The sequence below is a fragment of the Streptopelia decaocto genome, assembly GCF_964273445.1.
Source record: "Streptopelia decaocto genome assembly, chromosome: 1".
Lineage (NCBI taxonomy): Eukaryota > Metazoa > Chordata > Aves > Columbiformes > Columbidae > Streptopelia > Streptopelia decaocto.
Genome location: NC_138663.1, coordinates 90,495,066 through 90,783,423, shown reverse-complemented (window position 1 = coordinate 90,783,423; position 288,358 = coordinate 90,495,066). Strand labels below are relative to the sequence as shown.

At 37.8% G+C, this 288,358-nt stretch overlaps 1 protein-coding gene across 2 annotated transcripts; it reads left to right on the top strand.

The window, feature by feature from the left end:
* The first annotated feature begins 51,121 nt into the window (after window positions 1-51,121).
* EPHA3 (EPH receptor A3) lies at window positions 51,122-280,120 on the top strand. 2 transcript variants are annotated; one of them, XM_082076386.1, is made up of 17 exons: window positions 51,122-51,361; window positions 69,511-69,575; window positions 128,394-129,054; window positions 202,364-202,519; window positions 202,997-203,332; window positions 221,170-221,294; window positions 228,051-228,210; window positions 230,533-230,635; window positions 231,095-231,162; window positions 235,375-235,500; window positions 242,124-242,309; window positions 247,918-247,979; window positions 250,306-250,515; window positions 259,006-259,155; window positions 261,069-261,262; window positions 275,196-275,351; window positions 276,811-280,120. In XM_082076386.1, the coding sequence occupies exons 1-17, from the start codon at window positions 51,256-51,258 to the stop codon at window positions 276,914-276,916; spliced, it is 2,970 nt and encodes a 989-aa protein (XP_081932512.1). In that variant the 5' UTR covers window positions 51,122-51,255; the 3' UTR covers window positions 276,917-280,120. The 2 variants fall into 2 exon arrangements, with proteins under 2 accessions (XP_081932512.1, XP_081932511.1); XM_082076385.1 differs by having other exon boundaries at window positions 228,048-228,210.
* Window positions 280,121-288,358: the final 8,238 nt, after the last annotated feature.

The window sequence follows — 288,358 nt, the reverse complement described above, 5'->3', positions numbered from 1 at the left end:
TGTGGATAGGAATCGTGGCCTTGTTCAGTAAGGTTTCAGTGGTTTCTGTAGCGTTATGATCGCTATTGAGTATCTTTGTAGTAAATGCCAGGTAACTTAACAATATTTTTGTTATAATTTAGGGGAGTGGGAGTGTTAAAATACGCTTCTTGCATGATGATTGAAAAAGCAGTTAATTATGGAAGTCTGTATTTCCAGTGTTTTGAAACCACTTGTCCCTGACTAAATGAGCACTTAAGTGTTATCAAATCAGAATTTTCAACCCTCTCCATGCTATTAAGCAACGAAACAGTGCAGATAATGCAGAACCCTGCCCTGTGCTTTGGTCCATTCACCTATAAAATAATCAAAAGTGTAATCATATCTTTTCAGTCTGAATGGCTCTCTTTAAAACAAGTAAACAAAAACTTCTTACGCAGCAAATATAGTGCATTTCCCATTTCTCTTGGCACCTGCACTGAACAGCTCAATAGTGCTTTCTTCACAGACATCCTGAAGCAGGAAGGGATTTTCTGCTGTGTTAAAAGGTGTTAGCAGAGACAGAGCCCCCTTTGGACTGACCAAATTTGAAATATTTGAAATATTTTTGGTCTACCTTCTAACCCTGCCACCTGCACACAATAAGCCCTCTGGATTGTCCCAAGATTCTGTTCCTCCATCTGTAGTAGTCAGCCTGAGTTTTTCTCCATAACCTATCTTTTCTGCCCACTGCGCCCTTGTAAATAAAGCCCCCTTTTACCAGCAGAGATAACTCTGACTTCCTCCATTGCTGCAGCTTAGGGCACCTTTGCATTCCGCTTCTATCTGAGCAGCCTCTCTCTGAGTCCCTGAAAGTGCCGTGCAGACAAGAGTGCACCCCTTGTGCCCCAGCTGCCCCAGTTGCAGTGCCAGTACCACCACTGTGGCATATCCTCCCACCTTTCTTCAACTCAGCCTTGGGCAGGGGGAAGAGAAGGGAAGTGGGGGGAGAGAACAGTTCTTTTTCTGCTGGCTCACCATTGCCATGTATAGCATGGCTCTGGCTCCTGTCTTGTTTTTCTCTCCCTGTCTGCCATGTCCTGTTCCCTCACAAACCCCTGAGTCACAGGAAATCCATTTTTATTGCTGGGGAGGGATGGGGGAGAACTTTTGGGGTACATGTAAAGAGAGCAGCAAACAGAGCCAAGTGAGGTAGAGAGGAAGGCCAGGTGCACCTGGGGTGAGAAGCTTTTTGTGGTTCTCTTGGGGAAAATCTGCTAACATAGGCATAGTCAAGAACTATAACAGTGTTTTTCTACCATGGGTAAGTTAAATGTATTTAATTGTGAAGCATTGTATAGCCATGTGTGTAGTATATTTGAACTGCGAAGTACTGTTATACTTGGCTAAAATATAAAAGTAAATTCTAACTCTTTTTTTTTTTTTTTTTTAATCCAGTAAAACAGCTTGAGCTATTATATTAGTTATTATGGACCCCAGCAGAGGTGTAGCAATCTCATTAGGAATGTAAATGTCAGGTAGGACACTTAAAAACCTCATTATGGGGAAGAACCTACGTTTCAAAAGTAACATACATTGCTGGCCAACCTGAATATTGCAGAAGAGAAATCATGTAGAGCTCCATATTGTGGTTTAATTGGAATCACAATTACTACAAGCTTTATCTTGATATAATGAAGATTAAATGTACAGATAACTAGACTTATGCTTAAACTGACTCACTAAAAAGAAAGTAAAGTAGGGAAAGGTAGTAAGTCTCTTTAAGTATTGAATAAAGCTCTTGGGGTAATAAAAACATTTTGTAAGAGTTTTGTGTACTTTAATAATATATCTGTTAATAGTAATGCTGCGGACTGACATATGGTATAAAATTACATAGATATATCTATTTCAGATCTGAAATTTAGGCTTAGTCAGCAAAACTACTTTCCTAATATAAACCTAGCTATTAATTTTCTTGGCTTGTGTATTTGGTTGTCTAATACTTGCCACGCCTTTCTTTTGTGATGGAGAAGCCAGGATCTATCTGGCAAGAGCACGAAGAAATGCCTGGTAAGAGGGTTAAGCCCCTGCAACTGCACAGAGTTAAGACCATTGCACAGCTTCAAGTGATTTTAAAGCTGAATTGGAAGAAATGAAATGGTGGCGTTTGTATATGCACACTTGTAACCTGCTGCTGTAGAGATGAAATTTGGATGTTTTGGCAGGGAGGAAGGATAACATTAGGAATTCCCAGAGGGGATGAAGAGAATGCAGAAAAACTCCTTTTGACTGCTCTTTGCCTTTCAGATGCATCTTTTTTTCTGTCTTTCTCTCCTTTCACACCTTTCCGTGTTACCAAAGAAACTTTGGAAAACAGTAGGACTGGCTGCTTTCTTTGATGTAGATAGATTTAAACTGGACTTCTTGCAGGCAATCAGTTTTGGTTATTCTGATTTCTCTTTAAATAAAGAAATTGATACAGGTGTCATAGCACACCCAGAACTCTGATCAGGTTTCAGAGCCTAACCAGGTTCAAGAACCTGCCTAACAGAGACATAAATATCCAGGAAGCTTCCGTGCACATTCAGCAGCTGAGCTGTTCTATATAATAGATGACATGTATTTTGTTTTTAAATCAGTGACAGAAACACTGTCCAAACAAAGCATAGTACAACATATGTTTTTTCTTTTGAGGAAAGACAGCAGAACCAACAGGAGGTGCAAGTAATGAAGGTAGTGGGATGAGTTTGTTATACCCATAAAGAATAAATTAGTCAGGCTTAACTTTAGATCTTCATTGGATTTGCTCATTCACTGCTGTCCATATAAAACCATCACACTGCTTAGCACAATTAGGCTTGATTGTTTAAACAGCCTGGATTGAAATAGCATTAATTAGCTATGTCATGCTATTACTCATTGTCCATAAACTTGCTGTTACCATTCAGATCATGCTTAAATTTACTGGCAGAGCAAAAGCTGAAAAACATGTCAGATGAAGTATACTTTATGAAGCTGTTTTATCTTTTGCTTATTTAGTTTTCTGACGGAAGGTACGCTGCAACACTATGAAAAGCTTTTTGTATTTATAATGGGCTAGGGGTAGAGAAGAGGGAGATAGGACCAAACTCTATTTGGTTTTGTTAATATGTACCTTTACAACCAGAATACCTTTCTATTTTTCCCTGTTAAATAGCCCATATTAAAATTTCTAAATTGACTTCCTGGGTATACAGAGCTGGTCTTTGCCTTCTACAGAGATCCAAATCCAGTAATTTACAGGAACAAGATTTACTTTTCTTCTCACAATTGTTTTGCTTTGCATTGCTTTTATATTCTTTTTTCTTTTTAGATTTTATAATGAGCACATGAACTCAAGAAACATGGAATAGCTTAAAATAAATTTTAATTAGCACATTTAAAGCAATGCAAAGTTAGGCCCAGAGGAACAAGTGCACTATGCGTATTGTTTCAAGTTACTTTAAAAAAAACTAAGCTGAACAAAAATGCCAACATTTATGCTTATTTACACAAGCAAGTGTGTGTTCGTGTATAGTATACATATGTCTTTTTATTATTTAAATGAAAAGTCATTTTCTAGTTGCAAAAAACAGACATTATGAGATCTCTTACCTCATCTAATAGCAATAACTCTATGTTCTCCCCGTATTCTGCTTTATGCTTGGCTGGTGTACCAGCTTGCTCCTTTGGTGTGAGCAATTACTGTCATAAGGCATAAATCTGCTTCATAAAGCGACAGTTTAAGCGCACAATTCTTAATGCTGGGCCTCTTAGTATAATGGTTTCTTAACATAACACTTTGAGAATTACCCATGTGGATCAAAAAGAAGTCTTGAGTGAAAAAAAACTGTTCTGTCTTCCAGATGAGTCTCTGATTGGCTTAGTACTGCTTAAACTGCTGTTGTTTCATGCAGTACTAAAACATGTACTGAGCTCGTGAAAGAACTTTATTTAAAGAAACTAAGAAAAAAGGAAAGAATGAGTGTCATTTAGCACTATCTTCTCCTCTCATGTGAAGTTTCTGTTAAAAACAAAATTAAATCAATGGAGAGGCACAATGGAAAACAGTATCTCCTTTAAGACATGAGGCTTATGTATTTGTTTGAAAAGCTTCCTTATGTAAGACATGTTGATAAGTTTAAAGGATATGTTAAGGTAGAATCCTCTCATCTTTCAGTGTGGAGGAAAACAACAAAACAAAACAACAAAACAAACAAAAACAAACAAACAACAAAAAACCCTCTCACAAAAAGCAGATGTCATTGAAAAGCTTCATCAGTCCCTATGTAGACAATGTAATGAAGAAAAATTGGGTGCTTACTGCTCTACTGTCTTATTAGAACTGTATGACGTGTAGATTTGTTTATACAATTGTTGTTATTGAATCATGTGGAAATTTCCAGATGATTGGATGTTATGGTCCTCAAATTCTGGTCCCAGTTCAGTTTTTGACTTACTAATAAGCTTGGCAACCTCCACTGTCTTTCCCTAATCACAAAGGAGAAATATTGGCCTCTTGAGTCGCTGGTAGAATTAATGCCTGATGATTCTGCGATTAATGTAATCTTTATGCAGCAGTTTCCACTGTTGTCCAATATCCAGGATGAATCTCTTCATAGCAGCTGTCATATATTTCAAGAAATTGTAACTTAGTTAAGAGTATGAGGTACAAATCTAATCAGAACTTTCTGAATGTAAATCATATTCATGCAAGGCAGGCAGATTTCCTTGGTAAAACAAGTCAATAACACTAACTAGGAAAAATTAATTCTGTTGAATACATAGTACTTCTAATGTGCTCAAATTTTCTTGGGTGCTCTTAGATAGTCTTTTAAATTTAGATTTCCAGACACAGCTAAACCACATCCTGGATGCAAACCATACCACAACTATATGTGATTTTGATCCAGAAAAATTACTCACAGTCATCAAGGGCTACAAGGATATCTATATTTAATTTCCTTTCAATACTATCAACATCCAAGTAAGTCTCAGCAAATATGGTTTAGTCAATAATTTTTACTGGCACTACTAGTATTGCTTAGAAGAGAGAGAGAGAGAAAGTCACCTGCAAGACATAATAACTGTATTAGGAAGGATGCCATTTGTCACACTGATCTTTGTCTGCCTGTACAGCAGGAGATGAGAAGGCAGCTTGCCTGACTTTGTGACTTTTTTCCCTTTCTCTGATTTGGCTAAACCTAGTTCTACTGAAGCCAGTGGAAATACTTTGCTCATCTCATGTAGCCTTGGCTCATGTAACCTTTCACAAGTGTCTATTTTAGTTCTGTATCTGAGACTAGCTTTCATTCAGGAATCTCAGCAAATATTGCAAAACCCCCAGCATTTACACTAATTTATAAGGGAAATCCTCCATCATTTCAAAAGCCTACAAATCCTGTAAATAGTATCTGAATAACATGAAGCAAATGTGTAAGGACAAGATTTTTGAAAATCCAGACCAGGAAAAGACTCAAAAGTTTTAAGTCTGTGGTAAGGCTGAAAGCAAGAATGTGTTATTTCCTCTCTTAACTTCAGCTGTTGCCACTGCTGGCTTGGTTTGTATTAGTTGCTGCAGACTGGCAGTCTCACTGAGTGTTAATTTTTTTGTATTTCTAATATATTTTTAAATTAGAATTTTTAACTTTGTGTTCAAAGTTGGTTTCTTGTTTCATTTTGTTGTTTTTGTGTGTTGTTTTGGTTTGGTTTTTTTCTGTTTATGTTTTTATAGTCTAAAATCAACTACAAGAAAAAAAAATCAAATGCTTGCTTTGGTGAATCATAATCTGTTTTATCAACTAGACCTTGGTGCCGGAAAATAGGATAAGATGAGATGTACAATGGATGGGCTGCCACTTTTTCTACAGCTGAATGTCAGCAAGATGGAGACCTTCCTGCCCCAAGGTCTCAGCATTAGCTAAAGAACATTTCCTTTAAAGTAACACATGAGCTAGAGCAGTATAAACAGTAAGGCTGCCAATTCATTGCTATAGAATTCTGTCAGGAATCTGAATCAACTTGGTACTTGATTTTGACATGCATGTTTATTTTACACCACAAGGTTTGCTTTTTCCAATCATACTTCTCCTCAGGGTTTATTTAGTTTTGCCAATACTAACAAAACTATTTGTGTGGTACCTGCTGAATTATTATCAAAGACATCTAGCAAGTCATTCTACACCCTCTTCTTAACGTCTTTTTAACTCAACTACATAAACAGTTAACTTATTCCTTAAATAACTGCCTTCCAAATCCCAAGTCACTTAAGCATTCTCTGATTATGTATTTACTGGATGTCAGTTGTTAAATTTTGTTTTCTCAACATTATTAGAGTGAAATGCTCTGGCTATCAGAACATACCAGTGGTGTTTCATATACCACAGTCTTTCCATGCTTGTCTGGGCCTCTCATCCTTCTTGTACTGCTTTTCCTTGTCAAAATGTTGGTTGAAGACAGAATCATTTTCTAAACACTTCCTGTGATGTTTGATTTTTTGCTGCCTTTTTGTGTGTGTGTGCATGTGTGTTATTGGGCACTAACTTTAATCTCTTTAAGGACTCCTGAGATGGACAAACAGATTGCTTTTTCAGCTAATAAACTTGAAAGACTAGTTCAGCGCTTAACAAGAAAGAAAATTAATGTCTATTTGCATGTTCTTTTTGCTTCAGGATACTCTAAATTTGCCAGATCTCCAAAGTAATCTCATTCTGAGTTTCATATGCTTAACAGCTTATACTATCTCTGCTTTATTTTCTGCTGGCTATCATTGATCGGTGTTGAGAATTCCTACAGACCCTTGTGTATATTAGCATTTTTGTGTCATGACTATTATTATGCATTGTGTTTTCCAGGGATGAATTTCACATGGGATTGGTGAATCAATGTTTTCTGCCAAATTTCATGAGTGTTTGGCAATGTGACAGTATTAATTGAAAAAACCTGCTGGCAGTTCATGCATGCTAATGTAAACAGGGGCACTTTTTGTTTTCCAGCAGTGTATTCTAGCCATTTAGTAGCGGAATTGTAGTTCCCAGTCATAAGAAAGCTGTCATGTTGAATGGCAGGTAAGTCTTCCTTCAGGAAGAATCTTATTCCCATTCCAGATGAAAACAGATTATGTCAGATGAAGCTGTCCCCTTCATGAGAAGACTGGTGTTTATTTCATGATTTGGGAGAGATCTGAGAGAAGAAGAGTAGGTAAGTTTTCACTTGAGGTGATCATCTACCAGGAAAATGAAGTAGGTGAAGAAACACATAATTTTCCATCACCAAGTTTAAATAGGAATTTCCAAATCAGTATTGATGTTTCTGCATCATCTGCCTAGAGGACATGCACAAGCCTATTTCATGCTTAAGTGATTTATGAGCTGTATGATACCAAATTGTTGGTGAAATTCACTTGGGTGGGCACAACTGCAGCCTCCTTTTAAGCTGATAAGCAGGCTTCTATTCTGCTATAAAGGTGTGTTATTATATTCTAGTGGATAGGGTATTTAAATTCAGGTTTGAAAACAAGAGAACATTTATTGTGAGGAGCTGCAGTTACCAGTTACATAATAAGAGGATTTAATTGAGAGTGTACATAAAGACTGCTGTATCTCACTTGTTACAAGGGCAAATTCTTATCTGCTAGGATCTGCTGTGTTTGCTGGGACAGATGTTGATGTACAGCTACAATGTGGTTCTCTTTTCCCCTGCAGTTTGAGGGAGAAGGAAATACAACCGAGACAAGCCCAGGGCTCTGCCCATTTACCTGCTTTGGCATCATTTGCCGCCAGGCCCTGGTTCTTGTACTCTGCTCTTCAGCTGAGTAGACTTTCTTGCAGGCAAGGAGGCAACATTTAGAGCCAAGCAACCTGGCCAGAATATTTTAATATGTAGCACTAAAAAGCTATTTCTAGTTCAGAGTGAGATTCTAATTTAAAGTAGCCCTGCTGTTTTTGATGCGACAGGGAAAACACTTGAGCCCTGCTTTAATCCGGTTACTCAGTCCAAATATCAATAAGAAGGTTCCAGCCAGGACTCAGGATAATTAGGCCATGTATTTATATGGTGCTTTTTTCTCTTGCTAATACTCACGCTAGTTGTCTTCAATTTATCCTGGGTAAGGATACATTTGCTATAGTCATGCTTCTGACTGCAGTGTAGACATAGCCAATGACTCTTATTTCTCAAGGGAAATAGGCAAGTTTTCCTGGCATAAATAGAAAAAACTAATGACTGCAACTACTTTTCTTCATTATCTTCATCATTTTGCTGCTGCTGTTAGGCAACATGCCAGCATTTACTCATAAACATCTCTGCCATGTAAAAATGTGTGCTGGCCTATAAACATCATGCTATATTGCAAGCACACATATGATTTCAGAGTATTTTGTTTTTCCTTCATGACTGCAGGGTTATTTCTGTGGGTGAGATTCCTTACTGGCCTGTATCTCTGCTTTCTTCTATTTTTACTAATTGGCCCTTGCTTTAGAAGAAAATCAAACTGCACAGATTTGTTTCTGATATTATATACAGTGAATGTTTCTGGTAACAAAAGCTATTTGTGAACTTACGTGCTCAAAAAGAGGGAAGCACAGAGTTGTGACATTTTTATTTGATGGAAATCAATATGAATCTTTATGAACTTTTCTAAGAAGGAAGAAGGCAACAAGAATTGACTTGTTTGTATAAAATCCCTGTTTGTGCATAACTTCTCAAAAACTAATGAAAACTTGATCCTTTTTAATTAAGCTGCAGCTTAGCAATTGAAATAAAAAATGACTTGGAAGAAATTGATTAAAAATCTTGAAAGGGTTATTATGGAATTTTCCCTGAATTTAAATCTCATGATGTATTTCAGTCAAATCATTATGTGCCACATTCACAATATATATCAGCTGATTTTAAATGTACTTCATTAGTGTAATGCCAGCAAGAATTTTCCACTTACTGAGAACCTAACGAATGCAAAGGATTTTAAAATCTTTTAATCCACATTAATCTAAAACATGAAGAATCAAAAATAACAATGAAGTTTTCACTTATAATGCACTTGGTCATGTTAGTGATCCACATAGCCTAGAATCTCTATACCTTTTTTGAGACTTTAAAGACTATTAAACATAAGAAATTTATATACAAAGTTTTCTTTCCAGTCTTTCTGGTGGAAACTTGAGCCTAGCTCTGTTCACAGGCTATCTAGTTAGAACATAACCATTAGTTATTAGAGCACCACTAAAATTCATCTTAAAATTAACAAATTTTTATAAAATAAATTCCAGTGCTTCAATACATCAGTCCTTAATGTGATTTTGGTATGATCTTGAATAAACTTGTGCTTTATAGAGGCAGTGTGCTTATTTTGTCCAATGCTAATAGTAAGTTTGGTTGTTGTTTTTTTCTGTTGTTGTTTGGTTGGTGGGTTTTTTGTTTTGGGGTTTTTTTGTTTGTTTGTTTGTAAAATTCATACTTTTTATTGTATTGCTGTTCCCAGCAATGACTTATTATTTCTTCATGGGAAGACTGAAAGATTTCTTAAACTGGCATTCTTAAATTGAAAGTTTCTTTTTAACATTTCTAGATAAATGGGATGATTCTGATCTCATACTTTTTATACCTGAGTGACTTCAATGTTGCTACTATTGTTTTTATGCCATTCAAAGTCATGATCTGGCTCAGTGGGAAATTGGAGACCTAAAGTTCAAATAATTAGCATTAGCTGAACATTATTTGGGGATTGGTAATATTTCAGACTAAGATTTTTAATCTTTTTATTCAATTAATTAAATTTTATTAAGAATGAAAACAGGGGCTGATAGTCCTGTTATGTGCCTACATCCAGCTTTAAAGACAAGTCTGAAATTACTTCCTGTCTGCAACTGTTTAAGCAGTCAGATTTAGTTAAACTGCTTGAATAAACCCACAAATGTCACTAAGTAATGATCACATTTTCCTAGTGGTTATAGTAAGCTAATATTGCCAAAAAGGAAAGTCATAGACATAGAAATCACAGAAATTAGTGTACTATTCAAAAAGCTTCTGAAGTTCTTTTGCAACTCTGACACTAGAAATACATGAATATGCAAACAGTTTTTTATATTGACACAAATCTTCATGCATTATAATGTCAAATGAGTGAAAGGTAAGGCTTCAGCATAAGAATTTTAAGCATTTTGTAAAGACATTTAAAAAGACATGATTTGGTGACAGAGACAGGAATCTTAGCTTGCAGTCTATGCTCCATTAATGACTCTATCTTAGGCAGTGTAATAGTATAAATACAGAGACAGGCAGAGCCAAATGTGATATTTTTGTTCTGTGAAGGAATATTGAGAGGTTTCAGTTGTTTTCTGTCTTAAGCTAGGTTAAAATGTTGAAATTTTGAAACTGTAATTATGTTTGTAGAATATTCTATTTATTTCCAAATTACAACATTAGTGATGATATATATACTTTTAAAAGAAATTAGATTTTTAGGGGGAGATTCAACTGACAAATCACATGGGTGTAACATTGCCTTAGAAGCACTACACAATCACATCTGGCCTCCAGAAGTGTGGAGGCCCTCAACCATGCATGCTGTCCCAATATGCATGTCTTAAACACCTTAGAGCAGGGGTGTCAAACTCATTTTTATCAGCTTCGCGGTTGCCTTCAAAGGACGGAATGCAATTTTAGGACTGTATAAATGTAACTACCTCTACATGTGTACAGTCCTAAAGTTGCATTCGGTCCTTTGAAAGCAATCGTGAGGCCGATGTGACCCCCGGTGAAAATGAGTTTGATGTCCCTGCCTTAGAAGATCTAAAATGGCATTAGATACATATAGTTAGGCAACTGAATACCATTGTTATATGTGTAGCATACTTATAATTTCTATTGCTTGGCTTTAAGGTCTTGTGGAAAGTATAAATTTTTAAGTTATAAAAATAATTCTATGAAGAACTTAATGAAGTATAACATTTGATTATTTAACTCACAGTTGCTTTCGCTTAGAAGAGTTTGCAATAGGAATTTTTTTTAATCTTTACTAGCTCTTTGTAGATTAAATGACAGACAGTAGCAGAAGATATCAACTGGTTAGGTAGTTTAAATTGCTAGGAGTGTTAATACAGTCAGTGGTTCATGAAAAGAAATTCAGCCATAACAAATCAAATGAAACCCAACTGTTTTCAGATAGAATTTTAACACTGTACAAATGATACTGTGCAATGAACACATAAGACACATAGATGCTTTGGTCCTGTGCCAAGCAGCTCATATTCATAGAATCATAGAATGCCCTGAGTTGGAAGGAACCCACAAGGATCATTGAGTCCAGCTTCTGTTCCTGCATATGACAACCCCACAGTTCACACCATGTGTCTGAGGGTGTTGTCCAGTCTCTTCTTGAACACTGTCAGGCTTGGGGCCGTGACACCTCCCTGGGGAGCCTGTTCCAGTGCTCCACCACCCTCTGGGGGAAGAACCTTTTCCTAATATCCAACCTCAACCTCCCTGGCACATCTTCCTGCCGTTCCCTCAGGTTCTGTCATTGGTCGCTAGAGAGAAGAGATCAGCACCTGCCCCTTCTCCCCTTGTGAGGAAGCTGTAGCTGCCACGAGGTCTCCCCTCAGTCTCCTCTTCTCCAGGCCGAACAAGCCAAGTGACTTCAGCCACTCCTCATACAGCTTCCCCTCCAAACCCTTCACCAACTTTGTGACCCTATATTGCCTCAGACATGTTGATGAATCCTGCAATTTGTGTCCATTGCCCCTTTGTGGTGACTTATATATGACATGGGGACAACCCAAGACAGTACCAGTAGTTTACCTCAGAGAGATATTGTAATGTTCAGCATCTACAGTAGGTTATGCATGTAGACATCTGATTAGAGAAGTTTGCCCTGTAGCTTTTAATTTTTGAAGCATTTTGCAAGCCTCACATGAGGTTACTTTCCACCTTTTGTACTGGAAGAGACTGCCTGGCTAGTGCTATGTCGTGACATAATATGTCCTAGTGGAACAAGAACAAAAAGACGAAGGGAATAAAGGAAGAGCCTCTTAAGGGATTAATTCTAATGGGGGAAAACAGTGCTTTGTCACAGGAAGGTGAAAATCAAGAACTGGTTCTCCAGTGCAAGGAAGAGGAATGTTGACAAAAGATACATCAGCACAGACTGAGACACATTATTTTTCTTAAAGTTGCAGACACTAGTTTCCCCAATTTTCATAGCTAAGTCACTAAAATTAGAATGTAGTTAAGGTAGAGAAAGTAAATATATGAGTATATATAACTGGTGTGTTTAATCTTTCTTATGGAGAACACAGTAGGGAGAATACATTATGAAAAGACCTTGTTGAGCATTACTGACAGAAGTTGTAGCAGACAAAGCCAATAAACTTAACATGCAAATAGTGACTCTCATGAATCAGCCCAGTCTTCTGTTTGTCAGTGTAGGAGAAATACAATATGGTAGACATAGGAAATCAATGTAACTGCCACACTTTAAATACTCTGAGCTTCTAAAGGTCAGAGCAGCCTGGCTATTCTGCATTCACTCTCTTCTGTTACAGTCCCCTTCTCCCTCTGCTGAGCTTGTCTTAAAAAAAAAAAAAAAAAAAAAGAGAAAATTCCTTAAGTTTTGGGGTTTTTTTTGTCCTTCCCTCAACTTTTGTAATGCTGTTACTCATGGTAACTCTATAAATAACTATTGTCAGAACTATACGATGCAATAATTTTTCCCTCTTAAGAAATCTTGTACTCATGGAATTTCTGGGAATATATGCCGAAGGGTCATCTTTTCATTGGGTGTTTGTACAGCACCTGCTACTGCATCTGTGCATCCCATGCACAGGGGATGCACAGATATCCAGGTGTGCATGCTTCTTACTATAGCTATATTAATAATAAGCAAAACTGAGTTGGCAGTTGGATTTAGGCTGTGGTCATCACTACAGGTCCACCCTAACAACTCTGCTTAATTTCTGAGGGAAGTGCTTGGTTTTGAGTCAGGACAGGGTCAGGCAGTTGGTGAAAGGAGGATTGCAAGTGTCTTAATATTGGTATAAGAATGGCCTTGACAAGCATGAAAAGAAAAATCTTAGTAAGGATAAGGATGTTTAGACAGAAAAATCGTGCTGCACTAGAAAAGAGAGTGCGAGAAATGTGGTGTTAACTTCCAAGTTCACATATAAGACTCTGATTTCATAATGTAGAATCACAGAAGTGTTGGCAAGAAAGGATCTATGAAAGTCCAAACATATGCTGGATGAAGGACTGTCACCAATGGTAAATTAGCTCATCTGTGGCTTTATTTAGCTAAACATCAAAACATCTAAGAATGCAGATTAGAACATCTCTCCAGCCAGAAAAATTAAAAAAAAAATGTGCCCCATAGATCGAACTAAATCCAGGTGATGAGTTACCTCTGATCAGTGATTTTTTTTGCACAGTCCTGAAAGAATACCTACAATTAGAAGTGAGAATTTGATCACTCTGTTTGGTTTAATTTTCATAGGTACCTGGAAATCCATAATATGTTGATAAAGAGATGTGTTATTCTTGACACAACTATGTTTCCTCACTAGTGCCTACATGATTTATGCGTAGCAGTAGAAGGCATTGTCAATAAGCCATAGATACAATTTGGATGAGCAGGTAAAGGTTTGGTAGAGAGCAATCCTTTATACATTAAACTACCATTTGTCAGAAAGGGTTATACCTATATGCTGCTATGGGCTGCACAGAATAGATGTCAATATAGAAAAGAGAAATATAACCATTTCCTCAATAAATGTGACTTTACTTGTACCTATCAGCTGGACAACAGATTGATCTGAAGGAGCCGTGTACAGCAGGATGTGCAGTGATCCATGTTGCAGGCACTGTTGGATTACTTTCCTCTTTTGCAGTAGTGACAGTTATCTGGATGGGTGAGTGTGTGCTGTTAGTGCAGCACAAAGTTTTTAATGATTTATACTGCTGGGAGAAAGCAAAGTATGGGGATTTTTTTTTCCCTCACTTGGTGCAAAACATGTGCAATGTCTGAGTACTTCTACTGAAATTCTAGGGTTTCCTGAAGACTTAAGAGGTAAAATCAAACTTCAAAAATGTGCATGCAGGGGATAGCATAGGAAAATGTATGCTTCAATGTCACATAGCAAATATTTTTCAATTGTATGATCACTTTTCTCTTTTTTGCCTGAGATCTTGTTTCTACTTACTGTGTCTGAATGCTGTGAATTTCTGGTTGCACAACAAGGCAGTTAATTTAAATTACTGTTAATAGTACTTCTACATAGCTCGCTATGGGTTTTAAGAGCTACATGGATGATAATTACTAATGTCACATCACTCTTATGAGATGTGCATAATAAAAAGATGAATCTACAATGCTTCAGTTATGAGAGTAAACTGGAGTACATTCTCAAAGCAAATTGATAAAGCTGAGGATTCCTGATGTAACAGTGGTGTAGTATTTTGTCTCAGTTCACATTTCTAAACTAGGAAAAATACTTATTCAGGTACAGATTCTGGTGTTAACTGGAATGGAGACCATCGAGTTTCTATAAGGTTAGAAAGATACATAGAGCAGAACGAAACCAAATTGTCACCATGGAATTTAAATTCAGAACTTGGGGCTTCTGTACCACCACATCTTGCAAACACTGCTTAGGAAAACACAGTAATATCTAGTATCATGCACCTTAACTAATCTTGCCAAGTTTTGGATAAAATAATTGCCACAGAACTATTTACAAGTTTTGTCATATTTCTAAGTTTGTTGATACTCTCGAGCTGATTGTAGGGGGCCAGGAGAATCACTGAGTTTTCGATGCTACAAGAGTACCAAATACCACTCTAAAGAAACCAAACAAAACCAACAACAAAAACCCTTTTTGTCCATGGAAGGCAGAAAATACTAATTTTGGTTTCTTTAGTATTTCAATGGTGTTTGTGAGTATCATAGGATACACAAAAGTGTGAATATTCTGCATCCTATTGCCTTACAATAGTCAAGTGATACTATCCTCAGCCTGAAGATGGAAACAGATAAAAGTGAGAAGCTGCTAGTGTGACCTCAAAAAACAAGAGAAGTTCTGTGTGAGGGTATTCCCACATCCTCGACTGCTTTAGTCTTTAGCTTCCTGACTGAGATTTTCAATTCAGAAATATTTTTTTAAAATCTATTTTAGACAGGTAAAACTGGTGTCAGTTTTACAGAATTGCTACTCTAGATTAGTTTGAAAGTTGTGATCTACAGCTGAAGTGGTATTCCTAAATTGATTCATATTTGTCTTTGTTAATGGGATTTTATAAAAGTGAATACTTCAAGCTCTGCTCTGTATTTGCTCCAGGTGGGACTAAAAATCTTGCATGAAAGGAGCTGAATCTGCTTGTGTTTTGATGGGAGAAAGAATGTATGGTTTTGCTTGATCTGGTTGTACTTAAGCTCATTAAGTCTAAAAAAAATAATCTGGCAAACGCAGGGTTATGTGTAGTTTTGTTTATTTGTCTTTAGCCCAAAAATGCTTGTAGCAGGAGTTTATGTCCATCTGCAACTGCCTCAAAACTGGGCTTTCTCTTGTGAAGTATGCAGAAGTTTTGTTTTTTCTTCCTTGATTTTAGTTCTTAAGATTTTACAACATTCTTTCTGGTTGAATAGCAAAGCAGAAAGTCAGCCATTTATAGCATGTAATTAAGTTCTTTATACGCTGAACATTTGTCATTGGTATAGGAAAAATGCTTGCTTCTCTTGTGTAGAGTTCTGACAGTAAATACTGTGAATACATTTCTTTCATTGTTACAGGTGGATTTTGAAGAAATCACATTTTAAACAGAGCTTTGCTTTTCTTTGCAAAGAAAACAGCTGAAATACAATAGAAGAGGCTGCAAATCAGAAGTGATTTATAATGCAAGGAACATAACAAAAATCACACTTCCATTGCACATCTTCACAGAGCACTGTGTATTACATTTTATGACAGTGCAAATCAAGTGCCATGCATTCTGTTGAGCTTGGAATCGGCCTTCCACATGCAACCCTCAGGACAGAAATAGGTGGTACTGGAGTGGATGAAAACTGATTTGGATGAAAACAATGAAAAGCAGAAAAATAGATCTCCTAATAAGAAAATCACACTTGGTGTAAAAGCCTAGTCTCTCATTAAGCAATGATTATTGCCTGCTGTGTATAAAAATAGCCAACACAAATAGCATAGCTTAGCAGTGTTAATTTAGTAGCTGAATGTGCTTATGAATGTTCAGTGGAGCAGAGCGAATAATCCAGCAGGAGTAGTATATTCAATGATTTTAGTCCCTCTTTTCTACTTATGAAATAACCACAAACAGATCACAACTTACTTGTGTTCATCTCTTCAAATATTTTTTATTAATAGCTTTTCCCAGATACAATTTACTGAGTTGACTGATCATGGATATTCTGAATTTAAATGATAGTGCTTACTTTTGGCTAATCAGACAAGTAATATTTTATCATTCTTGGTAACTGACTGGGTTGAGTACACAGCAGCTATCAGAGAGCTCAGCCCAAGCATATGTAAAAGAAAGCAAATGTGCGAAAAGTGAGTGCCGTGAGGATGGAGCCAGGCTCTTCTCGGTGGCAAACGATAGGACAAGGGGTAATGGGATCAAGCTGGAATACAAGAGGTTCCACTTAAATTTGAGAAGAAACTTCTTCTCAGTGAGGGTGACAGAGCACTGGAACAGGCTGCCCAGGGGGATTGTGGAGTGTCCTTCCCTGGAGACATTCAAGACCCACCTGGACATGTTCCTGTGTGACCTCATCTAGGCTTTCCTGCTCTGGCAGGGGGATTAGACTGGATGATCTTCTGAGGTCCCTTCCAATCCCAAACATACTGTGATACTGTGTACAAAAGCACACATATGACTAAAGTATGATATTTCCCAAAACACATTTGCATTATTTATTTTTAATATAGACAGAACAGAATCTTCACTGAATGCAATAGCTATGAAGTAAAATGGAACCTGTAACTTTGGTCTTAATGAAATGTTATGTTTTACTACTGCAGATGTGTATTTTGGTGGGTAATGTGCATGCAATGTTTTGTTCACAGGGTAAAGTGAAATAAGATTTATCCAGTGACTTTCCAATACAGGATGGAAAAGTCACACTGGAAAGGCACAGAAGCCAAATATAAATATTGTGTCTTTAAACCGAATGGGAAGTCATGCACTGGCCAACAGCCTGCACACCCAGTGATGAATCCTAAGTGAGAGAGTAGGATGATGCAGTGCCACCAGGCAGGGCTGCGATGTGCAAGGATTTGCTTCAGAGAGCAGTAAGTCAGCAGCGAACATTGTGCAATAAACAGGGATGAACACAATAGTGATGACCCTGTGCAGAAAAAAAGGCCTGCTGGTAGATTAGGAGAGCCCCGTGCCAGATCTTGGTGCATCTATATGGTCCCATTCTCTTCATTTCTTCCGCTTTAACTTTGGGTATGTTGTCCCATCTCCAGGTACACGATTTGTAAAGTTTTTTAAAAGCTAACTAACTCATTTGGACTTGGCGAGCAGTTCAGCTTGTGCTCCATAATATGTTCTTAATATTATGAATTTTCATTTTGCATGGACCTACAGGGATCCAGTCCCAAACGGGTTTTTGGAGGCAATGGTAATCAACTGATGTTATAACCACCAAAATATAACATAGTTTGGGGCTTTACAGATCACTCTTATGTACTTATTTATGTATGGTGTGCATCACAGAAGATCAAGGCTCAGTGTGTGAGCCAATGGGGAAACCTGGGAGGTGTTTTTTTGTGGAAAATTCACTATACCTCAATTACATTTAGCTTGCACATAATTACTACCAAATTTTATCACATCAATGTATTCTTCTTTGTTTAAAAGGGGAAATCTCCAAGCTCTTGGTCCCAATTTTACCTAGATTACTTGAAAACTCAAAACAGCCATTACTGTATTGAGTATTTCTCTTTCATGCTTTGACTTCTGCTGGAGAAATAGTTCAAACAGATGACAAAGGCACTGTTATGTGTATGCTACCCTATGGTCATGTTTTAATCTGAGACCATAGGACAAAATTAAAGATGAAATAAGAGGTGAAAATAATCTTGAAACGTAGCTAGTATTGATTCTCTTATTTAATGTTTTGCCAACTCTTTCTGCCTCTGGAAGTTGCTGAAAATTTATCCCTATAAAAGGCAGGAGGCAAATTAACAGTAGCTGGGAAATAATATATTAAAAAGGGTGCTTGAAAGAAGAAACTATTAAAGTTGTTATATTTACAAAAACAAATCTGGAGCATCACTATAGACCTCTGGACATAAGGATTTTTTTAAATTCAGCTTTCCAGTCTCTTCCCAAGATCTTTAGGTAGTTATTCAGCTATAGGAATTCAAGATTTCATTCAAAAGGCTGGGAAGGAGGAACAGAAGCTGGGAAGCTCCTAATATTAATACACTGGAAATGGATGGTGCTGATTTTGTAGGTACTAAAGGTGGAAGGTATTGTCTGCTTTCATGTAGGGCATAACTCTGCTCCGTTTAAACTTGCTAGGCTGTTCTGCAGCGACTAGAATGAGACTTACACATGTAACCATAACATTTAAGTATTTATTTATAAAACTGAGAATACTCATTCTGAAATCAACCCCTTTTTTTCTGAGAGCATTTATTTGCTGATAGTGTTCATTATGCTTTCCTCCATTTGCCTCCCCTCCCTCCTTTAAAAATAAATAAACAAATAGAATCTTGCAAAAGGCTTTTTCCCAGCCAGATGCATTTGCTGATCCAATTTGCTGCAGAAGTAACTGTGTTTGCCCAGCAGGAAGAACAAGCATGAGAGGATTCTCCAGCTGGTTTAAAGTTACTTGTGCAGCCCTTCTCTCAAATGTATGAAAATGCAACTCCAGCACCTTTTGACACAAGGTAGCATATGAAAGACTGCCATCAAATGAATGTCTCCTTTTGTCAGGAGAAGTAGGACAAAAATTGAATTTTTATACTGAGAAGTGCTGAGCAGTTTCAGCATTTAGTGATTCACTGACAAATACCTGTATTCCATTATGCCTAATCCAAGGTTGCTTTTATTTGTAGATTTAAGTTTGAATTTGACATTCATTTAATTGCAGACTGAAAACAAACATGTAAGTTTACCACAAAATAGAACTTTAGTTCCAGTTGCGGCAAGCAAGTCTTTAAAACATGCCTAAATAGGACCCGCATTGACAGGAGATATAGGACTTCAACTTTCTCTTGCTTATTGGACAATTGATAAAGTTTTCATAATATGGATAGCAAGTCATAGACACAGATGACCTTGCTGTAGCAGAAATGAAAGGAAGGAATCTTGAAACTGATCTGTATCAAACAAAGGTACTGTTTCACTTAAATAATAATACTCTGAATTAAATATTAATTAAATAGCCAGAATTACCGTATGGTTTTAAAAATATCTGTAAGTGTAGTGAGCTCAGTGTCTCAGTGAGCTCAGAGTGATATGCATGCATCATCTTTTCTGAGATGTCCTTCAGTCGTGAATTCCCAGCTGATCTCCTTCAGCCAAAGCTGCTGTAAGCTTTGGGAGTAAACTGAAAAATCCTCTCTCCATACCTATGTACTTTAACTGGAAATGATTAAAAACTGTTGATTCAAAGGTTGCTACAAAGCTTGCTCTCTCATTTATCCCTTGGATGAAAATGCTTTTTAAAGATGGGTGACAGATTATATTCTTTATTTCCTGGTTTTGAAGAGACCTTTAGTTTATTTACACAGCTTTCCTTTATACATAAACACATCTAGGCTAGGTAGGTGCCATTTTAAGTAAGTGTGTTATAGAAGTAGACATTTCATACAACTCATCCAGCCTGGATTTACAGACTGTTGTAATCTCCTATTCCCATCCTCACACTAGTATCCCTGCATTGTGCATGCTACATTTTCTCCCCTTTTTGTTCCACTCACTCTTCTCCCTTCCTTCTCCACTATCCTCTCATAAAATCTCCTCTGCTTCACAGGTACCAAATAACTTTACTCAGAGAAGTCCCAGCTTGTATTTATCTCTACTTTGTCTCAGTTCTTATACCTCACATTCGCCTTTGAATATCCTGCATATATTAAAGACCAGAAGAAACCTGCCTAGTTTTCCTAACTGTATCTGTTGGCCTTATAAATATTTTTCTTCTGTCTTCAAATCTATTTAAGTACTGAACTCATCCACATTAATTTGTATCTTATGTATATAATCTTCTTCCTCAGGAAGATAACATCAAGTTTAGAGACAAATCTTTAAAACTTAATTACAAGCATCATGAGGAAAAATGCATGATCGAGTCTTTCAACTTGCTGGGCCATAAGTAAGATGTGATATATAACAAACATTAAAACTGGAGATGACACACAGTTCATTCAAGAAAATTTAAACACTGTAGGATGATGTAGACACAGATGACTGTTTTCTAGAATCACTGTGATGATTTATGAACTTAGTGATTTTTAAAATGCTAGATGAGAAGCTTTCATTAAAAGCTGTCTTTACTCCTCTAAATGACAAATAGTTGACAATAGAATAAGCCAGAGAAGCCTGCTGTCATCACAGGTATGAGATTACCTGAACTTTTGTTGTAGTGGCCATTTGGAAAAACAAAACAAAAAAATGCTAAATATTATCTCAGAGTGCTTTATGCTACACTAGTTACACCACTCCTGCTTATTTTTTCTGAACTGAGAGCTCTTGGGTGAAGTTCTAAAACAATGCTTCATTATATTTTCTAATTATTTATGTAGATAGCTGTTGTTAATTTGGCTAAAGCTTAATTTCAGTATATATGGAGGAATAACATTACTAGCAGAAAAATGAACTTTCTTTTTTAATGTATTAAATTTCTAGATTGGTTCAAATAAGACTTTTCTTAGAATTACGAAAAAAAAAATCTGAAACAATAGAGCTTTGACTAGTTTTACTTGATCCAAAATTGTTGCTTCATCCTGTTTCATACACCTTGTATAATTTGACTTTGAAAGACCTTTCATTTTTTACAGAAACTAATTGTATGTGTGGTGTTCAAATCATAGAGTTAAAATGAAATTAGTATTACATGGGGAGGGGATAATACAAGGAAAAACATATTGTCTTAATGGGCTATAAACCGAAGTGAAGCACTGTTTTCTAACTGATGAGACAACTGTAGAGTCATCTTTACTATCTGTGATTCAAGTTATAATTTATACCTTAAAGAAAAAGACTGTAGAGACTGAGAAACTACATTTTGATGCTGTGAGATGTCTTCCCTGGGTCAGCAACACCAGGCAATGTTCTTAGGCTGCTCAGGAACTGTAAAAACTTCCTAGAAAAATTAAATAGTGGCACATGTACCTTATGTCATAGCATTAGCTAATAACCTACTTGTAGTCTATTGTCCAGCACAGAAAGATGCTGTAAGATTCTGGGCCACGTGCATATTTCAGCAACATGACAATAAGGCTTAGAGAGTCCATGGCTGTATGGATTACAGCTGAGATAAATTAAGTATTTTACCAAATTTTAGTGCCAAGGATTGACGTGTTAAGTTTTTAATATGTTCTTTGAAGAAAATTCATGTTCCATTATATTAATATGAATCTTTGAGTTGTGCTCTTTTTTTTTTCTTAAGAGCACGTGTTGTAAATTAATGCAGTTTTCATCTTCCTTGTTATACAGTGCGCTTCACTTTCACAGTGTACACAGAGATCTGATCTCAGCTTGTTTGCTCTGAAGATAATGTAAGTTTTGCCAATGACTTTGACAAAGAAAAGCACTTTGCCCAGTAATTGCTTGTAATATGCAGATATAACTATCTATAATAATACGTGCTGTATTTCAAAAATAGAAGGAACAAGAAATATAAAGCCATAATACTGAAGAACTCTGGGTCTTCAATTCTCATTTGCACTACAACCCCCTTGTTTACCAGTTAGCTCTGGGAATGTAAAGCACTCTTGAAATAGTGCAGTTATAAGCTAGACTCACTTCAAGGTTGCTTTACTGTGGCACAACATAAATAAGTCTTTGTGTACCAAGGGACTAGCACCTAGGAAGACCTGCCAGCTCATCCCTTCCTTAGTGCACCTATCTATAGGTGTACTAGAATGTATTCTTTGGGCTCTGTACACTTCAGGTAGTTGCACTTCTAGTTGTGATGCTCTCTTAGGTAATATGATAGAATAGGAAAGTACAAGAAAAAAATCTGTTTTAAATATATTTTTTTACATTCGAAAATAATTTAGATATTGTCTTCAAACCCTCTTCTGTAAATAGCAACATGACATTGAAGAGTTTAAAGCACAGAAGCCCTTGTGGTAGTGGGTCTATTCTGTGTTCTTGTATCTGGCTAAAATAGTCTTTGCTTGCCTATCCACCATCCTCATCCAGAAGGGTCTGCTGCCATTTCAGTACTTACTGCACTTTGGTTGGGCAATAACTTAAAAATGTTGGTTTAAAAGAAAAATGTCTGAGCTGTAGAGCACTGTTGCTTCTTCACTGTGGTGAAAGGAGACTTCCAAGCATACACAGAAATGTCACCTCCATTGGGTGGTGGCATGCACAGTACTCCTGCTTTCCAGCCACTGTTATGCTGGAGCACAGTTTGGGCAGAGGACAGCTGCTCCTTGCAACTGACTTGCTGACTGTGGTAGTGGTAGTGAGCACTATCACCATATCACACTGGATTTTAGCTGTTGTGGATATCATCCTAGACTGGGCTCATGGTCAGCTGGAAAAATCTCTAGCTGAGATGTTGAAAAACAAGTGTCAGGTGTACATAAAATGAAATCATTGTTTGGTAAACCCCATAAATAAGTATGAAGATCTTAACTAGTTTACTTATGGCAATAAGAACCTAAAGTGACATGTCCTATGTGTTTTCCATCCTCTGCTTTGGAAATATTATTCAGTAGACTGAGACAGGATGAAGTTTGTACCGCTTCTAAAAATACGTTACATGTGCAGTGTGAAGATAGCTTTCTAGAAATGTTGAAATATCAGATATGATAACCTGCCCTCTGAAATATTCAAAGACATTTAGAAAGACTACTGCACAAGAATTATACTTGTTGCTACTCCTGTGATATGCATTTAGCAGGGATTCTTTTTCCCTTTTAAAGCTATATTTCTGAGCTTATTTGTTAAGTGGAAAAAGTCTCAGCTTTTATTTAAACAAACAAAGTTCTGCCTTTAGAGAAAGACTTAGAAGTGTAAAATCAAAGGCAAGAAAAACAAAATTCTTGTCTTGGACTTTTCTGTAGTGTGTTTCAGTTTTAGCCACTCTCAATATTTGTGCATGCCTAAAGCTGACAATACTGATTAGGCATAGTCCTGAGACTGTAGAAAACAAAGATGACTGTTTGTATTGCGTCCTTCCACTTATCTTACTGGATTGCAGAGAGAGTGGGAAATGATAACAAAATTATTTCCTGAAAAGTAGCTCTAGCAGATGTATCACCTCTGCAGAGCTTCTGATGTGAAGTTGCTAATGTGATTGCTGGAAGGGAGAGCATCCCATGGTCACCTCACTGGCAGCACGTCAGTAAACTTGCACCTATTTTGATTCAGCTCTACTGAGCTTCTTCCCTTCCATGGCATCCAGAGTGAAGAATTCTGGCAAGATGGCTAACCCAGGGAAAATAAACATCATTTTCCTCTGTAACTTGAGCAAAGGAGGGAATGTGGTCACCACTGAATTACTTGGATGCCCTTTCTTACTCAGGTAACATCTATTTGTTGTCTGACAGTGAGAAAGCATACAAAGCAAATGAGAGCTGATTGCACAAAATTAAGATATTCACATCCACATACATCCATCTTTTAATAGATAAAGCAAAATAATGGCCTCTTCCTACAACTCTGTGGTGAAATTCTGAAGTTGCATATGTATTTGAGAAAGAGATTAGAGTAAGCATTGCTTATCAAGAAAGGCCTGATCCTGCAAACTGCTCATGAATGAGTACTTACTTGATCCTTTCCAGTTCTTTGAAGCTCCTTTAGAGTGAGTAAAAAGGGCTGGATTCATCTAAAAAAATGTGGTATCTCTTCCATATACATTCACATTTCTTTAACTTTTCTAGCTGAGGGGAGTTGTTCAGAGATATTGATTAAGTCTGTAAAATATATACTATTAGTATACAATTTCTAAGAGGAAAAATGTTTGAAATACAAACCATACCAGTTCACACTTCTGGACTCTAGTTTCTAATTTATTTCTTGTCAACAGTACAAAATGTATTTGGCATCTTTGTTTAATGTTCACACATCTGAAACTGCTGCTGTGGCTCTTTCCAACAGGCACTGCAGTTATGCTCCACTGAAATTAAAGGAATTTCATTTGCTTATATCTTTGGCAACTGGACAAGAGAGTTGATAGGAGAAAGTCTTTGCCAATTGTATAATAACTTAGTAGTGATAGAGGATAATGTATGTGAGCTGCATCTGCAAATCAGCAAATGATTGGACTAAGTATGTTTGTCTGCAGCTAAAAAAAAAAAAAACTTTGTTTTTTTTTTTTTAATTCACAGAATTCTACAGAATCTTTTGGATGAAGGAAGGTGATTTAATTTATATGTTGTAATTGTCAATTTATAGTTGAAAGAATGCTTGTGCTTGTTAGCAATGACTAATAACTATACAAAAGAAATATGGCAACTTTAAGTGATACATTGTTTTTTTCAGTATTTTAGTTGTTATTCTTCTAAAAGCAAGGACTGATTTATAATTTACAGATGCAAAAGCATTGCTGTTAGTAACCAAATCATTAACGTCAAATGTCACATTTTGAAAAGTTAGAAATAATGCAGTCATTGCTTCAAACTGAAGGTTTTCTTAGCTTTCGTAATGCTGTAAACTATCATTAACTTCAACAGGATCTGAATGTATTTTTTTGTACTTTCCATTTCAGAGTAACTGAGGGGAATTGTGATCACTGTTCACATTGAGAGTAAAGATGGTTAAACATGAGGATGTAGCTGAAGTACAGTATTTTCAAACAAAGGTGGGTTTTTTTCCATGGAAAACAGTGGAAGTATGCAATATTTAATCACATGTAAGAAACTTTTTTTCCTACCTTTTTATCAAATAAGGACTACTGTGAAATCATTCAAGACCTTGAAAAATTAGATTGGCATTTTATAAACAGAATCTTTTAAGAATCTTTTGGAAAAAAAAAAAAACAGCTCTATTCCTTTAAAAACAAATGGACTTCATATAAATTGAAAAATTACTTCAGCTGATCTGAGCAGCAGTGTTGGTGTGGGCAAATAGCTCAGCTGTATAAAAATCAAAATGTGCGTATTTTCAATTTAAAATTATATTCAGAGAATATAGATACCTTCCTGACTGAAGCACACAAGATGAAATTTTAAACATATTTACAGAAAAATGCAAATATTTTGCACACAAATTATTATATGGCTGTAACTTCATTGTTTATAGCTGAAGTTTAAGATATGTGATACACTCAAAGTGAAAACAGTTGTGAGTGAATGGGAAATTTTTCTTCATTCTGCAGAAGTATTAGATAGATACTGACAGTCAGCAAAGCAAACTCTTGAGTTTCCAATCCACATCTACAGCCATTAGTTCAAGTCAGGTTCCACCAACCTGTTTTACCATGAGCAAGGGCCACACAAACGTCAACTTCAATAGCGGAATCTACAGAGTTCAATTATATAGCATCATCCCAAGGGTAATAAGCTGAAACACAAAAAGGATGCCCATTTCTATGTTGATTATCAGAAAAAAATTTTAGGATCATTAAAACAATTGTACTTGGTGAAGTTACTTACAGCTGGAATTGAGGTAAAAGAGAACTCAAGCCCTATTAATTTATTCAGTTAATAGTGAATTAGTTGAAACCTAAAGACAGTGTTTTCTGGGAGAACCACAAATGGCAACACACAGACTAAGAGGTTTTCTGTTTTTAGTTTAAGTGTTAGTCTTAGCTGGAAACCATAAAAAGAACAACTCTACACTTTTAACACTGTATTTTGATTTTTGTGATGATTTGGAGGTAATCTAACAACTAAATTGGCTTCACACTTTTCTACAGGTAATCTGTGGTAGAAAAGGAAACTGAGGAGATAGAAGCATTATCTAAATGATATGAGGAAAAGCAGTGGGACATCCAAATGAACCACAATTGCTCATGTCAGTAATCAGAGCAGTAGTATATATAATTGGCATAATGTTAACCTCATTTCAGAGTGTAACTCAGCACATATTTTGTTTCCTTTCTAAAAGGAACAGAAAATTCTTACAGTATTAATTTAGTTATAGTACATTATGAACTTTTAGACAGGGAAACACATCCAAAACTTTGTGAGAGTCCTCAAAAATTAAGTATTCGTGACAGTTCCAAAATTCTTCTTTTATAATCCCACTGTGTAAAAGTAAGAGATTGCTGGAAACAATATTTTCCCTTAAAAAGGAAAAAATGTAGTCACTTTCCCTTGCAGATGGGAGGTATCAGGGAAGCAGCCTTAACCATGGAAAGAGAATGGTTTTGCTGCAAGGGGTAACATAAATCAGATGCATCTTCAAAATTATTTCCACTACAATTTTTTTGCCATTAGTTTCAGAATCTAGGAAAAATAACCCATAAATAAATGAAAATGTGGTTGTTTTCTACCTTAGGGATATAGAATGGATTAAATTACTTTAATTAGATTAATCTGCTTCTTAAGTGGAAAACATTTCCTTGGTGGAGTAAACAGACAGGAAAGTTAAACGTATGAAACTTTGTTGAAGTCCAAGCTAAGCTACCTCTAAGGAGTTTCCCTTTGATTCCTTGAGAAAGATGAAAAAACCAGCATAGAATAGTAGCCATTCTCCATGACCACAGAGATGAAGGGATTTTTTTAGTTGTACAGAGCTGTTACCCCTTCACATTTTTTTGTCTTCAGACTCAGTATATATTCAATTTTACAATTTACTTTATTTCAATGTCACAGTCATGTTAACTATTGACTGTCCTTCTCTGTAGTAGAGATGATGATGAATGTCAATATATACCATGACCTGATTTTTTTCAGACAGGAAAAATTCCTATAGGAATGCCTGTTATGCCTATATCATAAAATTAGTATTTTTTTTGTGAAAGCAGAAGGGGAAAAATATGAATATGACAACAAAGACATGACTTTCAGTATGTATGGCATCTTCCTCTCTTATTTCTGAAGCTGAGACATCAACCAGATTAAAAGCCCCACATTGGCTGTAATTTTTGCATGTAATTGCAATTTAAACTTTAATGTTCTTGTAGTACTATTGAAACAAATGACAAAACAAGTTTTGTGCTCTCATACACACACACAAAAAGATCTTATATCTGAAAGCAGAATTAGGGTGTTTTCATTCTCTTACCTGCTTTAGATGTTTGCTTTGTTTATGTATTTGATTTTGCCTGCCTGAAATCCGCTCTAAAAGACCCTGGACTATGTTCTGTCTTCACTGTTAAATCTGGCACAGGATATGGAATCAGTGCTGGGAAAGATTATTTCTTGTGCAGAAATGATGAAGCAATAAGAACATTTTTTTTGTTATTATTTTTTTTCCCCCTGGATTTGAATATACTCAGTGGTTTTGAAAGATCATATACTGAAGTTTCCTTGAAAAGTCCCATGAGGAATTAGATGTTTATTCTTGGATTTATTTGAAAATGCCATCTCGAGTTCATAAATTTGATCTATGGATAAGAAACCATGTCAAATGTGGAGTAATTTCACTCAGGATAGCAAGAAGTGTCCACACCTAACTTACTGCAGGCAACAGGAGATAAAAAAGAAGAAAGACATATAGTGATTCAAACTTATCATTTAGGAGTATTGATGGTACTGCCTGCTTAAGAAGGAGTTTTGAAACATTTCTGTGAGAATCCTTTGACTAATCTATCATGAAACATTACACTTGAGAGTCCCACTCCTGTTGTTTAGTCCATTATTTAATTTGTCTTTCCTCTTTTTTTTTGCTTCTCCTTTTCTCTGAACAAGTTTCTCTTGGACTTCAGTTTTTTAGTGATGGTTCATTTCTGCTCAGAACAATTCTACTGCATTACAAAATGTATTTAAATTTATTTAATTTAATTTAAATCATGCCTGTGAAGTCCCTACCAACTGTCACTTGGATCCACCTGAGCAGAAGCTCTTTTGATTTCAATGAGTCATAACATCCTAAAAAGCCTTTGCAGATCTTCATCAAGATACTATTGTGTAACTAAAAGTTAGCTTTATATTGACTATCACAGAATAATGAACATTGCCACTGTGGGAATGTGGACCTCATCTTGTTCTTCTGCCCAAAGTGTCTTGCCATTGGCAAAAGTTTTTGTGCTGTGAAATCACAGTTATTGACCAGCTCTGGGCGACTTAAACTTGCTGTCTTGTGAACCTTTCATCAGCACTATTAGATCATTATTCTTCTAAACTACATGACTTGCCTGTGATAGTGCTGGTCTGTGGTATCAGTAATACTAATTAAATGACATTCTGATAACTTTTTCAAATGGGTTCATTTTGATTCACAGAGAACACAGCACTGCTGAAGAGGCATTGTTTGCATCTTACACGACTGATGCTTTTCTGACTGAACAACATGGATGATCAAAATACGCTATTTATACTTTCCTCTTTAATTCTAAGTTATTTTTGTATTTTTTATTTAAATTCTTGAAGTAAAATTATTTCTAAAAAATTCTTGCTGGAAAAAAGACTGAAAACTCATCTACACATTTCCAGAGTGTAAAAAACCCAGAGACAGATGTTCCAAGCTCCCACTTCAATTTATGATAATTTTAAAAATATCTAAGTAGCATGTAGAAGTTTTGGAAATGTGACTAAAGACTTGTGATGTTTTCAATACTGTACACAGTCCTAGAAAACTCTGAAATGGTTACTCAGAATGATAGATAAGAGAAGATTAAGAATTGGAAGGCTGGGTGGACTGATGCAGACGACGTCTTGGCAGAAGCTACAGGTGTCACCATGTTTTTGTGAAGAAGCAAGCCTTGCAATTGTCCAAAGAAGAGGAAATCTTGTAAATGTTCTTTAAAGAAATGAGGAATCGTAACATGTAAAAAGTGTTTGATATCTCTTCCTCAGAGCAAGCTGATATTTTGATCCTTCACAGTTTTCCTTCTTGGTATAATTTCGGTTAAGGATATTTTGGGACAATAAAGATCCTTAACACTTCTCATTCCTCTAAGAATGGTATGAAGAAGTCAGAGGTAATAACAAATGTGGTGGCTTTATTGCATACTCCAGCTGCAACATGTAAAATATGTGACATAACTACCTATATAACTCCCAAGCATATGTGTTTTCTCATTTGTCTTTTGGCAATTGCTAATGTAATTGTGAGCCATGGCATAAGGTATATAGTCTTCCTGGGATCAACGCAAATGTGCATTTGAGTGATTAAATGCGCTAACTGGGTATGGAGTACGCTGCCTTTATTTGGCTTCTGTGTGTGATCTAACCCAAGGTGTAGAAAAGCAAATGAGGATCATTCTCTTCCTCATTGCTGCACAATAGTGGTGGGAGATGTTTGGCTTCACTGTGTTGACAAGGGTCATGACTTTACTGTGACTCAACCTAGTTACACAGGTACCTTGTTCATCTACGTAAACCAGGAAGGAAAGCACAATTGTTTTCCAGTGTTCTGCATAGAACAATAAATGCAGCTTTAAATAGACAAAAATGCGACCAGCATGTTTATGAAAATACTGAAACTGCCCTGATTAGTATTTAGAAGGTGAAAAATTATTTAGGCTCTGTTTAATTAAAAATATAGTTACCAATTTCTTTGAAAAGCAGTATGCATTATCTAAATATTACACTCAGAATATTCTGTCATTCTTGCCAATTTTGCTGCATTCTGTCATGTTGCTGATGAACAGTGACAAAAACAAATGGCAGTTCCCTTAGAGACTCTTGGTATCTGAGCTTTTGCCTGTTGGAAAGAGCTGGGAGAATAAAGCATGTGAATCTTCTTCTAAACGCGGTCGTTATGTCCCACAAACAATGTCTGTATTCTAATGTACATGTAATGTGATTCCTTGGGTTGCTGCTGATGGCAATTGGCTTGGACACACTGGCAAAAATAGTTGTAGGCAAAAGACTTCAATTTTAACAGTGAATCATGACTTCAATCAATGTGAAGTAGCATATCCCTCATTATCGTTACATTTACAGCTATTCCTAGATAAAGGATGCCCCACTTTATGACCACATTTCAGAATACCAGAATCACTTACTTCCTTTAGTGGTGATGTGGAGCAAAGAATGAGGAGAACATCTACTGTAGTTCTTGGAGCCCCCAAACCATGTGCTGCCTTGGGATAGCCCTGGGCCAGGACCTCAGGTTCGTATTTGAGTCAGCCTTGATTATCTGGTTGCTTACAGTCACATCCTTTAAAGTTGTGGCAGCATCCACAAAGCTTGTCAAGCAACTCCTGCTTTTTCTGGTACCTCAGAATCCTGCTTGCTCAGTGCGACCTTATTTCCTAAGAAAATTCTGTTATGGTCCTGCTACTTCATATAGTGCCAACATGGTCCTGTTTCTGGGACCTAATGAAGATGAGTTTTGCAGCTTTGCAAGCTGAGTGCATTGACCTCAGTGTTAGTCAAGGTATATCAGTTCTTTTTCCATGTAACCACCTTTACACTTCAGGCCCTACTAAGGGGATTGACATTGCAGTAATAGTGATTTGCTTTGAATTGGGACTGCCTAGCTACGTCATTTGCTTAAGGCAGCCAACTCCTACACCTGACAAAGTTTTTTCTATTGCAATCAAATGAAACAGGGATGTAAACAGTCAAACAGTACATCAGCAGTCAGAAGTAAATATGACAAACTCTGCTTTAGCATGTAGAGGTTAGTACAGTTTAGTACTGCTATTCTACCAGGAAACAGCTTAGGAGAATCGGTGTAGAATGGTGCAGTTTGTAGTTTGTTACCTGCCAGTATTGTTTGTGGATTGCCACAGCCACTCAGCAGCACGGGGGGGATGATGCAGGAGCAGGAAGGAGAGGCAGAAGAAGCAGAGGACCTGATAACCGAAAGCTAAGGAGCCTGGCAACTGCAGATAAGCACTCACCTAACAAGATGCTTATTACTTAATCTATGAAGAAGTATCATGAGACAAGTAGTAGGGCTGGCACACTCCAGAATTTATTTAATATCTTATTTTTTGTTTTGCTTCTAATTCCTCTTTGGATTTTAGAGCTAAATTTTCACAGACGCGGAGACCTGCCTCTTGGCACAGGAATGCACTGAGTTTTGTGCACTCACACTACAAAGCTTATAGACTTCCTTCACAGCTCATGGGTTCTGTCATATCTGCAAATAAAACTGAAAGCACAAATGTTCTTTTTTTGGATGCAGGCGTACTTCCTGAGCCACAACTTTTCAGTCAAAACCATAGTCCTTGTTGAACAGAACTAAAGGATGAAATTCCATTCATTTCTATAAATCTGATGTTTTACAGGACAGCTGCAATGTGGACAGAAATAGAATTGCCTGTGACATATAGCTACAATATAATGTACCACCTCTATTTAAAAAGAAAGTGTCTTACAAAGTCTGCCGTCCCTTAATAAATATAAATAGTGATAACAATAAAAAGCTTGATGTAATTATACTTGATCCTGTTCAAAGCTTTTTTCTGTTGACAGAAACATGAAAGACTTGGTAGCTACAAGAATGCAGGGGTTTAGTAGAGAAAGATTATTTCAAAAGCATGCAAAGATGGAGAAATAAGTGAATAAAAAGGGAGACACATCACGGGTTTCAACCACAGAAGTCAACACGAGTATTCAGCCCCAGGAAATTCAAAGAAGGGGGGAATCTCCTGTGAATTTAAGAACACTGTGGTTTCACTGTAGTTTATATCTTGTGGCATGCAAGTAATCTAGTTAGAAACTTTTTCTGTGCTTAGCAAAAAAAAATAAGAAAAAAGTTTTGCTTTTTAATATTGAAAGCATTAAGATCCTAAACAATAGCATGATTTAATCAAGTTTTACAATTAACTCTTAGATTTATTCCAAAAGTTCCTAATGTTCTGGCTGTTTCCCCTTTTTCATCTACACCCATAATCCTCATGACATTCTCTCTAGTCTCATCTAATGCACACAGGAGTCATCGAAGAGATCACTGTTCCTCCGATCACAGTTCTTCACTGGTGAAACTGCTTTTTATTATGAGCTTAAGTTCTTGGGTAAATGGATACCTAGTCTCAGCAGTAGCCTTTTGATAACATCAAGAGTAATTCCACTAAAGTAACTCTGGGATGGTATATTTTAAACTTCTTATAGTTTTGAAAGCATCTGTATTTTTGCTTTTTGTGTTTTTATTACAAAGCCAAAGATATGTGATGATTTATGTTACATGTAAACACATTTGATTCACATACAGTTGGATGATAAAATAAACACATTGTAAGGTAAATAGCACTGTTGTTCAATTTAGATACACTCATTTGTTGTATTGTCTTTATCATGTGGCATCTCTAAAAAGTATCTTTTCTGGAACCTTCTCAGATGCTTTGGTCAGAGGCATTTGCAAACTTTTCAGCACTATCAAGAGCACCCAACTTAAAGAAATGTCATTTCTTTGTTAAGGTGCTTACAAAAAGCACATAGTCCAACATATGTGTAAAAGCCCATATTTTACTGCATTTTTTGGGGAGTTTACATTTATAAGTAAGGAATTGCTATGTTGGGAAACTTACTGCTAAACCTGGACTTGCAGCATTGGTACACAACAGTATCGATGTTTGACAGAAGTGAGTTCTGATCTTTTTCTGACAGTCCATATAAAATGCTTTACAAGATTACTTTGCTATAAGGTTGCACATCTCTTTCTTGGTCATGTGATTTGTTCTTTTACATTTACACATAAAACACGTGTTTTGCTAACCTAAACTTCCCTAAAGAATCTGAGTCTACTAAGCAAACAGATTATGGGAGGGGAAAAAAAAAAAAAAAAGAAAAAAAAGTTGTGTATTTCCAGTAGGGAAGATTTTTTCCCCCATTAGTATTTGTTCTGTTACATCTCTTGTCTGAAGCAGGTGTTCTGAGAGGGTCTAATTCTTTGCTAAATTAGGACAGTAGTTATTATCAGCCCAACCATAGCTTTATTTTTGCTGTGAACAATGTACTTAAATGCCTCTTGAATGTTTTCATTAAGAGTATCATTTAAATATTATTGTTAACAATTGCTGACTGTTTTATATCCTAAAAACTATCACACTTTGTGTTCCTTTTTTAAAGTAGTACATATGAGAGGATGATTTTGAACATGACCAAGAACTTGTATATATAGACAGGGTGAGAATAAGTTTGCATTTGTGTTAATTGTGGGATTGTTGCTTGGCTTAAAACAATATTAAAAAAATGTAATATTAAGATACAGGAACAATTCTTCCAGGCAGGATGGTGTCTTTCTAAATCAGAGGTGTTTAACATATGTATTCCTTTAATATAAAATGGAACATACTTGAAAACTTCATTATCCAAAATACACAGAGAAGGTTTGGATACCTTAATTGCATCAAGTCCTTATATCTATGTCAGTGCATCCTAGAACTCTTTTCTTCCCAAATAAGCTATCAAACATCTGAACAAAGAAGCAAATGCCTTCCCTCTCATCTTTCTTCTTGCCCCTACTGTTTTTAATAATGTATGTCTGACATGCTAACAATCAGGCACATGCTCATTCATTGTTGTCTCGTCTCAGCTGTCTGATAATGGCTTAAGAGGGATGATGAGTGGAATCGCACATCAAGGATCTCTTTTGTTGATGGAGTAACCAGAAGTGCGTTTCCAATTTGCAGTTTGGCTCCAGGGCTTCAGAAGCTCCATGTATGTTTGATATCCACTTGGTTGTTTGCCACCAAACTTGGGGATCAATCACTATGTTGTGAGAGTATATATGTATGTATGTGTAAAAGATAACAGAAAAAAAAAAGCAGGAAAAGCATGACTTTTATTTTGAAAAGAGTAGTACATCTTTAGTAGTAGATTGAGAGTTTGCCTATTGCAAAACATGTGGAGTAGCAACTGTGTGTGTATGTGAGAGAGAGGGTATATATATGTTTGTATTTCTCTTTCATCATATCTCAAAGAAAAAATAATTCATAATTTGATTTCACTGACTGTTTTTGAGTTAAACCAGGGATTACACTGAGACATTCTTAGACAACCATTTCCATGTTAGTTCAGGACTCCTTGTGGCAAAGATGCATTCTTTTTAATCATTTGCAGTCAATCAGATTTTAATTCATCTTTGTCTTCAGCGCAGCAAAGTTTGGGCCTGGGATCCCTTTGCTTCAAAGATCAAAGAGTGTTTTCCCTGTTTATGTCAGGCACACTTAGGAATGTTCTTGTATGTTTATTTAGCTCAGTAATTATTCCATATTAACAAAAGCAGATTGATTCAGGAATGTTTTTCAGCATAGCCTTTTTGAAATCCTGCTTTGTTGGAATTATGGCACCTCCAATTCTGTTATTTTCCTTTTTGAAATAAGTTGTAGGAATTCACTACAAAATCTATAAAAACCCCATTCAGGGATGAATGGCTTATTCTGCTTATTATCTTGTTAATCAATATTGTTAACTAGCTGTGATGGACATAATTAATGGAATGACCCTAGTCCCCCCTAATTAAAGATAATTGCCTTGTTCAGTCACATTCACTCTCCAAAATAGAGGTGCATGAGCATAAATGTCATAACTTATTTGAGACTCTACCATGATCATTATGCATTCTGTTTTCTTGTTAACAACTAATTTTAATTCTAGCTCAGCCAGCAAAGTTAAAAACCATGAAAAAGCCCTCTTACCTTTCTGAGCTGGATGGCTAAATAACACATTACTGTATTGCACATTTACAGTTAGTAGGGGTCGATGAGGGTAAAAACAGAATTCCACTACTTCCTGGGTTCTGATGCTGGATTGAATCCATTGCCCAACAGCTTTGTAAGAGGCTGCCTTATGAGATTCATGTCTTGGCTTGAAGTTAAATTGTGCTGATATCAGAATAAACCTCCTGGATTTTGGTATGTGTTTCATGTATCTTTTTATCAGCTTTATTATTTGTTATGCTTTTGCTGAGCTCCCTTGAACAAGAACAAAAGGGTACACTTATTATGCAGCAATCTCATGAAAGCTATTTAAAATAATATTTGAGGAGGAAAAAACAAATCAAAATGAATAAAAGCTTAGGAAACACATGATGAAACAGAATGAATATCAGAGCCATTAAATTAATAAGCTCGCAAAGCATTATTTATGGTATCTCAATGGAAGTTCAGAAATTGATACTGACTTTCCAAAATTAATTGAGTACCTTTGTTGCATTTCAGGAATACATGTTCATACTTCCTGTGCCCATTCCTTGTGGGGAAAATTGTTCCACCTGCCAAAAACCTCAGGAGTTTCATCTGATTTTTATCTTCTCGAGGTAAATAGTTGAGGTATTTACTCAGTAAGTCATTCATTCAACGAATTTGTGTAGTCTAAGATTGTCTGTAGATGGTTGTCCTTGTTTTCTCAAGTTGTCCGTTAAAAGAGTTTTTGAAACTGTGCAGAAGCAGTAGCATGAAAGAGATTTGGCAACTCCACAGCCCCACAAGGTGTCCTGTCAGGGAGGTTTACTTTTAGGTATGCCCTTCCCTAACAAGTACGTGTGCTGCTCATGAATGGCAGAAATGCAGATGAAGGTTTTGTTATTAAGGACTAATGTGCTTGGGAAGACTATGGGCTCAGGTCAGATGTCTGGCCATCTTGAAGCCCAACTGTATGCTGCTGTGGAGCATTTCACATGCTTGGGACTGGAGGACATCCCTCAGCCATGTCCCCAGTTCTCAGTGGCCTGCAGAGAAGCACAGGGTCAGGTTCAGCTGCAGCCTCCAGTACTGTTACAGGCAGACCAGTTGATGGGGCTGGAGGGCAGAGAACTGCACGAACAGTCACAGGGCCTCCCAGTACAGGTTTCTTTGGATGTTACCTTTGTAATCGTGACTAGTATTCACTAGTGCAAACTAGATGGAGACGCAGGTGGTTAGTTCTCTGAAAAATGGATGTCAACAGACCAGGGCTGTCTTCTCAGAGTTAGCTGGCTGCTTTCTGATAGATTTGAGTTGTAATGACTGGCTGAAATTCTAGTCCTTTTTGCTACAGCCATGAAATCTCCCTGACTTACTCACATTTCACCATTAAAAGTACATTTGTTAATTTTTCCAGGACAGATGATTTCTGTATGACACTAGTTTGCCCAGGATTTACTAAATTGTCTTGTTTTCTTACAGCTTCTCATGCAAAAATGACAGTTGAAGTGACCCACCAAAAAGTGAACATGGAAGATGCAGAAGTACCAACAGAAAGAGTCCTATACCTGTTGTTTCAGTTTGTTATTCCGTTTCTTTCCCCTCTTTTCTGCTTCTTAATTTCTCTGAATGCATTTCTCTTGGACTTACTTTTTCAGTGAGGGCTCTTTCCTGTTCTTTTTCAGAACAATTCTACTGTGTTACAAAATTTTTCTAAATCATGCTTTTTCTAAATCAAGTCCTTAGCTGCTGCATCTCAAAGCTCAGAGTTACATAAAAATCCCATGCACAGTGTCCCGCAGCATAGGTCCTTATTTTTGTAATGTTTAAATGGAATATTAACTTAAGCTTTGCACTGTTTTTCCTAAGGCAGCTTGGGTGCTGTGATGGATAAGTGAGCCTGGTGTGTGCATAGCAGACTTGAAGGATTGCTCATGTGGACCTGTTGAAACCGGACACGTTGTTCCTAAACATGTGCCAGCACCCACAGCAAGCGCATTATTGTCTGTGCACTCTTCCTGGCCTCCTCGTGGCTGTTGGAAGAATTAACAGGCTTTTCAGACTGCTGAGGTGCCCAGCCCAGCAACCTTCCTGGATCACTCTGTTTCGGGCAGCCTTACACAGGGGCCTTGCAAAACTGATGTGATTATGCGGAGAACTGGCTCCCCAAATGTGATCTTTAAACAACATAGTGGATGAGACCTCGTGATTTTCAGAAAACATTTAAGGTTATGTAAAAGAAGCAATAGAGTGAATTGAATAATAGCACAGGAACAGCCAGTTCCATATTTAATCTTACTTGCAAATCTACTTTTGCAAGTATTTTCAGTTCGGCCAATAGCTGCAAATGTTATTTGCTAGTGCAAGACATCAGTTCATAGTAAGCAGCAAAAATCTCTTGTACATCAAGCTGTTTTTTCCCCTTATTGCCCTCCTTAGAATAGTGATAGCTTAGCTACAAATAGGATCGTTTGTAACCAAAATTCCAAAGCTTTATTTCTTTGATTGGTAGTCATCACCTGAAAGGTGATATTCACTACTGAGTCAGTAGTACCATCTCCCCAAGTCCTCCCCTGTTTAAATGGAGAACCTTGCAGAACCTTGCTATAGATAGCTATCAAAGCTTTCATCTTTATTTCTTTGTTCAGAGACATTATCGAAGTGGTATCCTTCCCTTTTGATATTGCCTATGCTAACTTTTTTTTTTTTTCTCTGAAATGTTCCTGACTTGAGCTCCTCAGATTAACTAGTGTTTTAAATGCTTAGGGTTGTTCTCAGTAAGGGTGAAAGCCCTGGTAATGGTTTGGACCACTTTTGGCAGAGAATGGATTTTTACAAATCTAGTTTCTATCTGCATAGTAGCAATGAACAAATGCTGGTAGTTTTGTTTCTCTTTAATTTCTTATCTACACCTTGCATATCTTATTGGGTTGATACCAAGGACTTTATTGCCGAGGACTGTATTCTTATATATCACAATTCTTATAGTTCTTAGCTGGTATCTCCAAGCACTGCTATAATGAAAAAAAAAAAAAAAAAAAAAACCAACAACAAAAAAACCCCAGGGTAATTGTGTATGCTGTTTATATTCATGTTTGTACATGTAAGGATGTGTTGATGAGGAGAGGTGGTGAAATGAAAAAAATGTTATGAAAGGCAGTTATTCCTTTCTGTGAAATAAGGAAAACTGACAGCACCAATTTAATTCCTGGGAGCACAGTGAAAAGGACAAGGACTATATAAAGGTAGCACAAGAAGGAATTGAAAAATAATAATGGAAAAATCTATATCTAAAGCACTGGAAGGAATATATTTAAACATGAAGACCATTCCATGATTGATCTGCAATAAAACTGAGTGAGACACAGAAGCAACATATAGATGTTTGTATAACTCTACAACTTCTGCTGGAGATAAATATGACATATAGTCATTTTTCATGGGAGACATAATTTAAGCCTTCCTCATTCCAACATGCCCTTAACTTTTGTAGTGGATTTGTAACCCCTTCCTTGTTTCTGATGGAGTCACATTCATCTTTTTGACCCAGGAAATGCTTTTGGAGAGTAAGTTTTCTCCTAAATATTGAAATGATTACCTTAAAAGATACCTTACAAAGACTACAGTTCTCAAAATACATGTTGAGAGACAAAAGCCCTGATTCCTTTCAGTCATATCTCTTAACCTCCATTTATGTTACACAAAGAAAAACTTCTGTTGCATTGTCACTATACTACTTTTTCTATTAACCACAATGTAGAAAAATGTCCAATGAATTACAGTTGCCTCAGTCTTTCATTGGGTAAATTTTTGTTCAAATACAGAAAAAAATGCACAGACAACTCAGATTTTCTCATCTCCAGTTTGTAAAAAAAGAAGAAAGTGAACTAACTTTTAGTAGATTCAGTAGATCTTTCTTTTGAATTTCAGGAGTACTGGGGAGTGGTGGGGATTTGAATATTCTCATTAATAATCTACTTTTATTTGAATGCACATAAAATTTAATGCACTGAAAGATATGTTAAGCAAACCCACAAGGCTTCTGAAATATAGAAACTGACAGTCGAAACCTCCAACCTGTCTCCTGAGTTTGAAACTGTAAGGTTGTACTAATACTCCTGGCCTCAAATTTGACATCACATGCCTTAAATTTGACATCACATGCCTTGAATTTGACATCATATGCTTCTTCAGCAAAAACTTTAAATATTGCATTTCTTGGAAAATATCCACACTAGGTATTCTTTAGTTAGAGTTTTTCCAATCAGATACAAACCCAAGAGATTTCACTTTTTATCACAAATTTGTTCATGCATATTCATTTCCTAAATCAGATTATCTGTTCAGGCTAAGGAGGATCTGGTCCAGAAATGACACAAATGGGTAAAACACAGCTTTGCATCCCTTAATGTTCAGGACCTCACAGTATTCTTTAGTGGGAAGAAATTAGGATAGTTTATCAGCATGTGGAAAGGAGAGAAGTCTACATATCAGGAAAAAGAACTTTCCATCCCATCTTTCTTTGATAACTGAAGTCGGATTGGTAGTACTACTGTTTTCTTTTTCATTTCAGAGCCTATAAAAAATTAATTTAAAAAGGCAGAAATGCACAAGTGAGTTCAAGTCAGACTTGATGTTTACACTCAAGATGGAAAGTCCAAAATGAAGAGCTGTGTGATACAGTAAATGACACCTATGATTCACTGCCCAAAATAGAAGCTGGCAAAGAGATGATGTTTGAGATCCTCATGGGATAAAAAGGGAAATCTTCTGTGATGATTGGCCTTTACTTCTAGAAAACAGTGTGATTTATAAAGCATTTTGTATTAAGGTGAGTGATGGAAGAATCAGGTGAGACAGTGACAAGGTTTTATGATAGAAATCCATTTTCCTTCTTGGTTTTTAAGATTAAGTCTCAAATTTTGTAACATTTAGTGTCACAGAACCACATAACTACTTTCAGAAAAAGCTTAGTATTTGGCAATGCATAAGGTGAACTGTATTCCCTTTTGAGAATATGCAGCCCTGCAGAAGTCATTGTGGTGTCTGCTGGTTGATAGACACAGCGAGGCAAGCCTCTAGAATGAAGTATTAGTTTTAAATCTTACATTCACTGAATCATATACCATAAGATTCATGGATTTGTTCAGCATTTGGGGAAAAAAATCACAAATGAGATAATTGTTCTGTAATTATTGATGGAAAGGAATACTCAGCAGTAGAAAAACTAATCTAAAATTCAAGTCAGGATAAGGGAAAGTCATTAGCTATGCTGTGTAAAGCAGACATATACAATCAATGTGTGAATGTCACGTTTGTCAGACCAAAGTGATGGGAAAAGACTTCTACTAACAGAGAGAAAATTGAACACATCTATAACAGTGGAGGATAGTTCATATCCTGTTGTAATTGCAGTGCACTCAAAGCAGAGTGAGAATAGCAAGGGGAAAAAAACCCTCTCCTGAGCTTTACAGCAGCACTTTCTGGAGAGTGTGACAAAGGTAAAGGCTTGAAAGGTGGTGTTGTGAAGAAACCTGAAGACAAGTGAAGAAGCTCAGGGAGATGCTGTGGAAAAAAAAAAAAAAAAATATATATATATATATATATATATATATATATATATAAAAGCTGAATTGAGCTTTAAGCAGCTAGGAAGAAAGTAACTGTTAAAAGAACCCCAGATGGTGCCAGGGAGAACTGATAGTTTTGTTCCTTCTGTCTATTAAAATGTGTCAAGTGTGCAGGGTCAGAGTGCACATGATGATTTGGTGGCAAACAGAGACATGGTAAAAAATAGAAAGACTTTGGAAGTTTGGTTATGCATTATTGATACGTGTGTACTGGGTAAGATAGTTGCATATTGCTGCTCGCTCTTGTGGTATGAAGTAAATAAGGTGCCACCAAGAACAATCCTTTATGGAGAAAAAAGTGTGAATATAAATAATATTACCTCATTATAAAGCCATGAATCCCAGGTTTATTTCAGTCTGTATCAGTCAAAAAGTCCAAAAGCCTCTGAGTGTGCACAGAAAAAGGAAAGTTTGAAAGCATGAAATAGTTCTTGCCTGAATTACTGAGATATACTAGATGCTATAGTCATGGGCAAGGATCCCATTATGTAGTAATAATAACAATGATAAAATGTCCACAATTAAAACTCCAAAGCACTAAACCACTACATATAAAACAAGAGAAATAACAAGTACATAATTAAGACCATTGCTCAGGAAGATAGTAATTTAATCTTCAGTTGCATCAGAATGAACCAATTTATTCTGTGGTTTGGGTTTTTTGCTTGCTTAATAGTTTGTGAGGGTGTAGAGCTGGGCACATTTCAGTTCAGTGCTACCTTGAAGACTATGCCATCCTTTGAAATTCCTGGTGTTGCTGCAGGTTAATCTAGTGCTAAAGGAGTTGAGGAGAGATGTAAGCCAGAAGAGCAAGATGCCTGTATTCCTTTGCATGCATTTCTGCAGCTAGTTTGGAAAGACTGCTCACTTACCCGAAATATTCTTTCTTTTCACAGGCTGCTTCATTGTTCAGAAACATAAGCAGCAGCTTCCATGTGTTAAGGGATTGAAACAGTAAATTTTACAGCACAATTCATCAATGGCGTCAGTCAGTTTTAAGAGAGAGAGCATGTTTTTGCAAAGCTGCAGAGATTGCTGTAACTGAGGTCAACAGCAAACTCTAGTGCTTTTAAAAATTGATTTTACTGAAATCTTACTCCATTTTCCTAGTAATAAAGGCCTCTAAGGATTTAAACTGCTGTAAGTGAGAGCAGTGTTTGGCCCTGTTCTCTGAGTCGGTGTGGCATAGTTCCATTACAACTCCAGTACAAATAATAACATCCTTTAAAAATGGAGTACTCTTCCTAATATTTTAATAGGCAACCTTTTTTTTTTCTCTTGTAAAAGCTTGGAGGTCATAAGCTTAAACTCCTAAAACTTCTAAGAAACCTATTTATCTCCTTTGCAAAAGGTCTAAATGAAATAAGAAAACATACAAGACATATAACATATAACAAGACAGGAATAAAAATATATTTACTTACCTGAACTATCCAGTGCAGATTACTTCATCAAAATAACATGGCAAAATCAACATGTCTTGGTTATTTAATTCTAGACAGAACATTTGATACTGTACGAAATCATAGAAGATGTTGCTGTGAGTATTCCAGAACTCACAAGAATCTTTCACAGTTTTCTTAGGGAAAGCTAAACAGCAGTGGCCCCAGCATATCGATCTGAAATTTACACAACAGCAAATTCTTTAGAAATCAGTAGTGTTATCATTTGCAATTTTAATTAAAAACAACAACAAATAACCCAACAATCCGGACCTGTACTATAAATGATCTGAGCCTATCTTCTGCCTTTGAATGAATATTGTCCCCTCTGGGTCATAAATTTCAGGCTTTTGTGTGTCTCTGAAGGTGTCTGCATGGTTCTCCATTCTTAAGCAGGCACAGAAGTTAAAGTCCTTCTTCCACTTTCCGTGATTTATCTCAGCAGTTGCAGTTCTCTTTTTCTTCTGGGCAAAGCTAATAAGTCACCCAACTACAGCCTTAAAGCAAAGTATTATTTAAAACAAAGTCACATCAGAGGAAGTATATCCAGAAAACCAGCAGAGTACACTGCTTGCATACATTGTGTTTCAATAAAACCTTCCCCTCCACAGATCTGGCAAGTCCCTTGAATTTTTTTCAGACTCTGCAGAATGTCTCCTTCTTTTATTTTGTGTAAGGCTCCCATTTTATGTCCTTTTTGATGAGTATCCTCTTTTTTTTTTTTCTTTTCTCTAGAAGTACTCTTTGATTCTAGTGCATTTTGGATTTTTAGTTTTGCAGCTTGGTATGATGTTACGTTGAGTTCAGCTTAGAAACTGAAGGTGGACTATTTTCTACTAATTGCCCTCAGCTTTTCCAAGACTTTTTTTTTTTTCTTTATTCTGGTCTCTTTTCTGTGTATGTTTTCTACAGCTGTCTTTTGAACTAGATCATTGCATTATTTTAGGAAAATCTTGCAACTATTTGTAATAAATTTCCCTAAACATATTGTCCAGATTATTCAATTGTCACATCTTTCTATTCATCCTGCTGTTAGTTCGCCATTCCAAAGCTCATATAGAAGGCATCTGAGTGAAATGAATGAACATTGGATGGTTTGTTTCTCTCATGAAAGCCTAAAGAGAGATGTTCGTATACCTTTTCCTAGTGACTTTTCTTTTGTTTAGTAATATAAATGACTAGGAAATAAATACAGGCTTTCTCCATTTCTGGCACCACAAAAGTAACATACACATTCTTCCATGTTTTGATGACAGTTAAAAAAAATGAAAGAAGCTATTTATTCAAATTCTTAAGCTAACAGTCCCATTAAGCCTTGGACTATCTTATAATGAAAAATAACACTGATGAATAAAGGTGTTTTAAAAATTGAAAATTTAGTTCACATAAGCCAAATCTGATGTTGCAGTGGGAAATACCAGCTTTTTCATGTTCAAGAAAACAAGAAATCTCTGTAATATGTTTTCCTGACATAGCACATCTCAAGCACAGAATATGAAATGTTTTCATTTATAACCCTATTTGGTGAGCCTTCTGAGTTAGAAAGGTTGAGGAGCTCCATCCTTCACTACAAGAAGCTCCATCCTTCACTACAGAGCCGCAGCTGGCTACAGGTTTGGGTAGGAAAGCATATCAGCATAATATCCTGTTTAATGGGTAAGAATGGCTCGACTCAAGGTTGACAGACTGTCCTGCTATGGTTCTTTTATTTCCTCTTGAGCTGGGAGAATACTAATGACATATAATTATTTATTGCATGTGTTTTATAATAATGATAACAACCACATTATAACGAAATGTAGAAAATGTTAGCTTAGTCTTTTGCAGAAACTGCCGCCCTTCATTGCCCAAGTGGCCATAGAGGATTAATAAAAAGCTACCACATCCATTCTGACAAAGTCATTCTCAAGAAAACAACACTGGAAGATTTGAAGAGCTTCTCAGCATGCCCAGAGTCAGCTGGATGAGGATGTTCCATACTGTGTGACAAAACTTGAAAGCATCCAGCAATAAAGGTGAGACTGCCGACAGTTTATTCTGCACCCAGAACATTGCTGACTGCAATGGAGGGCAAGTCTGGTTTGGGGAGCTAGGATTAGGGTGTTAACCTCAATGTTTGTGGTCTCACTCTTCCTGTCTTTTGATTGGAGGCTGAGAAATTTGGGTAAAAGCTGGGTGTTTACATTTGCTTCCCTAAAGGAACTTCTGAAAGACCTGTGTACCACGACAAGGATTTGTTCTGAACTTGCATACCTCTTAGTCATCATATATGATGTTGCTCTCAGTTTCCAGATTAATTAATCTCCCCCCAAAGACCAACACTAAGCAGTTTTTGAAGCAAATAGGAACTCTGAATCTCCATGCAGTCATTAGAGTTAGGGACAGGTCTTTTGAAAAAGGTTGCCACCTTTTGAGTTCTGATTTTATTTTGGGGTGGAGGCTCTTAATTGGGAAGTACTAATCATATGTACACCATACAATCAAATATATATCTTGCCATTCTGAGCAAAGGCATGAAATGATTTCATACTTTTGTTCTAGATGTGAAGTTGAGGTTTCTAAGATAATGCTACTTTATGGCCTTTTACCAATCTTATTCCATCCCCAGATGCTTCCTTGAACCATGAATAAAACTCATGGTGCCAGTTCCAAGAGGGTAAAACTCCATTTTTGACTACAAGGGAGGAGGTGAGAGGATTTGAGAAAAAACAGCAAAGGTACACGAAATTTAAAAGGCCCAAATTTATATATGGGACCTCAGGTAATCGTTACTGTAGCTAAATCAATCGTCAAATGCAGGAAGTTCACTGTGGAAACGAAACTGTTGAGGACTTTCCACATGTTGTGAACACTGGCTCTTCAAATTGTTTGCATTATGCTATTTAAACTTGCATTTTACAATAACTATTTCTGCAGTTAGATTTTTAGTTAGCAAAAATGGATGACCTATTTTGCTGTCAATGTGCAAGCTTGGCTCTGCAAAAACAAGGGAATGCTCCCAGTCCAGCTCATCCTGATCACAGAAATACGACTGTGCACTCTCCAAGTACATTCCCTAAATTGTATCCTGATGCCTAGAATTAGAGGTATTGTAGCATTTATTTTAAAATATGTCTACCTATTTATTGTCCAATACTTCCTGACAGTATCTTTTGAAAGGAAAAAAACAAAAACAAAAACAAAAACAAAAACAAACCACCAAAAAACAAAACCAACAAAGTCAGTCAAAATACATGAGAATAAGTAATTTCATGTCTTGGTATCTTTTTTTTTCCCCCAACAGTTTTTTTTTTTAACATTCGCTGTGTAAGAAAAAAATAAACTAATCAAACTTGCCATTATGCACCTCACTGGATGTCTGCCAATATCTCCATAATACAGTCTGGTTTTACAGGATTCATAGATTTCTACTGTAAATGCTCAGTCCAAGCCAAAATTTGGCAAGCTTTTTCATGTTACAATAATACTCTCTTCTTCAGGTAAAGGTTGCTTTTCTCTGAAAACTGGCAGTACTGCTAGTGAAGCTTTTCTTTTATGGCTTCTATAGATTTTTGTTTACAAATAGGTAAATTCAGTCTAAGTGCTTGGAGTGTCACCTTTTTATTGCATACTTAACAAATGATTCAGCCTTTATGGGGAAAACTTGCAGCTAAACTGCATTTGCATTTTGCATGCTTTTCCACTGTATTCCATCTCCATAATAAGTCAGGCTTTTTTTCATTATGGAATTGGTGTGCACTCACTTCATAATTACAATTGCAGCTATGTTGCTGCTCAAAGCTGAATTTCTTACCCTGTGTAGTTAATCTATTTTTCTGGATTTTCACGTAATTATTGTATAAGTATTGATTAGAATGAGCTACAGTTTAGCTTTAAATAACTGACTTATTTAAAGTAACTTTTCACACTTCATTTATCATTTGTTTTTATTGCATCCTGTCTTTTATTCCTCAACATCCTGCGTTTTCTCATTCACTTGCATTTTCACAGCAATCTTGTACATTAGGAGACCTTTGGGTTATGTTATAAAATCTCTCCCAAAGAATACTTAAAACAAGTAAATCTACTTCCTTAATGGCTCACGGGAGGGTTCTTCCTCCTTGGTCACCATTTCCAAGACTGGCCCACGGTGGACTCCTGCCTTGTGATGAATTTGAGCAACAATCCTTCCATTTATAATATTTTGAGCTCAACACTTAAAGACTTAATCTGAAAAGATACACAGATATATACACAGATGCTTGTTGGGAGGCCCAAATTATCACTGAATGACTTTGAAAACCTGCCTCTAGTATGATTTATGTGGAAAACGTTGTCTCAGTCCAGGTGTCTGTGAAGTGGGAGGGATATCAACATCACAAACAACGACCTTCATAAATAAGTATCAGAAACTGAGGAGGAAATGTTCTCACGCCTCCAAACAACCCCATCAAATCACAGGCAAGGCACCTACCGATGGGGAGCATTGTTCTGCTGTGCATGTTGCCTCCTCCCCATATAAATTGGGGATTGTACATCCACCTTTCTTTAAGAGTACTGACCCTATCATTAATGCTTTTTGCTTGTTTTAAAGGAAAACATTTTGTCTTTTAATCTGTAAGATTAGAAGTTTCACGTCATTCAATTAATTAAACAATGCAACTCAAAAGCCATAAACATTAAAAAGCCTTCTTGGAAACAGACCGTGGCCCAGTCCATTGGATAAATTGATTGATTACTTCTGTGGCTGTTCCTAATAATCTGTAACATTTTTTCATTAGGCAGAAAGTTGTTTTCCTATTTAGTATGCAAACGTGAGATCTGGAGCATTCTGCCCATGTGTTATGATTTCTTTTTTCCATTATGCAATCACAGAATGTGTCACTTCCCTGTTTACAAAAGAAAAATGTAAGAGATAAAATTTGTGTTTAGTAAGGATTTTGATCTTCAATATATTAAAGAAATTAAAGTCCAGGGTTGGCAGAAAATCATAAATCATGGTTATGTGTTTCTCTAGAATGATTTTATGGATGCTAGGGCAAAGATATTACCATGTGCACTCTGGTTATGTAGAAATGCCACTAGAGGCTATTTTCTTTCTTCGAAGGTGCCCTTTAAGCTCACATAAAATTACTCTTAATAGAGTAAACATGCAATTTGCACAAAACTAACACAATGCATTCCGGATTACATGTCACAGAGGAAAAAAAAAACATAGTGAAGAATTTGTAAGGAATTTTATCTTTCCTGCTGAGAATTTTCCTCAGAACCTGCAGTTTTCAAATTTTTCCAAATATTTTTGCTACTCATTTTTAGCTTGAGAGGTGTTCTTTGTAAAGGTTTGATACTAACAATTTTTCTTATATGGTTTGTGTTGTTTGATATTATTTTCTTCCTGGATGAGTCCTCTGGTGTGAAGATATTTATGAATTCAGAATATGTTTGCTATGAGTAACCTCAAAATATTTGTTTAATGTAATGTTTCTTCAATCTGTAGAAAAAATTCTGCAAAATTCTGAAAAAAGTTCAGCTTTAGTGTTTAGCCATATCATCTGTGTTGTCCCTTGTCATGAAGCTGTCTCACAGCTTTCCACAATACAATGTGAAAATCTGATCTTTCATTTGTTTCTAAGAGGTGCATTTGTAACCTTCACAAGGAGAAAAGAAGGCTGAAAAATACACCTTGAGGTATGGATGGTGAAACTAACCCAAAATATATGTCTCTGTGTGTGTATGCACGCTATCATGAGGCAGAATTGGGAATTCACAATCTGTTGTTTACTGTATAGACCTTAGTTTGTTCTTCCTCTTTCTTCTTCTATCTTCTTTACCCTTTTTTTTTTTTTTTAAACAAAATATTTACCTGGTAAACACATTGTTACCTTGGAAAAAGTTGCATTGATATTTCTAACGTCCACCCCTTGTTTTGTTACACTGAACCAGTGAAGGAGTTAATGGTGACATTAATACTTGGAGCACAATTGCTTGTAGCATGTATAATCTTTCTCATGATGTTTTCTTACCAACTCTTTTCCATCAGTTTTATATACCACATTTTCCTTTTGTTTTTTCGTTTGTTTGTTTGTTTTGTTTGTGTTTTGTGTGTTTTTTTTTTTTTTAGCTCAGATTTTTACCTGTAGAAAATGACATCACAAATTTGTACCCACAGAAAATGACACCATAACAGAAGGTCAAAGGGTTTTCTCTCATTTGTGGGCTTCACGAGTGAGTTGTGAGAACAATCCCAGACCTACAGGTGTAGACCCAGGAGCAGTTCAAAAGCAGCTACCATGCTGAGGTGGAACCATGCCTAACCTGGAGGGATGATGGTCAATCCCAGCGTCGGAGCACAATACGGGGTAGGGCAATGTGAGGGGATGCTGTGGCTGGGCTCAGCGCACTGGCTGCTGCCTCTGGTCCCTTGGAGGAGCTTTTTTCCCCTCTGGCAGGCAAAGATGTGTGGTGTGTGTCCTGTGACCACCAGATGTATGACAACATTAATAAGTGGCTCAGAGGATCAGGAGGATCGCAGAGCTGGTAGAAGGAGAGAGTTGCACCTTGTCCTTTGGCAAAGTGCTGCGCCCTACTTGCTGTCAGGCACTGGCTGGAGAATATTCACTTCTCGTGGAATCCAAGGAGCTGCCTCTCCCACCTCTACCCATTAAGTGTTGTAAAAGCTCCTCTTTTCCAAAGCAGAAGCATGGGAAGGGGAATGCTGAAATCCTGCGGCTCTTCCCAAGAGGAGGAAAACAAGGTTTGGCAGTTGGATGTGGTTGCCTCTTCTTTTTCTCTTTTCCTTCTTCAGCAAATCACTGTTATGTGGTAAAACCATGGTGGGTGCTCAGCCTCCCTCTCCCAGACGGGGAGCAAGAGCAGAATCAGGTGTTGCAGCTGGAAGGTGCAGATGTTTTATACACACACAACTTGAAGACTGAAAAACAAAAATGCCTTTCTTTGCTTCTTTGGAATGACTTTTTCCCACTAACAGAAAACAGAAGTGATTTTTTTTTTTTTTTCGCAGAGATTTGTTATTTTTCTTCACCCTTTTTCTTCCACCTTAAAAGAATATTTACCTGAAGTCATAAAAGAAAGATGTGGCTCAACAGAGACCAAAACTACTAGTCCTGAGAATTTAATGATGTTTTAAATAGTAGAATTGCCTCTGCTGTACAAAAGAACTCAAGGAAGACAGCTGTGTATTCTAGAAAGGATTAGGAAAAGGAAAAAGGAAAAGGTCTGAAAAAAAAGAAAATCCCAAACCAAAACAGGTTTTATTGTTAGGGAGAGTAACTTTTTGAGGAAATTAGTGTATGTTTCTGGATTTTTTGCTGGGAAAAAACATCTTTATGAAATAAATTAAAAGGTATAATGAAATGAGCCATGACAAAGACAAAGGAGGACAGGAGGTCCCCTTCTCTGGGCCATACACTGTTAACCCTATGGCCAGATCACCCTGCCTCTGGAGATCCTTGGTCAAAAGACTTGGGCATCTCTCTCTGTCCTTTTGGAAATTTAACCAGAGAGGACATAAGTAGGGTAGATGCTAAATCCAAGTGAAAGGAACAGCTGGAGACATGAAACAATGGATGCTATTAGATGTGATGATTTCTTAATCTGATTGAGTAATCAAACCTGGAAACAGGGAAGGAGAGGAAAATAATGCTCATATCCTCAACTGTACTCCCTTGAAACAACTGCTTGACTGAGACTGACTTCTTACGGCCTTATATCTCCTTTAGTTTGCCTTACGTACATTTCCAACCCCTTTAGCACAGTGCAAACCTTGCAGAGCTAAACCAAATAGTTTGGGGTATGCCAATACTGTGCAGGAGAGACATTGGCACAGGCTCTGAATTGCAACCAGCCCAGCACCTCCTCTTCTGCTGTTGGGGGGCAGAAAAGGTGCATCACTGCTGAAGTGAGTTGGTGGTACTGTGTTGCAGTGCTGCCCCACAGGCAGCTTTGCCATTGATAAACTTGGAGCTCAGATGCTGCAGGCGGCAGCGCTCAGCTGTCCTGCTGCTACCAGTGACCCTGAGGACACATAGGACAATTCTTTTGTATTTGTGGAAAGGAAGGTTGTTCAGGGATTTAACATATTGGTTTCTGAAATATCAGGGTTTGGTTTCTGTGAGATCAAAGATTTTTGATGTTACTTCTGCACTGTAGTTCCACATCTGTTGCTGAAGGCTCCTTTCCTTCCAGCCAGTTTCTTGCTGTCTGTGCAGGCAGCATGCACATTCAGAGCAAGACCTCATACTACATGGGTGCATAGCTTTGGTTTGAAGTAAAATATTTATTTGACCTCAGTATTATTCAAATATTTTTCCATTTCCACAGAACCACGCTGGGTGGCTCTGGAGACCTGAGATGAGTCACTTGGGAAGAAAGGTATCCATATTCTGAAGAAATGATCCACAGGAGGGGAAGCTTGGGAGGTGCTGCTCTGCAGCGATTCCCCCCTAGGAACAGTGGAATAGCAATACTGCCTGCATGCTGCTCTGCCCTCTGCTCTGACAGGTACTCTGGGGCCTCTGATGGGCTGAGGGTACTGGAGGTAAGGTGCACACAGGTAGCGAATGCTTATAAAATACACATTTTACATGGTAACATGGTAACTTCTAGAGTAAAGCTGCACAACCCTACAGAAAGCGTCTGAGAAGAGGCCCCTACCACCACCAAGGCTCCAGTTTGCTGAGGTCAAAGTGTGTTCTTTAGGGTCAGAATTATGGTTCTGTGTGAAGCAGACTGGGCTAGAGTCACTGTAGGCAGCAAAGGGATGAATGATCTAACTGGCTTTTTTTTTAGCAAGCCTGCTATGGCTGTGCTGTGAAACTCTGAAGGCTCTACCGCTACTTTGCAGTTGTGTTCAGCCCTGCAAAGGCTGGTAATTGGACACGATCGGATTGTAGCTGGCTAAAACGGCCAGCCGAGGCTTCCGAGTTATGTGATTTATGTCATCCCGTATTGCAGAGATCCCGCTCAACGTCGCATGCCACGGGGCATCCTTTCGGGCTCAGGGGCAGGTTCTGCGCTTTGCCCCTCACCGCCCGGAATTTGTCACTCTCCCCTACCCCTCCCCTTGCGACGAACGTCCCGGTGCGCGGACGGCGACCTCTCAGCGCGCAAATCCCGCGGAAAACCCGCTCGGGAGCGCCCCCCAACCACCCCCCCCCCGCTCCCCGCGGACAGGCAGGTGGGCGGGGCGGCGCTAGGGCCCGGGGCGGCGCGGCGGCGGCGGCGGGGCCGGGCGGGGGCGGCCCCTCCCGGGCGCAGCGCGAAGGCGGGCGGGCGCGGGGCATGGTCCCGGCGGCGCGGCGCAGCGCGGAGCGGAGCGGGCGCGGAGCGGTGGCATGCGGTGCGGAGACATGCGGCTCTGCCTGCGCGCTGCCCTGCCGACATGGACCGCCGCCGCCTGCCGCCGCCGCTACTGCTGCTTCTCCTGCTGCTGCTCTGTGCTGCCCTCGGCGCCGCCGGGCGTCTGAGCGCCCGCCCCGGCAACGAAGGTGAGCCGCGGCCCGGCCGGGTCCCACCGGGGACGCGTGGTTGGGGGACCCGCTGAGCGCTCTCCCGTTTTTTTTCCCCCCGTTTCCTATATATATATATATATATTTTTTTTTCCTCTCGCTCTCTTTTTGTTGATGTTATTTATTTATTTATTTTCCTCCCGTTAAGGTGGTCCCGGGCAGCAGCGGCTCCTCGCCGCGGGACCGCAGGGCTCTCTCTCGCCTTGCGCTCTGGCAGCGCAGCCGCGTCCCCGCTTGTGAGGAGCGGCCGCCGCCCGGTGAGGTGCGGGAGCCGCAGTCGGAGGGGCAGCCGCCCCCTACCCGTTCCCCGAGGAAAGTTGGCGAGGGAAGGGCAGCCTGTGCCGTCCCCCGGCCCTCCACTGGCGGGGTGCGCTGGGGGCGGCGGCGGGGCGATGCGCGGCGAAGAGTCGCAGCGCCCGGGGCGAGGTGGGGAGCAAGATGAGCGGCGGGGAGGAGAAGGGGCAAGGGACATTTGGCGGCGGGGGCGGCAGCGGTCTCCCGGCGCCGGGGGAGCCGGAGCGCCCCAGCACCCGGCAGGTGCCCTGCGTCCTCGCGGCTGCCGCTCAGGGAGAGTCGCCTCCTTATTTGTAGCCTCAAATAGATGGCTGCTAGCAGACAGCGGTAGGAGTCAGATTCGTGTGTTAATTAATAAAAATAAGCTATAAAGACTAATGCTTGGTCCCCGTCTCCCTCACCCCAGTGATAACTGAGCTGTGATGCCTTTTATATGTGCAGGGATGGTGGTTTCATTAGTCATCCTCTCTTTCAAAACTTTTAATTAATACAAAAAAGAAGCTTGCTCCCCGATAAAACCTCTCTTTGGTTGTGTAGCGGTTTCATATCAATTTTTTTTCATGTGTTAAAATGGTGTGTGGGTATGTGAATGTGTGTAAATTTTGGGAAACGAAGCATGAGTGATTTGTTCTCCTTCTCTATGAGAATTTTTAAGATGACATTTGATGAAAATGTATTTTAGATTTCAGAGAGAAATAATGACCACTAGGCAATGCTTGAAAAAGTAATTGAAACACTTTTTGAAGAAGAGAAGATTGCACTTTTCCTATTAAAAAAAAAAAAAAAAAAAAGGAAATGCAGCTTTTGCCTTCTTGCACTGTGGATGCAGTCGGCATGACCAGGATGTCCAGTGTAATCATCTTCAGGGATAAAATCTAGAGGCCAAAGGTTGTGAAGAACTTCTAGCGTCAAGCAACCATGGAAAACTCGCACCTGCTTGGGTTGTAGCATTTCTGTAGAGAAACAGATACCAAAGCTATTAGAACAATCATTTGTCCTGTATAAATAATGCTGATGTATTTATTGATATTCTGTGTGTCTGTGGGATAAGACAGTAAGATAGTGACTTTAAATGATTTCTGGAAGGAAAAAGAATTATAACGTAAAAGAAATAAGGAAAGATTCAAACTTTACAAATCCTGGGTAATCTTGAATCAGTTGGTTTTATTGCTCGGAAGGAAGCTATGGTACCACCATACCAGAAGAGTGGTATATCATCCGTTTTTATGTTTTATGTAAATTTGTTTCGCCTGCACAGTGCTTCATATGCTATTTAGAAGAATGTGCTTCTAACAGTTGATCACTTCTAAGCCTCCAGATATATGTTATTTTGTAAATATTGTTATCTTTCACAAATGATTTTCAGAAATGAAAACCAGAGTGTTGATGGGGTTAGTCTTGTCTTATTAAAAGCTTTTGGGGAATGTATGTAGTTCTGTCAGTCAGCGGAGCAGCTCTGCCGCCATGGCAGTGGTAGACAGACACAGTCTATAAACTGAGACTAATTATGCAAAAAAGATATTAGAACATTCCAATTTGCAAATCCACACTTTTTGTTTCTTTGTTTTAAATCACTGACACTGAGAATTGAGACAGGGGGAAAAAATTTGTGTCGTACAGAGTGCACATTAAGCATACTTGTCTGAGTCAGCTTTCAGCAGATACTGCTTCTGTTCTGTATTCAGCTTCAAGAACTTGTATGATTTGGGCAATGTTTTCAAAATGGCTAGTGAAAACAACAGTATAAATGCAGTTACCAGACAGTAACCCAATTTTAAATGCTTGCTTTTTTCAATTATGTATTTTGCTGTTCCTTTCAAAATAAAAGGGAACACCTAGTGTTTCTTCTAAAAGTGATATGAACTTTAAAGAACCCCCCCACACACACACCCTGTTAGAAGAGCTCAGTAATTCTTTTATTTATTTACAGCTTATTTAGGCTCATCATGTGAGTTTAGAAATCAGAATTATTATAATTTGCTGACATACTAAATTGTTTGGTGATCAAGCATTAGGATGCAGTTTTAAATTATGTCAGAAGATTGTTTTCCTCTTTTAAATGATCTTTTTCTGACCTCTTCACTTACCTACCTGCTGTTGTTACCATAAATTTTCCCCCAAAACTAGAAATAGATGTTTCTGCATTTCTGTGGGGTGTTTAGAAAAGCTGTCTTTTTCCAACACTGAGAAGGATATTGTTAATATAGGCGTATAAATAAAAATGTATACAGTTTCTTTCATACGCTTTATATTAAAGCTACTGCTGAAATTCTCCTCATGGATTGTTTTAACAAAGCCATGGATCTAATTTTTGCTATGTGTCTATAGCTTTGTCAAACTTCTGGGAGACATGAATTTTGCAGTAGACACCCAACAACAGTATGTTCAGAGTTCTTAGTGATGTTTCCTAAATTTATCTGACGTGAAAGGATTACTCTTTTTAAGTACAACTTCAGTTAACATTTGCAATTAACACTAAAGCTGATGACTGTTTGAGTTAGTACTAATACTGCAATGGAAGCAGATGGGATGAAGGGAGAAAAGAATGAAAGAGGCTGAAAGTGAGTTGTTGGCTTACTTCACTTTGTGGTGTTAAATGCAGTTTTTTCTTTCTTTTTTTTTTTTTTTTTTCTTGGAGTGCTTGAATTTTTGTTAATTGGCTTAATTGCAGAGAAGTTTTATTTAAAGGTTTTTCATGATGAAATGTAAGATTTTCCATTGAGTTTATTTTTAAACTCTCTGCTGTGCTTATCGCAAAGCTTCATACGTTTTACCTACGTAATCAGAGAAGCTCAGGAAGGTTCCCTAAAGTTCAAATTTATCAATGTGCTGTGGTAAGGTGTGTGCTACTTTCCGTGAGGCAGGAAAATGTCAGGAAGATTTACCATCTAACTTTTCCAGTTTGAAGTTGCAAACTGAACCCTGTAGATATGTAGAAACCACATTCTGCTCTTCCATGCTGTTGGATATTTTCCTTTTAGGGAGTATTGTGGGGTTTTTTTTAGAAGGATGTAGTTTCTTTCTGAATAATTTCTACCGTTATCAAGAAACTGAATGAGCTATATCATTCTATAATTTAATAATTTTTCCTCTGTCCCTTCGGTAACTATATTGCCTGCCTGAGGGTACCAGCAACCTTAATTTCACTGTTTTATAACCCACAACAGTTAACACTTGACCTAGGTCATTAACAGGATTATCAGCAAATTTGTTTAAGCTTTTACTGACAACCTGAATTGCTTCAATAATATTTTGACTGTGCAGACAGGAAACTTCTTGTAACCTCTCAATCTAGCATAAAATTAATTTCTTGCGAACGCAGTTACCAAAGGATCAATACGGTAAATCTGCTTACAGTACTTGGTTTCAAATAGTGTCTGTTTTGGTTTACAGCAAGAAGGTTCCAATCATCCTCTGTTTTCAGTGTGTATTGGATTTGGAGATGCGGTTTCATCTTTTATTCATTGATTACCATCTCAGAACTTTGTGTAACTGCGCAATTAAATGCACCATTTTATCTGGGCTGGTCTCTGTTAACAGTTATAGTCGCTAAAGACGACTTACTGTGCCTTTGTAGTAATGACAGCTCTTGGCATAGTTCTGAAAAATGCACTGTCTGCCCATGGAGCAAAATGCCTGCCCAACTTTTGCGTGCAATTTTGGGAAAGGCTGGCAATACTGGAAAATTTTCAATAGAATCTAAAGGGCTTGAACGGGGGGAAATGCTATTTAGAAATCTCTCCTCACTATATGTCAGGTATGATTAGGTCCAGATAAGTCCTCATGTATTGTGACACAATTCCTGCTGGTGCCTATAGTTTGCTCCTGAGTGTTTATCTGCAAAAAAAAAAGTTAGGTTTAGAAATATTAATGTGATACTTTTTAAAATTTAATTTTAGAAAGCTCAAAGTCATGGAGGTCTTGAGGGCTGTTTTTCATACAGCTGTATCTTATTCAAAGCTTCTGTGCTTAATCCTAAGCTCTATGATTAGACAAATAATGAACATGTTTAAAATTTACATCATGATGTTTTCAAAATCCTGTGCAATGGGAGAAGTAAGTTGGTTAAATCTCTTACTTTCTGTCAACATTTTTTATAGTGGGCTGTAACACATGGAATAATTTAATTTCTTTTCTGTTACTGAAGTTTGTCTTGTCTTACTGCTGATTTCAATACTGCTTATTAAAAAGAAAAATCACTACATTGTCTATATCAAACTTAAAGCAGATGTTTGAAATACAAAGGTGTCCAAATTTGACACAGCAATTAATTCTTATTGCAGTTAGTTAGGATAAAATGTATTTGGTAACCTACGAAGCAGTCAGGGTGTAGAAACGGGTTAGACCTCTTCTGTACTCTCAGCCTCAGGAAATTAGGCTTCAGGGGCACTACCGAAGGAAAAGCATTAAACATATAATAGGCATGCTAAGTTTACACGTTGTTTATGTGAAATCTTTGCAAATCAGGACAGCATTCTGATTGAACTTAAATTTTTCATTCCCATCTGGGAAGACGTACAAATTAGTTTTAATTTTTTATTATCCACCAGAGTTAAGTAAATTGCTATTAGTATACGTACTTTTGATTCCATTTCACAACTTGCAAGTTTTCCTCTAGGAGTGTATGTAGTGGCTTTTGTTCTTGTAATCCCCACTTGATGAAAGTTTAGAAATACAGATGCAGGTGTTCATTTTCTTGTTTTCAGAGCTCTGGATTTTATCACCAGTGAGGGTCACTGCAGAGCTGTTACCAAATACAACAGAACTGTTAGTAGATTTTTATACAGAGCCCGAGTTAGTTCCTTAGATACCTGTAATTCATGTAGGTACCACCGCTTTGTAGCTGGTCTTTTATTTTTCTTTAAAAACAAACACAAATCCCAACAAACAAACAACCTAGAGATAGAAATTTGTCCTTATTTTTGTTAAAGTACAAAGTTCTACTCAGTGTAGCTAATATTGAAAAGCAGAGAGGTCACCTTAAGATGCAAAATTGATGGGACTTGTCCAGAGGTGTTGGATAAAACTTCAGAGGTGGGCCACAGGAATCTCACTAACCTGTTACTTTTCTTAAAGACAATTCCAACATCCAAAGAATTGCTTTTCTGTAGTGAGATGTAGGGATATTTTTTTTTTTTTTTAACATTTCCTTTATTATGAAAACAAATTGTTTGATTTGTTCAAGCATTGTTGAAAATTGAGGGAAATACATTTTTGAGGAGGAAAAGAGCTAGAGTAAGAAATGATACAGTCAAATGGAAAAAAATTTGTTTACAAACACATGTGACTACTGTTAAGTGATCTGTTTTGCTAAAAATTAACTGCAGTGCTGTAGCCCTTATTTCCATAAACACTTTAAAGCAGTAGTGCCTTTTTTTTTTAATATATATATATGTATGTAAACAGTTTTTAAAAAGACCCACAATTTAAAAGAAAATGGTTGAAGTCCGAAGATTAGAGATGAACTCCCAACAGTGTAATTTTGGAAAGAGAACGTGGTAGTAATTTGCTGGGTTAGGATTTTATTCCCTGCATTACTCTTGTGCAACTTAATTTCTTAGGCGCTTGATAAATCCTAGCACAAGTAGTTATTTTGCAGAGTAAGTACTCATTTTGTAGTGTGAAACTGATGTAAACTTAAAATTCCATCCCTTGGACTGAAGATTCCTTCTAAATTTCTGCAGTGAATAAATGAAAGAAAGAGAGATGGAGAAATAAAGATAATCCTGTCTGAAAGAAATCTTGGGACAGTGACAAAAGAGTTGCAGTCTGTGAGAGTGACGGGTAGATTGAATGAAACAGCAGCATGTACAGCCTTAAATTTGCAGAGATGTTATTAAACCAGACACACTGTAAGCAGAAACTTTAGTGCCACGCTCCTTTTTTTTTTTTTCATTAAACTACTGTGTCCTGCTGTTTCAGGCAAAATATGGAAGAAAATCCCATTAATCTGCTGGAAAAATATTGATGAAAGAAGAATAGCAGACCAAACGAACAGTGGTTAAAACTTGCTAGCAATTAAGTGAACAATAGGATGAATGTTAAGGTTCAGTCAGGGCAGTTTAGTGTAATAAGGTGTGGGAATGGTGCTTTCTTTTTTTTCCTTTTTTTTTTTTTTTTTTTTCTTTCCAGATGGCTTCTCATAGCATTTTTATATCTATATTTGGATGGAAAGGTTTGCATTGCATCGGTCTCTTCTTTTAAAAATAATTTTAAAAAATTGCTAAAGCATAGCATAACAGGACAATTATTAAAACCAGAACTTTTAAACTGTTGCCTAGCAAGGGAGGGGTTTGTAGAAAATCCAGAGTGCAGGGCTACTCTTTAAATAATAATTAAAGCACTGAAATATGTTTTGGTCATGGTAGGCTTCCCACAAACTTTGTGCAGTAACAGATAACGATGAGTGACATTGGATTTCTTGGTTTAGTTGTTGAGAAGCTAGAAGGCAGCTAGAGGATTTTTGCTCTGTTTGCTGTTTTTTCGAGAGGCAAGACTTTTTGAAAGATCTCTTTTGGAGAGGGAGAGAGAAGGATTAAAAAAGAGCATAGGTAGGCAGAGATGAAGTGAAAGTTGGACTGAATCCTAGGAAAAATCAAACCAAGATCCAAACTTTCTCCAATTAATGACAATGTTAGGAAACCAGAAGTCAGTGCTGACCATGATCTGAACACTGAGCAAAGCACAAATTAAGAAATTCCTTGCCTCCCTGAATGTCTAAGCTTTGTTTACGTTAGTAAGTTTCATGACTATGATTTACCAGTGGTGAATTTCAACAGAGGCTGCAGTTTAGGCAGGGTAGAGGCATTTTTACCATTCTGTTTAATCTTTTGGTAATGGTGCTTGGGTTTTTTTGTTTGTTTGTGGTTTGGTTTGTTAAAAAAAAAAAAAAAGTAAATTATGTCTGTCCAGCCTTAATGCTCATGACCAGCCATGGAGAATACACACTTAAGGCACTTATATTAAAAACAGGTTCTGAGATGGTAGGGACCTTATCCCGCAAAAGCTTTTATCCCATGGATGATTTACCTCTGAGAGAAATGTCCTAGTAATGGTTGAGAGTTGAGCTTTCCTGGAAAAGGTGGTTACAGCTGTGGAAAATGCAATGTGCTCACCCAAACCATGTAGAAGTAACCCGACTGTAGGGAAAAACTCATTGGTCTCTCTTGTTCTCAGCCCACCCACCCACACTGCCCTGCAGTCTTTCCCTTGTGCCTGTGCTTTTTCTTCTGTGTCTTCCTTCCCATAAATCAACATTCAGCCAATAAAGAGTAGATGGCAGAGATTGTCTTTTCCTCATTGGGAAGACTGCCTGTCTGTTCCTTCTTATTAAATGCTGCTTACCAAAAAGGGGGATGCTTTGATTCTGTAGATGCCCAGAAAAAAAAAGACACAGGAAAAGAATCATATGTTTAATGGCATTGCTTTTTCCATAGTTGCTTGTGTTGATCCTGAAAGCTGGGTTAAAGCTGGACAGAGAGTGTTCAAGAAATGGAAGCAAAAACTGTCCATGGTAACTAAGGAAAGCAATTCTGGAGAAGAGGTATGAGGAACATGCTTAGTTTGTAGAATGTAATGGAAACCGGACCCGTTTGTGGAAAGGCAATGGAAGTAGAGGAATAAGCAGAAGACAGGGGTCTGAAAAACTGGCTTGTGGGTAGATGGGAATAGAACAGTCATTTAGGCATTTACCTTTGTTATAAATATTTGTATTTCTCACATATGGAAATAGTGAAAAAAGATGTTAGCGGGGTTTTGGTTGCAAAGGCAGCAAATGAAGTCAGGGGCAATTCCATTTTTCATATGGATAGCTCAGCACACATGTTCTGCATTAATTACCTCCATAAATTCTGTTAACCTGGCAAACAATGAAAATATCATGTTGGTGACATCACTGTACTGGAAAATAAAACTGGTTTTAGCATCTTGATTTTCTCAACGTGACATTTGAGGAGATTTCATGTGCTATTGGCATTTTACTCCCCCAATTTGTACTGGGATGTTTAGCCATTTGCTCTGTGGGTTTATTTTTATTTGTGGAGTAGCTGTTTAAGAACCCAAGCATTTCATAGGCCATGAAAGCTGGAAGCCCTGAATCATGGAAAGAGAGAAGAAATGCTTGACACAGCTCTGTCAGGGCACACCAGAGTAGGTGGCTTTCCAAATGTAGTATTGCAGGATTCTCCGAATTTTTTTTACAAGTCTTATGATCCAGTTCTTGTCTCCAAAATTTGTCATGAAAGGACTATTGATTACTTGATGTGATTTTTGGTGATTTCAGGACCTTGAATGTGCTTGAACTGCAGTAAAATTGGTGGGAACTTAAGAACTTTTAGTCATGGGTGCTGCGTGTGCCCAGGGATCTTTTCTGTGATACTTTTTGGTATCTAGATTTCTAGAAACTGATCATGTCTTACTGAGTTTGGAATTCTCAATTTACTTTAAGTGAACACAGACACTATGTAGCAAGGTTTTGGTTTTTTTTTTCCACTTTAAGTTCCTAGAAGGCTTCCCAAAGGAGATCTTTGTAGCACTCCAGTGGACCTCAAATCTATCAGATCTTAGGAGAGCTCAATTCTGCAAAACTAATGAATACTGAATATTATGTCTTTCCCAAGGGAGGAGGAATGCAGAAGTAAAAAGATTTAGTTGTGCAGTGTGCTTAATCCCTTTTGAGAAGTGCTTTAGAGCTTATTAAAATTGTTTGAGAAATGTTTGCTGTTGAGTTTTGGCTAGACACAGGCATATAGTACCATTTTATGTGCCTCAGGATTCAGCCACCCAACGGGACTGGCAAATACAGCACATCCTGCGAGACACCCACTTCTAGTCTGGGCTGGTGAAAGGCACAGGGCGGCTGAGTTTAGGTAACTGAATTTCATCCTTAGTTTCTGTTGGTGGTTTTGTTTGTTTGTTTTTGTTTTGTTTGGGATTTTTTTTGTTTGTTTGTTTTTCCTGAGAAAGACAAACTTGGCTTTTGCAATTTAAACTTCCTTTTAACACAGTGTCCACCATTTTGCATTGACATGTTTAACATGATGCTTCAATGGTTCAGCGTTAACATTATAGTAGTAGAGTAGAATGAGATTTGCAGGATTTTGATTTGAATGTCAGTTCAGCTGAACAGCAATTCAGATATCTAGGGTGGTACTGGAAAAGGACCAATTAGAACTGGTTTTTAAAAAAATGGATGCAAAGAAGTGAAAGCGACACAGTAATTTGGAACCCATTAGGGTAATCCATTTTTAATTTTTATATCCTTGTCTTAATGAAAAGAACTGGCACATATCAACTTACAGGAAATAGCCTAATAAAACTGAAACCTTATTAGGCCCCTTTGATAAACATTGCATTCCAGCCCGCCAGTCATATGGTTTTGCATACTTGGAAATTGAGCTTTATGCTACTTTAACAATATCAATAGAACTCTCATGTTTCAGACTAATAAAAAGAAATAAAATCTGTTTTGTCTTTGGTCATCCATGAGAATGGATGGGTGGTTGTCAGCGTAATGCAGACAGGTAGTCCAAGAAATAGCACTGTACGGATTTGTCACCTCGCGCCTACAAAAAGAGCTGCTAGTTCATATGTCATCATCAGTGAAGAAATGACTTGTCTTTGTTTTCTCTTTACAGTAGCCAGAATAACTTCTGCAAGGTGCTAAGGTAGGAGGTTCAAGTGTGTCCGCACATCTAAATAGGCTTGATACTGATGAAAGAGAGGGTAAGATGAAGGCTTTATATATGCTGCCTTAGCTATTGCTTGAACCCCTTCCACAATAGCATGAAGGGAACGGCTTTTGGTGTGACATGAACACTTGCAAGATTTCTAGCAACAAAATGTTTTCTGTTCTGCTTTGAAATCAGTTCCAGTTTTGTCTGCTAAGAAACAGTGTAAATCTGCAGTTTTGCTCTCTGAAACCTTGCATGGGTGGCTTTTATTTTTGGACCTGATTGTGATTGCCCTGGCTGTTTAGGGGATTTAGGATGGCATTGTCCCTTTTCTACATGCAGGCTTCACACTTAGCAAAAGGAGGAAGTGATAGGACAAGATGAAATAGCCTCAAGTTGCTCCAGGGGAGGTTTAGATTGGATATGAGGAAAAAGTTCTTCATGGAAAGGGTTGTCAGGCATTGGAACAGGCTGCCCGGGGAAGTGGCGGAGTCACCATACCTGGAGGTGTTTAAAAGGTGTTTAAACGAGGTTCTCAGGGACATGGTTTAGTGGTAGAGTTAGGTTATGGTTGGACTCGATGATCCTGAGGGTCTCTTCCAACTTAAATGATTCTGTGAGTCTATGAAGACTGCTGGAGAGCTTCTGCTTGGTGTCGAGTGCAGGTGATGAGAGCCTGGCTGGCGGGACCGAGGTGCGCTCAGAGCTGAGGCTGCCGGTTGGCGTGGTCTGAGCCACTGGGAAGGGGGCACAGGAGCGCTGCTGATCCCCAGCAGTACTGAAATTCACTCTGTGTGCAACAAACAGGGAGAGGGCTGCTGTGCAGCCGCAGGGCCTCCCGGGTTGGCTCTATTTTTGCAGTTTACAATCCATGCTTTTATTTATAGGCATTCCTGCATTGCTCATCGCTGTCCTGTGTTCCCTCTTTTGTGGCAGCCTTTTGCGAGAAACTCGCAGTAAGGTTCCTGCTTTGGCTGCTTCGGTATTCAGCTGTAGGAAAAACTGAGGTATCTAAATGTGTTCTCAGACGCCCTTGAGGAATGTGTTTGATGAGAAGAGTAAAATCTGTGAGGACAATGAAACTCTTCTTCTTCAAAAGCTATGGGCAACTGCTGTAAAAATAGAATTTGCCAAATAATCCAAATTGATGTATATGTTCTATAAAAGCAATAATCAATAGGATAACTTGACACATATTGCTAGTCTTTTTTCTTTTCATCTGAGATTTGTAACACGATCTCTTAATTTTGGAAACAGTTATTTACTGATCATTGAAACGAAAATAATGGAGGCTTGGGCTATCCGGTCTTCTTTTGTTAAGATTCCTGTACTGGAGCAACTGTTTTTTAATTCATTTTGGTTGTCCCTTGTCTGTTAATCTCTTGCCACCACCCTGGTGGAGTTCTTCAGTCAGCAATTTACCCACAGATTGAACATGACAGTTTCCAAATTTGGAATGTTCTGCACAAAATCATTTTTGTATTGTACAGTATAATGGCACAGGCACGAAGGGTTGAAAGTGCAGACCTCACAGCATTGTGCCTCTCAAAGGACTGTAGTCTGGCTTTGAGCTGTAGCAGAAATCTCACTGAGAAATCTCACATTTGGAAAAGAGTTGTGTGGTAAATGGGCCAAACTTTGTTGGCATTTGGGTTGGGTATGCATTACAAAGTATGTTCCATTGGCTATTTTTAGGAGACTTTACTCTGTGTAACTTAGTGTCACTTTGCTCCCAGGGTGATCCAGGCTGGAGGGAGACACAGTTGTAAAAGCAGAGCTAGTAGATGGGGACCTAGCAGATACCTGTTATGCTAAGGTCATTTTCTTCTGAGCAAGAATGACATCTATATTACAATATTTGAGGAAAAATTTAGGATCACAACATCACAGCAGACAACTTTTTTCGTTAATGGATGAGCAGCAAATCAGGCCCCAAGTCTGCTGCTTAGAACCAGGCTTCACTGTTGAACACCCTTCCATGAAGGAGAATATTGCATAGGTTAGCATTGCTTCATGGGACGGTTTCTTATTTACTGATTTGACTTATGTGTTGTCCATTTCCAAAGGTTTCATGGTCTACCTTAGCAAATTTCAGCATGATTTCATCAACATCAGCATCATAGCTGATCCTAGTTGGCAATTATGGTGAATGCACCAAGGTGCATTGCCTTTGGCCTTGCCTGGGCCCAGCTTGTCTTCTCTCTATCTGTTGCTTCTGGCCTCAGAATAAACCAAAGATACAAACCTGATCTGCTGCAGTTCCACTTACTTCACTTTTGCCACTTCTGGGGGAGTGGAGAGTTGAGAAGACTCAGATCTGTACCCATAGGTGGATGGAAATCCAGGTGCAAGTCTCTTTAGCCAGGCAGAAGCCACCATTCTAAAAATGTATGTCAGGGTTTGCACTGACTCCACTCTGTCCCACCCCAAAACCAAGTTTTGACTGACTTCTTGCCACAAAGTATTTTCTTTGCTGCTCAGGATTATATGACACATTTCAATTATGGGCATTCACCATTTTTTCTTTTTTGTAGCTGCATAGCAAACTTAATTTTCCCATTTGTTAGCATTTTTTTAATAACTAACTAGCGTATTTCTAAGCTGACAGTTTGATGCCAAACAGGAAAACACTAAACAGTGATGGTTTCTTGTTCTTTGGGGTTTTTTAAAACTTTTAATCGGAAATGTTAATTAGTTGAAGAAGTATTTTCTATATTTTACCTCATTGACTATACTCCATATTTTTGATGTAAAGAATATGATTTGGAAATGCCTTCCAGTGGTGGAGTTGTTTGTATGTTCTTTAGGTATTGCAAGTTGCCTTCTAGCAGGTTTTCTTTGCCATTTCTTCGCCATTGGGTTGGTTCTATCTGGCACAACATTTGTTTATTATTTTTATTTTTTTTACTGGGAGTGGTATTTATACTGTGTTCAGTTCTTTGTAGCAGTTGTTATTCCATGTGTTTCTGGAAATGCTGCTGCTGTCAGACTGTATTCAGGTATCTTGCTGGTTTTACAGTTCTTTTTCTTTCACTGGCATTGCTTACCCCTGATGAAACCTGCTGTTAGTGAGCCCTGTGGCAGGCCCTCTGCCGTCACCCTCAAACTGGAAGCAGTTTCTGATAGTGTGAGCAGGGATGTGTGTCACATTCTACCCAAGCCCTCATTTGTCTTCTCCTTGATGCCATGAGTAGGAGAGTGAGTGAGCTTCGCGTTTCACATCCATGTCCCTGCTCTAGTTGCTGGAAAGAGATTCGTCCTTTACCCCCTGGGCATAAATGCATACTGAGGGAACTAGTAATGCTTTCTCTAGTGGCTGTGAACAGAGAAGTCCAGAAGAGTCAGGCAGGAGAGAGCTTCTAAAAAGAGAACATGTTCTTAATCAGCATTTTGCCAGTTTGCCCGCCCTCGGCAGAGATAACTACATGTACAGTATGGTGAGCAAGGCTGTTGTAGGAAGGACCAAGTCAAGAGACCCAGCCAAGTGTTTATATAATGCTGCAGTATTTTAATACCGGTAAATTCTCCCTCGTACTTACTACTAGTTTTAAAGGGAGTTAATTAAATTATGGGAATCAATGCAGGACACTTAGATTTATCATAACCAGTGATCCCTTTCAAGGCATTCTGCAGGAAAGGATCATTGATAGCAGCAAAGCTGTTCAGCTAGTTTAAGAGTTACACTTAGTAACTGGCTGGTGAACCTCAGAGATTTCTGTAAGAGTTAGCTGAATTATACTCGCACAGTTTTGCAGGAGGAGGAGATACAAGGAGTCCAAATGAGTTGGGTGAGAAATGCATAAGCTTTGGAAAGAATTTGGAAATCCTGATTCTCTTTCATGTGGTTTGACTCATAAAGCACCTCTTTGCTCTCTTCTGGAAAGCAGTAATAATTAGAAAGGACGAAGTGCTGTTGATTTCGTTTTTGGGACGTAATATGCCAACCCTTCCTCTTCTTCTGTTCCCCAGTGCCCCATTTAAGGACATGAGAGCTGTGGGTAATTGGACCCTGAAGTTGGGACCATATCTGACCTGCAGTTATGATGGCTTGCACAGCCGTGCTCTCTGCTGGGCCAGTTGTTCAGGAGAACCTGGTTGTTACACTTGCAAGGAAAGAAAATCTATTGCCACGTGAAGTAGTGTGACCTCTTTTTTTGTGTTTGTGTGTTTGCTTGTGTCTTTCCTTAAAGACACACATCTTGCATAGGACAGTGCCATGAGAGAGGTTAAACTCACTTCTCTCCAGTTCCCTCTTTCATCTGGTAAATACATGGCTGTAAGCAATTGCAATACATTTAAGCATTGGCTTTCATTTAATTGTATGTGGGAAAATGTTAGGGTCACACTGATACTGGCCTACTGATCGTGATCTGACTATGTCTTCGTGTTACGCTTCATGAATTGGTCAGGTCAGTCTTGTGAACCAAGTGTTGCCTTTTGTTACACTACAGGATGGATCAGGGTTGAAAAAAGTTGAAATTAGTAATCAATGTTTGTGTAAAGTTTTACTTTTTTAATTTTCACCTAATCCTACAAATCCATGCAAAAAAATTAATCAGAAAATTAATATCTAATCCACTCCTTAAGTATTTCTTCAGTCTTAGTGTACAGAAATGCTATTTTCGCCTTCAATTTCCAGACTGATATGTAATGTTAGAACATAAAATGACAAAAAATAACATTACCCTTCCCTATCATTTTTGCCTAGGGACCATGATCATTGCAGCCTATAGGTTCTGTATTAATTGTTTGCTCTTTGTTGAGGTGTACAACTCTATCTTGAAGTCATAGGAAAAATGAGTGTCATAGAAGCTTTTTTCAGGGAGAGGGAAGCATTTCTTTCAGGTGACTAGCTGAAAGGGAATATGTTTTACATTTTAGATACTATTAAAGAACAGTACACTTTTGGTGAAAAATATTTTTTTCTTATTTTTTAATAGGGGAAAAGTATTCTATGTATGAATTTCAGTTGGATTCTAAACAATTTCATCACTCAGGCAGTCTCCTATGTGTTTCTGCTTGACTGTAACATCATCTTACTAGACAAATGACAAAGACATCCAGGCAAAGGCAGAGTTATCTAGGGGGTCAGTATAATTATGCTTGCTTTCTTCAGGTAATTTTTTGCTCCCCTGGTCTTTTATTTCTTGGCATTTCACTAAAATAAAATGGAAACAAGTGGTCTTTATAATCACTGAAGAGCATGTGGCTAGAAAGGTGAAGGAACTTAAGGTTTTCTGATCTTATTCTGCTAGATGTTAAATAGTTACTTGACCTGACAAGCTTTGTTCCTTCTTGCACAAATGAAAGAAGTTGAACACTGTGCAGTGTGAAAGCATATAAATATGTTTAGCACAAAACTACTTATTAATAAAGTTACAGGACTGGAACATAGCTTTGCTTTGATTATTTTGTCAGTAATGGGAGCATTCATACCACTCTTTTTAGGTACTTACTTGCATTCTCTGACTTGCTTCTGAACTAGAATCCTACTGTAGTCAGTGTGAAAACTTCCATTCTAATGATTTCTAAAATGAAGTGAAATACCTAGGAACATGGAAAAGTAGTTTGCCCAGCAGTGCCAGTTTGAAGGAGGTGAGGTGGAATCAAGGTGAGAGGCTGAAAAAATGTTAATGTCATAGATTTCATTTCGATACACAGCAACACAAGTTGCCTCATGGCTGGGGCATCCACCTGTCGTGGGCCACACATGGCTTGCACTGAATATTCAGTTGTCGTCATGGCCCTGTTGTAATGCCTGTGATTATTTCTCATAGGAGTACCTGGTAACCTGATGAACATGCTCTGAGATACAGACAGGCAGCAGGGAGTTGGCATTATCGAGGTAGCATAGAGCAATATGGGATAGTGATGCTGAAGGCTGATCTGCACCTTGCGGGCATGCTCTGACTGCCAGGCTTCTTGGCAGGTCTGGGCAGGGAAACTACCACCAGCTTGTCAGTCTGTTGCCTGTTTATTTTTCGGGATGAAACTGATCAATTTGGACTGAATTCATAAATTTCAGAGCAGCTGCAATCATGTTTTCAAGAAGCTTATTCTTAAAGAATAAATACATTACTTAAGTTTAGCCGTGAGTGATTTGCCTTAGCAACTTATTGCCAAGTAATTTACCTCAGAAGTCATACTTCTTTCACCACCATGTATTGGAGATACACAACAAACATGTCTGTCTTATTGCGGGAAATCCATAATCTGTGTGAATTTGTAGTCACGAAAGCAAGATGTGCACTTCTTCTTTTTGAATTTTTATTAGTATTTCCTTTTTGTACATGCAAACCTCGCTTCAGAATAGTCTGCCTAGGGCCCTATGCACTCGATAAAGGACTGACTGATTTTTCTTTGTCTAGGTGACTGAGAATTTAATTATTAATAAATGCAGAGCAAATAAATATATAATACTGGATTATGTTATTTCTGTAAGATTAGGAACAATATTTTGTTTATTGATGTAGGTAAACATTCAAAATACTGCAGGAGGAAACATTTTCCTCACATAGTTGGCAGAGCAGCTCATTCATGGTAGTATAGCACTGCATATGTACACATAACACAAATGCATGCACACACAAATGTAGACAAATGTATGGATTTATGGTTGTTTATGACATGGTCTTGTTTCTAATACTAGACATTTGTTTTTCCCTACTGTGTCTCCTCCTGTACATGCCAATAACAGGAAAAAAATGCTTTCATAGCTCTATTTTTTTTTAAGTGATGTCCAAAATTAAACAGCAATTAAAAGGAGAATGATGAAATAATACAAATTGCTTAACTTAGCAGATTCATAGATAATCTCCCTCATTCGTTCTCTTTTTAGTCCTTTTGTTTTTCTCTGAGCACCAATACCATCTGGTTCTGGGAGCAGTGACAACCCTTCAGGCTTACAAATAGGAGCTGAAGCTGCTCAGACTGCTATAGTGGCCACCTCTTTCAGGTCCATCATTCTCGGGTGTTAAAATTCCCGTGCACATGATGTGATTTATTTATTGTCTCATTGTCAGTAATTTCCACATTGAAGGGGAAAAAATGGGGGTGGGAGCACAATGAAAGTAAGCCCAAATTGCAGATAATAAATATTGAAGGTGCATAGACTGGTGCAGTTGCAAACAGCATTGTAATGTCGTGTGTTAATACTTCATCGGTTTGTATTTATATAAAGGCTATTTGTATGTGTGTGTGTGTGTGATACTTTGTCTCAATTAACCTCTTATGCTTCATATTAATACATAAATGATTAGTTAGGGAACTGTGTGGTTAAGGACTTAGAGACTATATGGCCAGGATAAGGAATAGAATTTATTTTTATAACAAGCAAATACGAAAGAAGAATAGCCATTAATTTGTATTTTAAATACCTGTCATGTTTTTAAGTGGATATAAAAATACTGATTTGATCGACTAGAAAATTTCTATATCAGACTGTTTACAAATAATATCTTCCTTCTTACTCTGAAAATTGTTGCATGCCTCTTTAAAAAAAAAAAGATAACAGGAAGATTAGCAATGAATTGATGACCCTCTTTAAAAGTAGGTTTGTCTGAACTTGTAACATTGTAAATAATTACTTTTGTATCTAATGTGTTACACACTACATTTAGAAAACACTTCACTACTGCAAGACAATTTGAGAATAGATTAGATCAGGAGGAGGAAAGAACCGCAGGAAAGATTTTAGTCAGCATTCATTATTTATTTCTGTATTCTGAGAATATTATATATGCCAAATAGAGGCCTTTAATCAAATAATGGTTAAAATATTCAGATCTCACCTGTGTGGTTAGATGCATTGACCCAAATTTCAGGCATCCAAGGGGAAAACGCTACAGTTTGTGCAGCTGATAGAAGCACTCTGTTCCCACCCCCTGCTGTAATTAATTTGGCCAGTGATCCATTGTTTGTTTTTTGTCACTTTTTTTATTTTGAAAAGTTCCCCCGTCTGCTGTTCATGCCATGTTTTAAGATAAACAAGAGGATCCTTTTCATTTGTCTGCCTTTTTCTTTGTAGCTAACTGCCAGGCCACCTGAACAAATCAACTGTTTCACAAGGTCCCCAAATCAACACATCTTCTGGTACGGGTAACTGGGGTTAACTGGACAGAGGCAAATGAGACTCATTCCTCTTCATTTTCTCTTCTTTTGTAGTTAATCTGCTGGATTCAAAAACAATTCAAGGGGAGCTGGGCTGGATCTCCTATCCATCACATGGGGTGAGTTCACTAGACTGTGAAATGGGAAAGTGCTGCTACAGACCAATGTGCTATTTAACCATTGTTTCCTCTTCAGAGGACACCGTGCAACAGTGCTGGTGGTTTGAAGCTTCAAAAATAGTCTGCTCTAAACTTGCGATATATAGCTTATACAGGTATGGTGCCTTCTCTTTAGGACATACATCGCCCTGCATATAATCCCCAGGAAGAGCTCACTCTTATTGGAGAAAAAGAAAGAAAGAGGTGCACTGAGGGGGAAAACAAATAAAATCTCTTTATGTACTGTTCCTTCTTCTATCACAATGTGTATTTCTAAAAGATATCACAGGACTGTATCTTATAGTATTACTTGCTAATTTATTCAGATGGAAGTAGTGGGAGCTGAAAAATTTTTGGGCATATCCAGGTGGCGCAAGTACTTATAGCTTTTGTGCTGAATTGTTCTAATACTGTTACTTAGAAATTAAATAAATATCAAAATAATGTTCTTGAAGGGTTGTTTCGTTGTTTGTTTGGTTGTTTTTTTTATGTTTTGTTGTGGTTAGTTCGTTTTGTTTTTCTTATTTACCGTGTATCCAGATCTAATGAAACTAGACGTTCTATTTGGAGACATGGGAGTGCAGTCTTAGAGCATCTGCACTTTTGGACTTGCTAACTGTAATTTTTACACAGCATTTGCCACCAGTCTCTTTTTAAAATTTTTGATGACTTAATATTACTGCGTAACCATCCAGTGGTGCTGATATGTGGTCACTCCCCAGCTTCTTGTCTCTGAGGAATATGTATGTGTGTTTGAGCATAGTAGGAACAACCCATTACTCTCTTGCTACCTTGCATAGTGCAGATATGCAAGGATACTCTTGCATTTCTGCATTCTGTCCCTTGAACAAAAAAGCTCACCTGGCAGGCTGAAACCCCAGTGCCTAGAGCTTCCCTCAACTTCAGAGAAGGTTATACTGTCAAGTCTTTGCTGAAAGGCAGCTCTTGGAGAGCTTTCTCTTGCTTTCTCATCACTTGTGCCTGCCTTGATGGTGTTCTGTTTCCTTCATCTAAGGCAGGGGTGTAGTTATGTTTATACAGTCCTAAAATTGCATTTGGCCCTTTGAAGGCAACCGCGAGGCTGTTGTGGCCCCCGGTGAAAAGGAGTTTGACACCCTTGATCTAAGGCTGTCTTATTTTGGTTTCCTAGCTTTAAGATGACAACTCCTAGGAGTTTTCACAAGTCTCTGCTTTCCTGTGAGTAAACCTCTTTACCTTATGAGTAAATCTCTGCCAGAGAGTACTGCCACTTCTAAATACTTGTGAAATGTTGTCTCTAGCCTTGATAAGGGTGAGGAGTTGCTAGCTAAGAGTCCAGCCATTGTCCTTTTTGCAAACCAACTGCATTTTGAATTCTCAGTGTTGGCAGGTATTTGCTCTTTGGCTTGTTTGTAGGATCATGAACATCTGCTTTTTGATTCTTCTGCAGCTTTGGGCAAGCTGTAACTTCACTTCTATCATTCTTACAGAGATTAGTCGTGACAGTGCTTTTGCATCTCTGTCTTGTGGAATTCAGTTGTTAGTATTAAAGTAGAGCCTTCTTGATATTAAGTGTTATGTGGGTGTTTAGCAGTATTTAAGGATTAAGGCTTTGTTTATTTTTTGAGTTTATACATGGATGTCTCTCTGTGTCTCTAAACAAATTGTTCCATTCTCATGGAGAAGAAACGGGAAGAGGGTTCATGTTTCTTCCTAGTGGCTGTTCCTGCTGACTTTTCTCAATAAGAAACCTCTATAAACAGGATGTCCAAGAGAGAACTCTCCAGCAATTTCTAGCTCATCAGCCTTTTTTGTCTCCTCTTGCATTTTTCTTTTTTATTTTCTTGCAAAGCCCCCACCTTTTTTGTTGTTGTTGTTGTTTTTGGTTGGTTGTTTTTTTTGTTCCTCTCCCAGCTGCCCAGCCCTCTTCTCTTCTGCTCATCTCCTTGCAGCCGTGCATATCTACTGCTCTGCTCCCTGCAGCTGTGCCTCTCTTGCCTTGGATGCCTGAAGAAGTTGGTAGGGAATGATTCAGGGTATCTTGGGGGCTATAAGAAAAACAGATGTGCTACATTACCCCACCAAAAAGGGCCCCCAGATCTCTCAAAGAAATTTTATTAGCTTCTGCAAATTTTTGTCAGGTAAATCCAGCACAACTTGTTTGTGTGTGTCTGTGCATGCTGTTCCTATCGAAGCCAAAGTAAATAATGGAATTGCACTGATGTTCTCACAAGTTAATGAAATTCTTAATGAAAAATTGCGTGGTCATAGATTAAAGTAGATCATGTACTATGAGTGGTTTTGCAAAAGGACTGAGACTCTAAACTGTAGCCTTCACAATACTGTGAAAGTTTTAGCTTACATATTGAGACATGAATGTAAAGTATAGAAATAGTAACATCTCTCCTGTCTGACTTTGCATTTTGCTGTAAAATGATGACAGCTTGAACATCCTGTGAAAGAGACACCTCCTTCTTACAGCCTTTTATTTATAGTCAATTAATTAAACCTGGTAAATATAGCTGCATCTGTCTCTGAGCTAACTAAAATATGAACTTAAACTTTAGTGGAAAAACATTATAATAAAGATGTCACATCATATTGAAAGATTGCTAATAGCATAGTGGTGATTTACAAGGTGGAGCTAATAGAGCTACACTTGAGGCTGTGATTCGCAAATGAGAATATTGGTGTTGTGCCAATTCCTCTCCAGTGTGCAGCAGTGTTCTTATGTGAAGCCATAAATGTCAGTAAACTGAGGCTGGTGACTTACTGAATTTTTAAAAATAATTTAGCTGAAGTGTTTAATAAACCTCTTGCCAGGTTAATAATTTTATCTTATCAATAGATGATATTGATTGATTTCTGGCAAAATGACCCAAATTGATTGGTTGTCATTTTCAGCATTCAGTGCTGGTTCTTTATTCTTTTAAGTCTGCCTTGACTTGGGCATATATAATAACAGCTTTCCAGAAATTCCTGAATATTCGTGTTAAGATTTGTAGCTCATTTGTATTCAAAGACTTCTGTGTCCCACATAAGAACACTCTAATGGCAGTGTTTTAGACCATGGTTAATAGTATCACCCTGTAAGAATGTGATCTCTCCTTGAACCATCCCACACAGCCACAGTCTTGGCATCAGTAACACTGATCTGGTCAAGCTCATTAAAATCCCTTAAGTACAAAACATCAGCTCTTCTAGATAGCAAGGCAACAGAATTAAAAATTATAATAGCGGGCTTTGCTGATGCGTGAACATGATTGGCAGCAGCCACAAGGCCTGTATCCTGTACTACCATCTCCAGCACCTGCCTAGGCAACCTTTTTGTAATGCTCGTCAGTCAAATACCAGTTGCATTTCTATAGGTTTCATTAAAGGGGAAAGAAAGAAGACCTACTTAGTCGCTGCAGAGTATATTATTGATATGCTGATTAAGCATAACACAAGTGATCATTAACTGCAATTCATGTAAATTACAGCAGCACAGATGTGGGGGTTGGGAGGATAAAAAAGCAAGTCACTTTAATAATATACAATAGAAACGCGATGGATAATTCATACAAGACAAAAAGAGTACAGTCTAAATCCCGCTCTGCATATTCATGCAAGTAGTTGTGTTGGTTTCAGCATCAGTTATTTTAAGTAAGAAAGATGTTTCTAATTTGACTCTACCTCCATGTTCTTTAGGAAGTTTGAAAAAAATATATATTTGTGACATAATAGCAGTACATCGTTCTGCAGCCACCCAATTTGTGACTTGATCTTTACATGTTTATTACTCATATTTATGGAGTTGAACTATTTGGGCAATTTTTTTTTACATAGTTAGTAGAAAAGTGAAAGAAAAATCATGCTTATCTAGTTTTGCTTGTAGCTAGAGAAAAAAAATACTCTGGCATTTATTATTGTCACGTAACAAATAATTGTAAAAAAAACTCAAACCAAGCCAGAAAACAAACAAAAAAACCAACACTGAACTGTTCTCTTCATGGCCAAAGTTAGTAAATTGCAGGCAGAATTTTAAGAGGCTGGTCCTTGAGTTTATTCAGAACCATCTGACTTCTTTGAGAGCCAACAGTGCTCAGTACCTTAAACTTTTGGTCATGTACTTGAGCTGCTGACTGTACACTGAAGTGCTTTGAAAATCTGGCATGAATAAATTTGCTTTTTCTTAGTGGTCACTCTCCTGATCATTTGGACAAAGCCAGCTGATCACCTCAGTAATGGAAATTGGTTCATAAATATTAGAGGAGAGCAGGATAATATCCCCCGTTTCTGTAATAGTTTGTGTGGTGCTGGGAAGGCTAGAGTATGAGTGACTGAGATTAATAAGGGTTTTTCCATCAACTGAAGTTGGGTTAGAATCCAAAAACCCAAGCAAAAATGAGGAAAATGCCTCCTTTCTTATATTTCAAAAGCCTGAAAGTAGTTTGTCACATTAGACTGTATTACTGCTTACCCAGGAGAGTGGCAGTCTCCTTGGCTGCATTTATTCTGGTTTCAATATCTGGCTGATGTATGGTACTGTAAAACTTTTTGGCCTTTTTTTTGTGAGATATTGTGGACACCGTCACTGAAGAAGACTGACTAAATAAGCATTTGGATATCAGATGTGACTAGATGAAGGTAGAGGAGAACTTGTGCAGATTTACATTTTGCCTGTGTTTAATAAGCTGCATTCAAGAATCCGGGCACTGGGAACAGAAGGTTTCTCTGTTTATATAGAAGACATTTTCAAGATTAATAAGTATTCCCATAAGCGGTGGAAATAATGAGGTTTATTTTCTTGCAGCTTTGTGTCTTGTGGTTGTGGGCTGTGATTGAAGGGTGTTTTTTTTTTTTTGCAGTAGGTCCGTAATGCCAGTGGGTTTCCTGGTGTTGTGATTCAGCCTCCCCCTCAGCTGGGCACGCAGAAAGTTTCTCTTCCCTACATGTGTCTCTTATTTTCACACCACTGCAGAATCTTAGGACAGCTGAGCGTCAAAAAAACCCTTGAAACTGGCCAACAAATACAAAAATTTATGAAACAACCTAATTTTAGTTTTCTTTTGAATATCGACTGACATCTTAGTCTGTACTCATTTCTTTTGTCTGAGACACCAAACTTAACCTTGTCAACTTCTAAGTGATGCTGTGTTTGAAGTGGGGAGTATTACCAAAATCACCAGGTGGTTGTCAAAATGAGTTTTAAAATAAAACAAATGGTATCAAACAATTGTTATGAGACAAAAGATTGAAACTGAAACTTGGTAAAATAAAAAATTAAGTACTTTTTTTTCAAAATGAAAACAGGCATGTTATACTATAATATGCTTTCTTTTTGCTATTCATTAGCAGTGGAATTTCCTTAGTACTTCTTAAAACAATGCATTCTGTTAAAAACAAGATTTATCTATGTTTTGCCTGAGCTCCGGTCTCCATACAACTTTATATATTTCCTACTGTCACCCTGCGTGTCATGACTTGTGTATCAGGTCTGAAATGCAAGCAGACTATTTTGGAGATTGAAAGCCAAACTAACCACTTGGGATTCTGCTTTTGTGAATCATAGACTTTGTTTCATTTTACATTGAATGGCTGACTGATAAAGTAGTTTTTTTCGTTTATATATATATATATATTTTTTTTTTTTGTTGTTGTTGTTGCTAACATTTACTGTTGGGGTGCACTGAAAGTATATTTCATTTTATTCTCATTTTTTCCTAAATAATGAGTAGAGATAGTGTTAAAAAGTAAGAGCATTTTTATTATGGCTTTCGTAAGTTCTTCTCTTCCTCTCCAATTTTCTGTAACCAAGCATGTGCTATTACTTATTTTTAGATTTTTTGTTTTATTCCTACTAGAATAAAACAATTTGAATTTATTTTTATTACTATAAAGTGAATTATTTTGCTTTGGAGAAGGACACTTAAAAATCTGCCTATTTTGAAATCAAAATTTCTTAGTTCACACTCAGAGCCGTGAATCAGAGTGCAGGGATGGTTTCTTCAGTCTCCAAGTGCTTCTTTTATAGGAAATCTGAACATGATGAAAAATAAATTTATTTGTACTAGACTTTTTTCCCCTTTTTGACAGGTATTACTTTTAGCAATACAAAGCTATGAGATACACCAGATGATTATTTTAATTATATGAATATTGTTAAATTTGTGACAGCATTGTTTAGTACTGCTTTCTGAATGTAATATGAAAGTTTTGTTAATGCCTTCAGAAGCAGTATGAGAATAGTCAAGGGTAGAATGTACTTTACAGTACAGAATGTACTGTAGCTGGCTTTGACTTTTGTTTCATCTGTGCAGTATCTTCAGCTGCTTGTATTAAGAATGCATTTAAAATGGAAGTTTAAATAAAAATAGTTTGAGTTGACTAAACAAATGAGGGAAGTGTTTTAAAAAAAAATGAGATCACGCATGTTACTTCAGAATTATATTTATGACTGTCTCTCATTATGAATTGTTACCAGAAAGAAAGGTCTTTTTAAAATTTGGAGCACTATGATATTCTTTAGATGTAGTGTTTTGATAGTTGTAAGCTGTATTTAATTAGCTTGAAAAAGTCAATGTGAACATAACGGTACTGTGTTTTGCTACATTTTAAGAACGGCTTTTATTATAATTTGTCAAAGTAAAAAGTGGACTAATTTCCATTCCGTGATCGTTATTGAGAGAGAAAGCCTTCCCCCACCCCCTTCTTTTGAAACTAGCATTTTTACCATGTTACTACAAATTATAAGATTTCTATTAAGAAAAATGTTTCAGCAACAACAAAAAGCTAAATGTACAATAAGTGCAATGTCCTTGTACCATTTTTTAAATGAAAAATATGGAAAACTCCCTCATATTTCATTAGCCTCATCAGTCATTTTACTTACTGGTAATAGGTTGCTGAAGGTTGGGTATCAGTTTTCTGTGGTTTCAAAAAAAAAAAAGGGGCAAGTTTTGGCTTCTGTTCCAAGAGTTAAATAAAGATCTTATTTAATGTTGGAATTGCAGATACTTCAGCTTCCAATTTTTCTCTTTCACTCTCAAAGCTTAGAAATGACAACATTCTCCTCATGGGCAGAATTTTATTTCTGTCAGCCTTGTCAGCATAAACACAAACCGTTTGTGAGAAGTTCTTTCAAATGGCCTGATGACCACGAGATATTTTTCGCCTTGTAAAGAGATGCTTACTTTATAATTTTATGCGTTAGTCTTTTGTGCTGAATTTATTTGCATAAACCAGAACAGAACAAAGTAAATACAGTAACTGTCAGGAAATGCGACATTATTTATCACAGGGGCACGCTACAGTCGATTTTAAGTGTGTTTTTATAACATCAAGACCACAAGAAGAGTAACTACAGTCTCCAGTTAAAAATGCCCATAAATGGTTTCGCCTGATAGCTTTTGCTGTGGTTGTGCATTGTATTTTTTTACGGTCTAAGTAGTTTTGGTAGGTAATTTATCCTGGATATAGATACAGGTATATTAATGTTTTTCACACAGTGTGAAATGATTGTTCATGTAGAATAGTATTTTCTACCATTTAAAACTGTTTTTTTAAAGTATTGGAAAGTAGGTACCTAAGCGCATTGATGGCTTGCTGGCTCTTAGGTTGGACTAGCAAGACTGAGAATGCAGTAGTTTCTAGGCAGGAGACCCAACATATTGCTTGATTCCCCCCCCCCCCAATTTTTCTAAGTTGCTTGTGAAAGCAGCCCGAGGATTCTGTTCACTAATTTTCTAATTTCGCACACATGAACTTCTCCAGAGTGATTTCCCAAGCTTTGCCGTCAGCCTTTCAAAGCGCTTGGGGGAAGAAGCGGGGAGCAGCAGCCTGTGCTCCCCGAGGCAAGCGGTGTCGGGCGCTGCGCGGCTTTGCCGTCCGGCGGGCGGCCCCGGGTGGCGGCGGGGCTGAGGCCAACGGCGGCGGGAGGGCAGGTGAGCAGCAGCGGGGAGGGCCGGAGGACACCTGGGCGAAGGCCCGTCAGGGAGCTCCCTCCCTACCCCTCAGAGCCTGCGGGCTGTTGCCCCCCCAGACGGCGCCGCGAGTCCCACACAGGGCTGAGCGTTACGCGGAGCCCCGGTGAAGTTCAAGGCCTTTCCTTGGGGCTGCTATGAGATCCGCGGCAGGTTTTCCCGGGGGTGGAGGCACCCCCAGGGGCGGAGCGCCGCGGAGGTTCCGTCCGGGAGGTGTGTTCGAGGAGGGGTATCGCGGGGGTCTGACCCTCCTCACCGTTCTCTTCACCCTGCTTAAGCCCCTCGTGCGGCGGTGGGATTCTGCGGGGCTTACCCCCTTGCCAGGAGGCCTTGGAGGAAGGTTAATAATTTCAGCGGAGGGCTAGGACGATGCCTCACTTTGCACTTCTGCTACGTCCCTCCTGTTATTAGTACTATTAGGGTTATTCAAAAGCGAAGAAGAGGCGCGGGTTCAGCAAACGCAGCGCGACTCGCACTGCTCGCTCCGACCGAAAACGTACTAGCGGCCCCGGCCACCTCGGTCCTTCCCCGCCGGCCGCCCCAGCGCCCCGAAGCCGGGGCGCGTCCCACCGCCGGGAGCGGCGCGGGCGGCTCGGCAGGTGGCGCTGTGCCTTCAGCGCGGCCCCCCCCCCGCCATCCCTGCCCCCCTCCCCGGGAAATGAGGGGGCGGGGGGGCGGGCTAGTGGCCGGCGCATTTTGGCTCTCGCATGATAAGGCTTGCCACGTCCTCAGGCAGCTGGTCTGGTTGCCTCTAGATGTACCATCCACCTCCAGAATGCAGCGAACGGGCCAATATTTCAGTTCTTCAATAATTAAGTTCTTTGTGTACTTGATTTGGTTTGGAGCAGAAGGTGTTACGGTGAAATGCATCTTTCATACTTGTGTTCTGCTTTTAATCAGTGGTTGAGCTCTGTGAAGGGTATGCTGGGGTTAAGGGCTCTTTGCACTCTGTGTAGGTACTATCTTATACATAAATGGTGATGAAATCTGTGAGTTTTACTCTGTGACATTTGGTCCTTGCATCTGTGTGTTGGTTTTCCCTTCCTAACTGCTATTCCTCGATATTTCTCAGACTAGAACTTTATTTCCAGCTGTTGTATTTCCAGAGGCCCCAAAGGGTCATTAAGATACACAGAATGATTGCTGGTTGTCTGTTAGCACATGTACATGGATGACTGCTGTGCTGCCATGAGGTTTTTGTGCTCTAGCATTACACAAGTAGGGACAGTCAACACCATCCTTCCTCAAGGGCCTGACAATTGATTTTAGTTAGACTCCAGGGAAAAAAAAAAATAGTCACTCTATGTTCTTGTTTCTAAACCAAATAAAAACCTAAAATCAAAGTGAATCTTTAAAATCTATAGGACAGTTGCTGTTTACAGTAGCTGAAGCTTAGTTTCTAAATGGTAGGAATTAGGGGGTTTGTATTCTTTATCAGTTGTTTATCTTAGAATATTACAGGTAGATTTTGGTCACAAATCCTTTAATTAGACTGTATAGACTTGATGATATTGACCAAAAAATTGTGGTGAATTAACTTGCTTGAAGTTCTGATGTTGCCCCAAAATTACAAGAGGTTGATGATATTAGTGCTGGTTATGGATCAGGCGGCAGAATAGCATAAATTAGAATCTACTTTTCACTTGAAATATTTTTTTTAAAGTTTGATACTGAAATGTGTCTTAGTTTCAGAGATGTAGATTATCAGAGAAATAATGAAGTCTTGTCTGGAATAATTGCCACGAGGCCATCTAGTCCATCCAATCTCCTGCTCAGTGCAGGACTATTGCTAGTGTTGTATCAGGTCAAGCAGCTATAGTTTTGGTTCATGGAGTCTAGGAAGCCTATGGGGATAGAGATATCACAGCCCCTTCAGGCAGCCTGTTTCAATGTTACACAGGCTTCCTGTGGACAGAATTCTGCCTGATATCTAATTTAAATCTCTCAAGACACAGTTCATGGCAGTTTTCTTTTCTTACACACTTCTTACACATCATCTTACACCATCTGAGGAGAATTTGTGTTAAGTCCCTTTCAAGTTGTTGCAGTCTGTAGTTAGATCACTCCCTGGCTTTTTTCTTTTTAGAAGACTGAACAATCCCTGTTTCCTCAGATCATGTACTTTTATCTCCTGTCTTGGTATTGAGCAATCTTATTAGGTATTATGCCATGCTCATTGCCATACTAGCTTCTTTAACTGGGTGAGATAAACATGTGGAAAACCTTCCCTAGGATAGCAGAAAAAACTCTAAGAATAGGTTGATGTAAGAGTGTAGATGCCTTATCTATGTAACTGACCAAGTGTTTCAGTCTAGAAGCGGTTCACAAAAACTTTATATTTTATTTTACATCCATTTTACCACCCAGGGATTTGACAAGTAGAAGCTAAATGGTTTCTGGAAGAGTTGGGATTTCTTGGAAAGATAACAGCATAGTGTGGCTTACTTCTCCACAGCTCCTAAAAATGAGAAGTCTGGTCCTATACTAGCTTGGTATCCAGGAGCTCTTAAATGGGTGACATGTTTGTCTAGAATCTGGAAAAGGCCTTGAAAACGTTCCATCTTAAGAGCTTTTTCCATGAAAGCAAAAAATCTTAAGCTTATATTTTCTGCTTGAGGGGGAGATTCTATTTGTTTAAGTTTTGATAGCAGGAATGCTTTTTGGATTTGTGTTTTATCTATCTATCTATCTATCTCTCTCTATATATATATTTATATATATATATTTAAGCTAAACATGTTTTCTGATGGTGGACGGTGCACAAAAAAAAAAAAAGGCTAAGGAAGTAATGGCAGCTGAACTGAAGATGAAAACTCTGGGTAGAATTACATCAAACAGTCAAAGCTGGTGTGGAGAGACATGCCAGGTGTGAGGGTGAGCGAACAATCAAGATTGAAATCTGCAGAAAGCAACATGGATTAAGCTGCTTGTGGAGCTATCCTCCTGTCTCAATCTGGGAGAGTTGGAGCTTCTTTCTCATGTGACACTAGGGAATTAAGATGCAACAACTACCATCATGTTGAAAGGCAGGATCCTTTGATTTCTATGGCAGGGAGAGAGCTTGGGCTAACTCCTAGCTTCCCTGTGACTCTGTCTCCTTCCTTCATATTGCAGAGATTGATTCAGTGACATTTGTGCCTGTCATCTGTTCAAAATTCTGCGTTCATGAACCTCTGTGTAAATATTTACCAGCAGTAAACAAACAGACAGAATTCTTGCTTTTCTGCTTCTCATATAATGTTAATGCAAAATTAAAATCCCAACCAGAACTTCAGAAGTTAATTTTATTCCTGGCCATGTAGTTTGATACATAATGTGCAATGCTTTCCATCAAACTTACAGGATGTGTAACCTGGCAAAGCAAACATTGCTACTGGAACTTGAGCGTTTATGTTCCCTGATGTCCTTGCTTTACCTGTTTAACTTTCACTAATATTTTTGTGACACTTTATTAATAAACATAATGTATCCATGACTGTAATTTAATTTTACTCTGAAACCTGGTAATAAATGTTTGAACTGCAGAGAATATTTGTAGAAGTGTTTTAGCCTGAAGAAATGCTTAGAGGAGAAGCTGAGCTGTTCTTCCTCTGATGGCACTGTAATTCAGCAGCATATATTCAGAAGTAAATGGTTTTCAAATTAGAACATCTTCTTACAATGAAAACATCCAGAGGGGCAAACGTTAATAAGATCGGTAGGAAAGTACTATGTGGATGAAGGACAAGCAAGGGCGGTGATGTAGCACACAAAATGAATGTGCAGCCCAGCTGGAAACTTTCCCCTCTGCTATGTGACTGATTTGCCAGGACCATTGGAATCCTGAATTATTGTTCTTTTGTAGGCTGGCAACGAACTGGAGGTATCTCCTAAATACACATGTGGCTAAATAGAGGTATTGGCTTTAACACACAGAGGATGGGATTGGATGGGCAGACAACAGTTACCAAATCTTTGAACAAACCACTTACTGAATGTCAGTACTGTCAGATCTTTAATTTACATAGTATTTTAAGAGAAGGCCAGGCATGTCTGTCTTGTGCTGTAGCAGAGGATGGATTGTGGACTACCCCACTTCTGAGTTCCTGAAGAGTTTGTGATTTTATTTTGAAATATTTATAAGTAAAATGTAAGCAGAAACTGAGAGAATGGAGAACGTTTTAGAAATAGAAAGTAAATGCCGAGCGTTGGTGTTTCTAATATTTTAGGAAAACTAATAGATATGTGGCATACCACATCTTGAAAATTCAGTTGTTGCCTGTGACTGCACTAGTGCAGTATCTTGATTTAGAAGGTGGAGGGCAGTGTTGAACTCAGAGCTAACTTATGTGATTAAACCCCTATTAATAGAGACACAATGTGAAGGGGTCTGCAATCTGTGTTCTGTAGGTTGAAATTTAGTGACTTTGAGGACTGAGCAGAACAAATACAGTTTTACTTGACTGCGAGTTGTGTTTTAGTCTGAAGAATGTCAGGTCTCGATATCGAAAGTGTAAAAAAGCAATACAAGCTGTTATTTACTATATAATCTATTTTAAGTATATAATCTGTTTGGTGTTTGTGTCCTTTTAAAACCAAAAAATTCAACAGTGGAGCAAGGAAGTATCTAAACTGAAGGTATGACCTTAAACTCTTGCAACGACTGATGTACAAATTTACAGGATTATGTCTGCCATCCTATTTTATATTAAATATAAAATGTGAATTTAATTGTTTCTGACATGTATGGAAGTGTACTTTTTTAAACCATATGCATTTTAACTGGTGCATGTTAGAGGTATTTAAAAACACTAGTCAAATGTGATGTAGCTTTATTTTAACCAAGTTTACTAGTTGAGTTAAAGGCAATACTGTGACCAAATGTAAACAAGTTTTGGCATGGCTGCTTGCAATGTGTTTTATTTAGAAATCAAGATCGTTTAGTAACCAGGGAACTGTCTTCTATTTATTTTTTTTTTTTCTCTTTGGTTATGCCTTGTTTAGAAAAACTGATTTAAATATACAGGTTCAAATCTTCCTTTTGCATTTCTTGTAAAACAGAGATTTTTAAATTAGAACCTTGCAAGTTCTTTTCCTTTTATTTGCCTGTTCAAATTCAGCAAAAGGTACTAATCCAGGAAAGACCTAGGAAACAAACAAGAAACAGTCTGCTTATAATTTGTTTCTCTCTTATTTTTAAATAAAAATGTTTTTATAAAACAAAATAAAAGGGGAGGAGAAGAGCAAAGCTGCGAGTGATCGCATTCCATTCAGCTTAGCTTCTTGCTGCTAAATTTCCCTCCTTCACTGTTACAGGAAGAACACATCAATCTTCCTGTCTGTTTCTTGCCAGTGAATGCTTTGGTCCAGTTGTTTCCTCTTGTTACCTACAGTGAGATTGTACCAACTGTGTGAGAGGAGTTTGCAGAATATAGTTGAGTGCTAGGCCTGGAGCCTCCTGAAGCCCCTGTAGGATGGCAATTATGTAGAGGTCTTCTCCAGTGCTGATATGGATTGTGCAGAATTAATTGGCTATGTTCTCAGAGTTGGGTATTCTGCCTTATACTTCAGCTGTTCTTTTAGGACACAAGCATTCTTGAGTTGATTTGGTGACCTTCTGTCAAAAGGTGAAAGATCTCGTAGGGTGCTTTGTCAGTGCAAGAGTGTTCTTCAACTGTGGTGTTGGTGCACATCTCTGGAACGTACGTGTATACAGATACATTCTCCTGTACGTTGTATTACTAAAAATTATTGTAATATATAATTGAAAAAAAAAAAAAAAAACAGTTTAAACATTTAAGCAGTTACAATATTAGAATTGAATCCTGCCATGCTTAGCTTGATCTATTAAGGAAATAGGTTTTAGTAATCCTGACATAAAAGCTGTAATTTTTCATCCATGCCTAATAACTTTTGAAGACTGTCTCTCCAATTTCAGCCACATTTAACTGGAGGCAGCATAGGTCTCAAGTGTACTTAATTCCTGTGTTTCATATAAGAAGGACTTTGTCTTCTGTTGAGTAGCCCCACTCAAGCTGTAGTTATTAACCATTGCAGTACCTGCATGGAGGACAGCCATTATAGAAGTCCAGCTCAAGAAAATAGTTTAGATCAAATTCTGCATCCCTAAACCTGAAGTCAGATGAGCACCAGATAAAAATCAGTATGAAGCCAAGGTTCCTTAGTTCTCACATACATAGGAATTACTTGCTCTAGCAAGTTTCCTTTGACTTGGAAGGGCTTCGAAAGCATGGTACATGACATGCAGTGGCAAGTGACAGGTATGACCCCACACAGGATGTAGCTCTCTGTTTTACTGTATAAAAGCATAATACATGGATAGAATTTAAAAAGCTTTTGTAATCTGTGTATGTTTGAAAGTCAGTGTTTATATTCCTAGCAATTACAATACTTTAGAAAACATTGAGCATGTGATTCTGCATTTGAGAGAAGCATCTTAGGGATGTATGTTCATGCTCAGTATATTTTCCACTAAAATGTGATTCTACATCCTAGTAAAAAAACTACATTGAATATCAACAATATTTGAAAATTATACAAGAACAACAATTTCTGAAATATATACTATTAATGATATAGAAGAAAGTGATATAGGAGTAAAATATCAGTGGTGGGGCTGGAAAGTAACCTGTTGCTTCTTAGTATATATACATGATGCAACCCTTTTTATCTTAGATATGCCAGATGACAAGATCAAGTTAAGTGGTCTTTACTTCCTAGCAAGGAATGTCAGAACCCTTGCCATACTTGACATAGTAACTTCCCATCTGAATATTTGTAACAATGTGGAACAGTTGAAAAGGTTTATATAGAAGAACAGAAGAAAAATAATGTAAAGGATGACTATAAGAGTTACCCTGATAAATGTCCTAAACTTAATTCTTAGCAGGATACAGAATCACTTTTATCCCAGCACCTCTAACACTTTGGACAAAGTGAAGGTTGGACAGAGCTCTAGAGTCTGTAGTGTATTGGAGCTGTTGTTAACCTACCTGTGAACCCATTTTAGACATAGGAATTGTGCTGGATTTACATTGTGACTGAGACTAAAATATGGCTTCATGCAAGTAATGCTGCTGCACTGAACATAAAAAAGAGACTTATTTTTTTTTTCCCTTACCTCTGTCATCCTAAATGTGAGTAGTATTTTGTAAATGTGACGAACTGAAATGGATATAAGCTGTTACATTTTGGCACCGCATTTTGTGCTAGACATTTTGTGGGATAAAGTCATGGCTGGAAAGGAGAGAGATGAAATAAGTGTCTGAAGAGAAATCCTTGGTTCAAAATGGCTGTAAGTGCCTTTGTTTTGAAGTGAGAATGAATACAGAAGTGCTGTAAGGAATTACTGGTGGTTGGTGTGAGCGATGTGTATCATATACTAGGCAACTGTAAAGGTTATGGAATGGTTAATGGCAATATTAAAATGATAATAAAGTAAGAATGCCAAAAGGTCAAAATAAGTAATGAAGGCATATTGTATTATCTGAGAGAGAATGGACCAATAAAAATAAGAGAAAAACTGAAGAATCTTTGAAATAACCCAGAATAATTTAATTAATGTGAAATTTGCATAAAACCAAAATTAGATTAAAGAACTGTTTCACTCTCTAAATTGTTCGAATCTCTAAAAATGCATAAACCAAGAATAACACAAGAAATACCATCGTGGGCTAACTGACAGTGGAAATGGCTTAGTATTAGCTTTTTGGTGATACTTGACATTTTGTGCAGTGAAAGGAACAGGGATGTGGGGGAAAACAGGGAATAACAATGTAATAGATATCTACAGCAAATGTGGCACAGAAGCAGATGGAACTAAGGAGAAGAACTAGAGAGGAAATCTAGAAAGCGGGAGAAAAAAGTAAAATGAAGGATGCAATCTTTAAAATGTATAGATGTGCATGAGCAAGCTGTAGACTGATGTTGTGGTTTAACCCAAGGTAGCAATACAATCGCAATAGCAGCTCAGTTGCACCCCAGCTCCCCTCTCACTCCCACACAGGGGAGGGAATCCAAAGGGAAGAGAGAAACTTGTGGACTGATATAAACACAGTTTAATAAAATAACACTAATGTACTGCTACTACTACTAATATATAAAATAGAAATATAATATAAAATAAACGATAATGCAATTCCTCATGGACTCTGCCCACACCGAGTGTCCATTCCCAGGCACCTGGTCCCGAACAGCCAATCCCAGAGAGAGAGAAGAGAAAAAGGCAGAAAAGCCCAGAGGCCTCTGCAAAACAGCAGGATGGCAAAAGGCTGAACCAAAGAAGCTCCCCTGAACAAGTCTCCATCCTGGTTCCAACCTGACTCAAAGCTAGCTGGAAGAACCTGACTCTCCTTAAATATGAAGCATAATGCTCGTGGGATGGAATACTCTTATTGATCAGTCTGGAGATCAGTCAAGGTCTGTCCCATCTATGCCCCACTTCCTGGCCACCTCACACCTGTGGGCAGAGAGCTCAGAAAGTCCTTGGTTCCCAGACAACAACAACTAAAAACTTTAACTCTGTCCTGGGGTGTTGTCTTCTTGTTCTCAAAATAAATCCAAACAATGACCATACTAGCTATGAAAAAGAAAGGTTTTTAACTACGTGAAGAAAAGTAACTCACTTTTAGTCAATTCAGCAGAAGGGAGAAAGAGAGCCATGTGGCTTACAGATTAAATGGTTTTTTCCTGCTGTTTGTTAAATAAGTAGGAGAGAATCCATACTTGCATCATGTTCTGTGGTCTGTATGGCAGTGTGGTTCTTTCTCGCAAAAGGGCTGTCTGCTCCTGGGAGCCTGGAAAGGTGATGGTGAACAATGGGTTGCTCTCAGAGCAGTGACTCCTTCCACATCAGCCCTCTGTAATTTCATCAGAAACAGTAGACAGTCCTTTGTATCGTTGGGGTGTTACTCTCTGGCTAGTTGCTGAGTCCTTTTACTGGACCTGAAAAGTAGTGGTGGGGAGTAGGTGTGGGAGATCACAAGGTAGGCAGGCAGCAGTTGCTGGATCCTGTAGAGTACTGTCAGTCCCAAATCATAACTGCCCTTGTGTTATCCATATAAAATTGGATTTAGTCGATAAATTAAAAATTGCCATAATCTTTGAATTTTAATGTTAAGACACAATGCTTTTGCAAGTTTACCAGTGGCTTTAAAACAGTTGACATTGCTCTATATTTATGAGTCTGTTGTTTCTCTGTTGTTCAATGAAGAGAGTAATTAAAAAACCACCACCAACTAGGAGACCTCCTGTGCCATTCCAAAGCACTGTTTTAGCTGCTGGGAATGATTTTTTTTTTTTTTAAAAAAAAAAACACCCTGTTTTCAGAGAAATATTTTTGCTTCATCAAAGCAGCTTATATTGCAGGTAGGAGAGGATGCTGGGAGCAAAGGCAAAGGGCTCCATGTTTACGTAGGAAGTAATAAACAAGAAGTAGGAGACTGAGACCTGGGAAAGTCTGTTCAGCAGATACCTTACTGGGTAGAATGAACATAGAATCCTGGTCAAAAGTATCGTAACATAAAGCAAAACTGTAATAGTTCTTTGCCTACGCTTTTATGAACATAGTAGAAGTTCTCTGTGGTCTTTTTTCTATGAAGGTCACACAAATGCAGATAGCTTTATAGCCATGCACACACTGACTCTTCTGCCTGATAAAGTAGTTGAAAAACAGAGTTGTGCAAAGTTGCATACATTTAATACTGCATGCAGCCTTTTTTATTTGTAAACACACACACATGTATTTCATAGCCATACAATACATACTTGTTATCTGTGAGCTGTGTAAGTCTTGGTAGTTTTGGTTTATAATGAGTTTGTTTAATGAATTAATTTTCAGGCACTTTCAGCCATAGTTTCACAGATAGATTGTTTCTGGAACACTGAAGAAAAAAAATCCTGAAAGAAAGTATTTAATTCAGTGCCATCTATATACCGTGAAAATTACATTTTTGCCCAAATTGACTCACAGGACAAGAAGATATGATCATAGTTGTAAAAGGACTGGATATCAGAACCTGACACAGAACTGGTGTGTGCAGTAAAATAGTATTACATCTATCCGTCCAGCCAGGAATTGCCTGAATCCAGCTGGCTATGGAAAATTGCTATTTTTGCTTTCTCTAAGCAGTTTTTACATTTCTTTCTTGTTTTGTGTATGAGAAAGCTTTTCTGTGGATGCAGGGAAGAAATATAAAACATTCTGTTAATGTAACAGATATCACATATCCCTTTTCCACATGGGTAGGATCTTTTGTCTGTCAAAAGTAACAGCATCTCCCTTTAGGATTGTTCCTAAACTCCAGTGGGATGAAGATGAATTCAGATCTCAGCAGCAGGTCACAGAACTTTGTAAATGTGAATCTAGTTCTCACATTTACTTAAGTCTTTAAATGACAGCTTGAGTTGTTGGTTTTGGTGTTTGTTTGTTGGTGTGTTTGTTTTTGTTATTTTTTCCTCTCCATTTATCTTTCTACATGTCTCTCTTATTAAGGTTTCAAACTGCTAGGGACATGACATTTTTGAGTCAGCTTGCATATTTCGTCATGCAGCAGCAAATTTTGAGAAATATTTTTGCTTCATCAATGCAGCTTATATTACAGGTAGGAGAGGATGCTGGGACAAAGGCAAAGGGCTCCATGTTTATGTAGGAAGTAATAAACAAGAAGTAGGAGACTAAGACCTGAGAAAGTCTGTGCAGTTTGGTGACATGTGGGCTGCCTTTTCTAGGTGCTAACGTTTGGGTGCTGTGGGACTTACTTCTCTGCAGATTTTTACTTTTTCGGAGATCTGTGGTACCTACACACATGTGCATAAGAATGATTAACCCTTTCATTAAAAGTGTTAGTTTAGGATTTTAACCTGGGTGAAATTGATTGCTTAATGGAGACGTAAGTTCTCTCTTTCCTTCCCTGCTTTCTGCTCCTTGTACCTAGGCCCCAAGAACAGAAATGGAGTTGAAGTTTCTGTTCTTGAATTTCTGAGGTAATCAGTACCTTGATCTGCAAGAGGCTCTTCTGTAATTTTTTTTTGTAAATACAGCTTACCAATTCCGGACTTTGGAGTCAAGCATTTGAAACTAATTTTATAGAAGTTTGTTCATATGTTTTATCACTTAGTTTCTTCTGTGTTTGGTTCTGATGTGCTTAACTCGTTAAAGATTTCTCTCAGCTGTGGAATTAAGTCTTGCTTCATTGTAAGGGTGGGAGTGCCAGCAGGTATCACAGCCACCATTCAACAGGAGTCTCAGGTGCCAGCACTTTCAGAATTTGTGAGTTTCTTTTGAACAATTTTTTGCCTTTCATTTGTGTTTTGACAGTGGTCAGTGTCAGAAGATGTAGTCCTTGTGCTGTTTGTAAATACCTTTGTTCTGGTAGTGTAAGTGTGAAATAAAAAGCTATTCTCCAAGTAGCTTCTTCTCACAACTGGCAACTGATACAAACAGTCCTAACATCTGCTAGCAGTTGGCAAAGGGCAGCTCTACTTACAGCATTTTAATTTCCAGCCCTGGAAATACAGGTAAGCTTTAGGGAGACTGTCCTAGTTTCAGTAATTTGATGAAATCAGTAACAGGGTAACAGAGTTTTTGAATAATTTTAATGTCAGAAAATTGGTGTTAGGAAGTGTTTTCTGCTGAACAGCTGACCTTTTGGTGCTTGGTGCCATATGCCAACATGTTAGCTCTACTTTCCTATCAGGAATTTCCCATTGGAAAATGAGCTGTTACTAGTAATTTAAAAACAATAACATCCCACCCGCCAAACTCTGGGAGCATAGTTATAGCTTATGTCATTCAATTAAAAATTATGTACCGAATTATCTGGTGTTTATGGCACTAAACACAGAAGTATCTCACAGATCAAGAGTTTTTATCATTGCAGTCTGCCATGCAAATCTTGTCTTTTCATCAAGCAAACATGTCCTTTTCTAAAATTTAGTATATACAAACTAATTTTAAAAAGAATCTTCTAAAAGAATATGAAGTATGCATACTTTTTCATAAACTAGTATTTATTACTCTAGAATGTCTAATACTAAGCAGTGTGCTATTATATCAGAGTAGCCCAATGCAGTGAATGTGAACTGAGGGAAACACTTTCAAGTCTCAGAAATCAGATTTTTATTTTACTGGAAAAAAAAAAAAGCTCCAAACAAACAAAAAACCTCCGCCCCCCAACAACAACAGAAAAAACAACCACAAACCAAAAAAGGTCTTACCATTCCCAAACAAACAGCAAGTGTTAGAAGAATTCAGTTCAATTCAAATGAAGGCTATAGACCAGATCGTGGTATTGATATCAAGTTCTTTATGATTTATGGTTTAAGAGTGAGTATGAAATTAACTTGATAGTCATTGATCTTGTACTGCAAAGTATTGGCAATGTGCAATGTAATATTTGTCTTCCAGAGTGTGACTGCTTTCTTATAGTTCTTAAAGGTTATTCCTTATTACTCTACTTCCTACTTTTTTATTAATATGAAGGAGAAGTGAGAATTCTGACCTTGCTTGCTCTCCTATTGTTTTGAGCAAATCATTTGATTTCACTGGCATTAGATGATTTGGCCTGGGCCACTTTCCTCTGAATTTACATTTGAGAAATTAAATTTTCATTAAATGCCTTGCTTCTCGAGTCTTCATAACAAAATAAGACTTACTGGATGATTATATGTATAAAAGTTTCACCAGGTATGCAGTTAAAGTCTAAGTGATAAATTCCTCTACCTTGTACCTTGCACCAATATATCTGGCCTGTATTCTCTAATCTGCCTCCCTTACGTCTATTGCCTTAGTTCCACAGCTCTGCATAATTTCAAATAGCTTATCTGAAAAGTCATCAAATCACATAAATATGATTTATTTCATAAACTTCAGAATTTAAGTCACTATATAGTCAGCATTTGAACATGAATGCAGTATTCAGTTCAGTATTAGTTTTTCGTGATATTGCCTCTGGCTGTTTGATGCTTGTAAGCAGGGGAAAAATATTGTACTTACTATTGAGAGCTTTTGCATATTCCTCTGATCCATTCAGATCTGCTATAAAGGCTGACTGCAAGGAGTAGCCATATAAATATCTCTCAAATATCACTTTCATAGAGAAATAGAAAAAACACAATCATGTTTATTAGAAGTGTAAAGGAAAGTAGTCACATATTCAACAAAATCCTTTAATGATTGGACTTTCTTACTAGAAATAATGGACATTTCAGACTACATAACAATTACAGGTGAGATGTGGGAATATGATGTGCAGTGGGAAAAAAAAATCAATTTTGTCAAGCTTAGAGTCATAGTATTTCTGATTGTGCCAACTTAATTTTAATAGATAGTGAGTGATGTTCCATATCACGAGCCTGGTCAAATCCTAATTTCTAGTAGTAACATATAGTAAAACATCTCAATGTTATCTCCGGGGAAAAGAAGAAGCCATTACTGTTGTACACTAGTAACTTGTAGTGACATGAGACATCAGCTTAACAGCTCTAATCTGAATTGATTCAGTACATTACAGAATGGTTCTTATTTAAGTTCTGGTCTTACTAAATGTTGGTATATGGAGCTATTTTCACTGACCATTCTGTGAACTCACAGCATTGAGTCTTCCATTGGTGTTAAAGTAAATCTATTTATGATATAAAAGTCACGAGAATAGAATGTGCCTGTGACTGACAGGTAATTTGCAATGAGCTTTTCCAGGACTGTATCATAATTTCAATAGCAGCTATAATCATAGTGTCTGAAGAGTTTTGAATATGTGTCTGTGTGTGCTTTAGTAATTTTTTGTTCTTCTTTGTAGATATAAATATTAATAGGAAATTATTTGCGTGCAAATCGGATTTCAGTTTTACTGCCTTTTATTGTATCATTGGTCTGCTGACTTCAGAGGAACAGTTCTTATATGATGTGATTATATCACTATATACCAGAATAAATGCTTATTTTAGAGTATTGTTAATGAAATGGCATTTTCTTCCCAGAAATGTAAGCAGGTGAAAGTATAGTGACACCTAGAATCCTAACTTAATGAAGTTCCATGGTTGTTTTGATACTTATTTATGTCAGACTAATTTTACAGGTTTGATTATTATTACAACTAAGAACCTTCTCCCCTGTGTATTTTATTTTATTTTATTTTATTTTATTTTATTTTATTTTATTTTATTTTATTTTATTTTATTTTATTTTATTTTATTTTATTTTATTTTTTTTATTTTTTTTTTTTTTTTTAACACATAAGCACTTAGTTGGTTAACATGACATATTGCTGTTTTCTGAAATGAAATTAGTAGTCTGTGTTACTTAGTGATAAATAACAAAAGAAAATTTGTTCATTGGATAGCTGCTGTATGTCTCACTAGCTTCTCTTCTTTGGGGAAAAAATAAAAAGCAATCATGAAAATAGCAGTGGTGGGCTGACAGAAAAAAAAATCACATAAAACCAAAAGTTTTTGGGGGATATGAGAAGGTGAATAAGAAAGTAGTTTTTAATCAGAAAGTAATTTTCTGAGAGTGATGCGCCAGCTACTGTGGTATAAGAGTTAAACTAATGGAACAAGAAGTAAAATTACTGAGGTATGGTGTTTCCATTTGAGCTCTTAAACTTTGAATTGTGATTATTAATACATCAGTAAGCGTATCTCAAAAATATAAAGAGTCTTGGTATTTAGAGACTAATAACTTGAGTAACTCTTGTTGCTTTGCTCCCTGGACTTGATTTTCAGACTTTCTATAATGTCATTTTGAACAGAAATTCTTTAATCTTCTGTTAATATGGTTTGACACATGCTGAACTACCAAATAATATTTTATTTGGGTTCTGTTTGCAAATACTTAATTGAAGACCAGTGAAGAGCTTCAGGTAGGCATTTTTGTTGTTTGAAATTAAACAGTAAACCACTGTTGAAGTATGCTCCACTAGGATCATTAAGTCAATTTAGTAGGTTGTTTGAACTACAGTTGCAGGAACTTCTTTTGTAAGCTATATCCTTAGGCCTCTCCAAAGATCTGTCAAAAGTGTAACTTGCAGCAAAATCCATGTATTTGAGCTTCTGTGATTGTTTGTCTACGTTATATAGCGTGTACCATGGGGGTTTGGATAGCACGGAATACTATGGTACCTGGAAGCTGGGGACATGAAAAAGAAGTTTCAAAATTCAAAAGGCATCATGCTGCTTTTATAGGTATAAGCATAGCGGGAATTGTCCTGAGGCAGAGTTTCAATTCAGCAAATGCAAGTGTTTGAGTTTGCTGGAATTATCTCAGCAAAAAGCTGAAAAAAATAGCAAAACTTAAATATTTCAGTGGGTGGGACCATTTTGGAAATAATTTCATTTTAACATGGTAGATTGAGGATTGCTGTCTGTTTTTTAAAAAGTATTATGTAACATTTTGGGTTCCTCGACAAAGCTATATTGAATTTTAGTTTTCAGTTGTGCTACATGATTTGTATGCCATGCACAGGATATGTTTATGGTTGATACATTTACCAGCTGTCACAATAATACATCACATTTTTGAGTTTTAGCATTTTAATTATGTGTATTTGATTTAAAAATGCTTACATGTCTCCTTTCATGGTCAAGTAACTATCATAAATCAGAGGAAACCAGAAAAAGGATCATCTTGGTGTTGTGTCTTTTATGATGTGGAGTTTGGGGCTAAAATAATTTTCTTGCATGACCCAGATGTTACTTAAGGCTAAAGAAGGAACGGGAACCTCCATAGAATATTTTTGTAGGAGCAAAATAGTTAATAAATTTCAATCATCATATCCATAGCTGTTGAAGTGTATATAATTTGAAAAATTTCTGGACAATATATTACAGGGGAGGACTGCAGTATGATAAGAGAGCACAGGATATTAAAAGAGAAAATGTATAAAAAAGAAAAAGAGATTTACCTTACTCAGAAACTGCAGCATGGATGTGGAAAAATAAAAATGGAAAATTAGCTTGCAGATAAAAAAAGATAAAGCTCAAAACAATTGAAGGTCAACCACTGACAGATTTTGCCTTTGAGTGGTAGATTGTCACTTTCTCCAGTGTTCTCCTGCTCTCCATGCTTGCTGCACAGTGGTCTTGAATGCTGAGATAAACATCCTCAGTCCTCTCCTAAAGCAATCTTAGGCACATTAAGGCAGTCTTAGATACGCTTGTGGCCATGGCCATGGTAAATAGAGGCAGCAGTGCAATGCGGAATTGGAATACAATGTTTTACAGGCTTTCCCAGAAAACTGAATTGGAAGCAATTGTACAATCATGAAATAAAACAGCCCTCCTCCAGTTCTTTAATTTTTTTTTTTTGAAGGGGGGGTTATAGGGGGTACTATCTGTCTTTTTGTTTCTTAACTTCAGCCAGTCTGTTTCACCCTGAGTTGTATGTGTTTCACAATGTGCAACTGACACCATGGTTCATGGCATCTCTGAATTTGTTCCAGACTTTGTCATAAATACTTGATAGTTCATTGTCCTGTTGCTTTTAGTGTGCTTGAGCAAATGCAATAAACAGGATTTTATCTTTTTTCCTGTTAATATTAGTTTACTCAAAGCAGATGTTTTGTGACAAATAATTTCAGGGTGTAGCATTGGAGAGACATGAAATAAAGCCGCTTGGGAGCAGCGTTGTCTGGAGAAAAAAAATAGGCATATGGGGAAAAATAATCCAGCAGTTTGATGCCACCATAGTTGAAAAACCAAATGTTTTCCTTGTGGTGAAATTTACTGATAGTCATTTATTTAAGGTTACCGTGATGTTTTAGTGGATTTCATAGTATAATATATTGTATTAATCTATTTTATGGTAAGATTTAATTAGTTCCTAACAATATCTGGATGTAATAAAATAAGGATAAAATATTTGTAGGTAACTCTAGTACTAAAAATGAGCACTGAGAGGACTATAAGAAACAGCTTTAGATTGAAAGGGGGCAGGTGGATCAGAAACAGTACTTTTTAGAGGTCAGTATAAAGGCTCATTACTTCCCCTCCGCCACCAACTCTTTCTTTTGGTCTTGGAGTTTTCAGAGTTTTATAACTAGGAGAAATGTGCTGTGCAAGTACAGAAGAGCGGAAACACCGTGCCTTAATGTGGAGGTTTTGCCCAATGTGCTACTGCAGGAGTTGTGTGAGACCTTGTGGGTTAGAACATTGTGAGTGTATTTATCACTGCTCTAGAAGGTAACAGTACAGTGCATGTCTTCAACTTATCTTTGTATCTCTCTTGTGTTATCTGATACATAAAATATATAAAAGGCAGGTAAAAAGAGTTAAAATAACTGAGGCAATAACTGAATACTCCACCCTTGTAGACCCCCACCCAGGGAGGGGGGAATCATAGAATAGTTTGGGTCAGAAGGGACCTTCAAAGGTCATCTATGCAAACAATGACAAAAATGCAAACAAGCATCAAATGATCAAAATTAACGATCAAAATGTAAACAAGCACCAAAACTATTCCCCTAAGGACCGATCACTAGTAGTTTCACCTTATTATTCATAGAGCTACTGCAGCAATATATATGTAAGATTAGTGGAATTTTTTTTACTGTCTGTGTTTTCATAACTATTTAAATCTTGCTATATTGGGCTTCTTGGAGAGAAGCTAATAGGCCTCTAAATGCTGTGGTCAGGTGGTACTTGTTATGGTATTGACTGTTTTCTGGCTTTTTTTAATAGGAACAGGAAATAATAGTATTTAACTGTAAGAAACTGTTCTGTTTAGCAATCAGCATGTAAACATGCTGGAATAAGCTGTTTATTAAAAACTAACTTGGGCTATTCTGTGTTCTTTGAAGTAATGCAGGTGGTCTTACTGCTTGGCTTTCTTTTCAGTACTTGTCTCCTTTCAGAACTTCTAACCAGGTATCACACAAAGAAGCAAAATAAATCCAACTAAACTGAGAAAGTAAGACACTTGAAAAGGCATCTTTCCATCCCCTAGATGAGCAGGTTGGATCCTTAAAGTACATGTTTTTATACATTGTTCAGCCTAATTTTAAAATTCCAGCTAATGGGGATCCTCTGGGAGATCGTTTTTCAGCTTGCTTTGTATGTCTCACTATTATTGCTGATAAACAATCTCCTATTTCTTAATTTTTTTAATAAGTGTTTTTGGAATTTTAGCCTGGTGAATCATATGAAAGAAATCCTTTTGTATTTGTTTGCTCCTTAAATAGCTGTTATGAGAACATTTTGGTTTTGCTTCATTTAGCAAAACCACATAGCTCCCTAACTCCTATTTCTTGCATCAGTCTACTCAGTTTCCATTTCTGTTTTGTTTTTTGTTCATGTTTTCTTTTTTGTGTTTTTGTTTTTTGTTTTTGGGTGGGGGGAGTTCTCTGCCATTGTTGTAAATAAGTAAAATGCAAACTCACCATTCAGTCTTCTACTTTTGAACTTATGGAAATATAGTTGTCACTTTAAGGAATCTAAACTATTTTCATCCATAGTAAGTGATGATCAGCAATGAAGAGAAGATCTAATGATTATTTATAAGAATGGGAATGTGTGAATTAATGATGGTTGCGGAGGGACTGCTTGAATGAATCCAGTGAATCATGTAAAGTGTTTGAAAAGTTATAGTTGTCTTTGAAAACAGTAGTATATTGATGTTTTATTAATTGCTTGCATTTAATTTGTACACAAAGCTGGATTTACACTGAACTGTGGTAAGTTAGAAATATAGAGATAGTAAAAGGAGTAAAACACTTTCATATATACAGTAAACAGGAACTCTAGGCATTATTTATCACTTGAAGGGAAAAATATAATAGCTGTTTCATATTTTGATATAATTAAAGGAAATCCTCCTTCTACAGGGGACACAAGAACCCTGACAACATGGTAATCTTTGGCTCCAGCACACTTGAATTAGAGAAAAACAGAAAACTTTATTAACGTTTTTCATAAACTTTTTAAAGTAATATGCACTACAATTAACCCTGCAATTTAGAAAATATGATTCCCCATAGAAAAGCAGATTAGGCCATATTAAGATTTAAATAGCTGATTCCAACATAAATGCTACTTATTGTCCAAATGAAATTGTAATTCTTTCATTTTATGAAACTTTTTAATTGTTTTTGCCACCTTAAAATCCCAATGTGACAAAGAGAGAACAAAGTTAGTTTCTTCTAAACATCGTCCATTTTTTGTATTTGTTGAATGATTAGCGTAATATTATTTTTTCTGTTGTACATATGACTTAAACACTAGTTTCTGTGTGTATATAGCAAATGTAAATTTCATGTATTATGTCAGGAAAGAAGAATTGTTATTACTAATATTTAACTACCTATTGGCTGTAGTTGTTGTGAAAACTTTGCTCATGACAAAGGTATCAATTTTCTCATAATAAAAATAAATCAGCTTTGAGGCACATTTAGAAATCTACACCTCTCCTTGACGGGCTGTGTGATGGATGGAAGGCAGCTGAAAGATGAGTTTACACCTTTGTTTTCTCTTTATGGAAAATGAAAGTGGAAAAAGGTCACTTGAATCCCAAAACTTAGTTCACTATGGTTGCATTAATCCAGTCCTGAAGGACCTGGAGACATCTGTTCTACAAGGACTTCCTAAGTCTTTATAACAAACAGAAGTAGATTGGTAAATAACAAACTTCAATACTGTAAGATCCATAGTAGTAAAACAACCACAACTATATTTGCTACAGAATTGAGATCACACATAAGCATGATCTCTCTCATCAGGAGGAAATTTATGTAAAATTGCAGATGTTCCTGGGAACTGGGCCATGGCATGGGCAAGATGACAAGATATGTAAATGGAAGTTCCTGGACATTATTTTCTGGTATAAAATAATTTCATAGAATACCAGAATCATAGAATACCAGGTTTGAAGGAAGCATAAGGATCAGCTGGTCCAACCTTTGATGGTGATCACTTTATACCTGAAATGTCGAATAAGAATCAACTACATACACAAGAGACTTTAATGTCATTGCAGCCACAAGAAGAACCTATAGAGGAAGTGAATTTACCTTCCCTTTTCTGTTTCTATTCTTCAGGATTCTCTGAGAAGAAGAATTTTATCCCAGTGTTAGAAATACGGAGTTTGCTCATCAGGAGATACCCTAGTACAAAATAATGTGGTGCTAAAACATCCAGTTCAGCTATCTTTCTAACACATGTGGATGTGACAAAGCATCTGATACTCTAAAGAATTGCACTGCACTGCTTTGGATTTCTTCTTCTGTTTGGGAAACTTAGTAAGCTCCAACTTAAAATGCGTTAACTTGCTTTGTCTCCTGTCAAAATTCTGTTGATGCTGCAAGATTGTATGTCAACTTTAGAACTGATCAGACTGTGTCTACTTCATCCATTAGTATTTTAGGATTATCTGAGTTTAATAGAAGAGCAATTTGTAATTAATGTTTTAAGTAGCTATCCAGAAGAGAGATTGAATTAATGTTTTCCCATGTGTGTTTCCTTTTCAATAATGTCTTACATTTTGTTGCTGAATTTAACTTTAAAAATAAAAAGTCTCTGCTTTGATTTTTTTTTTTTTTTTTTTATCTTGAATCAGGGACATTCATAAGCATATCCTTAGTTTAAACAACTTCAGAACTCAGCTGGACTGGTTCCTGCATGTTTTATACTGTTTACTGAACAGTGGAGTGTTTATCATCCCCGAGAGGTCCGATGTTTGTGTATTCATACCTGAGTGGAGGAATTTGTAGATGTTTTTTCCCTGAGTAAGCAATACTTGTAATTTGTGCATTGATAGTTCTGGCTACTGTTACATATTTTCTGTTGTCTCTAAAAGTGAAGCATCTGTATTGTGTTGCCAAGCTAGAATAGTGTTTAGGAATTATCCGTGGTATGTTCACTTAAATTTTGGTATGATACATGTTTCTTCTATTAATCTTTTGGGAATTTAAACAGATACCTCTGAATTTGCAGCAGCCAAGTGTCTTACCATTTTATTGTTGTTGTTGTTGTTTGAAATGTTAGTGTTTTGAAAGTTCTCCATAAGGAGTTACAACTGTAACAGGGAAAGTTCTAGGGACTGAAGTAGCTTTAGGTTTAGAGTATTAGAATTAACTTTGAGGTTGTGGAAGAGGAATTGTGTTTTTCTAAGAACCTTCCTCCTCAGTTGTAGAATTAGGTTGCATGTGCTGACCTTGTCTCTAAAGTTTTTCCTGTTCATAAACTCATTGTTGGGTTGTGAAACATAAAGGCATTGTTAAAAAAAAAAAAAATAGAAGAAGGAAAAGGAGGAACCTTACTGGACATTTTATTATAAATCTTTAAAGCATCAGAAAACTACTAATAGAAAAGTGAAATGTTTGCATTATATTAAAAAAAAATCTTGAACTAATTTGAAGTCCATAATTAGCCTAGATCACAGGTGGCAAGAAGAAGTTTTAATGATAGACTGGCCCAGGCCTTGAGGTAAATTATGCATAATTATTCATAACTGCTATTTTTGGCTTGCTTGCATTTGTCCTAGACCTCTGCCTGAGGAAACAATTTGAAATAATTAGTGTGTGAGTGCACTGACAATGATGAATGAATCAAATGCATCTGGTGCCAAACATGGATCTTGATAAGAAGCAGATAACTTTGGCAACTGTGGATTTTTGGGGTCTTTTTTCAGTCTCTGAGACTGGGAACCGTTTGTTCGTTTTATTAGGCTGACATGCTCAAGGTAGAAAATTACTGTTCACTGGGCTGTGATCAAAGTGCAGCTAGGAATTCTAGCATTGTGAACACGAAACAGTTTAGCAGACTGTGTGCGCAGATATTTGGGGCAAAGAAAATGAAGGGGATATTAAGGCAGAACGTTTTGAACACACAGGTCAGAAAAGCCACAAGCGAATGTTCCAAGAGTAAAATGCATTGCTTGTCTTGCATAGGTTGCAGGCACATTTTACATAAATATTCAGCGGTGTAAATACAGCTGTATGTCATTACTCACAGCAAAGCAAAAGCAGAAACACAAAGATTCTTTGCTTTCATGCGTTGTAACTTAGTTAAGAAGGGTTCTGGAGTCTTCAGGAGTGTTTGTTTCCTTCTTGAGTGCTCAATGTCTCATCTATATAATTGACTTTATATGGCTTTATATGCCACATAAATATGAGGCTCTGTTTAAAGTGTTTAATGAAGAGGGAAACAACACATTTCAATTAGTATACCCAAGATAGCTCATTTTTATCTTGTTGAATAAAACAAGAAGAGAGCACAAGATAGTGTTCAGGTCAGTGACTCAATAACTTACCTATGACTGGCAATCTCTCAAAGCAGAGATTAAATGGCTTGTAGTTACTACTCTGAAATTATAACATTGGGAGTAAAGTTCTCTGAAACAAATACGGCTGTAAACAAAGATTTTTCAGACTGAAATGCAAGGTATAAATTTGGCAGAAGAGATGACAAGTGTGCAGCTGAGCTGTTTATTCTCTTTTGTCTCTAAGTGTTCCAGGTAAAGCTGTTAAAATGAGCATTGAAATTTTCTAGCTTGTCAACTGCTGCTGCATGTGCTGTCTTTTAAAGGAGTTTCTTGGTGACATGCATTTTATGCATTTGATTGCATCTGAAACTGTGTAAACTTGAATAAGAGGAGCTTAGTGAGGCTTCTAGCTAGTCTTCTAGCTTTTACTTCTGTATGTAATTAATGTTTTTCTAGTGATTTTTCTCTAATGAGAATCTTAACATTGCCCCAGAAACTTACACCTGTGTGGCGCTCATTACAAACCTCTAATGTGTTGTGGATGCCTTTGACAGAATGTGGATATAAAGACATTTTGGGCCTAAGTGAAATTCCTATTCCTAAGAGAAGTTCTGCTGTCATGATGTTTGTATGATCAGATTTTTTTCTTGTAAACATCTCTTAGGGCCATGTCCAAATCCCCTAAAATCACTGGAGTTGTTAGTTTGTTGGCTTGTTCTTTCATCTCAGTGGTCTCTGGATCTGCTGGTTGGTATTAATATGGGAGAAGACTAAGGAAAGAAAACATTGTGAATTAGATTGTCTTTGAACAGTTTAGAAACTTAAAAAAACAAGAATAAGTATTATATGCTGACTCACTGCATAAGCACCATTCAACTTGTTCACTCAGAAGCAAAATGTATAACTAGCACAGATAATTTTATATCATTTTAACTGCCAAAGATCCCAGAAGCAAAACTCCTTAGAGTTCTGAGGCTACCACGTAAAATGCCAGGTGAATGCCAGGTAGAATACTCAGATGTTGTCTCTCTGCAGCCTGGGTTCTCTGCTGGACAGGCATCCTAAGATATATCTAAGTGGATACTCCATATCCACTGTACCAAATCCAGGGGCATCTTGACCTGTGGCCAGAAATTGGAATACAATATTTAGTTTCCCTGTAAACTGTCACTCTCTAGAAGTACTGGAATCCATACCAGATCTTACTATTCAGCAAGATTTCCCACTCTCCTGGAACACAAAAGTCCTGTGGGGAAAAAATGTATAATCACCTAATTAGCTGGTATTGTAATACATGTGCACATTGGAGCGAAGTTAGGTTTCCATGTCTCAAGGAGCACACAACCGATTGGCATTTCACTGGCTCTGTGAAGAATGAGAGGAAATGATGTTATTTTCTGCATTCCTGTCTTTTTGAGGATCTGGTGGGGATGCTGTCTTTCAGGAGGAGTTACAGGCCTTTTAGTAAAACATTTGGAGCTCTGGAAGCAGCCTACGATTTGTCTTCTACATTGTTTGGATTTTTTGACCTGCATTGATTCATTCCTGTTTCCCATTAGCACTTGGTGTTCCATGGGAGATGGGGCAAGGATAGTGTTTCTTGGTAGGTGAAAGTGTTAGCTGATAGTGCAGTAATTTTTAAATGATGATTGGAGCACTGGATGAATGTGTTTTTTTCAAACTGGCAGGACTAAGATAATTAAAAAATGGGTTGTGAGCACTTTAAGTTGTTAAAGCTGCTTATAATCACAAAGTTTATGTAGTTTTTTACTTTATTGAAAACTTTGCCACGTGTTGCAAAATGCAAATGCCTGCTCCTGTTCACTCAGCTGTACTTCCTTATGCGCAGTGGCTTAAAATGTAATGAAGCTCAGACTCCTTTGTCAGAGTTACTGAATTATATCTGGACAATTAAATTCAGTAGCTTGTTCCACAAGTGTCAGAACAAAGCTATTTTTTTTTCTCCAGATTGATATCCTAAGCCTACCTTGCCCCTAAGTGTCCTGTGGCTTCTACCCTTCATAGCAGTGCCATTACTCTAGTGTCCATCGCCATTCCTTTTGTCGAGTTTCAGACTGATTTCTGTGTATGCTGGTTTTCTCACTTTACACTTGTCATCTTCATGCACTGCCCCCTGAACTTTGATGGATAACTGGCAGTCCTCCTGCACTGGGCGTAGTTCCGGAAGGGGTGTGCATGTGTACGTGTGTGCAGACTAACTGGATGGCAGGTCAAGCAACTGTTAAGTCACACCTTGGTCTTGGCCTTCAAAAGGGACATTGTGTTTCTCTCCTTTACCTGTCCGCTGACTTTTACAAGGCCCACAGAAATCCTTAGAGAGCCCGGTCTCCTAAAATTGAGTTGAAATCAGTCGATAGATTCTAAAGTTGGTGGGGGCAGCGTGGATGGGAGAGGGGAGAATAAAATAGGTATGCATAATTATGAAACCTTGTGTCTTAGGGAAACCAGACTAAAACATATTCCTGCCTTTTTGCAGAGGAAGTAATGTGTGATTATCTGGTTCAGCTGTTGGTTTGGGATCTTAAAGTTCTCCAAAGTGTGTTACTTACCTGTCTGATTCCAAAAAGTGTCAAATTTGCATGCAGATCTGACTAGAACTGAAAGATGTGTGAAACCACTTTGGGTAGTCAGCTTCTTATTCGCTGCACACCTGATGAGGTTCATATAGAATGTGTATCAGGAATTACATGGAATATGTTGTACTAGTTATATATCACATCTCTCTAGACACCCAAATCTTTCACTGAGTTTGGATGGCATGCAAACACCTTGAAAAAAAGGCCTTTGTTTTGAATGTGTCTTCAGAGACATTATTGAGAAAACGTGTGTACCTTCTGGAGCAAATACCACTGGCAGTATTATGTACATAGGAATCTTTGTCAAGCGTGCAGTTTGCCCAACAAAAGGAGCTTTGAGAAATTCAAATTTGTTCTGTTCCTATCAGGTTTGTTTTGTAACAATTCAATTCTGCCGTTCTTTGTCTCAGCTCGTGAAAAGAAACAGTAAAGAGATTTTCGATTGCAGGTAGGCGGGTTTCTAAGTCAAGTTTCCCTGTGCACATGTTCATAGCAGGCTTACCTGCTACCCAGACATGTGTCTTGACGAATATTTAATTTGTCAGTGGGTCAAGAATCATGCAAATGTGGATTTCTCAACTGATGATTAATAAGACCAATTGATAATTCTTGTAATTAAAGCATGATAATGTTATCAGGGATGCCTGCTGTCCTGAGTAATTGCAGGTAGAAGCCTGGCAAGGTTTGATTTCATGGTGTCACAATGTAAGTGCAGACATCTGTGTGAAAAGAATCAATTGCTGAAAATGATCAAATGTGAACTAATCAGGATGAATGATGTTTTCTGAAGTGAGTGCTCTCATGCTGGCTGAGTAGGAAGAGACAGAAAGTTCGGTTAAGTTTTTTTGTGCGTTGTATATTTTGTGTGTGTTATCTTAATTATTATAATTGATGTTTAATTATTGAGGTTTTTTCTCATGGAAGGAGTGAAACTGCAAGGATTTAATAGCTCAAAGCTTCTTTATAGGCCTAGTTTGATTTCTGGAGAAAAGGACTGAACTCTGAGTTTGAGGGAAATTAGAATTTCTATTTGCAGTCATTTAAAAAAAAATCTAAAATTTTCAATGTAGTGAAAATGGAAAGATTAACAGACTTCAGTAAGTATTAATAAATAATTTAGTGTTCAAAGGCTATTTGGTGGCCCTAAAATTAGCTGAATTTTTATATTGTTATAGAAACAACAGTAATTTGCTCTTTACCTATAAAATAACTCTTTCCAAATCACATCAATATACAGCATTTCACATGGGTTTTGTTTTGCTGCAGCCAAATATTTTGGTGAGGATTTTAATGTAATTTGAAGTTACTAGATAATTTTTTATTTTACAGTGTACTCATTTCCCAAAAAGCAAAATGAGGATAATTACTCTGAGGCAACAGGATGCGTCTATATACCAGTTCTTTCCAAATGGAAGCATAGGTTAACCAAGGAACTTATTTGAGGAGAAGAATATGCAAAGGCTTTCTTTCTAGCAGATAAGCCTATTTTTTGTGAGTGTCTGAAGAAGTTCTCACTGTGAGTCTGAGAACTGAGTCTTGGTAATGGTGGGCTTGAAGGTTATTAGCATCTTCTTATAGATGCTAACAGCCATACAAACATTGAGGATGATGATTTTGTTCTTGGTAGTGAGGGTTTTTGTTTGTTGTTTTAGTTGTCCTTTGGTTGGTTGGTTTTATTTTTGTTGCATGTGATGGTTGTTAATACAAGCCTAAACAGAAAAACCTTGTCATTCATCCTATATCCCTGCCCTGCATTGCCATATCAGGAGCCTATTTTGGGACTAACCATCCTCAGCTCTTACCAGCTGCCTGCTGGTGGGTGCTGGGCAGGAGAGGACACTGGCACAGGCTGCCAGGTGCTGCTGACAGCCAGATAGGTAACATGCAATTTAACCAAAGTCGGCCGCAGCGTGCTGCGCAGGCAGGTCTGGGCAACAAAAGGCACACATGTGTCCTTCATAAGCTTCATTAACTCTTTTAGAAGAGAGAGTGCTACTTTGACATATTAATTAGTTGCCATGCATTCTTTTACTCCAAGTTAACCTTTGGTTTGGTCACTTGATTCAAATTACTGATAATTGCAAGGCTGTTAGAGGTCTGTTTATGCAAAGTGTACTTAAAGGGGTTTTGCTGTCTGAGTGAACAGGCAAATGTTTCATATCATTTGAGGGCTGCTGGATTGTGCTTGCCCCACACCCGTCTGCTGAAAAGGAGGAAGAACAACCAAGGAGAAATAAAACAAAGAAACAAAGATAAAACAACAGAATACCAGCAGAAGTTACTGCTAAGGAAACCAGTTATTCTTCATTGGAAAATAAACAGAATAGTGAAAAAGTGGTCTAATACGAAGTTGTTAGGCAAATAAAATATTTCCTATATTAATTCCTGCATTATGTTACAATATACTGTGCTCAGAAGTTACTGGCTTCCAAAATGTTCAATACATTTTTTCATTTTTTACATGAGTGCTGCATAATGAATTGTACTCCCACAGAAAAAGAGTAAGATTTTGGAATCTTTGTTTGAAACTTTCTGGCTAAATTAAGACCAAGAAAATGTACAATTTATCTTAAACTGGTATAGGTTTTTGGATCTCAGTTGTGTTGTATAAATGTTAAGCATTGTGCCATGTTTAATATTGTCATTAACAGACATTAAGACATTTTTTATAACATACTTTTTTATTTAAACAATGAGAGCAAGCAATGCTTTTAACAAAATGTTATTTTGACAATTTGTTTCAGCTTTTATCCACTATTTCAGTGAAAGCTATTGCCTGGAATCTGTATAGTTTTGATTGCCCTCGAACAGGATCAATTTTTTTTTGTTTTTATCAATAAGTTGAGTGAAAAAATTCACTCTGACCTAATTTTTAGGATTATTTGCAATGTGTATTTTCTGTTAGCTAAGTATTGGTTGGTGAGCGCTGATAACACAAACAGTAACATGATTTCAGCCAAACTTCGTCCAGTTATGTCATCTTAGCTGAGGTCTCATTTTTCAGAAAATAGTGGCATAAAAGCTGACTCTGTCCATTTGTATGCACAGACATTTGCATTCAAATATTATAGAAATGTACACTTGAGTTTCCTGATTTGCTTTTACTTAAACTAGGACATTAAAGTTACTGTACAGCAGGAACTTAAGACTAATAAAACATGAACTTCTGTTTTGAGATGTGTTGTATTCTTCTTGCTGGGATAATTCACTGTAAAAAGGCATGGGACCATCTTTCTTAAATCTGTATTATTAAATAGCATCCACCTTTCAGACTGAAAGCTTTTTCTGGGCAGAGATGAGTCATTCTTACATATTCCTATTATGCCTTTCACAATGGGATTGTTCCTTCCTAGTACTACCACTTTTCAAGTAATAAATGTAGCAGTAAAAATACTTTTTCCTGAACTTATCTCCTGCAAAAAGTGCCATTATCTTGCTGTCAGGAACATTAAAGTTTATTTTTTTTTCCTTTAGATGACCTACATTGTAGGGTAGATACTTAGAGGTCTTCCTTTTCCCACAACCAATATGTCTGTATTCTTTATTGTGTAAATCAGTTTTTTTTTGTCATTTGTTGTATTGTAAATAATTTTGATCTTCAATTTTAAGTTAGTGCTATATTTTATGATCATAAACCAGTAGTATGAACATGGATCTTATGTAATTTCTGTAAGACAGATTTTTTTTTTTAATACAAATATATATTTAAGTTCATCAGCATACAGAATAAGAGTGTTTTGAAAATTTAGCGATTTGTTTTTAACTTTCATAGTTTCAGGCTAGGATATTTACATTGTTCATTGTATATTTGGATGATTGTTATTCTGACTGTTAAAAGATATAAAGCACAGGAGCAGGTGTTATATGCCAAAATAAATGTTGTTTGAGTACCTAAAAATAAGGTACTGTAGCTTTCTAAATTGGAAAAACTCTTCCAGCGTCTTCATCATCTGCTACTCTTCCAGAAGACCTGTGATAAAGGGAAAGTGACCTCCAAGTGATTCAGTAGTGATATGGGAAAATAAGGGCTTTTTACAGTGACAAAACAGCCTGAACAAAAATGGCATAGGCTGCTTTCCTGCTAGAGGTTTTATCTCCTAGTTTTGTACTTTACTTTCTCCCAACCTTGGTATGAGGTAGGTAATTCAAACTACTTTTCTGCCATTACAGATTTCAATATTGCAGTAACTCAGCAAGGCCTTTTTTCATGTAGCTGTATAGTGTGCAGTGTTATGTTCCTAGATTTGATGCAAAGGATCATTTCAGCATAGGTATACTATAGCCCTCCACAGATATATGTACCGTAGATGATGGGGGTTAGTCTTCACTGTAATGAATGTCATCTATTTCCTTATGATTTTTGAAATTATTTGCTTGCTGGATGGTTATTCTGCAGGGCTGAGGTCTCTTGAGTATTGCTTTTCATTTCTCATGCTGTTTGTGAGACAACTAGCCAGACTTTTTAGTGAAGCATGTGATGATGTGGCATGTGTTGGCATGCAGTTGTCTTACATGACTATCATTCGTGTGTTCTGATTCCCTTTTCAATGTGTCACATTTGTCACACCTCTGTTTTACTTAACAGAATTCTGTCACATGGATATGGTTATTATCTTTCTCTTCCCCAGTTAAAAAAAAAGTAAAGTACTTAAGTACTTCCCAAATACTGACCTCACCTCATCTCAAAATGAGTAGAATTCTGCCCATAGTTACAGGGCTTTTTCAGTTTTTGTCTAATACTTTCCTCCGTCAAAGCACGTGGCTGTGTATAATGTCGATGACATGAGTTTGGCCACCCCCAAAACTGACTTTTTTTTAATCTCTGGTGTTATGCAGAGGATGTCTCTTTCTCTTTGTAAAAGAAACTTGATCTTTTTTAAAAAAAAAACTCTTTCTTACATCTCTCAGTTACCCTATATATGCCGATGGCCACAGAGATCTGTTAAAGACCAAACTGTCTTAATTAGGAGAACAGCTGGACATGCTTGCTTGTACTGTTCTTTAGAATAATGAATGAGAAGTTGTTAAATACATTCTTATTTTGTTCTTTCCTACTTGGATCATGCATGTGCAGTCACCCCAAAATTGCTGTCATGACTGAATTAGCACTGTTTAAATACATGTCTGCCAAATGTAGCGTGGAAAGAGTTAACAGAAATTAGGTTCCTACTATGAAGTGAGAATACCTTCCCTGCTGATAAAAGGAGCGAAGCCCTTAGGGTACAGACTTGTGGAATAGAAAATGTTGCTGATTGGGTCTGAGGAATCATAGAAGAAAGTGTCTGTGGAAGTGCTTTTATGCAAGAACAAAAGACCTTGCACAGGTATTCTGTACAGACTTCTGTTTCTCATCCTTGGCTTAGGTCACAGTTCTCTCATAATAATTTGAAGAAGCCAGTTTGTGACCTGTGTGCATACAGATGCTATAAAGTATAGATACCAAGTTTCCAATTTAACCTTAAATCACCTGCAAACTGGTAACTGTTTTACTGAGGTTTATGCTGTGCTTGCTAGTACTGTTGCTGAGATGGACAACTTCACTTGCATGGTCAAATGGTTTCTGCCAGACACAGGATGCTCTTCTGAGAACCAGAATGAGGTTGCTCTGTAAATTATGTAGGAAACCAGTAATGCTGAATCTGTTATACACTCTTTGCTGCAGCATATAGAGGCATATCAGTGTGGAAGGGAAAGTAATCTAGAAAGCAAGCATGTGGATATAGGTGTCTTTTTACCAAAGCTAGCTGCTTATGTTTGGGTTATGGGGAACTGATGATGTGCTTATGGGCAGAGGAATGCAATTTTGCTGAGTAAATTTCCAAGTATGTTATTGCTCCCCAGGTGTAGGACTGTGCACTTCCCTTTGTTGAACTTCATCAGGTCCCTGTCAGCCCATTTCTCCAGCCTGTCAAGGTTCCCCTGAATGGCAGCATGACCCATGGCATGTTAACCATTCCACCCAGTTTTGTGTCACATCAGCAAACTTGCTAAGGGTACAGTCAGCCCTATCATCCAGATCATTGATGAAGATGCTGAACAGAATTGGACCCATTATTGACACTTGGGGTACACTCCTAGTTACTGGCCTCCAACTAGACTTTGTGCCACTGATCACAACCTTCTGAACCTGGCTGTTTAGGCAGTTTCAGTCCACCTCACTGTCTGCTCATCTAAACCTGTATTTGATCAGCTTTCTCTGTAAGCGTGTTATGGGGAGACAGCATGAAAAGTCTTACTGAAATCCAGGTAGACAATATCCACTGCTTTCCCCTCATCTACTAGGTTGGTCATTTCATCATTGAAGTTCATCAAGTTGGTCAAACATCACTTCCCCTTGGTGAAGCCATCCTGACTCTTCCTGATGATTTTCTTGTCCTTTGTGTTCTTGGAAAGTATTCCTAGGATTAGTTTTTCTATCACCTTCCAAGAGATGGAGGCTGACCAGCCTATGATTCCTGGGGTCTTCCCTGTTCCCCATCCCTCTGTTCTTGCCCCAGCCTTGAAACTGGCATAAACACTTTGTGAACACTGATCATAGTAGTTACTACATGGCATTATTTAGGGGTTGTTGTGTTTGTTTTTCATTTGTTTGTTTTTTTCATTTTGGTGTGTTTATGCCAGTTTGACATTCGGATGGATGTTTCCCTGTATCAGCTGCCTGCATTGCCACTGAAACATTAATGCAAGGAGCAGAAGGCAAGGCAGGAGTAGGGCAGAACACAATCAGCAGTTAAGCTGTTGTAGAGCCAAAACTTCACTTGTTGTACAAGTTCAGTCAATTTTCCATGTTGTGGTTAGAGGTCACATGCACATTTCTGTAGTCTTCACTAGAAAAAGACATCAGATAGAGAGTATTTTGGCAAGATATTGTGTGTATGGGGTTTTAATTTCAGCTTGGTGTTGCAGTAGTCGGGCAGTGGTTATTTTTGAAGGACACTGTCTTCGTAGTAAGTGAATTTTAATTCTGATTTAATTAGGAGTTGCCTTTCTAACTTTTGGAAAGCTGTATGAATTTGCTTCACCTTCTCTCTCTGCCCTTCATTATATTCACTTGCTGATCTGAACCTTGATCTCTCTGCTATCCTGCCCACACTTAAAAGTGGCTGGGAATAATTCTTGGAGAAATTACCACCTTTCTGTTTACAATGCCTCCTTTTTCCCAACCTTCATCCTTTTTTTGTGTCTGAGTCTCTTGCTTGATTCAATTACAGCTTTCTTTCCTTGACTCCTTTGTCCATAGTAGTTTCTGAATCATACCCACTTCTGCATTGGATTTTATATCACCTTTTATTCTTTTCCCTTTTCTGATTGCAGCAGCATTCTTCTTTCATCATTTCTTGTCACTTACTGTCCTTCTCTCTGTTGCTTTGTCTTGTAAGTCCTTTTGTCCCTGCTTTTTCTTTCCTACCCAGGCTTCTGATGCTTTCCTTTTAACCTTTTTTTTTTTTTTTTTTTAAATATATATATATTTCCCTAAAGTCTGTATTTTTGTTTTCTTTCTGCTTGGAAAGACATCCTTGCCTTTTGATACAGAGCAGTACAAACAATTTATAATTTATTCTGTGCATTTAGGTTTCTTGTGTAAAAAAGAAAAAAAAAGTTTGTTCAAAGTTGGATCGTTCATAAACATCATTTGAATGTTTTCTGTGAACAAATTTCTGCTGTGGGAGGCTCACAGTGAAACTTGCTGTGTGATTAATTACATACATTGCATACTGATGGTTCTGTTCCTTTGCTAAGATTATGAAAACTTTGTCAAATGTCTACCTAGAAAACTACTTTGCTTGCTTTTCTTGTCCAACCCCCATACACCTTCAGGAGATAAAGCAAAACCATTGCTAAAACTAATATGTAACCCCTGAATAACAGCAACAAGAGTAAACAATGATTACATTTGGGCTTTTTTTCTAAGTACTATCTGCCTGCTAGTGCAGAAAGAAGGAAAAAAAAAAAAAGCTCAGGAATGAAATTACAGTTTTTACTTGAATTCAAGAACCTGCATATGTGAAAGGTAGTATAAATCATAATTAAGTTGTACTTCTGCTCTTTTGTCACCTGTTTTCAAAGTAAAAGACTTTTGTCTCTTCTTGTCAGTCCAGCACTTTTGTGGGAAATTGAGAGACAAATTGCAGTACATGATAGGTGTATGTGGCATATATAGTATGTCCTTTATAATGAAAAATGCCTCATTATTAAAAAAAAAAAAAAAAGAAAGTTCTTGTTTTACTTTTAGCTGCTTTAGCTTTCTGTCCACACAATTCTATTTAGCAATATTTCTAAGTCTAAGCAGTGTCTTCTTCTAGACATATAAATAATATTTTATTATTTTATTTCAAAAATGTCTCAATATACTGAATGAAATGTTAAGTCTGGATAAATTATATTCAGACTTATGAAGCATGATTTTTCAGTATTTTCGCAGACTTTATATTCAGTTTAAATAAATAATTGCTGATTTATCAATAACGGTGATAGAATGATTTTCTGTTTGGAAGTATTCTTGTATATGGAGTGATATAGGTGCACTGTAGTGTATTTACAGTAAACACAGTTTTTCATTTAGTGAGAGACAATATTGCATTTAAAATTAATAGACCAGAATATTTAGGCATAAAGTGTATATTTATCATCACCTGCATAAAATGAATTCCAAGATATGTGGTGGGGTTTTTTAGTTATAAATCCTGCCTTTTTTGTAATACGAATGATTTTTTTTTTTTTTTTTTATTCCTGCCTTAATGAAATGGAGACAAACAATTTTGTATATTTGGGCTGTTTAGAGCGGTAAATTATTATTTTAAAGACAGAAGTGTTAGTCTTACCACTTGAAATTTTGGTATATAAAATATGGGATCTAGTACTATCAAAGATAAAATGTCTATTTAACACATTGGTTTTTTGCCTGACTCCTTTGGTTTTGAATATTGTACCACAGAGTTTTATCAGTAATAATTTTCTTCATTATCGTTTCAAGAATTGCATTTTGCATGTTACGGTTATCAGCTTCCTACATTCTCTATCTCATTTTCTGCTGTTGTAAGCTATAAGTGGCATATGGGGTTCAAGCTGTAGTTCTTATATCCTAAAACATTTCCAATTAGGATGTTGGCTCTGGGACATATGAATATGAAAGAACTATGAAGTGCACTTTTGAACTTTATTCCATATCAGTAAATCGGTATTACTAGCTGCATTTCATGGGTTATAAATCAGTAGCGATACCAAATTTTTCCTGTTTCCTGTGGCTTGAAACACATTCCAAGTGTTTTCATGTGATGGGTTTCTCACTAGGTCCCATCCATCTTATAGGAAAGAGTTCTGATTCCAGCAGTGGTGAGGTTTCTTGACAGCTCAGGTTTTCCATTAGAAACGTGTGGGTTTTGAATTTCATTCTCACAACATGTTTAGATGGACACTGGGAAGTAAGTGACTGAAGCCAAAGATCTGAAAGACAGTTGCCTACATATGGCAGCTTTCCTAACCAAGTATATTAAAATGTAATTTTTATCTTCTGGTTTATGGGACTTCAAAGACTTAACTCACACAGAAAGTCTGCGATGGTCTTATCTCAAAGTTCTGAGATTGAATTGTCTTTATCAGGAGCATAAATAATTTGACACAGTTCCTGACCTGTGGGCAGGAAGAGCCCAGAGGAATGAGGTAGTGTGAAGATTATTTGGTCTCTCATCCTTGGAGTTGTGGTTTCCCATTACTGTTGAGGTCATTGTCAGGACAATAGAAGACCATAGGGCCACTACTGCAGGGCTACCTTGTTGGCAAATAGAAGGTTTCATTCTGTTCTAGATCTGTGGAAACTTTAACCTCTGGAGCCACAGTTCGGCAAAATAAATACAGTGAAATCCTTGTCTGATTTGCAGTCACAAATTTGGAGATCTGACTCAAACACACATTTATCGATACGTATTCCCAGCAGGCCTTCATTTACATTTAGTGCTGTGGTTTGTGGAAAAAACCTTCTCTCCTATGCAGTTGTTTTCATTTTGAGCTTTTCAAAGTATGTAATCAGCGTCTACTGAGAGTAGTGCAAGGTTAACTTTTTTTTTTTTTTTTTTTTTTTTAACAACAGGACCTAGAATTGAGGCAGTTTTGAATGTTTGAATACAAAAACTGCAGTGCTGTACTATTGAGTATGTTTATATCCAAGGAAGTTGTGACAAAGAAATGAAGCTTGAGTAAATGAAAGTTAAGCTATAGAAATATTTTCAGCATTGCAGCTAATGAGCACTGTTTAGCTTTAGAGTAATTCTCTGAACCATACGTAATTTCTGCAGTAAACTATTGATAGTAATCATAAAAATTAGTCTGGGGTATCTCTTGAAGCACATCATGTTCCACTGTACTACAGTGGGCTAGAAGATGAAATATAAGCCTCATATTTGCATATAAGGTCTTATGGGTAAATTTTGTTAGTTGAATTAGAGGTGTCGGGAGTCAGGAGTTTGTGTTCCTGGTGATGTCTCTCAACCTCCTACATAGTAAGTATACAAATATACCTATACATTGAGATTTGAACTGAAGGGTTTTTTTTAGACTTCTCTAACATATGAGAATACTTTTAGTATTGCCTGTATCCTGTTCCAGAGAGACATTTGACTCCTCCTTGAGCTTGCCATGATGTTGTGACATAGGTCTACAGCAAAGACACAGTGCAAGATGCTGGTAACGTGGTGTGAACCACCAATTTTATTTAAGGTTTTGCTTTGGTTTGTTTTTTTTTTTAATGTGTGTTTGTGAACTATTTTATCTAATGAGGTTCTGTTTACCCAAGGCTGAAACTGATTGAATGTGAAAGGTGCCCAATGGGTATGGGACCATGGATAACTTGGTTAGCTGTGTTGTTTTGTATTTTTTCCCCCTCTACATGTAAGACTATGTATTTCTACGACACACTACTTTTTTGCAGTTACCAATATGCACAGTTTGTCAAATAATGAAGAAAGAGTTTGAAAATGGTGCATCTCCAACTTACTGCTACAGTATAGAACTGTGAAGATTAGCTAATGCCTTTGCTCCTCAAGAGTCTTTGGTTAAAGTCCTTGTTAAATTCCTTTTGTTTATTTATCTCATATTAAATTAGGCATGAGTTCCTCTTTCATCCCCAGCTTGGCATATGAAAAGTAATTGTTTAATAATGTTTCAGAGCCTTGAGAAATTAAGAGCATCTTAGCCAGAGGTTGAGAAGATACCTGGACTGTCTCCAGAATTCCCAGTCTAATTACTTTCTTCTTGTGGAACTGAAGCAAATTTATCTTTAGAAAATATGAAATGTCAAGCAATGAATTCCTGTATTAAACATATTTTTCAATTAAAATGACTATGGAAATAAGTGCATAGAACTAACTTTTCCTAAGTGCATGGTGAGAAAATTAATTTTAATAGAATTACAGTGAAAATATAATAAATATCATTACTGTTTTGACCCAACATTTGACAAAAAAATAATCACCTTTTTGGAGGTATTTTTAAATTAACCTTTTAAGCATAATGACTCTTCTCTGATTTCAACATGCACTTAGTTTTTAAGACCGTCTATGTCAGTTAGATTCAAAAAGTAATACCTGTACTATTTTTATTTATTGCCATTTTTGCAGTAGTTCCCAAGCAAGGAATTGGAGGAAACAATATTATGCTATTCAGGTACATCTCATGGCTATTTCTGGCTTACCCCCATTAAAGGGGAGGTATGATGGCAGAGACAGGATTTCAGAAGTTGTTTCCTTTAAGAAAAGAGTGGGTGTGTTGGCTTCTACAGGAGTAAGAAGTCAGTTTTAGGAGGAAAAATGGCAGGTTTTATTGATGAGTTACGAGAAGATCATAGTATTAAGTGCTTCACATACATTGTTAACAGCATAGCTGCTGATTGACTTTTGTTAACTTGTTGTGTGGGTTCAATTAATTGATTCTGAGCTGATGAGGACCATGTTAGTCCTTATATGAAATCTTTTGTGTACCAGACTGAAAGCCGTTCTTACCGTGTGGCTAGGGGTGCTGGCTCTGAGTACAAGCCTTGCGCAATGCCTGAACAGAGAAACCTCTTGGTGCACAGCTAAGGTAAGGGCAGCAGTATAGGCTGTGGTCACTTCTACAACTGAAATATGTTGGAGAGATGTGGAGAGAGTGATAAGGCTGGACACTGGATGAAGATCTGCGTGAAAGGAAGCATCTACTTAATGGGATGCCATAGCTGCTTGCATCAGCTGAGTTGAAGCTGAGGCCAAAGAATTGGTAGTTAATGACTAACTATAGTGTATGCTTCTAATATTTTTTTTCTGGTGTAGTCATGATAGTGAACTTTATAGTTTAAATAACTATACTGAAGAATGTATTTTTCAATGGAAGTGTGAAAGGATGAATGGAAAGAATGTCTCTTCAAGTTATTACTAAGAAATGATGCTGAAGATGGGAGAATGGAGATCTGTATGTGTAACTCAGCTGAAGAAAATTAAAAAAGAGCATTGCTGTATGAACCAAGACCGACCAAAACAACCCAAATATGTCTAGATTATGGTAATTACACTGAGCAGCCTTTTATGAAATTGCCTGTGGGCTGCATCTGTCATGGACGTTGTTTGAGTTTTCAGATTAAATTGTTCTCTCATATGAAGTTATGAAGCATTAACTATGCTTCACTCATTAAAATTAAACTTTCCCATTTCTATCTTAGCTCTCCATTTAGTCTGTGCCAGGGATCTGAAGAAGGTTTCAAGGTTCTACAGAAAGGAAAAGACTCACAGTACTTTCAACTGTCTGCTGTGCAGGATTAAATACAGTGTTGTGATCTTAAAGGCGGTTATCATGTTGGTGGCTACAGATCCTGAAGCTTTTTTCAGAACCTGTGAAGCTGCCTGTAAAGGGTCCCCCAACACTTTGGACTTGCTGACCCATTTTACTTGGAGGGAGAGGACTACTACATTCAGCATTAATCTGCTGCATTTTTACTTTGGCAATGATGTAGTCATTGAGTCTGCCAGAAAGCTGGAAATAGGGACACAAATCTTAGAGCATGTCCATAGGGCAACTCTGTTATGTTTGTGTTCTCAGGTGCTTTGTACTCACCTTCCACTCAACACATTTAATCTGCTTATGAGAGGTAAAATTATCCTGCACACGCATAGAAGAATTGCTTGTGGAATTATGAATAACTTCTGGATGGGCTGGTACTGTCTGACTGTTTTCTAGAGTGATCCAGCACTTTCAATGGAATGAATAATGAACTGCTTCCAGCCTGGAAATATATGCTGTGTCCTGTCTTTCTACCTCAGCATGCTGTCCGTACCAGTTTATCTTTATTTGTGGTCCGTGGAAAACACAGGTTGAAGGCTATGTTGGTCTCAGAGCAGCTGGCATAACGATGCTTGGTATTTTTTTCCGTCCAGTTTTGCACCTAGAAAACAAGCAAATATTGTTTGGATTAAAGAAAAAAGACAGCTATCTAAAATTTGCTCAAAACTCTGCATCCATCTTTGGTTTAATCATCTAAGAACAAAACAGATTTTCTGGGAAGCAGTTTTATATGTATTTGTGTTACTTGTGCTTGTGCAGTAGTACTGCCAATTATATTTATTAGCCCTAAATATTAAACAGCTGGCAGGATTCCATTGTATATAAATAAGACATTTGAGACCTGGAAGAATGCCATTTCTAATACAGCCAGCTGGTGCTTTTTACAGTTACATTCAGCACAGCACTACTGAATTTCACTGTACATTCTGTGTTGTGTTAATGACAATAGGAGAACATAGGGTGGTTTGGGATTTCTATAGGAAATGCCATGTGTAAAAATACATTGTTTAGAAAGACTGACTGTACCAAGGAAATGCTATATTATGCACCTGTTCTACGCATTTTGATGTAAATACTTTGGTGGTTTTCTGTTTTGCTGGCAAATACAAAGCAACAAATTGCAGAGGCTTTTCAAATGTGAATTTTTAAGTGTTCCTGTGCCACAAATGTTTTTCACTTTCTCTCTTTTTGTGGTGGTGGTTCCCTATTTAAGTAATGGTTTCATGCTTAAACATCCCAGCTTCCTGCTGCTTCTGAAACCATTTGCTAATCATTTGGGGCTTTTTCTTTATGAAGGCATGATTAACTCTTTGTTAGAGTCCAAGTAATAACTAAAATAGTAACAAATATATCTACTCATCGTTAATTTGTTCCTGTTCTACCTACTAGAAAACTGAGGCATAAAGGTGGATAGAGGGTATCTTCAGATTTACCTAACCAGCAAGTAGTTTGGAAAAGAGCTGGTGTCTTTGCATTCTGGAATGACTATGCCATGATCATTTCTTTGTAAAACTTTGCCCTCAGTATTTGTCTGGCTACATGCAGAGATAGTGCTTTACGTGATGCAGAAGATAATGCTGAGGAACCTGATGCTTTTTTATTTGTATTATTATTATTAAATATTATCAGGAGCTTATTGTTACGAGCCATATAGATGAAAATGTTATGTCTGACATCAAGTGTGAAATCATCTTTAATTGTAATTACCAAAGACACAATTTTTCACCAGATTGCCATGTCCACAGCCTTGGGTGAGTTCCATCTTGGATAAAATTCTGCTTACTGCAAGTGCCCATTGTACTAAACAGCTGCTTATTTCCATCTCTGAAACAGCTACACTTAAAGGCTGGATCTTACTTTGTTTGTGCAATGCCCATGAATGAAAGGTGCTTTTATGTGAGCAGTAGTTCAGTACAGATTTCAACCATGGGGACTGCTGCATTGGGAACTTCCCAGAAAATCTGCTTAACCTGTGAGATAAATAAGATTGAAACCTGTTTCTCAAGGAGACGTGTAGCTTAGAGAAAAATAAAGCTCTGAATGTTTTGCTTGTCCAAGCTTTGAATGGGCATTTGAATGCTGGATTCAGATGTCTCTTAGGAAGTCAGATGTTTTCCTCATTGTAGTGACCTTTTTACCTCACTGTGATTTAGAGGATTTTGCTTGCAGAAGCAGCTGTCCTTACAAGTTTGATGGTGAGGTGCTTGGCTGTCTAGCAATCGGAGATGGGGAAAGAGATGGCTTTACTTATCTTTCTCCAATTTGGTTCAATTATTAGTGTAGTATTCCCATGATAAAGTGTGTACTTTGGCTTTCTCAAATATTGTGTGTTAATGTGTGCTTAGTACCTGTAACACAATTGCTCTTATTTTTTTAACCCTATTTATTGTAATATTTATATTATTTTACTTCCCAGATGAAAGTTCTTTGAAAACTAAGAGGCATTAGTGAATCCAACTCTTCTGGTCTTTTTGTTTTGGGAGAGGAAGAGAGTCAAGATTTATTTTAAATTATGTATGTATTTGTTATACCTTGGTGAAATGAGGTTTATTCAGATACTCAGATCACTGTGGCTCCATATATTGTGCTGTAAGTAGCGGAGAATGATGCAGCTGTAGTAGGTAGAGGGAGGAGGTTGTCATCCTTTCCACATTCATCCATGTCTGGTTTTATTTTTAAGAGTCTTATTTTAGGTCTTATTTTTCTGACCAGGCTATGATTCTATGGTCACATCATGGGACACAGTTTCTTTCCAGTCCCCTGTCAGGTCATGTGTCAGGAGCTACGTGTTCTTGCAGCAAGGGTAAGGGTGGGCTTGTGTAGTGTTTTTTTTTGTTTGTTTGGGTTTTTTGTTTGTTTGGGTTTGCTTTTTTTTAATAGAATTTTGTTGTTGTTTGTATTTTAGGGATTTTTTTTTTTTTTTTTTTCTGAGTTTCACTGATTTGGCCTTTCTTATGGTGAAAGAAAAAAAACATGAAAAAAAAACAGCAAAAGGTCAGATAAGAATTTTCCATTAGGTCTAGTTGTTTTGGATAATTTCGGGTAAATTTGGAGCTATGCATTGTATGGCAAAATGCTATATCTTGGGTTTTGTTGGCCAGACTTGATGTCTGGATGCTCTTAATGAGTTTCTCATTTCACCTGAGCTTTCATCAGACAAGAAATTAAGATTTTGTCTTGGTTGTAATTCTTCAACTGTTTTGCTTAGTTATGAAGAAAACCCAGCTCTTTTTTTTTTTTTTTCTTTTTTTTAAATTCTCCTGAATACAATGGTACACCATCAGGTGTAGAAAACTGAACAGAGAGGGAGGAGGACACAATGGTAATGCTAGGTGGATCTTAGACTTAATATTGTTGCATGTAATTTTATTACTAATATTGTGCTTCTTTCAATCTTACATTCTCTCTAATATGCTTATTTACTCTCCCGGTATAGCTCTTTCATTTAACAGTTATGACTGGTTGCAGTAAAATCATAGACTAGTAAAATAGCATCAGGAGAACGTGTACCATAGTCTGTGTCTTAGAATGGTTTATGCAATGGTAATAATAATTGGTAATCTCTTGCAATGTGTCTTCCTCTTCTTTCATTTGCAACTTAGAAAAAAAGTAAAAACAAAACCCAGGGGAAAACCCAGTACCAGCAGGTAATTTCACTGACTTCTGAAAGCCAAATGTAGAAGAAAATTTCCATGGTACTTTCTAAATTTCTTAAACTCCCAAATCGGATCATTTTATGGCCTGTGATCTCACGTGGTTGGTATTTATAGGCCTTGCATCAGCGCCTTTGGTGATGTTATGAGGAAACTGTTTTCAGGTTGATGAGCTGGTTTGGAATGCATTCTTCTATGATACGATCATTACAGGGCTTTTGTTAATAGCAGGCTTTCAGAGCTCTTCCATCCTGTTACTATGTTGTTAAACTTGTATATAGCATGTGGAAAGGTTCCACTTTTCATTTAGACTTGAATTATTTTGTTCCTAGTCTCAAGCTGTCTTAAAATGTGTGATAATTTTTGTTGGCTGATTTCCTCACTCCTCCTCAGAATTTTGCCTGTTGTTTATAAAAATCTCTCCCTAAATATATTTTTACTTTCTAGTAACTGAAAAAGTTCTTGTTCTCCTTCTATTGGCTATGAAGTTGAGTAGGATGCGTTAGAATCATGTTCAGCATATGTGAAAGTTTGGTTCTCCTGCTGATCTCACTTTGGACATATTTAATGTTACAGTAAAAAAGTCAACAGCAGATCTAAGTACTAAAACAAAGGAGGAATCAAAGTTATTCATCTTGTCGTAAGTCCTGCAACCTGTTTCCCAAATGTATGCTTCAGCATGATGGAAATGTTTGAAATATTGGACAGTGTGTGATAGAGAAAAAAAATGTTAGACTGAACTATATATATATGTTTAATTAAGATAAAATTCCCTATTATCATACTGAAAGATTTTTAGGCCATATTCTCTTATGCAAAGTTCTTAAAAAAGAAAGAAATTATACAAATGTTATTTATATAAGTGGTGAATATTCCCATGCCTGAGGCTTTCAATCTTGATCTGTTATGTTGCTATGGTATAAAGTATGTCAGATGTTTCACACTTAACATGAATTATATTTTCAGTTAATTAAGGTGACAAGCACAAAGTTGTCAGAAAATGACTTGCAGATCTTATGGGTTCTTTTATAAAGATACAAATGTCTGTGATGGTTTGTCTTTTTTGTTCTGATTTTGTTCTGCCCAATGTAATTTCTTCAGTTTTCAGTCCTTTGTGAAAGTCTTGCTTATCATAATGCATCTTTCTTAGGGGATGGGGTTTTCTTCAACATAGCCTATGCTCATGCTCTTATTAAAGTTAATGGCAAATGTCCCTTGAGAGCAAGATCAAGGATTCTTAGGCAAGTGCCAGATATACACCAAAAAGTTAATGGAAGTTTTATATCAGTGAAGATTAATTCCCCACATTTGTGTAATGCTGAAGGATGCTTAACTATTACAGCAACAGATACACAAAACAATTTGTTGTAATATCAATTTGACAAGAATGTCTTTGGAACCTAATTTCTTCAGTTAAGAATGTTTGCTGGTAGCACTTCCATTTTCCAAAATAAGAAAACTAACTTAATGCTTATACTTTTCTGGCACATAGAAATATAATTCTGGAAAAACTGGGGGGGGGGGGGAAGTCAAATACTTACTTTTCATGTTGATCTCTTATTTCGAATGGAATAAACTTTTCACCAGGAATGTCTACTTTATGTTCGTACTCCAGACTTCTACTGAATTGCCAACTGTAACTTTTTTCCTTATGTTAAAAAATATTAATTTCATATAAAATTACTCAGTGCAGAAAATACTAACTGTAAATGGTATTAGTATAATTTAAAGAAATATCTCAAATGCCTGCTGATTAGCTGTCTCAGGACTTACAGGACTTGAATGTGTATTATGCAGCTTTGGAATATTTCAGCATTTTCAAAGTGCTGCATGAAACCTTCATAAATATGTCTAACTTGAAGCTCAAAATAGACCGTTTTGACCATTTTGATTTTCTGCTTGCAAATACAGATTTTTTTTCCTATTAAAACTTTAATAGAAATGCATAGTATCTGCACTAATTTTAGCAGTTTTATATAATATGCTTGGCCTGTATATGAAGCCATTGCCTTCTTTTTAGCACAATCTCTGGAAAAAAATGGAAACTACACAGACATGTATGTGTTTAAGTGTGTGTATATACAAGGGAAAGGAAGACCCCACTTAATAGTTTTTGAACTGAGAGGTGCATTTTTACAGTTTCACAGAGGAGCAGAGGTCTACAGAGGCTTAAGTCCCTGCAACATTTATGAAAATTAGCCATGGAAGGAGAGGACAGGGGACGCAGAGATGGCATTAATGTTCCTAATGAGGAAGAGACTTTTTTGAGTTCACCTTTTATCAGAAATCAGAGTCCATGTCAAAGACTAGGCATAAGACACAGATTTATAGGAAACCAGGCTTCATTAATTCTGTTGCTCATGACATGGCTTGTTTGTTTACCTTTTTATTGTGATTGGCTGGCAACTGGGGAAGGGGATGGCAATGAAAGGATTATTAGCCAGTTGGCATTCTGTCAGTGAAATGTTGAAAAGTTGCATGCACTGACTATCTGAAATGTGAGATTCCTGTCATAATGATCTTTTTGTTTGGGAAGGGAATTGCTTGAATAAATAGCAGAAGGCCAAAAGCGTGCATATATGGGAATGCAGGCTTTTCTGTCATTGCTCACCAAGGCGTAATAACAGTGATTTTTTTTTTCTGGTTGAAAAAACTGTACTGAATACTAAGAGCCAGTAGATGAGAGCAGGATAAGTTTCCACTGGTAGAACAAAAAGCGGTTTTTGCTTTCAGGTAGAATTTTTGTGGTGGTTGTGTAGAGGGTTATGTGAATACCTCATAGATCATAAAAAGCAACTACACCGACCAAAAAAAAAAAAAAAAAAAAAAAAGATTGATTTAGAAATAAGCAATGATTTGACTGCGCTGCTCAGCAAGAGTGGGACATTCTAGTACATGAAGATGTTTTTCTGAGGTTCCAAAGTAATTTCAGTCAGTTACTATTTTTCTTTCAATTTCATAGAATCATAGAAACGTTTCAGTTGGAAGATTTCTCAGCACTGTATTCCCAGTCTGTGTTCCAACGTGCACATTGATTAAATTATGTCACATCTAGCTACTATTAGAAGGATTAATATATGTTAAAGGATAGTTGGACATTACCTGAAATGGTCTCATACCAAATGATAGCACATACATGATCATACCAAATTCCTTAATGGAAAATAAAATTGTAAATAATTGTTGTTCAGCTGTTGTCTGAGATTGTCACTGGAGTCTTGGGCAGTTAGCTGCCTGGGTTCCATAGGTGCCTCAAAAAAGTATCAAACTCCATTTTTACTAGGAGTTCTATAGTTTATAGCAATGTGACACTGAAAGACAAAATGTAGTTTTTTGGAATCATGCACTTGCAAATGTGTTGTATTGTAAATCACAAAATAGCCTTCAATTTTGTAATGTACACTTAAGATTTATATACATATATATATATATATATATATATAGGAAGGATAAAAAGCCACTAAAACTGAAGTATGCCACAGGAAGGATGAAAGAATGGAGGAGATCACTTATGTCCTAGATTCCACCATTGAGAGGGAACTTTTTAGTGAGACTGCTTATGACCTCCTAGGAAATGGCCTACATTCACTTTTGTATGTGGCCTTGTGTAAAGGGAATGGAAGACAAAATAAAAAAAAAAGGCCAGAAGTCCAGCACACTCTGCTGGATCTCTTTTGGAAAAGAAAATATTTTCTGTCCCAACTTTGTCAGTCAGTATGACCAGAGCATATGAGTTAGGCTCTCTCACTGGGGATCTTGGAGATTTTTCTGTACCGCTGAAAGCATTCTCTTGTTTCCTGCCATTAACAATATCCAAAGAAGGTTTAAAAAAAAAAAATGAAAAGCAAACAAAAGAACACGTTCCAAAGGCCAAATTACATGCTGGGCAGGGAGTGGTGCTATGGCACTTCAGGATATGTTCCAAAAGTGTTGATGGAGCCTGAAGGTATTGGAGCAGGGGTGTCAAACTCATTTTCACCGGGGGCCACATCAGCCTCACGGTTTCCTTCAAAGGGCTCTACTACATTAATACAGTCCTAAAAGTACATTCAACACTTTGAAGGCAACCGTGAGGCTGATGTGGCCCCCGGTGAAAATGAGTTTGACACCCCTGAATTAGATGAATATGATATAAGTACTGTGTAGTAATGTGAATTCAAAAATGGTGGTCACACCTCTGCTTCATCTCGACAATAGCAACAAATCCAGCACCCAAAGCTTCATACCACAGACTCAGGTTTCCAGCTCCCTGATCATGCTGTCAAAAAATCCCTGACACAACTTTATACATCTCTTTTCTAAGAAAATTTGGATTTAGCATCCCTGTTGAACTGCTTGGAAGATGGTCCTGTTACTTGACTCTTCCAGTATTTAGAGCCTGGCTACTAATTTCCAGTCTAAACATAGCGAGGGCTGATAAATATCCCTTTTTTCTGTATCTGCATGATACTGAAAGAAACAGATGTCAGTTGGGACACCATTGAAGTATAATATCCCATGGACCAGATTTACCCAAGTAATTGCATGTATTATAATTGAGGTGAGCATCTGGTTTGGGTCCCACCAGTGTCTGATTTACATGGTATAAGTACAGATCTTTCATACAGTTGTTCTGCCAGTGCCTCAATGGATTTTCTCTAAGTTCTCAGCCCAACTCCCACCAACACACCTCCTCAATATTACACTATGCCAGTTCCTTCTGTCCTGGCTTAGGTAACTTTCTCTAGGTCTTTACTAGCTCCTGGGAAAGTGCCTGTGCCCAAATTCTCTGCAGCATTTCTCTGCTATCACTACTGTGTAGTCTGTCTGTCTTGTGATGGCTTCTCCTTCAACATTCTCCTTATTCCACTGGTACCTTCTGATGTATCTTTTCCATCTGTCTGGAGGATGAAAACACAAACTGTTCTTATTTTCTCTTAACAAAGCCTCAACGAGATGACATTTTGAATGCAAAAATACAGTATCCTCAGAAATAGATCTGTTTTCTTTTTTTTGAGTTCCAGGTGGTTTGGGTGGCCATACTTTCTTGCTGGAGGCTTTCTTGTCCCTTGCATTACAATTTTGCTCCTGCAGAAATGCTAATGATTTCATGATGTACTGTTTAGGAGAATTGATTCAATAGAAATTAGCTCCTCACCCCATGCTAGTTTTCCATGGGAATAGTTCTTGGAAGCTGAAGGTGGGAGAATGGGCAGATGAGACTGCAGCAGGTTGGACTCAATGCATAAGGTGAAAAGGAGCATCTCTGTCTGCCATCTGGTTATCCTATATATCTGAACTTTTCCTTCAGTGCATCTTCTATGTCTGCTGAATTATTCTCTTTGTGATTCATTCTCACACCTGCATCTTGGATGAATTCCTCTTCATGACTTTTCAGGCTCCTGTTATTTAGGCTCCTTGCCTTTTGACTTGTTCTAGCCCCAGCTGTCCAGGTTCCTGCATGCTCAAAACACTATTCTTTTTTTTTTCTCTGTGCCCTAAGACACAAAGACTCACTTTACTTGCTAAAGAGTAACTCTGGATTTTCTTTTAGCTGATTTCCTCATCCCCAACTCCCAGCAAATCAGAATTTTCCTTATGGATTTAAATTACCTTAGACACTTTTTTCATTTCTAATTCTTCCCTTACCTACTAAGTCTGTTATTTCAGCTATGTGTTTGGCAATGTAGGTCAGAATGATGCCTGTACAAAGCAAAATTGCACTTAAATATTGTAACATTGAACAGGCTATGTGGCAATGATGCACAGGAGGTTTGCTTCCTATTACCACTAAGCCTCTTAACAGCCATTTTGTTTTATGTTTCTCTCTCCTTGATTGTGATCCCTGGAATAGGAATATTTATTTATTTATTTATTTATTTATTAATTCATTCATTTATTTATTTATTTTATTTATTTATTTATTTATTTTACTTACTTTTATAACTATTGTAACTTTACAGAGCAAGTTGAAGACATGAATTACAAGTGCAGAAATAAAAATTAAAACAAGTACAAATATAAGTGTTTGAGAAATCTTGTTTAATAGAAAAAACTAATGGGTCATGGAAGGGAAATTGTCTTGATGTTCTTGATAATCTGTTTAGAATTAAGATCACATGGGGATGGCAATACAATAGCTTACTGAGAAAAGTTGCAATATATGAGCAGTGTAAATGTGCTGCTTCTTTTTTAGTTTGATCATAATAATTACTGAAGTCGGAAATCTACTTGAATGTGATATGTGTTCTGATTTGGACAGTCTTCCTGTAGTTTCAGTGACTTATTTCACCTTAGCTCTTTCTAAGTGATAGCTGCAGTCTCCATAATTTTATAACAGTTAAAGTATTTTGGTCAAGTTAGCACTCACTGTGAGTTTGGTGCTTCCATTCAGCAGTGCTTTAGCATTAAATGATAGATTTGAAATGTTATTGTTTATGTAAGTGGAATGACATTGCAATCTACATTTGTTTCCAAGCAATTTGGTCTTCATTACATATTAATGAATTGATAATTGAATGTTGCAGCTTCTGGGTGAAGAACATAGGCAGTGGTGCTACCTTTATTGTGCAGTTCATACATCTACATTCAACTGTCCATGTGACTGTATTGGATAAGAAACTTATGAAAAAAAAATGCAATGAGACTTGTTCAGAAAAATGATGTCTGCTGTGGAGATGTTTTAAATTCTGCAAGTTTCTGGTTTTTCTTCTATGTTCCACTGGCCATATAATATATGTTGAACTGATTAGAAATAACATAGAAGAGATAATAAGCAGATCGTTTATGAAGTAGTGTGAGCTGCTTTAAGTTTCCATAAAATTATGTTTCATTATATGATATTTTTTAACTGCATTTTTATTAATATTTGTCCAGGTAAGACGTGGGTACATCCAGCTTCATGGGAGGCATTTATGGCATGTGAATGGCTTTTTGAACAGCATTATATTATTGGCTCAGGGACATCTGTACAAGGACATCTATCAGATGAGGGTCCTCCACTCAGCTTTGGGAACTTGGCAGAGACTGGGAGCCCAGGGTGCATTTGTTTCTGATGCACACAAGATCTTGTCCTTGTATGATGAGCTGCCATGTGGTGCTCAGCTCTCAAGTGGCCATGAGCTCTAGTGTAGGAACTCTGACCTATAAAGTCCCTGTACTGCTCTCTATCTTTGGCAATGTAGTGTGTTATGGCTTGCTGCAGCATTTCAGCTGCTGTATACACATCCAAGACTGTGTTTTCAACTCTGTTGAACTAGTCAGGAAGAGATAAAACTTGTGTATAGTCAGATCTGTTAAGTGAAATAAAATAAACTTTGTTTCAATTAAAGGAGGAATATTTATACTGCTTTTATCTATTGGTTTAATAACATGGTTTAAAATCACATCTTCAGTGGTGCGTGGACAATTTCATTGTGCAGGCCAGCTCTTAGTCATATCAAAACTTCTTTACAGTCAGTGGCTTGGGACTGAGAAGTCTCAGATGTTACTCTGATGTGGTTTCTTTATCTCTTTCTCGCTTTCCCTCTCTTTCTCGCTTTCCCTCTCTTTCTCGCTTTCCCTCTCTTTCTCGCTTTCCCTCTTCTCTTCCTCGCTTTCTCCCTCTTTCTCTATCTTCCTCTCTCTCTCTCTTTCTCTATTATGTCTTGTAAAACCACGAAATTGTAGACAGTTGGCATTTCTGCACCTCAGTTTCTTCGTCGGTAAAATGGGAACAGTACTTTCCTAATGTTTGCTCTGCAGTACACTAAGATCCTTCAGCAAAAGGTGTTTATGTGAAAGGAATAATTGTTAGACTGAGATCTTAAATGTAGCATTGATGTGACTTGATTTTTGAGGGAAGATGTCTTCCTGGTAGAAGTTCTTTGTTTCCATCCATCAAGAGTGGCAGTGATTTCTCACAACATATTTAATTTTATCTGCTTCACGTCTCCAGTTTTTGTACCGTGCAGCAGCTCTGTTTTAAGTTCTACTACTTCCCAGCTGCACAGCATCTGGTTTCGTGGGGCAGCATTTGTGTTTTTTTGCAGAAGCTGTTTATGTGGGTGACAGCAAAGCAGGGGTTTCTGTAGCTGCTGTGCCTACTCTACGCACTGTTATCACGCTTCATTATCACGATAGGAGTTTACCTCTTTTGTTTTTGTAATTAACTTTGAAGCATAGAACAGAAGATGATAAGGCTCAAGGGGATCTTACCAGTGTTTGTAAATGCCTGATGGCAGGGTATAGAGAGTATGGAGTCAGACTCTTCTCTCTGGCGTCCAGTGAAAGGCTAAGAGGCAATGGATACAAATAGAAATACAGGAAACTCCATTTAAACATAAGGACCAACGTTTTTACTTTGAGTACAATCAAACACTGACCCAGGTTGCCCAGAGGGTCTGTGGAGTGTCCATCCTTGGAGATATTCCAAAGCCTGACTGGTCAGCATCCTGGGCAACCTGCTCTGGCTGACCCTGCATGAGCAGAGGGTTGGACTAGAAGATCTGGAAGGGTTTATTTCAACTTCAGTTGTGTCGTGATCCTGTAGCAAGTGTTGTTCGTTGTAATAAGAATTTTAATTCCTGTGCTTTAGTGGTAAAGCTCTTCATTTTGCATTTTAAGACTCAGAATATAGAACAATGGAGTTTTTGTGTGGGTAAAAGCTGAAGAATGATGACCTTATAAAACAAAACAAACCAAAATGATCCTGGTCATCCATTCATGGAGAAAATAAGAAGGGTGCATCTTAAGTCATTTAATTGTGTATGGTGAATGACTAACAGTAAGTATTTACTTTTTCCTGTGATTGGTAAATATTCCTCTCTCATAAGTGTGACTTCAGAAGTCAGGTAGGACTGGTACATGAGTAATCCATAAATATGAAACCCATTCCTTCCCTGTCTGGATCAAGTAAGTTTGACAACTGATGACTGATCTAAAAATAAATGATGACTGTGTATTCTTCAAACCCATTTTAGTGTCATAGCCTATATATTCCACAGAAGTTAAATAACCAAGATACGGTAAGTTGGAGGTAGCTTATAATAACTCTGGAAACTGGGCTATGCTTGACTGTCTAGAGAAAATATATCCCAAGCAAAATCAATTGACATGCTTTGAAAAAGTTTAAAACGGTAACATTTTATTATGACTATATGGAATTTCAGTGGGAACCATTTGCTTTGTTTTGGTAAGATGTTAAATCTTGTTTAATCTTTGAAATACAGCTCAATTCTAGCAGTGAAAATATGGTGTTTGCCTAGTGAAGCTCTTCTGTTTGAGGTGAAGTGCGGTTGCAGTAAAGGCTTCTTGGGTTCATGACTGAAAGAATGGCACTGATTATAGTTTAGCTTTTCACACACTTTCAGTAATGCAAAACAGCTGTAGCATCTCTTTTATGCCACCTTGAAATAACTTGGTAAAAAAGGACTTCTTAATGGTGAATTCTGTGTTCATTTAAGATGTTCTAATAGGAAAAAAGCAAGTGCAAGTTTAACCAGACTTTATTGTCTATTTTATAGTGATGCCCAAGTAAAGTGATTTTTACTTTTTCACAACTTTTCTCTCTAAATGTAATTTAAATGTGATTTTTATTGGTATAATCATTAATCCTTTTTTTTTTCTTTTCCTAGTGGGAAGAGATTAGTGGTGTTGATGAGCATTATACTCCTATCAGAACCTACCAAGTGTGCAATGTTATGGATCACAGTCAGAACAATTGGCTGCGAACAAACTGGATTCCACGCAATTCAGCTCAGAAGATATATGTGGAGCTCAAGTTTACCTTGAGAGACTGTAATAGTATCCCTCTAGTTCTGGGCACTTGCAAAGAGACCTTCAATCTCTATTACATGGAATCTGATGATGACCACTCGGTAAAGTTCAGAGAGCACCAGTTTACAAAGATAGACACCATTGCAGCAGATGAGAGCTTCACGCAAATGGACCTTGGGGACCGAATTCTCAAGCTGAACACGGAAGTCCGTGAGGTGGGACCTGTCAGCAGGAAAGGCTTTTACTTGGCTTTCCAAGATGTAGGTGCGTGTGTTGCCTTAGTCTCGGTGCGAGTATACTTCAAAAAGTGCCCTTTCACTGTCAAGAACCTCGCCATGTTTCCAGATACGGTACCCATGGACTCCCAGTCACTGGTGGAGGTGCGTGGTTCTTGTGTAAATCATTCCAAGGAGGAAGAGCCACCCAAGATGTATTGCAGTACAGAAGGAGAATGGCTAGTGCCCATAGGGAAGTGCTTGTGTAATGCTGGCTATGAAGAAAGAGGCTTTGCGTGCCAAGGTAACAATGACCTCCATGTTCATAGTTCGATTATTAACAGGGGCTTCACTTTACGTCCCTACTCTGTGTATTGGGTCATGTTAATTTTCTCCAAATTCTTGAGAGAAATGAATTAGTTCATCAAATTGCCATGAAAATGGGGTTTATTTAATCTGTGTAAATAATGCAGTTTGCTAAAAATATTTTATAAGGGTCAACAACTAGTTTTTAGTTAATGCAGCATGTAGCAAATCTGTCTCCTCACTCTTGGACTTCCTTTCAGTAGATTATAGGTTTCTCAAATTCATTGTTTGTGTCAAAATATTGAATTTCTTTGTGTGATTTTCTTTTTTTAAACTTCATGGCTTAATGTATAATATTTGCTACTGAACTGTGTTGATTAATTGGGATTGGTCAGAAAAAAAGAAGTAGCATTGTTTCAGGTAGCAAAATTCCTAAATGCAGACACATTTGGAAAATTAATATTTGAACTTCAAAATTGCATTTTCATAAATACTCATATATTTAACTCAAAATAATTTTCTCCAGACTTTTGGTTTCTGCAAACTGTGGTTATGTGAATGCTCCCAAGATCAAGACTACACCAGGGGTTTTGAGTTATTCTAGAAAAGTTCTTTTAAATGTTAGATAAATGCATATTGTATTTACCTGATTTTAATATCTACCAAAATGGAAGTGGTCTAAATTTTGCTTTTTACAAATGTATGTTTTGGAGTTTCGTGCTAATTAAGTCTAAAGTCTTTTTTCACAGAGTACCTCAAAGGGTGCTGGCTGTGGCAAAGGGTTTTCTCTTAAATAAATAAATCAAAATTAAACAGTAATATCTAGAAAGACCATGGATGGAAGGAGTAGTAGCTGACATATTTACTGGGGGGTTGTGTATGTGTGTTTGTGTACATGTGAATATGCATATATCCATAAGAACAAGAAATGCAAAGTATTCTGAACCTCTCTGAGAAAACACCTGTTCCATTGTCATCAGTCCTACAGCAATCTTTATGTGTAAACAGTCAAGCCCTGGGAAGCTACTAGGAGCCCACCAAATCAGAGCCAGGTAGTTGTGAAAACTGTTGCTCTAATAAAGGTGACATTTTCTCAGAAAATGCCAGGGAGATTTTGGGGGAAAGGGGCAAGAGTGTGTTTTGTTTGTTTTTGCTTTTAAGTAGGTTTTAAATTGGTTTTGCCCAGTTTATATAAATTGGGAAACAGAGTCTTTTGAGTATGATTTTCTGCAGTTAGATACCAATATTAAGAAAAATAAGTTAAGCTCTTCTGTCAGAAGCTGAATCCAGCAGAGTATATTTTATTATTCAGAAATGCTTTATCTAGGGCCTCCTATCGCTGCACTTAAAAATGCTAAAATGTGATACTCTTTTAATCACTGTATATAGTCTTGCTTGCATGTAGAGCCTGTATCCTTGTAAGTGGTTGAAAGGTCTTGGTTTAGAATTTCAGTTACACATGAGCACAAAAAAACAATCACTCCAGAAGGAGTCAGAGTACAATTGAGCAGAAGTTGAGCTAAATGAAGTAAAACAAAATAAATTGTTTTATTAAAAACAGGTTGTCAGATGTTTGGGGTAGGCAAGGCCGCTCCTCCTGGGTTCTGCAGAGATTAGGAATGAGTTCACATGCATGCGTGAGTATAACATACATGATTTGGAAGCCATAAAATCAGACCATAGGCTGCTAATTTATATATTTTTTTTTACTTCACCAGCTGTTGATCAAGGAGTGATATATGATGAAACCATTAACAAAAGCGACAGGTCCTTCTAGTTTATTCTGATTTAATGTATAATGTTCTACTAACTTTTATTGGAAGTCCTATTTATCAAATATTTTCAGTGTGGTGTGATTGAAGTGGCACTCTAAAAGCAGTCAGTAATTCAAAACCTCCCATTTGTCGGCATCGACAACTCAGCAGGAGTTCAAAAGCTCAGAAAAAAATCTTCAGTTTTGACCTCAGGCTCAAGGCTGCTCCTGCATCTTTTCTTCTCTCCTTCTTTTAGTTTTTGGGATGTGAGGTTTTTGATGTTTGTTTGCTTGTTCATTTGTTATTTCAACTTAAGGGCAGTAGAGACAGAATTGTAGGGGCTGCAGAAAATCCAAAATGATGTTAAAAGTACAGGGTGGAATGAAGTAATGATTTCGGAAATAAAGACCTTCATCTGAATTTTGAAAGAGTAATAAGTAATAGCAATTCTTGACTTCACAATAGTTGGAAGCATTCAGCAACTTAGTGTCTGTCGCTACTTGATCCAGCGTTCAAACTGTTTCTGATTTGGTTTGTTTCCATAGTGTTGTTTTTGGAAACAATGTCATTTTGCATTAACAGGAGATTATGACTGAGATGAAGGACCCTATGTGTATGATTAGCCTGTTTAAGTTTCATTCAAAAAAGCTACTTTGAAAAATATTATGGCATAGTTATGCCCTCAAATAACACAAATAGTACTGTTTTTCATGACTGCTTCCCTTTCTCTGCATAACCATGAAAAGAATGCATAAGGCTTACCCCTTCTTTTGTTAATGGTATACATGTATGCATAAAGACATACATGTTTTTATAACAACTTTGTATCCTGAAGAGCCAAGATTGGACTATTTGCTTTACTCAGCGTATTGGTTCTTGTTGGAAAGATTATTATTCTGTTCTGGGTCCTACCAACTAAAAACCATTTTACATGTATGATTTGTACCTGTCAGTCAGTCAAAGAATCAGGACCGATTTTGCGGAGACTTTCCTTGTTCTCATTATTGTGTGTGGTGAAATGATTCCTCAAAAGCTAAATGTATACCTTGCCTTGAGGTATTAATATTCTGGTCTTTGTGGCATACTTTAGGTTAACACCTCCTCTAGCAAAGACTTTTGCAACTGTTCAATACTTTGGAGGGAGCTGGTTTGTATAAGGCAAGGTAAGATGTGTCAGGGAGCATGCTGGAAAAGCCACTCTTTCATACCTTCTTTTCCCTTTAGCTAAGACATATGTTAGTTAATAACGTATATGTCATCCACTGTAGACTTTGTTATTACATCTTTCTTAGCGCTTGCATCATAGTCATCCTGTCTATTTAATCTTATTGTAATATTTCATGGTTGTCTTCATGACATTTTGGCCAAATTACATCTTTATAGCATCATCTCTCTTAGGATTACTGTGTTTTAATTTGTTTTAATTAGCAAAAAAAACAACAAGCGGCTGGAACTGTACACTGGACCTAATGCTTTCTGGCAGTCTCCATCCTGTTCTCCAGTCGACAAGGGTGACTCATCTTCTACATTTGTTCCACATCAAGCAGCCGTAGTAGATCAGATCAGAGGTTTATCTACCTTAGTATTCTTTCCTGACAGTGGCTAACAGAAGATTCTTAAGTAAAAGTATAAGAAACTGTAAAACGCTGCTTTATTGGGTATGCCTTTCTACTTCTGCCAATTAACTGGTGACTTCCTAAGACTTAAGACACATCTTGTAAGAGAAACTATGTATGACAAGAATTGGTGGCCTGTCACCTGTTAATTTGTGTGGTTTTTTTACTCAGTGATATTCTTAGTCTCTGTAAGTTTTTATGGTAATGAATGCCATAACTTGTGTGAAAAATATGTCTTTTTGCTGTGTTTAAGCCTTCAGTTTGAAGTCCATTGGATAAGGTTTTCCTTTTCTAATGAGAAAATAACTGTTCCCTTTTCAGCTTTTCTGTTTACAGTTTTCTAGATCTCTTTCATGTTTACTATCTCACCTCTTGTACCTGTTTTCACAACTCTACCTTTCTACTAGCTTTCTACTACCTTTCTTATTTGGAGAAGAGTCTGATTGCTCCATAGCTCTACTCATCCTTTTTGACTGTCTCTGTACATATTCAAAATAAACACTGTGATTTTTACGAAAAGGGCAATGAGGCTTGTGTGCGCTATTTAAGTTGCAAGTACACCAGGAGATTATAGAGTGGCATAATGTTTGGAACAGCCCAAAGATCAATAAAAGAAAAGGAGCATTCACATCACCTGCCCAGTGAGTGATTTGTATGTGGAGAAGCCAGGCTTACTTTTGTTTTCAACCCTACAGAGAGGAAATAGATCTCATGATGTGAAGGTTGGTTAGTTGGGGTAATAGTATAAAATAAATGGGAAAATGTAGCATAAATGTTAGGAAAAAATGTCTTTAGTTCTGTAATGATCTGGAAATCTCCTCGGAGAAATAATGGAAGCCTCATTTCATTTAAAAATTATTCATTTTTTAAAACTGCAGTAACCAAATGATAAAGGAAATCCTGCACTGGCAGGCTTGGACAAATAAATCTTTTCCATCCTGAATGTGTCTATTCTGTTGTTGGTTTATTTCATGCACTTCAGAAAGACTAGTGGGACATGTAGAATGAAATTTTTCATGATGATATGCTTAATTAGCAAACATGTAGTGGGCAATAATTTATCCATGTGGGAGCACAAGCCAGCTTGAATGTTCTTTTGAATGCTTCTAACAGGTGACCCTTTTCACCAAACACAAGCTTTGTGGTTCCAGTTATCAAATGGAAAAGTAAATTGGTGGGCCCAAACAGAATGACTCTAAAGCACAGAATTACATTTTCTGCATGCTATCATTTCAGTAATTCATAATTCTAAATTTTAGTTGCTGGAATTGAGTAAGCCTGAATTGTAAATTTCCTATGTAATACTATGTAATAAAATCGTAAGTTTTGACCACAAGCTGACTGACACATTTTCTATAACAAAACCAGAAGAAAAAAGATAATGTAATCCAACAGTCCTTGCTTATGTACATAATTTTTAGCTATTAATCAGATGAATTTAATGGGAGAAAAGGGAGTAAGGGGTAAAGGAGGGAGAGGTCAAGTTCACCCACTGTACCTGGTTATTGCAAAAATGACTTCACAAAATTTCCCCTAACACTATAAATTATTCAGTGCTTTAAGTTGTGTAGTGAGTATATCCTAAATCATGTTTCTCTCGCTGACTTTATGGACATATGAAAGGAACGCCATCTGTGGCTGCTAAATCTGAACCATCGTATACATTGCTTGATTCTTACAGTAGAATGAATGCTGTACTTGAGAAAAAAATATGCAAATCATCATTAATACTAAGGATAAAAAACATTTCTCTAGATTTTTTTTCATTTACTTCAAATAAAGATTTTGTTGCTGCATAAGTAAATGTAGTTTTTACTTGCTTATATCAGTAGATAAAAGATAACTTTACATGTAGAAAAAGGTACTGTGAGGAACTGCTCAACTTTGTGCAAGTGAAAACAGATGGAAGGCACAATGTGCTTGCTGCAACTGCAAAGACGATAACATTTTCCCTTGGAAATAGCAGACTGGCTTGGATGCGTTCCTTACACTACAAAAGCGCATGGTTTTAATTCTTAGGATCTATATAGGAACAATTACGGTTAATAAAATGTAGAAACCGATCATATGAATATCATGTAATGTAATAACAGAACCATTAAGAGTTTCCTTTTACACAAAATCTGAAAAAGCTAGGGATTCATATTTTTTAAAGCAGAGGTTTGAGGTGTATTCTTTTTTCTTCTGTTTGATGTATTGTTTTTATTTTAAAAAGCTATTTTAAAAAGCTGATTTTCAAGCTAGTAAATTAAAATGGCAGCATCTATAAATTGTGAATCAATTTACTGGTAAAATGTTCATTGTTTTTATCCATGTTATATTCTAGAAGTACATAAACAGAACACACGATGATGGATTTACTTAGAATTTATTCTTAGAATTTATTTAACTCTTACAAAAGTTGTCAGAGATATCCAGGTGATTTTTTATAGGGAAAGAATTATGCTCTACTGAATACTTCCAAAAGATTACAGTCAACTTTTTATGTAACATTTTCTGGCTGTTTCATATTTTGAAAATATTCTCCAATTTGTACATGGTAAGCAGGAGATTTAAAATGCAAGTTTTTAAAGGCAGAATTTCTTGGGCACAATCTTATGGTTTGTAAGCACATTTGTCACATGTCCTAATGAAGCAAAAATTAAAAAGAAATGTTCTGAAATTCCTAAAAAAGATATTTTTTTCAATACCACACTATACAGATTTTCAAGTTATAAAAGTGTTGTTTCAGTGCTCTGTAGAAGAATCTTTACTAATTTTTTTGAGAGTGTGATAGAAATATTTAAACAAATACATGAGTATAAATATTTCTATTTATTTATTAATTTTCGATGATTAGGAACCTAGTGTTAGTGTTCTTTAAAAAAGCTTATTAATGCATCTCTGCAAGTTGTTCAGAACTACACTGTCAACATATAACATGATTAGGTATTTCAGAATTGAATTTTTGTATCTAAAACTAGTTGGGAAATGCACAGGTTCACTCAGAAAATTAAACACTTGCAAAAGTGTTAATGACACACAAAATGCAACTTAATATGGTTACACTGTATGTTTGTTCAATTCAGATCCCTTAGCACATTGTATGTATTTTGCAATTTCTTCCTTGTCCTCTTCACCTACTTTACAAGCAACAAAAAGACACTCCCCACCCCCCAAAAAACAAACAAACAAACAAAAAACATACAACCTCCCCTGAAGTAGTGGAATATGCTGGCTATTGATTCAGACTCTCTACAATTTAAAAACTATGTGTGGGACGTTTGCTTTCTTTTTTAACATAGAAATTTTTGCCTTAGCTCTCTAACACATACATCTTCAAGACCACTACGTGTTGAATTTTTGTGCAGGATTTTACTGCAAATATCTTACGGTTGTCTATCACAGAGAATCCTAAGGGATCTTGCTGGCATTTCCTTAACCTTTTCATTTTAATGGCTTTGCTTCTTTGGAGGCTTTCAAAAGATTAAAAACTAAAGTAATTGTATCATCTTGAGCATGTTTTGCTTGTACTGCCTTTGGTGACTTTCAACATTCAGCTTAGCTCAGAGTTGCACAGAGATTGTATTGTCAGTGTGAATTCACTGAATACACGCTTCTTCCATCGGTTTCTCTGCCACTTGTATCTGAGTGTAGAGCTATTTGGCAATCCCTTATTAGTTCCAGAGTGGAACTTCGAAAGCCTAACAAGGGTTTGCATTACAACTGACAGCTGGTACTAGACTTTAATAGAGAGCAATTGTAGTAAGAGCTGTAAGTTTTGATAACATTCAATGAAAATGTTCTTAAAGTAAGAACCATCTTTGAAAGATAAGTACAAGACGACAACGACCTTCTATATGTCTGCCGCTCCTCAGCGTGAAGCACAAGATGTTGTCAAAACACGCTGTTGGCAGACATCTAAATAGCTAGTAATTGATATCAGGCTTTAATGAAACACTTAGACTGCAGAAGTATCAAATTGACTGTTGCTTTGGATTACAAACTGAATAACAAGGGTTGCATCTGTAATGTCTCCTTTTCTTTGCATTTGAAATTGCAGTGTTCTTTTTGATACCACAATAGGAACACAGTGACTTGGACTTCACAGTCTTTTTAGGGAGAGAAGATGAGAAGTTCATGGCCTAGAATTAATTTGTAGCTTCAGCTTTAAGTACCTGCTTGCCTGAGATATCCCGACAACTGATGTTGTGCTAAGGCAGAAATAGACCTAAACAACAACAAATCCTTCATAGGTCAAGGAGGCAAACTATTTCGCTGTCGTGAATCTGTGGGTTCAGTGGTTGTCTACTGTAAGGTTAAAATTTGATGTGATAATTTAGAACAGCTGCTCTTTGACAGAAAGATTCACTTTCAACAAGGGAAGAAAAAGCCATATGGTAAAAATTGACACTGTGCCAAGCCTGAATAACTGCAGAAGTGATACAGGGCAGTTCTCTTCAACATCATTGAAATAATGTATTTTTACTTGCCATTGGTGTTTCCAATCTGTTTGCTTTTTTGAGTTGTACTTTATCCCATGATGCTTCTATTGCAGTTAATTTTAAACATTTTTTTTATTAACAGTGGTGATTAAGTGACAGAAGAGGGTTGTGGGCTTTAAAAATATACAGTTTGTTTGTAACCCTGTCCAGGCTACTCTTTGTGCTGTAAAAACGTATCAAAGTTTCATAGAACAATTGCTTCAAAACTTTCAGTCAAAGTGATATATATTGTTAGAGGGGTTGTCTAATACCTGAGTTCATACACTTTTAGCAGAGTATTTAAGAATTACTTAAGTCACACTGCCTTTATACACATACGTAAATTCCAGTGAATTGTGCATGTGAATAGCATGAAACCGAATTAAAGTAGTCATTTACTGTGCTCAGCCTAAGCAGTAGTGGTCAGTTTACTTGTAGGAGTAAAGTAATCATCAGGAGTTCAAAATCCTAGGAAGAATTAATTTGTTCTCCAATTTGGAGGAACCATTTTTCACAACAATTAGTTCTAGGTTAAAAAAATACAGAAGGTCTCTTTGATTTGGCGGAAATTTTTAATGGAAGGAGAATAACAGAAGAAATTAATTAGAAGTACCCAGCTCTTAACTCTAGTGACCAAAAACCTTCCACCAACAGTGTACTTACCTCTAAGAATGCATCTTTCCCCCATGCCACCCCATATAGTGAGAATGGAGCACAAAATTGTTGTTTAAGGAAGAAAAAAAAATGCTTTTCATTCTCTTCTGAAGAAAAGATAAAATTTCTAAGGTGATTATTATAAAGCAGTAAAATATGTTGAAATGGTCATCTGTTACCCAGCTGAAGTAAGAAAAGACATAAAACTCAGCAAACATGTTAAATATTGAACATGTTCTTTTATGTTTTGCAACCTTATACAGAGTTCACTTACAGGATTTGACCTAACCTGAACAGTCCCTTAATATCTATAAAAGGTAATTCTAAGATTTAGGGTATGCATGTATGGAGTATTTTTATTATAAATGTGTTCTGTAGCAGTTTTTTATACGTTGTGTTAATAGTAGGAGGCTGTAGGATTCAGTAAATAAGAATTGCTCTTTTGCTTTCATAATGAACTACATAATGTACTCATTATTATTATGCAAAAAAACCCAAGCAAATTATTCAATAGTATCCAATTATTCAATAGTATTTCATTCCAGTTTAACAGAGGCTTCTTTAGATTACAAACCACCTTGAATTCTCTAAAGGTCTAACAAGACTTTTTTTCTTATTTTGGTAATGCAATCCTAATACTGAGATGACAGGTATGGGCAGTTATTTTAACAAGCTGCTCTTCAAATCTGTTCTAGGAATTTCCAGGTTTGCTCCCAGAAGAATAATATGGAAAACTAAAGCAGGGCTGAGGGACTGTGGCTTGAAGTGAAGTCAAGGTGTATTAACCATGAACATGAGATCACTGTTCCAGCTGTAAAACAGAAGTTGAGTAGGAAGCAAGACATATTAGCAGAAGAAGTTGTTCAAAAATCTCAGCCATGGCTAATGAACCTTCTGTCTCCTAAATTAATAGACCATTCACTAAGCTGCCATTTTTATACAGCATATAATGTCCCTGGCTTCTTTGACTGTGAAAACACATGTCCAGAGCTTTCACCTCAAGGCCATACAAATATGTATTTGTGAACACAGGGGGTGGAATTAGAAGGACATATAATTATACTTGTGCGTAACATTTAATAAGCAATGATGGTCTTATTTCTCATACTGTGTGAGGGGATGAACTGGCTGTGAAATTAACAGTAAAAGGGAAATCTTTTCTCTGCCCACATTAACCACAGCAGATGGTGGAAGAAAGTAAGCTAAAGACATTTTCTTAAAAGGGTCAGAAAATTAAAGAAAAAAGGAGGAGAAAGAAGAATGGAGGGAAAAATTTACCATGGTAAGTAAAACATGCCTATGTAATTGTTTAACTGAAACCTAGTGCTGCAGTTAGTATTCTTAAATACTATTTAAAAAAAAAAAAAAAAGTTAAAAAGTATTAGGATCTCATGAAAAAGGGAAGAATATTGATTTGAGTTCAAATGTGAGTATGATTTAATGGTGTCTTTAAAGGAAGATGAGTATCTCTGTGCAAATTTACTCAGTGCCTAACTGCTAAAAAAGATATTCAGGTTTCAGAAGGGAAAAATGGGGTGACTGTTTGAATGATAGGTCTTGCATGGAATTGGTCTGCAAATAATGATAATAAAATTGTAATAATAAGTGTGTTAGACTGAGAAATTTAAAGCTGGTTTGAGCTACACTAAATGGGGACACGCCTCCTGTGATTCAATGAGCAGTGTCTAAATGAAGTTGCCGTCTAGAAAAGATTTTTTTTTTTCTTTTTCAAGGCACTTCGCCTCCGAGGAAGGCACAGTGTAAATGGTCTCTCTGATTCTCTTCGGGCCAGTATTTTAAGAATTTTGCCTTGATGTTTCTTTACATCACTGAATTTTCAAGAGCTCTGAGCATCTACCTAACAGTGTCTCAGAAATTATGGAAACAGCTTCAAAGCCAAATGGCTGCATCTTGTCCTGAACTCATTGGACTGTTTTTTTGTTGTTGTTTTTTTGGTTTTCTTCCTTGTACAGTGATTCAAAGAACCTTCTGTCTTGCAGAGTACTTACTACAGGGACATGAGGTAAAGCACTTGCCAGTGGTTATGTGTGTGTATAGATATATATATATAGTTTTCCTTTGTAAGTGTGACTCAGAGGTGCAGTTTATCACCCGCATCCTTTGCATCCTTTGGGAGCAGGTGCTTCATGCTGTGTTCACAGGCAAACAGCTGCCCTGGCCTGGCACGAGGTGTGTGTGCAGTGGGGCTGTGGCCAGGGAAGTCCTGAGGCCTCCTGGTCTCTGCCTTCTCCAGCCACTTGCTTCGAGCAGTGAAAGGAAGGACATCAGGTGGTGAATCCCTGAGAGGGCTGGAGGAAGAGGGTAGCAGAGGTTTCTCAGGCTGAGCAGGGGTTAATCCTTGTTTGTCCCCACACTGCAGCTGTGCTACTGTTCCATTCTAATCCACAGCGAACCTGAAATGTGATTGTAATATGGGTTGCATTAGTTTTCACTCAGGCATATTTCTGGTTTTACTTCTAATTCACATCTGCAGTGTGATAAGAACCTAACCTTTTAATTCTTAATCTCTTCCCTGAACAAGTAGATTCTGCTGTTCCCTGAAAAAGTTAAATATTAGTCTTTTAATTGAAAAACACACAAAAACTCCTAAATCCTGTGGTAAAAGCAGGTATTCAGCCACAAGTCTGTTTAGTATAGAGCTTGTTTAAGTATGGATTAAGGGCTTCTTTGGAATGAAGTACATTGTTTTTTCTGTGTAATAATTACTTTCCAGGGCCAGTATGTTTAAATTACAGCCTTAAAACCCAGGCATGCTGTCTATCCCAAATTCTTTTCTAATTAGGGATTATTTTATGGCTTGTCAGTTATGCATCTGTTGGGATACTTTCTTATCTATCTTGCAATCCTAGCAGTCAAGCTGTTACCTCATACTTGGATGTTAGTATCAGATACCCAGATGTTCATCCACAGATTGCACATCTACCAGGTTGAAACAATAATCCAATCCACAGGTGTTTTCTTCTCTTTGTACAGCAGGAAATATTCTAATATATTACACATAAATGCAATATAATATATCCACTATATTATATTGCATTCATGAGTACATCTGTGGTGTTGTAAGTAGTTTATCTCTACTAGAGAAAAAAGTCTCAGGTTATAATTCTTTCGAAAAGATAGCAGAATAAAAAGCATACTGAATAAATGATTTTTCATAAGTTATTGTCTGTTTGTAGTCTATATTATTTTCATACCATGCTTTAAAATGTCCACTATTTGGAAGGACTTTTTTCCACTGTAACGTAGCAATTTGGCTTTTGAGTTGTTGCATCTTTCCTTTTCCCTCTGAAGCATTGGATTGGCCACAGCAAGCAATCAGATGTAGTTCAAGGATGTTGATGCTCCTCCAAGTTGACTTTTCTTAGGCACTGTGGGTACCATGTTCTGCTCCTGCCTTCTACATTAATCTTTTTGTTAGATTTGAGATTTGAGGGCAGGAAGGGGATTTTTTCCTGGATCAGTTTGGTCAAGTCATTAGATTCCCAGCCCCCATGCCAAACACATGTGAACATGAGCTTATGCATTCATTGTACTGTGGGATACATCTGATTTTCTAGGACCATTTAGGAGACTCTTTAAAAAATGCTTTACCATTGCTGTGAGTTAGGACTTTGGAAATGCTCTTGACATCTTAGAAATGATGTATTTTGATACAGTTGTGGCTTTTGGTCTTTTATTATAGATTGTAATTCTGATTTGGGGCACTGAAATTTGTTTTGTGGTGGCTGATTATGTGTTTTGTTGACTTTCTGTGGACTAGTTCCATGAGTTGAAAAATCTGACTATATGCAAGGTTGATTTGAAAACAAACCAAAGAATAAATACAATGTTGCATACTGTCTCTGCAACCAATTTAGAAACACTCTTTTTGGATAACAGTCATGTCCTACAGGAATATGAGGAGGTTTCTAGTTGAAGAAAAACGAAAATGTATTATTCTTCCTATAGTAGTTATGAAGAAGTTTGGAGCCAGACAAACTTGACTGTTACATACTGGGGATTCTTTGGATGTAGGCAGAATCCGTCACACCAGGTCCCATTATGAGTTTTCTTTATGTCAAGTTGAAAACGTGAAGAGCTGTGATGATTGTGATTTTGTATAGAGATTAAAAAAAAGTTTGTGAAGACAACTATTAATAGCATAAAGCATTTTTTAGAGCCCCATTGGAGACTCATCAAGAGAATGCTTACAAGGCTTTCATAACTCCTGATAAAATGTATCCTAATAAGTAAAGGCTTGTTCATTCTGAAGGAGTCCAACTGAAGAGAAACTGATAAAAATTACTAGTGGCTCTGTGGCTGGTTTTCCCTGAAGAGTGGGGACATGTGTGGAGAAGGCAGGAGGAAGGGGTTATGGTCCACATTAGCAGCTATTCATAACATCAAAGCATTCATTTTTTTCTGTGTTGTTGTTGACTTAACTTTTTATTTCACCTTCTCATGCTGCGATGGACCTTCAGACCTTTGCACAAGATACTTTTTTATCCTTGTCTACTGTGTTCCTGTTTTGGTAAGAAAGAGCGGGTGGGTAGAGAAAGCCAGCTTTCTCATCTCAAGCAGCTGGCAGGCTGTTTGCCTGTGGGTTGATGCTCATTGCTGGCTCTCAGTAGGAGTTGGGGGAACCTGTGACAGAGACAGATGATGGCATGCTGGAGTCTGTCAGATGAAAACGGCAGTGGCCCGAGTGAGGAGGAATGCTTTCCTCATCAGCAAAGCTTGCTTTCACCTTCTCTGAAGGTGGGGAATGAGGGAATGGTTGCCTGGTGGAGTACTTATTTTTCTTTTTTCTTTACGTTTTACATGCAAATGCTCTGACTGCTTATAGGGGTTGCTTGTGCCGTCTCTGAAATCAGTTGCAGAGTTCCCACTGATTTGATAGGAACAAGCCAAGCATTTCACATGGTAAGAAATTCTTGGACAGATGAGAACACGTGGCTTTTTGATAAAATACTATTCCTCTTGAATAGCAACATATCACTCTACAGGTAGGGAAAGCAGTACAATAAATCAGTGAATAAATTTATTTTTGTATTTGTGAAAAACCTTACAAATGGGATTATGAAATTTGCAAAATTGGGAATGAATCAATTGTTCAGCCAATTTACCCAGTGAAGACCTTTAGCTCTGTCAGTCATTTAAAACCACTTCATATTATATTGTAATTTAAAATACGGGACAGTTGGTGTGCTAATAATATTAAACCAGTGGTATTCTTTTAGATTCCATTTGGCTAACCTCCATAACTAACATCAACATGAACTTATAAACATTTCAATGAAGTATGTAACATTAAGTGCATGTTATCCAGTTAGAAAACAAAAGCAGTTGGTGGTGTGATTTTACTTATAGAAAGAGTCCAGCTTTCAAATTATCATTTGGATTAAAAAATGCATTAAAAAGTTCTTTAGCAAGTGTTTAATCTAAAAATAGTGTCTTATAAAAAAAGCAGCAGCTGAGCTTCACCAGTGCAAATATTTGCAATAATTGTGTATTTGCAATGTAATTTGGTCCAGCTGAAACTTAGGTTAGAATGTAGATAGCTGTGTACACACTAGTGTTTTTACAACTCTCATTATTCAGAGTCCAATTCTGACAGCTTTATGTGTCCTGGGTAATTGTAAGAAACTTAATGGAATGTTTGTAGATCAAGGCTCTTTAAAAAATAAATATTTGTTATCAGTTACAAAAAATATCACCAGTTGCCCACATGTATCTTGTTGCAGAAGAATTATGATAACCCGAAGGTTTTGTTTTTATTGCTTTCGGTTTTGTATTTCAGAGTCTTTATGATCAAAGTTTCATTATAGCTATACTCATGACAAATGCTTCAATTAGCAATATATTGAAATGGTTTGCAACTGTCATGCTCCTTCCCTATAATTTAGAAATTTGCATAAATTACTACATTCACAGGGCTGAACTTCCAGCATGTCTGAGGGCTTTGGGTCTGGTCTTCAGGTTCAAATAAATCCTTTCAATGTCTTAAAAGAAAAACTGTCCTTTTTCTTCTCTTTTTGTCTTAATATATATTTTCTCTGTGTCATACCCATACATACATCTGTGTATGGATATGTATAAATACATAGATACATCCCACAAAGAAAACTGGAAGTCTGGCCTTTACTTGCTTTGCGTGTCTTGGGAGAGTAATTTGTAAAATACAGGACAGGGAGATTTATTTGAAAACATATGGAAACCATGGGAGTGAAGCCTGAAGAGGCTACTTGTCCCAGCATGGGACGCTCCATCGTAACCCGAACAGAAGCTGCTGGATCAGGCTCGATGACCCCACGCTGGGGCTGGCGGTCTGCGTGAACTAGGCTTTAAAGTGACCAGAGGACGTATTTGGCTCACAGGCCACTACTGCCACGTAATGTATTACCTTGTTGCTAATGCCGAGTAGCAAGACTTGCAGTAGAGCAATTTTACCTAACGCAAGATATGTTAAAAAGCAACCAATAATTGTTACACATTTAATCTAAAAACATAGTGTTAATGCAAAAAGAAATTGCATTCACATGATTTTGACTGAAATGGAGGGACAAACTTTGGCATAAATAATAATTAATTCTTTGAAATGTGGGAGGTCTGTTTTAAAGACTTAACTGCTCAGACATATGCTGTAAAAAGAAGTGAAGCTTGATGTGGAAATTAAATATTAGTGTTATTTAAACCTCACAGCATCTATAGTGTCTGTAGCCAAAAAAATGTTTGTTTGCTGGGCTTAATTGGAACTGTGGTTTGGTTACTTTTTTTACCAGCCGTTTTGGTCTGGTTTACCCTGAGGAAAGCTCATAATCCGTTATAGAGCACTGCTTAAAAATAATTATTCAAACAATGCAGTAAATCATTACAATCTGAATGGATGGATTTTTTTAATAGAGTTCATATCTTCTCAGCTTTGTTTGCAAATGTTATGCATTTGCTATGAGAGCTGTTCTCTTTTTAAGCTGCAGTCGACTTTTTTTTTTTTCCTTCCTTGAAATATGAGTGATTTCCCTCAGATCCCAGTTCCTGGTAGATTTGTTGGGCTTCAGGATCAGTTGAAGTGCTTGCTCTGCAATTCTGCCCCCCCAGCGCTGCGGTGCTTCTGAGATGGCAGCAGGCACAAAGCTGCCCATGATCCCCTGGGAAGGTGAGCCTGGACCATCACATCCCCAGGACTGCTGACTGCACAGGGGAAAGTGACTACTTTCCCTATCACAGTGTCGTGGTGCAAGCAAGTTTTATACAGGATTTCATCCCTTTTTTTGGACGGGGGAAAAAATGAAGGCTTTTTCTAATACTTTGGATGTGTATGGGCATTGCGGGTCACCGTGCAGCTCCAGGCGATGGCACCAGCCGATCGTGGGGTCTGTACTCTGGTGCTACGCCAGCTGCTGCTCCTGCTCCACACCTGAATTCCCACCTTTGCCTCAGGGTGGAACTTCTGGACTCCCTGCAAGTGCCTCCGTGACTTGCTCTCGTAACCTACTTTTTATTAAGTTCCTGCCTTCTTTTTTTGTGTTTATACTCAGTTTCCCCTCTCCCCTGGTCCCGCTCCTTTTCTTTCTTCAGTGTCCAGGGGTTGTATAGCTCACCCATGCTGCTTTTTTTTTCCTTACTGTTAATATGACTTTTTCTTGTGACCTGGATTCAAACGATGCTCAGGAGCTGGCTGGGTGCAGCTCCTCCTCTTTACTCAGGAAAATCATTGCTTCTAGCATTTCTGGTAAATATAGCCTCAGAAGCTTTTCTAGAGGCAGATAGCTCTCCAAGAATAGTGTTGATTTTTCTGACCTCCTTCACCATGTGTTATTCTTGTTTAAACTGTGTTAAAAAGATTACTGTAGTGCAACTTCTGTCAGTGTTCGGGGAGCAGGTCCTTCCTGGTACAGAAACAACCTGTCCACTGTTTTTCAGACCTGATTGCAGGTTTGGAGTTCACAGGTGCACACTAGAGAAGTCAATTCCCAATACCAGGAGCTCTTTTTTGTCATCCTGCTGTTCTTGCTTCAGTCCCAGGCACGCTGGAGCTCTGTGGTGGGGAGAAGGTTGAAGACTGTGGTGACACCAGTGTGACCCAATGGAAGGGGCAGGCAGCAATCATGCTGTACAGTTGCTGCTAAAGCAAAACCATCTGTAAGCTCAAAGGACTTGAGATAACATGACCATGCAAAGAGGAGTGGCCATATTATGCCCAAAAGGGTCATGAGAGGCTACATCCTTGTAGGGGTTCAAGTTACCTATATACTTTTTTTTTTTTTCTCTATTTGGTAAATACAGTAAAACTGGACTTCTATATAAAGGCCAGAAAATTAGGTGATTGTAGAAAGTGGTCTTTCAGTGAAGGTGGACTGAAACATCATGTTATGGAAATATTTTAGCTCTCTTAAATGAGAGATTTCCTGCTTCCCTTGCATCTCATTGAATAGCATCTCATTCATATTTCATTGTGCTGTTGATTATATTTGTGAAGAAGTCTCTTTGTTTAATGATCAGTCAGGGAATTTAATTCATTAATCTAAAAGCACTCTGCAGCATAATAAAATATCATCTACAGTTTACAAAAAGATTATTAAAATAGGAAAAGATGCAGTTGCTTGGTCCCATAAATCTGTCGCTCATTGAGAAACAGAATGCAGATTTCTAGACTCTCATCTCTCTGCTTGCTTCATGAACCGTGGCCACCTCATCACTGTTTGAGAATGATAAATGCCTCCCATTTATAAGCGCATATGCATGTTCTGGTAATACAGTAAACAATGAAACCTTTCAGTATTAAGTGCAAGTATTCGCAAGAGGCTGAGTCTGTGGTCCTTAACACAGACAAAGCTCTTATAAGCTTGAGTCAGAATTTTGCTTTGAATGATGACTGGACCAAGCTATAATGTGTGTTTAAACCTTCTCAGGGGAGGAAAACATCTAGCTTGAAACAAGTCAGAAGTCAATTTTTTTTTTCCCGTGGAGTGAAAGAGAATAAATGTAGTATCACTGTGGATTAGGTCATACGTGAAAGCTCATTGCAACAGAAGCGAGCTGACTTTTGCTGTTCCTAAAATGGCTTTCCTTGAGATCACTTAGTACATCTAACTTTCATAGTTCATCTACCTAGTGACTTAGAGAAGAGGTGTTGCTTTTCTTTGCTCAGTAATTTATGTGTGTAACAGATGTTATTTCTAATTAAAATTCTAGAAAATAAGATAAAAGTTTAGCAAAAGGTCTCACAGTTTACATTTTTGCAGACACATTAATTGGACTTTGGTTTTGAAGTTTCAAATCAGAGGTATTTTTGATTCAGCTACTGTGTTCTCTAGGCTGCTACATTATAAACATACAGAGATGAAAAAGTTTGTCACAGACTGGTTTTGTTGTTGTTGTTGTTTAGTTGGGTTTGGTTTGGTTTGGTTTGGTTTGTGGGGTTTTGTTTTGTTTGTTTTTTTAAGATACAAATAAATCCCCCAAAACCAGCCAGCCAACCAACCAACCAACCAACCACTACCACCACCAAATAAACAACAAACTACAACCACAAAAAAAACAACCAACCAACACCCAAAACACTCAGGCTTTACCAGGAAAGCATTTTGGAGGTGAAGGTGCCTTAGAGTACTTCGATAATAGAAAATATAAGAATAATTATCTTAATCTCCCCCTGTCTCTAACACAAGTGGACATCTATGTTCTGAGATGAAATAACCTCATCCTAATGTCAAATTCATAGCTGTTTGTGAGTAACCAGTATTTACACTCCTGTGTTATCTTTTGACAACAGAGTCTGTCTTTCATTCCTTTTGTGTTTGTCTTTAACTTTTCTATATTTACCTTTATAATGTTTAAAGAAAAATGAGTCATTCAAGAGGAAATGGAATAAAATAAAGTTTAATATAAAAGGACTTAGTATTTGTAAGTAAAAAGTACTTAACAAAGACAATACTGAATTAGCTTTTTAGCAGTTTGTACCTATCTTGAGTGTTTGTGCTCACATTTACATGCGTCAAGCATACATGTACGTAATTGGCACAGCTATGAAATGCAACTGCACGCATTTGCACTGGGCTGTTTACAACGCTGGTAGAGCACAATGATTTTATTGAAATTCTGTATGCAGCCGTGGGCAGGCTTTCAACTCTCTCCTTTCCTATCTGTACAGAAGGATCGTGCCTCGTGTGTATACTGTCGTAACAGCTCAATGTTTTTTTCCAGCTGACAATGTAGGGCTAGTATATGTGTAGAATATAAAACAATGTAGAATATCAGGAACTGTGATTAAAACACACTCAAAAAAATGAGTATTTTTGCAGTACCAGATGGTGTAAGCTTCCAATAACCCTGTTTTTTAGGATGACATTCTTGGATTTGTATGCTTAAGCATAAATTGTTCATTTACTTTCTCACAGTCACCCAAATATGTATGCACATGCACACATCTTGTCAGTTTTGAGAAGGGATTTCAATCTTAATGTAACAATATTTTTGAGCAGAAAATTGTTTGGTGAAGGATTTTCCAATCAGCTATAATCTTCTATGTCTGAGTAGCTTTGAAGTCATTCTGGTTTTGGAAATGAAATACATTTCCTGCTTCAAATATTGAATCTACTTACTGAAACCATCTCTGTCCTAGAATGAAGGGGAGCAAAATTCAATCAGGCATATCTTCTCTACTCTTAAAAGCATCATTGTTTTAAATTGATATAATTGATACAGTTAGTAAATGTATTTTTTTAATTTAAAATTAAATTTAAAATTATACACTTATGCAAACAAATCTTAATGTAAGTGTTTTATCTCCTAGGAAAGAAAATTCCAACCTTTCCCTTGAATCTTCTGTTTCTGTCCTAGGATGACCAGGGTTAAGATTGTAAAACTGCCATATTTCTTTTATATTTAGAAAAAAAAAATAGGTCCTTTCTATGTGTACATGCTAAAATGCTGAACAGCCATATAGTGACTTTGATTTTTAGAAGTTTTCTTGTTTTGATGTTTTCAAGCTCAGGCAATTTAGATTCTTGGCTAGTGAGTACTCTCAGTTTTGCAGGTGCCATGGTTCTGAAAATAATCACAGTAAATGTTTTACACTCCTCCAACTTCATACACTGCCAACTAGTATAAATGATGCACAAAATGTTAGGGTGTGGGGCAGTGGTTTTATCCTCGTATTTTTAGAGGACATCTGTAGTTATTTCTGTACTTTCACCTGTTTAATCATTGTCTTATTGCACTTCAAGTTGCGGGACTGCTTGCCATGAGACACTGTGGATGCTGAAAACTTATGTGGACTTAGAAAGTGGCCTTATAAAAACGATGGAAGAAAAATCTATGAAAAGTTATTAAATACAAAGGCACCTTCTCTGGCTCAGGAAGTCCCTTTACCACAAATAGATGGAGTCTAGGAAAATATTCTGAGGAAGCATCGAAACATTTGTCTTGTTGCTATAGTCTTATGAAGCATAGGCGGTTAGAGAGATGTCTCACTGCATGTCTGGTCTTACTTTATACAGTACTTCTTATAGTAGTTCTTACATTCATGAGGATGTTGTCTATGAAATTTTATCCTTAAGAAGCAAAGTAACCTTATTTGTAGCAAACTGGCATTCAAAATAAGAATATGTGAATGCCAAATGCATATTGAGTAGGGAGAAAAAGAAAGGCGTAGTATAGGTCTCTATACTCAGTCCCATTTTGTCTGTTTATCTAAAATGAACTGATGTTTTACATGTACACTGAATGCATCATATTCAGTGCCATGTTTCTTATGCTATCACTTTGTGGTACCTAACATATGAGTATTAAAAGGATAATATTTGGATCAACTCAGGTTTATGCTCTGAGTTTATGAAAGTAGTTATTCTTCCTTTTACTCCAGTGGGTTCTAACCAAGGTTTGAATCCATACTTCCAACACAATACATCTGAACTTCAAAAACTAGAAAGCACGCAACACCACCCCCTCTCAAATTTTGTTGATGAGTAGAGGTGGTGTATCTTGCATGAGTTTTATAATAATTCTGATGGAACTGAAACATTCTCCTGTTGTAGAGATGCATTTGATAAATAACTGCTTTGTATTAACAAAGCACCAGGAGGCAGGAAGGATAACAAGTGAATCTTATCAAACATGTCAATATCTCAAACTAAGATTATTTCCTTTTCCCCGGACCTATGGCGAAAAAGTCTGAGGACACTGAGAGAAACATGGGATGTTAATATTTTATATTATTTTTCATTAGTTTTATTGTGTAAAGGAATTTTACTCTACTTGAAAAAAAAAATCTAGATTATTAAATCATTCAACAGGCTAGAATACCAGACTCTGGCTTACAGAACTCAGAGCTGTTTAAATATTTTTTTTCCTTTTGTGCCCTTTCTGAAACAGCATAATTAATCAAGGCAATATTTTATAATAATTTCTGTGAAAAGTAATTTGCTTCCGTTTTATCTCTCGGGTGACAGATTGCTGAAGTTGAACCTGTGATCAGGCACCTCTTCAACAGACAGTTTCCTATTTCAGTGACTGTTTCCCTGGCCTGGTTGGCTCGATTTATAGTAGTGGAGGTTAGTGTGAAATTAAAAATTAATTTATTTCAATGAATTTGTAATCAAGCAGACTGGCCTGAGCTTTGGAGGTGCTAACAGGTCTCCTGTCTGTCCCCCTCCAGCCAGATGGTCCCTCAGAGTGCAGGATGGCTGCCTGGGCAAAAGTGACATCTGACCACAGGCAAAGGACAGGGTTCTGTCTGCCAGCCCCACCAGGTCTGGGCTTCCTCCTGACACTTCAGGTTATGGAGCAAAGTGTAACACCTTGTTATTATAAAATAATACATTAGTAGGGCGCTCATGAGGGAAGCCTCTGTGAGTAGACATTGGTGTTAATCTTTGGTATCTACTGTTGCCCTCTGTGGTACAGATGTCTTAATACACTCAAATACTTGAGGGAAGACTAAAGTGATTTGAATACTTAGGAGTAATGTACTAGGTTATATGCTGAACTGGAGGGTGGAAACACTTGAAAAAATACTTGGCTTTTTTGAAAAAATAACTTGGTCCTTACTGTGGCTTGTGAGTGGTGTATAGCACTTCAGAAGCCTCTTCTGGAAAGGTATGTTTATGTTGATCAGATAAGTGATTTACAGAAGCTACAGCAGACATTTGGATGCTGTGGAGTGTACTCACTTCTACTCTGTGCAAGCTACAGCCTCTTTCATGGCAAACAAGTTAAAAAGAGTCCAGTCTGCAGTAAAAGGACCCCTAAGTGCTCGGTGATGTGAAGTATTCTGTAGAGGAATATGTTATAAATCTGAAACAACTGAATCCATCCTGTGAAAAGAAAAGAAAGGAAAAGAAAGAAAAGAAAAGAAAAGAAAAGAAAAGAAAAGAAAAGAAAAGAAAAGAAAAGAAAAGAAAAGAAAAGAAAAGAAAAGAAAAGAAAAGAAAAGAAAAGAAAGAAAAGAAACAACAAAAAAACCCACAAGAAACAAAACAAAAAACAACCAACCAAACAAAACCAAAACAATAACAAAACCAAAACAAACAACAACAAAGTCTCCTTCACAGCAATTCTTGTATTGTAGAGGTGCCATTTTCTAGAAGCTGTTCCTGTCAACATGAGAGAGATGATGCACTAGTTCTTCATCAGCTCATCTTTATTTTGCCTGTGAGAGAAGAAGAAAATGGTAGAAACAGATAGCAAAGCATTTGGTTGCTTTCTGAAACACATTTCTGATGTGTTTCAATGCAAGATGAACAATTAGACCCTGAAACAAGTATTTCCAGCCTTAGCTGAAACAGTAGGTTAAAAAGGCATAACACCCCTTTCTTCCTCTCTGCTGTTCACCATACTTTCACTTTCCTGATGGCTTGGATTATGATGATGTACAACTTGAGAGTCTAGCTGTACCACTCTGTTGAAGAAAAGAAGAGATGGTTATATTTTTTTAATACAAAAACTTTAGTGAAGTAGTAGCTGAGTTAAGCCATGTGATTCCATGAAAAAAAAAATTAAAAGGAAAAAACCACTTTTTTAAAAGATATTTTAATTTAGATACTTAGTGAAGTTTTCAAGTTTGTAACTGTCTGAGGACAAAACTGAAGGAATTAATTAATGTGAGACAAATTTGACCAACTGAAAAGGCACAACTGGATTTGAAACAAACCTGTTGTTGTAACATTTTACCAAATATTGACTAATTGTTTGACTAAACGCGCCTCTGACCAAAAAAATCTACTGGCATTAGTTCCTATCAGGCTACAGATACTAAACCATTATGAGTTATGCATAAATGTTTCATTTATAAATGTATCTTTTCATGAATGGCTTTCTATTAATTTTGCTTCCCCCACTGGATGATGGTTTGGCTCTGTTTTGAATAAAATTTAAATCGATCTGTTTGGGGACTCAGTTCCTACCTAATAGCACAGAGTCATAGAGTGTATTTCTGATCTAAATTGAAGTGGAAGTAGGTATAACTCACAGGAATGCTAAGCTTTCATTATTGGTTCTTTGCCTAGTAGGAATACAACCGTGGCTCTATCTGATCGGCTTTGAAGGTCACTAATTCTTTAAAGGCTTGGGATAAATGTATGCATAAGGACCTCTGCAATCCTCACACTGTACTGCATTCATTTATTTATTTAAGAATGTGGACAGAACAAGAAAAGGAAAAGAGTAGTCTCATGTAGCATCCCTTTAGAAATACCTTAATTGCCAAAATATCATCCTGTCTGTGCACCTGTGAGTGTGAGTGTACATATACAAGTGTTTATGTGTATGCATATATAACAATTTCTCTAAAACTTTTGTAAGATTTCCTTTCTGTTGAAGGAAGGTAGCTTAGCTGGAGCAAAGCTGGTAACAAAGATATTTTACCTTCTCGAGTTGTTCCATGCAAAACAGAAAGACATTTAGAAATGTCAGTATGAAGTATTTTCTAACATGTTATACCATAAATGCTGACTCAAATGTCATGAAGCATGACAAATATAAATCTGTACATTTGAAATTTTACCTTGAGCTGAATATTCTATCAGCAGCAAATACTCAATATCAATATGTGAGATGGAAGGTAGCTAAAAAATAAAGATTCATGGATTCATTTTTTTCCTTGTGATATACTCATGACCAACCCAAAACTGTTTGGTGCTTAGTTTGTTGTTTAAGTGTTGTATTTGAATTTGTCCTGGTGAAACTGAGGTATCTTCAGCCATCAGACTAGCGAACTGTAGAAATGTGACCCAGTTGGGCTAGGAGTGTCATTTGGGAGGACATGTGATGTACAGAAATTTATCAGTGCTGCTTCTAGAGGGACATTTGTTGGACAGAATCATGAAGGGTAGCCTACCCAGGTTCTGCCTGCTTATGGCAGTTATAAGAAAAGATACTTGCCGAACCTAAATAAAAATGAAAAATAAGACCAGCAATGCACACACAGGGCCTTCATAAGGGCCCCGTATGCATTTGTCTCAGTAAGAATCTGTCACAGGTTTAATGGAGTAGTTTGCAAGTACGTGGACATGAGGGTTTGTACTTGAAATGTCACCATATATTATTACATATATTTGGTCTACTTTGACATACAGATAGTATGTCTTTTTGTCTGTCATGGTAATATTTTTATTATTAATGGCAATGACAGTTATCATGTTATTAATATTTGACACCCAGTGTGTTTGTAACAGTTAGATACCTTATGAACACAGGGCGACAGACAGCTTGCTTCCCTGAACACTTGCATCCTATAATATTTTACCAGCACAGCATAACACAGAAATCCTGCAACAGCATAGTGTTTTTGAGCAATTTTTTGATTTTTCAGATCTTGATTTTTTTTTCCTCCCCATTGGGAAAGCAGATATATAGTGAATTTATGCTTGGCTGTGGGCTTCCTTTTCTTAACTAACTTTTGCAGAGTGTCTTAGAAGTAGTCCAAGATCTATAAATTGAAAATAAAATGCATCATTATATAAATGTTTTTATTTTAGATACTTCTTCCCAAAAGTTTTATAGCTGACACTGAGATTGTGATACCCTTAGGTTATGTTTATCATATGTTCCTGAGAAGAGAAATTTATTATCTTTTAAATATATTGTACTTGGTAGTATCAAGAATTTAAATAACAAGGATTCTTGCAAGATTGAGGAAAGTTGCCTGATCTGATTGTATAGGGTTGATATTTGGATGATATTTCAAATGTAAACTCAGTAGTGTAGATAGATTCCTCCCAAAAAACATGCTTAAGGTGTCACAATGTAAAGAAGATTAAACTGTGCCATGAGATTGCTGTTCCTAAATTGTTTCATATCCTGAACATTAACCTGGTAGAGTTCACAGTAGTACAAGCTGATCTTTAGCAGTTAGTCTCTAGGAAATTACCAGAGTGAACCTGAAGTCAGGTTTTGAACCCTAATGATTTTTATCTCTTATTATTTAGAAACAGAGTTAAAATGTATTTTGACATGAGAACAGTGGTTTCTCAATGCATGGGCTCTCAGTGTTGCTAATGGAATATTCACTCCATATTAATTAGAAGACTGTGTCCATTACTGTATGGTATGGACTTCATTATCTCTTATCCCCTTTCAAAAATGCTCTGAGCATAAAATTAATACATTTTAGATGAGCCTGACCATAATATTTTGGATAAATCTCCTCTCAAATTAATCTGGTTAAAGGAAACATGGGAGTCTTTAGGGTGTTTTTTCATCCTCCTTCAATACTGTTCCCAGGTGTCATTCAGTTATTCCCAGCGATAATGAAAGATTTATACTTTGACAAGTGTGGAGGTGAAACAGTGGTTAAAGCAGTGCTGCAAGTGATACTCCTGATCCCAGCAGGAGTTACAGGCATACTTGCATTTTTTGGAAGATTTTGCAAAGTTTCCCCTTGTGAATAACCATAAATTATTTTCTGGAGGCTTTTCTTGTGGAAGCTAATGTCAGCTCTTCTGGCCTAGAGATTCCTGAGGTGCATAACAGAAGGTAATCTAGTACATTTGTGCTTAGAAGGTCTGAAAGGGCTTTACTATATGAAAAAAAAAAAAAAAGGATTTTCAGGCTTATGAAATAAGAACAATTACCATTGCATAATAGTTTGAGTACTTCTTATTCCTTTCATCCACCACTTTCTTTAAGAAAGGAAGGAATTAAAAAAAAATCTATACAAATGGGGGAAAAAAACACCAAACTTTTAAGGATTCCGAGTAAGCCTTAGTTGCTATGGTTGTGCTCTAACTGCAGTTAGTCTCTTGAGAGCTTTAACGTGGATTGAATTCATCAAAAAGAGAATGTGTGTCAGAAATGACCCTGTGTTTAATGGGGAGAGATCAGGTCCTGGTTTCATGGTGTATTAAAAGTAAAGGCCAGTTTCAGGTCTCACATATAAAGAAAAGAGGGAAGGCTTTGGGGGAGATTACAGAGTCAAGCAGTCATGTTATAAATAAGCGCTTGCGTTGAGTGGCAGAGCACGGGCTGCACTTCCAAATATTTGTGGTTTTGAATGAGCTTCAAAAGCCCTTGCTGATAGCAGGGAGATTCTTGGAAGGAAAAAAATAAAAAAGAAGAGAAGTGCAAATCATAAAAGTTTGGTCTGTCTGTGTATCTTCAAGAAATAGTTGAATTTCAGCTGTTCTTTACAGTAGCATTTAAAAACTAATAGCTGTCATCCTACACTGCATCTCAGTTGTTTCGAAGGCAAGACCTTTCCTCTAAGCCTGCACATAGTGTATGTATCTTGTTTGTTTTTAACAGTCAGGGAAATTAAATTTATGATAATCTGGACTGCATGAGGTCTGTCTTCTGCAGATTACATGAACAAAAAAGGAGGAAATCTAATTCATTTTATGCAATGATAGCATCCTAAACCATCGACTTGAGGCTTAAGGATTTTCACATTCTGAAGTGAAAAAAACTTGTAAGCTTGAAGGATTGCATAGCAGTGTCTAAAAAAATATCATTAGAAAGTACCAGCTGAGATTATGGGGGTTTATGGACTATCCCTCCCATTCTCAAACAGGCTGATAGTGTCTGTGTTATCATTACCACCCCCCAACCCTCCACATGTTCTTTCCTATAAGTACCTTTATGGTCAAAGGCATGCTAATGTATAGCAGTTTGTAAGTTGAAGACTAAGCAGCTTCAGAGCTGGATTTGAAAGTTCTAGGGATTTGAGTGAAACAAGCCTGTAAAGGAAGCTTCAGATGGATTGGGGTTATCTTTGAGGTATGAAAGTATTTTGTACACCTGATTGACAGTAATTTTTTTTAACATGTCACTGGCTGTATGCACAGCCATACACATAATGCTTTTCTTGATACAAAATGAAAATAAGGCCAAGAGATAGATCGGTCAATGTTTATTTATTCTTCTGTCAGTCCTTTTAGCAGAATTATTGGTCCAAACCTAATTTACCATCAGCTTTTTCTCCTTCAAGTTTTGAAGGGCACAACAGAAGACATTACTGATTTTAATAAGAAGTAGACCCATCCCCAGTTCACAAATGGAGGTGCTTATTTTGAGAGACATGACATCCTAAGAGGAGTGTTAAGAACAGACCTTTTCTTAACACTACAGGAACTGGTCCTTTAACCAACTGTCAGGCAACCTACTGTTGCCATTTTTTCCCTATGTATTATGATTTGTTTAATACAAATTTTATTCTGTGTGGCTTAAAGGAAGAATTCATAGATGCAGAAGATTTTTGGTTAGTATTGCAAAGAGAATGAAGCATGCCTTCTTGAGAGTGCCATGGTTGTCCTTCTTGTTCCCCATATAGTCTCTCAGGTTGCTGGACTGTGAGAAGCTTCCCCAACATCTGTGCAAGCCTGTCCTCTTGTTCGGAGGGTTACCTACTTCTCTCTTCCTCAGAAAATGAACCACAAGCTGAAACCTGAGAAAGAATGAGATGGGTAATTAATTTTTTTCACTCATGTATTTCAGTTTACCTGCTTGTTCTCATGCTGTCTTAGATTCGGGAGACTGGTGGGAGGAAAAAGCAGGAAAGGAGGCAAAGACTGGCAGAGGAAAACACATAAGAGTCAAGAAATTGAATGAGACTTATGGGTAGCTATTAACTGGGAAACTTTCCATTAACTTCAGGCACAATTAATAGTTCCAAGTCAGCAGTAATGGATTTGTTTCCCCAAGGTTGGAACAAAAATTGCCCTAGCCATTAAAAATACTTATCTAGGGCCAAAAGCAGGCCCTGAGCTCACATTGCTGGCCATGGAAGAATGTATCCGTGCAGTCTGTGTCTTCTGCTGTGACCAGACAATACCTATGCTGAACAGAGCTTGCCAAAATTATAGGACATCATAGGTAGATGTTTGCTGCTTTGCCTCATTTTACAGTTGTTCTATTGTAGCTTTGAAGGAGGGAAAGGTGCCTCTTTCAAGACAGCTGGCGTACCTTTGGGAGCAAACACAGGGGAATCAAAAATACTGTGGCTTTGGTATTGCTGACTGATATACATATGGGGGCAGTGGGGGGAAAGATAGAGGACTATGTACACAGCAGCAAAAGAAACGTAAGAAAACTTGTATATTTTTGGCAATATAGAGAATAAGTAGTAAGTGCAAAAAATGAAGCAGGTGAAGTATGATGATCACTGACCTTGTAATTTGTCAAACTCCCCATGCATAACGTTGTTGCACTGCTTCACTACTTTATGATATATTCTATTTCACTCGGATACTGAGATCCTCCTACTCAACCGTTAAAGTCCTTCAGGAGTAGTTGACCTTTAAAAAAATATTTAAAACAAAATGCCAAACAAGAATTTTCTTAAGTGAAACAATTTTCCTTACATCCTTCTCCTCAGATATTATTCATTGCTTGGACACATTCATTTTATGCTCTCTTGCTATTACAGCACAGCCAGGCTTGCCAGTAGAAGCTGAGGGAAAAGAAAGAAGAAAAAATAAATTAAAAGAAACACCCAGACCCCAAGACTGCTCTTTTTCTTTGGTAACTAAATTGTAAATGAAACTGAGTAAAACATGTAGCAGAAAATTAGTAGAAATCAAACTAGGTCAGTGGGAAAAAGTAACCTTATCCTCAGAAAGCCAGATTCTGAAAGTTACAGAAAATGTTTCAAGGCCTCCAGAAGTAATTTAAGGAGCTGGTGGGCAACATTATTGTTTGCTTTGCAAATGAGTTCAGTCAACCGTCTGCTGGTGTGGGAGCTTGAGTCCTTGGTAGGCAGTTTGCTGTATATTCACTGAAACCATGTAATTAATTATCTGTGGTTATTTTATGCAGTGGATAAATCAGACATTACTGGGCCAGTGAACAGGAAAGAAATATGTTGTAGGAAACAATCACATACTGGCCAAGCAGGGAAGGACGGAGAGGAAGCGAAGGCATGGGCTAGATGACCCAGGTCTTTTCCATCTCCAGCTTCTATGAATCTATGAAATAGGCTTACTGCGGCCTTGGGATATCCTCATTAAAAAGATGAGGGGTCAGCAAATATTCCTGAGATGCACAGAAGGAGCAGCCACACTACAATTCATGCTGGAAATTGGAGAGGGGAATGATAGAAGAGGAACTAAGTGTCAGGAACTGCTGGGCTCGGGCCATGGTGCACCAGTCACAAGGCGGGTATCAGCTAGACAGTGTTGCTTAACATGTATTGGTTAAATTCAAAATGCTTTAAAAAGTTTCCATGACAAATAACAGGAAAATATACTGTCCTTGTAATGCAGTGTCACAACCTGAAGATCTGCTTTGTGATTGACATTTGTGTTCAGCAAGCATATCCCATTCTGTTTGGCTCTGCTTGTTTTCATGTAGTTCATCTTTTTCCAGCTTCGGTGGAACTTCCTTTGCTGTTACTTTAGGCCTTACATGAGGCCTGCGTACTTTTTTAAGCTTCTTAAATCTGACCTGTGGTGGGGGTCTGTGCCTATTTCTGATTAGAGAATGGTCTAAATAGGTCACGCTGGGAAAGCAAAGCAGGTACCGTGCCGTGCTGGGATACTGTCCTTTCTCCTCCTGTTGCCTCAGCCTTACCTTCCTACAGTTTGTCTCTCTGCTCTGGGACATGGACAGTCATGTTGGCCAGTGTTCTGTGTTTGTGCTAGCTGCAAAACCCAGAGGCCTTCTGGAATCCAGCTCGTTTCTTTTTATAGATAAACCAAATTGCCCAAAGCCTCATCAGTCAGGAATGTATGTGAAAAATCAAAGTGTTCAGGTTTCACTGCTTGTGTGCGTTGATTCTGCACCTCTCTCGCGCTTCTCTGTCTTCAGTGGTTATGCAGAAGCATTGGTATGAAAGTAGGGCATAATTTTGATGTGAAGTCATTTGTTATACTAATTTTAAGATCTTTCATAAAACTTGTCCAAATCCTTGAATAAAACCAGAAACCAGGTTGGAGAAAATCTGTGATGGCATAAGGGCTATGTGGTCTGCATTTTGACAGAAGTATTTCACACAGCCCTATTTTTACAGCTACTCAGGGCTGAACAGAGATCCTCCAAATATCAGCTTTCCTCTTTGTTAAAACAGGTGAGGAATGTTCTTCAGAGGGATTTATTTATTTTGCCGTGCTAAGAATTTTCTAAAGAAGCATTGTCAAGATTTTGTTTTGGTTATATACACAATTGTAGAGACTGTGTTTAAACATTTTAGTATTTTCCTAAGTGAAATGAAGCTGTGAAGAGCATTCAAAAACAGTCCAGCATGCTTGTGGCATTAAAGATTTCACTTTCAATTGCTTCATAGTCATTCTAATGATTAAAAAAAAAAAAAAAAAAAGTAGAAGAAAAAAAGAAAATCCATAGTAAAAATTTCTAATGATAAATTTAGAAATGTCTAAGCAAAAGATGAAAGAAGACCTACTGATTCTGTCTTTCTCTTTCAGTGTTGATTGCTCCCTGCAGTACAGGGTTTTTTGTGCTTTGCTTAATCCTACCTTAAAAAAATCTGAAGTGGTGGATTCCGTTGTTTCTTTTGAGAAGTTATTCTGGGGTCTAAGAGATGTCAGTCTCATGTATGTATTTCTTTCTCCTGGAACTCATTAAATCTTTTCCCTGTAGTTTTAACTCCTTTTGCTTCCAGTTGATACAACCTTTTTGGTTTCCCTTCATTTTCTTGATGTCTGATATTCTTTAGATATGTTAGATACATATTGAGCCTCTCCCACTGTAATAAAGCAGAGTGGGAGGAAAATGTGCAATCGCAAAACTTTTACATGACATGGATGGTCAGATCAAGGCTTTTGTTTCACCCTTGTGTTTCTTTGTGTTGCAAGTAGTGTGTTTGCTGGCTCTATTGTGCCTCTTCTTCCTTAATACTTACAACTGCTCCTTGTGTTTAGCTTTCAGAGTCTGGGGAGTCAGCGTGATAATATGGAAGACTAGAAGAAGGCCATAAAAATTAGATGCTTGTTACTGTAAGAAGGTGTTTGAGTGTCACATATAATACAGCTAGGCAGTAGTTCAGCGGATGCGATACCGAATCAAATGCATTTGCATTGTACTGTAGACAAGTCCTCATTTTCTAATTAGAGCTGCCATTAACTGGCTGCTTTTCCCATATAGCTATGGCTACAGAGAGTTCAGCTATCATCTTTCCTAACAAAGCTGCTCAGATGATTTAGGGAAGAAATGGTTTTAATGAACTATTGGGAAAGGTTGCTCTTCTGTAAGGCTGATGTATCTTTGTTCTTGCTCGTGTTTCTTCCTTCCCAGTTTCTTGTCCGGTCTATGTTGGTCTCTGTGTTCTGTGGCCTTTCCTGCTGTTGGCCACATTTTTTATTTTTTTGTTTAAGCATGCTTCAGCCTGTTCCTAAGGCTGAGTGTCTTCACCCATTGACTGCATTCCTAGCTCTTCCAGTGAGTGCACTGTGTTCCTGTGTAATTCACATGCCTGAGGTTGGAAAGGGGAAACTTTCTTCTTCTCCTGCCTTTCGCTCCATCTAGAGCTTTGCAAAAATGCCAAGTTTTCTGTCACTAGAATTGCTGTAGTTCTGGAAGGAAAACACTTGAATCCCTTCCCACTGCTGGTCAGAAGAATGCTGCCAGAACCTGCTGCCTCTCACCCCAGGAATGGCAGGGAATCACACGTTTTTGCGTGTGCTGAGGTGCTAATTGCCAAGCTGCTGCTGTTTCAGAAGAAAAGTGCTTTATTAACAAGGGTTTGGGCAACTCTACCAAATCCCCTTCCCATATTCTCCAGATGGATTTGGTGACTTTTTTTCGGCCTTAGTAGTCCATCTTTAAAAATGAGCTAATGTTCCCTGTTCTGGTGAGTGCATTGTGATAACTAGTTTCTCTTTGTGATACCCAGATAACATGTCAAACTCACATAAGTGTAGAAAACAGAAGGAGCTCCATCAGACCTCTTAGGTGAGAATGCTCTGTCTTGCATTATAGCTTTTGCTGGCTACTCTTGCATCATGGTCTGAGCTATTTTCTTCCTGCTTAGTAGAATGTCTGTCTGGTGTTCCTTTTTCCGTTTTTTTTTTTTTTTCTGTACAAGTATTTAGAGGTTAAGCACATCCATCAGTTAATAATGACTAAGATAACAGAGGAAATCTGAGCAATGTTCCTGGGTCTTGAATTCAAGACAGGAAACCTATTTAAGTTTGTTTGTTTGTTTGTTTGTTTGTTTGTTTGTTTGTTTTTCCCAGGTAAGCCTTTTCATTTTAACAAGTAATGTTCACCTGGAAGAAAACTGATCTTCTAAACTGACTTTTTCCAAAAAGTTCAACAACACTTAGGAATAGAATGCTACTGTTACTATGTGTAGTATCTTTGTTCACATAGCCGTATCTTCTGTTCCTGAAAATAATGACTATGATCTGTCTTGTGGGAGAGAGTGTGGAATAAACTATAGAGGTCTGGTTTTGGGATCATTATGTTTTAAAGTAAAAATTGTGCAATCATTTGTACTAAATAATGAAAGTTGTGGCTCCCTCTGAGGCTTTAGGAAAATATTTTTTGGAGTGAGAAGAAAAAACGTTTCCTATTATAAAGAAATGAAATGCAGTTTCTTTACTGATTTTTGTCAACAATGTTGATAGAGCCTTACTTGAGATTCTGATATTAAAAGGTTGGGGTGTTTTTTTTTAACCTAATGGAGCAAGACAAATGCTAAGTGAAATAGGAATATGAAAATTGTTCCAGATAGCTTAGCCTTTGCACAGTGATGCTTGCATGTAACCACAAAACCTTATGTTTGAAGTCCCAACAGAGCTTCCAAAAGGCTAATAGGATACTTTCACTGTTAAAACTAGGGCTATTGTAAATGGGTTATCATCTTACATGTAGTCAAATGAAAATTCCCTTGAGAACCAGTGGACATGAGGATGAAATGTCTCCTCTTTGTTTTCTTTCTTTTTTTTTGGATTGTTTATAATGAGCTATATATTACCTTTTCATTTGAGGGACTTGAGAAGCACAGCAAGACTACGAACTGTGTTTCATGCCCTATTTAGTGAGGATTAAATGTACAATTAGAAATTTGTTCTTGTCTCTTACAGCACTGAGCTGTGTTTAGGCAACTACTATTAGCTAATAGATTCTGTTATTGTTTTGAGGAAGATTAATTTGAATCACCTGAAAGGAGTAGAGTTTTCTGATACTCTCACACAATTTCTACACTTGCTTGACAGTATACGTTTGAATTTCTTAAAGCTACTTTTAAATATATTTGTTTATTTAACCTATGTTTACAGTTTTCCTGTGCAGTGTTGATTTCAGTGCAGGCCCAGATTGTACCTCAGAAAACAGGGCAGAATATTTTTAATTGTTTACAGATTTAATTGGGAGGCTGAATGGACTTGGAGACTGATCCTCTTATTTCTTAATGCCAGATACCTTATTCCAGATTAGAAGTCTTTGCTGTAACAATGCTGGAAAAATTGTATCTGGAATAAAGGTTTGTTGCTGTGTCAACATGCTGTCAGTTGACTACCGTAAGTTTCTTTCATAATCCAACTTCACTTCTGTGAATCCAAAATCACTTCTGCAACTTGACCACCTTTGTCTAAGTTACAAATGGCTAAGAATAGGGTTTTATGACTGTAATGCTGACGGAACCCGACCTATAGCAATAAAAATACTGTGCTATTTGGAAGGCTCTTTAATAAGTTTCAACTGAGTTCTCAGTGTGAGGAAAGATCCACGTGCCACGCTGAGGCTTCACATCCAGCCTTTGTGGGTTATAAATCATTCTACCTGCCGCAGACTGATACTTTAGGGCAGGGCAAAAGGTGGCTGAGTGGAAGAGAATTTTTAAATGGTTGCCTGCCTGTGAGGAGAACAGCATTGTAGACCCTTTATACCCTGTGCTTAATTACAGCCTGAGTAATAACATATCCAAAGGTAACTTGCTGTCTTCTATTTTTGATACAGTAGTTTCACATGGACATATAAATTAAAAAACACAGGAGCTGACAGCAGCAGTGAATGGCAGAGAGGTAGTTTAGCTACTTAGATGTTTTTTGAAAAAAGCCTCATGAGATAAGTTTGATTAAGTAAGTTTTATTGAGCTTTCTGCATTTGGTAGGAATATTCATGAGAATCAACAAAATGCTGCTTTCAGGAAGCCAGAGTTCCCACAGAATGCAGGCAATCACGTATTTTTTCTGTAACTCTAAAGAAGGCTTTCCACATTAAAAGGCATATCTGTGAGTCACTGGTGTTCTGAGGGAGTGCAGCTGTGATACTAATCCAGACCACTGTAATTTTACTCCCATTTAAAAAAAAAAATAAAATAAGCAAGGATGAATTTACATATGTCTGGCAAATATCTCAAACTGAAGATTCAAACAAGACAATTTTAATCTGTAATCTTTAAACATTTTTTCTCCGGCTTCCCCACATCACCGTATTTCCAAAAATTCATTAGAACTCACTTCCAGCATGAGTATTTGAAAAGCCTTGTTCTTCTTCTTTTCTGCTATCTAACAGCTCTTTGTTTCTTTGTTTTTTACTAAGTACAGTATTTGGCCTGAGAGTTTTATTTTCTCAAACAATTACTGTTTTAATTTTTACTGGGTGCACTTGTGATATTGTTGAAGTCGATAACCATTTTCTGTCCCTGATATCTGACAAAGCGTGAGTACTCCAAGTGAAATGGAAACTCTGATTTAAGATATTTTATTTCAAGCTTGTTTTCATAGTTACTGTTTAATTTACAAAATGTGAACATAGATTGTTACAGAAATTACAGAAGATCACGTTTTTTGGCTAACACCATAACAGTAGCTTCTTTTTCTATATGCTCTCTCTGCTTATATTTAATGAGCGTCACATTGAAGGATTAAACTCATAGCTTTTAGTGCAGTAACATTTAAAACTAATTGTCCTATGCAATTATTTTTTTTCCCCTTAAAATTTTATAGAATGGAATTTGCTGTATAGCATGAAATCAACAGGCTTGCAGTCATCTCTTCCTGGCAAGACCAGGCCCTCTTGGTTGAAAAGAAATCCCACCATGGATTTTCTAGCTGAGGTATTTTTGTCATTGATTGGAAAGCTTGAAATTGAAATGACCTCTTAAGAAAGTGGATAGAAAAAATCAGGGATGAGTTCTTGAGCAACAATCCTCGGTTATGTCTAATTCCATAAAATTCTGAGAACGGCTTTACACCAAAAAACAAACAAAGAACAACAAAAAACTTTTCAAAATCTCACATGTTCAAGCAACTTTTATTTTGTTAATGTCTAAAGAACACTTGTTTACTTTACAAAAACACAGAATTGAACATCCTAAAAAGGAGCAGACACACCATATGTAACATAGATGTTGATGAGTGTATCCACTGCTTTAGCAGAAAGGGCAGGATGAAGTGTTTAGAGTGGCATTCAACATAGATCAGAGAAGCCAAGCATTTGCCTGGGTTGTTGTATTATCTTTTGTAGTAAGGTTCTGATTAGGTGATGATATAAAAATAGTTGATGAAATAAGAATATGAGCCAACAATTTGTTAAAATAAGTGATTGCATTAATGTGCTTGTCATAGTAACGGTACCAAGACACTGATTGCATCTCAGAAAGTGTTCATATTGCTAACAAATAGTTTCGTTTAAAATTATTGTCTTCTCCTAACTATGCTTAACATAGAGAAGCATTTCCACGTGCCATTTAGATTTTCAAACAGAACTTTGTACTGTCTTGCAGTAATGAGTTGTCAGCTTTTTACAGTTTCTTACCACTTCACATTTCAATATGGATCGTTATTTTCCCAGATTCTAGGGACCCAAGACCAAAATGGGCTTCCTCTTTAATTTTCTTCCTTAAACAACAAAAGTTAAGTGCTGTTTACCTTACTGTGTAAGACCAGAATTTCATCTACATTTAATACTAATTTGCAGTAACAACATGATAGAGGAGTTTTTTAAGCAGTAAGGTGTTTTAAATTGTCTTGATCCATTCTGAATAAACCCCAAATTAGTGGAATTATCACAATCAGATCTGTGTTTTGTGTGGTAAAGACCCTCTAGGGAATAAAGATGGCAGAGAGGATGGAAAAAGGCATTAATCTAGAATAGCAGTTAAATATATGCCTCACTCTATAGGATGTAGGTGGGTGCTTAAATTAAAGTATATTTTAAACACACTTCTTGAATCAGAGCTATAGAGACCAAAAGCTCCTGAAGTACATACAATAAAGACTGGAAAATAAGGAGACAATAAAGCCAGGCAAGGAAAGGAAAGAGAATTCAGAAATTTTTTAAATCATGAATAGTGTGTCTTATAAAAAGAACAGCCAGTCGTGCCAGTTCATATTTTCAAAGCTTTGATCTAACTTCAGGACATGACACTTCTGTCTGTCTCCTTCTAATGGGGAAGAAAGTGACTCATCATTGAAAAATAGTTTGGAGTTGAGGAGAAGTTTACAAACCTGGACTTTTGATAACTCTAAACACAAAATGGAGAAATACACAGCACTTTGATTTTCACCAGCTAAACACAACTGATATTCAAGCAATGTGATTTCTGAAAATTTTGTGTGAGGCATCAGCTTAGCTTGCAGTGTTTTTAATCTTTATGAGAAGAGTGCCAACATCTTGTTTTACTTCACAGTTGGTCATCCTTCCCTTTTAGAAGCTTAACAATAGTTTCATCATTTCTACCAGATGCCTTTTCAAATAAGACCTTTTTAATTCCCTTGAAGCTTTTTAAAATGGCCTTAGATGCTTTGCTGCAATATGAAGATTACCCTGAAGACAGATTTGTGATAATTTCTCTTGGTCACCTTTCCCTTTTTGAAAATGTATTTCTAATCCCAAGCACATTGAAACAGGGTTCCAAGCATATTGCTTGATTTTATTGCAGTGCTCTGCTGGTTCCCTATCAGTATCTGAGTATGTCATATCTCTTGAATAAAGGCAGCAGCAAGCGTGTGGTTAGCTCTGTAGGTGGTTTCAGGTCGAAGAAGCTGCCTTCTTTCAGGTGGGAAATCAACCTGTCAGACTGAGTTATGGAAACATGATTAGTTTACTGAGTTCATTAAATGAAAACTTTTGCAGCTCTGGGTTCCCATTGCTCACCGTATTTGTCACAGTGAAACAATCCCTTTTTTCATTCACTGAGTAGAATACCATGTGTAGAGCCAGCGGGAGGACATTCCAGGTTCCCCGTTGATTTCCTCTACCAGAAAGCTGTTTTGTGATCTAGTTGGTGTCATGTATAGTATCTGTACTATCAGTTCTCTTTTGTCTTGCTCTCTTACCACTGTATGTATGCACAAATCAGTATTTAGATAAAATGTGAAAGACTGTCATATAGCAGAATATCTCAGACTATTATAGCTACCCTTAAAATATTTTGCTCAGTACAGAAAATTAGTATTGATACCCACCTAGGTATGTGACATTTGCAATCCAAAAAGTTTGAGTCCCAACAAGAAATCTTTGGAATGGAATATTGTGCCAGATTTGATAAAGAAGGGTTTCTCTAGCTCCAGATGTTGCCATCATTCACTATTTTGAGCAGCTAAGGCGCTCCCCAGGATAGACAGAGTGATGAATTTCACTCTCTGACAGCAAAGAACTGAAATGTGGTACCTGTTTACTTTTTTCCTAGGTTCACTGCTCTTTGTCACCTTCATTCATGAGCTAATCATCCTCAGCAAATGAGACTACTTGAGGATAGAAAGGGCTGCAGGATCTGGCATCAGCCTGCTGTGGTGTAGCCTTGTGGGGCTCTGCAGTGGCAAGAACACGGTCTGGGAAGTCCTTCCTGTCAGAAGTGCTGTCACATGTAGTTTTCATATTTTCCAGTTTGTTATCAGCAGTACTACTGAAAATAAAAACAAATGAACTGAAACCTTTTATGCAGGCTTTCAAGGGCACTTTCAAGATGTTTATCTGGCATCGACATTCATTAGGAGTCAGTTGTCTTCATTCCATTTTGTGCCTCTTAAAAATCATCCCTAAAGAGGTTTTTGAGGAGGGGCAGGGTTATTTCCGTTGTTATTTATTTATATGTTTGTAAGTGGAAAGAGTGTCCTTCTTCTTAATGAAACATATCATGTTCTGTTAAGGTAAAAGTGGCCATTTCTGACTTAAAAGCAAACTGTTATCAGTCAGGTATAGATTCTTCTCTGAGCAGTAAGCAATGTGTTTAAAAGGTTGTGGCAGCCCTGACTAATACAATAGCCACTCTCTGCTTGTCTTTGAGGGAGAAGATGGAAAAGGTCAATGAGGTACAATTGCTGTACTGTAATATTTACAGATAAAGTACCAGATAAGACCTGATTTATAAAAGAAACATCATGAGCTCTCCATCATTAATTAATTTTATACTTTCCTTTTAAGCAGCTGTCTACGGATAATTGGTTAAGGGCTTAAAGATTTGTTTAATAAATGCCTAGGCAAATGGGGCTGAAAATTCAGAGAAATGGCTCAATTTGCTCAGTATTCACTGAAATAAGCTGTTGTGTCAGCCAGTTGCATGCACAGAATTTTGACTAATTGATCACAAGTGACATCCCACTGTTTCTCAAATGAGGACATTCATCTTCAATAGTGTCTTATAAAAGTACATATTTGGTACAACATCTACAGTATACTGAAGGTAAACGTGCATTATGTTTTAATTACTGCACCCTGTCCTCATTAATTTTTAGCTTAAGCTAGGGTTAAAGCTTTTTAAAACTAGATAAGATTTTGACATGTGAGTACTGAGTAATGAGACCATGAGGAGTACCGTTTATTATCTCCAGCATAATTACACGCAAGGCTGAAAAAATATCCTCTTTTCAATCTATTTTGAAATGTTTTAAAAGGAGAAGAATGTATTCCTTGGATAGAATAAAAATACCTAGTCCCTTTTAAATCAACACAAGTGCTGTTTCTTGACAATAACAGTTTTGCAGATGTAAATTACTTCTAGCTCACTTTATTTTTTCTATTCTAACAGTTGAGAATTAAAAATTAATAATCACTGTTTTTCTCAAATGCTCTAAAGAAAACTCTTTTCCCTGTGTAATAAGTTAATACCCCTCCCCAAAAAAAGCAAAGCAAACCAAAAACTAGCAAAACAAAACAAACTAGTAAGACAATAATTATTTGGGAAATACATGGCATAACTACAAAAATCTACAGCATATAAATGTAACTACTACATTTACACAGTCCTAAAATTACATTCGGCACTTTGAAGGCAATCGCAAGCTGATGTGGCCCTTGGTGAAAATGAGTTTGACACCCCTGCTCTAAAGGGTACCTATGATCCATAAATGCATGGAGTGGCATTAAATGCATCACTGTTACTCATGTTATTAATTAATCAGTCTCTGGAAAACTCTCTGGAATTCTTTCAGTACAAAATAATATTTCACAAAAGTCTTAGTGTTAGGGAAATGATTGCTTTAGCTTATTGAAGAACTTCTCTAACACTCAGAAATTGAGAAAACATTCAGAAATTGAGAAAAATGAGCCTAGAATGCTGAGACCCTTTTAGATAGACTAAGGGTAAGTGTTGCGTTAGACAGCTTGTCTGCATCCTCACAACAGTGGTGAAGGGAGAGCTTCTCAGATTTAATGCTAGATCAATATGAAGGCTGCCAGGGTCTGGCGAAGCAAACCAGGGGACACATTGTCGTCTTGTCTCTGCTGCCTGTTGTACAGCTCATACAAATCAAAGCGCTTCAGCAGTGACAAGTGATGTTTCTATTCCTATCGATCTCATCTGAGTGAACTATCCTGGAGGGATTGACTGTTTTTCAGTGTCAGATGTCCTATGATTGGGTTTCAGACATATCACGAGCCGCACCAGTACAACTGTTAGAAATGGTTGGAGTTCGTGTTGATACCTGCGTACCGCCGCATAGTTGCATGTGTGTAATGCACATGCTCTGAAAGTGGTAGAGTGCTCACTGTATGTTTTTCATCTAGTTGATCAACATCCTGAAAGAGGAACTGAGTAAAAATATGTAAGAATTGAGTAGAAGCCACAAGTGGATTTGCAGTGTTGGTGACCCTGGCCTTCTGGTACTTCTTGGTGGCCTGAAGGCAGACATACCACACATAGTGAGCAGAGCCAAAGTTTGCGAAGTTTGAAGGTTCACGCCCTAAAGCAACACAGGCAAATTGAAGTTTAAAATTAAAGATGGGAAATGGTGAAACTGTGTTGGTTTTTAAAGTGGCGTGCTGGCTTGTATCAGCTGGTAATTTAATCAGATACTGCTTTCTTGGCAGAGATCTTTTGGCCTATCATGGTCTTCGAGACCAGTTAGCGAACTCTTTCAGATTTTATGTAGGTGAGTGAGTATACTGCTCCCAGCAGGAGAACGCACAGCACGAGATGAACCTCCAAAGATAAACTGGCCTCACCGCAATAGGAATTTAGGCATATTTTGTTGTTGTTGTTGTTCAAAATGAGATGGAAAAACCAAACTAAACGTTGCTTCAGCTGATTTTTTTCTCAGACAAAAGTTGAATTTCAACAGCTTGAGTCAAAGCTGAGGCTAAACAGTGAGTGAATCAAAAACTTATTGGAACAGTTGCCTATTTTCAGCTCTCTAACACAGCTGACCATATGGGATTCAGATTTTGCTGTTGGAATCCTTTGCAGCTACAGCACAAGATGAAGGCAGCTGGGCACTTGTGCTCATCGCATTGGATTTGAAGAAGTTTTGTCAGCGGGAAGTGAGTTTCTAACTCACAGAACAAGATAAGTTTGTAATTGAATATTTGCCTGTTATCGTAATATGTTTTTTATTTGTATTATTCCCTGCAATTTTGATGTTCCGTGTTTGGTGTTTTGACAAGGAAAGGTACTAAGTGTTGTAATGTGCTGGTGAGGAAGACAGAGAGATTCACTCCTCTATTTTCTTGCTTGGTGACAGCCATGAGGAATAGAGTCTTATATTTATTTAAAGTTTTGGCTAATACTCGGTAGACAATATCAGTGAAATTTTCCCATACTGGTGGGAAATGGAAATCAGCTGGAAAACAAAATGATGATAAAATTATATACCTGATATTTACCAGTATTGTTATCTATATATAATTGTTGATGTGTTCTGCAGCATGGACACTCATGCTCTTAAGAGTGAGAAATTTGCCAAGCATTTCTGGGGTGGTGTTGGCCCACTGGGGCAACAGGACATTGTCTGGAAATATCAAATCTCTTGTTCTGCTCAGTCATCTGATGCCTAAGTCATCAGGATTTTCATTCACTGTAAATCTTGCTTTAAGGAAAATGAAAGGAAAAAAAAAAAGGTACTATTAAGCTGTAGAGGTCTAGGTGGGACTATGATATGCACATACTCTGCATTTTATGTCATTATTAACTCCAGGAAGAAGAGAGTGAAGAGTATGACACTGGTAGTGTTTTATAATGCTTTGCAATCATTTTCCCCTGCTTTCAATTGCTACATGTCATACAGCACAAGAAATCCAGCTGAGATACTAGCAGCACTAGGCAGAAATGATTCTGTAGCACAGTTTTGGAAACTGATAGTCATATGTTGTGCAAGTTTTACAATAGCTGAAGTGGAGTGTTTGATTGACACCATTTCTTCTTCACCCCTTGTCATTGGCATTGCATGTAGGAACTGTTGGATTTTGAAGCATATGAGGACATCTGTCACAGTAAATCTATTTTTGAACAAATCTTCTGTGCCAAAACTATACAAAATTCTGTCAAAGCCTATTTCTCATAAGTTACTTAGTCCTTAGCATTAATAATGACTATTTTGATGAGTGGCAGTGGCAAATGTTGCCTTAAGGACACAGATTTTAAAGCCGCCTTTTTTTTTTTTCCTTTCCACCTTCCAAGATCAGTATGTTACAGTTCTAGTCAGAATGAAGAGACATTCCTTTCTTTATTTCTTTATTTGCTGATTTTATGCAAGCACTTAAATTCTGCTGGGGGTTTGTATTAAATGCATATGCTGTTTGGCTATTTCCTATTTGCAGTAAGCTAATTTTTGTAAGATATTCAGCATCTGAAGTTAGGCTGTTGGCAGTGGTTAGTGTAGCTAGCTTTGCATGTCTCCAGAAACTCTAGCACACAGAAGTGATAAAGAGGAGAAGGAGAAGGCGGTGAAAAGATGAGTTGCAGCTGGCAAGTGGGAATAGAGGCTTCTTGGCTCCCTAGCTCTATTTTGCCTTACTGCGTAACCTTAGATACATTATTCATCCACGCGCTGTCTCAGCTACCACAGAGACAAAATCAGAACAATACCCCCTTGTATAAATGTCTCTAAGATGTGTGGATGAAAAGTGACAGAAAATGCAAAGTAATATTATTTACGCTCTTCCCATGTCCTTATCTGTGGCCCTGTTGCAGGTTTTAAAGCCTCATCCCAGCTCCAGGATGCTTACTATCCAAGCAGTCCTTTGCTACTTCGATCAGCGACCTGTCTTTGGCACAAAAGCATTTATGATAGGCTCTTTGTTCTCTACCAACAAATAAGTTAAAATATTGCTTCTTCATTGATGTTCTGTAGTGACAACTCAAATCATTCTGTCTCTGACCTTCCTTTAAATTTATTTACCTCAAAATATCTATTGAGGCAGCTGAAGTTTTGGTTTGGTTTGGGTTTTTTTGTGGTTTTGTTTATTTCTTTGTCTGTTTGGTTTTTTTTCCAGTAAAAAGCTGAAGATAAGAAATCACCTCATTGACACAGATCAGAGAGAGGTATGCAGGTGGCTCTTTACAGAATGTTCTGTTTGAGACACACTCACTGGTGGTTTAGAGGTAGCGATGGAGGTACCATGCCAATGGAGATGCTCAGGACTGCAGCTGTGAATGTTAAAACTTTGTTTTCTGGGTGTTGCCTCGGTATACTGTGTCTGAATTACACTGTTATACTACATCCATGCATTTCTTACGTATGCTAATAAGATGATATTTAAAAATGAAGTTTGTACACATACACTTTCGTAAGTAACAAGCAGTGCAGGATTCATTAATAAATGGAGCTCCTAAGGATTATAGCTCTTTTTCTGATTTTCTTTTTAACTTAGAATGTCTGTTCCCAAATTATATATAGAATCCAGCACTCCTATAAGTTATTTATTTGAAGTATATTTAGTTCTTCTTTCCAAATCTCTCTCTGAATTATATAATAAAATAGCTTAGGATTTCAATATCTTAATACATTTTCCATTAACGTCTTGTGAAGAATGACTAAGATTGACACTGAATTGGTGCTTAATTTTAAAATCAGAAAGTTAAAAAACATAAACTGTGGACAATCTCCATTTTTGTATAAAATATACCCTTTTGGGAGAAATGGTTCTTCATAATTTCAATCTGACTTTGCTGTTTTTTTTTAGTTCTTAAGAAGAGGGTGGTTACACTGGCTTGTGTTTCCTTGCCTTGGAGTTGTTCTGCCCTAGAGGAAGTTTTGTGACTGAACACACTGTGAAAACTCGGGAGAAAGCAGCCAGATAGAGAAAACAGAATTGTTGCTTTTTCTGGTTGGCTTGTTACTTGGTGTGCCAAGTTTAGTATTACTTTTGTATTCTATTTTCTAGACTGCCAACCAAAAAGAAAGTTTCTTGTTCCTAAGTCTACCAATAGGCTTGCTTTTACAGATGATCTTGAGGTAAGAGCTGTTAGATAACTAACATAAATACTCCAGAAGAGTGACCTTTTAAGTCAGCATGGAGTTGAATTTTTGGGGTTTGTTGGGGATTTTTATTTGCTTTTTGTTTGTTTGTTTGTTTTGTGAAATCCTAGTTTTACTTTTTGTAATTTCTAGACCACTGGAATAATATAAAATAGTTGAGTTGAACAGTAATAATTTTAATTAATTGGAATGTCTCGATATTTTCAGTGTGCATTCCAGAATTTTCCCCACTTAGTTCCCAGATTATCCTGTAGGAGTTCAAAAGAAAAAGCTTAGCAGGAAGCAGTGTTTATGATTGCCTAACTGTAAACTTTTTAAGGCTTTTCTTGGAATGTGGGGAAATTGTGTTAACATCTCTCTAGGCTTTTTTATTTCGTTCTGGCATTTTTCTTAATCTAAGAACATCCTTTGTAATTTACTATGGTTTGGAGTAGGTTTTTTTTTTTTCCATTCATCAAAGTAAAATCTTTTGTGTTTCGTTTCTCTAAAGCGGTTTGTGCAAGATTCTAATGTGAAGTGTGTCATAGGTGATGTTTTGAGGGAAAAAATATTTATTGTTATTATAGCTGTCTAGATCATTGATGTAATGATGGCTTTATTATGTCTTTCATTTTTTCTTTTATTTTTTTCCTTTTAAAGGTGAGAAGCAATAGTCTCATGGATAAATCCCTGATGTTTGTGTGGTTGAATTTCTGGCTCTCTCGGAACCTTTTGAGAGCTGAATTCCCCTGTCTCTTCCTCTGTTCCCTGTCTGTGGTAGCAAGCTCTTACATCTGATGGTTAGCAAAGGATTTGGGATTGTGGTGTGACTGATTTTCATTTAATGTAATGTATAATGAGTGGCTGTTTCTTTTCTCTCTCTCTCTCCTTTTTCTTTGATTTCCTGTAGATGTGTGAGCATATTCTTAGCGCAATTGGTTTGTATGAAATGCAAATATGCCAGTTGTCCTGGCACTCACTACCTTACATAACTTCTTAAAATGGCTGTGATTCTAGAAAGAGCTATGACTTTGCAGGTGTTATGTTCATTTTCAGAAGCCAAAATGTTAAAGTATTCATTGCACTGATGAGAAATCATTCTTCTAACTTGGAACTGAGATGAATTACAGATTTTCAAACTAAACTTGCACGATTTACCATAAACCGTCTTTATTATTTACAGTGTTTGGTGTGACTTTGGTATTAGTCAGTAGAGCTTGAAAAACTCTACCTGTGGTAGCTGGGCTTCAAACCATAATGGTTTCTGTATGCCTTGCAAGATCTCAATATCTTGAATTGACAGCTTTGATACTTTAGCTCTGACAAGAGTAGCTGAGCAGTTTGTTTTTCCTAGACTTGATCAATATGAGTGGATGGTGTTAGATTACAAGTTACGAGTGACCTCTCAGATGAAGTAATTGGTCATTGACTCAGTTTTAACAAGCCGATAACCATGTGGAACAGGGTGGTTGCTTCTCTGGGCAAAGCGCTGGAACAGCGTGCTGAAAAACGATCTGGCTGGAACCATGCAGAGAATGTGCCCATATTGGAGCTCTGCGTAAGCCGACAAGCACATCCTTCAGACCGGGGCATGCCAGGATCCTGAGTTAAGAAATAGGAGAGTATCTCTGCTCTTGAAGAGGCAAAGGATCCAATGTTTGTGTTTTTGCAGGTTCCTATCCTTCCAAAGGAGATAGTACTCAAGAGCTGGTTAAAAATCCCAGAGCTACACTGTATAATGTACAGTGATAAGACAGGTTTCTAAACCATATCTAACTCTAAATATGGTTGTAGATACTACAGTGTTTGATATATTTGCATGAATGTGAAGAGACTCACAAAAGCAGTATTTAGTAGCAAACTGTAGGACATTTTTTCAGGCTTTTGATACTATAGCATTGTTCAATTACAGATATAGGGCTTTGCCACTGGGATTGCATTTTTTGTCTCGTTTTTTAATAGAATAAATGTTACTAATGCAAACATTCATTAATATTAATATAATGGTTCTCATCGTATAAAGACCACTGTGTTTGCCTGTATTCAGGCGCTTTAGTACAGTAGCCTTCATATTCTCTGTGGCTATTTAAGATAATCTATGAAAAGGTCTGTAAATGCCAACATGGTACAGCACCATAGTACTTAATTTGTATCAGAAAAGGCATGTTACCAGTTAAATATTTAACCTACCCAGAAATTATATTTGGCATCCATTTAGGCAGATGTTTAGAATGAAAAGCATATTATGAATGAGATGCCTCTCAATACGTGACTGGATATGAAAAATGTGTCAGTCATTAATGGAAGAAAAATGCTATTGTTTTATAAATCTGACATAGTCAGGATGATATTTCACTGTAGATTATGTACATGACAATGTGTGTGCATGGTATAGTTTAAGACCTGTGGAAGTGCAGTGGTAATAAAGACCTGAGAGGATGAAAAAAATCTGAGTTTTTGTGGAGGTCTATTTCTCAACTCATCTTGTTTCATTCCTTTCAGCGTCAAAGCCTTTTTCTTTTCTCTCAGCATCAAAGGCTGAAATCTTACTACACAGTGAGATTTGTTGAATTGGCAGCCTCACTGCTGTAATGAGAACAGGAGCAACAGCGCAATGCGTTTTATCTGTTCACTGGACATCAATTTAGAATGGATGTCTTTAGGTTACAGTTTAGTGGTATGCCCTTTGAGCAGCCTAATTGGGTGAAAAATCTATTTTAACAGCTGATAATTAGTTGTAACATTCACAGATTTTTCCATGCAATTGTCATCACATACCTTTTCCCAAGAAGACGATGTTTGTTAAAAAAAATTAATTTCCAAAAGTAACTTGCAATGCAATTGGTTATTTTTTAAAGCGATCTCTCTGAAGTTTCCTGTGGGAGAAAGGGCTGTTGATCTGGTCTCTCTGTAGACATGCAAAGCACACCAAAACCACACAGAGGGGTGGTATCATGCAAGTATATGTGAGGCAGCAAAACCTGAGACAAAACCTTTGAAATTAGATTGTGATGTTTTAGAAGCCTTAGAATATATGTTTTACATGGCCTTGCTCCAGCTGACACTTTAGAAAGCCACAGGGGCTTTCTGATGTAAATACTTGACAGAAAATTAAGGCATCAACTGAAACATCAGAAGACTTGTCATTATGTCAGATGTAAAATACATGCTGTCAAGAGTAGTTTCTACCATTGACTGTTGGTATGAACGGGGGAAAAGCTTTTAAGCTCTTTATTTTAAAGTGTTTATAAGCATATGGTGATGGTATCTAGGTACCATTTTAGGGAGGTACCTCCTAGAAAGAATTTTAAGGATTTTGGTCAGTTTCAACCTGTGCATAAAAAAAAAAAGAAAAAAAGACATGTGCCTGTTCTGAACTGTGAGTCTGGTTTGGTTTGCTGCTAAGGGGTTTTGGTTTGTTACTGAGAGGCAGTCTTGCCTTTACAAGGCCAAGTATATAATAAATTTCTCCATATTAGACAGGGTATGGGAATAGGGTAGGAACTCAATGAGAAATCAGGCATGGATTATTAACATCTGTGGAATACATAGACTCTATTTTCCTCTTGCAAATCTGTGGAAACACAAATGTGGCAACATAGGTGTGACTCTGAGCATAGAGATATGGCTGCCACTGGTTAGAAATAGTATTTCCGAGTTTGGTTACATGGGAAAGAATATTTTTCTTGGTAGAAACTTTAATTATGATGTGTCTACTCTGAATGGAAATGTTTAACTTCTTAATACAAAACTGAACACCTTAAATTGGAAAAAAAATGTTTTTCAATTCATACAGAAAGTCTTGATTAGAAAATGTCATTCTGTGACTGTAATATGCATTCCTTTAATTTTCTGTGTTAGACTGCCTGTGTAGATAGACTGCATCTCATTAACACACTGTGTTGTCGAAGGTAGTTTTTTTCCCTGAAAGTCCCTCATTAAAGTAGTGTTCTGAACAACTCTGAATAAAGGACCATGTTTAACCTCACTTTCCTCCTACCTATATCTTTAGTTTGGACTTGGGGGGAGAGGTGAGTTTCATCAGCTTTGTCTGATGAAAATTAGGAGCTTCTCTCAGCACACACAGAATCAAATTCTTAGAAATGCCTTGTCTGTTTTCACTGCTAACTATGTCAGGGAACTAAGACATTTATACACAAAAAGTATTTTGTATTTAAGAGCAATACTTTATCCCCAAGTAAAGCTGAATTCTTGATTTTAATGAACTAGTCCTGTAATTTTTGAAGTCATGTTTCTTGGCAGCGGGAGTAGGTTTTCTTTTCTACAGCAGAGTATAATTTGCCACATTTTATCAGCAAATTTTGTAGAGTATATTTCAGCATTGATCAAATGTTTTTTGATAAAGTTATTTTGTATAAAAGGATAATGTCTTCTCTCGAAGTTCAACTTCTGGGCACATGAAGTTTGTAATGCTTTTGCTTTTTAAGAATATAATGTGAGATAGAATGTAGTCTACCAGAACAAATTTTTGCTTTGGAAGCTATATTTTTTGAAACCTGGCACATTTTCTGTGACCCAGGATGCTACACATTTCTGTAGCTTTGTAAAATGATAAAAAGCGAAAGGAATATATCCTTTTTGCATCATCCATGAGACTATCCAGTTTGTCACATTTGACCATGTAGGTGAATCTAACACAGTGTATAAAGGTTAGTAGAGTTAAAATAAATCAGACTATTTCTTGTAAAAGTTAATAGCTTAACAACCACCTTATGCAGAAGGGATTTTCACAGATAAACTCATTCAACACTAGAAAATAGTAAAGCCTCCTGATAACAGGACATGACATCTCAGAGGCATCTGAAGGCCTTATTTCAAAGCTGGGAAAATGGATGAAACCAGATGGCATGACCAGAGACTCAGGCTTGAGTCAGTGACAATGATAGACTCACTTTTGTTGTTAGTTTTATAGTTACTTATTTAAGAGGCAAAATATTTGGCACAGTGAGCAAATCAAAACCCTAGCTCCTGTGATATGAGTAGATACCTTTAACAGTTTATCTCTAATGTTCAATTATTACCACTTCTGACTGGGCACGTAGTTCTGAGAAGACTAATCCTCACCTTTACTCAAGGAGAGGGCATTTGAAAACCTCCAAGTTATACAAGAAACAGCTTTCTTTAGCATTCCTGAGGCATGTGAGGGATGCCTGGTTTGGAGAAAAATTGTGATGTTCTAAACATGTAAAACCTAATTCTGTAGAACAGCTTGATGTATATGGAAAAATGCTTAAGAAAAGCAACAAATGCACTTTCATTCCTGAACAAAAGCCCAGGCCTAGAAGAAATGAGAGGAAACATGAGAATTTTTGCAGAATATTTGAATAATGAGATCAGTACAAGATTGCATATTGAAGATACCTTTTAGGTAATATAGGTACTTAAGTTGAAGAGTTATTATTAACCACTAACTGAGGACCTTGAAGTGCAATGTGGCATGAGATTATGTGCAAGGATCATTTCCTGCACTTTATAACTGTCGCTTACTGACAGCAAAAAGAAAGAAACTTTGTCTTGCATGGCTAAAAATTTGGACTGATTTATGTGACATGGGTGCCCGACTGGCATGATATATGAAAATATCTCGTCTCCTGATGAACTTCTTGTTGTTTCGCAAGAGGTTTGATGTATTTTGGGCAGGTTTACAATATGCCCTGTGACAGCTTCGGTGCCCAGTCAGTAGAGATAAATTGGAGATGGCTGGCAGTAAAATCCTAACAAATGTGCTGACGTTTGAGCTGAACCACAGCCACATAATTTGATTGATTAATTTATTTTTTTGGGGGGGAATTGGGTGCATGTAGAGACTTGCTGTCACTTAAGGTCCCTCTGTTCTGTAAGTCTCAGGAGATGAGCTTTTTTAATTGATGTACGCTGAAATAAATCAGAGACTGCTCTTTTCACTCAACACTAATGCTTCTGTTACAAACTTTGCTAGTTTTCTCTCACTATTGTACACACCAGGCTGGGCAGCTTTTTGATGTAGTGTAATCTCAGATGCTGTAATATGTAGTCAGCGCTTTCCCATCTGTTTCCCCCTAGTGTAATTATAAAGCCTTTCCAACCCACGCCATTGCTTCTGTTCAACTTTCTTTAGTCAGGCTTATTTCTGAAACTAAATAAAGGAATAGGAACTGAAGAATACTGGCACCTGCCAGTGCTTGAGTTAATGAACTATATGAAGGAAAGCCTTGTGAAATTTCCAATTTTTTTCTGTTTTAATTGCTCTGGTTATCCTATAGCACCAGTCAGCACTCAAAGTAATGTTAATTTATTTGCCGCAAGAAATCACATAAAAAAGAGCTACTTCTGCGTGTAATTTCAACCCTAACATTTTTCCTAACATCTGATACAATCAAGGAGAAAGCCTAAGCCTGGCATTGCTGTCTCTTACACAAGCAGAGTTTCAGGGTGAAACGTGTCTCCGTCGTATGCTGATCTGGGACCTGTTAAGGCAGCAATTGAACCTTGTTAACTGACCCTTGTTAACTGACCCTCTTCATTACAGCTATCTGGCACCGCTTATCTATTTTTCTGGCCATTTGAGTGCTACACTTTGTGCTCAGTGCTGCTTTTGGTTGTTGCATAGAAAGAGATGTTGAACCCCAAATGGTACACAGTATCCAGCTAAGCTGGTTTGGAAGGGACAAGTCCTGCAGTGCTTCTGTGCTGCATATTCAGCAGCAACTGTGCAAGTTACAGAGTTGTTTTTGGTTGGTTCGTTTGTTTGTTTGGGGTTTTGGGGGGCTTTGGGTTTATGGTTTTGTTTTGTTTGTGGTTTTTTATTATTTTCAAATGACTGATATTTGAAATTAAAAAAAAAATAGTTAAATGACAGGGTAAGGTGAACTGCATTTCTGTCTTGCTTATCACCTACACTGTGTTTTTGTGTGAAGTGGACAGTAATAGGCAGCAACACATTACCGTTCCATGCAAGTTAGTGGCTGCCTTCAGAATGTCTCTTGCCTGTTAAGTTGAGACATTCAGTTACCTCAGCTTCTGGAAAATCAAAGCAGCAGCACCATTTCTGTGGAACCTTGACAATCATAGATTAGAATAATGCTCAGCATGTGAGGGTTAAATTCAGGATGCTGTGCTGAGTTTTTGGAAAGGTGGCATGGGAAACAAGAAGTATCTAAAGAGTATTTTTGTCCAGATATTCGTTAAATAGTGGCTTCATCAATCCAAAGGGCGCCCAGGCAGTGAAGCAGCAGTCTCAAGAGGATGCTACTTACTAGCAGGAGAAAACCACCTAATTAAAGGAAGACATCAGTATGGCATGTTAAAGTGTCAAAATGACTGTTTGTATTACCAGCAGGTCCTTGCTAACTTCTCATAAATATAAAAATATCTTCCTATGGTAGAGTGTTTGACTAACTTTCTCTTTATAGAGGCAGAAAGTATAACTTTCAGGTTCTGTGTTTCCAAATGTTTAGTATAACTATGGTGTAAGTAAAATAAGGGGTTTCTTTTCCCATGTCTAAAAGGTAAGATGCCTTCATTTTTTGGAAAATTTGTTCAATTTTCAGTACCACAAAAAAAAAGCCACTGCATGATTTCTCAGAAAAGCTATAGACTTGTCATGGAGCAGTGAAAAATGGCGTTATTTAACACTTCATTTTTAAAATGGGAATTGCATCTTAATAGCATTTCTTTTGTGCTGAAGATTGCTATTCTCTCCTTTGGGGGTGGTTGAGTTTTTATCTTAATTTTTTGCTTTCTGCTGCTGTTTTTCTTCTCCTCCTGTTTGCAAGAATTACATCCCACCTGCTTACACGTTACTCATTCAAAAGTAGTTGCACCATAGCAGCCTCTTGCTAAAGTACAGCGGCAATGTACTAAGTAATTACTACATAAAAAATGAAAATAATTTTCTCTGTCTTTTTTGAGAATGTTTACTCTAAATGAAAGAATTTGATTTTAAAGGATTGGATTGTTTATGATATAGCCTTAAATAAAGAATTTGAGGTTGCTTGTATTGCTACCTTGATACCTTTTTTTAGGATTACCAAACATACACACAATAAATAAATAATCAGAGAAAGACAGAGAATTTCTCTAACCTTTCCACAGCTAGATAAACAAAATATTGCTGGTGTAATTAACATGACTCTATCACAGTATTTATTTGTTCTGGTTTTGTAACTTTTTATTTTCTTTTGTTTTTGTCTAATTTAATATTGGTAGTTAAGACTTCGAAGGATCTCACTGTCTTCTCTGAAAATATGAGTAGTGGACTGTAGATAATGTTTTGCTCAATCTGAAATCTACCTTTAAAATATCTTTTTTTTAATATGCATTTAAATCCATTTCAGTTTGGGTTTTTTTGTTTGTTTGTTTGGGGTTTTTTTGTTTGTTTGTTTGTTTGTTTGTAAGACTTGGAAGTATCTTATTTATGAGAATATTAGGATGAAAGAGTGTGATTGAAGGATATTAATTCTCATTGCAGTTGCATCACTTGGGCAAAAGGAGGGCCCCTCATCTCTCTGTGCATGCATGAATAACACCAGCATCTGCAATGGCTATTTAAAATAATAATGAATTTAGTTCTTAGGAAAGCAAGGATTAACAACAGTTGCTCATGCCAGGATTAGAGTAGAGAAGTGCTGCGGCAATGTTTCTCAACCACTCTGCCAAGACACTTGAGTTTTAGCTGGTGAAAACAAAGCTGTTCAAGTCATTTAAATTATATTTTGCAAGAGGAGACTCCAAGGTCCCAGAACACGTGTTCTCAAGATGTGGGTCATAACTATGTTTCAGCATTTGGTGCTTACACTTGCTTGTCTAATGGCTGACAGGGAGCAAGGTCATTACACTTCTTTGTTTATAACATAATCATGTCATGGCAAAGGTTGAAAGTAAGAGTCAGATATATTACGGCTGAAAAAGAGCTTCTGGAGTCATTTTATACTGAACTTTGGGTTATTACATGATAGTAGTGCTAGTTTTCTACAGTAGTTCTTTGTCACATCCAACCTTGAAATCCCTGTTTGAAATGGTGATCTCAGAATCTCCTTTGCCAAATCATTACACTATTTGTTTTAGTAGTTTCCTTTTCATCTTTTAAGATGTTAGCTTTAGTTGCTTGACTACAGGCATTTTTCTCTTGCACTTGCCTCACTTTTTATGAATACTTCCTAAGCTTTTATGAATTATGCTAAATTTTAGCAGTTTTTTTCTTTTTCTCTGGTTAGCTGTTGAAACCACTTGTAGAAAAATCTGACTTTCTAAACAAATATGGCATTTTGTTACTTGACATTTTCTGGATGCTTTTCCGGACAGAGTTAGTGGGCATTTTTAGTGTAAACATTGTACACATTCACTTCACCACCAGGTAATGGGTAGGTGGACCATATTCTTCCAGCATACCGGGTAAAAGATTGGGCATGCCTAGGGAGAGTATTCTTTCTTCAACTTCAAAACAGAGATTTCACTGTCTTCTCCCTAATACAACAGTATTTTTTGAAGTTCTGGTAAGTATGTAAGATGCTTCAGTTATAGCTTCATTCTTAGTTTTGCATGAAGTTCAAAAGTGTGATCTTGAATCAGCACATCATTCTACATACCAACCCTGTATTGGCTTTTTTCTGCAGAAGTATCCCATTGCATGACTATTTATTACCTTATTTAGTACTGTCTGCTTTTGGTTAGCTTGTCTTCTCTCTGCAGCCCTGATTCCTCTGAAATGTCCCATACAGACTTACCAAAGTTTTAAATCTATTTATCTAGTCTTGTCCACTGCATTTGCCACATCTGCAATAGCATTAACCCGTGACGTTTTATGGGAATCAGTAATAACCTTGGAGTTGCCTAGTGGTCCTTGGAGAATTCAGATACTGCCTTGATGATGTTCCAGTATGTCTCTAAATGTGGTCATATTTATTTTCATATTAGTCAATGCATGAGCTTCTTCTTCTAGCTTAGCCCTTTATCTCAGGAAATATTTTCCCTGCAGATTCTAATACTATATTTTGGCAGTGGTTTTCCAAAGGCCGTTTTCCTTTTCATTCAGTGGCTCATATGCGTCAAATCCTTTCTATTCGAATAAAATTCTAGCAGCTCACTATAATTTGTCACCTTTCTCTTTCTTGCTCTCTCTTTTTTTTTCTTCTCTCATTCAGTAAGAATACCAAAATTCACTAGTAAAATAAACCAGAGAATATTTTTATTACCTTTGTTCTGTGTTAGACCTTAATCTTGGTGGCACAGAATTAGTGTGTGGGAAGACAAAGGGACTTTGCATTGCTTGGGCCCAGCTCCAGTCATGTGTAGCAGCAACCTTCAGCCTCAAGAGTTGTAGGTCTCAGAACTGTATAATGAATGAATATTTCTAAAGAGATGTAACAGGCTGGAACTCAGTAGGCAATTTCTCTCAGTTCAGGATAATAGAAATCTTGAACTCCAAAAAAATATTATTCTGAAATAGGAATATGTTTGGTAGTCTGCTGCTTGAATCAGCTTTATGTGGAAGAGAACATAAATTTCTTCACAGTACCACAGCTTGTTCTTAGTAATGCCTGGCAATTCTGTGTCTCAGATACTCAAACAATTATGTTTAATTAAACAGCAGATAGCTAAAGGAAATCAGCATACTAACAGTGAAGACGATTGTGTTAAATTTTTAATATTTTATGTTCAGGAATATAAAGCAGTAAATAATGGAGTATATGCATTATTCTTCCTAATAAGAAATTCCCACAACAAATGTTAACACATTTATTTATTAGTACTTATACATTTCTCCTTATATATACAAAAAATGTATATTTATACAAGTAAATAAATATATATGCTCATATTTATCTGAGCAAATGTGAGTTAACAAGCACCATTTGAATCATCCTAGATAAAGCTAACAGAAATCAATAATTGTCCAAATTAGAAGTTATCCTAGAAAGAGCTACATTCACCAAACTTGATGTTAAAGGAAATAAAGCACTAAGTAAAACAGCTTCAAGATAAGAATGCTAGATGGATGACTTGCACATTAGAGGGAACTGTCATTTGAAAAACTCATTTGTAGGACAACTGGGAAATCCTTCCTAGTCAGAACCTCTAAGGAAAATTAAAAGTTGGTCTTTGGAAAATTAGGGAAATATTCTGCTACATCTATGTGATAATAAGCCTTTAGAAAAATCACAGAAAATTATTCTTGTAATGTAATGGCACAGGTGAAACGAAAAGGAAAACATAATGAGAACATAACTGTGATGTTCTGATGTGGTTTATTTTGCACACTAGGTTGACCAGCTTAGGGCAGACTGTTTGTATGAGAGTTGTCACAGGGGTGTGGCTCTGACTTGAGGAAGAAGAGTCAAGAAATGCTCAACTAAGTAAAGAAAGCAAAGCGAAAAAAATAGAGAAGTCCTTAGATGCTATTGTGGAAAGACAATGAGAATGGAAAAACAGGACAAGATGGGACTCAGCACTCCTATCCTAAAATTTGGGAATTAAATAATTAAACTCCTGTTGCACAATTTTTATGTGTTTGGCCCCTTTCCAGTGTGTGTTGGGATTTTCCCACAGAAATTTTAGAAATGCCAGGATCTGTCCTTTTGTAATATGTATTTTAGTATATATTTTTGATCTATGTTCATCAGTGAACTGTTGGTTTGCATCCAGATTTTCCATTAGATATGCTGATGTCCTGATTAGTGAGAGCAGCTTAATTAGATAATTGCAAACACGTATGTGGACAATATTCTGATTTAAGAAACTCTAACCTGGATTTAGTGTGGATATTCTTGTTTAGTGTATCGGCAAGGTGTGTAGCTTTTGGTGAGATTGTTGTTTGAAATTGATTTATTTAAGCTAGTGCTGCTCTTGTATAGATCCTTGCTTAATTTCAGGCTAATTTTGTTTTAACTGGAATTGATTAAGAAGCTATTTAAGGTAAGCTGATATAAACAACTGTTAAGTAAAACATGTGCAGAGAGATTTACAGTCATGGAACTAAAATAGGTTAATACACACATTTAGGTGGTCCATCTTTTCTTATAGTTACCTGAAATGTGATTAGCATCAGCAAAACAAAATAAAATTGTATTAAATGTTTCAACACAGGACACAGTAACACGGTTGAATTACTTCGGATCTGATGATACCTCTTGCAGATCCTGTTAAATACTGGTTGTGCACTGGAGTTACTGAGCCAGACATTCCATGTTTCTATGATTTGAATGGTTGGACTTCAAGATGGTCTCAAGATGGATGGATGTGATGATACAAAAGTATTTCTTTCTGGTTGGTTTTAAAGGCCCATCCAAGAAGTTCCTGGATCTGTCTTGAGGTGGGAGACAGTAAGGGAGGACGTTACTGCAGGGCCATCAAAATGGGCAGGCAGGTATCTTGAGAAGACTTTCAGTCTCGTCCCAGAGGCAACACCAGCATTACCTAGTTTTCCCATGCTGACTCATTATTTATCATTTATAATCTGATCATGTTCCCTTTCACTGGTGTCACCCCTGGAAAAGCTTTTCATTTTTCCAGAGGAGAGATTCTGTCTCTGCAGCTACCCTTCTTCTTTTTATATTTTCTTTTCTCTTTATTCACCCTGGAGCTAATTCACTGCTTCAGTAGCTAATCAGTCATTTGGAATCTCTTGGACCCAGAGCTGGACTCTGTTTTTTATGTGTGGACAAAAGTCTGGCCTGTATAATAACTTTTTAATAACTTTTCCATCATTTCTTATGTTCATTTTCCCAGTCTCGAGTATATAATTAGAGAGATAAAGGCTATAGACAAAGCAAAGCTCCTACTAATCTCTTTTTGCTGCTCAACATTCCTGCAGTCAAAATCAAGCTAGGTAAAAGCAAGTAGTTCCAATTAATTTTAGTGGGAATTTAGGTTTTTCAGATCATGGCTGATTAAAAGTGTTCCTGATACCAATTTGTCATAAATTATTCTTGTTTTGCATAACCCTTGAAACATATTAATTTGCTATTTAAAACTGCTGCTGCCTGCTCTGAACAACCACGTTGTCACTCCAAGCTTGTCACCACTGAACTTGTCAGTGTCTAAGAGTTCCTCTGCTGTCTCATCTCTGGGAGTCCATCCCCAAAAAGCCAATGTTAAATGTAGTGAACATGAAGACTGAATAATCACACGGACTCCTCATTGCTCATCTAGGCCAACTCTCCTCTTGCTTAAGTTGGAACTGTTTCAAGAGCTCTTGTAAAACTGAGTTATTTTAGTAATCTGGAATTCATAGTATATTTGGCTATGAAAATATCATAGTAACTGTTTTTCTGTATGTTAGGAAGGATACTACTTAGATATTGCACACAGCTGCTACTTTTTACTTGGACCATGGTAGAGCAAATGACTGTTGAAGTAGTACATTTATTTGAAAAGAATAGCAATTAGATGGGTAAAATGCTAACTAAAAAGTATTTACTCTCTCCTCCTATTGTTACTTTATGATTATTTTCTACTATTTTCTTTATGTCCTTTAATATTTCTTTCTCTCTGTTTGTGATCCAGTAGAAAATTCAACTTAACATTTGCTTACAGTGGTAATTTTGAAATTGTTTTGGCTGTACAATGCTTTTCTGGGATGGAAACTACCTAATAAAGATGGCTCTGGATAGGGCCACAGGTTTCTTTTTAAAAATCTTTTCTTGTAGAAAGTTCTCTTTGCAGGAAAACCTGAATTTGTCAAAGGGTAAAGAAAAATGGAGAGGGAGGTCCACTGTATCCTGTCCCACATGTTTCAGATGCAAGAGGAAAATGGGTTGGTTTTGTTCTATAATAGCTGCTGTTACAGCTTTTTTAAAATAGTTGAACATTAGCCATACACAATGAAACCACCATGGATAAGCATTCCTAATGTCTGAGAGTTTTCTTTTCCCTCCCCCACCACTTTGGAAGTGTTGCAGAGGATGGAATTATGTTGGTTTTACCTTATGAGGTAAGCACGTTGCAATCCAGGAATTTTAGAAGAAAGACGCTTTTTCTAGAACTAGTTCCTTTACTGCTAGCTGAGCCCTACCTCCTATTCCAACTTTGTTGTGCCACAGTTGTAAAAGATGGAGAAAAGACTCTGTAAGATTAATGAGGTAAAAATGAAGTCCAAACCTTATGGAGACTTTGGAGAGTGCATGTAGAGGGGAGCAGGGGAGGATTTACAGTATTAAATGCAAATCTTGTACTTGGTAATGTGATATTAACATCTGATATTTTCAAGAGGGTAGAAAGAATTGGTAACAGCAGTTTCAATTCTCTGAGAACTCGTGTCTGTGAAACCAGCTTTCATTTCCGAGTTGTCAGTAGCGTGAATATACAAAATATGGCAGGTACAAATCATCCTACAAGCCAGAAGTCTAGCATTTCTGCCCCTGGCCATTAGGCAGCTGGATGTTTCTTCTGGTGAATTTTAGGTAATTATGTTTCTCCCCTGAATATTCAGACTGAAAGAACTGTAGGATGTGCAGAAAGGGCACCACGTGTCCCTCTGTGTTCATTAGAAGAGTCAGCTCTGGGAAGTGCTGTTCCTTCTTCCTCATGATCATCCACTGAATTTAATCTTTGCTTCTGAATTTTGGAAGTGGCCACCTATTAAGTTGGGTGAGAGTCTCATACTGAATTGATTGTGGTGGTATCAGTCTCTGAGTAACTTCTGAAAAGTTGAGGATAGGAGTAAGAGGACCCTTGCTGCAGATATAGGAAAGCAAATGGAGGATGCCACTGAGCAGGCAAGGCAGTAACATTTCCAACTGCTTGCAGGATAGCAGCAGGGGTTGATTAATATGATTCAAGACAAATTTACAAGCATTGCATCAGTCTTTTCTAAACTTGGACTGTTGGCAGCTATTAAATCAGTTGTGCGTATTACAGCTCTTAAGTTACATTATTCATCAAGAATAATAAGGCCTGTTGCTGTTAGCCTGTTTCAGGTATTTGCTGTAAACAGATTTAACCCAGTGTTCACTGTAACTGAGATAAGAAGTCAGAAAATAGCAAAATATTCCCTAACAGTGAGTCCTAATGTAAAAGCAGTTTTCCTTCTTAGGGAAGAGTTAGAAAGTGAGCTATAGTTGTATCTGAAAGTGACTGGCTTCCTGGTCGGTGCAGATCAGTGTCCCTGAATGCAGTAGCTCATAATCCCTGTCGCAAGTGGCACAGAGCAGTGGAGAAGATTATGGTGGTACTGGACTAAGCTACCTGCCCATATCTTGCTGGACATACATTATTCAGATAATGGAATTTTGTCAGTATTGACGGCAGTCCAAAGGAGGTTCACTGCACAGTTCATTTATAGGATGGGAACAAGCTGAAATGAAGGATTGTGTGTGCCTTTTTCTTGGTGCCAGGTAAGGATGTGAGTGCTCGATCAGCTGCTATGGCCTGATGTTGAATCTGTGTTGCCAGGTTTAAATCTGTGGAAAGCTGTCTCAGTCTTACTTCATGATGTCAGCACCACAGTATTAGTGACATTCATGTTACTGGGAGATCATTTCAGATTAGTTATGCTCTAATATGGCATTTCAGTAATGCATTTTGACAGTACCTTCAAAATACAGTTATACTTACCTATTGTAATTGCTCATTCTATACATATAATCTGACATACAACACAGGCAACAAGGAGAGGAGCAAGAAAAAAATGTATAAAACCTTTACATACTTACATCAGCACTGAGGTTTATATTGGCTGCAAAGCATGTTTATGGATGTTTTTACATTTATTGTTATGATATTTCTATTATACTTCAACCAACTGGATTAATCTGTCTGATGAACAGAGCCACTAGGAGAAAAACTGCATAGTGGATGCTTACAACTGGCATACACACTTATTCTGTGGTTTTGGTGGTGAAATGCGAGATCATGATCTGCTGAACCATGGATTTGCAGAAAGGCACATTTCAAGTAAGCTCTTCTAGTAGTCTAGTGGTCTCCCAAGCTGGCATCCTTGAGCAGGCTCTGCGTGAACTACACCAGAGCAGCAGTTTGCCTTAGAAGCTGGCTCCTGCCTATGATGGACACAGCATCCCAGGATGGGACTGTAAGCTCCAGCTGTGGCCAGGAAGCCTTTACCTCAGGTGTAGATGTTGATCTATCAGTCCTAAGTTCTCAGAAATAGACATAGTTAGTAATGGATGTAAGACTTAACCACTTACTGAGTCAGGAACCTTTTTGTTCTGTGTTTTGTCTTGAACCTCTGAGTGCCCCAGGCTTTGCAATGAAATTTGTGAGAATCAGGGCAGGGAGAGAGTTTCTTGTGTGGCACACAGGGCGGTAGAAGAAAAAGGAACAGAGGATTTAGGTATGCTTTTCTTACAGTTTTGCTAAAAGCAATCTGCAAATAATATTTTTTTTTCAGTTATCTGAACTGATTTAACTTGATTTTTCAGTTAGCAATAAAACAAACAAATGTTTTGTGGCCAGTCTCATGGACACAACAAACATGATATTTTTTGGTTTTATGTGCTATTTCGTACTATTGGGCTGTATGTTTAGAGTGTGCAGAGTGCCTCCTTCCAGATGTTTTTTGTTCTCTAAAATAATATAAATAAATACAATACTCTATATGTGACAGCCAAGAAAGAAAACCTTTTTCATTGTATTGAGATTTACTCTACTCTCTATGGTTGTAACTTGTTTTAATTTTTGCACGTAATAGAAGGTTTAAAAGGCTTTTATTAAATGATAAAATATAGGCCTTTTACTATAGTTACAACCAGATCAAAATATGTCTGTACTTGAATATATTGGTTATTCTTCAGAGGACTGATTAAACTACTATTCTATTAATATGCAACAATTTCCTGTGTTTTATATACATCGCTGTGATGATATATCACCTATAATCTAGACAGCAATTGATTGCCCTGACCAGTAAGATTCTATTTTAGTTCAATATCCTACCATATAATTTACTTCATTATCAAACATGCCATTGGGTTTTATGACCTGATTTGGTCAGAAGAAGTGAAATGCATCTTTTAGAAACAGAACTCTGATCAGAGTTTTGATAAGCAAAGTAACGAGCCATAACTTGACTTCCTTGTTTCCAAGATGAAGCAGAAAAATAGTTTCAACTTAACTTCAGACTGTATGGCTCAACAGTCTTATCCAACTCCAAAGGATTCTATTGGTAATGGGTGGGAATATTCCTATAGCATTAGGAAGAGCCATCAGTAGGGAACCACTACAACCCTTCTTCTCCATCATTTGATACCGAGAGATGCAGCATTTCATGTCTCTCGGCAGATTTACCTTCATGCTTTCAATTTTTGAGGAGTTTGTATGTTCTTTCAGCCTCCTTGGTTCCTGCTTTTGAATTGTTAAAGCTAGAAGTGGAAAAATGAAAATGAAAACAATTGTGAAGTTAAATAGTTTGTGTTCACAATGTTCTTCCTTCAGTCAGAAAATAGTATCATGCCTGTACAGCAAAATCTTTTGTATAATACAATGCAGAGTCATGAAATATATTTTAATCCTTTTATTCAGTTATTTTCCACATAAAATGCAGTGGTGTTACCTTGCTACTAGTGTTGAGCTTCAGCGGAATTGAAAACTGTCAATTGAACGTGTGGCATTTTATACTAGCACACAGTATCATTTGTTTTGAGAAAATGTAGGCAGAATGCAATACTGGAAACTTAGTTTCCTCTCCCTTCCAGTGAATTTTCTGCATTGCAAAGTGAATGCTGTTGAAGAATATTGAGTTCTCGTTACTGTTAGTGTTTATAAAGCTTCCCTACTATAAGCAGCGATTCAATTCTGTAGCAAATGCCATGTAAGATACAATACATCAGATTCTTTGTTTTCTAAGCAGCTGAGATTCTACCCCCCTTTAATTCACACAGGTATCAGGCTAGTGAATAAAAATGCTGAACTGTAGGGGTTTTTTTTTAATTTATATTTAATTGGGTTTTTGTTCAGCGAATAATTGCTTACCCTGCAAAGCTAGACGTTTTTAATACATGCCTAGAAAATGCATGTTAAGTAATTAACAGTTCTCTTCTAAAAAGGCAAAGTACCAAGGAAGTCCAGATAAAAGCTAAAGCAAACAATGTATAAATACTGCACTTGAGTGGTTAGATAGTTTTGCAAAAGCCTTGGGCTTTTCCTTTCAGCTGTGAGAAGAAGATTGTCAGCGTGCAGATGTCCCCAGAGGCCGTAACTGTTTAATTTTCAGGCTTTCCACTGGAAGGATGAAAATACACTCAGTGAAAAAGGCACATGAAGGAAAGAGGTTGTGATGATGAAGCCATAATGTTTTCGTCTCCTTAGTTAAAGCCTTTCTTTAGTAATCAGTGAAACCTCTCTTTATGCCTTTTTCACATTCTATTAAATGTGGTAAAAAACAGACAATAATTTCTGTTTATTTATGGTTATATGTTTAATGGCTTTCCAATAACAAAATCATACTTTATTTTTTCCATTACCAGGGCTTTTTCTTTGTTCTCATGGAAATACCTAACCATTTTAGCAATCCTGACTGCATTGAGATATTTGAAAACTGGTAATCATGCGCGAAGTCTACATTAGCAAGTAGTGTGGCCAAATAGGAAAAGATCAGTAGCATTAAGGACTTGGTATCACAGAATCACAGATTGTTAGGGAATGGAAGGGACCTCAAAAGATCATCTAGTCCAATCCCCTTGCTGGAGCAGGAACACCTAGATGAGATTACACAGAAATGTATCCACGCGGGTTTTGAATGTCTCCAGAGAAGGAGACTCCACAACCTCCCTGGGCAGCCTGTTCAAGTGTTCTGTCACCCTCACTGAGAAGAAGTTTCTTCTCATATTTAAGTGGAACCTCCTGTGTTCCAATTTGTACCCATTACCCCTTGTCTTATCATTGGTTGTCACCAAGAAGAGCCTGGCTCCATCCTGGTGACACTCACCCTTTACATATTTATAAACATGAAAGAGGTCACCCCTCAGTCTCTTCCAAACTAAGGAGACCCAGCTCCCTCAGCCTTTCCTCATAAGGGAGATGCTCCACTCCCTGTATCAATACCATAAACATTTCAGCATGTTTTACTGCAGAATATCTCTAGTTAGGTCCAGTAGACTTCCCTGTAGCAGGGATTGCATCATCCACTATACCTATTTGTGTGCTCTGGAGACACTTTTCTGTGTGAACCAGATCATGACAAGAGGGGAGAACCACGATTTTGCTTTGAAAGTGCTCTCCAGATCTGACCTAAAACACTCATGTAGATGCACCCATTAAGTGGTATTTACAGCATCACTAGCAAAGCAGTGGCTGTTTCTTATATGATGTTACAAATTATTACTCTGTTCTGATACACTAAATTACATCTCAGACTTATGTCAGCAGGTAATGACAGCAGTTTAAACCACAGGAATTTTTTCAGACAGGTTTAAGTGCCTGCTGTTGCAGCACCATTTCTCTTCTTAAGAGCTTCCCTTTCCCAGCGCCACCTCCCAGTGAATTCAGGCAGCAATATGTCAGTGGCTGGCAGAGAAGGGATTCAGTGGCCCTCATTGAATGAGGCATAGCAGCATAATTTTAGCTTTTCATCTCCTGTTAATCTGAGTGCTTAAAAATGCCAACTTTTTTGATGTTGGTTTGTTTTGGTTTGTGTGGGGTTTTTTGAGGGTTATTTTTTTGTTGTTTTTTGGTTTGGTTTGGTTTGGTTTTTGGTTTTGTTTGTTTGTTTGTTTGTTTTGGTTTTTGTTTTTTGGTAAGGAAGGACAGTATAGCATCTCCAGTGATTGCTTCCTGAACCTTAAGACAAATGCATTTCGCCATATCTTGCCTCCAGTGGCTGAATTCAGAAATATCTTAAAATAGGGGGAACAGTGCACTATCTTTTGGATACCTCTGCAAATTAGAGATAAACCAAAAGAACTAAATTTGCAGTGTGAGAAAATGAGAGTTCATGAACAATGAATGTATAGATATTCTAGCCACTGGCCATTAAACATTAATTGAGCCTTTTTTTTTTTTTCTTTTTTTTACCAGCAGCTGGAATATTTCTGTGTTACAAAATTGATTGTCTTTTTTATGTCAGTGGACTACTTGTGACAGGTACCTGATTAACAGCTCCAGAAATAAAAGTACTCTCTTTTTACCAACAAAACAAGTTCAGCAAAGGTGTAAGGAACACAAGCTTCCCCCACACTGCTCAACCAATGTGCCTCAACCCTGACCCGCAAGAATATCTCTAAGGAGAATGGCATTTGTTAAATTTCTTTTCCAATTAATTTGACAGCTCTGCTGAGACTACTAACAAAAGTACTAATTTGTGCTAATTGCAGTAGTGGACCTATGTCACTGGGGAGCTGGGCTCAGTTCTTTGTAACATCACGGAGCCCACCAGGCACCATTTTGATTAGGAGTTGTCAGTGGAAGAAAGAACATTTGATTCGGAGCCTGTTCTGCATTAATTTTTTCACCTGCCAAATGGGGACAACGACACTCTCCTATATGTGTTAACGAGAGTGGGAAGTTGCAAAAGAACATTCAGGCTCAGTAAATAGAAAATTATGTTCCCTCACTGACATAGAGAAAATGCAGAGTTTTCGTACATCTGAATTAACTGTTTCGACTTGGGATGTGTGCGTTGACACAGACAGCTGGAGAGGTAAGCCTGGTCAATGGAGGGCTGGAAATAAAAGCCAAAACAAAGCCCCGAATATGTTAGAAACAGGAACTAAGAGATAAAATAGTCTGATATATAAAAATCTATCTGTTTCATCAGGAGTCTTATGAAAATATTGAGAGCATTTTCCACCTGATAAATGACACTGCAGAACTAGAGGTGAATATAACCAAAGACATAGAAGATATTCCTATGAAAGCTGATTGAAAAGTTTGTGATTGTTCATCACAGAGAAGATAAGTTAATGATAGATCTAAGGTAAGGAATAGCTTAGAGAGATTACATCAGGAGCAGCTGTTTTCCCTGTCTCATAATAAAAACCAAGTATACTTCCATTTGGCTAAATGGCTGTCAAATCTGAAGGTAAACTGAAGGTAAACTGAAGGAAGAATATATTTTTTCACTTCACGCTCAACCACCTTGACTGGAGAGAAATGTCAGAGACATTCATTGAGACCAATAATTAGCAAAAAAAAAATGGCTATTCTACATGAAGGACAGTACAACCCTAACCTTTATTGAAAATAAATTAGCAAATATATTGAACCTTGGTTTCTAGGTCTTTGAAATAATATCTAGGTTGTAGGGATGCAGGTGAGATAATGAGGGATGGCAAATGCGCTTTCATATAGTGCTACCATAAGATGTGAGGTGGGCACCAAGGCAAGTGCTAGGGCTAGATGTAATCTGTATGCTAACTCCTTTGTTGTTCTTTATTCATACTACCTTTCATATTGTTAACCTGTTAATCTGGCCTCATTCAGGCACAGGGAATTTATATAAACATCTCCAGCTTATGAAAGTCATTTTTAACTTATTAGCTAAATCTAGCCTGGGAGAATTACCAGGCACTGTCTTGAGTTTTCCACTGAGCTGGAGAGGAATCATCTTCCCAAGAGTTTAAGTCCTGTGGGACAGAGCCTGTCATGTCTACCGGATCTGTTTGGTTTGCTCTGTGAGGAGTGGGGGCTTGGTTGTTCTTCTTTGTGTGTGTTTGGGTTTTTTTAAGTTCTGGCATAAAGAAGGGAGCTTGAGGAAAGACTAAACCAAAGCGGTACCATGGTTATCCCTTTATGGCACTCTCAGCCTGATGCTAGAAAACGTTTATCGTTTGAAGCCGTTGGGATCCTATACCTAGTTTGCCTTTGAGGAGTACATAGTATAATTTCAGTTCAAGGAAAATTAGTCTTTTTTATCCTTGCCAAATGGTCATTTAAAACTTCCATATTTCTTGTGTGTGTGTTTGTATAACCTTTTTTTGTCTTGTTCAAGTTGATGCTGGTGTTGGGGGAGGTGGGGGTTGGTTTTTTGGTTTGGTTGGTTTATTTTGGTTTTTTTTTCTGTTATTTCTTTAATTTAGATTTTTTTTTTTTTTTGCAATGTTTCTTGAATTAGGAAGGTATTTTTCATCTCTGTGTGGACTAAATTAAGTTTTAAAAATAAACAGAACATTGAATTTCTTTGTTTGACAAAATGATAGCTTAATAGGTCCCAGTGTGTCCAGACACTGCTTCAAGAAAACATCTTGCTTAGGAAAAGTGAAAGACAGTGCTTATAAACATGGATTTATTAAATTCCCCGTTTAAATACTTGTATTCACTAAGTATGAGTAGAATTAAAGTAGAACTTTGTTTATTTTGCTTTAATTCTGAATCAAGGCTGTGGTTCTCAATGTTTTCCTATTAATGAAAGATTTTGCCCAAAACTGCAAATAAGCTGAAATGTCTTATGCGTTTTGAAGCAAAGTATTTGTGTACCCACAAGTGAGAACATCTTCTCTGTAATGCTGGTTTTTAGACCTATCTTTGACATTGCACTTTCAACAATATTGCTGTTAGCAATCACAACTGTAATGCACTTCATAAGAAGAGATACAGAAGCCTGCAAGGCATAACGTGGAGCTAGTACAGACTGCGGTTGAAAGGTGCAGTGTTATTCCCTCAGGATAAAGCTATCTCTTATGTACATATAATTAATATGTCTGCCAGTAACAGTTATTAAACAAAGAACAGGAATTGTTTCTGTTGAATGACTTGACCTGGGAGTAAAGCCAATTTAAAAGGCATCTGATTAAAAGATGTTAAGGTCACAGATCACTATAAAAAATGAAGTTGGGAGGAAAAAGCAAAAATTTATTTATGAGTAAGATTAAATACCACTGAATATAGTTTTTGTGATAGTAGCAGCTTTCAGGTGTAAAAAATGAAAAGTGCTTTTTCCGAAGAGTGTTTTTCTAGATGTATTTCAGTGTCACGTAGAGCTGAATCCTTTTGCCATGCAGACTGCACAGTCCATCCTGCTGGCACAAAGGCTGAAGGGGTAGGAAACAGTGGAGAGGAGAGAGATGATTTCCTGAACCCACAGATTATTGACAGCTTACTGTTGGAGGCAGCCTAGTGATTGGAAAGAAATTGCACCCATTTTAATTGTTGATATCTTCTAGCCGTGGACAGCTGCAGTAGTTCTTCAACTCCGTCAGCAGCTTTGCCTATGATTACTGTATTTTCCAGTCTAGAGATGCAAAAGTACACGATGCATGTTTCCTTCTGCAATGGTTCTCCCCCAAAATATAAGTTATAGTAATAAACAGTTTCATTTTTCCAGAGCTATCACACAGCTAATAATGAAAGGAGTGGTGGGAATTCACTTTAGCATTTAAAATGCAAATTTTAATTTTATGACTGCATTTTCAAAGTAAAAAATATGTCTTGGGCACAGAAAATGCAATGTGAGATTTTATTGATTTGATTATAAAGCTTAGCAAAAATGACTGGGTTGCTTCTGCTGCTGGTCCCAGCACTACCTGCTTTGTAATTATTTCAGGTGTTATGTATAGTGTGCTGAAGATGACAGGTAAGACAATATAAGAATACAAAGAATGCTAAGAATAATTTTAAGTTTTTTTTCCCCAACAAACAGAATAGACTTCTATGGGTAATAAAAGACAGCTGATGTCCTAAATTCTTCCTAGGGATATTATTATCTTGACAATAATGAGATCCATCCCGACGAGGGCTTTTAACCCTCACTAAAGTCTTTCTCAATCCTATTTCCCTCCTCCCCTGAGCACAGTACATGTACATGCCAGCGCCACATCCCAGCAAAAAGAAAGCATCCTTTGTCTGTGCAGTAGACTTTTCTGAGGATCCCCACCTGCTGAAAAGCATTTGGGTTGCCCCTCCCTCCTCCTCCTCCTCTTCTTCCTCTTCCTCAGGAGGTACAGGGACTTGTCAAAGTGTTTGTGACATTCAGCTCTCTTTCCACTGTAAGGAGTAGTACTTAGCTTTGAGACGTACTCCATTAAGTGGTATCTTACCATTTATTCAGATCTGGTGAGAAGAAGCTTGCCTTGAGTTCAATGGAAATAAGAATCGAAAAATACACTGTAATTTTTAGAAGCCTGTTTGTGCTAAGTGTGTTTGGAAGAAGGTACCTAGAAGCCCAGGAGAGAGAGAGGATATATAAATATGTAATGCCATGAGTTATCTGGCTTTTCATATACTAATGGACAATGGGAGCTGCTGAAGATGGTTTCCCTGCTCCGAGGGATTTTGGACAAAACCTACATTATAAAGCATTGTTTCCTGCTGCGTGGGGGTGCTGTAGCGAACAAGAGAGGAAAAAATGAGACATTTTCAATGTTGTGAATGACATCTGATATAAACTGAGGGCAGGATGATTCATAGCAGAATTTTACCTTCATTTCCTATGCTTCATATATCTGAATCAGAACTTTACCATATCTATATACTGTTATTTTTAATTTAGCAAGAGTAAGATGTAGAGCCGGATATGATTTGTGACAAAGGTGTGAAATGAACAGTTTTGAAATCTTCATTTAAAGTTATTCAAAATTTTCACCTTTTTATTGTATCTCAAAGGTATAAACAAGTACAAGGGAAAGAAATGACTCACCCAAGGGCAATAAAATGGTTTTGAGTGTTTTATAAGGTTCGTCTATGCTACTTGTTATGCCATCCATTTTCACAAGCTGTCAGCTGTGTTACCTCTCATTTTACATGCCCGTGTGTATCTGTGGGTGGGTGAATGTGCAATCCTGTTACTGGTGATAAACATAGTGCTGTTGGCATCTCCAGAGCATGACCATATTAGTCATAGTGAGAAAAAAACTGAGCTGTACAAATGCTTTTAAAAAGAATCTGAGAACTTGGCAAAGATTCAAGGGTCCACATGGGTGTCGAGGTGAGCAAGTCAGTAGCATTCACTTCCCAACACACCTGCACAGCCAAAGGTCATCCTGTGGCTTCAGGTCCAGCATAAGGACCTGCTGCTCATTGGTATGCCATTTCTACAGGGAACAGCTTGCAAAACCCCTCTAACAGGGACCACATGTGTGGGGGATGCTTCCCTGTCCTCTCTGCAGGGGACAGGGACAGGAGGCTTGTTCCAGGATTGCTGTCATCTGTGTTGCACGTGATGGGGAAAGGTTAAGGTATCCATGAGCTGTACAGGTTTATGACTGAATTCCCTTCTTTTCCAAATGCTGTAGCTTAATGCCACAGTGGCATTTCACCCCCGGGCTGTTTTATTGAACATCAGAGGAATAACAGGAGGAAACGCTGAATTGCTTGGTGGACGCTGCCTGTTGCACACCCAGTTTCATGGCTGCGTATACCTGCTCCCAGTGCATTGAGGTACTTGGGCCATGTCTCAGAGCATCACAGCTCTATTCAGAGCACAAAAGGCAGAGCTTCTGGAGTTCCTGTAGGACCAGCGAATGTGGCTCATTTTGCATATAAGGAGTTGCTTTGACCTTGTGCAGGGAAATGGGCCCTGTCAGGCCAGGAGTACCAGGGCTGGGAAGTCCTCTGCTCAGACAGCAAAGGCTCAGGTTGTTAGTTGGTGTTGACAGCTGGGAACTGATGATATCATTTTGTGTATAAAGGGCTGCAGGGTCTGAATAGTAAAATACTTCTATTTACTAACAACTTTATATTTTAATTTACAATTAATTCAAATTTGAATAAATCATTTAACCTTTAATTAGGAGCATATATTAATCTCAAACAGATCAGTCAAACAGAATTGAAATATACTTTACTGTTGAAAGGACAGTAAGATTGCTTTTAGCAGTAACTACCATGTATTGCTGCATACATTTGTTTTTCTTTCACTGAAATAATTTTCCCTGCTCTCTGTCTCTGAGACAGACTCATCAGTTACAGCATAAGGAAATTTATTTTCATACAGTAATGAGGACAACTGTAGTCCTGAAACTCTTACCAGTAGGTGACTTCAATAACATCAGTGTGGCTTCTGCTCAAATAAAAGAGATTGAAATCAGACTGCACACGGTTTTAAAATATTTCGGGCTGGAGTTATCACAAGAGTTACGAGGCATCTGACTTGAGGAGACCTTCTTAAAGAGCAAACCCAGACGATCTTGCTCTACAGTTTATATCACGTATGTAGAAACTCTCAAGGTTTCCCTTACTCACTTTTAGTTTGACGAAAGGTTTTTATTCCTGGCCCATTGCATCTATTTCCCCTTGCATTGTTGCTCCTTGTGAGGGGAAAGTAAAATTCCTTAGTTTTTTGAAAAAAATGTTGAGAAGCAGCATGTGCCATTCATAGCTTGTTCCTGTGATGAAATTACAGATTCTGTGGAGCCTTTGTGTGCTAGTCCTTTTATTTTCAACCTGACTGAAACTAAAGCTTTCGTATTCACCTCAAAAAGCCAAACTTTCTTCCATCAGTTCATGTAATCCAATTTTTCTGGCATTAAAAAAATGAATGCCTTTTGAAGTAAAGGCTTCATTTTTTTCTCTTGAATATTGAAATTAAAAATTGACCAGGAAAAGAATAGTAAGTACATTGGCAACATTTTCTATTGGCACCCCCCATTTCAAGCATCAATTTCAAGTATAATTGCATTTTTTTTCTCCTTTGGGCAACAGTTGTGAATAATCTTAAATTGGTCTGACAGACAAGGACAGAAAAGAGACAGCCAGAGGGGAGGAAACAAGATTGGGATGCTCTCGCTAGGGCACACCAAGGCAGCAGGGATCCAGGGATCAGTTCGTCTCCAGCTCCAACTGCTCACTGTGTACTGCGACAGCAGAAATGCAAAATGGTGAAATCCCTGTCTCTCCAGAAAAGATGTTGACTGATATCCTGTTACCAGTGTGCTTCCTGCATGGGCCTCTTTCTTCTTTCTTTTCTGTGGCCCTATACTACCACCACCTTTTCTTAAATGAGGTCTACGGCTTTCCACCTGAGGGATGAGAGAGGCTTTTATGAATGGATCCATTTGATACTGTCCTTTGCCTTCTTCACTCCACAAAATCTCTCAATTTCTTACACAAGCTTGTTTACTTATGTTAAATTCATTGTCTCATTAAAATGTTGGTGGTAGGTGCTTTGAAAGTGTCCCAAATAAACAGTCTTACTGTAGTTCCATCCTGTAAAGGAATTACCCATGTGTCGCAATGCTATGAATAAATTAGGCTTAATAAGCAGTGGAAATTTTGTCTTGTAGGAAGACCAACCATGTGCCAAAGGTTCAGTTTTAGGTTATTAGTCTTTTTCCAATCTTTACATTAAACTAGTGTATAAAATTATTGACAAATTAAAAAATTATACTGTATGTATTCATAAATACATCTTTGTCTTGTGTATGCCTACCCATAAATTTTAAAAAAGTCTCTTCAAGTTGAGTAGATATAGTTACATGAAACCATTTGATTTTACTACCTGGCAGTGAATTTCCTTGAGAAGTTTTGATGAAAGTGCTGTGTAAATATCTGGACAGAGGTAGTGTGGTGTTTGTTTCTTGATGAGTTTGCTTAGTTACTTGGGCAGGATTGGTGTCCGTTCTTTTCTGCCTGGCTGTTTGTCTTAGGGCCAGGAATGGTCATCCCGTGCCCAGAGACAGCAGAATCACTTGAAGCCTCTTCTGTCAGCTGGAGAACAAAAGAGGCTCGCTTTAGGTACCACACATGTATCATGGGGCAGTATTTGGGAGGAAATGAGATTTGAGTCTTAAAAGCTGCAACAATAACAACAAAACATCAACAAAGCCAACACTGTTTCCTGCTGCATTTTCTCCTAATTAAGGTGTTTGAGGAGGCTGAGGTTTCCGATATTTCCTGAAGTTAAACAGAAATCCCCAAACACCCTTGCAGCCTTGGAGGAGATGGAAACACAAGCAGCGCTGGCTGAAGTAGGATAGGATGCGTCAGATTGGGAGGGGTTGGCGTTAGGCCCTGTGAACTTCACCACAAGGTCATTTTTAGCAATTCTGCTTCCACAGATTGCCTGTTGGGCCCACGCCCCAGAGGCTCAAACTGGGATTGTTTCCTCAGGGCTCGCAAGTGAGAACTTGGAGCAGGAGGTGTCTTTCCCAGCTGCTTCGCTAGCATGGAAGTTGGAGGCAGCAGCTGCAGCCAGGCGCCTCGGTTTGCCAGGGCTGTGAAGTGCTGAAGAGTGGCTGAGATTAGCGCTTCCTTCTGAAATGTTTCGTGCTTCTCACGCTGTTCAATGCAGTGTGAGGAGGGTTTTCTTTATTAAGATGTCTCAGAACAGGGCATATGACTGCACAGGGGTTTGTTTTCTCTCTACTTGTCAGTGCGTTTCACTCAGGTGTTTGACACCAGGAACTAATCAACAAATTTGCCTAACATAGATACTCAACTAGGGTTTCAATTATGGATGATAATGTAGAAACCGAACATCCAGTTTAATGCTGCAGCTTCCATCTCTCCTTTGTCACAAAGATGGTGGGATTTATATTCTGAATTTTTTTCCACCTCAGGCTGCCCATCCACTTTTCTGTTTGGGCAGTGCATGAATGAATGGAAAAGACTACACCTTGTATCTTGGATTTTATGCTACTTTTATGAATCAGTTCATAAGCAAAACTGAAAAGTGTGTCCCTGTTCAGGCTTAGGCTAAGACTGGTGAACCCATTTTTTTGGCTTCAAATTAGTACATAAATCAGTGAGAGGTCCAAGGCCATTTTATCTAAACTTGACTGTCTGGGCTCCAGACACAAAAAAAAGTCATGGTTTTTATTGTATATCTCTTTTTTTTTTTTTACGTTATATAGGCAATGAGAATATGCTGTGATTTTCGTAGTGTGCTTGTGTGTTAGGCAGTGCTTGCTGTGGAACTAAATTGTAGCAAAAGGTGAAGGTGTTTCAAGATGTACTCCCTTACATTACGTTGTCTGTGTGTGATTGTTGTACATATGAGTACAGACCTGTCGGTGACCAGTGTCAGCCAGAATAATTTTACTTGGTAAATTCTATTTGGAGAAAGACATGTCTTGGAGTAAATCAGCAGCAGAAAAGTAGAGTCTGCTGTTTCTTATCAGGTTTTGGTCTCTTTTTTTTTTTTTTTTTTCTCTTATTTTCAGATGGTGATATCACCTTAGTGGAAAGAAGTCAACATTGTTGTTTCACTGCATTGGGTTTTTCATAAAAAACTATTTGCTGAATTGTTCATTTCTGTAACTTAATTCAAAGACCATTTTCTTCTGAGGCAAACATGGCCCCAAATCATTCTAAAATGCAACAGGAGCCAAAACAGAGGGAGCATGTCAAAGTTAATGAAACACCACCACCCAGAGATTGTCAGAAGCAGCTTTTGTGAGTGCAGGCACCATCCTGAGGGCACTGGGTTAATGTAAAAAACATCCTTCTTGTAAAGACTGTGCAAGTTCCTGATACTCACTCAGCGTCAGAAGCAGCTCACTGAGCCTGATGCCTGGTCCTTCAGAAATGGAATAGATCTTTGACTGTTCAGGTTATTTTCTTGGTTTTGGCTTGCTTAGTCATGCTAAACTGGACAGACACAGGTTACAATCAGTATGGCCTTGTAAGCAAATCTTTGCAGCAGAGAGAGGATAAAATTGGCTCCTTATGTAGGATGGGACCAAAATTTTGGTAGATTAAGCAGATATAACATAAAGATGTTTCTTCTTAGTGGTGCAATAGACTCTTTTGTTTTCCAGGAAAAATTAAGTGCAAATCCAAGTTGATGCATGAAAAGCTTAATTCTACCAAGAGGTTTCATTTCCTTCAGCCTTCTCATTATGAGAAAAATACGTATTTTTGTACCATAAACATCACCAAAAATGTGATCTACATATGGATAAGTACCAGGGCAGTAACAAAGTCACATGTTAAAATTGAGGAGATGTCCATGGAATTTAAAACTATGCTCCTGTTATTTTGCAGCTTGTCGACCTGGGTTCTACAAAGCCTCTGCTGGCAACGTGAAGTGTGCCAAATGCCCACCCCACAGCTCTACCTACGAAGAAGCATCTCTGAACTGCAGGTGTGAAAAGAATTACTTTCGCTCAGAGAAAGATCCTCCATCCATGGCTTGCACCAGTGAGTAGCATCATTATGCTCGGGGCTGTCATTCTTGCTCCTCCATCTGTATCTCAGCGGCTTGCTTGCTTCCTTTCACGTCCCATTGCAGTCAGCCATCACTGCCTGCCATGTCTTCTTACATGTTGGACAGGCTGCCAAAAATTGGTGTGCTGGGTTTATGTCTTTCTATTTCCATTTTCTCCTTCTTGTTCTCTATCAGATTCAAGATGGAGATCTAGGATTTTTAAATTGCTATCAATATTTCCAGCCCACAGTCCTGAACTGTACCCTGAGGGTACTGTCTGTCTATAAGAAAACATGGTCTTTGATAGTCTAGGTCTGTAGTCCAGTGAAATGTTTCAGCAGTCTCTATAGAAAATAACTAGATGAGTTTGGTTATTTATGTTTTTCACTCTTGTATTTTTGGGCCCTTTTCACTTCCATCTTAAAGCACTCCAGAAAATCTCATCCCTCTGCTTCATGTTTCCTTTGTAGGACCACCATCTGCTCCAAGAAACGTTATCTCTAACATCAATGAGACCTCTGTTATCCTGGACTGGAGCTGGCCTCTTGACACTGGAGGTCGGAAAGATGTCACTTTCAACATCATTTGCAAAAAATGTGGAGGAAATGTCAAGATGTGTGAGCCGTGTAGCGACAATGTGCGATTCTTACCCCGTCAGACTGGACTCACCAACACCACGGTGACAGTAGTGGACCTTTTGGCACATACCAATTACACTTTCGAGATTGATGCAGTCAATGGGGTATCTGACTTGAGTATGCTTTCCAGACAATTTGCTGCTGTCAGCATCACAACTAATCAGGCTGGTGAGTCTCTTTCTGATTACCCTTTCTTTGTTCAGAACTACTGAGATGTATGTACCTTTGTTGCCTTTCCCTGTTTTACAGGAGTTACTCTGACCACTCATGTGCTAAGGTAACTAATTGACTTGAATACGCTAGTAAAAGCAAAAGCTGAAACAAACCCAGTGTGTGTTGCTGTCAAAGGACCTGGCAGCATGACTGTTATGATTAACTCCCAGTCCCCAGTTAATAGTCTCTAATAGCAGGCTCACATGGTTCCTTAGCCAGAATGTGTTTTATTAATAAAACCAGATTTTAATAAAACACTCATTTCAATAATCTCCAACACAAATTACTGTAGTAATCTTAGTGATTAATTTTGATTAAATGGAAGTGAAAAAATGCTTTGATGTTAGACACATAAAAAGCTAACATTAAATTAGAGAGGTTTAAAACACTCCTTTTTTTTTTTCCTTTACAAGTTGTCTCACCAACTCTGAATTATTGCCAACATGATGGGGGTGTGGAGCTGAATACTGAATTAGGTCCTGGTGCTGTAGTTGATAGTGTGCAAAGGGACTGCTCTCCTTCTGTGGAGACTTATTAAAGTCATCAAGGCCTTGCATGAACACAGCAGTATGCCCTGACTATCAGATCAGAGCTTTTGTCACCGCTGCACTATTCTACCATTTGCTTCTCATTTGACAAGGTTTCATTTATCTGTGAAGAATCTAGACTCTTCTCGAGCATTTGTTTTGGTACCATTTGTTTAGGAGCAATGTTTGCCCATGAAAAGAAACATTAGATCCTGAAATTTCTGTAGTTCTCCATGTGGTTCACCATCAGAAAGCTCTGTACTGGAAGCATGTGTGTGTGCAGCAAGTCTTCTCCCACCTCCTCCCATCCCATACCCTGTCCCCAAAATACCTACATTTCTGTCTTCCTCAAAGCACAAACCAAGTTAACATCATTCTCAGTAGATGTTCTCCTAGTGTGCTATCTTATTGCAATGCTTTTCACTATACAGGATATATCTCTTGTCCTCAGATCACAGATAAGCCTAAGTGGGAAGCATAAAAATGTGAGAATGGACTGTTTCCTGACAGCAGTCAATACCTTTCCAAATGCTCTAGAAGACCAACTATGTAGTAGGCAGACAGAGGTGAATTACCCAATTGAAACATCTTCTCATGACCTCTTTCTCATTTAGGCATTACCGTCAGCTCTGAAACACTCATGTCCATTCCAAAGAATTTACTACTGTTATAGTTACAGTATATATTACTGTAATTATATATATATATATATTACTGTTATAGTTACTTGGATATTTGTATCAGCAGCTTGGGCAGCCGTTGTTTAGTTGCTCTCTTTTCTTCTTTTTTTTTTTTGTATCAGAGATATTACCTTTCAGCCTGTTCATCACCATAGCAGTTAAAAATCACCAAGGGACACTCCACAGAATGAACTCCCTAGGATCAGTGATGGGTATTCCTCTGCTGCGGCCTTCTGCTTTGCAGTGTGTTTCCCCAGGCCCTGGAGCTGGCAGCCTTTTTTACCATGACACATGGTGGATTTTGATTTTGGTTTGGAAAGAATAGTTCCTGTGACATTGCAGAGTCAATGCATTTCTGGAAATCGCAGATTTCTTCAATGCAACCCACAGGTGGCTTAAGCAATGTGTTTTCTACGTTTATGCATAGCACATTATTGCTTTAAGTACCTTTAGGTAGTGTGGGTTACTACAGGCTTAATTGTGCTATCTCTTGATCACGCCAATTGGTTTACTGTACTAGAATTCCCCTGGAAGTTCTAAAGTTGCTAAAATTAGACCTTAAATTTGTATATAAGTAATTGTTTAGAGTATATTACAAAAATGTGATTTCTCTTGCATTCCTTTCCTGGTTAGATCACAAAAGGGACACACCAGAAGCATATTTTTAGCTAATGTCATACTTAAACACCTGTGTGGGGACAGAAAGTCTGAAGACCTTAGATTATATTCAACCAACCTTGATTTGGGGACCCTGCGCCCTCACAATGGCCATGATGAAGTTGCAGTTTTAATCCTGGATTTTCAGTATCCCTGTGCTTTTTTCAAGCACTGTCAGGGCCTATCCCAGCTTAGTGAAAGCTGTTCTGCAGAATGTTCCTCCCGCACCCAAAACACTGGTTTTCAAATATGTGTGTTTCCTGAAAGCCTGAATGCTTTTTACTTTCTAATGATAAAAATGTGATTTTTGTGGCTGTTCTCTTGGTGGTAAAAATCAGACATTGTACATCTTCACTTCAGATGAACTCAGTTCAAGAAAGGCATTGGTTGGCATTATGTTTTCTGTGTCTCTGAGTTCCAAAGGTCTGCTGAAAATTGAACAAACATTTATTTACATGTTTCTCACTGTACACATGCTCATTTCTGCCTACGAATCCATCACCAGCCTCATAGATCAGAACGTGCATAGTACTAATTTTTTGTAATGCAGAAATTGTGAGATCTGCCAGAGTATGTTAAAATAAATTCGACTGATATGTTGAATCAGTCAGTTTGCATAGCATCTCCATTATTGTACATAAACACATCATATACGCACATGCATACACATATTTGTAATTTACATATACCCATAGATATATACTCTCACAAAATGGGTCACCTTCAATGTTGCTGAAAAATTTGCTAATACCTTTACAATGACTCTGAGTTTTAGAATCCATAACAATCTTCAGAAGATTTTCCTGGAGAGTTTTCAAATGTAGGCTAAAAGTAAAAGCAATATGTGCTTCATTGTCACCTGTCATGTTTGAAACATCCAGACTCAGATTCTGAAAGATAAACATTTTATAGTACAAAACTGTTGTAAAGCCAAGATCCAGTCACCTGAACAGAGGGAAAATTGGAATCACTTGGGAAAATGGATTGTTTTTTTTTCTTCCAGCTGGCTGGCCTGAGTTTTGCTGCCCTTTTATTGCACTTTGTTTTCCTTCCCTTCCAGTGAAGGTTAATGAGGAGGCATCTCTGAAAAAAAAGTCTCTTGCAAAACATAGCTAGATAGGTATGACACTGCAATATTTCTAACACCTGTAAGTCTTTCTGTCTTTGGTGCGAAAATAGAGGGGGCAGACAAAATCACAGAATGTTAGGGACTGGAAGGGACCTTGAAAGATCATCTAGTCCAATCCCCCTGCCAGAGCAGGAACACCTAGATGGGGTTACACACGAATGTGTCCAGGTGGGTTTTGAATGTCTCCAGAGAAGGAGACTCCACAACCTCCCTGGGCAGCCTGTTCCAGTGCTCTGTCACCCTCACTGAGAAGAAGTTTCTTCTCATATTTAAGTGGAACCTTCTGTGTTCTAGTTTGTACCCATTGCCCCTTGTCCTATCATTGGTTGTCACTGAGAAGAGCCTGGTTCCATCCTCCTGACACTCACCCTTTATATATTTATAAACGTGAAAGAGTTCACCCTTCATTTCTGTTTAGTTTGTTGATCATCCTCTTTAATTGCCCTCTAATGCATGCCTTCAGTTACCACCTGATACAGCTCCCTCTGAGTTATACGGAAGCCTGCTGCTGCTGCCAGAAGGAAGCTCTCACCTCACGCCAGTATGTTGCACCACACAAATGTTATCTCCTAATAGCACAAATCAGCCCTGTTTAGAAAGGGTCACTGGCTGCTATGGGGGACAATGTGGAACTGGGTGGCCCTGGAGTTGTGTGCTGGTTGTGAACATGCCGCGCAGAGAGGCTGACAGCCAACAGCTGTGCCACACTGCTTGGCTTCTCACTAGTGTGATCGGTTGTCTGGACACAGATATTCTTGGTTCATCACGTTTTCTGACCACAGTTTATAGGCTTTTTAAAAATGCATTGATCTGTACAGACCAGAAATTTGTCTGTTCCTTGGAACTTTATAAGTAACCCAAACACAAAAGATATCCAGTCCAGGTCAGGGTGGTTCTGCATTTGCTGCCTTAGGGCTCTAGTAAGCTTAAAACTCACACTAGAGCCCAAGGCGGTTTTTAATGGAAACAGGGAATTCCCTGAAGAAAGACTAACATTTGGAAGGGACAACACAATCATGCTACCGGATAATCAGTTTACAACAATGAGGGAGGGGTTTTTCCAGTGCAGAACATGGCCATTGCATCAAGAACATATGTGACTTGAATATGCTTTGCAGATGCTGCATTAGAAAGTAACAGTTTTGCTGCCATATCACTGCCATTATGGTACATACACTATCATACAGATTGTAGGTATGAATCAGGAATGCTGAGCAAAAAGATTTTAACCAAGGTATTTTAACCAAGGACCTAATTGACTTAGCACCACATTAAATAGACATAATCTCTGCAGTGATCTTTGCAATGTAGAGAGGCTAGGAGAACTTTTAGAACTTGCAGAAATCTAGACCATTAGCAGATGGTGATCTGCCAGGTAGGTCTTTGGAAGCATTGGCCATCCCACTGATATCCCAGCACACACAGTACTGTCCCCATTCTTTCCTCCCAGTAGATCTGGGACCACAAGAAGTGGTTCTGATGTTTGGTCTAAAATCTGTGTGCTTAGCTTTGTTTAGCTTTGTCCTGAGCAACTTGCTCTGGCTGACTCTGCTTTTAGGAGAGGGTTGGGCTAGGAAGGTGATGTGAAGAGGCCCCTTTGCACCTCAATCCATGTGTGATGATTGTGTGCAAAGAGGATGGCGGTAACTGGAAGGACACCAGGTAAGGGATGGTTCAGTAATTACTGTCATCTTTTAACTGTGATCTTTTCATCCAGGTAGCAAGGCCTTTTCAGTGAAATTTGGGGGAGTAAACTCCCCATACACTTAGTCAGGTTGAAGAGAGAGAAAACCTATGGGTAAAAAGAGGCTGTAAACCTTAATATCCCAATTTCAAAGAAATTCAGGAGAGTATTGTTGAATCATTTGTTTTGGTATTTAGCAATGATAATCTCAAAGCTCTTACAATTTGTCACAGCACGTAAAGTTTATGCATACATGAATGTGGAAAACTGCAGTAAGATTGGCTTATTTTACAGAATACATCCATAAGACTAGATCAGGGTGCCAAACTAATTTTCACCAGGGGCCACACTAGCCTCGTGGTTGCCTTCAAAAGGCCAAATGTAATTTTAGGAATGCAACTACTACATTTATACAGTTCTAAGATTACATTCAGACCTTTGAAGGCAACCGCGAGGCTGATGTGCCCTCCAGTGAAAATGAGTTTGATACCCCTGGACTAGATGGCTTCAGACAGAGAGATTTGTTTTAGTTAAATTGCCTGTGGGTTACTACCTCTTTCTAAGCTTTGTCATCAGACAGCCTGCAGGATCCAGTCTTATTCATCCGTGTATTGTACAGCATTATTGTATGCTATGGTACTATAGCAAACAGCTATGGTACTCCCCCTTGGTCAGCAATTAGGAAACTGAGACCTACTTTCCACTAGCTAGCTTTCCCCATGTGAATATTAGGATGCCTGATTATGGGGGAAGTGGTTTTAAATTGCATGTGAGCATTTCAGTTAAACTTCTGCAAACCTCTGAAGAGTCATACTTATATTACTCTAAAAATTAGTTTTTTCCTACTTTTTTTTACATTACAGTAGTACAGTTTTACTATGGAGACAGATAATTTATGCTTGAAGATGTCTTTGGATTTCCTAGCTGTCAGAACTATGTAAGCTCTAGAATATTAATTGCTGTCCTGAGCGAGCTTGCCTACAGCTTTATCTTTAATTTCCATGTACCATATTCAAATGGCTCTGGGTCATCATGTAGAGTAGCAAATCCAGTTGTCCAGATTAGACTGGAGGAACCACAGGAGCAAAGCAAAGAGAATGAACAGAATCAAAACCCTGTACAGGGTAGGTGAGAACAAATGAGTTAAGTCTGTGATCCTCTTTTTCCCACAGGCTTTTCCCAGATAGAGCAGCTACTCCATGTCAGGTTGTACATTCTACTTTGCATGTGTGTCTTCCTGAGCTCTTACCCTTTCTATTATTTCCAAAATGATTCAGTGTCCAGGGTTCCAGAAAAAAAAAAATTTAGCAGCAAAGTTTAATGAAAACAATTCTATTTTCTGTGTTTTCCAAACATACCCGTGCTGATGCCTAAACATTTTTTTTAATACCTCAGGTCTTTACTGCATGCCTGCTTGATAATAAAATAGACTGTTTATTTTAATCACTAAAAGCACAGTGTAACAGCTTTAAATGCAGTTTTATGTTTGATTAGTTCTTAAGGAGTTAGGGCCTTGTAAACCAAGGTCTCAACAGTGCAGCTGTGAATGGTGGTAGCAACTGAGTTCAGCTACAATAAGCCAGTGTCAGTGCTAAATCGATTCCAGAGAGTCTTGTGCTGACACATATCCTGGCATCAGGAGAGGAACAAAGGGGACATGTTGTAACAAGAACCCCCCTCTGCCTTCATTTCAACTCAGCTCTTCAACACAATCCATATAGGATTCAGATAGTTGAAAAAAAAAACCAAAACTGGAGTATAAATAAGAATCTCTGCTTATCTGCTGTAGAAAGAAATGCAAAGGAAACACAGGAGGCTTTTTGTGGGCTAAATTCTACCTAGAGATGTCAGTCTTTTCCTAGTAACTGTAGAAAGTGATTTTGCTCCTCAAGTAAGTAACTAAAAGTTCCTAAACCTGAGTTTCCGTCCGCCCACAGGTCAGCTGTGCACTTGTAAATTGTTGATTCCTTTCTCTGCACAGCTTCTTTCATATAGGAAACTTGAAGAGAAAACCACCATTGGATCCAAACTGAGGGAGATATCTACACAAACTATAATATAAAGAATAACAAAAAAACCCGCTACACCATATATTATCTCTGGCTTTCCTAGAGGAGGAATAGCCTGATTATCAGGAGCCTTCTCCTTTCGTTTTCTGTATTTCTAAAACTCACAAAGCAGAACAATTCCTGTAGCCTGTTTAATTGTCTTGCTTGATCATTTAACCCATGGATGAAAAGGTGCAGGAAAACAGATGACTGCAATTGTAGCTGTGCAGCTGTGTGACAGCATCATGTCTGGAAGCTGACTCCATAATCTATCTTTCTCTCTTTTTTTTTTTTTTTTTCTGGATTCATGAATAACAATGTGATCAAAACACATCAACCAGATATTTTATTCAGGTGTAAACACACAGCCTAGTCTTCTCTTTCCCTCTCTTTCTTATATATGTTAGCAGTCAAATCTAGCAGTTTTGAAACACAGAAGGGTTAAGTCTGTTTAAAGAGAAGATAACTGACAAGGCATTATGGAGCTTTTGCAAGGGTGAAAATTGTTCAAAAAAGCTTGAGAAGAAAACTGACCTAGGTACAGAAATTGGGATGACTGGGAGGAGAGTTAAAGGGTAGATGTAGCTGGTTTGTAATATCTTGATCTACATGTCATTTGCAGATTTAAAATTTCAAGTTATCCTTTAGTTTCAGCTTGGGGGATAAACATTTAAAATGGAGAAAGAATCAGTAAAATTGTCAGTGCCATTACAGAGACTCAGCTCCCAGGAAAAGTTGTTAAAATCTCCTCAGAACTAGAATTTTATTTGCTTGAAGTCTGTGGCTTCAAGGGAATAAATTCAGCACCAAGCGGCACCAAGCTTTATTTCAGTATATGTCTTTGATTACTTGCAGAAACTGTGATGCTATTTATGTGCTCAGCCTTTATTCTGTTAAGCTAGACTGCACTGTCTTCAGCAACTCACAAATGATGTGTGATGCTCCCTGTTTAAATAAAATCCATATTTAGAAAGGGTTGTGTGCACTTTACAATCTGTATCCCAAGGCAGGTCCCTTAAGTAGATCTGTCTTCTAAGAGAGACAATTTGAGAAAGCCACAGATGTTTGGTGCATGATCTATTTCTTTCTTTCCCTATGGTCCTTATAAAAAGGACAAGAAGATAGACTTATTAAAAGTGAGCTAATGACATGATGTAGGGAGTCTCTGGTTCATTGACTGTTATTACAGCTGTGCCCCATTACGTACTGAATACCTGGGACATGCTTGTTTTCTTGAATGACATTTATCTTTTGAGTTTCAAACATTCCTGGCATAAATAAAGATTTTACGCTTTTCAAATGTGTTTTACAGTTCAGCCCAGAGGCTATTCAAGGATCATTTTAACTCAATAAAACTCCTCCTTTAGGGATATAAAAGGGAAGTGTTTTAACAATGTCACTCCATGCATAGCCTGTTATTAGCTAGAGACATTCTGCCTGCAAAGCCTTTGATCCCTTTTCCCTTGAATGTCAAGGAAGCTCTGCCGAGGCTTCAAAGTCTGTGACATACATTGGTCTCTTCTGTGCGCACACAGTCCTCATGTGAACACTTGTGACCTTAGAAGAAGTTCGCAGGTGAAGTTTGTGGCTCAGCCAGTGCTTTTCACCTCCAATGCTTTTAGCTACCTTTCCCAGAGGTCACAGTGAAGTTGTATTCCGCAATCGGTGGATCATGGTTTTCCCTACTGCTTCTCTTATAGTCTTAACATGAGGCTAAGTGTGGATCCTCATTTAATATCTTGGTTTTGTAAAACAGTAAAAATAATGTAGGTAAACAGGATGCTTAGGACTCAGACATTCCCTGGACTTCTCTCTTGCTTTCCCTTATCTGCGCTAGCATTCTCAGTAATCACTGAGGGAAATAGTCAGTGTTCCTCTTGATAGTAAACAAAACTATCAACTTCCCTTGCTTGTTGAAGCTATTCCATCTGGACAATGTGCAGACTGAGGACAGCTGGGAAAAAGATGTTACTTGTTTCTTTGGGTTTGGGGATTATTCCTGTCAATGGGAATTATTAATGTAAGAATTATTTTTTTAAAAGCATTTTTATGTAAAACCAAATTATAAATTCAAAGTTATGCACCCCTGCACCTGCAGTCTTCACATACATGAACCTTTGATTTTACTCAGACCAACTACATAAACTGATCTGAGATTGACGATATGTCGTCCTCCTCGTGAAGACAGGTATTTTCTTAAACCAGTAGACCTTGTTCTGAAAACTGAACGCTTTGCTGCTTCTCTCTAGTGCCAACTTCCCAGTGTTGCGAAGTGAATGTCCTCAGAATTTGTAAGCTTGATGCCAGAAATCCCTCAAGGAAGTTATATTTCTTTGTTTCTTTTTGCTTTTCTTGCAGTGTCTGATTCTACAGTAGAATACATATGAAAAAGTTTTCTTTTTAGCATTCCTTCTAGTAAACTATACTTCTCTTTACAAAGAAACTGTTTCATACCAAACAAAAATAAATCACCCCAAAATCCGAAAGAAAGTGAAAGGAGATGTGATCACCTTTCAAGTCTGTTCCATCAGAGATTCTCCTGTCGTGTTTAACCTTTGTAAAACCAAATGGTCCAAATTCCTCTGTGAAACTACCAAAGAATGATAAGATGTTTCAGATATATTGTTTTCATTTGCAGTGTTTTCTCACCAGGTTGAAAAGATTCTAATGGAACTTACTGACAGAGCAGTTCAGGAGCTCTTGATGATTACTTAAAAAGAGAGAAGTACTTTCTGTCATAAATTACTTATATGATGGCAATTGTCTTCTCCAGTTTTGGAAATGGGCACTTGCATTTCTAGAGATAATACTTAAACACTTCTTAAACTGTGAATGTGATTTCTGTGGTTGAGGTAATAACTAAACTTTCACAGAAAGGGAAAACCTACTCAGCAGCTGACAGTTGATGTTATGAGTATGGTGAATAGATTCTTCTTTCTGAAAACTTCCCACCAGGAAGCCTGGGTCTCTAACATCCTGTAAAGTAATGTAACAATGGGGCAGGAAAGGCAAAGCAAAACTGTTTATTTTAAACTGATATGGTCTTAAACACATTCAGTGAAAAATATGAAGTATTGCGAATCTCCCACCATCACCATCTCAAACAGAGAACAGAAAGAATAACATTTGTGTTATGAGTACCTTTGGGCTGAATCCTTATGAAAGCATATACGGCATTTGTCTTCTCTCTGAAATAACAGCTGCAACCGCCATGGCACCATAATTTTCGGTTTCTGAAGGGAGTGCCTTGTCCAGCCTGATACTTCCCAAATGGACGTGGCATTTCCACGATTTATTACACACATGTTAAACATATGAGTAAGTCTAACATTTTGTTTGCTTTGTGAAAGGCATTTACTATCTCTTTTAATAAAAAGAGGTAGGACTGAGAACATGAATGTGCAATACTTAATGAAGTTTGCTTTTAATTTAGAATTTATTTGTAAGAGTGGGAAGTGAGCTCTGATAATCACTTGTATAGTGACAGCTGCTGCCCAGAAGGCTGCTTTTCTCTGCATTTGAGAGTGAAATCAAGCAGCTGCCTTTTAGTGCAATTCCTGCTGAAGCTGCTTGTTTTCCCCTTCCCAGTTCCCTGCTGCCTTTTCTTCATGGCACCTGTACAATGCCCGCAGACATGGTGGAGTCTGTGACCACAGGCTGGAATCCACCAACTTCCAGAGGCATTTGGGTACTTCTGCCATCATGCACACAATCATCTATTAAAATAACCATGAACAAGTCAGTCTTTAAAATGTTTGGGAGAAACACACACAGCTCCCACAGACAGCTTTGGTTCATCCAAACTTGGCCTGCTTCTGTTCGCCCTTAAAGTTTTTCCTCTCCTCTCCTCTCCTCTCCTCTCCTCTCCTCTCCTCTCCTCTCCTCTCCTCTCCTCTCCTCTCCTCTCCTCTCCTCTCCTCTCCTCTCCTCTCCTCTCCTCTCCTCTCCTCTCCTCTCCTCTCCTCTCCTTTCCTCTCTTCCCTCCCCTTTCCCTTTCTTCTTTCCGCATTTTGATTGTGTAAATGCCCAGATCTTGATAACCCTCTCTCAGAAACTGGGAAGCTTTTCACCACTTCTTCATGATTGCACCCTGCTAAGATCCAGCCTGGATCCTGTGTGAGGGTCCTGTGGGCCAACATGGGCCTTTTGCTGTCGGGGTGGCTGAACTCCATAACGCCTGCTCCCTGGTGACATGAAAGGACAGGGAAGGTGTGTTGCTCTCTGGCTGACAGTCAACTAATGATGTTACAGAATCAGATGATGTTTTATAGCCCAAGTTGTAAAAATACATTGAGTCTGCTTCAGCTCAAGGAAGAGGTGCAGGAATGCAAATACAAGCGCTGTGCTGGTTTAACTACGGGTCCTGCAGATTAAAGGGCAAAGGACTGTGTCTGCACATGCAGTGAAAGGGTGGGTAATTGTATCTGGAAGAGGAGTGTGTAGGGTTTAGCAGGTTTCTAAGGTGTTGTTAAAGTGTAGCTGTTTCCTCTTCCTTCTGCCTCCTGGGAGGCACCTGTGGATGCAGCACTGACTGAGCCCTCTTGGAATGTGCCTCTGGGATCGGCCTTGCAGAGGACAGCAGCACCTTTCACCACACTTATCCAAGAAAGTAAATAGTAATGCAGTCAGAGGAGGTTTACCATAGTGCAACTACTGCTTTCTGTGAGCCATCTTCTGTAATAAACCCCTTAGATGTTAATCTGCAGACTAGATGCTGGAGATGTAAAGGATACAAGGATGAGCATAGTAGTTCACGCAGGCACCATGTTAATGTGGTCATGTCATTATAGTGATTTGCAAGCCATTACTAAGGACTGTGTCACAAATTGAATACTGGTTGGTAGTGGAATGGTTGGATAAACCTAAAGATAAAAAGGCTGGTTCACAAAAACCCAGATGTTGAGTTCTCATTGCGTGGTTGAAAAGTGTATGTGCAGCATTATGAGCAGTGCCAGACCACGCCTTACGAGGGTGCCTAATGCTTGCACGGGGCTAAGATCTCACATGTATCCTGACTTGACAGTTATGACTCCAGTTTTCAAGATAAAATGTCTCTGAGAGAGAGATTGGTGTGTTGATTCAGACACTGGTATTTCCACTTTGACTTATATGATAGTTTTGTGGTTTGGACACTAGTTCTCTAAGATTTACAGATTTGGATTTGGGTCCCAGTGGATCCTATTGTCACAGGCTGCAGATTTAATTTTCAGATTATGATCTTTATTTACTGTTCTTGTTCCACATTATCTCCTAGGAGCATCTAGACATTAAGGAAAATTGATATATTACATCAGATGACAGTATTATGATTAGATAACAAAATTATCAGTTTTCTAATGAAAGAAAACAGAACAAACCTTCCATTTATTCAGCAGTGCAGAAGAATTTGCAATTTGGGTAATATGGTCAGCTCTGCTGGCTCAGATATGTTGTTGGTCACCATCTTTCAGCATAGTTTGAAACAGTTTACTCTCTGATGCTGATAGCTGGTTGCTAGCAAAAGCTGGAAGTGAGCAAGCAATAGTCATTTTAGAATGAAAACATTTCCTAAAATTTAATTTGATACAGAGACCTAAGCAAGAAATAACAGAACTCTAAATATTTCAGCAGTTGTACCCACATGGCTTCCCAAAGTTAATACTGAGTTCTCTCTGTCACAGGACAGGGGATTTTCTTCCAGTGTATATATGCATCTGTAAGCCAGTCACATATGAAAACAATAAGGAAAAAGTCAATAAGGAGATTTATATACAGCTGCTATTAAACTGGAGGAAAACAAATGATCTGTTGGGGTCAGTTTCACTGGGAAATCAATTTGAGCAGAGTTTTATTGTCCCCTCTGCTAGATCCTTCATGTTATTTGCTTGCACCTTTAACAGTCATGAGTGAGGAGGTTTTTACACTTGTGAGTCTAAGCTCCCTGGATCATTGCGATCGTTACCTTTTCAACATCCACATTCCCAGTTGTCACAAATGCTACCTAACAACATTGAATGCTCAAAGTACATTTCCCCTTGTAACTCTAGGGAGTTTTGAAAGTTCATATTAACTGCTTAAACTAGTCATAAACCGGTTAGGCTGTAGTACCAGACAAACAGTAACCATCTGATGCATAAAAATGCATTGCATGTGACTATTGAGAATAAGCACCTTTTTCTTAAGGAAAAAGTGACATAACCTCTCAATGCATGGCCACAAAAGCTTGAAGTAAATTGGAAAAAAAAAAAAATCTAACAACCCTCATTCAGAGAGAGTACTAATACATTAATCAAAACACCAATAAAATGTAAATACATAGAGGAATACGAGCCACAGAATTTATCCAACAATCACTGAAACAGCATTTATTCAACTTCTTAGTCTAAGAAAGTACTCTCTTTAAGTTTTTCCTTGCAATGTATATTGTCTAAATGATAATTTAGCCTAATATTGATATTGATGCTTGAATAGAATTTTGAGAACTTCAATTTATCTTAAAAAGCTTCATAATATGTCATTTTTTTGCTAACCAATAGTTTTTGTCAATAGGAGCTGCAGGCATTTAAAATATTTGTTCCAGCACTATGTTGTTCCAAAATCTAATTGTCTTTTACTTTATGAAAGGGAAATCCTGGAACTGCAATGGAAAATTGATGTTTTAAATATGAAGAGCTTCTGATCCTTTCTGTAGCCTGATTTTTAATTCAGTCTCAACTTACTGCAGTTTTTTTGGTGGTCTTCAGTAAAGAGAAAGCTCTTAGCTCTCTCTTCCTCATCCAGACAACTAAAAACATTTAGTCTTTATAAGGATCACTGTTTAATCGTTTGTAATTTAACTTCTTTTAACTGCAATTTCTCTTTCTGCTGTTATTTTCAGACTCTTCCACGTAAATAGTAAAATATAATACATAAGCTGTTCTGGTGAGAAGACAGGATGAGTGGTGTTACAAAATGGAAACTAAGGCTGACTTCTACTTTGGGCCACAAGTGATTGCTCTGAGATTAACATAGCTTTCTTGACTTAATTGGAGATTTTCTTTTTCTGCTTCATAGGAAATACTCAAGAACTTGAGAAAAAGACCCTCCTATGAAAATAAGTAAATATCAAAAGGCACTATTTAGAACACAATTTGTGTTTTGATTTATTACACTGTATTCTAGAGATCTGTACAAAAATAAATGTAATCCATGGTGCAGGTATCAAGTTGCTCCTCCTAAATGTGCCCCAGACCTTAGCTGGGGCCATAGGTCAGGAAGGCGCTTCTGTTGTCATACAACTGTCCCTGTGCAGGACGATACATACTTACAGCTTACCTCAACTTTTACTGTATCTTATATCCATTGGTTGGAGTAGATTTAAATGTAAACTTAGAAGTTATCTGAACAAGATGTTTTCTTAATTTAGGGTTCAGGGACTTCCACCATTTTTCTAACCAAACTATATAACAAGTATAGCAGAAAAAGAAAAAAAGATTGCATTCAGATTTAGAACTTTAACAGAATTAGATTCTTGCCGACCAGCAAAGAAAACTCCTGCTATATGTTGTGCTGGCAGTTTTTTGTTTTAACTCATCTTAGTCAAACCAAAGGGTAGTTGACATGTGTTCGTCAGTCGATCCTGTGTGTTGGTAGAGGGGTCAGTTCTGGACATAGGCAAAGAACCAGTTTAGTAAATATGGAGACAGACATCAGCTGTGGGTGGCAGCAGACACAGCAGAAGAGCCAGGCCACCTCTGTCTCTCGGCGTACAGCAGTGTGTGGTTTGGGGAAAGCCAGGTTGCTGTGCAGCTGTGCTGGGTGGTGCGGGATGCAGCCCCCTGGGCACAGCATCCTCACACCTTGCTCTGCCCCCATCCACCAGGGATCCATAAGGATGCCTGTTGGGGATGCTCACATCAGGATTTATCCTTGCTACCCACTACTCTCCTTTGTGCAGAATAGAATAATTTTGTTTAGAAAAGATCTTTGAGTCCAGACATTAACCTAACACAGTAGGGTCCTGGTGCTGAACTCTTCCCAGGAGCAGCACCGTTCAGTTTTGCCTGTGCTTCAAAGAGCTGTAAGCCTGGCCTGGTGACAGGAGAGTAATTGCTGGAAGAGGTTCTTGTGAGGGCTCTCCTCTCTGCAGCTCTGTTCCATGCAACAGAAATGTTGCAGGAATCAAAATCAGCTTGCGAGATCCAGTGTGAACACAAAGAGATAATGGGAACAGCAGGAAAACTATGAAATGTATCTACCCAGATACTGAGTCTTTGTTTTTGAAAACCTGTGTGCTTCAAAATTAAAATGCTCAGATGAAATACAAGATGGTTGAACAAGATGGGGGAAACAAAAAAAAATATAAAAAATTAAAAATTAAAATTGTTACAAATACTTATCTTGCTCTCTGAACACAAACAGTGTGCCTTATATTTTAGAAATAAATAGTTTGAATAGTTGACCACTGAAATATCTGAAGACATTGTTCCTTTATGCACTGAAGATTAATGGCTTAAAACTAGGTAACTTTTGTAATCAATGTAGTTAAAGTAAGATGCTGGTTTGAGCAGATTTAGAATACGTAATTCCCATATTGCAGAGGTTCAGTAGCTGTGGAGTAGCCTGGCGTGCAGCACTGTGTTGTAGAACCTGGATCTGTTCTGCGCATGGGATTAAAAGTGCCTGAAACTTTGTGTTCCCCGTGATTATCCATCTCCCATTTACCCATGCAGTGGGATGCTGTCTTTTCCAGACACTTTTTGTGTATAATTTGTAAGCAGCTTTGGGAACCCTAGGGATTAGAAAGGTATATGAATGTTTTATAACGTTATTGATAACTGCAGAGCAGACGCTTTTCTAATAAACTGCTGTGAGATAAGTTACTGGTAGCATCTGCAGAGATGTGTGTAAATGAGCTCAAAATAATTAATACTGTGTTAGAAGAAAGCTTTTTTTTAAAGCACATCTTTATTGGAGCATATAAGATTATTCCAGCCTGGCCTGAGAGTGTGTTATAGCACAAATTACCATAATTTATTAGGGGAAAAACCATTTATGTTAATCATCTATTAATTATTCATAAAATCTATATTAATGTTACCTTAATGGGAAGCGCTACCAGCTGAGCTACTGGTCTTGCCAATCTATTCACATGCAAAAAAGAAAAAAAAAAGTAGAAAAGATGAATAGCAATAGCTTGATTTAAAAACAAGACATAAAAATGACTTACAAGAATATAAAAGCAGCAAGCATGGGTATATGAGTTAACATAGAGCTGGCAACAGTAGAGCAGTCCAGCCAGCTAACCACTTTGTATTTTAGCTCTAGCAATGGTTTGTGCCTGAGTGGAATTCAAGTGGAATTACTGAAGGATGTTTATTACAAACCAGTCCTGTATACCTTGCCCTAATGCTTTTCAGCTCTCAGCAAGCATAATTCTGGTGAGTCTGAGTAATATAGAAAGAAATGCTTTCCCATTCTGCTTTAAAAACAAAACAAACCAACTAACCAAACAACCAAAACCCAATCAATCTAACAACAACAACAACAAAAACCCTCCAAAATCTGATTTCAGTAATTTAAATTCAGGATAAGTTTTTTTCCTGCTGGGAAAAGCAGCAAGTTTTTTATTATCTCAGAAAACTATTGTGAACCATGTCTCATCTCAGAGGATGTGTTTCAACCCAGAATGAATGTGGAAGTGTGTATATTCATATGTGCTTTTGCGAGTGTAAGTATCTTTCTAGATGTTCTAGTCAATTAAAAGAGGATGTCAACATTTAGATTATGACTCAAGACTAGAAAGTATGTTTTGATGTAAGTTGAGAAAAATCAAACACAGAATGGATTTTCCAAAATTTATTTTAATTAAAACAACTTCTTCTTTTTTTCTGGTTTTTGAAAGTTCTCTTCCAGGAATGAAAATCCAAACAGAAAGGATACTCGCGAAGACATACAAATGTGTAATGCCTGTAAAGTGCAACTAGTTTTATATGAACAGTAAAAGCTTCATAGGATTCAGCTGAAATTAAATTGTTTAGATCAGCTAGAGCATTTTTATTAGGATAGCACAATGTTGAACTTATAAACACATTTGTTTTACATGTTAAGATAAAAGACTTTATTGATAAAAGTTTTGATTTGTTTATTTTGTTTTGTTTTGTTTTTAATTATGGTTATTACCTTTAACATGTGATCTGTAAGTTATCATCTCATCACTTTTGGCCAAAACCACGGAAAAGAAGTGGTTGGAGTGGGCTAACCCAAAAGAAGCAGAAAAAATAATTAACAAAATTGCATAACTTTCAATGAGTCCAGAAAATGTAGACGAGGTCTTGGAACAATATGTAGAGCTGGGTGGTCTAAAGCTGAACTGGTATTCAAGAATCTTAGATAATTATCATTTTTTTTTCCTGTAACGTTGATAATACTTCCAAGTTTTGAGTGGTGGGTGAGAGTCTGGCCTGCAATTGATCGTCATGCCTAACTGATAAATACTGATCAGATATGAGGTTATTTTGTAGTTCAGGATTTTTTTCTTCAGATTTCATTTTCAAAGAAATGTGGTAAAGGAGAACTGTATATGGGAGCAATTTGTATCTGGAGATCTTACCAAGTAATGTCATAAAAGAGGCTGTATTCCGCAGTATGTTGATGGTTATTACTAGCTGTGGATATGCAGAGCTTCTTGTACATAATGCAACCCAGCACCATTTTACACTTGCATATGAAAATATTATCAGAGTTCTGTAGAGTCTGTTAGTGATAATACTTCAGCATTACAACAAATAGGTAGCACTTTTATTTTGTTCTGTATTTTAGTGTATCAAATGTATTTCATTGCTTGCACTGTAGTAGCAGATTGAAACCATCTGCTCTCTTGCCACTAGTCCTCCAGTCTAACAGAAAGTCTCAGTTCATTTTCCTCGAGGCCAGCGTGCTTTAAGGCATGTGTACCAGGACTATAATCCAGCTGCTGAATGTTGATACAAATCCAGACCTATGCTCATGCGTCTTTTAAATGGAAACAGTACTTTATGCCAAGGATTGGAACAGAGATAAACTCAGTTTGCTTTTCTCTCTTCCCTCCTCTCCCCATCCCCTTTACAGCTCCATCCCCCATCACAGTCATAAGGAAAGACAGGACGTCCAGGAACAGTGTGTCTCTGTCTTGGCAAGAACCTGAACATCCAAATGGCATCATCTTGGACTACGAGGTCAAATACTACGAAAAGGTGGGAAGAAAGATTGAAGGGGAGGCTTTTGTGCTTATAATACTGTAATGAAATTATTGCATCTTGCCTACGTTAAGGATTCAGAGACGCCCCCTCTTCACTCACTGTCCACCTCAACGACACTAAGTGTTGAAACTGTTCAATTTTTTTGTAAGGAGAGCTAACATCATGAACATATGCAGTGAAATTGTTACATTGTGTTGTCTACCAAGTTCATCCCCAAACACATCAGAATAGATATAGAAAGTAATGCAGACAAACTGTAACACTTTTTTTTTTTCTTAAGTACAATTTGCTTACTCAGTTCTATTATGCTGTCAGTATTCATACATTTATTTGTCAGCATCCATGTGCTGGTGCTTCCCTGTGGTGCAAGCATCTTTTAGACAAAAATTATTTTGAAAAGAGAAAGGCAATCCTTTGGGCTGGTTTGAACTTTAAAAGCTCCCACTTTTTATTAATAACTGTATTCTTCATAAATTGTATGTAAATAAATGCAAACCAAAGAAAATCTGCCATTAAATAGCTTCTGCTCTATATTGACATTTTATTGTATTTACAGCTGTTGATTTCTACATCCTATATAGATTTGTATTTAGGAAAAATTTAATCATCATAACAGAACAGGTTTTTTTCTACTAAAACTTACGGGTAGAACTGAAAAGGCCATAAGTTGTTGTGAAGACTGTGAAGAGCAGTATTAGCCATTTTTCATCAGAGTCCTTTTGATAGAATATATTGTTACTGAAGCTGACATACTTTGAAAAAATGTCAGAAATAATGGTTTAATTTAACATTTACTAATGCTGATCCTATCTAGAAATCAGGCTTATATTTCATATGTCTCAGTGGAGACATGGTGGCAAAATCCACTTAGAGACTGGTTTAAAAAGACTCCATGGATATTCAGTTAGTCTTTAAAATGTTTTCTCATGGAGTGTACCAGTGGGACAATGATAGTCCACGCCTGATGTTCAGCTGAAGAATGGAGATCAGAAGGCCATATTCTGAAAAGATTTCTCCCAAATTAATGTGCCATCTGAGTTTGGGTGGGGTTTTTTGTTGAGAACTTGAACCTTAGAAGACCTTGGTAAGATCTGAACATGCATAGTACTGCTGATACAAGTGGAAAAAGAAAGCTTCTTAAACATTTCAGTTCAGTCTCACCTTATAGAACAGTTACATTTATACAGTCCTAAAATGACATTCGGTTCTTTGAAGGCAATGGCGAGGCTGATGTGGCCCCCAGTGAAAATGAGTTTGACACCCTTGCTATACATTTTCACTTTTTATTTATTTATTCCCTCCCCCCCCGCCCTGTTATTTCAATGGCTACAGGATCAAGTCTAGATCCTGGGCTTGAGAAATGAAAGAGAACCAGCTCATACATCAGATTGTCTTTATTTGTACATCCTCAGCACTGAAGGCACACAGGAATCATTTAGACTCGCTTGTTCGCTTTTTTTTTTAAGAAAATGAAAAGAGATACTGCCCTTTAGTAAGGTTTGGAATAGCTGTTTACCTCACAAAGAGACTATGCCTGAAGTATCCCAGAACTTCAGCTTGTTTTGCGCAGGCCAGGTTATTTATCTGCTTGATTAACTTGTGCTTCATTTGAGACCTCCCTGGCTGCTCTTGCTGCTGGTGGCTGTACCTGTATTTCCCAAGCGCTGCAGTGGCCCAGTCTCAGCTCCCCCTCCAGTCTCCCCAGTGTCAGCCAGTTCTGCGCGGGTACCACAGGGTGTAACACCTGGGTGTGCTGTGCATTGTGGCATTAGGGTGACCTCTTTGGTTTTAGGTGCTCCAAAGGGAGAGAATTCTTCCCCTTGTGTGCATTTAATTCATTTTAACTGAACAACCAATTAGTGTATTTGGGTTTCTTTGCAATGTTTTGATCATCGTTCTACACAAATTTCTACACAACAAAATTGTCACCTTCCAGTACTGTTGCAGGCACAGACTGAGCATGTGGCCGCTGTTCCCACAGAGCATATCCAGTCTCATGGAGCAACTGGTTGTTGTAAGACAGCTTCATAAGACAACCAGTCGTATGATGCTGACCTTGCACATGTGTTTCTTCCCTTTGAAGTCTGTGATCAAGAGTTCATATGCACCAGGCAGCTTTCTTAAACCGGAGAGCTAACTGCTTGACAATAGGAGCCAGACCATTTAAAGCAAAGAGGTTTTAAAAAACAACCTTCCGACGCCAGTGTTTTTAACGTGTGGTCTGCAGCCCATTGGGGAGTCAGAGGCCTATTCCTCATGGTTTATAAAAGGTAACTAAAAAAAGCAAGTTATTGTCAGGAGGCTTTAATCCGTTGCCCTTTTTAGATCTGCAAATTGAAAAAGATTGAAAACTACTACTCTGTACATATTAAACTTACCTGAGGTCAGAGCATCCCATGCTGGACTGTTACTCTTCATTTCTTCTCCAGACACCTTTGGAAGATGCTGCTTTTCAGTCTGAGATCTCTAAGCAGCCCCCTCCCCCTCCTCTTTTGAAAAGAGCTTTCTTTTTAAACTGGTCAAGTTCATTTGGCTTTCTGCTTCAGAAATTATCTTGGTTGTGCTCATCAAAAAACCTGCTGCTGTTAAGTGGCAGCTGATAGGAAATAAACCATTCACATTTAGCAATCTGGGTATTTTTCCTGACAAGTCGTAGCTGATTGCTGATAGTTGATTTGTATTGAGCCATTGTTTTCCCTCATTCTTGTTTTTTACCTGTGTCCTGGCTTTGGAGCATTAACAGAGTAATACAGGTCAGCCCAATTCTGTCATACACCTTGTCCATGCAAATTTGTTGTTTTTGTTGTTCAGGCTTTTTGTTAGTTTGTTTTACTTGGTTAAGTTGTTCTTAAATTTCAAATAATACATGATATTTATTGGCAACTGCATGTTTCTGATAGTCAGATATTCAGCTATTCAGATTTGGAATAAAAATAGAACATCCTGTATCTAAATTATGATATCTTATAGTTTTTCTAATGCATTATTGGTATAAAGCATGTGGAAAATATTTGTTTTCTGCAAGGGTAGCTAGTTAACCTATTCGAGAGAAGAGTTTATTCTCTCTAACTAGGAGACAACGAAGCTTTATATGATGTTTCTAGTGAAATTAGGAGCTACCATTTTGGGAAACTATTTTTTTGCACGAACCTATGGGATTTTAATGCATAACATTATGAACGGAGAGTGTCATTTTTTCAGACTCTGTGTGTGGAACACAATTGTACTTTTCTGTAAAAATAAATAGGGCCTGCTTATAAAGCCCCAGTTTCTATTTATTGAAAACATTTGAAAGAAATAAAATCCTCTTTCAGAGGAATACTGTATGAAACTTCTAGGCATTTATTTTGTGGTAAGGCATAACGTTTTATGTTGAGTTAATGGAACCAAATGACACCCCAGTTTAGTCCATCCATATAATACTGTACTGGAATTTAATTGTTTTGGCTGTAAAAGTGCACATATAATAGAAGTCAGGTTTCTTTTTTTTTTTTTTTACACAAGCAGATACTTTGTTTCCTCCTTGTCCTTGCTCCCATGATTATGTTCTCTGAAAGGAGTATCTTGTCAGGCAAACATATGAAGAAAAACAATTCCCAAATACCACACACAAACTATTAATTGCTTCATTTAAATATGTTACGGTAACTAAATCCTCACACTTTATTAAGGTGAAGTTATCTGCAAACAAGTGACAATGAGTTGCAGACTCACAGTACTAAAGTAGGTTTGCCTTTGCCATCATCGAAACTGCATGTTCAGTAGACAAATGAAAACCAACAAATAAATAATATTTAATTAGCGCTCTTTCTGAGGCTGAAAAAGTAAATTATACACAAATGTGCTTAATTGTTTTAAAACTCTTATTATTTTGGCTTTGGGAGTAGGTAGGCCACGTATACTCCACAAGGTTTGTAGGAACTGTCGTATTGGTGAACAGTTCACACCTGGCAATAAGGGGAAACACCATCGGGACTGTGGGTGCCTCCCGAAGATGTGTAGTCAGTTTTTTGGCCTCTCAAGTGTACATGCTGCTGATAGAGAAAATGTTCTTCCTCATGTAATATAAACACTTGCTGTATATATCTGAGAAAGGACATACCGTTCACTCTCACTAGTACTGCTACTATAAGTGTTAGAGGTATCCAAAATATGTCTTTTGTAAAACATAGTTTAAAATTATAAAATGTCATTTGCAAATGAGACACTAACAGTAGTGGGATTTGCTTCCCAGTAAAGATTGTGTCTGGTAAACCAGGCAGGAATATTCAGGAAGAATACGCTTTGTGCATCCAAGTTCAAATTTATCATCAGAGTGTTTGATTGAAGTTCTGCTCGGCAAAGACTGACTCTGCTTTTTGTATATTCCTTCTGCTTATGGCAGCTATAGTGCTCTATCTCTGAAGTTTTACTTCATCCTCAAGAAAGATAAACTTGGGCTTTTATGTGGTGTTTCACTGATTTGATTACTAGTAACATAAAAAATGACTTACAAAATATGTGTGTAAAAAGCTTACCATAAACTAAGATACCATGATATCCTCCATACCATTGTTTTAAACGTTTATTTTCCAACTTCATAACTATTTATGATGTGTCTTTCCAACTCCCACTCCGGATTATTAACAGACAGGGCCATGACTATATTTTCCCTTGCACGTATGTATCTGCACAAGAAGGAAATGTTTGCATTTCATAAAAGCAGACTGAAGTGAGATCAAAATGAATGTCCAGTCATAGCATACACAAAAGATTTTATGTTTTAAAGACAAGACTATTATGTCTTTGAAATTAAAATAGTTGCCTACATTCAACTGAATGATGAGATAAGGAAAGCTTGGAGATTATAATACTAGGCCTTTGTTAGTGCAAAAATAAATAATTTTATGTAAACCTGTTAGCTCCTTAGAATGTCTTTCTGTAAGTTTTCTCCCCTGAATTTATAACAAAAAAGTGTCTTGGAGAAGTATCAGGAAACCCTGAAGAGGTCCAATGATGATTCCCTTTCTGTTCTTAGTGTGCAATGAAAATGTGCCATGGTAAACATTTTTATAGTCATTCTTTGAAGACTACGTTCAGCTCACCCTATTTAAGGTTTTGTTTCTGGATGGTAACTTTTAGGCACAGGCTTAGGTGCCTTTATTTTTTTCTTTTTTTTGTCCTTCACTTTATTTACTCATGTGTTGAATATTATGTGGAGATTCTGGCAACTTCCTTAGCTATGGTGCGAATGTTTCTGTTTCTCTCTATACCAAAGACTGCCAAGAACAGGGTAGTTAGGTTTCTGTAGCACCAAAGTGAACAGTTTCTGGCGTCAACCTACTATCTTAGAATAAACCCAAGTTTCTTATTCTAGACAACACTATAGAGCAAACACACTAAACCAGCTCTAGGCACTTGAATTTTTCACGTGAAGATGAGATGGCTTTGACAATGAATATGTTGAGTATTTTCCAGCCTCTGTACTTGCACATCAGCACTCTAGTGTTGTCAGAGTTAAAAGGTCAGTACCTTGCAAGCTAATGCGATGCCATAAAACATAGCGGGAATCAGGTGAAATTGTTTGCATCTGACATACGTTAACTCAGATTCTGTTTTCAACTGGGCAAAACTCAGTGATTTTAATGTATTTCAGAGCATTCAAAGTAAAAAGGCAGCATATGAAATCCCCACCACCTCTACAATAAAAAGTTCATCTTTGCAAACCTAAACAACTGAGATTCTCACAGTTCCCCACATGTGTGGCTGCTGTCCAAGATTTTTTCTGAGGCAGTTTCAGCTGCCATTTTTAGGAAGTCCAAAATGCTCTTTTGATACAGGATGGCTTTAGTAAAATAAGCAATACCTCAGATCCCAAGTGCATATTTGAATTTTTAGACTATGTGCTTACAGTGGGAGTGAGACATACTTTTATCAGAATTAGTTTTTTACACAATGTGAAGTGCATCCAAACTTACTATATTACAAAATGGCCCATTTCTTATTTTATATAAGAAGTAATTTTGTCAGAAATACATGACTGTTAAGCAGGGTGTTTGTGAGCATACCATCTGTACTGGGCACACGTCTAACACTTTAGCAAAAAGCATAAGGGGCACAAGCATGTTTCCTTTCTGGCTACTAAAGACCAAGACTTATTCAGGAGTAAGTTCAGTGATGCTTTGCTCAAATGAGGATGTACACATCAGTCGCATAGTTTTTATAGCATAGTAGAAAACTAGTTATATTTGCCTGTTTGCAGAGCTGAGGTGAGGAGCTTGAGTAGAGTTTCTCTTCTGACTGTTATAAAGGTAAACACCACCTTGTAAAAGGAGAGGCAGTAAAAACTGCATCCTGCAATAGCTCTACAGGGCCCTAAAATGTCTTAAGTTTGCCTGTTCCAGTTCAGTGCAGTAGGCAAATGTGTTTTATAATTTTTGAATAACATTTTCGTCTTCATTTTCTTTTTATATTGCAAACTATGAGTGAAATGATGCAAAGCCATTTATTGAAAAGTCATATACTTAGCATGTCTAGTATTTGATTCAGAGCACAAGGCCATAGAAGCTCTAATGATTTAGATTTCTTGCTAATGAAAAGTTTTTTAGCTGATTGAAAATGCATGGCTGTACAAGCATTTGTCAGGCTATAACTATTTGAAAAATATGCTGGTTCTCTCCAAGTGATTTGTAGTAATTTTGTACCAACCACTTCTTGTTTCTGTTTCTTAGGGTGTGGTTTTAATCTGATAATTTCTCTTCCCAAAAGCAGGAACAAGAGACAAGCTATACTATTCTGAGAGCCAAAGGAACCAATGTTACCATCAGTGGCCTCAAACCTGATACCACATATGTCTTCCAAATTCGAGCCCGAACTGCAGCTGGATACGGGACAAACAGCCGCAAGTTTGAATTTGAAACCAGTCCAGATTGTATGTATTCGTTCAAATAGTTCAAACTGACATCCTGCCCAGTTTGTGATTGATTTGAATGGCTGCTTTCACTCCCTTTCTAGTTCAGTAAATACGACTTCATAACTATTTATGATGTGTCTTTCTGGGTAGCGTTACTGTATAACTTTACGTTTTATCATTAAACTTTAAACGGGCTGTAAAGAGTATACCATGAATATCACAGGTAGTATTTTCTTACATTCCCTACCCAACCTCTGTCTTGTGCCAGAATCAATACCTACCGAGAGAGGAGGTCCGACAGAAAACCAGATTCACAGCCTCATGCTGTTCCAACTTCATGGCATGAACCCTATGGGCTATAAACCCCTACTCCAAGAGAATTAGTATTATATTGGTCTGTTGCTCCTGTGGGTCAGTGTGTAATTCTCCACATTGCTGTGAAGCGTAGCTGATATCTCCTGCTTGGCCTTGAGGTGAAACTAATGTGCACAGGCTGGGAAGAATGGTGGTTCACTTGAGTAGCTGAGCTGTTTGGGTCTGTTCTCCTCTCCGTCACTACATTTCTGGGTGGCCTAGGGGAAGTTATTTACTTGTCTGGCACTCCTTTTTCTTTTCTCTAACGCTCAGATAACAACATTATTTAACTGATGTGTTCTTTACAAGTTGTGTTATTATATCAGAAAGACTCATAATAGAGCTCGTAGTCTTAAATGTTACTTTCTCATCACTTCGTACTAGATAGTAAATCAGACCTTTTCTTTGCTAGAAGCTGAAAGTGGCTTAATGCATCAAAATGTCAGCCTTTGCCTAGATACCCAGTCACTGGTGTTGAATGATGCTGCATAATCAAAGATTGCTTTTTAGAAGATCAGGCTCATAGGAAGGAAGACTCATATCTGCTGATCAGAGTTGTAACACAACTCAGGACTATAATTCTGATACACTCTCATAAGGCTTATTCATGTACTCATGATAAGGCTTGAGAAGCCATGATGTAAGAAGTGCTCAGCTAAAAGCAACAATATTTTAACCAAGAAGAGTAGCATTGAGGCAAATGCTCTTTCATTTGCTACCCATGTATTTTTGAGATATATGATGTATTTCATCTCCACTTCTTCCTTCCCCATCTCAGTTCTTATTCTGAAAAGCAAACAAGCTTCTTGTTTAAAAAAATAGTTACAAATTGCTGTTATGTGGACATGCAGCTCTGGCATACTGGATGAAACTGAAACTCAAGATAGGACAGACAAGTACAGCAAGGAGAAGAATTCAATTGCATTGATAACAAAATTCATAATTTAGAGGTTAATGAGTTTTCTCTGCAATGTAATGCTAAGAAAAAAAAAGAAAAAAGTAGCTGTCTGTTAATGTGGGTGATGGCAGAACACAGAATTGCACATCTCAGTAACGAGTGTACAAGTTACACAGACAACAAATGTCATAACTTTATTCTTATTACCAAGTTATCATAACTACGTGGTTGCAGTTGAAGGTTTGTAATAAACAGAATCTTCTTCCCAAGAGGAATGGTGTGACTCCAAGCAATCACGTATACAAGCTGTCTGATTTCTGGGGGCATGGAGGGTTAGCTTTCAGCTCAGCTTGGACAGCTAACTTGAAGCATAGTGCTGGGGCACCTAATTTTGCTGTGCTCTGGAAAGTTCAATAGGTATCTGCTGAGGATTGTTCGTAACACCTAAAATCTAAAGGTGTCCTGTCCTGTCACTGTATAGCAGTCTAGTGCACCAAAGCTCCATGCATAGGGACCACAGGGAAGCATCCAATGTAAGGCAGAAAATAGCCCTTCTTTTTGCTGTAAGCATTGATTAGCCCTGGATAGTCCTTGTATCTGCTTCTGTCTGCCCTGAATTTTCACAGCCTTCATGGGGATACTGTCAAGCTTAACAGGAAAGCTTAATTCATTAAAGCGCTTTCCATCATATGGAAGTGAGGGTAAGGGTGATGAGTATTGAGTGGCAGGGATTTCTTGCTAAGGAAAAAGCCCTTACTGACTCTGACAAAATATACGTGTTTGTATTTACATATGTGCTTATGTATAAATATCAGTTTAACATCAGTTACTGCAATCAGCAAGAATAAAAATCAGCAGTACCAGAAACAACTTTGTTGAATTGTTAAAGATGGCTGGAGTCTTTTATTTTCTTCCTTTGTATTTATTTGTCTGGTGAAAACTTACTTAGTAAATTAAATATTTGGCATGAGACCAAATGCCAACCGTGATGACTCAATCTGTCAGTTCTCTATACGAATGTCAATTGTTATGTAATCAATGTTATGTATGGGGAAAGTTATTTATACATTTTTATGTTAACTTTCCAGCATTCTCCATTTCCAGTGAGAATAGCCAGGTCGTAATGATTGCCATTTCAGCGGCAGTAGCCATTATTCTCCTCACTGTTGTGGTGTACATCTTGATTGGCAGGTTAGTTTATCCTCTGGTTTGCACATTTACTCCCACCTCCGTTTCCCTGAGGGGCCTTGATGGGCATGGCAAATTGGGTGTCATCAGGCAGTAACATGGCTGGTTTGCACCTTCTTTGTCTGCTGCCCAGGAACTCTGAATACTGCTTCATGCTTGGTAATGAGCCTGCTAACATTAGCAGCCCCAATCATGCAGCAGTTGTTAAAAAATGCTATAAACACATTCTTAGGCAACTGTAAAATTAAACTGTAGGGGTCAAAAATCAACAAATCCTCTCATTAACCAATTTCCTCAAATTCCCTGAGAACATAACATGCCTCTATAGGGCACACAGAATGTAAATATAATTAAATTTCAAACAGGCATTTAATTGTGGAGGGAAAACATTTTATTCTGTTTCCACCTGCAGTTAACATATAAAATTCTTTATATTCATTCTTTTTTCTCTGTTACTTGTAGATTCTGTGGATACAAGAAGTCTAAACATAGCGCTGATGAGAAAAGACTACATTTTGGGAATGGCCATTGTAAGTTACTGAAGTCTTTCAATACTTCCAGATCTGTTGAATCCAACCCCTAGATAACTGATATTTTTCATTTTTAAAAAGTCATACCTCACTTAAATGAAGGTGAAATTGGAAAGAGAATTATCTCTTCTCTTGTGAATACGGAGATTTTCCCCAAACAATTATTCTTTGTTTCAAATTCTTTCATCTGTGTTCAGGTTAGTAATGAGCAAAACATTGCTGTCTATGTTCAAACAATGCGTCTGGTTAGCAATACGATATGGATTCTGCTGTGCATTACTGAAATGCAGAGTGTAACTTCAACTTCCTCATTGTCAGCTGTATAAAGTCTAAGAAATGACATATTTTTTCCCAAAGCAATATATAAAATCAATGAAACCTGTCTTGATGACTACAGAAGGGACTGTGAAAATTGCTTGCTTGATAAGGTTTGGAACTAGTCTCAGCATAGACTGAAAAGTGATTTGGAGTAGTTGCTTAAATTAAGAATAAATACTAAACAAGTGTCACACAAGTTAATGTTTGTTTGGGTTTATTTTTAATCCAGCTCTATTTACAAACATGTTTTGTTCGAGTCCTGATTCTCTCCTTTCAAGAATGTGTATGTCTATGCTTGCTTTGTGCCCTATTCAGGACTAAGAGGATAACCTTTCTATTGACTAACGTTGTCTTTGTAACGCAAAAATTGTGTATAGTTATGAGGTTTTGCTCATCCTGAGGAACCTGGGCTACTTTTGAAATATGTTCAAAAGCCAAACATGAAGACTATTTCTGATGTTTGCGTACCTATTTTTAGTAAGGCTGAATGGGACTTTATTAATGGCTACTCTGCGTCATTTGGCCATGCCCTGTGAAAGGAACAACACAGAGCAAAATCCCATCCAAGAGATGCTTAGGAGAAGAAATGTTGATTTTCTGAATGCAGGCAAGTGTCCTGGCTACCAGGGAGAAGGAGCTTGCTATGGCCCATGGCTGGAGTGGAATGTCATCCTGTGGTGTATCAGCTCCTCTCTGATCCTGGGTCCTTTCCACAATGTACATAACCCTTCAGCACTTTTCTACAGCAAAGGAGCTGTGAATCATGAAGACTAGATCACAGTCAAAGCTCCATCCATACCCTCTTTAAAACAGAAATACATTAGTTTTGGATCTGGAGGAGCTGAAAGAGAGGAAGGTCATTGTTTAACATTCCTGATCAGGACTAGGGGGGGATTCTTGTTTTTTTTTCTATCATGGCATTTTGGATTTTTTTCATCCTTTGAGGCTGAAATAATGTCCTTCATAAGCACGAAGACTGGAAATTTATTTTTTTCTAATGAGCATGTTTTTGATAGGAAGCAGTAGTTTGTCTTTGAAACTCTTTCAGCTCCAGATAAATATCCTGCTGCACTGTGTAAAACCATATTGAACCATATATTTCTATTGCTTAGCATGTTATAAAGGTGAGTGGCACTGTACCATCTGCAAGAAAAGAGCTGTTGGTACCGTAATCAGATGCTTCCCCGCCAACTATAACTAACATTTTAATGAGGTATTTACCTGCAGTAGTTGGGAATTGGAAGTGCTTCCTAGCCCTGTGACAGTGAAGTAATAGTTCTCTGACTGTTCATATTATTCTTATTTTATGTTTGGAGCTCCTCCTTATCTCCAGAGAACCGTGAGCGTGCATATCCACAACACGTGTGCTGCTTCCCCTGCAGTGTCAAGGGGTACACAAGCTGTAGCAGTGGGTTTACTTCATGCAGCCCAAGCACTGCTAACCAACTAGTCTCAAAAAATCTATACAGTTACATGTGGCCCATAGAATTAATGCTTCATCATCCAAATTTAATGAGGTTATAAAATAAAAGCAGCCAGTAAAAAAAGTGTCACAGACAAATAACAGGTCAGAGTTTGCTTTCCTTACTCCCACACAATGGAAAGCAGCAATCACTATTCTTAAACATGCAAGTGCTGTTAAATTCCTGCGGATTAAATTGCTTTTAATTTGGCTTTAGTTATTTATGTACTGTTTTCTGAGCAGTACCATGCTGATTCACCGTGTAGTAAGAACAAGAACTGGTATTTCTGTTAGAAATTATTGGAAAATATTCATTGATTTTGCAGATATTTTTCTGTTAGAATTTCTATGTATGTGTGTGGCTGTTGTAACTTTATTCTACTAAGTTACAGTCTTTCTCAAAGGATAAGAAAATTGCTCCTCTGAACTAAAAAAGGATAAAGTAACTTCCATGGCTGTCGTAAACTTTCAGCATCTCAAATACAGCAGCTGGTTTATTTCAGTCACTTTATACTGAATTACTTTAAAAAAGGCTTCAGCCATGAACTATTCCCTGCAGCCTTATTACAAATCCTATAATATTACTTCAAAGGAGCAAAAATGTTTCACCTCCTCAGATCCTCTCCCTTTGCCTTCTTTGGCTAGGTCCTTTTTATTTTTTTGCTACCCTTAGGGCAATCCATGCTGTTAAAATGAAAATGTAAATTATTATGTTTGCACAGAATGAGCTGTAAAGTAGTACAGCTTAACACATGTGCATGTGTTTATTATCTGTTTTTCATGACAGAACCCAGTTACTATACAGGCTGCCCTTAATTATTGGTGTGAAGGGATTATTCTCCTTGCAGTCACCATCACCTGATCTTGGGAACCTCTGGGGTCAGCATTAAAAATCCGCAGCCAAAAACCCCACAGTGCAGAAGCTTTTAATTGTTGTTATTTTTATTGGAGGTATGAGGGAGCCTGTAATGTACATTCAGCATGGACGGAAAGGAGCATTTACAAGATTTTTAACCAACAGCAATATACAGCCAATTACTTTTTGTTTTACTTGCAAGTAATTCTGTAATCATCAGGCTCTTGAAGGAAACACAGTTGGCATTTAATGCCAAGCACACGCAGCCCTTGTGTTAAGAGCATGGCTTTTAGTTTGCATTGTTTTCAAGGCAATTAGCTTGGGAACTCAGTTTTATCATTTCTTTGTCAATACTGAGGCCAATAAATCTTCAAAAATTGGTTATTATTTTCTTTACATACACTTGGGATTGTTTGAGAAAACAATGGTGTGCTCTAACTAATGCTCCAAAGGCATTTTTCCCATTTGTGTAACCCAGCAAAAAAGGTTTAACTATTCTAGCAGTCAACAAATTGATACAGTATAATAATGCCAAGGTAGAAAGGATATTCCCAAGTAGGTTAGGGCAGTGTTTGTAGGAGGAGTTAATATCTTTAACAAGGCCAACTGGCACAGTAAGGGAAATACACGTCCAGGAATGCAGGTTTTCTGTCAGGAGCAGAAAACTTCAAGCTGAATGTAACAGATATTTCACTTTTTGTTAACAAAATATCTTTGTGTTCCAAACTGAATACAGAGGTAGGCACACAAGGTACTGCATGTAAGCACAAGTAGGACCTTGGGCTGGGGAGGGGAATGAGGCTATGCTTTGCGTTCAGCACCTTTGCTGGAGAGAAGGATTGGGAATGATAACCTGTTCACCTCATCCCCAGTCCTGCTGGACGAAGAGATGTGGAGAGCCTGAAACTGCCTTTAAAGTCTTTCAGTCATTTGAACTAGTGCTTGCCCTGGGCAAACAAAACAATCCCTGGCCAGGAAAAGGTAGAGGGGGACAAAATAATAACACGGATGTTAAGGTTACTGCATGCTAGAACCAAACTTTAGTAAAAAGAATAATTGTTTACTTTCCTTGCATGTACTAGCAGAGGGATTGAGGTAGAGGTGTGTTTGTTCACATATAATTTTCTTGTGCATCTTGTTGGAGGGCTTGGAAAGAAAAAGCTTGACTTAATGTATTCTCCTTAATATATGCTTAAGAACTTTTTAGGTTGACTGTAGCATCATACATTTTGTTCCTTGCCTCTTTGTTGTTGCCTTGAAAGGGACAATATAAGGCAGCATCTAAACAGACCAAGCTGGGAGGGGCAGGTAGTATTTTAATATTTGAAAAGCAGTTAAATATGGTAAGTGGAGATATATTTTAAATTCGTTTTCAGATTTGGGTGCAACGACTACATTTATGTCTCTGTTTTCACTCTATGTTAAGGTTCCTGGAGACCCATCCAAAGCAGTTTGATTTGAAGAAGCAGTATACCTTTTTCTTCTATTGACTTGATTTCTGTTCTCTCATGAGCTTTCTTTAGAAGGATTAATTAAGTCTAAGTAACATTTTCTCTCTGAATTTGTTTTTACACAGTGAAACTCCCAGGCCTGAGAACTTACGTAGATCCGCATACATATGAAGATCCCAATCAAGCTGTGCATGAATTTGCCAAGGAATTGGATGCTTCTAACATATCCATTGATAAAGTAGTTGGAGCAGGTAATGACCGTCAGATATACTGAACTAAAGATAGCCTTTTGTTGGATACACTGTTTTACATCCTTAAGTTTATACTTGTGCCTGGAAAGAAAATGTTCTAAAGTCATCAAATTAGTAGGTCAATTTTACAGCTGACTTCAGTGCATATGAAAAGTTAAGGGCTTACTGTTCTATTTTTTTCCCCAAAGAAAGCAGGAAGTAAGACAGCTTTTCAAAGAGCATTCATCAGCCCACACTTGGATGCAGCACTGTTGGGAGTGAAGAGAGTTCAGCCTCACTTTTATGTTTCTCTTTAAAATCTGTCAGCACAGAAAATGGTATCAACTGTGAAGATGTTTTCTTTTTTTCCCTTGAAAGGACTGTTGACTATTATGCCTTGAGTGAAACCACAAACTCATTTCATACCAGTCACCACACATCCATCAGACTGCAATGACCTTTGGTCATTGGATTGATTTTGGTCAGTGCTTTGGATTTGAATTATCGATTTGGGAGGAAAGGGTTGTCTGTCTGATAACTGATTGTTTGAGCCGTACAGACGCCATAGATTGTTTGGTTTACAAAAACCAAACTGTTGAAATGAGCAGATTTTGTAGCAGAGGAGCCAGATTACAGAAATTCTCATCACACTGACTTGTGCATGTTGCAACGCAGCATGTAGTTCCTAATAGGATGTGTGCTTGCTCCTTGAAGTGAAGTGGCAGATTGTCTTGTCAGGTCAGAATATCATAAAGTGTTAGCTTTCCTGCTAAATTAAAGCATTTGTGAGAACTACTATTGATTTTTAATCCATTGAAAATTACTAGTTCTATTATTATTGATTTTTTTCTTCTTTCTAAACTTACTATTTGAATTAAAATCATGAGATGTGAGAGACACAGACTCCTTCTGCACAGCAAAATATTTTCATTTGCAAAAAAACAAGCTACTGTACTCTCCATCCCTCCTGAATCACCCAGTAAAAGGAAACAGTATTCATCATCTCTTACTGCAGCTACTCAACTGCTTGTATGAAGTTAGGTTATTTTCTGCAAAGGTAGAATTTTTATTCCTTGCTGGTTTTAATTTTGCCCCACAAGAGTGCACTGTTCTCCGTCATCTTCAGTAAAGGCAGCAAAGCTCTGCTTACTGCACATAACAGAGAATTAACATGAGCAAAGCTAAGAGGGTTACTGAAAAGTTAAGTCCAAGATCAGTATGTTTCCTTCTAAGGCTTTCAGGAGCATTCATTCACACAAGTAAGCTTTCTAAACTTGGGTTGTTTCTAAACTTGGCAGTATATGAATCTAGAAAACAAATTAATAAGAATCAGGGATATGTCATATTTTATAGCTCATTGTTCTGACCTATTTTTAATCAGCATGCACATGAGAATGAGAGGTAAATCAACATTTTCCAAATATGACCTCTGAAAATGGAGAGAGGTTTCTGAGAGGCTTCAAAAAAGGGATATGTCCTAAAAGATTCAAGTCGTTTGAAAAACAGTCCCTTTCCTCCACTCCAGTGAATGTGACAGTTGGTTCCTGCAGGTCCTCGACTTTGAAACTTGGACTCAAGATAATAATGAAACCATTTGTTGGAGACTATGACACTAAACTACATATGGTGTTACAGTTAATATTCCCTATTAACAGTTGCCAGAGACCATAGATTCATAGAATAATTTGAGTTGGAAGGGACCTTCAAGGTCATCTAGTCCTACCCCCTGCAATGGGCAGGAACATCTTCAACTAGATCAGGTTGCTCAGAGCCCTGTCCAGCCTGCTCTGGAATGTCTCCAGGGATGGGGCATCCACCACCTCTCTGGGCAACCTGGGACAGTGTTTCACCACCCTTGTAAAAAATTTCTTCCACATGCCTAACCTGAATCTTCCCTCTTTTAGTTTAAAACCATCACCCCTTGTCCTGTCACAACAGACCCTGGTAAAAATCTGTCCCCATCTTTCTTACAAGCCCCTTTTAAGTACTGAAAGGCCACATTAAGGTCTCACCAGAGCCTTCTCTTCTCCAGGATGAACAACTTTAACTGTCTCAGTCTTGAGCGAGGCAGGGAAGAACAGGTGAAATCAGGCTACAAGGGGCTGGAAGCTTCCAAAATGCATTCATAGCATCACTTTACACTGCTGTCATGTTCAGCACATGGTAGCTTTTGCATTCACAGTAAGTGCCTCCAAGGCTGCTTCTGCAGGAATGATTCTTTCCTCCTCAAAAGCAGAAAAGCATTTCCTGTCTCTTACTTCAGTCAATGACTCATTTGAGTGAATGACTTGGTGTTTTCCTGCCCTTCTCCTTTACAAATGCAAGTGTGAATGAAATTATAAAAATACAGTGATATGAGAAGAAGGGATTCATTTAACTGCATTGAAGTGTGACGTAAGTAATGAGGCCTTCAAGTCAGGCAAGTAATCTTTTCCAAGTAGTTTTTCACAGCTTTAGCCAGAAATCTTGGAGAATAGAGGGCAGCTTACATAGCTTTGAAAACACACCTAAATGCAATAAGGAAATACTCTTGTCCAAAAGAACCTCAAGAAAAACACAAGGGATTTTAGTGGGAGGCTAAGCATAAGAAAATTGAGGTCAGGAGCCACTTTTTCATATTTTTCTTTACAGTAATTCTTTATTTTAAAACAACTCACTTCAGTTCAGCAAACCACGTAAGAAGTTTAAATCCAATTGGACAGCAAGAGAATACTACAGAAAGCGCTTTATTGATTTGGGATAGATTTAAGTTTGTGCTTTGCCGAACATGAAAGCAAGCATTTGCTTTTCTTTCAAAGTTTAAATGTGCTTGTAGCATAATATCTTGCTGATCAAAGTATTTCTAAAATTTAGGTGCTATCTGTCTGTGAACTTATTGTGAAGGTTTGCAGTGTCTCAGTGAGGGCTTGTAGAATGTTGCTGAGGTTCACAAGGTTTACAAAACATTCAGTTTAGGTGCCTCTCCAGCTCCAAGGGAGTTCTGTGCACAGCAATACAATCATGATTTAAAACGCAGCAAAGTAAAGGGAGTAGCTAATTTCACAGAGTCATTTTTACTTGTCCCCTGGGTCTAAATGCACAGCAAATTCCATTCACTGGTGCCCTGAGTAGCCTATTTAAAAAGAAATTAAGATCTCCTGAAGAGAGATCTTTATATTATGAACAGCCCTCTTAATATGTATTTGCTCTCCACATGTAAGTAGTCTGCAGGGTAGGTTATATGGTGTTTATGTGTGTAGCATAATTAAAAGTAAACACTTCAGAAAGGCTTTACATGAAAAGCCATCAACCTCATCTCTTAAAATCTGTGCCAGGTTTTCCACCTTCCAAGTCAAACACAAGTCCTTGTTCCTCCTAAACAATATCTGATGATATCCAGCCCATTTCTTACTAGGACCATATTGAAATGGTTTGCAGGAAAAAGATGTAGTGTAACTGCATGTCACTATGGGCATTGACTGAAGTTATATAACACCCATACTGCCATGTATATGAAAGAACCAAAGGTTAACGTAGTTATGCTGCACAATGAGCTTTTTCCATCAAAATAGTTTTCCAAGAAAGTAAACCCATTTTATACCCACAGACAACAGTAAGCTCCATTGCTATGAAGGGTACAACTTTTAGTCTCTTACAGCATCCACTGGCCTTGTAGAATCTGATTAATCACCCAAGTTCTAAATTGTGCAATCACAGCTGAATAGGACTGTGCTGATGGACATTAGCCATAACCTTTTCCTTCTGAAAAGTCAAACAAATATCAAATATACAATTCTGATCAGAAATGAAGGATTGATTGCTGGACTGCTTGCTGAAATAATAACTATAGTCTCCATTGACAGTAACTGAACAATAGTTTTAAGAGGTTAGCTTCTTATAGCTTTTTGGACCATTAAAACCTAGAGAAAAGGGAATACGAAGCTGGACATTACAAGATTTATTTCAAACACTTTTTTCCCTTCCTTCTGTTTTCAAGATGTGCTTTGGTCTTCCTCTTTGTGGTGCTCTGACAGTATTGAGCTGGGGTTAGTATTTGAGCTGAAGCAGTGTTTGCTCTTGGTAAAGTATACCAATCATGTGGCTTGCAGAGGTTGAATATTTTTAATTAAGAATTCTAAACAGAACTCAACACCCATTAGTTACTAGTAATAGGTTCTACAACTCATTTCCTGAGCTGCTGCCTTTCTTGGCAGCCTGAAATACAAATAATGTTAGAAACAATAGATGTAATCTAAGTGTTGTTTTAGTAGTATATATGTATATATTACATCAATAGCACAGTACCATGTCTAGGGGATGAAGCAGCTCAGCAGCTGGTGATAAGATATGGTGACATTCACTTCTGTGTTGTTTACTCAAATCTAGCCTGGGTTAGCAACAGAGAAAGGGCATTGCTCTATGACACATGTTCATTTTTTTTGGTTAAACTGGCTGTCTAACAGAGAAACCTTAGAAAATAAAGCTGAAAACTGACCTCAAGAGGTCATCAAGTCCACATCCTTGCCCAGAACAGAACTTGTTAGGTACCATTCTTGACAGATAGTTATTCTTTACAATCTCCAAGATAAAAGAGTTTATAGCCTCCCTAAAAAGTCTTTTATACTTCCCAAGTGTCCTTATTGTTAGGATTTTTTTTCTGATCTACCTGACCTTTACTGTAATTTGCAACTATTCTTTGGTTTACCTCTTGTACAGAAAAAGGAGTTGGTGTCCATCCGATTTATAACCATAATTTTGATAAGCCAAAACTATTGTTATGTCTCTCTCCTCGTTCCTTGTTGTGCATAAAAAACACCAGTTCCCTGAGCTTTGAACGTGAACACACAGCACTGTTAAGATTCTGGTTACTGTTGTGACTCCCTTTATCATTGCTAAATTGCAGTGCCACAAATGGGACATGGCCATTGCCATGTCATATGCCAACCATATTGGTGGCAAGCTGATGAAAGATTAATTTCAATTTGCAGATAAATGGGCTGACCATAACATCTAAAATGTGTCCCGTGTGGTATCATGTCTGAAGTCAATGGTGAAGGGCTGTCAATCCATTGCACATTTTTTTCTGAGCTTTAAATCTATGAAGAGCAACACGATTTAAATTTGCCTATTAAATAGATCTAATTTCTGTGGTTTTTGGTCATTTTTAGTTTGCACAGATGTTGCTTAATGTAAACAATCAGCTGCAGAGATAAAGAAAGAATCATTGTGGGCAAATAAGCTCCAACAGCCTTTGCTCTTTAGAGGAATAGTAATGCTATTGCATTTAGGATCATTACACATTAAGTTGGAAAAAGCTCATATGTAAGCAGTATAATCACTCTTTCCATGATGAAAATAAAAACCACATTTGCAGTTTCAATAAAAATTATGCCAGATAGATGTAGATGTATAGGGTTTGTTTGTTTCCAAGTGAAACTTTCTATACAAAGCCACTTGACAAAATACGGCATATGAGGGGCTGTTTATATTCAGATCTCATGTATTTTGACAAAAGGACCTGAAAAGGCATGTACTGTTGGAAAATGAGTGCTAGAGCCCTCCAGCATCACCCTCTAGTTTCTTGAAAGGAAAGAAACAAACAAACATGCAAACAAACCTTTATTTAATCTTGTGGGGCAATTCTTACCATCATATTTCTTGTATGTTTTATCCATTCACAGTTTTTACTGTAGTTTTATTTTACTTATTTTATCATTAAAGCAACAGTTGCTACTGTAATTTTAAATGGGATATTGTATGTGCAGTTCATTATATCATATAAAATCTGAGGTGGGGGGGTTGGATAATTGGGAATAAAAAGTCAGTTGCTGCTCAAATGTCTTTTAAGATACTGAAACTTCCTTATATGCTTTATGTAATTATTAATTAAATACAGAAATATGCAAGTGAGATGTTTTCTTTCAGCAGTTTGTCAATATATTTAATACTTCTCATTTTAATGCTAGGATAATTTCCTCTGTGCATTCGTCTTCTGTTACATAGCAAAGGATAAACAGCATTGTATGAAAGTAAACATGCAGTGATATCTGCCTTTTTCTATGTAGAGAACTCACACAATATACAGTGGGCACAACATTCATGGTGGACTATCAGGTCCTGTAGTCCCATAGTGACAGTAAATATTTGCACAGTTAAATCCATTTGAATAACGATAGAACAAAGATAATCCGCATGGATTTATTTTTTTCTTTGCAGCTATTGTAGATAAATTCATTTTATATTAATTATCTTGCTATTTTAATCGAAATAAGTAAAATATGTGGGACCTCCACTATCTCTGGTAGAAATTAAGGCTATAATGGGTGCATGACTATTCTGATACCTGTGTGTTAATCAGTTAGCCCTCCTACTATTGTCTCAAAGTGCATCAACTTAAACAGAAAGTGAATTTTCTGGTAACATTTATGCATTCCTCTGCTCTGTAGTCCTCTGGATATACTGTGTAAATAAGTGACATTGTCCAGTTTGACAGATGGAGGACCCAAGCATGGAAATGTTAAGTAGTTGTCGGAAGGCCTCCTTTGGGTCAGTGGCCCAGCAGTAAACACCACACTTCAGGGGCCTTTGCTGAATACTATGTCTTTTTTCTTAAATCCCCATGAAATAACTGCATTTCATCTTTTGTAATTTTTCCACTTTTTTAGGAGAATTTGGAGAAGTGTGCAGTGGACGCCTAAAGCTGCCTTCTAAAAAGGAAATTTCAGTGGCTATCAAAACCCTGAAAGTTGGCTACACTGAAAAACAGAGAAGGGACTTCCTGGGAGAAGCAAGCATCATGGGACAGTTTGACCACCCTAATATAATTCGATTAGAGGGAGTCGTCACTAAAAGTAAGATATGACGGGGATATATCTTTTGCAGGGGAAGCGTCACTGGAGGTCCTTTCCAACTTAAATTATGCTGTGATTCTCTGATCTTTCAAGGAAGAGCAAAAGCAAATAGAAAACTGAAGCATCCATGTTTATGCTCTGCAAACCCTTGCGGAAGTGTTTGTGTTATAACCTTGTTGATATATACCAAATATCCTTCAAAAGAGATAACAGCAGAAACACATAGCTTGGCTTTTGCAACTTAAGTTGTTATTTCCTCAAAAGCAGGAAAAAAATTACCCAATGTGAAAGCACCAGCTAAGCCCACACTGAAGGATCCAATGAAGAACAGTGGTGTTGGAGGAAATTGCCCACAGTGCAACTGCAGGAGCTTCACTGTTTCAATGCTCTCAGGATGGCGAGAACTCAGAAACAGTACCCTAGGTTGATGAGCTGGGAAAAAATGGGGAATAATAACAGTCTGCTTGAAAAAAATAGAGGGAACATGGAGAAGAAGGAGCATTTCTGAAGAACAGTGCAGTTCAGTAATAAACTGGCAGGTTTAATAAACTCCAGAGCTACAAATTGCTTCAAAGTGGCCAAGAGGCACTTGCTGATAATCTGTTAGGAGTCCTGGAGTCTGATATCCTAATGTTTCCTAATTACACTGAAGCAATATGTTCGGCTGTCAACTAAATCATTAGATTTTGTCATTAGCACAAATTAATGAACAGCCTACCTGGCTACAGCAACTGATACTAGTCCAAACGTTTTCCCACATGATTTTCATGCCAGCAAAATACTCCACGTGATATTCAGTATGTACCAGTATGAGGCATTTTAAAGATCCTGATCCCCTTAGTAAAAATCTCAAAAAAAACCCAAAATGTGGAGCTTTAGTTTATTGGTAGTAAAATTTATTTTATTTCTTTGATAATATATATATATATTTACTAACAGTAATTTTCTACATCTGCCTTTGGGTGTTTTTGTTACAGATTTGGGTTGGGGTTTGGTTTGGTTTGGGTTTGGGTTTTTTTGTTTGTTTGGTTGGTTGGTTTTGTTTGTTTTTGTTAAAGTATATTTTTGTTCATGTTTTTGATAACAAATCACCTTCTCTTTTTGAGACAAAAAATAATTAAAACCTCCATCCATGCATGGTACCTTCCTGCAAAAGTAATATATTTGAAGAACCCTCTCCAGCTCCACTTTTGTTAAGATACCAGCAAGTCATAACTGGCATTCCTGAACAGTGGTGCTGGTCCTCAAGGTCCTACCCAGCTTTCCCATGGCAGCCACAGTAGTCTCCTCAAAGCTGCCCAGATCCTGCGTGCTCTTCTCCTTATGAGCAGCTGTTGGGATTTGGTGCTGGTGATGCTGCCTCATTTAGGCAAGTTCTGACTCTTCATTGCTTGTGCTGCTGATTGTCCTCTGCCTTGAGGTGGAAAGGCAGAAATAGTTGGTAGCAGAAAAGAGGTTGCATGAAGTACTAAAACCGGCTTCTTCCATGAGATATAAACTCAGAGACATCAGCCATACTTTCTAAATATCTATTGCAGCATAAGGTGGTAAATTTAATGATCGAAGTCCTGCAGTAGTTATTATGTGGGAGATCACTAAGATTTTATATGGGGTATGCTTAAAAAAATAAAAGAAAAAAAACAACCCAGGAATTCTCTGAGATTTTTCAGGGGAGTGGAAAAAATCAGTAGGATGTTTCCTAGTTCATCTTAGAGGACTCTGCTGGCAGAGAACATTGTTGCCATTTCAATCAGCTGCTTGCAATGTGCATTTCCAGTTTAACTGGGTAGAAGTATACCAGATTTTTTGTTGTTAAGTAGATGGTTTTATTGGTTTTAAGGGTTTTTGGTTTTAAAATTGCATGATGCAAGGTTTTACAAATATAGGCTTGAATTTTGTAGCTTACTACAACAAATTATTTTAAACAAAAAAACCCACAAGAATGTGTCTAAAAATAACTAGTCTGAAGTATGCAAAACCCTATATGTTATGAAGAAACATAATTACAATAATAATGCTTTCTCTGGGTGTGATTCATGAAAGTCTATTTTGCTTGATTTAAATAACAAAGAAGTTATTCTTCAGCTTAGGTCTCATGGTCCCATCAGGAAAGGGCTGCCAGATCTGCCTGTATAAATCCGAGTTATCTTCTGCTTTTCAATGACACACGCTTTGTACAGTCAGAATAAGATTTGCAGTCCCAAAATTACTTGAAATGCCAGCATCAGTCTGTACACAGCTGAGCTAAGATCTATTTTGTTACATTTTGTATTTCTGTGGCACTTGAGAAAATAGTTTAATTGCTGTGCATGCAGGAATTTGTGCATTGCTTTTGAATGTGCACTACTAATTCCATCTGTATTCTCTATAAGTGACTATTAGTAAGTTTGCTACTCAGCTGTATTCACAGTAGACTACTATCTGTTTCGGAGAGGGTGGGAGTGCCAGCTGCCTGTCACATTTAAGTATGAGAGAGCAAGCTCTGAATATTCCCAGCTGAAATCAATAAAAGCCTCAGGGTTACAACACCCTCTCCAGATAGCTTGAATACAGGCATTTAGAAAACTGATCTGGAACTATTTGCTGGGTAAAATTATATGGCATAAATGCAAGTAAAGATAATAATTTCTTTTCTTTAACATTCTATAGTGTGATAGGATGAGAAGGTAGTGGGATTTGGCTTTTCTAAACCAACCTAATATACCATAATATAAAATTAACAGCTGTTCATATTTTTTGATGATAGCTATTAAAGCACACTCACAAGTGTTAGTTTATGTATAGTCAGTAGAGAGTCTGTTGGAGTATTTGCTGGATCGTTCTCAGTGCAGGTAATGCATGACAAACAGGTGATGTGACCTTTTCTTCATTATGCAAATTCTTTTTGACAGGTGGCCCTTAGCAATGATCTAGCTCTTCATACTAAGCAGACCTTCTGAAGCAACTCCTAACAACTGTAATTGTCACAATCCCAATAATAGGACCATTTGTTATGAGGAGTTCTCAAGCTGGGATGGCCGTGGTGTGCCAGTGGGACAACCCAACCACAGTCTGAAGGAGGTGCACTCACCAGATGAGGCTTCAGTCCTGGGCTCCAGTGCAGAATTGTTCCCCCACTTCACACAGATTTCTGTTCTGCCTTTTCCAGCCACTACACTGGTCTCCTGGGCGCACTGTAGGCAGTAGTCTTAATAACCAGCACACATGTTCTGCTTAGTTTACTAATAATTTACAGCAATTTGTAGCCTGTTAGTGTAATAAATTTCAGCAACACTGTTGACACAAGTTGTTATCGTGTATAAACGGCTGTGCTTTGATAAATGAATGCAGAATGTTCTTTTAAAAGTGCACCGTGTTGCTTCAGAGCATATGCTTCTTATTATGGACACGTTTCTAACTGAATGAAAGTAGAATCCTGCACTTCGGGCTTTCTGAGTACGGGTGAGCAAGGCAGTAAGATGGTCTCTTAATACTTTGAAAGACATATATTCTTACACTATTTTCAGTCTTCTGATATGTCATAAAATTGACTTTATACAGAAACCAGGCAACTGTCTCCTGATTTCAAAGTATGTGGATTTCTTACAGAAATTTGTGGGTAGCCCCATTGGTGTCCTCCCCTTTATTTGAATGATCCAGCAGCATTTTCTGTCCATTACCTTTGCTTTTGGGTTAATCTTACACATACAGTGTAAGTTAGGTACTTTTCCTTGTGCTGCAAATTTCTTGCTAACAAGAGTAGGCAAGCAAAGGATTTTTTTTTGAGAGAGAGATTATCCATATCCTATATGATTCAAGATTAATGTTTTGGATAAAGTGTTTGTTCCTACCAGTTAATGGATGACAGAGCCGATTATCCATTAGTGTGACTCCCACAGTACAACACATCATTTGCACAGCAGAAAGAAGGTATTTTAACCAATTAAGCTATACAGTAGGCAAAGGATTTTCTTCTCATTATATTAAACTCATTCTTTGGAATTAGTATTTCTATTCTAAGAATTTATATTTGATAGGAGTGGTATTTTCTCAGAAACAAACAAAAAAGGAGTTGTTACTACTTGCTTTTTTAATGGCTTTCTTGCTTTTGGTTATACTGGGTACCTCTTTCAAGCCTCACACAGTTCATTTTTAAAACCTAAAATGTCACCATGCCTGCTATACAATATGCAGGCCTTTGTCAGGCTTTTAGGGTCAGATGCCTTCCTGTATTATATGTGAAATAATAATTCATCTCCTTAAATAACTTCATGCTCTTACCCACCTTTCACTCTACCACAAAGAGAAAATAAACAAAGCTTTAGAAAATATTATGAAATAATAAAATCCATATGATGATAAAATATTAGCAGAGCAATAACCTTTGGAAACTTTACTGTAATCACATTAATTTTTGCATTCATGTCTGTCCAATGTGTCAGAGTTGCATATAAAATCTTGGTTATAATCTGCATGGGGAAGTTTTGAAAGATATTAGAGGCTTTTCAAGGATGCAGAGCTGTTTCTTTAGAGCATGCTGTTGCCCTGTGAATGCAACGTGTTTGGTTCCCAGCTACGTTGTGCTTGGTAGGAGGGGAGGTTCGTGTTCATAGAATCATAGAACAGTTTGGGTTGGAAGGGACCTTCAAAGGTCATCTAGTCCAACCCCCTGCAATAAGCAGGAACATCTTCAACTAGATCAAGTTACTCAGAGCCCCATCCAGCCGGGCTTTCAGTGTTTCCATGGATGGGGCATCTACCAACTCTCTGAGCAACCCGTTGCTGTATTTTACCACCATCATTGTAAAAATTTCTTCCTCACATCTAGCCTGAATCTCCCCTTCTTTTAGTGTTGCCACTGATCCTGCTGCAGTGGGCATCAGGACTGCCTGGAAAGAGGGCTCATCCCCAGCAGTGGAATGTGGCTGTGTTACAGCTCAGCTTTTCTTTCCAGTGCCTTATCTTACTTCCATTGTGCATCTTCCATCTCTATCCCCACCCCCAACATTTTTCTCTGCTTACACTGGGAAAATGCTGAAGCTCTACAGTTTAAATGCATTGTAAATACCCTCCTGAGGGAGAGGGTTTTTTTGCTGTTGCTTCCATGTAGGCTACTTAATCTTCCCCATATCATAGTATCTGAGGAACATATTGGTTGTGCCCATGTGGTAGAGTACTGCTCCACAGTCCTTGCACCACTACTCTGGAAACTGCTACTCCTTCCACAGCAAGTGCCCAGTTCCCTTCCAGAGTGAACCTGAGGACAAATGCATGGCAAAATACATCTACTTCATTGCATAAATTCAAGGGTTGTATGAAGAATTATATCCAACAGTGACAGATAACACAAGAAACACTGAAAATGCAGGATGCTTCACTCTGTTTCTTGGGAATTGAGCTGCTAAAAATCCTATCAGTTTATCCTGAAATGACTGTATTTCTGTTGTTTTAAGTGGTGGTACAATTATGTTGTGGATACAGTTGGTTTTGCAGATGCATCTTTTGCTTTCTTTCTAAATTTTAAATTATCCTTGGGACTTGAAAGATATGGGTGCATTTCTGAAATTCATGTTCTTACTGATCATTACGTATTCTTTTTAAATGCCTGACCCCTGCCATCTGTTCACAGGTAAGCCAGTTATGATTGTTACTGAATATATGGAAAATGGGTCCTTGGACAGCTTCCTACGGGTAAGTACAATGGAAAACTGAAAGGTGCAGAACTGGCTCTACTTCTGAATTAGTTTTGAATTTACCACCACTCTACTCTGACTCATCATCAGCTCTTGTTGCTTGACATTTCATTATTTCCATTTGGTTTTGTGTGCAAGTAGGGATCTGCTAGTCCATTTTGACTGTTTACAGTAAACATTATTCCAAAATGAAGAAAACTTTGGGTTTATGAGTATGTCACATCTATTAAAAAAATTCTGGCATGCAAAAATGAAAATAGTTTGCAGTTATGCTTATTGGTTGGCAGCCTCGAAGTCTTACCAAGAGATCTCCAAAGTGAATGGATTTGTGGAAATTTTTCAGTAAACCAATAGTACTGAGCCAAGAGCTGTTTCTCTAAATGTGAAAAGTTTAGGGAATAATTCCATACCTCAGGGTGTTTGAAATGTTTTGCTAGCAAACTTTATTGGCCTGTTTTCTTTCCCCAACCTTAGACATACTAATACTGTTGTTGATTTATCTTTGTTTTCTGTCAAAGTTGGTAGTGAGCCTAAAAAAATTTAAACGCTCCCTGTGTCACCAAGATTTACTTGTGGCAAAACAAGAAGTGTAGCAGAAATGAAATCCCATCTGAGGGGAAACACTAGTTTAATTTTAATTTGTTAGGGCAAACTCAGCTGTGGCTGAGAGACTACTTTGGTTCTGCCACGGTTGAGTGACATTATCCCCCAAATTCATAACACTGAACTAGACATTTAGCCCCAAAAGGGGATATATTGTCAACCTTAGTTTCAGTATGTACTATATATGTTATGATGTCCACTGGAGCATGTAAAATACATATGAATAATGTGTCAGTATATCTAAATGAAATATATCTGTACTGAACTATATATATTTTGTTTAGGCTTAAAATTCTTGAAGAAAGCTCTGAGGAATGAAGAATAGTTTCTGACTGTACAAAACAGTTGTTCAATTGTTTCTTTATTTCAGTGTGTTTTTTTGGTTGTTTGTGGGGTTTTTTTTCTCTTTTTTGTTTGGTTGGTTGGTTTATTTTTTGTTGTTTTGGTTTGCTTTTTATTAGTTGTGTGGAAACATAGATAAGAACCTTGTGACTCATTAATATCACGTGCAACTCAGGCCACATAACCCTGCTATAAAGGACTTTTAAAACTGGTCAGTTTGATTTCCTTATTGCCATTGGAAGGCTGTCTGAGCATCTCATTCCTTTCATGGTTAGAAACTTTCTTCCTGTTTCAAACTAAATCTTCTCCAGGGTCTATATACATCCTCTTGTGTTGGCTCTAGTTAAAGAAGGTTTCATAACAGGGAACTGCTAAAAGAGTCTTTTATAATAATGAATTTCTTCATGAAAGGGAGTTTTGAGTCACTCTTTAAAGCATCTGCTGTGCCATATATTTGCTTAATGTTTACAGTGCTAATATTGCCTCTAAGCTTATTAATCAAAAATGAAATTAATGCAGTCATTCTTGCAGGCTCATTCGTGTGAGCTCACCCCACATGGCAGAACCAGGTCCCATGTATTTAATAAATTTCTGGGAGAAGCAGCAGGAAGAGCTGAAGAGCTGCCTATGGTGATAAATTTACAGCACTGGGTTTACAGCACTGGGGAATTCATTTGAGAGCACTGGGATGTAGTGGTGTCCCGTTGTCTATGTATCTATATATCAATATCAAAGCTAGATGTTAACAAACAGCACTGGTAAGAGCTGGGAGATTTAATAAGTCTAGAAGTAGATAATTAGAAATGTATGCAGCTATTGTTTTCTAGGCTGTCACAGTATGATTAAGTGATTTTTGTGTTCCTGAAGTTGAGGAAAATTTTGAGGAGTGAGTTTAAATTTAATGGAATTTGAAAACCACTGAATCACATCAGTATTTGCTTTTGTTAGGAAAAAAAAATGCTTGTGTAATAGAAAACTTTCATTAGTCCATTGAGTAAGTCTGGGATTTTCACTAATTCCTATGGCCTTTCAGGGAAGTTGGACATCTGTTTCTCTAAAATCCTGGCACTCCAGTCTCAGGAGCACACACAACTTCAATTTATATGCTGCTTTCACACAGATCCCGTCTAGGAAATCAAAATTCTGATGACGACAAGAATGGGAAAAATTGATTTTTATCTGAATTGAAAATCTGTCCCCTTCCCTCAGGTGACTGGGAAATTATCCTCCACAGACCAAAGTATTTCCATGTGTGGTGTTTAAATCATGACCCCTGACTCGTGAGCTCTTCACTTGAAGAGCTTCCAGGATCATTATCAAAAATCTGTGCAAGGATGAACTTAAACAATCTCTGAAATTACATTTCAAATGTTTTCCAGAAACATGATGCCCAGTTCACAGTCATTCAGCTAGTAGGCATGCTGCGAGGGATCGCATCTGGCATGAAATATTTGTCAGATATGGGTTACGTCCATCGAGATTTAGCTGCTCGTAATATCCTCATCAACAGTAACTTGGTGTGCAAAGTCTCAGATTTTGGTCTCTCTCGTGTACTGGAAGATGACCCGGAAGCTGCTTACACCACACGGGTGAGTTTCTGTGTTTATTTAAAATTCGTGTTGATTGTGTGTGGTTAGACTGAAATCTGAGGGAGTCCCCAAGGCTTACGCTCTGTGTTCTAGAGGCCATCCAGTCTTGCATGCCAAGAGATGTTCAATAAAATGTAAACTCATCACAGCTATTTTTTAATTTATGTATCAGAGAAGACAGAAGGAAAAAAAAGATGGTTTCTCCTGGTAGATTTTTTTTCTTAAAGTATGCAAAATCCTTGACTCAGTTTCTGCTGGATGTGTAAAGGGGTCAATACTACTGGTAAGGCCTGAGTTTGTTTGGCACACAATAGTGTAAGACTTCATATGTGCTTTGAGCAGGTTTTGTTACACTGATGATCTAGCTCCCACCTAGTTAAAAAAATTCTACCCAGCAATAATTTTGTTTTGTTTTGTTTTTGTTTTTTTACCTTTTTGTCTCTGCTAGTATGGTGGGAGATATGTCTGATTGGAGCATAGTGATATTGCTGTTCTACAACGGTGTATGAGCTGTACCTGCTGTTGTACCCCTACCTAACTGAGTAAAAACTTGAGTAAAACAAAAAAAAAAGAAAAAAAAGAAATTTTGCTTAACAATGTAGTAAACCTCCTGTACTTTTTCCTCCCTATATCATACATACAAATTGGAACCCATCTCTTGAAGCTGTAATGATATCAAGAGGGAGACTTACCTCTGACTTTCATCCTGAGACAGAGAAGCTTTTATCAGATAGGGGACTTCCCATGGTGTAGGCTGCTGCTTGCTTCATTTTTGGACTTCATCCTTCCTGAAAAGCTACCTGGAAGCTACAGTGTTGACTTAGAGCCTTAGGAAAGCCACAGTGTCTTCTAAATACAGCCTTTCTGCACCTCTTGTTCTCACTTGAATAATGCTTCTGTTTTATTGTGGGAACCTTGAAGGCATACATGTAGTTTTGTGTATATAGATATTACACTGGGATGTCTGTCTGTTCACTTTAATCCTATTGCAAGTGGATTTTATTAACTTTAGAAAAAGTGGCATTAATATTCAGTATCTTAGAGAAGTGTAATTTGCAGTGATGCCTAGTAATCATCTCATCTTCACTGTACAAACCAGATTAGAGTAGAATGTATCAGCAAAATCTTAATGTGGGTTTTCCAGTGCTTCCTTCATTCCTGATCACTGACAAGAGTAATCACTTATTGTGGTAGTTTGCATGTTATATTCTTCATGATTGAAATAAAATAACATGTGAGAAATGAACCTTTACCATGGTTTGAAATTCAGTTCTCTTACTCCAAAATTCATCTGGGCATGCGAACTAATCTATAACTTAGTAATGACATTCTGTGTACTCACATTAAGAGCTGAAGATACCTTTGAGTCCTAGTTGACTTAGATGAAAAAGTTGTTTAGGGAGGAAAAAGTAGCTCTCCATCAAACTACATAGCACACAGCTTTCTGAGGGAAGCACACTTTCCTGAAAATGAAGTGTATGTCAGTGCCTTATACCCGTGGGTGGCTAGGACAAACCAGGGTGGACGAGGGGTCAGTGTTTATCAGCCAAGGCTATGTGGGAATTTCCTACAGCCAAGTGCAGTGTTGATTTTTTTTTCTTCCTCTCCTTCTGCCACCTATTTTCTAACCCTGCCTGCCTATTTACATTTAGATAGTGAAATGAGATGGAAAAAATGTATTTTGTAAAGTGCAATCATCTGTATTCAGTAAACTCCATCTGGCATTTATGGTGTATAAGCAAACTGCTGCAGGAAGATGCTCAGATAATTAAAACCTTCAAATACAACCTAGGACAAATCTAATTTTCTTCAAAAGTAGTTGCTGAATGTACCTGTGCCACATCTTGACTCTGAGAGAAGGACAAGGCTATTTGCTGTTCATCTTTTGCTCAGGTTTCCTCTGAAGTGAATCTTGTATACATGCCCAGATAGTGTGTCCCTGGAGTATGTCTGATCTTCAGCTTAAACAAGTGAGGACCATGAGTGCGAAACAGAGCTCCAGTCCACTGGAAGAAAGTGGGCCAGTTCATGTTCCTGCTGCTTAGTCATATCACAAAGCATAGGACTGTTTCCTAGGCTGCTCCTACTGCCTTTCACAGGCACAAATTATATGGCAAAAACAAGACAAAAGTAGCGTCACTTTTTAAAATACTGGCATCACCCCAAACGTTTTAATGCCTTTACAACTAATGAATGAAAACTAGTCAGTAGGATCTTTGAAAAGACAGAAAAAAAAAAAGAAAAAAATCTAAATTATGAACACAATTCCTAATATTCAAACAGTAAAGACTATTTATTATTGAGTGGAGACTTTTGGCCCCCCTCTACTTCTTCCCACTACCAGTTTTCCACTTAGTATCAGTGGTGCTAGGGAAATTAATAGAATTAGCTGCAAAGATAGATGTTTTATTTATTTAGCCTCATGTTCTGTCCCTGTTTTCCACCTGTAAATATTAAAGCCTGAGAACAATTCCATTACTTTAATTCATAATTGCAATTCAGGATTGGTCTGCCCCCAAGAAGCCCAGTCAGCCCTTCAAGCTTTCAATACACACCACGGACTGGGTGAAATTTTATGTTTTTCTGTTCTCAAAAGCTGTGTCTGAAGCTTTGCATAAAGGATATGAGCATGTATTCCTTTAGGTATCAATAATGTATATATCCCTTTATAAATCAATACATAATCCGTGATATTCATGCTATTGTACAAGAACTCTGAAGAACAATGCAAAGATCACAGGTGCACATGTGAAATACAGGGAATCAGGACTTGTAAGGAAACTTTTCTACCTGACAGGGTCATTCTTTACCTCCTGAATTATTGTCAGTGACTTGATACCACAAAAGGCCTCTGGCAGCCTGTGGTCTGCCTGCTTACAGAAGCAGAAGCCAGCATGTGAATTAAACTGGCTGAGTGTTTGGATTTTTTTTTTAACTGAGCCTTTGTGCCAGAGGGGATGTACTGTAACTATCTGCATTCTCCATACCTATTCACTTTTAATTGAAAGGCCAAGACTGTATTAAAATTGTCATTGTCAAATTGATTCTTTCTATTCTTATTATTTTTAGATGGCTGTATGACAAGTAGGTGGACTAATAACGATATGAAGTGGAAGTAAATTTAAACCATCACACATGTAGAGGGACTGCAATTATGTCTCTCAAAGGCATAATAATTGGGTAATCAGTAGATTAACTTTGACTATTTAAACGCATATTTGGATACAGTACTGGTGTTCATGGCATTTCAATGGAAAACTCCATCCAGTTATTCTATTTCTTAAAAAATACAGTGATTTGATGGCAAGTAAATATTCTGGTAGCCTGTGCCCCCAGGTGATGGTGCCAGAGCCGGCAGGGCACCCCAAAGCACTGCTCAATTGTGTGCCACAGGGAAGGGCACACAGGTCCTTTCTGTTATGCACATTGTTGCAACTGCTTGACAGAAATTTGTTGTGGTTTTTCCCTATATATGCAAGAATACATTAATACAGTCTGAATGCATTGAAGGATTTGGTAAAGAAAGAAAAAAAAGAAACACAATTTCTCTTGCATGATAAACATGAGAGAGCGAAGCAGTGGTCTGTTATCATTTACCACTCAAGAAGAAGATAAGTCAAGATAAAATACTCATTTGTAAGGGATGAACAATTAACACTGTGTAATTTTCAGGTGCTGAAGAGAGCCTAAGTCAGGTTCATCTCACTCATATGAAACCATCTTTTCTGTGTACCAGTGAGATATCTCCTGAACTGTCTTCATGTAATGAAATATGTCAGGCTTTTGCCTTCAGGTTTTCCTGCAAAGTTCCTTCAATAATTCTATTAGAATCCATTTTTCTTGATTCTTCTCTCCCCAGGCCTGTGGCTTAGGTGCCTGTGGCAGTCACCCTGTAACAAATTATAAATCAGAATACTGGAATGTGTTATGAAGGCCTGGAAACAGCTGCATTGTGCTGGAGTGCCAGACGCGCAAGAAATAAATTGAGGAGTTCACTGGTTTTAGATGAATTATGCTGAACAGGCAGATGCTGTAGGTAACACTGCTCCACGTAGAGCAGATAAAACCTTCAGTTACTGTTGGCTCACTAATTTCAAACCCCAAGCATGGTTCTCTTACCTATACTGCAGTAGCAAACTCCTACAACTCCTAATACTAATGCTTGCTTTTTACTCAAATTCAGGGAGCTTATATGGCTTCCTGATGAGCATATTCTTAAAGGAAGACCATGACAAAAATATATAAAACTGTGTCTATCTTCAAAAAATAATCAGTAAATATATTACCAACAGCTAGTGATGCATACACATGTAGATTTCTCTTTATAAACCTGTATCAAATAGGTTTGGGCAAACCTTTTTCCTAGGCATATCTGTAATGATTTTTCATTTAGCGAGTTTGTCTTACATGTTCAGTCCTGATAGTACTAATTTTGAAGGGTAGGAGCCCACTAGTACCAGCCAATAATATTGGGGTTTCAGATTTTCCAGTGGAGGATAAGCAACAGAGACAGCAGATAAAGATTAATTTGCTTGAAAGTCTAACGGACATAAAATACATCATATTAAAAAAAAAAAAAAGCACAAGCTAGGGTTTCCTAGTACATCATAGCAGTTTGCAGAGCAGGTATCATTAAATTAATCTTAAATATTGGGAGACTGGGGAAAGTGGGTTAAAAAAAAAAAAAAATGAGAGACGAGTAAAGAAACACGTATGGGAGCTTTGTTTTTCCAGCTCCAACCCTATGGTCTAGAAGAAAATGTTTGGTTTAATTTATGTGAAGGTAAATTATGTAAGACATCTTTGATCCTGACAAAGGATATTGCAAAGAATATCCTGATTTCTGGTAAAGCAGAAAATTGAAGAAGTGATGCGTGTTCAAATGAGGTGTGCATTTCTCAAAAATGATGGAAGTTTGCCCAGGTGGCCAAAAAGGCCAACAGCATCCTGGCTTGTATCAGGAGCAGTGTGGTCAGCAGGACTAGAGAAGTGATCGTGCCCCTGTACTCGGCACTGGTGAGGCCCCACCTTGAATCCTGTGTTTGGTTTTGGGCCCCTCATCATAAGGACATTGAGGTGTTGGAGAGTTCAGAGGGTGATGAAGCTGGTGAGGTGACTGGAGCACAAGTCTGATCAGGAGCAGCTGAGGGAATTGCGGCTGTTTAGCCTGGAGAAAAGGAGGTTGAGGAGAGACCTTATCACTGTCTACAACTACCTGAAATGAGGTTGTAGCATGGAGGGCATCGGTCTCTTCTCCCAAGTAACAAGTGATAGGATGAGAGGAAATAAGCTCAGGTTGTGCCAGGGGAGGTTTAGATTAGATATTAGGAAAAATTTCTTCGTGGAAAGGTCTATCAGGCATTAGAAGAGACTGCTCAGGAAAGTGGTGGAGTCACCATCCCAGGAGGTGTTTAAAAGGCCTTTAGACGATGTTCTTAGGGACATGGCTTAGTGCTAGAGTTAGGTTATGGTTGGACTCTATCCTGAGGTTCTCTTCTCACCAAAATAATTCTATGATACTGTGATTCTATGAAAAGGGAATTTCTAATGCTGAGTGATTATGGTTTTTTTTAATTTCAAAATAGACTATTTGAATTACAGCCAGCCTCATAATTTTCAAAGGTAATAGCGATAGAAAACTGTTCATTTAGCTTGATACAACTCTTCAGATTTTCTCCATATATTGCTATTGTGTTAAAATGCTTATTTGTCTAAAAAATCTCTACCAGAACCCTTTTTTCTGTTCTTGCTCTTAAATTATTCAAAAAACAAATCAACAAAGTCTCCTCTAAAATACAGAGATAATATTGACATTTTTATTACAAACTGGGGAGCACAATAGCAAAATTACAGTGGCAGTTGATTGCTTTTTTAGCTAAATTTTCATACTCTCCTTATTTTACTCTTATTTATGGTAATGCTACAGGTATCTGTAGGCTCATATAGAGTTACTGCTGAGACTTAGCAAAGAAAATTTATTTTCTTGTAATGGAATCCAGGGTTGATGTACCTTCATTTTTCACTAAAACAAACGAAGCTAGAAGAACTTTGTTTCATTGGATTTATAATCTTTCTTGCCCTGCAATAAAGCAGTCCTAAAATGTTAAGAGACTAATTATTGTCATTTTTTGTAAATGTGTTTCTCCAGTTGTGCAAATTACTTTTTTCATAAGATTATAAAGGTAAAGACTTTCTGTCACATATATTTCCTGCACTTGCCTAAAGCACTCATGTTCTAGCCATAAGCAAACTTTTCTGTGTGACATCTGGCAATTTTTTCTCTGGGGTTCAGCAAGAAGGCCTTCATTTTTGTATCTTAGCATGAAACTGAAAAAGTGAACCTGAAGCCACTCATGGAAATTCTGATTTTTTGGAGAATAAGATTCTGAAAACTCCGAAATGATACAGAACCAGTCATTATGCTGATGCAAGAAAACCAACATAACTACTCTCTGCCTCGAGGGCTTTCTGATGTGGCATGTCATAGGTGTGTGTTGTGCCATCCCTCTGTTAAAATGTAGCTGAAGCAATTGCTGGAGAGTGAGACCCAGCCTGGCTACCTGACTGCTTAGTGTTCTCACAACAAATCCACTTATACTTTTAGATGTGAGGATGATAAAAAAATAAATCATACTTTTCCAACTTTTTTTCTAAGCATACTAGCAGAGTGGACTTTGTTTTCCAATAAAGAATGTCAATACCGGGGGAAAGCCATATCCTAAATTTACACAAACAAAATCCCACCATATTTGTCATATTTGTTGGTCCACAAGTAATAAGGAAATTCAGTGTTTACCTAATTTTAAGGGTTGTGTGTGAAATGAAGGTTTGTCTTTTAGTTAAGGTAGGGACTCTGCTAAACAGGACGGAATCCATAAAAACTGCATGCCAGGATACATTCCCTCTCTGACCTTTGCCAAGCCTCTAAGATCTATCTAGTAACATTTTGGAGGTCTAAATTGTAGCCTGATTCAGGCCTGCCTGTGTTGCTTATATTTAATCTAATTTGTGCGATATGAGCCATGAAATTGCAGATGCTTAGGCTCCAGTGTATTTAGGGTATATTTAGGTTTTTAATTAGCACTAATGTCCACATTTCTGTTGTTAACCAAGCTAGTTAATCTAAAGCTTGTGTGTGTATCACTACTTTCAGTGGAGGTACACTTTATGGAAGTGTTGGCAAAGCATTAATATATTTACATTTTATTTCTTGCTGGTTATTCAGTGGAAATATGAGCACTTCCTTCCCACACAGGTTATTGTGGAGATACGTATATGACTGTAGTATAATGGGCATTTCAGAGGTACCTCAAATACCTAGTCTAGTGTGAAATCTTCAGAGTGCATCTCTGTACATGTTGTGCATCCCCAAAACTGGAAATGACTTTAAACTCTCACAGTTTTCTGTATTCAAATACATTCCCTCCAGAATTACCTCAAGTAACAAGTTTTGCACCACTATCTTTTAGAACTTCTCAAGTGTGACTCACAAATCAGACAAATCAGTCTTGCAAACCTCCATCAAAGCTGGCACCATTGGAAATTGTCTTTTTCCTCTAATTCTCATTTTGCAGAAACTCAGCCTGAGGCTGCTAGTGTGCATGTTACTGATTTGACCTATGGCACCAAGTGGCAGCCATAACCAGAGAGAGATGTTCCCCTAAATGTAATATTAATTGTAATGGTAGCTTTAATTCTTTTCAAGTTTACATCATTTAATGACGGCTTGCTTCTCTTGTGACTGTAAAAGTTGTTTAAGACCACTTCCCCAGATGGCATTTCTGTACTCTTCTCTCTGCACAGATGACCCCATCTGAATCTGCCTTTCTGTGACTGTCTCTGACAGCTTTCTCTGGAATAGGAAATTGTGCATATGGTCACACTCAGTGCCTTGTGCAATCAAAAACTTAGTGTTAATGAAACAGAAACATTGTGGCCCCTCATTTTCCTCAAATGTCTTAGAAAACCTGGGGTGAAAACACGGTGAAATCATGCAGGTTCCACACGAACAGAAAATTCACTTGAAATGGCTTATGAGTAGCCAAGTCCAGCCCTTTTGTGCTACGCAGAAAAAGGGATCTAGGATGCAAATGAGGACCTGATACTAGCTTTTTCATCCTTAATGCTGTATGACTGTCTCACCAGTTCTTGGACATTTTATAACTGAAAATCAAACGTACTTAACTTACCTTTTATTATTATCTGTGCATATTTTGCTATACATAAATATGCATGTATACATAGGTATATGTACACTATGCAATGTATCTATACCTCCATTTGATTTTGCACAACAATGTATTTTACTCTGTTTAGCGTGCAAGATGCTTTCATTGTAAATGGCATTAGCATTTTCCAGATGATACTGTTTTTTACACCAGTATAATAATAACTGAGAATATCAGAGACTCATTTAAAATAATCAGTCATGCAAAATAATATTCATTGTCTTACAGTCAAATGAACTGTTTTATTTTGGTCTTCTCCTAGGGGGGCAAGATTCCTATCCGATGGACATCACCAGAAGCCATTGCATATCGGAAGTTCACATCAGCCAGTGACGCATGGAGCTATGGGATTGTTCTCTGGGAGGTGATGTCTTATGGAGAGAGACCATACTGGGAGATGTCCAACCAGGATGTGAGTATATTGTTATCTGAGCTGTGTTCTCAAATAATGGATCAAGCTGTGAAAGGAAGTGAAGCATAATGAAACCAGGTGGCTCCAAGTTTTTAACATTGACATTGAATAAGATGTAGAAATAAAAAATTCTTAATCTCCCTGGCCAGGTAAAAGTTCTAATGAACTTAACGAAAAGCCAGCATCTTTTTGGCAGTGTATGTAGGACCTTTGAAGGAACATATTAGAGAATTTTATCATGCTGGTGGTTTTCTATAGGATAATTCAAACAATTCCACTGCAATGAGGTCATTGCCTTTTACATTCCTTAGCTTATTGTTAGAAAACCCTCCTAAATTTCTGTTGATCCCCTTTGGTTCCACTTGTATAATATTCTGTAGAAGTTTTCTGTAAATGTCAAATACACAGAATAAATGGCTCTTGGTGCTTGTGAAAAAGAGAAGCAAAGCATTTCTACTAAGAGGTTAATGAAACCAAAATACTTCTGGAAGTAATCAATGGATAAAATAGAGAAGTAGAGTGATCCGATTAAAAGACTTTCAATACAGGTTTCCTTGCAACATTGCTAAACTATCCAAGCCTGCAGTCCAAATGATTGATGGATCACTCCCAGTATTTTTGTAAGAAGCAAAACATTTTCCCAAATAATATTTTTGTTATATATATATTTTTTTTCTGTTGGCTTATTAATCCTAGATTTATTCCATGGGAATAAATAAATCACATTTTCTGAAATGCAGTCACTGACACAAATAGGTTTTTTCAGGGGGTTGGTATATATCTTTAGTACTAAATTCAAAAAAGTCAGTAACAGTAAAAAGAGAAAGAAAACTTCCTTTCAAATGAGTACCTCTGTAACGCAAGCCTGTGCAGAAAACTAAGTATTTCTTTTAATTAGTCATGAGCAGTTTTTCTATTGTTTGTGGAGGTTAATGAATTGCATTATGTATGCTGATGTACCAGTGGAATGCCTTTAATAATATCACATTCAAAATCAGAAACAGAAGGGTTAACCTCTTTATCTGCTTCATGACTGCTTAAACCACAGACTGTTTTCCTATTCCTGTTCTGACTCAGTGTAGTTTTTTTCTGCTTTTGAATTAACTGATCCAGTTAAAAGGGAAAAGTTAACAGAATTTGGCTTTATAATTTTCTACTTAGAATGCATTTTCATACATTTCTTTTTTAATTCATGGTGCAACAGATGAAGAGATAGATCAAGAGGTGTTATGCTCCAATGAAAAGGTTGTATTAAAAAGCTTTGTAACAGTGTAAATACTGGGCATTGTTTTTTGTTTGTTTGGGTTGGTTTTTTTTTTTTCCAATGTAGACAAATGATAAAAGAACTAGGCCTGCCCTGCCTAGTTGGAAGTGTACAGGTATCCTTGTGGTAAGTTTGAAAAATATTTTTTGGCCTTGTGAGATGAGTTATATCAAATTATTTCCACAAGACCTTCTGTCTATCAGTTCAGGATTGCCCATGAGAAGGTAGGTTCTTTTTCTGCCAAGTGCGGTGTCCAATGGAGAGTGTGGGAATCAAGTGCTGCTGAGGATGATCAGATGATAGTCAAGACCTTTTGAAGTTTTGCATAGTTAAGCAAGCACCTTACTAGCTGTAGCTTTTGTTTATGGATTTAGTTCAACTAAGTGTGAGTTTTACAGATCCTTTCCAGACTCTCACCTTCCTCAAAGTCATATACTGTATCTTAACTCCCCTACAGCCCTTTCTGTGTGCCTAATTTACAGCCTGGTTTACTTTGCAGATAAACCAGAGGCATTGCATGGTGAGACAATTAGTGAATAAACACATTTGTTTAAACACAGAATGTCCATGTTAAAGTGGTTCATAGAACTGATAAAAACAAGTAGACTTGAGTGCCTTTAAGTTTTCAAAAACTTTTATCCTTGTGCAGGTGATTAAAGCTGTTGATGAAGGGTACCGCTTGCCACCTCCCATGGACTGCCCAGCTGCCTTGTATCAGCTGATGCTGGACTGTTGGCAGAAAGACAGAAACAACAGACCCAAGTTTGAGCAGATTGTCAGCATCCTGGATAAGCTGATCCGTAATCCCAGCAGTCTGAAAATAATCACCAATGCAGCGGCAAGGTGACATATTAGATCTTACATTGTACATAAAGAAATGTCTTTGATTTTGTCATCTTTCACAATTAGAATTTGTTTACTTTGTTCAGCTGCTTGTTCAACTTTTAACTGTAGCTGTTCACAATCTTGAAGGCTAGAGAATGCTTCCTGACTAGCCCTTCAGAAGGTTTTACTATTATTATTATTATAATTTTTATTATTGCTGTTATTTTTATTAATAATTTGCTATTGTTTATTCAAATGCTGCAAAGCTGTAATGCTATGGTTTTGAATCCCATTGTAAGATTGAGCAAAGGTTTGTGAGAAAAACACAGATGGCAGATTTGGCCATCACGTGATCTTCCTTTTCATTCTGACCTTATGTGTTTTAAGTGCTTAGTGTTTCACAGGTTACAGCTAGCCATGTTCCTGAATATCTTTCTGAATTGGGTCCAGACACATATTCTACACTCTTACGCTCTGTTCTCACAAGTCACCTGAACTTTAATCATATGAATAGACTTTTTGCTTTCAACACAACCCACAAACTTAAAAATGCACTGATGTTCCCTCTTGGACCATTGCCTTAACTAGGAATTCATTTCCAACCTGTGCAATATTCCTGAATGCGTTAAAAACATTCATTATAATCCTGGCTTTGCAACATATCCTGGAACATCACTATCATGAGATAAGAATTATCTCATTGAGAGAGTGTAACTGAAGAGTGGGTTGACACCTAAGGACATAATGAGGATGTGGTGAAATAAGAGCTTTGGTTAAGTAGGGTTTAAGTGAACCAGTTTATATCATGCACAAAATGTCATACTCTTACTGAAGTGATCTGAAAAGATGTAAAATGACTTTCAGCATGAATGCTAGTACAAAATCTTCTGTCCACAAATCAAGCAGAGTCAGGAGAAATGCACTCTGCTGCTCCAGACCCAGGTCTTAGAGGGTGTTTCAGTGGGTGAGAGACCAGAGTCTGACAGGAGGCAAGCTTGAGACAGGAACACAGTGGAATGTTCCTCTCAAACCTTCACTTCTAATGCAGCACACTTCTCGCCATGGCAATTGAATGGGAAGGCACAGAAAGGACATGCATCCTGAGCTAGAGGCTGGTGATCCTAATTACCTCCTCTTGCCATTCCAGAGACGTGAGAAAAAAAAGCAGAGATGGGAGGAGGAAGGCAACCATACTAATGGGCTCTGCTTTTAAAAATATATAATGAGAGAAGACTGCTTGCACAGTAATTATATTTCAATAATTTAATTGGTGAGCATTTAAAACGCAGTAAACCAACATGCTTATTGAAACAATTATTTCTGTTACCTACCAGGTAACAGAAAACAAAAAAAAAGCAACCAAACAAACAAAAGGTTGGAAAATAACCCCAGACTATTTATACACTATCTTCTCAGTCAACCATATTTCTTTTAAACATCTTGCACCCTATGTGGCAAATGATTGCTGCAAATAATTAGTTTGTAGGTATATGTTGTAGCGATCTGCTGAATAAGTGAGTTGGGGGTCATGACTATGTTTTGGGGGTTTGATTGCAGAAACCAGTGCTGCATGTTTTGCATTCCAAACAGAGACAAAATATTCCCTGTTTCCTCTCCTTCCAATTAGGGAGGTGAACCACAGCAGAGCTGAAAACAATGTTGACCCATCATTTCCAGTTTACCTGTTCACAGCCAGTAAAAGCTGACATTCTCTAACGGAGATGAAATTCAGTCTGAGGGCTGCTTGCACCTGCTGGGTTCTGCGCAGAAGCACCACAGCGTGGTATTGATCTCTCCCGTTTCTCTCTTGCTCTCTTTGCCCCTCTTTCATTATATGCTTTATTGGCATGGGCAGCTGAGGCTGCACATCACTACCATGATGCCATGCTCTCTGCTTGTGGCACAACATGGGGTAGGAAGGAGGTAACACAGTAGGGGACTTCTCACAGATGCTTTAGGTGAGCGCTCAGTAAAATGCTCCTCATGATAGGCTGCTGCTTTGGCTTTGAAGTGGAGCACCTTTGTGAGAAGGAGAACGTCAAAGGTGATTTTAATTCCCTCCTTCCCAATTACGTTTCCACTGCTAAGTCCCTGCACCCTTTGCATTCCCAAGCAGTGCAGTATCTCTCCCTCTCTGCAGCTCCCCACTCCCCGGTGACAGACAGGGGCCTGTGGGGTGCAGGTGGTGGGCACATTGGCATGGGTGAGCCCAAGCCCTTCCCCTCTGGCAAGGCATTTGTTGAGGTTCAGGAAATGTGTGATCCATGATCTCTCCATATCATTCTCCTCTTGTCAGTGTCTGAAGACCAACCCAGCCTATCCTTAAACTTGAGTACAACCAGGAATTGGGTATGACAACATGAGAGGTGCTGGGCAGTCCGATGCAGATTTTGAAATCCATGATCGCCCCCATGTAACCTTTGCCAAAACTGACTAACATCAAACCTCAGGCCTGGCTGAAAGGCTGCAGCCAGCTCCACACCCCTTTGTGTCCCGTAGAGAGGCACTGCTGGCAGGCAGCACGTGCTCCTTCTGCAGCGGGAGATGATGGTGCTCCTGGCTGGGGACCAAGCACTGGAGGTCCATCCAGCATCGCCTTCTGACAGACTGACAGAGAAAAATGAGAAGCCAAACTTAAAATGGGTTTGGGTCTTGCTGTGGCCTTGCATGCAGAAATATGTAACGGATAAAAAGCACAGTGAGTCAGGGCAGCTCCTTGGGAAGGAAATGCAGCGTCAGATCCCTGCCGGTATCCTTGTTCTGCCAGCAGCCGGGGAGGGACAGGCATCGCTGCAGAGGTAAAGCTCTCTGCGCTTTAGCCCTGAAGGCTCAAGGGGTTTTATCAGCTCAAATGACTGCTCTTTGTTGTTATTTGAGGCTGTAGTACTCCCGCAGCACCTCTCCCATACCCGTAGTAAGCAATTAATCTAAATTATAGGGGTCACAACTCTCTTTTACCTATGTCTGTGCTGCTACTGGAAGACTGCTAGAGCTTTATGTCCACCATATGCTTGTAGGTGTTCAGAATATACTTGGTCAGGAAAAATGTTTAACCTGACGATGTCTGTTGCAGATGCAAAGCCTGTCTCCCCTTACAGATTTTAGAGCTCATGTTTGTTTAAAATAGTCACAGCGCTGTTGTATCCTATTTAAAAGCACATTGCTGGAGGTGCATGGGATATCCCTGTCCCCTGGTATGTTACTGTTAACTGACTTCAGCTGAAGGATGCGCTTGAGTGTACGTCTGATCCCAGGCCATAACGCAGGCACGTTTTATACTAATACCTCACAGGAATACAGGAGAGGAGTCAGAGCCTTCTATTCTATATTTCCTTTTCAGTTTTCCATCCCATCTGGCAACTCCATGGCATCTAATATTTTCTTGATACCTGAGGGGATGCTTTTATCCTTATTGATTGTCTCTTTGCAGACCGTTCTATGTGCCTGTGAACTTTACGTCAACAAAAGATTCTTGTAACCACAGCACAGCAAACGTTTCATTATACATTTCCTGGTGTTTGTTGCGCTTTATCTCTAATTCATGTGAAAATTCCTTTCCCATTCTTTGTGAAGTAGATAGTAGGGCTGTTTTTGTCTTACCTGTTAAAATACACTTTTTAATCATGTGGCCACCTTGAGCTCTTGGTGACAAGAGCAGCACTGGTTATGGACCCCTGGGTGTTTTGTGTCTTTTAGGCTACCTGGAGTAATGTAGCTCTATAAGGGACTGTAGAAATGGAACTCAGTACGCAAAAAGTTGCACAAGTCATGCAGTTTTCTAAAGCATAACCTCATGATATTTTTATTTGATTTATGTCTTGCTGTTCTTTCCTGTTTTCAGAGCATTATGTTCATTTTTATAACAGAGTCCTTAGGTTGTTTGGATATCTTTAGGGTGGAAGTGAGTTCATAGTTCTTCCAGTTTTGATCAGGTTCATTATTTTTCTTCTTGAGCTTATTATTTTTCAGTCCATTGTGTATTACTTCACATTTGTGAACATTTCATGCAGATAAAAAGCAGATGGAAAGTTTTTTAAACTTGAGTATGAGAGACAGAATCACCTCACCCACCTGCTAACCAGTTGGTCAGGCTGTGGTCTGAGAGGGTTTATTAGTTGTTGTTTCATTTGTCTGGGAAAAAACGTGTAACCCAAGAGTCATGCAACTGGAAATACTTTGTATACTCTGCAAATCTTAAGTGGACTCATAACACTTCATTTTCTTAATCTGTTTCTTTTTAATTTTTTTCCACTTATTTATAATTCAGGTTTTTTTATTTATAGTTCTGATTCTTATATTTTCATATATCTATATGATGATTGTCTCGAGTTACAATGTATATTATCATTTTATGTACATGAATTTTACTTTTACACAGGCATTTGAAAAAATGTATTTAAAACATAGTGTATAATTAAAAATATATTTAAGGCATTTCTGTGTCCCAAAGTGAATTAAGCTGTTGCAGGATAGTGTGACCTTGAGGTATAAGGATTCTGATATGGGATTCAGGCAACCCAAGTGTTATGGAAGCTTTCTTACAGTTACTGTGTATGTTCACATCTGTCATGTAGGTGTGACTAAAGGAGCTTAGTCTTCATGAACCTACTATAAAACAGGAATAGCCAAATTAATCCATAGCTTCTGCCAAGAAAAAAGCATTTGGGAGAAAGAAAAAAAAAAAAGTGTCTAATTCCAACGCACGATTTTTAGAAATTCTGAATTTCTGACAGGTCTGTGATTGATTTCAAAATTGAGAAAGAATTCACACACAAAAACAGCCTGCTTCTGTATTTGCTTTTGTTTCCAGATAAAATTTTGGTAAACTGAAAGTTCGCATCAAGCATTGCTGCTGTTGTTTCTTTATATAAGCACATATTTAGGAGACTATTGCAAAAAGGGGGAGAAAACCATCTGAGAATTCAGGATATTTCTTTATTAAGTGGTGTGTAACCATTTTTTGTGTGTTTATAGCTGTATTAATAGCTATATCTAAATACAAGGATTGCAAGAGATGGTCTTATATATCACATGCAGAAAATAAACAGCTGACAATCTTCCTTTTAAAAAGATCATTATTTTACAAGTTACTTAGAGTTAGTGGCTGACAATTTTGTTAGTTTCTTTGGTTCTTCACAGAAAATTATACTTGTTTTGCATTGCAAATTGAGAGGAGGCACTCAGAGGAAGGAGATTTTAATGAGACATTTATCATTCAGTATCTTTATTGTCAGTTCATAGCTAGCCCAAGCATCTAAGATGGGAAGTCATTATCATGTCTTACTGCTTACAGAATGTTGTATAAAACTATCTGGTGATTTTTGTCCACTTACTAATAAGATGCCAATAGTTTGGTTTGAAACGCATCTGTGAAACAGTTTTCAATTTAGAAATACAGCTATCAAATATTTTGCAAAATCAGTTGATCTTTGTTTTATTTTGGAAAATGTCAAAATGTCATCCATTTCAAAGGCAGCTGGCTTGTTGGACTCTTTAAATGATTGTTTTCTTTAGCTAACTTATCTGTCTCTCTGAAAATTTAAATTACCTTCCTCACAGGAGGATTAATTAGCAAGTTTGCCCCAAATCTTTGAAGATGAAGGTGTTACTTACAGGCTAACCAGCAGTCATTAATAAGATTCGGCATCTGTTTCTTCTGGCATGGAGCTACCTTTGGTATGAAATACATGGAAAAGAGTAAGCTTGGTCAGCAAAGGTCGTAAATTACATTAAAGCCCTTTGATTTTGTAGAAAGAGGCAGGACACAAGGCTGGCTCTCTTGCACTTTATGGACTCCTCTCTCTGCTCTCCAAGCAGTCCCTGTGGTATCAGCCAGACAATCTCCTTTCTGGTCAGTGCTTGGGTTTGAGATATTTTCAAAGGATTGAAAAGCAGAATCTGTGTTCTCACATATAGAGGCTTCTGAAACAGAGTTTTATTTTGTAATTTCAAGTAGTTATTTTCGTCCACTAGTCTGCTCTATTTGACATAAATGTTACGTGTTGCAAAATATGACAAGCTATGTCTGCCTTTTATTTGCAGTTTATTAAAGGATTTCTGAACAGACATACAAAGTGAAAAGCTAATTTTAAATATGGAATTCAAATCATATATTTAAAGCAATAAAGCTGCTTAACAAAATAAAAATACATTTACAACTATATTTTTGCGAATTTCAAAATTAGAACCATTGTGCGTGTTAACTATACACCTTTTAGGTGTGTTGAACTTAAATAAAATGGAAAGCCAAATTTCTGTTTTCCATTAAGGTACCTCATCAAGCTCGGTCAAGTTATTTTTAATTTACAGCAATGAATATGCACTGTTCTTTGTGTTTATGGATGACAATTAAGGTACATGGATAAAACCTCTTTAGATTTTATTGAAGGCTCCGGAACTGAAGTTTACAAAATGTGTAGTTGCCTCCCTGGAACTCCACTCAGAGGCTTGAGACTGTGTATCCCATACTATTATACAAATTTTACATCATCTGTTAATTTCCAGGTTCCAATTTAGTGATGAGGAAACAGCATGCCTGACTATGAGATTAAAAAAAAAAAAGTTTCATCTGTAAACAGTTATGCGTTTATTTTTTTTTTATCCCCAAATACATCTTTTTGGTACTTTATGATACTATTAACTGTATTACCAAAAAACAAAAAAGGCATTATTTCTGGATTGTGCTGCAGCATTGGAGGTAGATTTGGTTTCAGCTTTCTTTTATCTGTTAGAAGTTCTCCATTTAAATACAAACTCTGCTGGTGTTGTTATATCTCTGTCTAGAAAAACAAGAAAGACACTTATTTTCTGAAAAAGCATAGTTGAAATTCTTTTGATATAGTCCAGGAAATTTAGAGAGTCAGGGTGAGTTAGTTTTCCTGATGAAAATAAGAAAGTGCTTAAAATGTGTGTGAAAAATTCCTCATCTATTTTTTCATGTATTAGCATGTTGTTTACAATCCAACCCTGATTTTCTTTAATTTGATGTGCTGTTTGAATTATTCACAGGAGTAATTTCCTCAAGCAGTTTTTGGGCTACCTGTTATTCGGGAGTAGTTGATTGCAAGTGTTTACTGCTGAGCATGTGCTTTGTTGTCTGTCTTTGCAGCACTCTCAGTGGTGTCAAGCATAATGTTTGCTCTCAAACGTCCAGAGGCATCATTTGCAATTTAAAATCTGAAGTTGGTTCCTCACAAAGTTTGTTTGTACTTAATAACAGAGATGATTCCGTGGAAACTGTCTAGTACACTAGCTTAGTAGGATATTTGGGAAAATTAAATTCAGTAGGAGCAGCGAACCGGTCAAATAAAAAATTCAGGCTGCTCCATTATGCAGCATAATTCAAGGCCTGTTTTTACAGTAGTATGTGCTGCAAAATGACTATTTTATTTGTGTTGGCTGAACATTTTGTTGAAAGTTCCATTTTTTTGCTATTCATACCAGAAGGTTTCAGATGCTTGACACATATTGCTGACCTGCTGTAATATTGCTTGTTTGCTTCTCCCTGGTAGGAACTTTCAGGCTGGAGGGCTGAAGGAAAGAGCTTTCAGTTTTATTTCAAGTGTTTCAGAGAGCCACACTTTGTGGTTGTCAAGGCATTGACAACAGGGTCCTGGTCTGGCCAAATGCTGCATAATGCAAGCCTACATGTGAATTTTTAGCTCCGTTCAAAACCCAGCAACAATATAATCTGTATCCTGAAATAGACTCCTTGCCCTGAAAGAATTCAGGCAATGTAAACCTACAACGTTTGCCTTCTTTCTGAAGTCTGTTAAACATAAAATAGTGAATTTATGGAGGGGGGTGAAACTTAACTACAAATCACGCAGAAAAATGGAAGGTTACAGTAAATTATACTCCTTGGTGCCTAATCATAGTTTAGATTGTGCAGAGAATCCAGGAGTTAGACTGAGGAGATTTTGAGGGAGTTCAGTGAGTTTGCATGCTGGAGACAGAAAAGCCCTATTTTCACCTGATTTTTCCAGCAGCCATTAATACCGTGCCTGAGGCAGACACAAATCAACCATTGTTCTTCCAAAGTTAAAAGTTGTTGAGGTTCACTGTTAACAAAGACAGTAAAACATCTATTTGCACTTTCACACCTCTAATTTGACTCTGCTGGTGAAACTCGGACAAGAATTCACAGTACACAGAATTGGGAACTGTATAAATAGCAATGCAGTCCAACCAGTGAGTGCCCTGACGGTGAGCGTTTGCTGTTTACTGTGAGTTCCAGGGGATTTTCATCTGCTGTTCTCAGCTCGATGTGCCAGGTTTACAACATGAAGCCCTTGTTAGCATTAATGGCGATTCTGCGCTGGAAATGCTGGAAAAAGAAACTGCATGGAGCTGTTGCCTCGTGCAGCGAATGCCCTAGCCAAAGTCTGTAGAAAATCACAGCGCAGCCAAATGTGAGATATAAGGGCAAGTCGTACACAGCAAATGGGAGATGCAAGGAGCTAGAAAAGCATTATAACAGTTCTCTAAGGCATTTTTCTCTCCCTCTTGTAAAGAGCCTATAGACTGTCCTAATGGTAATGACTGGTAGTGATTAAGGGTCTTGCCTCTGGGCCAGCTATGAATCCCAGGAAATGGCCAAGTGACCTTACTTCTGCAGCTTAAAAGCACAGCTTAAGCTACATTCTGAGAGAAAGAAAACCATTATCAGCAGAGTGCTGGTATTTTTTGCCTTCAGTGGTTGTGGCAGTGGCAGGAAGTAAATTGAGGAACATTGATACATCCAGGCATATAATTTCTACCCCACAAGGATGGTGAAAATATATAAGCCCCTCGAAAAGCACGTTCTGAGGGGCAGCTAAAGGATTAGGGAAGACTGGAGGACTGACCTGTGGGGCAGTTGATCATTATCCTAGAAGAGGCTGTGGGAAGTTTTTTGTCAACAGACAACATGGAGCTAGAAAATAAGAAGTCCTGGGTGACATTTAGAGAGATGCATCATTTTGCATCAGGCCATCAGCCTCACCTGTGTTCTTTTCTCTGTTGGTTATTCATATTGCCCCCCTTCATTGCTCCATCTCTCTTTTGGCTTCAAAGAGTAGTCACAACCTGCTTATTTTGAGAGTGTGCAAGCATGATATAAAGCTCCTCGGGAAAAGCAAATGTGCCACCCTAAGAAGTGAATTGATTTTAGCGACTAAGTTACAAATTTTGCTAAGAATACCTTAAAAATGGGCATGAAGAAGTGGAACTCCAATTCTTATCTTTAAAGTCCAGGGATACTCAAGTAAACATGACTTCACTTCTCCTCAGCATGTCATTTATTTACTGATCTCCTGTTGATACACTTGTATACTTTTGATTAAGCTTGCTATAAAAGATAAAACTAAAATTTGCTTTCTATGCCAACTATTTTTTTTTTCCTTGAAATAGGAGATATCCTTCTTGTTAGACCTGAATGCTGTGCTTCAGCTTGCCATAGTAATAAAGCACATTGGATTTGCGTTCAAGCCAGGCCTGGCTCCCTCCTAGGGAGCAATTTCACTTTACAAAATCAGCTTATAATTACCTAAAATTTGCCACAGGAAATTACTTTATGTTTTTTAAAATGCTTTATCCTTTAAAAGAAACTGACTGTGGAAGGGGAAGTCCAGATTTAAAAACTGGAGGTTGGTTGTGTTGTTTGGAGGAAGGGATGGAAAGAGGGAGGCTACTGCTATACGAAGTCTGGGATTGTGTGCGCACAGCTCCTCTGTGTGTTCGCATAATACTACACTTCATGCAGAAGAAGTGGCAGGACATTTTCCTTTTGTCTCAGTTCCTGGATTTTACAAGTTAATGCATCCCTTTCTCACTAGGCAGCGGACGGCAAGAGACAAGATTTCCATGCCATATTGGGAAGGGTTCTAATGATGTTTTCTGTGGTCTTTGCCGTTACTATGTGGTGCAGCAAAACTTTCTCTGTGTTGTGACAAAAAGCAGTGCTAATGATAACAAACTGTAGTTCTCCCTGCTACTGCGGGTGACTCAGAGGTTCATTCCAACTGATAATGTAATGGGCACATACAGAGAAAGCTTTCAGCAACAGGACATTTTGTAACTGGCATCTTGCTGTTAAATTTGTCTCTCTAACCTGAGCCTTGCTGATGTTTTTTCAGGGCACCACATGTCAGCAAATACAACTCCGTAGATAGACACACAGTCAAGATGAAGAGGGTAGAAAGTCTTTCCATGACTGTTGAAAGATAACAGGGTGGGGTACATCATGGCTTGGTCAAAGCAACAAAATAAAAAGAGTTCAACAAAAAGAAAAAAAAGAAAAAAACAGGAGAGGAGAGAAGAAAAGACAGAGGGAAATGTTCTATTTCACTTCCCCTGAGCAAACATGTAATTTCCATGATTTCTTTTTAATGACTCTCTTCTGAAGCTAGTAGGTACTGATTTATGAAAAGCTGTAAAAGATCAGGTGGAACCCTGCAGGACGTCGTTTACAGCTGCACGGATTGCAACCCATCTAATTTGTCTAGTAAAGTGTGAGCTCATGGTGCACATCACCCTGACCATAAATTTCATGGTCAGACCTTCTGTCTAGGGGCTGGGTCAGGGGGAAAAAAACTGCCAATGCGTGCAGATGCTCTGAAAGCCCAGCTTTCCCTTGGTGCGAGTGAGGAGACATCACAGACTCTTCGCAGTGAGACAAATTCCTGTTCATTGATAAACTGTCCAGATGTCCTCTCTGAGGAGGAAAGTAACTAATTTTTGTTTGCAATCCTACAAGGAGAAAAATGATACTTTACAGTGCTGGTTATACTGAGGTCACTTGCATTAAAATTAGGTCATATTTTTTGTCCTGATGATACTTTGATCCAAGTAATAAACATGAAAGCTCTTTTGGGCCACTAATTCCTAATCCTAGAGACCTGTTCAGTTTCAATGTGTTTATACTTTCATTAGTGATTCTTGAGTCAGGCCTTGTTTTATTAGATTTAAGTTGAAAAGACATACTAGACTGGAAGAAAAAAAATCTCCATGCTTTATCACTAAGATCACTTCATAAATATTCTTAATAAATGTCTTGGGATTTGAGACACTATATCCAGAAAACTATAAATAAAAAGCATTGTCTCTTCATGGGACAAACAGTAGTCAGGGAGATGCAGGCTGTACAGCTACTGAATGAAAATATTTTGGGCATGTTTATCTAACCTGAGCCTTTAACTGGTGAGTGTTTAAAACTGTGTATCATATACGTGCAAAAGATCTGGTTTTTAGCATCAGAATAGCAACTTGAATTTTGTTTGTGTGGGTGCTGCTATGCCATACTTTCCCTTCTTCACTGTTTTGGGGCCAGAGCACATTTCTGGTGTCTTCTGTTGCTTTCCTTTCCATCTGCAGTTGTTCCCAGAATGTGAGTTTTATAGTTGGTGTCGGTGATCATGGTCATTTGTAGCAGCTCCTTGTCCTGGCTGAGCTCTGGAGGGAAGGTAGTCAGGCAAAAGGTCAGGAACATTTTTTTCTCTGAGACGTGGTGAAAGCTGATGGTGAATCTACAGTGGTGTTATGTCCATTTGTGGTTTTTGTAGTTAAGTTTTTTCAAGCATCTAATGAGCTCTTTAATTATGGCCTGAAATCTCAGAAGGGAAGAAGATATTAAAATAACTTTTTGAGCCTGAAAGAAATCAGTTGATTGATAACAATTGGCAAAACATCAGAAGTAAAAGGTGCTGTTTAATATGTAGAAAATACCTAGAGTTATTGTTTCACAAAGCTATATTGTTCTTTTCTTCGAAGGTAAAAGTAAAATTCTTGGTGTAACCGATGTGGTATCTCCTGATTCCAGTGCAAGCCAGATGTACTGCAGGGGTATGCTATTGAAGTGCTGCTAATCCTGTTGAAACTTAATAAAGACTTGTATTAGGATTGAGAAGTTTTGTTTGGATTTTCTAGCCTACTTATGATCCTAAATTCACTGGTATTTAAGCACTTCTTTCACCTTGGAGCCTTTATAAATTTTCCCTTTATGTTTTTTCCAATGCTTAAAGATGGCTTGGGCTTGGCGTGAAGAGGGTGTTTTACAGTCTAGATCCTGTAATCTACCTGTAACACTGCTTAATCACTACCTTTAAATCACAGCGTTAGTTTAACCACTTCTTATTTTCACTTCTTTCCAGTGACAAGTCACTTCAGATGGATTTAGCTGTAGTAGTTGGACTCTTGTGCAGGTGATGTTTCACTAGAGCCATGGGGAAAAGAATTATGAGGCAGAAAATAGACTGTAAAGTTGCAGTGCTAACTGCTTTGAACATCTTCTAGTTCAGTCTCCTGTGCTGGTGAGTAGCACCATGGTAGCAGCACAGCCAAGCACAGGCTTAGCTTTTAAGCCTGAGATAGGTACTTTACTTAAAATAGAGCACATATGTTTCTGAATGGAGGCTAAAAAGCTGTCTAGTATAGGCATAGGTTTGTCAGTATAGGCGAAAATGCAGAAATAGAGTTGATGTCTCTAATAACATCTGATCGTTAAGGAAGTCATTATTGTGCTAATGAGCACCAAGAGAGAAAGGTAATTAGAATCAGTAAGACGTCTTGTCAGTAGAAAGAAATTACTTCTCACACCACGCCGAAAAGATATCAAGTCAGTGAGAACGGACAGCTGAGAACAAGGTCCCCTCTCTGAGAGCTGGGTGGCTGCTCCAAGCTGTTTGCCTGGAAGACCTCTATCAGAGAGGACAGACCTCCTGCCTGGAGATGGTGTATCTCTCCATGGACTGCAGCAGTAATTCAGAAAACTAGCTGGGCCTATTTGTGGTATTTTCAGATGGCTAAAATGAGGTGTGGGAGAGCCTGACACTAGTGACTTTATGGGGAAGGGCTGTCATTCATTTTTAGCCTCAGTGCCCACAAATAAGAAGTCACAGTATGCTCACAAAACTGTGAAAACAATAGTCATCTTACAAGGCAGAAGTAAATTTCTGGATCAATATGGGAGGTGCCACTTCTGCCATCTGCAATATGCAAAGTGCAGAGTTAGCTGCAGTATATTCCTTCTTGTTTAGAAAGTTATACATTTAATCATTATTTTGAGAAGGATATTTTTCCTCAATAGCTTCTAGATAGACTTATGCAGATGTAAAAAGGTTTAAATAGGCAAAGCATGGACAATTGTTCGATTCATTGAGTTGGTTTGTTTGTTACTTTTTTTCATTGTTGTCTAAGTAGAGAACTTGTATGCAAGTCATGTCAGTTCAGCACCCTTCATGAGCATGAAAGACAGGAGATGGTTCACTTCTCACTTCTAATTTATTTGTATTATGTCCTTCTGGAAGTGTCAGTCTTAGAGAGAGGATCAGTTTTAAACTGGACGTGGCAATTGCATGTTAAATCCGGCTAAGTATATTTAATAAGAAACTTCCTCATTTCTGCTTCTGTGCACTGCAGAATGCAAGTCTCATGCAGATACATTTAATTCATTTAACATTTGATTTTTAGACTTGATACAATTTTTTTAAAGCCACTAGTGTCTTATTATTTGTGCTTCTAACTTAATAGCAGCATTTAGGATTTGTCAGTGGGCTACAATACCCTGAACATTTTATATGTGTAAATTCTACCAACATGGTCAGCTTGGAGTCTAGAGTATGCAGTTTGTGAGTTGTTTGGGACTAAGTGAAACACAAGACTATCATCTAAATTAGGCTTGTCTTTGCCGATGCTTCACAAATTAAATTGTAATGTAACAATACACTTAATGAATTGGTGATGCTTCAGTGATTTAAGTGTGGGCATGAGAAGCCAGAGCTCTTAAGCAAGATGATTATGTGGCTTTCATCAGAGCTGCCAGCCTGAGTGCATGTGGTGGCCTCAGTAGCAGACAACTTCCACAGTCAAAAAGAAAAGTTGCGTCTCTTGCCAATGCCAGTGCTAACTTTAAACACAAAATAAGTCCCTATGTATCCCTGCTGCCTAAATGTCATCACATTCTTTTTTATTTCAGGCCATCGAATCTTCTCCTGGACCAAAGTAACATTGACATTTCAGCCTTCCGCACGACAGGTGACTGGCTTAATGGTTTTCGGACAGGACAGTGCAAAGAGGTTTTCACTGGCGTGGAGTACAGTTCCTGTGATACAATAGCCAAGATTTCCACAGAGTAAGTTTGACTTGACTTCAGCTCTTTATTGTTGGTTATGGCTGGGTGTAGAATTAAACAAAAGCATGAGTAGCATTTTTATATGGAATTTCCAGGTTTTAGCTAAAATATTCTTACATTTACAGGGACAAATGTAAATTATTGTTGTAGTTGCAGTACACATGAAGGAAACTTAGATGCTCTGGTTATTGTATGAAGGCCAGAGTTCCACAGCTTTTTCTCACTGATGCTGAGGAAATTCTCAGTTTCGTCTGATACAGTAGCATTCTGCATCATCTGGTACACCAGCATCCCTTTCACTCACAGTTTAGGAGTTTCTCTATTGATTCTTTATATGCTGCCTTTTATATGGGGGTTTTTCCACAGTTGGCCCATGTCGATCTGTTCCTTTATTGTCCATCCCATATTCTATCAAAACAGGTGAGGCAGAGCAAACCCTTTGTAGCTGCTTTCCTCCTACACGCTAATAATTATTCAGGGGCTGAACTCCCTCCTGCCTCCAGTTTTGACATTTAAACATTATCAACTTGGAAGTTGACAGCTTGCAAGTTTATTACATTCAAATGCAATAGGTCTTTGCTCTTTAGATGAGGAAGAGTAGGATAATGTTTCCTCTGCACCTGAAAAGGCATCAAGTGCTGTTATGAAGTTAATGCCAAAGGAAATCATGACTCGCTGTTGCACTAGCTGGAGACAGGACAACTTATGAAGGAGTAAGCAGCAGCTGTGGTATCGACAATTAAACACATCAATGCTGTTAGTTAGTGTATTATTGCAACTATAAAAAGGCTGCTAATGGCTTTTTATAACAATTACCCTTTGGGGACAGTGCAGAAATCCTCTAGGAATGCCCAATTTCCTGTGAGCCACTGGTTAATTAGCCCTTCACAAGTGTTGAACCACTTCTGTGTTGCACAAGAAACAAGGAGACCGGACAGCCTGGAGAAATGAGAGGTGAAAAACAGGGTAGAAGCTGGAAGCTTGGCCACGGAGCCATCAGTCTCAATGCTGATACCAGAGTTAAGATGACCATCCAGAGGGCTCAGCACGTGACAGCGAGGTGTCAGCACTGCTCAGCAAAAGCGACCAGGCTGACAGGGGGATGGAGGTGGTAGAGAGGCTCAAGATCACTCCTGGCCCAGAAGTGATCCCCATGCCTCTAAATCCCGGTGCATGTACCACCAGAAAACACTGTTTCATTATCTTTTCTTCCAGGTAAGCAAACACAACAAGGCTAAATGAGTTTTCACTCTTTTTTGGCAGCCTCCTGCTATTTTCATAAAACGGTTCTCAATATTTTTTGTACCTGGTCTTGCGTTTCAGCAATATCACCATACCTGGAGGCTCTTCCAGTGCAGCAATACAAGATCAGCAAGTTGATTGCTATTTGCTCACATCAGCGCTAGGAAGCACAGAGACACTATGCTCACTCACCCGGTGCATCTTCTCTTTTTTTCAGTGATGTGAAGAAAGTCGGCGTTACCGTTGTGGGGCCTCAAAAGAAGATTGTTAGCAGCATCAAAGCTCTAGAAACTCAAACAAAGAACAGCCCTGTTCCTGTGTAAGTTGCCAAAATGATGTTGCTCAGGAGAGAAAAAAAGAGAAAAATTGCATCAAATGGCAAAAGTGATGGCTGATAAACGGCAGAATTTAAAGGAGTTCTTTGCAACAGCTTTGGAAACTTAATGGTTGAAATTTCAAACCCACTAAGACACTCAAATATTGAGTATAAATGCCTTAAAAATAGGAGCGAACTTGTTTTCTATCTGTTAATCCTAAAGGGTGGGTGCTCTTGACTGACTGTTAATGCAGATAGTAAATTTAAAAAAAAAAAATATGTAAAAAATCTTTCCAAGTAAAAAACAGTGATACTAAAACCTAGAGCCATTTGAACATTAAGTAACTGAATAACATGAAAAACACATGGACGTAAAAGCTGTGTATTTGATCTATACAGCAAACAAGAAGACAGACTTTCGGTATTTTTATACAGAAGAGATCTGTAACAGGTATTTTATTTCTTTAAAAGTAAGGAAAATAGAGGACTATACCTCACAACCTGTGTGGCCATATTTACTTATAATGTCATTGTAACATGCTATTTCAACTTCAGAAAGGAACACAGAAATAAAGTTTGTAGTGACTTTGAGTTAGTTGACAAAAGATTTTTGCCATTGTGTTAGCTTCCCTAATTGTGTTCATTTAAATAGAAACAAGTCTTAAATTTTAAAAGACTTATTTATTTTTTTTTTTCATTATTGTTTATATTTATGCTTAAATACCTTAACCTGGCTGTATTATTGCCAAGTGCCAAATGTTATCAAAACTTCATTGGTTCAATCTGAGAAATTGTCTGAGGGTTAGTTACTATAGACTATTTTATACTCATAACATCATATATGAAATAAAGAAGGGAAGAAAGATGGTCTTTTTTCCAGCTCTGACACTCGACAAAGCACCTGGACTTGTTGAGGTTCCTTCCATTTGCTGTGAGTGGCATTTTAACCCTGGCTTGAGTTTTGGCAGAATTTGGTGCATATCAGTCTCTAGATGGTATCTGTCCCGGTGAAGTACATCTCATTTACTTCCCAAAGGCCTGCTTTCCTGTCAAATTAAGGACCCCTATTCTCATGTGGTGTTTAGGTGTCAGATCTGCTTAGCAAACATTAAAAAGAGTCAGGGTTGCATCCTGCATTAACTGAGGATGCTCTCTGAGTTCATGGGGAAGTGGTCCATTTCTGGTTTCCACCTGGTGGGCTCTGCTCCTGACGCTGGGAAGTGGGAGGTGTACTGCCATGGGGACAGCCACTGGTAGTTATGCTGAGATGGTGACTTGCAGCCAAGCATAAGTGAATAGTTTAGAAGGATGACTTAAGCTTGTGAAATGAGACTTTGGGATGTAATTCTACCGAAGTCCAAGCTAGAAGACATCTGTCCAGGGGCTGCATCCTTCAGGGGCCTTGCTTTTTGGCACAGGTTCCTTAGGCGCCTGTTCCTTGAAAGAAGGGAGAAAGAAGCCTATCTATAGGAGAGCATTCACATTTCCTGGTGGAAAAAGGATCCTGGAAGGTGAGATTTGAGAGTCCTTCCAGCTTCAGCATCTTCCCAATAGTGAGTTCTTAAGCTATTGCTCCAAAACATGTCAGTCCTGGTTCTGAGCAGGCTCAACTCTTTGCTCTGAAAATGCATCATCTAAATCACAGTGAGGAACTTCTTGTGCTATGTAGTGATGAGCTTCTGAATGCTCTAGATGTGATGGCAGGCACACAGACATTGGAGCAGTTTCCACTAGCGCTCAGAGCCCAATTCCCAACCTGCTGTGCCGGAATCTAAACCTGTCTCTGGTGAATAACAGTGAGTCCCTGAAAGTCCAAGATTTGGTGGGAGGCAGATGGCATGCCACCTTTCGCTGTGTGTGCAAAAGCAAGTAACTAGTCATGCTTTCTGGTAATGGTTTGGTTTTTGAAGCTCTGTGTAGCACAAGGCACATAAGTAAGGGAAGAATCAGTTCCTAGGATTTATGTGACTGAATCAGCTTTTAAATTTTTCTTCATGGGCCCAAGACTTATAAAATGTAGAGACAAAACATTTATCACACATTGCTAAATAGAAGCAGAATTAGAGACTTCTTCATGAGTGCTGGCAGTGAGCATGCAGTGAAGGACTGGATTTGAAATACAGTCACAGGATAATAATTGGTAGTATTTTCTGAAAGAAAAATGCATGGGTTTCAAAGTAAGTTGAAATTTAAAAAAATAAAAAAAAGAAAAACTGAAGAAAATTAAAATAAAGCACTTAAGGTGTAAAGAACACTTCTTATCTGCCACAATCTATTGTGAAATGCAGCATGCTGAATAGAATAGCTGTATCTTCAGTTACTTAGTTCATTCAGAATCTTTATTTTCTTCAGTTTCAGGTTCCTCTAAATCAGATACTGTTCTTGAATTTAAGTCACTAAAATCCATTTGCAGACACTGTCTGTGTGGGGACAGCTTTTTATAACATATTCCTCTTGACATTTCTCTTCAGCTTCATTCTGCCACTGGAGAGTGGGGGGTGAGGGGAAGACATCTCTGAAATGCTTCTGAAAACACAGAACCACTTCTTAGAATTTTAGATGATGACCAAAAGCTTTGCACCAACCACCCTCAATTTTCTCTTAGTATCATGTCATGTTCCTTGCCCACTGTTTGAGCACGCTCAGCATAAAAGATTAAATCTCACTGATGCTTGGGGAAAAAAAGAAACTCAATTTTGCTTTTCTTTTCTATTAGGAGCAGAGAGTTTTAAAACACATTTAGTTTTCTCTCCTGTCAAAAGTTGATTTGTACTGTAAGTGGCCTCTGTTGCAAGCATCCTATACTCCCTGTACATATGTATACATAGCAGTGTATAATTCTTCATTATGGAGTAGAGATACTAGAATTCGTGTGGCCATCTTCCTGTACAGGACTTGCATAGGTTGTCGACATCAAGCAAAATGCAAATACTCATAAAATGACATGCCGTATTATTGGGTTTGTATCTTTAATTATAGTTTCCATTTTATTTATTTCTGTTAACATATCTAGTTTTGTGCTGTTACTTAGCATTCAATAAGCAATGTATAGATGTGATTTGATTGGCAATATGTATTTACTTTACTTGTATTTCAAAGCATTACTTACTCATTTAGATTATATATTGTGCAATTGTAGATGGCCTCTTACTAATGTAAAATGATTTGTAGTGGAAACATTTATATTTTTATAATAAACATAATGAAAGTATTTTTTACATACTGGAATACTGAGGTGATTGCTTGGAGGACAAAGTAAATTTATTTGATTAGAGAAGTGTGATAAAATTGTAATTAAATATGGATAAATTCTGAGTGTTAAAGCATGGGTTCAGAGTGAAAGCTAGATATTACCTATATTATCTATTAAAAGAAACCGATAGTGCAGGTTGTAACTAGACAGACCAGCATTTGTGCTAAACTGACTTACATCAGTCAAAGACTTTACTTTCTCCATGGATACAGGAAAAAATTGTCTCTTACAGTCTGCCTATGGGATATTGAAAAAGCTGACATTTATTTTAGTTGTGTCAAGTACTTCCAAACTTTTGCTTTTTTTCCTCCCTTGCCAGTGGACCTCTTTTCATCTTATTACTATGTTGAATCCAGTAAAAGATGTACTTTTCAACAAAATAAAAATTCCCACCACTTACTGTAATTTAACCCCATGATAATTTCTTGCCTCTGAGTATCTGTATTAGATAGTATTTTGCTCCTGTTTCATTATGTCCCTACCAAGTTGTTTCCATATGCTTCACTGAATTCTGGTGTCTTTGAAAATGCCAACATACAACTCAACTTTGCATCTCAGGAATTACCTTCCTAGAAAAAACAGGAGTGGTTTAAATGTTCACTAGTTACTTTTGAGGACTAAAGATAATGGAATCTTTCTGTACTATGAATGATTTTGCATGCTTTTGTATATTACTGTGCTTACTGGTGCAAAATAATGAATGATATACCTGTCCTGGAGTCTGTAAGTTGATAAACATTATGGACGTGGATGTAGCATATATATATATATATATATATATGTATATGTATATATATATATTTGGTATTTTGTCTTGGTATCTTCAATAGAAAGAGCAATCACTGAAAAGAGCTACCCAGAATTGGATTTATCCACTTTTTCTTGATACCATCAGTATGCCCTATGTTGTGTTGCAGTGGGTACATGTGGTGTCATTTTAGCTTCTATTGGGTGGGTTTTGTTGCTATACTTGAACAGCAGGAAAGCATCTCTGTTGGTCGAATCTATGCAGTGTGCAAACTATTTACATTGTGAGTAGGTTTCACTTCAGCAGTTGTGTTACTCTGACACGCATCTGTCCCTTCAGCCTTACTGGTGCATTGTATTTGCTTTATATCCCAAAGAGAGATTAATGCTTTTGTAACTATTGTGTTTGTTGTAAAAGGGTATAAATACCCACAGCCAGTTCTGGAACGGCAGCAGAACACATTCACATGAAGAACAGCAGAACAAGCAAATGCCTTGCAGCCCACCACTATGTCTCCATTCAGATCTCAAGGGATAAATTGCTGATAATTAGTTCCACAAATTTGGATATGCCTATTTTTCAGTAATGTCCAAGTGACATTTTTCGACTTTGCATCCCTGCTTAAGGACGATACCCAGACCTAGATATCTATACCAATAAAAGCCTAAGCTGTGCCAAGGGGAATCAGACAATTACTTATGCTGTCTCACATGTGCCACTGCTGTTAATTCAGACAAGTATCCATACTATTGACTTCCATTTATTTTCTGAGCATCTATAATTCCTCAGATAATTTCCAAACCATCACTACTGGGTCATTAATTCCTCATCTATGTGCATGTGCTCACTTCCTTTTTCAGTCCTCAGTCCAATTTTTCACGTGTTTCTTGATGAATTCTGCTTCCCTAATTTAAAAACATTTCTCCTATAAATATTTCTGCCATGATTCATTCACACGTATAAACATGCACATACTCATTATACTGGTTACTAATGCAAATGGTGAACAGCATAAAACATGAAGGACAGCCTTCTCTTTACTGCTTTGTTGTGCTTTTCAGATGGCCAGAGAACCTCTGACAAATGAAGAGTACTCAGTACACAATATTTTTCAGTTCACTCTGCTTTCACATTAAAATTATTTCATAATAGCCCATATTTCCCTAGTTAGCTCATAAGAATGTCATATGGGACAGCACCAGAAGTCTTACTAAAGACAAGATATATCACATCTACTAGTTATCAGATTATCCTGTCACAGAAATAAACTAGACTGGTTTGACGTGATTTGTTTATTCTTGACAAATCTTAATTGGTTTCTTGAGACCTTGTAATCCTCCAGCTGCTTAGAAATTTATTTTGTGATATATATATATATATATTTCTTTGTATTTGAGGTTAGCATACCTACTCCATAATTGCCTAGCTACGCTTTTCTCCCTTCTTTTAAAGGTCAGGATGATCTTTGCTCTTCTCCAGTTGCCTGGACTCCATGACTTTTCCAAGAGAATAGCCAGTGGCTCTCCCTTGGTGCAGTCCCTTAAGCTGCAATAGTAAATAACAGACTCTGCAAACCTGAATGTGTTGATCACTTGTTCTGATTCCCAGTATTACTAATGGTACAATAAAAATATAATACATATGGGCAAATGTTTTTACTGCATGCCCAGTTTTTCAGTATATGTCCTGAATTTTTGCAAGCAAGCAACTACTAAGAGTCACCATTCAAGAAGCATGGAGTAACATCTGTTTGGTTAGCAAATTTTATTTTTTGCTTTTAATTAGATTGAAGAACTGTGGTTCATCGCTACTGTATGACTTTGAAGCTGGATGATAAGGTCAAGTATCCTACAAACGTAGTTGAGTTTCACTGTCTGGGATCATTGGAAATCTTTTAATTCACTCTGCTGCTATCTACACGAGGGGGAAAATATGCTTTATCTCCACTGCTCTTCCATCCAGTTTATCCTAATATTATTAGAAAGCTTGATTTTTAATTCTCTTTAGTAAAGTAAGCCACTTGAGTTTACGCACCATGGATTTGTAATTAATACTGAGTTTAGTTTCCAACCCTTTCAAAGGTTTATGTTTGCAAGAGAGTGTGAAATAACCAGAGCTTGATATTCTTAATATTTGGGGATTTAGAGAAGCAGATGTCAAGCTTGTATCTGAACTGATTTATTGCTAAGCCATGATACGTAGCAGAAATTTCAGTTTCAGCAACAATAGAGCGTGTCTGGGTGTAAAGCAGCAGATATGAGGTCTCAGGCACCCACAGATATCACCATCCTGTGTGTGTAAGGTGCTTGTGAGTCACTACTCTAATAAATATTACATATCCTTCCGAGAAGAAACTGTGCTGTAGCTATATATTGAAGCTGCTTCTACATTGGCAGAGTACCTGTCACTCCATGTTGCTGAGCATCCGTGTGTGCCATGAAGGCATCGCCTCTTCGATGCCTCAGCCAAAGCAGCATCTGCCTTAGGTGGATCATGGCCCTCACACCAAAATGCTGCACAAGCCCCAGCCCAGCCCTCCCCACTTGAAAACCAAGTGTTTAGTCTTGCTGTATTCACATGAACACAGAGTATAACATTTAATTTCAAGGTACCAAACTGAAATGAAGCCAGAAAAAAAATATATATATATGTTAAAAACTACTTGTTTGAATGAAAAACAAAATGGAAGTTTAGCAGCTTCAAGCCATAGTCTGACCAGGGATTCAAATAAGCATCTCTGAGGCTAATTTTCCTGTTATCCCCTGCTCCCCACACAGCAGAAATGAGCCCTTGGATGTAGTTTACAGCTTGAAGCAATTTATTTTCACAGGGTGGTTCACTCTTTTCACTTTCATTACTCTCAGAGCTCCCATCTTCCCTTATGCAGTTCAATAGGCCCCAAAATCAGGGTCAAATCATGAAATTTTTATGTCTCAAAGCACCCCTTCCTCCTGCAGACTTTCCTTGTTACCCACCATCCCCTACCATGCCCATCAAGCATCATCCTGAGCCTCTCTTCCCTGGGCTGGTGACAGGGGGTCCCATCTACTATTGTTTATAGCCCAACCTACTGGTGAACCCAAAAGTTAGGATGAGAGATGACTAAAGTAATATTTCAAAAGTTGCTCTATTAGTTGCTTGCCTTGGTGCACTTTCCATTTCTGATCTCTTGCCATACAAGTTTAGCTTTGTGGAGTCCTGCTAGACTGATTTTTTTTCCCCATAAATCAGGTTCAGTGTAGACATTTTCTCCCCATTAGGATTTAAAGTGGTGGAATAATAATTTTAGCTACAGAACACTTTATTTTTATTTTTTTTTTTTTAATACAGGTTATGTTTAAAGCAAACAATAAAAATTAAAAAAAAAAAACAATACAGCACCCGAAATCCACCCTAAAATCCAGGTTACTGAGAGGGGTAGTACCTCTCAGGCTCATCTTTTGGCCGTTAAATAGTTATCTCCCTCACAGACTGGTAAAGTGTTCTCTCCGTCTTTTGCTTGGTATCTGGGTGGCTTTTTGCACAGCTAGCTGGATGCATTCTAGTGAGTTTGGTCACTGCTAAAACATGCAGCTTTCCCTCAGGCTGGTTGTCAGCTAATCAACAGTAATGATTCCCTGCTTTTAGTATGCCCCTTTAAAGTTGCATCACCTCTTATTATTTTACTATTTGTAATCTCTTTCCTTCACTCTCATAAAGTTTTTGTTTGGGGCTTTACTGGTAGACTAATCCACAATTCCCAGTTGTATATACTTCTTTAAAAAAAAAAGTTATGCCTCATTAACTGAGTTAATACTTGCCTAATTGTAATAGCAATGCAATAAAATTCAATCCCTACAACAATGTGATACTGTAACTTCCTTTACTCTAACTGATGGAGCATTGGGCTACCTGCCAAGGAAGTCAAATGGAAATAGGAAACAATATGAACAAATAAAATCTCTTTCTGAGGTTTAGATATAGAAGTTTTCTCAGGGTTTTTTGGGTGGTGGTTTTGTTTTTATTGTTTTTGGGGGGTTGTCTGTTTTTTTTTAATCTTCTGTCATTACTTGATTCGTTTTTCTTTCTCTCTGTTCCCAGCTTTCATTCTGTCATTATGCATGTGGGACATGAGCAAGAATTGTCCCACAGAGAAATATTTTTTTCTGCTCCTTTTTACCTCTTCCTCGTATGTAAGGTGTCCCCTTCATGTAAGATAAGCAATTAAAAAAAAATTAACACAACACAAAACCAAAACAAAACTAAAAAAACCTACACCAAACCACAACAACAACAACAACAAAACCCCACAAACAAACAAAAACATCAAAACCACCAAAAATGCCTATGTGAACACCTACCACTATGGACTAGATAAAGAACTGTAACTAAGCCAAAGAAATTAATTCCTTCAAACAAATATAAAATTATATAAAATCACACAGAGAAATCAGATTGAAGCAAACCCCTGTCCCTGGCACCAGCGAACAGAGTTTTGTAAATTTCCTGGTGCTTATGCTCCAAGCAGGCCAGGTAAGTGGTCCCATCCTCAACCAGGAGAAAACACTCTGAAGCACAGGGCTGAAGAAATCAGAAATGTTTGTTAAGTCTTCACAGCCAAAACTAGAGTGTATTCTTTCTTCTTTCTCCTGTGGTTTCTGTTTGCTGTATCCTCTGCTGAACAAGTACCATAGCTGGCTAAGCTATGCATTTGTACTGAGAAAAGATATTTAACAGCACCCACATGCTGCCTGGGTCCTCCATGGTAACACTGCTGAAGATAAAATTGCCTTGTGCTAGATGATGACCTAGGTCTACCTTTTATAGACCAGGCTCTGTTATCTCAGCTGTTTTTTTTTTTCAACATAAAACATAGGAACATTATGGATACAAGTAGCTCTGTGGCTTATTTTCTTTGGCTGCCACAATATCTAGTGCTGTCTGGTTTTTAAGCGCTTTCAGTCTGAAGTGCATTTTAAGCAAAGCTGCAAAAAACTGACCATATGTATCTAGTCTGGTTTTGACTATGGGAAGCACAACAGCTTTACATCCTCCCCCACAGTCTACCTGCTTCAGTGACATGCCCGTTTTCACTGGCATCTGTTAGGTTCCTTTGTAGAGGAACGTTTCTCCCAGTATTCCGTCCTTGGCCCAAACATTTAAGTTTAGTATAGACACTCGCTAGCTGGGACAGCTCACATGGCTAGAATGTGGTCATGGATGTCTATGTCCTTCTCAGGAAATACAGGCCAGCCAGGCATGGCAGTGGAGTTGCTCTTTACGTGAGAGAGCAACTACAAGGTATTGAGTACTGTCCTGGGCAGATGAGGAGTGACTTGAGAGTCTATAGGTGAGAATTAAGGGGCAGGCTGGCAGGGGCGATACTGCTGTGGGTGTTACAGGCCACCAGATCAGGCTGAGGAAGTTGATGAGGCCTTCTATGGGCAGCTGAGAGTGGCCTCACAGTCACAGGCCCTGGTTGTAGTGGGGGATTTTAACTGCCCTGATGTTTGCTAGAAGGACTACTCGGCCAGCCAGCCCCAGTCCAGGAGGTTCCTCCAGTGCATTGATGATAACTTCCTCATGCAGATGGTGGAGGAGCCAACTAAAAGAGGAGCACTGCTGGATCTCATCCTCACTAACAAGGAGGGTCTGGTTGAAGCGATAAAGGCTGAGGGCTGCCTTGGCTGCAGTGACCATGAGATGGTGGAGTTCAGGATCTCATGTGGCAGGAACAGAATAGCAAGCAGAATCGCAACCCTGGACTTCAGCAGGGCAAACTTTGGCCTTTTCAAACAAGTGCTAGGGGAAATCCCATGCGACAGGATACTTGAAGGTAAAGGGGCCCAAGATAGTTTGTTAGCATTCAGGGACTGCTTCTTCCAAGCTCAAGATCAGAGCATCCCGACACGTAGGAAGTCAAGGAAGGGAGCCAGGAGACCTGCATGTTTAAACGGGGAACTGCTGGGCAAACTCAAGTGGAAGAGGAGAGTTAACAGATCATGGAAGGAGGGGCTGGCCACTTGGGAAGAATATAAGGCTGCTGTCAGAGGGCGTAGGGAGAAAACTAGGAAAGCTAAGGTCTCCTTAGAATTAAACCTGGTGAGAGGGGTCAAGGACAACAGAAAGAGCTTCTTCAAATACAAGGCAGATAAAACAAACACTAGAGGCAATGTAGGCCCATTGATGAATGGGGTGGGTGCCCTGGTGACAAAAGATACAGACAAGGCACAGTTACTGAACGCCTTCTTTGTCTACTCTGCCAGAGGCTGTTCTGAGGAGCTCCGTGCCCCTGAGGCCCCAGAGGAAGGCAGGACAGTGGAGGAGTTTGCCTTAGTTGATGAGGGCTGGGTTAGGGACCAATTAAGCAATCTGAACATCCATAAATCCATGGGTCCTGATGGGATGCAGCCGCGGGTGCTGAGGGAGCTGGCTGAGGTAATTGCTAGACCACTCTCCATCATCTTTGCCAAGTCTTGGGAAATGGGAGAGGTGCCTGAGGACTGGAGGAAAGCAAATGTCACTCCTGTCTTCAAAAACGGCAAGAATGAGGACCCGGGTAACTATAGGCCGGTCAGCCTCATCTCCGTCCCTGGAAAGGTGATGGAACAACTTATCCTTGGTGCCACCTCAAGGTATATCAAGGATAAGATTAGGAGTAGTCAACATGGCTTCACCAAGGGGTAATCATGCTTCACCAACCTCATAGCCTTTTATGAGGACATAACGAGGTGGATGAATGATGGAAAAGCAGTGGATGTGGTCTACCTTGATTTTAGCAAAGCATTTGACACAGTCTCCCACAGCATCCTCGCAGCTAAACTGAGGAAGTGTGGTCTGCACAATCGGGTAGTGAGGTGGACCGTGAACTGGCTGAAGGAAAGAAGTCAGAGAGTTGTGGTTAATGGGGCGTAGTTTAGTTGGAAGCCTGTATCTTGTGGAGTCCCTCAAGGGCCGGTACTGGGACCAGTACTATTCAATATAATCATCAATGACTTGGATGAGGGAATAGAGTGCACTGTCAGCAAGTTTGCTGATGACACCAAACTGGGAGGAGTGGCTGACAGGCCAGAGGCTGTGCTGCCATCCAGCGGGACCTGGACAGGCTGGAGAGTTGGGCAGGGAAAAATTGGGCAAGTGTAGAGTCTTACATCTGGGTATGAACAACCCCAAGTTCCAGTATAAGTTGGGGAATGACCTATTAGAGAGCAGTGTAGGGGAAAGGGAGCTGGGGGTCCTGGTGGACAGCAGGATGACCATGAGCCAGCACTGTGCCCTTGTGGCCAGGAAGGCAAATGGCATCCTGGGGTGTATTAGAAGGGGGGTGGTTAGTAGGTCCAGAGAGGTTCTCCTTTCCGTCTACTCTGCTCTGGTGAGACCACATCTGGAATATTGTGTCCAGTTCTGGGCCCCTCAGTTCAAGAAGGACAGGGAACTGCTGGAAAGAGTCCAGTACAGAGCCACAAAGA

Bases quoted from the DNA above. Each gene is read 5' to 3' on its own strand.
- EPHA3 (XM_082076385.1), top strand. From the start codon at position 51,256: ATGGACCGCCGCCGCCTGCCGCCGCCGCTACTGCTGCTTCTCCTGCTG. The intron at 203,333-221,169 runs GTGAGTCTCTTT...TCCCCTTTACAG, and splicing joins CATCACAACTAATCAGGCTG to CTCCATCCCCCATCACAGTC. The intron at 228,211-230,532 runs GTATGTATTCGT...TTAACTTTCCAG, and splicing joins ATTTGAAACCAGTCCAGATT to CATTCTCCATTTCCAGTGAG.